Consider the following 261,335-nt stretch of genomic DNA (forward strand, 5'->3'; position numbering starts at 1 on the left):
ATGTTTGTAAGTGGAAACACCTTGTCAAAAGCCTGCAACATAAATTGAGCACTAACTGGATGTTACTGTGAAGAGGCTGTGGTGGAAAGGGAGGTTTTTTAAAAGTAATATTAAGACCCTCATCATATTAAGATCCTTAGTATTATTTAATTATTATAGGTGATGTGTGGGTGAGCCATTAAATTTGTCTTTTATCCACTGTATTGTCTTCAAACATGGAATTGCATCAAAAACATCTCTTGATGTTCAGTCAAGGTGCTTGGGTAGACCAGGATGAGGAATTTCTTATGTCTTGAAAGGCACCAAATATGCAGCATGAGGCATTTCAGTTTCAAGTTTCTCAGTGCTTTCAGCAACTTTTTCTTGTTTGTTTGATGACAAGATTGCATGCTGCTTGTGAGTTTATCCGTGATGCTTCTCATTCAGTACTGCGACTTCCATTTTTACAAAAGCAGCAGGTGTTCATGAAATAGCTAATCCAAAGCAACTGATAGATGAATGTGTATGTATTTCTCACATTGTCAGTTATTGAAATGGAATTTGTTTCTTTTAGAAAGAATTTTTAGAAGGAATTTGTTTCTTCTAGAAACAAATGAGAAATTTTCTATTGTAATCCTTGAAGTACAGAGATGGACTGACAAATGTAAGTTGGTCTACACTGTGAATGCTAAATGGTAGTGGCATTGCCTTTGCTAAGGGATAGGGTCAAATTGCACCATGCAATCAAAGCAGGTGATAAGGACCTCTTCTGTAGCAATAACAATATATTCATGATTGTTTAAAAAATCCCAACAAAACAAAGCAACAAAAGCTCTTCACTGTCTATTACCAACTAATTTGAATAATTATATTCCACAGGGTGGATAAGCTTATTTCAGAAACAGAGCTTGGAGAGTGTGTTCCTATAATTCTAGACCTAGATGTAGTAGCACCACTAAGAACAAAACAAAATCTGTCATAAAGAATGTTTTTTCCAATACTAGCTTGACGGTTCTGAAGTTGAAGATTTCTAAACAGACTCGAGCATTTAGAAGAGATTTGTTTTCTTGGTTTGTCCAGCCATCTTTGTTGAGAATGACATGCTGAACAAGGACGGGGCATTGCTGCAATTTTGAATGTACAGAGGCTCTCAGTTTTTATTGTGTTTTCTGCATCTGGTAAGTTTGAGCTAATCATCAGTTCCTTTACCATTTAAAAATCTTCAACAAGTATGTTTTTTTCCACAATTGAGGCAAATGAGTACAAGTGAACAAGAGTATGACATCAGTACTTTTTTCGGAGCTCTTCATTACATCGTCTCTCAGACATGAAGTGGAGTGATAGTTGCACAAAAAGTTTTCAAGTCAGTGAATGTATGTTTTATGATGCATCAATTTCTCTTTTATACAAAGTACCTAGCTTTCTGGGACTTCTGTATTTTACTTGTCTCTCCTATTGTAAGTTCAACAACTTTCAGCTTTGTCTTGTATAAATCACCTCTGAGTATGCTTTTCACTCAAAATGTACATCACAGATAATGTTATTCTGCCAATTTTGCATTATACAAAAGTAATGAAAAATGTTGTTTCTGTTTCGTTAATTTTGGTATACATGTTGCCACCACTGATGTCACAGTGGTTCTTGGTTTGGTAAGTCAACCTGTTAGTGAGGCAGCACGTGTTGGTACTGAGTATCTGACCTTGCAGCTTGATGTAGTCCATTTGCATTGACTTTACAAGAGTGGAAAAAATGGAGTCTAGTTACAGACCCAGAAAAGACCAAAAAAGCAGCCTGTTTCCTTCCTCTCCCTGGAAAAAAAATGAACAATTTTTTTTTTAACTGTTTCTGTAAAAATATTAAAAAATAATGCACCACTCCCTTGTAAAGAATAGCACTTTAAGCTTATGCTTGCACTGTAAAATGAGGCATGGATCACAAATGCCTAACCTGGTAGAACTGGCAGGCAGGGTCTGCACAGAGTCCAAACCACAGCATGTTTATAAGTCAGCCTATGTTATCCAGCAACCTATCTGAGGTCTGCTGCATTGCATGCAAAGATTTCAGGATTCATGCTTCCAAACTTACTGTGAGATGAGTGAATTTGGATCCATGTGTGCCTTCTATGTACTCTATGAAAGCACCCAGTGCAAAGATGAGAGAGATGCTGTTGCTTCCATGCTCATTAGTTGTGAGGAGATTTGCTTATTATAGTCACAACACTTAATATTTTTGTATGCCAGAGCTCCTTGGGGTCAAGGTCTCTGCATATGTAACTACTGGATTTTTTAAACTTGTTTGAATCCGGGCCTTTCTCTGTTGCTAGTGTTCCAGTTTCATGTCTCAATGGTATGAGGACACTATCCTGCTTTTTTATCTTATTTCTGCTTTAAATTATTGCTTAAGACAGTTACCCTCCTACTCTAATAGAATAGATATTAATGAATAGAATAGAACTATAATACAATGATGGGCTGTTCCAGAATTCCATATAGGCTGTGTTGCAGTATAAAACCACGTCATTATGTAAAGGCAGTATGGAGGTTCCTTGCTTTAAGAGAGAAAGAAGAGACTAGCCATAACTGGGATGAAGGTCAAGCAGCTTGGAAGAATTCAGCATTAGTCCACTCCCCTCCCTTGCCTCTTCCCATTTCTGAAATTATAAAGAATACTTTATAGTTCAGCTGAGATTGAATGCTATTTCAGTTTTCCTTTTCCCTTTAGTAATGAGCCAGCTGATCTTTGAACATTTATCTTTGTCTCCAGCCTCCCAAGATAACTGTGGTATGGTAATAATCCAAAATAACAATGAAGCACTACGTTGGAAAAATAAAGTATGCTAGGACGTCAAGGATTCTAAGAAAGCTGAGCTATCTAAACAGAGATGTTGGTACACATTAATTTTTGTTCTCTGTAACTAAATGACCTACAGCTTTATAATGTAAACTATCATGAATTAATTAGTGGTACAATGCCAGACCTGTTAGCTTGACAAAGCATTAAAATCCACCCCTGAAAATTGAGTTACTGTGCATATGGTTGAATCATGTTGGTAGAGCAGACTACCTGCAATGCTTTGTATCACACCATAACTGCTCTGGCTGTTTTGTGCTATCTTGACCAAGTGGCATCACTTCTTTGCAATGCTAACAACAGACTGGCCAATTTGCTTTTTCATATTCCTGCATTACAGAACTGTTACAGCAGGGCTGTATCTTATATTGTGCAGTTGCTTGAGTCCACACAGTCCATTTGGGGACCACTGTGATAAACTGGTCTGCAACCATTACTAAACAGATGGCTGGGAAAGGTCATTTCAGAGATGGTATCCACTGCAGAAATAAGAGCAAATGGCTGAAATGAGTTTACAGAAGAACTGAGGACAGAAACTTGGTAGTGTGCTTGCCATTTTCCGCTGCTGTCAGGAGTTGCTACAGGTTTCTCCTTCACCTAGGGTACCTCTCAGCTTTCCAGGAAGTACTGTGCTAAGTAACAAGGAGATTGCCAACCCTGAAACTCAGTGGAAATAGGAAGAAGATAAAGACAAGTATACTTCTCAAAGCCAACATATCTTTTTGTGCTAACCCCAGACATGAAGATGCCTGCATGGTTACTGAACTTGCAGTCTTCTTGGAGGAGACTTTAGCCAGTGTGTCCTATTGTACTTTTGATTAAATTTTGCTATGAACAAGCATTGCTAGTACAACGTCATATAGTGGAGTTTTACTTTGTTCTAGGGTGTTCTGTGAATATAGTCACTTGGGATGTATATCAACTTCAGTGTTCTTAGACTCTTAGTCGCCTAAAGCACAGGCCATCCCATTTCCCCTAGATGTGTTTCCAAAGAAGCCCGGGAGGCTGTACATTCTAACTCCTCTGTTCTGCTGCAATGTGGGACATCCTTAGTAATCAAAGGATCTTTGAGTCCTGGGAACAGACTATGAATTGTGGGCAAGGTGGACTTGTACTCCAAGAAACACTTTCTTGTTACCCCTCCCTTTGTTCTTTGTTATGACTGTATGTTGTATCCTTCCACAGCACTATTCTGCTGTTGTATGTTCATGTAATATAAACCCACTGTTACTGAATCTTGTAAAGGAGGCCCCAGGTCAAGTCTCCAACTTTTTCTCTTTTGTTCAAATAAGTTTTTTAAACTGCCTATGTGTGTTCAAGTGATGATAAGAGATTTGACAATTTCATTTTTGCTGTGTGTCTCCATTTGGTTAACACTTGTATGTCTCATCTGCTTCTGAACAGTGGCTCCTTGTTTTGTACCACAATTTGCACATGGTCTGTGGGAAATGAGAGTATTGAAGGTAAAAAATATAGCTGCACTTTGGCATGAAGATTGACTTAGCAGCTTTTTCATTCATCCTTGCTTATGCAACAGTACTTCCCTAGTCCATTAGAAGAGTAGAAAAGCAACCAAAGTAAAGTTAATGGCTTTTTCTAATAGCACACAGACTTTTTGGGGAAACAGTCCATCTTCCATACACACATTGACCTTTGTGCTTGTGCAGTAAGCTGGTACAAAGCCTGTGCAATGTTTAATTCCCGTTTGAACTAAGGGATTTGTGTCAATTTGAACAATTCTCACTGTAGTGAGTCGCTACTAATGCATGTAGGACATCATGATCTTCCCCTTAAACTTACCTTGAACATACTATATACATATGTTCTGTTGTAAGTAGGCAAGCTTTCGGGTTTCGGACAAGAGGAATGGTAAAATTAGCATGCTGTGTTTGAAGTCAGACTAGATGATCTAATGACTCTTCCTGGCTTTAAATTTTATCAGCCTCTTGAAATAATTTTTCTTGAAGTCAATGGGGCTACTCATATGCTTAAATTTAAGCACCTGTACTAACATTTGCATGAGTCAGGATGTTATTGAGCACATAGTAATAAAATGGGTTTTTTAGACATTATCAAAGAAATTATTTTTTTGCACTGACATTTCTGTTGTAAGTGTTGAGCAGCTGCTTCTCTTTGTAGAACTATTTTGATGCTGTCCAATATTGAACTTTGATTTCTTAATGTCTTAGAGCTGGGTTTCTTTATGTCCCCTTTTCCCCAGTTCTGCTTTTTGAGTGAGACTACTGTAGACTGTACATATGTTCTCAAAAAATCTTGCTTTGACTGCCCCAAACAGACACACTGGTACTTCTAAGTCTCTGCTCTTTTTTTCCTGTAATGTTAGTGGGTTTGACTGTTACTTGGAGCACAAAGCTCCTTTGTAAGAGCATCTGGTATAGTGGAATAGGGGCTTAGGGAGAAATTAAGATACTTACACTGGAGCAACTGCATGAGGAATAATAAATCCTACTAAACCTGAGCTAGCTTTTCATGAAAGCATGGCACAGTTTGTCTGTCACCCAAAGTGCATTATTTTTTAAGTCATGTGATTTTTCTTTAAGTCAGTCAACTTTCCTGGAACCCACGTTGCCCACACAGTACTAACAGTTGACTGAAGTATTTATTTGACAACCCCAAACTTCTTCATATCTCCTGGCAAAATAATGGCAGGGTAGAAAGCATGTGAACCTCCACTTCCTTCTGGTATATCAAATTCTCCTCTTTAATTTTTAGATTGGAGTGTTAATAATTGCAACACTGTTAGTACTTGTGCACACTCAAAAGTGTTTATATACAAAGAACCTCCTGCAGAGCAGTTAGACCCCAGCAGGTAGTAAGATTTTATAAGGTGCAGGGGTGTAAATTTCATTCTAAGGCCTTCTGAAACAGTTGTATCTTCAGGACAAAACTCTCAGTTTGCAAACTTTGAACTCATGAACTTGTGAACTCTTGCAGTTTTGAAACAAATCTTTTTTATGTGTGTGGCTTTCCCCCCCAAACTGCTACTTCTGCTATTATGTGACTATGGAAGGAAGTTTCTGTTTTTTAAACTAGGGTTACTAAGTCTCGCAGTTACAGAGACAAACTTGAAAACACTGGCCTTAAGTTCTCAAAGGTAGAAAACCTAACAGTAATTTCTAAGCTGTTTTTTTTCTAATACAAGCTGTCTTATTTGGAAGCAGTGTAGTATGTTTTGAGCAGCACTAGCCATGCTGCTGACACATTTTCCCCAATTCTGAGTTGCTTTGAGCCTGTCCTAGATGCTAAAATGGGAGAAAGGATTGAAGAAAGAGTAGGGTAGCTTTAAGCTACTGCCATGTAGCATGCTGTACGTACATACAGCATACTATGAGAAACTAGTTGAATAGCCAGTGGAGTAGGTTTTCCTTATCTTCAGAACAAAAAACTGTTCTCAGTGGCGTGAGCAACTCTCTTGGCTTCAGTGGATTTGCATGTGTGCCTCTCATCAGAATTTGTTCTGTTAATTCTTCATTAAGGATATGAATTTATTAAGAGTATTAATTAGGCATTTTTTCTAAGTACCATCTATAATATCTTTTCCACAGATAAATGCAAAAGTGCATCAGTATGTTATTTTATTACCTCTTCCTGTATAATTACATTGTAACTGGCTGATTTGCAAATGAACTTTTCCTTATAGCTAAGCAATGGTCTCTGTTTTGCTACATTCATGCAGTAATGATACTTTAAAATAATGTTGCAGTGAGTGTTGCAGACCTGAATAAATCGGAATAATCCAGCGTTTGCTGTTCAGTTCTATTGCAATAGGTGTGCAACTGACATCTCATGGAAATGATTGCATTTAACAGCAGAAATTGCAATGCTGCTTTGCTTGGGTGAGTACTTATGTGCAGATTTGCCTTCCCTCTATCCTATGAGTTTTACAAAAGCATACCTAGTATAGCGGTGGTTACACAGTTTAATCTCATATTTTTAAATTAAAACCCTCTTTTTTTTTTTTTTTTTTTTTTTTTTTTTGTTTCTGCTCAGTCTTTGTGCAGAGGAATCAGTTACTGAAATTAAAACCAAGAAATGTTACCTAAATGAGAACATGCTATGCTAGTTACTCAAACTGCAGTCTAAAGAGCTTTCTCTTGCAAAGATGTGTACAGGCTTCTATTTTTACTCCTATTACGGATGTTTTGTTCTGCACAAGACCAGGCTTATAACCTCTTGGATATGAGAACTACTGTAAATAATTGAGTACTTTGAAATCAGGCAATGAAAAGCCTGATCCTTTATATGAGCACTAACATCTGCTTCATTGGAATTGCTGCTTGGCACCTCCCTGAATCACATTTTCAGCTGACTGCTGCTGTTTACAATTGTCCTATCGCAGCTTTTCACCTACGTGGATGACATCCTGCCTTGCTATCTTCCCAATAACAGACTCTAAACATAATAGCATCCTATGGGGATACAGTAGAATAACAACACATCACACTTCCTTTTTACTCACCAGCAATTTTTTTACAATAAACCAGTAATCCTAAACAACATCTGAATAACAAATGAATAATCTGAATGGCATATGCATAGAGGTAATGTGTTAACACAAGTGAGACTAATGCAAAGGTTATTCTCATAGATCGTTCAAAGAAGATGAGAATCACATGATTAAATCCTGAATCTAGTATTCCACAGCTTCTGTCCTCCTGCCTTCAAATCACAACAGCATTTCCTTTGTTAGAAGAGCAAAGGCCATGTTGGAAATCAAAGAAATCAAACACAATCTTAAAATAACTTTTCATTTTTCCCTCTTAAAAGTCTGTCTTGTTGATGCTACTTCAATGAATTAATGTGGTCTGTACACTGCTATGTCTTAAAACGGAGCTTTTTACACATGCAGTCATGATGGTATAACTCTGTGTATGGTATCTGAAAAGAAGCAGATAAAAAATTTCTACTCACATTCTACTGTCAGTTTAAATTAGACTTCAGAGTGGCAACCACATGGTATTGCAATGCAAAACCACAATGAATAACATATATCAATATCTACATATAGTATATTTTTATGTGCATACACGTACACACACACAAATTACTTGCTATAATAAATTCTAAAACTATAGGAACTTTCAGGTGCTTTAATTTTGGCAAAATTCCTACCTTCAAATGTACCTCATGACTATAAGACTAAATTCTCACAAAGTTTTATTTATAAATTATATACATTTTGATATGTTTATGTATTCTAAATTAAAACATCTTGTATAAATATATATTTCATATACTTATCCTTCCTTGTCTCTGTAAATCTATATATTTAACCTAATGTGGAGTTGACTTCATTAATTTTCTTATGGACATATAGTCACCATCAACATTTCTCTAGTACTTAATCGCAGATTATAAAATGAACATGACACAGATGAGGAAAACAGCAAAGTTATCTTATGGACATATGTCAAAGGCTTCCTTTGCTTAAGGAAGGTTCTGAAGAATCCGTAACTGAATTCAGATTTCTTTATCTAAAAATCAGACATCCTGCCAAACCTTTATCTAAAAAATCCAATACAGTTCCTTCTCCAAAGCTCATTCTGTTTTCATTTACCAGTCTGGCCACATCTGAAAAGACATGGAGAATGCAGCAAGCAGAAATGCCAGAAAGAGACACTTACCTTAATTTGGTAGGTATCTAACTTTCAGCACTCTCCTTTTTTTTAAGACTTCTTCTCATGGTGTTGAGATGCTGACATTATTTGCTGCCCAGCAGTGTCCTGTACATGACTCTCACCCTCAGCAGCCCTGGCAGAGCCCTGGAGAGAGCAGCAGGATTGTGCTCTGTTCACTCACAGCAGCTTCACTGAGGCTCGAGCTCTTTTGAGCTCAATTAGTTCTAGATTGTTTGGCTAAATGGCAGCCACACTTCCTTCTATTCTTTCCCAACTTAGTTTTCCTGCATCCAGTGATGCTTTTTCCTTTCTTTGGACTATAAATAGGCCTGCCACAACACTGTCTATAGCAGTAAGGAAGGCAGGAAATGCATTTAAACAAAGGAAAGATCTTAGGGGTTTTTGCCCTCCCCCACCAATATAAGTAAAAGAATTTGGTAAAGACTGCTCTGCAGATCCAGTTCTCTTCCATGAGGAAAATAGTTATTCAAAACCATGCTAGGATGTCATCTTTTGTACTCTACAAAAAAATGAGGCGACACTAGCACTAGGCCTTTCGACCTTAGTCTCTTGAGTAATTACCACTTCCCTTAAGTATTTAATTTTGATTAAATCTTTGAAATTGTTTGAGACTGGAGAGTTGGAGCAAAAGTTTTCTTTGACTTAGAAAAGAGGACAAAGATGACTAACATGTTTTAGGATGGCAAAATATATGTTATAGGAAGCAGATCTTGTCTGCTTAAGAATGACGTTTAAAGTCTGTGAATAATCATTTCATCTGAGTACTTTCTTCCTCAGTGAAACTTACCCTGCAGCCTCAAGCCAGAGCTTCGATGGAAGCATTTAAGCAAACTGAGTGCATTTACATGCAGGGAAACAGTATTGTCGTGCATGCATTCAGTGAGGGTGGCTGTGCAGCTATAGCTCTTGAATAACAATTATGTTAAAATCCTCAAATATGCTTTATGAATTAATTTGAGATAAAGAATTATTTTGATGGGCTTTGGGTCAGGTTTTTTGATCAAAAGCTTTCCAATTTTAATTATTTTCAGCTTAGTAGTTTTAAAAATACGTACCAAGCTTCCAAGGTCTTGTCAAGCTTAAAAAAAAAAAATTAACCATTTTCACATTATACTCAATTAAGATGATAACATAGTGCTGTACTTACCTGGCTCTTTATGTCTTCTCCTTGGTCCCACTTTTTCTGCTGTTTGAGGTACATGCCTTTCCTTCAGTTTATACAAATTAGGTAAATTGCTGTAAAAAAAGCTTTCTGCTGGTCTTTACATTGGTAGTTTCATGTTAGAATAGCTGTGTTCTTATTAAAGATAGTTAAGACTGTAATGCATGGTTTGGGATTGGTGACTATTTTAGTGGGAAGGCAGAGACTTAGAAGATAGATGTTTCTATGTGGACAAGTAATTTTTCTTGTGTTTAAGATCTGTATGTGAAATACACTCATACAAGTCCTGCTGAAAGTAGTGAGAGTTAAGGACCTGTGGCATTTGAGGAATTTGGAAAACGTTAAACCTTTTCTTTCAGTCATATTATGTAGGCAATTATGATGACTGTTAGCTAGTACGGTGTTTTACGTAAGAATTTGCAAATCTGTGTTACCTTTAAGTAGATTAGATGATGCCAGAGCAGTTTATATAAAAATCAAGAGCATCTTCAGGAAAGTGCCTGCTTTGTTGAGAACTTTGCAAAGATCCTGTTTCTCATGACAAGAATGTAATTGTTTATGAAAAAAGAAGAGACATACAAATGGTGGGTGAATAAACACTTTTATTGATTTCTTGAAAACTAACAATAACTCAAGGCCAAGATTTTCCTTGAAAGTACTTTTTTATAAAACTAAACCAAAAAGTGGAATACTCCAAGGAAAATTCCTCTCAAAATCAGTAATTTAATTTATAGAAGGACCTAAAAGTTACAATGTTTATGATATTTTTTCTTGTGCTAATAATGGTAATTACCAGACAGGTTTAAAGTCTTAGGAAGATGTTGATCTTTGCAGATTACGTACTACAAATCTGACAAAGAGGAATATAATTCTTTGTAGTGAACAGTGGATCAAATACTGACTTCAGCTGAAGTACAGAACCAGTTTTAGCTGAGAAGATTCTGTCGTGGCGATGGCTGAAGGCATGCTGTGGTCTTTCTGGCTCTTTCAGACCTTAGACCAAGGCTGAAGGACTGGTAATGTGTGAAAGTTGATTGAATTCATTATTATGGAACAGCTGTGGAATAGGCCTAACTAACCCTGTTTCTGCAAAGTCGATCTCCACAATATAATAGCACTGAAGTGCAAAGCTGCTTAGCAGTATTTCACTTGTGCATACCTTTATTCAAATGTGGTTTAGTTTAAACCTTAAATCTGCTCAGTGAGTTGCTAGTGGTTACAGGCTTGAATTTGCATCACTCAATCTCTGTGCACTGTGGTGCAGTTAGCACCAAGCACCGCCAGAGCTCTGGAGAGGCTTAGTCTTGAATAGCTGCTTGCTTTGTGTCAGCACGGTGCCAGCAGAGCCCAACTGCAGAAGCCTGCTTGCACTGATTTTGCTGGTAGCCTTTCTTTCAAACACATGCATCTTTTCTCAGTGTCATTCAAAACATCCTCAAACGTTAAAAACAGAATGCAAGGTTAAAGCAGGATTTCTCCCTTCTTTCATTCTGACTTTGCACACTGGAAGAAATTCTCACCAAGTATGCAAGCTTTTTCACTCCCACTTTAGTCTTGCAATCTTGAGGAGACTCTGTCTTGAGAGGGGTCTTCAGAGTTTCCACTTCAGACCTTCCTTTGGTGATCGATCAGGTAGCTGGTGGAGCCACTTTTGTGGCTAGGAGCACGGTGAGAAAGAGTTGCTGAGGGCTGATGCTTGTAAGGTGCAGTTAAATTTTTCTGTGTCAAAGTCCCATTTTTACTATTCCTTATGCATTAGCCTCTGGGACAAACAATGGCTGCATGAGCAGATGCAGAGTAACACTGTGGCGCCAAGAACTCGTGGGGATGTTTTTGGTCCCCTGGAATTCAAAACATCTTGTCTTCACAGTTCATTTACACTCTGTGCCCTGAAAATACATGCCTGCGTGCATGTGTTAGGGATGTAAGCAAACTCTTTCTTTTCAGTGAGTTTCTGTGTGCAGTCAGTTTGTTCATGTAAAGAGAATTGTGAGTTCTTTACCAGAGAAAACTTAGACTGAGCTATCCCATGGCAGCATGACAAAAATGCTGCTTTTTGCTGGATGCCTCAAAGGGTCTTTGCACAAATAATTTTGATTTCTGCCAATGACCCACAAAACATGAATCTAGATGCTTTGATATGGTCCCCCCCTAGTGCTGATTACTGAATTAGTTCTAGCTCTCCATCTGGCTTTTCACAATTAGAATGGTAAAAATGCCATCCAAATTCCCATGAAATCTGAATTGGAAGCTTTTCAGAACAGCTTCCAAAATAAAAAGCTGAACTACCTGAACTGCCTTCTCTGCTTTTATGCTGCCCCTCCCTTGTGCTGCTGAGCAGCATTGTGTTACACCACTCTTTCCACTGACATCAGTGGGGATGGGTTTGACATAAAGTCAGCATGAGCAGGACAGCACACTCTAGTTTGTCCTGCCTGTAGTTCATTAAATAGCTTGAATTCTTTGTAGTGTCATTCCTGTCCCTCTTCTCTCCAGAGTAGTCTCCTTCTTGCCTTCACATTTCATTGCCTCATGGAATATGTTGCAAGAAATTACATAACTTTCCCTGGTAAAGCTATACCAAGGAAGAAACAATAAATCAGTTTTTATCTGGTATAGCTCTTGTTTAGTCTACCTGACTTAACACCATGGAAATCACTTGTCTCAGTAGTATTGAGTAAATTATGAGGACACAGACTTTCCTTTTTATTTCCGATCCTGTTAAACACAGATGGTCTTTCTGGACTGCAGTGCAGGCTGTGGGCCAGATCCCTAGCTTCTACAAATTGGTATTGCTTCATCAGCTTCAGTGGAGCGACACTGATTTGAGCTGTCTGGGGAATCTGGCCAATTGGTTTTAATGGATCTGTGCCAGTTTATCACAGCTGAGGAGCTGTGAGTTTAAGGGCCTTTCTAATTATAGCTTATGTTTGCTGCATAGATAATGTATTGTTTTCCTCTCCTCTGCCACTCAAGCAAATCATCAAAACGCAGAAATATCCCAACAGATCTGCTGCTTACAGCTATGGGGCAAGCTGAAGAATAGTTCATTGTGATCTTAAAAAAAAGTCAGGGAAAACCGCAGGTCAGACTCAGGCTGTGAGTCAACATACACATAGAAGATAATGTGCTGGTTGTCTGCCCTGTGTGTTTGTGGCCTCATGAGGTTAGCACAGTTGTGGTCTGTAATCCCTCATGCCATATACTATCTGTGTGTGTTTTAGGTTGTTTGTGTGGTAGTGAAGGGAGAACGTTAATAGAAGTCTAACTTGTTTTTCACCGTCTTGCTTACCAAAACACAGTGTATATTTTTTTTCTCTGTAACTTAAACAAAGAAAATGCATTAACCGTGATGGCAGCATAATTGTGAAGATTGAAGTTAAAGCTTCATTTACAAAATGTTAAAGTTCTTAAAGCCCAAACCTTCTTGTACATCCCCATCTCTTCCCTGTGACTGATTTCTGTACAATGAACCAGGAGTGTGAAGCTTTTAGGGAGGTGGTGACAGCAGGAAACATTATATCCATGGTATTGATGAGGAAATAGAGTAACTTGCCAAAGGTCTCACAGGAAGTAATACTTTTATCTGGAAAGCTTATTCTGTTGGTTGTTTCAGCTTTTCATCTTCCCCTTTGTATTTTACTTGTCTCCTATTCCCTTTTCAGTCTTTGTATTCAAGGTTCTTTGCATTCTACTTCTGTCCTGCTTAGGGTGTGTGTAATTTAGTCTAGCAGAGTTGATCTTTGCTTCCTGCCAGCTCACAACTTGATCTTATGTTCCCACTTATAAAATTTTCATGCAGGCACCCTTGTGTTTTCTCCCCCACTTGTGAAAAGCTGCTATAAACAACTGCAACTTTATCTCACTGTTCTGCAAAACTCTCCTTTGTCCCACGGTCCTCCAAAAATGTCAACATTGTTGCTGCTGGGTGGCAGGTGGTGTTTTGTTCCAGGAAGGTAAAAGGGGCTACTTAAAATTTCAACAGGCTCTTGAACTGTCAGAAATTATCTCTAGCAAGTTCTTCTGGTGCTGCCCATCTTTGTGGGTGGGTTCTCTGCTCTCCTGGCTGCTCAGAATGCTATGTCAGAAGTCCCCATTCCTGACTGCATCCCGTGTTCATTCATACAAGGTGGGCAGCTGCTCTCACTATTACTAGCATTATCTCATTATTTCCTTGTATACTTTTCCCACCTGTATCCATCTTATTTTCTCATTTTCTACCTCTGTTGAGAGAAAGCCTTTTTTACAGCAGTTGGTAGAACAAGGTGCCCATTTTTGACTCCCATGCACTATGACTCAAAGGTATTAGTAATGGATAGAAGACCTCAGGCATTATAGTCCTGCACTTCAGCTTTTAGATGTTTGATCTCAAAGCCCACTTTTCTACTCTTGTATTTATTTTAATGTGTGTCTTTTAGAATTGAAGTTCCCAAGAAAAAAGTGAGAAAACATATAGCAGTGACAAATTGTTTCCTTTTTTGTGTATAAATGTGCTAACAAAAGAGCAATAATTTGTCTTACAGATACTGCATCTCCAGCAAAAAGATTTCCCTACAGGAATTTGTTAACTTTTTTGTGGCTGCTAAAAGCCGGGTGCACACCATTTTACTTATGCTTCATAGCCAGGTGTAGATTAGCAAAGAAAATATTTAAAAATGGCTAAAATCCATCTGCTTTTTGTTAGTTCTCATTTACACTGGTTTCCCCTTGCTTTAATTCGTTGACCAAGACGAATTGCTTTGTCCGTATATGAGTGTGAATTTATTCTCCTGTAGTTTCCTTTGCCACTATTCCAAGGGGCTTCCATTTGCTGACCAAACATTTCTGGATTTCAAGATGTTGCTTTCCTGTGCCAGAACAGAGGAGGCAAGTGAAGTTGTACTAAATGCTGTTGTGTCAGCTTAGGGAAGACGCTGTAGTCCAAGCCCCTTTGCTGCAACTTTAGGTAGGGCAGTCTGTACTAAGCGTTTTTTGGAGGTATTAGATACACAGTTCTCTGTTGGAGTCTGGGTCATACTGACAAACATGTGCTCCTCTGCTGGAGATGTGAATTGAATACCATAAATCATACTGGAATACAGACCTCTTTTCTGGCACATGTGCTGGGAGGGGAGGTGACTGATTTGCCCTGTCGCAAGGTGACATCTCTTCAGTGCCAAATCTCTGTTGCCTGCACCTGTCTTGAGAACAGCTGGCTGCTGCAATCTCCTCTTCTAAAAGGAAAAGGAAGAGTTGCTCCTTCACAGTTCCTGTCAGGTGCTGTGATAGCATGTCACCACCTGGCTGACAGTAATCGGGCCTTTGAGAGGCTGCAGGGGACAGGAATAGGAACATGCACAGTGAGACCCCCTAACCATGAGGTTTCTCCAGTGACTACAAAGGGACAAGGATCACACAGTGGATATCTGTTTTGTTGTGTTGAGAAGATGAGTGTCTGGTTGTTTTTTTTGTTTGTTCCCCCCACCCCCCCACCCCCCCGCATTCCTAGGAATTGTTCCAGTGCAGTTAATGCTTTCCCTATCTCCTTGACCTGCATGTATGAGCTAGCTCTATATAAGCTAGACCAGCTGCTCACAGCCTGGGGTAGGAATTTTGTTATGCCGGGAGATTAAATAGTTTTTCTCATGCATCAGGAAGAGTTCTCAGAGTGTTAGTCAGCTGGGCTTTTTAGGTGACAGCTTTTACCTTATGCTAATGGATGTTTTAAAAATAGCTGTTGTTAGACTCTGATTGCTCTGTGGGAACCTTTAAACTCCTAGGATTCTTTTACTCTGATTTTTGGATTCAGGCTTTTCAGTTGCTGCTGTGTTCTCCTTTTTCGGAGGCTTCACATTTCACGTTTTTCCCATTGCAGAAACACAGATTCTGTCTTCCTGGAGCTGTTTAATACCACTATTTCCCTCTAAGAGTTGTGGATTTTCTTATCATTCCTTAAACGAGAACAATGTGGCACTTCAGATGCTGTGCTGACCTCTAGTGACAAAGGCAGGAGGAAAAGTATCTTTGCTGTTAACACCTGTGAACGGCAGAGTTCCCTGGAGCTCCCCTCTTTTCTGCAGTTTTCAGCACAAAGAAATCATAAGGGCTTAATCTCTCCTACCGTATCTCCAGGTCTTTATGATATTTGCTTATATTTCTGTCCAGTTGTTGAACAGCTGGTGCTGGATTCAGATCTTCTGCTGGTTGTGCAGTGGGAGAATTCTATTAACTTTTATTAATATTTATTTAATTACAAAATTAAAAAATTTTGCAAGCTGCTGCTACTTCATCCCATTTATGATCCTACAATAAAATGCTTTATATAAAGATAACTTAAACCCCCAAACCCAGAGTTTAAAAAGTTTGGCTTGACTCTTATTATTTGGGCTTTAATTGCAAGTACATTTTAGTTCATGTTTCATGTTGCCAACAGGAGAGTTGGAGGGGTTCAGTGAGATACTACTTGTTTTAAAACATAGAAAAAATTTATAATTAGCAAATTTCTCCAGTGGTGCTAGATCTCTTTCAAAAGGTTTTAAACACTTTATTCCTCACAGTTTTGAATTGCTTTATTTTTTGAAACTTTGAAGTGTTAGAAAATTGCTGTAGTTATATATTGGGAGCACAGTTACTGCCAATATAAGTCAGTGGAGTTACACCAAAATTAGGTGGGAAAATGTTAATATAGTGATAGATACTATCAGTTGCACTTGTATAGAAGAATGAAGAGACGACAGTGGAAATTGCAGAGAACTAGAACAGACATTAGAAGTATAAGGGAATCATAGTGAGAGTGAGCTGCTGCAGGAATCTTTTGTTTGGTCTGCCCCAGAGGCTGGTAGACCATGTGCAAGGAGCTCTTGCTCAAGGTCCTTGCCCTTGAGCCCTGTATGCTACTGAGTCTCTTGAAGCTGTTTTGAATTAGGTGTTTAGACAGGGAAAATACCTTTAGTGATGGATTTTCCTAGACTATCTTCCTTGTGGTACACATTTGCAAATATTTTGTTAGGTCTAGTATGTGGTACATGTAATGTTTTTAGCAAACACTCAAACATAAACCAAATTTTACTGGATGAAGTAAGGGCCGACTTGCCTAAAAATAGTTATTGCTGCCTTCTGGTGGAATAACACAATACCAGAAATAGTACCAGATGTGAAATTAATATGTATGTCTGGATGCACTATGTATTGTTTCATTCAATAGTGAAACTCTTAAAGGCTCCCTATTAATCTGCTTTGGTTTATATTCAATGTACTGAAGTAAACTAACATTGCAATGAGCAATATAGTTGATGTAGTTCCTTTTTTTTCCTCTTGAGCTTAAAGGAATTTTAAAATAGTAATTTTCTATTTTTCTTTAGTTTTGGAAAAAATTACATCTAAGCATGAGCAAATGTGAATGAAAATTCCATGTCCATTCAGCTCACTGTTGTGCAAATCAAAGGATTTCCCTTTCCTGTTTTATTTTTGAAACTTCCTTATTGCATATTTGCTACTTAGCTCAGTTTGGTGATGCTGCAGGCCAAAGAAGAATACATTCATTGCTAAAAGCATACTTGAAATTTCTTGCTTATGGTAAAAGAAGGAAAATGAACATCACATCTCAGTAGGTAGTTTGGGGAAGAATACAAAGATGACTTGGTGGTGGTGCCTTCTATTTCTGAGGAGAGAGATCGCTGTGACAGATGTGATCAATTTACCTTGGTGGAAGATTTTTCTAAGTACCGGATAGTAGCTATCAGTTTCACCATATGCCAAAACTGTATTTAGAGACTGAAAACTATTTTGTGCAGTCCAATGCCAATGAATAGGAAGGAATGGGGTGTACAGGATGCTGAGGCTTTGGGTCATGAGCAAATGACAGGTTGTGCTGGAGGCGAAAAGCAGAAGCAGGACTGCAGCAAGGACTGGCCCTGGAAAGGGTTATTGAATGGGACAGAAAGTGGGGAATGCCCTTGTGGCCAGAGCTGAGCTGGATGGCTGCCTGAAGCCCGAAGGGGAGGTGTGGACTCTGAGAATGGTGCCCACTCATAAAGTGACAGGGACCGTTTAGATGACAGGAAAGTTTAATTCAGTTTTAGGTGGAAACAGACTATATCCTGCTGGGGATTTTGGAACAGATCCTACCCCCACTTCTGGGCAGTTACCTCCTGGATGAGAAGTGGCAGAAATTAAACTTTTAATGTGAAAGGAATAATAATAAAGAAATCTGCTTAGCTGTACTAAAAACTTTTCTGCCAGAGACATTCCTCATTAAACACACGTGGTAGGATTTTTCATAAGAGCTTGGCACAGCCTTTGCTCTGCTCCCACTGGAATCCATGGAGGTGCCCCAGGTTTTGGTGAGAGGAGAGCTAAATCAATATGGAGTGCTTTGGAAAAATCCAGCCCAGAATGGATCTTGGCAGTGTGAGTAGATGGGGATTGGAGGTGATGCTGAAATTGTCACGTAGAAATTTTCCATGCTGGCTAGCAATATCCTCTCCATTCACGTTGGTTCAGAGCTAATGGAAAGCAGTGTGGGCAAAGCATGACTTGCGGGGAAGGGAAAGTCAGTGTAGAAAGAAATAAGAATATCCTAATTTCCTTCCTCCTCTGTGTCTTTTGTCAGGACAAAAACTTTACTGCAGAACTTCCCTTCTACCTGAGGTTGCCACTTAACTCTTCCAGAACATATTTGTCTGCTTGATAACAAGCAACAGTGCATGTTGTGCATACTACTTCTTCTGGATGGGATTCTCCTGAGATGGACTGAGCAGACTGGTGTTCTCTTTTCTCCGGAGTGAAAGGCACGCTTCTGGCAAATGCTCAGGTGTGAAGAGAAGAAGGGGAAGGTGTCATGTCCCCTCTGTCAGGTTTCCTGTCTCATGTAAGGATAGGGAGGAGAGGCTGCTGTGTCAGGTCACAGCCTCTTCTCATGGAAAAATGTAGCTTGGAAGGGACCTCTGGAGGCCCCTAGTGCAATCTCCTGAGGTTGCTCAGCTGCTGAGGCACAGAGGTATCTTCCCAGCCCTACAGCTTGAGAGGGAGAAGAACTGAGCAATCACAGGCTCCAGACACAGCTGGGACAGAACATGTAGCTTCAAGATTTCCATTAGGAGTCTCTGAGTCAAAATACGTATCTGGTGATTCAGTGGTCTTGAAGGAAATCTGACATGCCTAACATCCTGCATTTCTTTGGTTTATGTCATTCTTTCCCCACCGGATAATAACATCAATTAATGCAGGTTGTCACAGGATAATCCTGTTTCAACACATGTTCTCTTTTTGGTACATGGGCACTCACATGGTAAAGGTTGGTGGGAGTGGGGTGGTGTTGGGGTTCAAGATCTTTCACAGCTTGGTGTGCAAACACAGCCTGTGCCATCTGTGGAGGTGGTGCCCCAGGAGGGTCCAAATTTTCTAGTTCTGCTGTGTGAGGTTACTCCTGCAGGTGAATGTGGTGACTGTAGCCCAGTCCTGGGCATTCTCCCAAAAAATGCTGTTAACTCTCTCACAAGCTGACATTGCCACTCATTGGGAAGCCTTCAGCAAATGGCTGATTTTCCTCATTTGCTCACTCTTGGTGAGTCTGCTTCTCTTTTGGACATATCACTTAGCTTCCCTTGGTAAATTTCAGATCTTCTGACAGAAGAAGCTATATAAATACCAAGTAATGATCTCAAAAGCGGGCAGTAGCCTCTCTGACACGCAGCAATTCACCTTTTCTTTGCTTGAATGGCTCCTCAATAGCTCCCTTGGGCTGCTTGGTGTTAGCAGAGGCCCCAGCAAGTACAAACTACTATTCAAAGTGGGTGGCATTATTAAAAGAACAATATAGCAGTCTGTTCAAGAGGCAGCAGTGGAGTTTTTAAGTTTGCTGTGCACTTTGAAGGAATGCACTGTGGTTTAATTGCTGGCCAGATCAGGCCTGTGACATGCTCTAATGGGGCCTGTCACCTTTCCTTTTGAGAAGTTAGGAAAGAGTGCCAAAGCCAGATGCCCCTCTGCAGCCGAACTCAGATTCAAACCCCCAGGAGTATAAGGACCACTGTGAGCCAATACATCATGACAACCACTTTGGTGCCTTTAGCATTTTAGCACTTCTCTTAGTCAGGAATTTATCTGAGTGTCAGTTGCCACTGAGTAGCTGAATATTTGTCATGACTGCCAGTTTTGTCTCGGATTGAAATGATCTATCCATCTGTGACTGTTTTTTTTCCCCAAGGAATGTTAGTGCTCACTTTGAAGAGTTTTAACACTGGCTAATTTTTCACTGAATAGCATCCCAACATGAAAGTATCTATTCATAGCAAATGTCATTCTAGCTGAAATGTGTGTAACTAGTTCTGTAGTAACTTCATTCTCATTAACACAGCAGCATTATAAGGAAACTAGCAGACTTCAGTTCTACCATGTCAGCAATTTTATTTTTTGTAGCAAGGAAATGGCTGGCTGAAAAAGGACTAATTATTTTTTTTTTAAGGGGTTCATATGGATGTAGAAAATACTGGTGTCATTTGGTATAAATTGTAATCAGTTCCAGACTCCACTGCAGTCAGAAACTTGAATCATGGAATTGTACGTGATGATTTCTGTATTTTGAGGGCTCTCACCTAAACCGCAGCTCTTGTAACAAGTAAATGGCTACATCCATCGTGTCCAATCCCTCACTGTAATGATGTTAAGAAAATGTTTGTTTAACTGTGAATCAAAATTGTATTCCTAAGCCCTGCAGTTTTCAGGTGAAATGACAGAACCAGCCTTGCTACACTGGGGCAAAGTAGGTGGGCTCCAGAGGCTGAGGTCAGATGGGCTGAATTTCACTTAATTCCTTCAATTGTGGTTCCTTTGTTAAAGAATTTCTGAAGGCCTGGAGCCAGGCAACGTGGAATACTAAGCACTGGGATGTAAGTGGAGTATAGGCTGTTTGGTCTGCTTTTGGCTCCCTGTGTGTTTTAAGGCATATTAGATGTAAGAAGAGGCAAAAGGGAAAGGCAGAAATGTGCACAAAGTACGTTGTTTGCTTATATAGTGTCTGTAATAGAAGAGTGCGGCTGGGATGAGGACGTGGCTATTGAGCCAGAAGAATGCTTTCAAGCTTCTTCCAGGGCTTGGGTCAACTGCTGCCCTCTGGAATCAGGCAGGGGACATGGAAGGTGGCTGGACACACCAAAACCTCTTTTCTGAATTCCTGGCAACAGAAATTGATAGGCCAAGAGGCCACTTAGGCTTAGGTTTGCCGATTGGTTTGTTTTCTGTAGAACCAGAGCCAGTGTATGCCATCTCTCTGAAAGTACTGGTAGCTTTTAACCATGTGATCAATTTCAACCATGTGTGTAAGGCAAATGAGACAAAAAGACCAGTACAATCTGGGGTCTGTGAAGTTTGATGAACAGCTAGAGACAAGTGACCCAACTAACCCTCCCTGCTGAGAGCATGGACAACATCTGGTTTGGCAGCAGTTATGTCAATGCACCTGCATCCATCACTCTGTCCTGGCACCCATAGCTACAGATGGGTGCTGCCTGCGCTTGTTGAGAGTGGTGGAGATGCAAGGAGCTGGAGTTAGTCTGCTGAAGAGAGTTATGAGGAAGCGTTATAGGAATTCAGGCTTCATTTTAGTTTTGTTGCTCATGGAACAACTTGGGTTTGGGTTGGTTTTTTTGTCTGAAATAACACAAACTAAGGGGGTTGGAGTGTATATTGTCTGAGAATGGCAAAGTCCCACGCTATTCTAAACTTGTTGTTTTAAAAAGATGTAATAAATCAGCAAGGAGCCAATCTTGCGGCTCAGACTTACATGTTCAGTACAGTGTTTGCCCCCAGGCAAAGACTTCTAAGGGTACTTAAGTTTGAGTGTTATTTCCTCGGCTGTCATACTGTTGTACTCCCAGGAAAAGCAGAGACTTGTACTGCCATTTTAACTCCCTAGCTAGGGAAGGATTGAAGGAGTACTGGGATGTTGAAAATATGAGGCTGTGATGCTGATTGCAATGGCAGCTTCGGGGCATAGACTGTCTTTCAGAGGTGAACACAGTTTCTGAAGCAGGAGGAGGCCGTCTGGAGGTGGAAGTGGGGGGAACACCATCTTGTCTATGAATTTTCATGATAGCTGAAAGCATACCAGAGCTCATCTTGAATCCAGTGAAAGGTTGTAACTGTGACTGTGGTTTTTATTAAGATTGTAGGATTAACCTTAAGCAGGACAACTAAGAGCTATTTAGTTACAGAATTCCCTAGTAAGACCAGACCTTCCTTCCTTCTTCCTTAACCACAGCAGGTAAGCAAGAATTAATTATTTTTTTTTTGTAATCATAGATGATCTCTACTGTTTGTGGTCTACCTCTTTGGACTGAGAAGAGTCACTGGCCCTCCACTGTTCTCCTTAATTCTAGAAAAGTCAAGGGAGTTGGGCATTTTACAAAGTCTCTTCCTTAAAGATGCCTCCCTCCACAGTTTTATTCAGAAATTTTTCTTGCATTTTAACATATACTCAGATCTTAAAAGTACAATATCTTCTCTAGTGCTAGTGTCAAATTCCAGCATATAGAGGAACAGCCCTGGGAAGGACAGATGCTTCTGCACGTTAATAGCCACATGGGCTTTAATGAGATCTACTGAGTGCACATACTGAAAGGAATACAACTTAGAATATTTTTTGTTCAGTGGCTGACCTAAATATTGGAAAAGAAATTTGATTCAGAACCAAAACAAGTATTTCTTTTTTTGGTGAAATGGGAAATAAAAATCTAATTTTTGGACAACTGGACCCAATTTGGCTCACATTTTGAAGTCTTATGTTAACCTTTTCCTTTTAATGTAGGGCTAGTCTAAAAGACACAGCAAAAATCTTTCATTTGGAAAATATCAAAAGGACCTGTTTTGGGATTTCCAAAGCAACCTTTTTCACTCTGGAGAAGGTCAAAGTGAAACATCTGTCATTCTCCTAATCTCTTTCTGTCCTTCCACTGAAAAATAGAGCTGATGGGAAGGTACAGTTCATCAAGAAAAGGAAATTCTCCCCCTTCTCTTCAGTATTTTCTGAAAACCAGGCCATCATACTGAAGAGCCTTATTTGCAGATTTAGTGGGAAATATGCCTAAACCAGGAAAGAAGAAAAATTCCATGGGAATCATCTTCCAAGTCAAACAGTCTCATAGGTCTGTGTTTGAAATCCCTCTGGAAGCCTAACTTCAGGCATTAACTAATTCAGATTCTGGTCTTATTAAAACAGCATGGGAAGGGAAAACCAGCTAGACAACTCCCTGTAACTACTGTAATGTAAATTAATTCTAGTACTGTAAACACCCAAGGCATTGATTCTTGTAACAGAAACACCAAAAAAAGAACAAAAATGCCTACAATTAGTAAATAGCTTTTTTCTAAAAAAAAAAGGTGATTTTATTGAGTTTTAATATACAGCTTTAATATGTTAGGGTAATCATACAAGATCTCTCTTGTCTTCAATTTACACATTACAATACAGACATGAGCTAAAAATCTTTTGGTTTAATGTACAAAAGGAATCCAATGTTGTCCACTAGCAGCTTTGAACTTGGCAAGAAAGGTTCTAAAGACTTTAAGTGCCATAACAACCATACAGAATACAAAATGAATATAAGGACTTTTCGCCAAGGTATATAAACATTTGAAAACAAATGGTGCCTGCTCCACAGGGCAGACAACTAGCAAATTAAAAAAAAGTCACTGACCAATGTTCCAGAGAAGGAGGAGCATTACCCTGTGTAACAGTTCTTACAAAATTGCCTAAGAATATCTGTATCATAGAATTTGTACTGATCAGAAAAAAGGTCTGAAAAGAAACAGTAGGCAAGGAACTGAACAATCAAAAAATGACATAGTAATATAAAATATTTCCATCACTATTTAAATGCCAAATTAATCAAGCAATAGTAAAAAAAAAAAAAAAACAACAAAAAAAAACCCAAACCAAAAAAACCAAAGCTCTTCTGTTTAAAATAACAGCACTGTTTTTTATTATTTTCAAAGATTTTTTTTTTCCTTACGAACTCACTATATACTTGATTGTTTCTTTCATACAGAGTAATGTGTCCATTTGGTCTGCCACTTCAGTGAAGCTGATATACAATCAGCCCATCATGTCTCACCTTTGACACATTTTAATGCTTTTCTCCCCTTACGTTTGCTACTCTGGTACCTTCTCTTCTCAAGTTAAATACTTTTCTTCTTTTTTCTTTATACAGTGCAGAGTATACGGGCTTAGGGTATGGAGATTTTCCTCTACTCCAGTTCACTGTCTAGTTCTGAGTTCAGTGGTGTGCAGTAGTTTGGCTTGTCTGAAGGTACATACCCTGGGAGACACAAGCACTTGTACGAACCTTCTGTGTTAATGCATTTGGCATTCTTGCAGAGAGACATCCTGTTGTTCAGCTCATTGCACTCATTCACATCTGCAAAAAGGGGACATCAAAAGACATGTACTGAAGTCTGATGTGTAGGTAAAACTAATTTATTTTGAGCATTGTCAGGAGTAGAATATGCTGTATGAATACACTGAGAACTTTATTTTTAGTTCAAATCAGGTGGAATCAGGCTGGGACAAAAGCTGTAAGAGATGAGTTCTGAAATGGTTGAAATTATCACAGGAAATCAATAGTGTATTAAACAGCCTTAAACTGTTAGATTACCAAGTCCAAGTTCAGACTGTGCTGCAAAACAAAAATATAATAACGACTTACAGGTTTTTATCTGATGACTGAAAAGTGGCTTGTAAGAAAGAAGCTCCAAGTTCTCACTATAATATCTCTATTGTAAAAACCCAAATACTTTAGGAGCTGTTGGTGTTGTCAACTAAATAGTTGCAAACAGCAAACTACCTGCCCTCAATATTGTGCAGCATTGGCCTGAAATACACAGAAGCTCTATCTTTTTCTTGCTAAGGAGGCCAGCTTGTCATGAAGTCCTAAAGATTACAAGGCACACAGGCAGCTTATCACGATACAGCTGGGAGACCTCAGCTGAAGCTTACAAAGTGTAATGCTAAGCAAGGTTAGTACAGACCTTAAACTGAAATACACATGCACAGTCTCTACTAGGCTTCTACACTGAGGGGTGGTGTTTTGCTTCATCTTCTCACTGACACTTGCCATTCCCATGTTTTGTTGTTTTAACTGAAGACATAGTCATTATATGTCCTGGTTAGTAGTTGTGCAGATTTACTTGTTTGAGTGAGAGGAAAGTTGAGTTTGTTGACTGTTCAAATCAGTGAAAATCAGGGGCCAAACCCCACCAAGTGGTTATCTACATATTTAGGTGATTCAACTGCTCTAAAAATCTGATCCTAAAATTACTCTTCTCCTCTGGATCCAGTTCCATCCTCTTAGCTCACTAAAGCCTTTGAAAAACATTTGTTCTGCATATTAGTGTTAAATTACTGATAGAAGTTTAAGCTTCATTACACAAATGTGTGTCTGCTCATTTCTAGGCTCTTAACTGAACACAGCTGTAATGACCAAGATGAACTGAGGAACACTGACATAGTTATTTCTGTAACTATTTACTGGCCTTTACAGTAAAATAAAATGAAGCTGGCATCTGTAATACAATTCAGGTGATCATCTCTAACCTCTTTGTTCCAGCCCCTCCTTAGGTCAAGTAACTGAGTAAACTGACAGACTAACAGAAGAAGATGAAGTAATATGCTATCCTCACCAACACAAGTCATTTTGGCCATGTCCAGGTGATAACCGTCAAAGCAGTCACAGGTGTAGCCTTCCTGGACTCTTACACATCGGCCATTTTCACATCCATTCAGAATACCACATTCCTCTGCTTGTAACTCCTCAAAGCTGTTCAGAAAACCTGGTGGAGAAAGAATTGCAAACAAGTAAGTTACAGAGCTGTTGAATCAGTATACGCAAATGTATAGTGAGAGTCTGAAATTCTCGCAGAAGCATACTGGAATGTGACTTGACTTTGCAGAAAATAGGTCAGCTTTAACAGATCTGCACCATCTGGAGTTTTAAATGCACTAGAAAAGTGCTGTGATATGGTTCAAGATGAAAATGAATAACTTTGTGAACTCTTGAGTTTTTAATTTGTGTTAAAAATCTGTGATTTTTTTTGTAAAGAAAACTGCATAATTTGACAGTATATTTTTTTAATGGATAAATCAGTGTTTTCCAAATAGCACCTTTTATTTGCATTGCACCAGCCTTTATGGAAACAAAGGTAAGAAATGGTAGTGCAGTTTGGGGTAAAAGTTTCTTAAAACAGTATTCTAGAAAAAATAAGGTGTGTGTAGGGAGGAAGAGATGCATTCTAATTTATCTAGAAGAAAACATATTAAAAAAAAATCAATTTCAACTGCCTTAAGGAAAGTAAGAAGAAATCAGAGACTGCTTTCCTGTTGTGGTTTTGGTTAACAACCCTTTGGCTGGTACTTTAGCCTCTGGTGCCAGTACAAATACCTATAATCTACCAGTTGCTCCATGTCATAATTCTAGATGGTGAGTAGTCAAAGCTAAAGAGTTGTCTTTGTATTCAGTGGTTTGTACAGTGCCTTTTGTGCTCCCTGACTTAGGGCCTTTTTGACAGTTATGCTTTTATGTATAAGGAAGGATTTATACTTAAAAAAAATTATTTGACATTTTTACATGTTCAGAGATTCTCTCTAGGACCGAATTGCTCCTGTTAGTCCTGCACAAGTTTTTTCACTAGCTTTCTATTCATGCAGCAGTGATGTAACAGGACTGCAGATGGCAGCCCATCACATCAAAAGCACTTCTGAGGAAAAAGTTGACAATATTTGAGAGTTGTAGGTTTACTAGCATAATGAATATATAGCATAGAAATGGAGGGGAAATTGGAGCTGGAGTGGAATAGAGTAGGATACAGCTCCCCATCTGCCCCATAACATATAATTAATAAATATAGAGACTCCACAAACAAACCATTGGTTTATCTGAAACCTGTTTACTGATTTATATTGTTGCAACAGTTGTGATATGTAGATTTGCAAAGCTACCTAGGAATGTGAATTTCTCCCTTTCCTTGTGCTTGTTCTCATGTCTTTTTATATTTACTCCATCCTGTCTTGGTTCTTGAGGCCCTCTTTCCTCTTAACCTGCTTTGCCTTTCCTACTCTGTCCTTTCTGTATCATCCTCTATTTAACTTCTGTACTGTCATTTCCACTGCCCCTCTTTTTGACTATATATATTGTTTCTCTCCTGGATTTCCTCTAGCATGGTGGGATTCTTAGTAAGGATCATGCTGGTCAGTCATACACTGAATAAATTCTGGAGACACTGAACACATAATGTGACATAAGTACTTGCTGACATATGCCACATCTCAAGAAGATATATAATACATAGGATGTATACAAGTGTACATTAACTGGGAAACATTATAGTCTTTTCCACAAACCTAGTAAATCACGTCTCAGTGCAGTTGTACTGAGGATATTGAGCAAACTGTCATGATATATGGTAACAATGTAGTAAGAAACTTAACCAAGTTTCCTTATGTTCTCAAATCCTCTAATAAAGCTTGCAGAGGGCTCATGAGGGTCCTTTAAAATGAAGATCTTTTCTAATTTAGAAAACAGTGCTGGAAAGGGGAGAGGTGCCCCCCCAAACACATAGATATTTTTTAAATAAAGGCATCATTTATTTCACATACAGTATATATGTACATATATATGCGTGTACATAGACATATGTACACACATATATACGTGTTTTTTCTCCCCCTCTCTCTCTGATAAATACAGTATGTTGTAATTTTAACTAGCTGAAGCCAAAATATTTCTCACTCACAGCAAGTTCTACTTCACAAAATATTCTTCTTCAGAACAGCTGGATGAGACCTGGGTTGTAATTCTAATAGGCATATTTAGTTCTGTAGAAGTTGATTGCACACAGGTGACAAATACTACATTGAAGTACATGGCCCTGCTATGGGGTGGGAGGTATTGTTGTATTCCTCGTACAGACTGCAGCAGGATTATGACCTTGAAGTCTTTGATGCCCTAAACATGTGGCAACTCTATCTGTTAGGGAATATGCCTTTCATCAGGACAGTCATACAGCTGTGTGCTTTGGGTTTCTTATGCATTTGCTTGCCATTGTATTTGATCCAGTGATAGGATGGCAGTAAGAGACATGACCCTCTGTCCCTAAGACTGGACTCAGCTGTAGATTCAAAACTGTCCACTATTTTATCGTATTTATTCACCACTGCTTATAACTTGTTAAGTGCTTCTTTCCCACTCAGTACTTTATCAATCACATTGGTTACCCAGTCATTTTTCTGGGCTTTTCATTGTGTTTGGTAGTTAGCATCTGTGTGAAATTTCAATTAGATATCAAGTACTGTTTAATTAAAATCACCTGAATATAAGGAAATAAGACATTTCACAATTCTGTGTAGAGCTAGAAAGTCATTTAAATGCTAAATAGTAATGAACTCATTAATCTGATTTATGTAGTTCTGTATAAATGCATAAAGTGCAATATGTGCAAGAAATGCATACCACCCTTCTAATAGTGTGCTGTAATCCTCCTACCCCGTTTTGACCTATTACTGTTACTTTAAAGATAACTCCTTGTACAGGAGAAGCACTTTGGGAAGAAAGGTAGTGGCAACTTGTAGGCCATGTGTAAAAAGCACAGGAAGTTACCAGTTCCTTCTGATACATCCACTTTTGTTCTCTAAAACTGATTAAATATGCTAGACCTGTACAGGGTGGCTGATTTTGAGGAAGATACTGAGATCTGCAAGCATTTGTCTCCCACAAGTCTTAACAGCAAGCTGGGCCAGACCCATAAAGAACCCTGATAGTCCTGAAGTAAAACTGAGATGCTATATGCAATCCCTCGCACCCTGCTTGGCAGGCCGTTCCATCTAGCCCGAAGGCTATATGCATGCATACTCTGATCATACTGTGCTGTACATTTTCTCTGTTGAGCGAGAACGACTTGCATGCTCTCCATTTCCCCCATATAAATTCTGCTGGAAAATCATGGAAAGCTGGCGTGAAGGGATTTTTTTTTTTTTTTTCTTTTAAACTAAATGCACTCTGAGGAAATCTGTCCCATGCTCCAAAGGAAAATTAATTTGTGAGAAGAAAAATTGTCAATCCTTTTGACCTTTAGCTGTACATCTGTTGGTAAATACAAATTTAGTACACTTGACACAAACTATTTCACTATATTAAAAATTAATATTGTACTCTGAGCCCAACTGGACTCTTATACAACACTGGCTCGTGAACCAGAACACCTGACTGAAAGCTAGTGTCATAGGAATAACTAAAACAGAAATAGACCACATTACTCAGAAGCAAACAGAAGAATGAAGCCAGCTACAGGGGAATAATCCAAGTTACAACCCTCATTTCAAGTATTTTACATAACAGAGAAACTTGCTTACGGTCTTCAACAAAATATGGATTAGTTTCTGGAGTGTAGTGCTCGTCAAAGTCAACCAAAGCATCTTGTCCATATGGCCGTCGAGATCCTGGAACAGGAATGTTGCACAGCTGGGCATAATCCTCTGAGGGGGGGAAAGAAAATAGGATGTAAACCTAATCACACTTGTAACACAGGCTGCAGTATGTTAGTCCCAGAGAGCTGTGGTTCATATTAGCTGGAAATAAACATCTTCCTAGAAACACCATAAATCTGCAATTTCCACAAAGCATTCTCCTTCAAGAAGAATGTCATTAAACTGCTAATGAGCCAAATACAGACTATTAAGTCATAATAGGGATAACACCAGGGATAGATTTGAGTCAATAACTGTACAAAAAGTTATGGGTCAGGTTCTTCTGGCCTGCATGGGAAGCAAGAGTAGAGGGATGCTCTGTAACCCACTGCCAATGCACCCCTCTCCAGGGCTATCTATGGTTACACCCCTCATTCTGGTGGAACAAAGGCTATCCCAGACCATCACGGCTGGTAGCAGAAGCCACCCCAAAGGAAGCAAACTGGAACAAGTGGGGCCATGTTTCTGGCACTGTCAGCCAACCTGCAGAAGTCACAGAATCAAAAATCCTTCTAAAATAGCCCACACTCATCTGCAAACTGCATCTTCAAACCACAGGCTTAAGTATGAGGGCTGTTCAAAGCCTCTTTGGCTGTGAACCTCAAAGGGCAAGGGGAAATGCACAGGAGAAAAAGTTATACTCTGATTTTCGGCCTCTCTCCAACAGGCTCCAACTACACAAGTTGAAGCAGACCAAAGCAACTCTTCATTTTGGGTGTCAGAGTCCATGTCTAAAATGCTGATGCAGAGTTTGATTTTTTTTATTTGATTTATTGTGTCACCTCTGTTTCCATTACCATTTGCTAAATTATATACAAGATCATTTATTTGAAAATAGAAATGTTGTTAAAATATAGCAATCCAGGTGCTCCTTTACTGTTGCTACAGACTATTTAGCATCTGTTTCTGTGAAGATTGCCTGGTGTTCTGAGAATCGGGCACAGTAAGGACGGGAAAGAAAACCACCAAAAGAGAGAGAGGAAAAAAAGCCTTAAGAAAATACAAAATCCAAGAATTGCAGATGGTTACAGAGCCAGAAACCTCATGCTGTGTAGGACTGTCCCAGACAGCAAATAGTTGGATAAATCCAGACTGCCTCTAGACAGTGCAGAGCACAGCCCCACTTGCTTCCCAGCATTGTATTTTTATTTTCACAGGTAGTGTCTCCTCCACCTGGAATGGTTTTATTTTGTACTGAAAACAAAAAAGTGTTCAAAAGTCTGTTTGAATTCTGTGGTCAACAACTTGGCTCTTTGAGAGCTAAGACTGTACAGTACAGGCAAAGCTTTTCTGTGCACATCCAGAACTGTCATAGGTGCCAGTTCAAGTCTGCAGAATGAACTCCCCAGAGAACTTACAAGTCATTGTAAATCTCACCACCTTCTGCTTCAAGTGCAAGGTGATTTCCTCTGATGTGCATCCTCCAGAATATATTTATATACAGTAATTATATTCAAACAACCCTCTCCTCTCCCAGATTAAAAGTTCACTGCCCAAGAGAGACATCCCATGGCACATGAAACCAAGCCAGCATGAGAAAATAAACAGCATATAGCAAATGTTACTTACATCCCTTAATGCACAGCTTCCCAGTGAGATACTATGATAATGAGCATAGTTTTAAGAGCTATCATAGGACCAGAAACACCCTATTCTTCCTTCCCCCCATCTAACCCCAGATGACATCCACATATGGGGACAGCCAGGTTATCATCTCAGACTGACTCCTTCATTGTTTTGTGTTGAGCTACTCATTATGCCCAAGGGCTTTGATACGTACACAAAGAAAAGCTGTGCAGCAGTGTAAAAGCACTTTCTCACAGATGCACGCAAATTTCTTGGCAAAGGAAATCTATGCTCTACTGCAAAATACTAATTCATCTGGCCTGTGTGGAAGAAACCACCACGCAAAAACAGTCAGTGAACAGCAACAGGACAAGGCAAGCATGTCTGAGGGATCACTACTCCTTCCACATGAATGTGATCTGATGGAAAGGATTGGACGGAACCTGGACATTGGCTTCTCAGATTACTCAGTGCCAATTTTGCACTTAGCGATACTGGTAGTAGAAACAATGTTTTTCTTCTGAAGGAAGTAGTTGGAACATGTGAAAATCCATAGGTCTGAAGCTCTCTTTCATGTACATGAAAGTTGCTTAGTTTGAATATTGTGCAAGACTATTTGAGATTGCACGTTTGCCAACACAAAGTTGTTTATTATCTAAAGAAGAATAAAGAAATGTTGACAATAGAAACTGTTTCCTGCCACACTTGTCCTTCACAGTCAAGTTCTGATGTCTGCATTTTTAGGTCTCATTATAAGTAAATTAGTGGCTACAAAATGATAAAGAGCTGTTTTAGGGCATACTGTAAACTTGGTATTTGTTACAAGGAGTTGTAACTACATCGAGGTCTTCTACAAGACTATACATACAATGGTAATAACCTCTTAACATCTTGAAGTCTGTTATGCTTAACCATTTGTTAATACACTCTAATATTTTAATAATTTATACATTATTTGTATATAGCGCTTCAATACAAAAGCTGACAGAGCATTTTAATAGTCCTAAGTCACTTTAGAATGTATACACCTATCCTCCTTATATATAATTGTTTTGATACACACTGTGACAATTTGGAATTACCTGTAATACTCTCTTAATACCATATGTGTTATTTTGTTGTATGAGTAGTGTAGACTCTAACTCTTGTCTTTTGTAATGTGTTGATTCAGTTGCTAGGTGCTCAGGAGATAAACCCAAGGAGAGCAACAGCAACCCACCTAAGAAACCAACAGTAGAAATTCAGGACCAATAACAATGGCAAGTTTTCTATGCCACCTTGCTGAGCTTGTCTTTTTTTTCCAGGGAAGAAAAGGGTGGGCAGAGAGGAGAGTACAAAGACTGAAAGGTATTTGGGGGGCCACATTCTGGAAAGGTCATGAGAACCGGTGTTTTGAAATAAGGTAAACTAGAGACCTGGATGCCTGAGAAAAATGAACCCATTGGAGTCCCACTCTGGAGGATAGAACAAGTTACAGCAGGACAGATGTCTATGTGCAATTTGTGTTTTTTTGAACTTTTCCCCTTGCTATGCTATGTTCCTACAGTTCAAATTAAAACCAGTATATTTTGGGTCACTGTGCTGTATGCTGGTCACAGTTTTCCAGGGAAGAGAACTGAATGAACAAAGTGCTGTAAGATTTGTGGGTAAAAGCATGACTGGCGCAGAGAAGGTTGCAGCAAGTATACAAATGAGAGAACAGCATGATATTGCCCTAGGGAGATGACAGTAGGAGACTTAGACTGAGAAGGTGGTAAGGGGGCAGAGAGCAAGGGAAAATGTGTAACTACCCCTGAATGACAAAACATTTTAGTTGTCACAGAAGTTAAAGCCTACTTTCAAAATAACCTTTCATGTAAAGTAAAAATTAAAGATAATAATCATTTCATGTAATTCACCATCAATGATAAAACCTTTTTCTATATGGATTTATTTTCTCTGCTTACTTACTTCCTGGCTGTGATCAGCGACAATACAACTGCAGTTCAAGAGGAAAAAAAGATTTGTGTTTTTAATATAGTGTACATTGCTCCACGTGTTTCTAAGTTTTTCTCATCACTTGCAAATGAAGCATTGAGACAGCTTGTTGTATAACTTAGGGTAGCTATTGTAAAAGGAAGCTGATGTATGCTTCCAAAAATATAAAGGACATTTTTTAAGTCAGATGTGTGCATATAAAACAAGTGTGTTAGGGGATTACAGCTAGATGCACATGCGTACTGGCACAGACGTTAGCTGTAATTGGTGATGAAAGCTAGGCTGACAGAGACAACACAACATAAATTGGATGGACTGACTGGCTTTTAGATGCTTGTTAGCACAAGTGCAGCCATGCAAATGTGCATCTAATTTGCATGTACAGTTGCTGTACCTGCGCAAGCCTGTGTGGACCTTATTTTTATCTAGAGGCCTAAAAATCCCAAATTCTCTAGTCAGAAAAATTATTCCATATTTCATGTATTTAAAGCAAAACATTATATAAAAGCGCTTTTCCTGACATAACCATGAAACAACTGCACCACAGCCAATCCTAGCTCCTGCCCATAAAACAAGCTTTATTTCTGTTCCAGCTCCTCAGAATTGTCACCATCTCACACACAAAAAAGGAGCCAAAGCTATCAACACGAAGGCAGTTCCTTCAAATTATTTAAGAGTGCAACAGTTTCACCATGGAAGAAATCCCTTGAGAGGAGGACAAAGCCAAGAAAGCATTTATTACATGTAATATATGTCTCTTCCCAACCAGAGGTTCTAGACATCAGTCTGAGTTGGTTAAGTTTATGTACTCTCAGGAGATTGCATCATCTGTGAACCAAAGCTGAAGATATTTCTGCTCTGCATTTAGATTGTGCTATTTGACGATTTAGATGATTTCATTGACATCTTCCATGAACGAATGCTGAGGTTTGTGGTGGACATCATTCACGTATATTCTACAACTCTTGGTGCTAAAGAAAAAGGGTACCAGTCTTAAAGGATTTTTTTCAGGAGTTAAGAAGGATATTCATATCCTCACATGAGGATACTCTAAATTAAGTCACTGAGGAGGTCAGGTTGTTTCTGCCACAACTTCACAAATGGCTTTCTGACTCCTTGCTGACCTCCATGTACACTTTGAATGTGAGGTTCCATGAGGAAAACCCTTCCAAGGCTATTCTGCATGTCTCTTCTAAACTCCAGAAAAAGCACTGAAAATCTTCATCAACAGAAATGAAAGCAGCCAAAAATCTGCACAACTGAGCGTAAGACTTTGAATATTCAAGGCCCATCACTCTAATATTTTCAGCCCAAAAGATAATCCATTTGTCCAGAGTCCTTACCAGAAAGGAAGGAGGCACAATGCCATCCTAAATGGAAAGATGAACAATGGTCTCTTCATAAATTAATCCAGTGCCTCCCTACTGATCTTTACCATCTCAAAAGAGGACAGATGGAAACTCATCCTTTACACACATAGGTTTTCCCTGTACTTCCAGATCTACATGAGTGACATTAGCCAGAACTTGAAGGGAACACCATGTTCTCATAATATGGAAGCTTAGCCCAGAACTAACTCATAAGGTTTACAAAGGATACACAGAGTTCCTTACAACAAAAATGCAATCCAAACAATCTGTTTTGCCAGAGGGGTAGAATTCAACAACCACATGTAGGCATCTCCAAGGGGCTGCCCCTGAATTAATCATTACAGTGTGCCTTTTTAGTCCATGGAAAGACATAATCACTTCTAGGACACCATCTCATCCTAAAGTAGATGTCTAGAACAGGGCAGAGGAATCTAATGCTCAGGGTGCCTATTTCTCTTTCCTCACAGAACAGGAAACTGGTAGGACCAGCACAGATGTGGGTTTCTGTATAAAAAAAAACATGTGAAATTGGCCAAGAAAAATCCCACATTATACAGGACCCCAGATGATTCACGTTACCCACTACCCTCAGTGTTGTCCTAGTCTGGGCTTTGCAAATGCTGAGGTGGAGATAAAGAGAAACTTCAAGTACAACATAAGTCTTCAGCAGTTCTTTATGTGACTCATAGTCCCACAGAGCATCTGTAACATCTACTGACTGGAGTTCTACCATTGACCTTTCTGCAGATCTTCTAACCATAGAGTGGTTCCATAAAAACCCACAAACTACAAGAACTTAAAACTTACAGTAAAAGAGGAAAAGGTATGTATAAGGTTACACACATAAGCAGGCCAATAAACTGAGTGCTGGTGTCCTTTACAGTTGCCTAAGAATGTGTTCATGGCATTATCTTAGTAGTCAGACCACCAGCAAGTTCTTAGTTATAGATGTAGTGATATACCCCCCCTCAATAAATAGTTATTAAGACATCTGTTAAAACTGCAGAGTCCCAATCCTACCTTATGCCCTTTTTCTATATTAAAACTTCTCCAGGCAGCCAGCTATAGAAGGAGAAAGCACCCACCTTAACAGACCAGCATATCTTTAGTTCAGGGGCACATATTTCCACCTTCCTAGCATCCTAAGGTGTTACTGAAGCAAAGGTGGTACTGCACTGCAGTAACAGACTCCAAGAAGATCATGTTACAAATACAAAAATAGGCAGTCTCCCTAAATTAAACACTAACCCCTGCACACCACCTTACTCAACATTTTCTAGCTGTTACTTCTATCTCCTCCCTTCCAATTTCCTGTACCCTGTAACAAGACACCTTGTCTAAAATGCACTGCAGTCCCATAAGAGTCTCACAGGAGCTTCTGGAGGCACAGCAGGTTTGTAATTCAGATGCTACATGTTCAAGTTAACATGAGGTGTATATGGCCTTATTTTAGATTTCAGTTTTTTTCAGTCTTGGCCAGTTGCTCCATTTTCTGGTGTGGATGCTTTGACCCATCTGCTAAACCCATCGGTGCCTGTCCTGATAACAGTTACTAGAGCATGGACTCTGGATGGAGACAGTTGGGTCTTAGGGCACTAACACTAAATTGACCAAGGAATCAGAACTTCTGAAGGCAGGGCATCCAACAGAGTTTTTTGGGTGTGGGTGCAATGAAGAAAGGATGTTTTGCTTTTGTTATCTAAACCAGAAGTATCAAATTTTCTAATTTTCCTCAGTTGGTCAATTATTACAGATTGCAAATGACAAACCTCAAATAACACAAACGTTTCTTAAAGATAGTTACTAAAAGTTCTTTGGGCAAGTACAGCCTAACCCCACAATGAGCCCAGACAGAATACATTTAAGTATGTAGTTAACATTTTGGTATTGGATGCAATCTGTGAAAGCCTTTATCTGTAATATGATGATATCGTAAGATCGTAATGTTAGAACCAATGTAATTGAATACAATCTGTCTTTGCTTCCTTTGTTTAATGACAAGAAGGCCTGCCCCACAAAACTGTTTGTACAAGTAGGATGTACTCAATCACATCACTACAGTTCAGGTTTGCACTATTTTGATGAGGACTTTGAACTAGTATTTTGAGTTTGTTCCTTGATGTCATCAAAATACCGATCAATCTTACTGTTGTTAAGATGTTGCTGTTCAGTTGCAATACTTCAGCAGGTGTTACTTATTTTTGTCTCAGGCTCTGAATGTTTAGTGTCATTTTCAATGGGGTTTGTTTGATCAAGCACCCATTAGTAGTTTTTAGAAATCTTAGCAACTATGTCAATTCTGTTTTCATGCTGATGAAAGGCTGGATTTCTTTTTCATTTCTGTGGATCAATTCTTATAGAAGTTTTCTATCTTCCTGCTGATTTTATGCTGGATGCTACTTAAACAGGACATTTAAATCTTGTTATGAAAAATGGAAGTGCTTTCGAGACAGGCTGGGACACAAAAGTTAGAGGTTATTTTTATTAAAGCATGAATTTGTTTTGGAAGGGACTTGCAAATGTATCACTTACAGTGGTAGGGCTGTATTTCCTTCTTTCTAAGTGCAACATCTAGATCCTCAAATACAAGGGGAGTATAAACAAGGTAAAAGGAAACCACAGATCAGTGAATGATTCATTCTATGATCCAACCCATTTCATGGTGAAAGTCTTCCAGTGATAATGCTTTTCACATCCCCAGCTCTTCTTTAACACGTGTTACAAATCTTCAGAATGCCCCTAACTTGGGAAATAAGCAAACACCTTCAGTAGTAAAACTGGCCAACATAATACACAAGTATTTAAAAATGGAGAAATTCCAGGTTCCCCAGCCAGGATTTGAACCTGTGACCTGTTGGCCCAGAAGTGTGAAAGCACTGTCTTGAGCCAATGATATCACTTTAAGTGCTACAGACTGAAGACTTGTCAAATGAATCATTTATTCAGTTCAGTCAGCTTTAAATTTTTCTTGGTAAATGTTCCTGAAAACAGAGAAAGGCTTCCAGGTTTCTGTGTGGGTGTGTGCAATGTGTGTAAGGACACATGAGCATATACCACCTCCACTAAGAACTGTAAGCTTGCATGCTTGTCTGACATAATAAAGATTCAATATGCTTTTATTTTTTTTAACTATCTATGTTCCAATCTGTAAGGATGATCTGGAATATTTGGCATCAAAGTATGTCTCACAGTTTCAGTTAAAGTAGATACTTTCCAATGCATATTAAACTTCACAGAAAAATTATCTTATGTCTGGAGGGAGAAAGATTTTTATGATCCAGCATAATGCTCTTCAGCTATGACTGAGGGTCATCCAAGTGACTTTTAGCATGTTATCCATCAGGAACCTTCATGTCATTTTTTAAAATTAATTTCTCTAGTTTCTTCATAGAGCTGGTTGGGATCTGCATCCCACTGTTGTCACAGGATTGCTGCTCCATAATCCTGTGGTCCTAACGATCAAAATCCATCTAATTTCAAGCCTAAATATGTTCAGACTGAACTTGTTCTAATTTTTTCTTCACATCAGTACTGTTGTCTAAAAGCTCGTGGGAATCCTCCATGATTGTGCTGTAGCGAAGTCTTACCATTTGCAGCCATTGTTCTGCATCTAGGTTTGGCTTTTTTCATCTTCCCTTGTAAGGCAGGTTCTCATTGCCTAACTATCTTGGTAGTCCTCTGTTCCTTTTCAGATTTGTCCTGCTTTAAACATAACTAGCTAGAAATCTCCAGAAGCAAGTCTCATACCTACCTGAACTGTCTCTACCAGCAACAGCTTTCCTTCCTTCTCTCAGGATTGCATGCTTGCATGACACAGATGGGTCACTGTCACCATATGATGAACTTTGTACAAAGAAAAACTCCTTTATTCTGCTCTATCTTTCCACCTGAGGAGCTCCAGGTCATAGCAACAATTCTTCCTATTAGCTATTGCCCTGTATTTTTTTTACCACTACATTTCATTCCATTGCAATTGTTATTCTAGCAGGTGTGGTAATTCAATACCTAGGAATATCCTCCTCTAAGATTTTTTCTGACAAAGACATTTCAGGCATTTCCATATCTTATAAATCAAGTTGCTGTCATGCCCTGTTTTTCTTCTTCAGTCTCCCTCTGGGGTAAGCATCAGCCAGCTGTTACTTACTCCAGCCCACATCATCAAAATCAAGCTCTTTTTTCAGTTGCTGCACTTCCAAAGCAAACTCAAACAAGTAAAGATATATAAGAACAGGTTCAGGGACCTTGCAAGTAAATTATAAAAACATAAAACCCAAGCAGACACAAACAACCACATTAATGCTTCACTGAGCTTCTCTGTGTAGTTTTAACTCCAGGGTTCTTGCTACAAGTAAAACATGCACTGCTTTACCCACAACTTTATGGTTAGGGTAACACAGGCCCAAGTAAAAATCCAGGTATGATCAGAATAAAATGCTTTACTAATGCAGCATGGTATTCCTACGGGGAAAACCATATTACTGAAAGACACATTTGTAGTAAGAAAGCTACATCCAAAATAGGCCTTGGAATAGTTTATATGGGGGAAGAAGTTAGTATGGTACCAGACTGTATACCAGGGCTGACATATCTCAGGCACAGCATGACATATACCTATGCTGCTTCCACTGGTCTCTTCTCCAGTCCCCAGTCCCCAGAAATAAGTCTGTGTGTCAATGACAACATTTCTCTCTATATCCATTTAGCTTTTGTAGTCACCACAAGAAGAAGCTTCTACCTGAAATATTTTGGAAGAAGATTTTAAAAATACTACTGTCAGTCAGCTTTCTTTAACATTGTTATATTCCCTGGAAATTGTTCAGTCCTTATTGGTACTCTAATTCCCTTATTTATCTTAAATTGCTCATCTGTACATTTCATAACATCTGAGCATATAGCCATATAATAACAACTCATTCTTTGGTAGGTTTAGTTATTCTAAACCACAACTTACCAAATACTTACCAAGCAAACACATCTAATTGCACCCAGCCTGGCAGAATATCACACTGAAAAATGCATCTGAATGTATAATACCAGCAACAAAGATCCAAAACAATTATGTAATCTGTTGAGTATCATGTATGTGTGCACATGAACTGCATCTCTATTTTCAGAGTTGATTTTTAATTTCTCAGTCATGTTAAGGAATTCTACTACCCTTAAAATGCCCTCCTGTTTCCACCAAGGTACTAAATTGCTAATCACTGATAGTTCCACCTGAAGGAAACGGGTCTTGTTAAGTGCCAAAAAATAAAAGCAGCTATATTTTCAAAATCTAGACTGTAATGATTTCCCCTTAATTAATGAGAAAAATTTCCATTAGTTCTGGAAGGGTTAGGTTTTTTTGTTCTTTCTTATGTTATTAGCCCAAATATAAATGCAAGGGATTAAACTGATTAAGTATTTCAGATTTCATTCCAAGAATCAACAGGTACATTTCCTTACCTGACTCTTTCATAGGACACAGTGCGCACTGCATGCCCCAGGCTTCACCGTATAGGCAACAGCACTCAGTATATGTAGTCTGTTTTCCAACCAGAGGTCGACTACAAACAAAATCATCACTTAAATGCTGCCAGCAAAGATCCTGGTAGACCTCAGTTTCTTCAGTTTGTTCTGATGGAGAAGACAGTATTAGGTCATCACAGCACTGTTACTTAAAAAAGATACTAGCATAATGCAGAATATTCTAAACTTAGATTAGAAAAATAACCTAGCTTTACAGACTTTGCTAAATACAAATTTAAGCTTAGAAGTCATGACCATTTTAAAGTGCCTGAGGTGGCTCATCTCTTGAGTGTTCAGCTTTGCAAAAATCTTAAAAGGTTCTGATTTGACACTATTAGGCCAATTTAAAAGCACATTGGGTTGGGCACCCAAGAAATAAAACTTCCTGGATCAGTAGTCATTGCTGAACACTTAACACCGACTCAGCTCTGCTCTCATGGAAGTTAACAGAGCTTGACAAAAAGCAGCGTTAGGACAGAGGTGAATATTTGGGGAACTCCATCCACAGAATGAATCTTTAAAAGTTGTTATTTTGCTTTTTTTATATTGCCGTCAATGGCATCTGAAAGAACTTTTACAGCTAGGGCAGAGCTGAACAAAAATCTTACATGGCTCAACAGGAGACTGGACAAATACTTGGAAGAGAGTCCCATTAACTGAACAGCCAAACTACATCAGGCTCAGGAAATCCCCTGAGCTGAAAATAGCTGGGGGCTGGGAGAGTGCTGGGGAGTGTAAGGAGAAGTATTGTTTATCTGCTCTTCTGGTCCCTAATCATCTACTTACAGCTATTGTTAGAGACAGAATACTGCTGTGAACTACTGTCACATTTTTATGAACATTGACAAAACATGCAGTTTTGTCAAAGCTGGAATATTTCAGTTCTGACAAAGATCTCAATAGGAACAATTCCTAGTCCTAGCAATCTCTGATCACTGCTGATCAGAGGGAGAGGAACTGTAAACTTAATCTTCCACTTGGAATGTAAAAACCTCAGCACAATTGTTTTGTAAAGACATCTGCAAGGTTTTGATTTTGTTCCAACATAGAGTGAAAAATAAGTGTTGTCACAAACCAAGGTCCTGTTTTGTCTGTGCATATCTATTTACTGCATTTCTACATGATGCACTGGTGCATGGGTGAGTATAAAATTGAAACCTAGCTCAAGAGTAAAATAATGAGTTCTGAAAGTGCAAAGGTGATTGGCATTTAGATACCTATACTACTAAGAACTTGCCAGAACACACAATGAAGAGCAGCAGTGGGTCTCGGCAACCAACTCCAAATTCTACTGGCAGCAAAGGAACCAGCCTGCCCCCTCCTCCTCTGTGTTAGGGAGGACACTGCTAGTAGTGATACAAGGCTTGAGGTCTTTGTGCTGGGTGAGAAGGTCATTGCTGTGTTAGCCTCAATGTCGCATGATGGAAGACCCTTTGGGCCCTTGCATTATCTTCACATCCTAGATGAAACCAAAGGACAATCCTGCTCTTGGTTTGTTTAACTGAAGATTGAACAATAGAAATGCTGTGGTCCTTTCACAGTTTCATGCAAGAGGATGACCACATTACTCCTCAAAAGTATCAGCCTTATGATTTGGACTGACCACAGCAGGCGTTCAGTCTGTATTCCCATTTGCTTTCACAGAAGCATCTTAGGAAAATGCATTACAAGTTGCAGGGACTAGAGATCTGAATTTATGGCTCTACAGTGCCAATATTAATCAATCCCATTGTAACATTTCTTCCAAAGATATGTGTGGCATAGACAAAGCTGTGCAGACTGCATAATGCTCTCGATTTCTGCAACATTTCTAAGAATCTCATAACTTTTTCTGAAATCAGTCTACTGAAACTAAAAGAACATGCAAAACCCTTACTTTAACAGTGATGCTGCATCCCACAGCTCGAAAATGTGTGATTGGTGTACCCTCAATATTAATCAATTGAAAGCACAGATACAATTTCAGCTATTTCCTCCTATATCCTGTTATTCCTGTTTTCATTCCTTGCTTTGTTAGAAGCAGTCACTCACTCCAAACTGAATCTCCAGCGTTAGCCCACAGCCAAATCCCAGCCTTAGTGAGACAGCAAGCAGGCTGTGCCTCATTACCTACAAGGCTGGACAAGGCAGATGCAGAGCTGGTGAACTGGGGGGCTGAAGACTCCCCAGCCCAAGCCTAATCTCATTAATACTTCCAGCAATTTCCTGTCTGCATTGGCAAATTGGAACCCTACATCACGATGCCTTCTGGATCAACAAATGATGGTCCAAGCACTACCTTCCCAAATCCTCCAAAAGAGCAGGGTCATCGAACCATGACCCAGTCTAAGTTTACTGGGGTCTGTAGCCATGTCAGCACCACCTCATAGAGGTGTACTCACTTCAGTAATATGTATAATGGATCATACCACTTGAATCTGCTGGTCTGATGCATCGCTTTTCTGTTGCGTCCAGAACCATTGGGTGTGTACAGAAACAGTTGTACGATCCTTCTGTGTTAATGCACTGGCCATCAATACAGCTGTTTGGGTCCTGACATTCATCCGTGTCTTTAAAATGGAAGGAAATGTATCAGGAAGAGACAGCACAAAGTAGTTGAATTGTGTTAATCCATGTTTATATTTTCCTATATTAGGAGCAGATTTCCCTGCATGCCTTCTGTTAATTAACACAAATACCAACTGCTGGCAGCAAAATCCTGCCTGTGCCCATGCAGAAGGACAGACAGATCAGCAGGATGCTGACCGCTAATCCTCAAGTACTAGGGAGCATCTGGATGAGGAGGCTTGCTTGGGGGGGGCGGGATTGGAGTGCCAGGCATACCCTGCACCCAGCACAGCTGCAGGTGCTTCCCATGTTCCTATCTCTTTAGGACAGTACCAGCAGGCATTAGAGGTGGGCATACTCTGAGATTTTTCATGAGCTGGACAGGAGAAGGGATCGCTTTATCTAGCCCCAGGAGTTCTATTCCTTACTTTGTCTTGCAGAGGAAAAGCAGAAATTTAGCTCAAAGGGAAGAGCAGGCCATTTTACTTCAAATAAATTACATTAAATCAGCAAAACCCCTACCCTTTGTAAAGAACAATCATAGAATCCCAAGGTGAAAGGCTCTCTTATTGTGGCTGCAGAAATTACTTCCTTTCATTATGCTATTCTGCCCATTATACATGGTTTTCTGCTTACAAACCAAAAGCCAGGGTCATGGTTATGAGTAATTTTCAGCTGAATACCAGAACCAAAGGAGTACAAGGTTGTGCAGACTATCATGGGCTTATCAATGACCCAAACTGTAATTTCACATTGCATATTAACTCCTTGTGGAAAATATCTGTCCTTGAAAAAAAATAAATCTGCGTTAACTTGATTTATTATAGTAAACCCAGCACACTTACCAAATGAAAGGTGAGCTTCAACATACAGGCTTTCACTGCTTACCCCATGTACAAAGTACAGAAGGCTAAGTTGTACCTTGGCAGAATGAAGCAGCAGTGTGCATCTAGGGAGGGAGCCACCTCCAATCACTTTGTGTGGCCTGCATAAAGACTGGTACCAGCTCTAGACTATGCACTCAAAGGAGCACAAGGGACTGTTTTGGAGATGCAAACTCCTGGGAGCAATTTGCTGAAAAAGGAAGCAAATAAAGCAAACCCTGCTCTACATGCCATCGCCATGTCAGCCAGAATTGCTGCCCAGCCAAGCAGAAGGGAAGGGAACTGACCCAATGCCTCTTAAAAAGCTGCTACAGGAGTTCAGAGGCCCAGTGTTCCTCCCTTTGCTGACAATACCGCAGTTCTGATGGGAATCCTGCCATATAAGTCTGCTTGTTTTGCCCATCTGCATACCATTATAATGACAAGACCACTTTAAATAAACTTACCAAAGCACTGGAGCTTAACAGGGTCATAGTATGTGCCTTGTTTGCAGTAGCACTCGTAACCTGGCTGTGTATTCAAACAGAAGCCATTTTTACAGATTTCTTGTCCAAAGAGTTGGCATTCATCAGCATCTGGGAAGAAAACATTAACGGTTGTGTTACCATAATTATTATGAGGCCACGCAGGGGAGGAAGATGGAATAAAGCCTATACACTTCTTTGTTCAAGCAAACTTCACTTTAAACAGAGGGCCCCAGGAGCACAGATATCCACAGGAAAAAAAACTGGTGCGGAAGAGGCTACAGTGTGCTCGTAGCCAGAATGGGAAGGGGAATACTGGTGGACCATGACTTTCCCTTTCCCTTGTCGGAATAAGTCCTGTGGCACACAGAGACTGGAAGAATCTGCAGCTCCCCTTTCTTTCCTTTGGTATCACATTGCTCTCAGCTCCAAGCAAAACAGATGAAGAATATGGCCTGTATTTTCCAGTATAATTTACTTTATCCAAGGGATTCCCACCATGGATCTAATTTCATCACACCATCTAATTACAAAACTAACTAAGCAGTTATGCTTATGGGTGGACTTTGTGATTGCTTTGCTCTCTCCATACAGTTTGGTGACTCTGCTGTGCATGGTAGGGAATCTTCATATCTGCACTGCTTGTGACTTTTTTTCAAAGCTATATACACAGTTTCTGTGGAGACTTCCTACTACGCAGGAACAATTGTGTCTGTTGCTAAATATAAGCCTGAAACTACTATAGACCTAGTGACAGCTGACAAAGAGAATCTACCACACTTTCAAATGAGGCTAAATGTTTTCAGAGGTTTAATGGAAAGTATATGCTAACTCATATATAGCTTTTCACAGTTGTACATATTTTTTCCTAGTCTTGTATTTATATATTTGTTTCTGTTGGAATTCCCTTCACTTCTTTTTTCCAACCTACTTTTCGTTTGCTAGACCTACCTAGAATAGTCTGTTAAAGCTAGGCTGGTATTAAAAATGACAATAAAAAGCACAATGTAAAGTAGGTGATTCTCTCAATACCAATTGTCTTAATCCACTGTCTTCTATAGATTTACTCCCCATTTACTCTAGGGCAACACAGATTTTAGCCAAAAGCTGTCATTTCCAGCTGTACAGAAGTTTTAAAGGTGAATTATTCAAAAGCTTACTTTATCCAGAAGAACTGAAAGTGCTATAAAGCTATTTTTACAGCCACTTTTCCAGCCACTAAGTGGCTTCAAACATTAAATATTTTAAGTTTGACTGTTTAGCAGCAAGAACAATGCAAAGATTAGTAAGAAGTGTCATGTACACCTCTGTCTTTTTCCTATGGAATGTGGATTTGCAACTGGGGAAAAATGGGAAAGCCTGGGAGGAGAGTCAAAGAAGGCTAGCTGAGTATATTCACTTCTGACAGATAATTCCAATTGAGAAAATGGGAGCTGCTCCTACAAGCAGAAGCTTGTGGACAAAAGCAACAGGAACATATGAGTTAATGTAACAGTTACTAAAAGTACTTATTTATTGTTTGTCCTGTGTGCCATTCCTAAGGTTATTACAAAATACACTTACTGAAAACAGAAAAAGTCCTATTATGGCAAAGATTTGTGGAAGATATTTCCAGATTAACTATTTCCACACTTCAATATTTATGGCAGCTAGAGATACTATCAACCCTGAGTTAGCACAACAGAAACAATGCAGATTTTCTCTGAGACACATTTGGACATACTGTACACACTGCATATCCCGAATCTACATTGCAAAGATAAACAACACATTCAAACAGTCCCTGAACAAAAATACTCTCAGGACATATTAGGTCCTTTAAGATAAGCTCTGTGACAGTACTGACTTGTCTTGATGTAAATTGTCAGTCTGTCCAGCACTGGGCCCTGCTACCATCGGTCTGAGATCTGGATTCATCCCATGGCACTTTGTTCTTTACTCCAAGTTGGTGGACAAAGCAACACCTCCAGAGAGTGGAGGTCTTACACCCACATTAGTTTGAACAAATCTGGGTATTAGTGCCTTATAACCTTTAGTATCTTTTCCATGTCCCATGCACTTTACACATGCAAAGAAACACCTGCTGAGGGTAACACAAAAAAATATTAGTAGAACAGAGAACTGAACTCAACCATGGTCTACTCACTAACCCGACAGGAAAACCGACCTAGTAGTATCCTACTCAGTGAGGAAGGATAGTTGGAGAAAGGTACACATAAAAATCATTGGGAAAAAACCCCAAAATCTTTCAAGTCCCACCAATTTTTGTCATCTGTCAGAATCAGGTCTGACAGATTAGTGATTTAGCTAGAAGCAACTCTGACAAATGCTTATCTATCAACCATGTGATGATACTATGCCTCTATTAAGGTCTTTAAAAAAAAGTAAATTTTACTGCATTTTTATGTGATACAAACACACAGTACTTTCTACCTTTAGTTCTTGATTTATAAAATGGCAATTCCAATAGGAACAAATATATAAAATGCATGCTTTTCTAAATAAAGATCCTGTAGCTGCTATGTAACCCAAAGATAATATGTTGACTTCATTTTAGCTAACAAAAATACAGTCTGTTTATGCCAAGGCAAATGAATCTCACAAATTATTAATATTGATGGCTACTTCTTAAACTTGAAAAGGAATTTTGCTGATGTCACTCTTCCTTTAGTGATGCCAACTCCCTCCTGCCCACACCCACGAACTCCTTCTATCACTCATAATTCTGTACAGTCTTTTGTTCAATAATTATTCCATGAAGTTCTGTAATGAAAATATCATTGCTGAATTCTCTTCAGTTTTTATACTCATTCTCACTTGTAGGGTCTAATGTTTAACAGAACTTTTCTTCTCTCTCCCAACACCCCATACATTTATTTACAAATCTAAGGTGGCTTTGTATTTCATATGTAAATGAGTATTTGAGGTTTGTGGTCTCAGCACCTACTGTCATAGTATATAGCACTTAGTATAAATTAAAACAGAATATTACAGAGACTGTATAATTGACATTCTTAACAATCTGTCAAATGATGATTTTCAGTAATGTTTCATATCACAAGCTGGTTTTGTCACCTAATAAAATTTGAATTAGTATGTTTACATTGCTGGCTCACATTTCTAGTCAATCAACTACCACAACTTCTGAAATAATTAAACTTAATACAAGTCAGTACTGACCTTTGTAATTCTGAGCAAGAAGCCCATAAGATGATTCTCCAGAGGGAATGAAACCTTTTCCTTCAGGACACAAATCAGTAAATTCAGCTAGGAGAGAGAGAAAACAAAAAATTTTTGCTGTTAAGAAAAAGTTACTCACATACGTATGTTACATATTTGTTTCAGGGTATTTTGAGAAATCTGAGGTGACATTTTGCCTTATTCACATCTATCAGGCAATCATGCACACCTTTAGCTGAATGGGGCATGCTAACACTACAGCCTGACTTTTCCCTGCTCTCAGTTTGCAGACCTAGCTTTGCAAAACCTAGCTAGTGTACCCACAGCGTCACAGGGCTCCATGCAAACTAATTTCTCTTGCTCCTTGGCAGGAGAATGTACTCGTTACTGGGTTTCATGGTGCAGTTATAACAATACCAGTAGCCAAATTATCTTAATTAAAGCTAACATGGGCCTCTCTGAGCTATACTGCAAGCTGCAATCTAGTCATACCCCAACTGAGATACAACCCCCTGTCCACATTCTTCAGACCTTATACAGGAAAAACACTAATTGACTGCAACAGGAGAACATGGTGTGGATTACAGAGGGAAATTATTTGAAGTGTCTTGGAGACTATACAGAATCAAATAAACCCATCCAAGCAGAGATGCTCTTTTTGTAGCACATTTCATTTCAGTTTCACTGATTCTAAAGTATAGTTAACACAGGAATTAAAGATGGTGATACATTTGTGTAAAAAATAATCTTTAGTATTTAATCTCCAAAAGTTTACACATGTTCTCTCTTATATGACTTTTTCCAGCTGGATTCTGAATTTCAGCCATCACTGTTTATGTTTCAAGTACTGTTTTCAATATTTGTGACAAATATCATATGGCTATTTTTTTCTAATTTGATATTTAGAGGTTAAACAATGGTCTGCAGACAACATGATTAACTGAATTGTTCAGTAAGTAGCAAAATGTAATACTAATGTCATAATATACATCAGTAACTTGTAGTGCTGTAGAAATATTACAAAGAATAGCTACAGACTCGAAAACGCTGTAATGCTTATCTTTGTTTTCCAGCTTGTGGGAAAACTCTAACGTGTTACCATAGCATCTGGAAAAAGCTTCTGTGAGAATCCATCTTTGTTTAAAATCAGTTGGAGATAATGCTGTTCAGTAACAGGCTGTTTTTATCCTTAGGGTAACTGCAGTGAAGTCAATGGATTTACACCAGGTATGAATTATTCCTATTAATTTTTCCTCCATGGAAGTCTCCCGTGATTAAGTCATGACTACATACTACAGAATATGGGATTTAATGGGCAAGCCTTCTCTGAAGGCAAAGCATGCTACTGTTAACATAAACACAATGCTTCAAAAGTTTGCAAAGGGACAGAAGGCCTCCTCTTACCAGTTCCAAAGACAGGGCATGGGAAGATTTCACAGTTATCACCCCAGCCAGCACCCAAGGTACAGCAGCATTCTTGTTTGGTTACATTGGATGTAAGCACATTGTCACAGAAATTAGCATCATTCAGATTGTAATAGCACTCCTTCTTTCCATCTTCATATTGATCAGCCTCTATTGGTAATTCTAAAGGTGAAAAGAAAACAAACCACATAAGATGACACGTGAAATCAATCAGTTTTACAGGAGAATCAGAAATGCCACAGTACCTCAGTTTCACCACAGTGAAGAGCAGCATTGTCAAGCAGGGAAGAAAATGGTTACATACAAATCTTGGTTTAACTTTTTTGTTCTTAGGAAGAATGATGGAAGTTGATAACCTTCCTTTGACTTTTTCAGATCTGTTCTACAGCTTGGCCACAAAGGGATTCTTCACATTTGCACTTCTTTCGTTTTTAAGCAATGCATGAACTACTTGCTCTCATGCTCTGCTATCTAACTACCATGCCCAACTACTGACATAGTGCTTTTCATGTATGAATCTGGAAGCTCTTCACAGAGGTGAGTGAACATTACAACCTCATTTTACAGATAAAGGAGCTAAGGCACAAACTGAAAAGGCCCGATTTTCAAAAGAATGAACATTTCCAGCCCCTTTTAATTTCACTGGAAGAGAAGCATCTTCCACACTTGAATACAAGGCCCTTTATGATTTTTGCAAAAGCAGCTGACTGACTCCACATTAAGCAGAGGAATACAGTGCAGATGTCAAGTTAACTGACTCTGTGCTTTACTTTAAAATAGGCATCCAACCAAGAATTCCGATTTTCTGCCTTTAGCAGTTGAGTGGGTCCTCTCGCAATATTTGTAAGGACTGGAGGCAAAATAGTCTCCCCCATAGATCCAATAAACCCCCCTATTAATAGTCAAAGACCTTTCTAAAGCAAGGCACTCCTAAACTACAGCAAGAAGCAAGTTTGAAAAGAAATACCTAGTTAAAGCGTCTATGTTTGCAGAACTCTGTCTATCTAACCTTGCACTTCCACAAAAATTCTCATCAGGAGCTCAGAAGTGGGAACTATCACATAAAATTTTTATTCACACGATCAATATGAAAAGCTTTTCATAGGCCATACATAAAGTAACCAAATTCTAAAATTACAAATGCTAACATTATTAATCAACCCCAAAACTTTGTTCAGGAACTTAAGATAGATAAATCTCAAGGTGACTAGTTAATTTCCTTTTTATCTTGGGAAATTCTTTATGCTTAGCACTTAACAAATGTTTAATTCACAAAAACCTACGAAAAATTATTGCATGTTGGCTGATTTTCCATTGTTTGAGTTTTCATTCATTTCTGCTCAGACTCTCGTATAATGTGCCAATCATGAAACATTTCTCAAGTAATGCATGTATCTGGGCAGGAATCAAAACCTCATTTTATACCTGAGTGACAGTGCATTTCAAAATGCTAGAAGATTAGTGAGACCCAAGGAGTTGTGGCATATAAACTACCTTTGTTTGCCTTGCAGTGCTTTTCAAAAAGAGCTTAAGGCTGGCCCACTTACAAGTATTGGTATACCTGGGAGAGCCAAGTTCACTTGACCACCATCTGTCCACCTCTGTTTGTCTCTTGGAGGTCAAGCTCAGCCTCTTTATGCCAGTTATAGGATGGATTTTCTTCTAATCCCATCCACTTAAAAAATAATGGCTGTGAGGTGGGAGCTTGAAGATAGTGATTGTCCAACAAAAGCTGAAGGAATGAAATGAACTCCAGCTCTTGTTACCTCAAGCCTGTTATCCCAGCCCACCCACATTCCCCCAAGCAGGTGGGGCAAGGCAACTTTACTGGGCATGCAAATACTAGATCTGTTTTGAGAAAGGCGGGTTTAAAAATGCCAGCATAGATTGCCTATTATTGCACTTCAATAGTACAAACGTGTGTAATAGTTCTTTTGGCTTCTAATTCAAAACAGACAATTGGATTTATTTCTATTTTCCTCAGAAAAGTGACTGTTTCTGTTTTGGTAGGTTGAGGGGCTGGCAGATACCTCTATTCAAATTTAGTACAATGTTGCCACCTACAAGGCAGACTTTCCTTTGCTGTTTTGCCAATATAACTAAGTTGTACATTAAAGGAAACACCCAGCTGAGTGCTTATTTCATCCTTGTTAGGTTAGCCTGTGGTCTCCCCTCATCAGATAATTACAATTTTCCATAATGTGCTGAATTTCACAAAGTACGGTGTTTTTTTGGTATCAGCTGCTATCCAATAGGAATGGTGTTAAGACTATCATGTGTCATAGAAACGCAACTGAACTAAATCTGTTGTTCCAAGGTGAGAGAAAAATACTTTACCCACCAAATTATACATTTTCCTTGGCCATTTGCCATCTAACTGAATCAAAGCCAAATCTTCAACAGGAGAAAAAGCATAGCAGTTTTCATGCTGTTTACCAGAGAAAGAACACCAGAAGCTGCCCCATGAAGAAGGGGAGACAGTCTCATCATGTCATTTTTTATTCCCATTTTACATATGATGGATGTGTTGGTTTCTCTTCCCATTATCTGTTCAGCAGCTTAAAAGTCTGTTGTTTACACAGCTGTGACTGAGGGTTAGTCAAGCAGACGTCATGAATGTTTGGGGAGCAAATGAGACACAAATCTTTCATTTTTTTTTTTTTTTAACCAAGACCAGTCTGAGTCTACGAGCTTATAATTTCTCTCTCATACATTATTAACCATTTAGTAAACAGGTTGTTTTTGAAAGTGGTTTCATTAGGTATGTTGACAAAATATGATAGGGAATGGATACTTATTTTTTCATATCGTTGTTTCAGGTTTTTTGTTATTAGAAAATGTAAAATATCTCTCTACTAAAGCACGCTGGTAAAGGAACATAATTTTATCAGGTTGTTGATGACTGTTCTATTAACAGCCTGTAACAGAGATTCTGTATAGTTGCTGCTAGATTGAACTGAAGCATTTATTAGAAATAGATTTATATACCTTAGGATAACCTTGATCCAACCGTATGCTTCAGAATGTGTTTGATGCAAAAATGTGCATTAGTAGTATAGGATTCAGTGGATAATCAGGATATTAGCATATGCTTAGACTTCAGCATACAGTTAAATAATTGCCTAAATAGCAGCCTGTTAACTGTGATCCGAAAAAACCAAAACATAGAACTGATGGGATCTTAAATACTGCAAATGTGTACCAACACCTCTTATTCACAGGTAGAATCAGTAAGGTGGTTGCTAAAGTGAAAAAATCATCATTATAAATTCATGACTTCTAAAGCCTCAGCAAAACTCTGATGATTGAGCAAACAGCTTAAGTAACACAGACTTTCAGAACCTGATTTTCCAAAAGACAGTAAAAATAGACTGGTGTGTGCCTATCATCAGGGTGTACTTGTTTAGATTTCTCAGTTGGCTCCACATGTGGCAAGCTACAACACCTAACGTGTGTGCAGTGTATACGCATATACGTGCATATGTATAATTCAAGGATTAGTGCAAGTGACGCACATTTAAAAATGATATCTAAGACTATGTTCATAGGTGACTGAAATTCAGATCATTATTTACCTTAGAACAAGGTAAATGCACATAGTGCCATAAAAAAACCCAGCCCACAAATATGAAGAGTTTCCTTTAAAGTCTTAACATTTAGAAAGCCCTTAAGGTTTAGGAAATTTAGAATTTGTACTCGGGCACTACATTTCTAGCCTTGAGGAAGCTTTTGGATCAGATTTATAAACTGTTACTTGACAGCCTCAAATTTTTTGTGCTGGTGGTTGGTTAGATGCAGGGGGGATTGATTTTGTTTTAATACAAATCAGTCTAAAAGGGACTCATGTTTGAACACCAAAATTGTGATTTTTACTTTTAAATACTGGTAAATACTGTTAAATATCTGGCCATAAATAACTGGTCACGTTTCATGTAACCAGAAGAAAGCAACATCTAAATTAGCTGTAGGTACCTACGTGGGCCCTGGTACCTTAGTGGAGTTCTCTCACTGGAATTCTTTTCCTTGGCTGAGCTGTAACCCAAACTAGTGATCTTACTGACCTTTGTATATGTAAGCCAGATTCCTGCTGATATGCTTATGTTTACACACACACTTTTGTTTGCAATTCTTATTTTAAATCATACCTATTATAATCCTCAAATATATACTACCCTTTATAGCTTCTAGATTCAATGCAATGAGATATATTAATATTATATTAGTATATATTAGTAATTTAGATATATATTAAACATGCATTTTTTCTTATATAGAAACAACTAAAACCATGCTAATATGGATTATTACGCAAACCATATTCAGCTTGATACTTGCTAGAAATTAATCATAAATGGCTTCATATATCTTGTTAAAAGAATAAATGAGAAGACTTGAACCAAACCCAGGCATTTTTTATCTCTTAGGCACAAAGATGTGTAACAGCAAAGTTTCATCTAATACAAAAGAGAGTTCTTTACTCCTTTATCTTTTCTTCCTTCTGAAACATTTGCTACATTTTGTGAATGGCAGGGGAGAGAGGAGGCAAATAAGACAATCAACCTCGCACAATTAATTTTTTGGGGTTTGTTACTGGAACGTGACAATATAGGCTAGAATTCCTCATACATACACTGAGAGGATTGTTTCAGGACAGAGCCAACAATAGATGAATTTCCACCAAGTGAAATCTAAATAGAAGGAAGCCTCGAGAGCCCTAATTTCAAGTAAAGAAAAGTGTGAACACATAGCATTCCACAAAGCTAACAGCCTTTAATCACATGCAAAAAAGTTCCCAAATTTAAGTAACATTTGAACAATCTTCACCTATTTGCACTTGATATGAGGTGGACGAACATTTCTTTATGCACAAAAATACAAAATGAGAAATAAGCAAAAGCTGAGTATACCACATTGAACAATAGAGATCTGCAACAGAATAATGCAGATTAAATTCTTCCTTTCTGAACATAGGCATGATGCAAGCTAATGCTGACAGATGACGTCCACATGTCCTGTAGGAGCTCTCAAAGCAGTGTGCCTGACTTGAGTATGCAGCTGTCAAAGCCAGAGGGTGTGTGGCTATTCCATTGCTCTTTGCAGGCAGATAGCATGCTATTCCTATATGACCATACTGCAGCTGGTCTTGGGGGATGCTGAAGTACTCATTGTTGGGCAAACCAGCATAGCTGTTATTTGCTCATCCTACAGTGAGCACATGGGGCTTATGCCACTTACAAATGGGGAGGAAAAGACTGGTTCTGTTCCCTCTTCAGTTCAGTTGACAGCTACACAAGGGCCACCCGTTGGTTCCCAGAAGAAAATCGGAACAAGCAAAGTAAGCAGATGTAGAAGAATGAAGCGTGTATTGTCAGCTCCTGAAATGTCAAATCCAGAGGTACATGGGGCAGTGTCACCACTTGACTGGTCAGCCTTTGAGGTCTTGAGAAACAGAAGCCAACTGATAAGAGGAAAAAAACCCCAGCAAGACTGCAAGGATGTACAGGAAAGCAAGGTTCCTTTTTAATAAGAACTAACAACAGTACTTTCCTCCTTTTACTTTGGAAAAGTAAGAGAATAAATAGTAAGATCTCTGTTCCTAATACTGCCACTTTTCCTTATTCTCGTTCAAGAGCATATGATGTAAAGTACGTCTTACTGGGTCCTAATTTGCATGTCTTCTGGTCTCCTTTGTGAGATCTTCCTCCTTGATGACCTTTTCAGAGAAGAGACAAAGGTGAAGCATGCATGTTTTGTTAGGGCCTGATGAAGGCTGGAGGGGAAGGAAGAATGGCTTCTTTCCAAACTGATCACAGTAAAGCTATGTTCACCAGTGACAACAAAATGGAGTTAGTACTGACAGTAGAGTACTCATCTGTTGACAGTACAATCAGTCACACTGGGTTTTTCACCTCCTTCCTCCCCACAGTAATGTTTGGGTATTTCCTTGAATGGTCCCTGGACTTCTTTTTACATGGGCTCAGGTCCTCTGCTAATTTCTTTAGCTTTGGTTTTGTTTGACAAGTAGCTGAATTCTCCCAAGTACTACATCCTCACAGTACCAAAACGAAGATGGCATTCTCATCTCCTGCAAATCTTGGTAATATAATTTAAACACTCTTCTTCCATAAATTCATGGAAGAATTTTAAATGCTGCTACTTCAGTGCTGCTTCATCAGTGGGTATTTAAGCTAATCTGCTTTATGGTGGAAAGGCACTGCAGTATTTTTCCTTGCAAACAGGAATGGAGGCAGTACCAATGGGCATTGCTCTGCTGCCTCAGCCATCTTACTTTTTTTCATTCCTCTGTCAGAGAACAAGCTCCCATAAGCCTGAATCTTTCTCACAAGATTTTGCGAAGGTTTCAGTTTGTCAGTCAGCTGTTAATGATACTTCACAGGCAACTTCTTGAGTGCTGCTGAGTGCTACATTCAGTGATCTAAAAAGTTGTTGCAATTAGATCACAGATATTTCAACCTTGTTTACAAGTCTGAAAGACCATGAGTGATAGGAGAGAATAGCCACAGCCTTGTAAGCTGTAGACTCTGCATCCTGGCACTAGAGCCAGTTATTCTAAAGCTTTCTGGAAGCTAGATCAGCCTGCAGTGGAAGAACAAAATAAGAAAAATACCAAGATTTGCATTCTGGAGGGGGAAAAAAGATGTGCAACTAAATCCCTTCATTTCTTGTACTCTGTTGTTCCTTATTGTGGGCTTGTTCCTTTCTCCAAACTGGATCAGTGTAGAAATGTGGAGACAACTTTAAGAGTTGTAAACTCATTCTTAATGAGCATATTTCCAGTAGTATTTGCAACACCCAAAAAACCTGATAACAAAAGCTCACAAATCCACTACAGTGGACTACTAGGAAAAACAGGACAAAAGATGGAGTAAAACAGGCAGGGGCACTCAAAAAGGCACTCAAAGAGACTTGACAACAATTCAGTGTTTTGGTTTTTTGCTTTTCCAACTACCTTTTCTAAGGACTTATGTTAGTACTAGGTTTGTTTTTAATCATATGCTCCCTTAAACATTGTCCAAGTGTACTAGTGGATGTTTGTAAAAATTTGAACAAAAAATAAAATCACTTAGGCCATAGACTTGATTCCATATCACATTTCATTGTTACAGTACAGTAAACAAGAGATTGTTTACTCTTAACTGCTGTAACTGTTCATTATTACTGCCAAGTCTGATGATTTATAAAATCTAGGTATTTCTGCTAATGATTCACTGATAACACATTACATCCTAGAAATGCCTCTTTTCATGCACACGCTTTCAAGAAGACAAAGTTTTAAATTTTTCTGCTGTAGTTAAAGCAACACCAGCATTTAAACCAACTTTACTTTTCCATTGGTTACATATGCAGTGGAAATCATGCCAAGCATGCACAAATCAACTAGCATTTTACCTGGTGAGGTACGGAAGCGACACTGTCCGGTCATCGGATCATACTCCTGGTTCTCATCAGAGCAGAGGCACAGGAAAGTACCATCGACATTCTCACAGAGGGCTTCGCCACATACTCCACTCAGCATTTCACATTCATTCACATCTGGGGAAAAAATCCAAAACGTAATTCAGACCCATTACTGACTGTTCTTTTATCTGCTGTATCTGTCCCAATATTGTCTGCCAGATTACAGATGCCATCTCTGGGGAAGGATTAAAAACTCACTAATACCTAAGTAGATTCATAAACAAGTAGTCAGTCCTTTGAAATAAAGGCCCCTGAAAGCCACAGTACAGTTTATAGACTATTGGTGCTGATTAGGTACTGCTTGTAGACCAGAAAACTGGCCGCCTTTTTTTTTTTTTTTTTTCTTTGGGGGGGGGGGGGAGGGTTCTTTTGCATTTTTAAATACTTGCTTTTCTTTGTCCCCTTTTCTTGGGATTTAGGATTCAGACTCATTTCAGTTGTTTTCTTAACTTCCTTCATTATCAAACTTCCGCTGAACTCAAGGAGCAAAATGAGTAGATTTCCCTGTGATTCAGACTGCACTATGAAAAGAGAATTCCCTTTTCTCCTGAAAGTCCCATTTTCCTCATGAACATCTACTGAACAGTGAATTCCTCAGCCCCACTGCCACCATGTGCCTCTTGTGTGCATGGCCTCACAGGCTGCTCTGGAACCCATAAGGGTTACAACCAGGTCACCCAGGGAGCCCCTGCCGAACACAGCAAAATTAAAAAACCCACGTATTTTTAACTTGGATTCCATAAACCTGCTAACTAGTCTACCCTGAAATGCTTTTTTGATGGGAGAGTTGTCTGCTGTTTAAACAAGGGTTACCAAATACTGTCAGGGTCACTTAACTTTACTCTCTTTTCAGTTGTTAAAGTTTACGTTTGAAAATCTACTTTGTCTACTAATGACAGAATTTGAAAATTGCAATTTGTGTATCACAATTCAGAAATTTCTGTAATTAAGCATGGTCTAAAGTGTAACTTGTGAGGCAATGTTTCAGCCTTTTTACCTCTTACCCAGCAAGAATGAAAATCTAGTCATATGACTAAATGTTGATTTCTGTGTATTTTTATATAAATATGCATTTTAACTTATGGTTTGCTCAGCAATTTTAAAATGTACTTAGATTTTTCTTTATCTTATTGCTGGATTCCTGTCATAAGGAATAAGTTGTCTTTGTGGAACATTGCCTGGCCAGGAACTAGAGAGACTTACCTTATCCTAAAATTGTTTTGGTAGACAACTGGCATCAAAATTTCTAAGAGTATTTTATATTACACAGTGTATACAAGAAAAAAACCTAAGACATTATTTTCTGGTGCAGAATCACTTCACTGGCAACTCAAAATTAAATTTAGTTTCACACCAGTTTTTGCTTTCCTTTTTTTTTTTTTTGTTCTTTCTTTGCTTCATTTGTTTTAATCCATGAAAAGTCACTGTATGCAAAAATATACATTGGAATGTTGCAACATAAGTGCCAAATGGCATAAAGAATTTTGTAATAAAACTGTTTAATATATTAGAAAACACATACAAACACTTCTGTAAAGCTTCTAACTCCTCCTCTGTGCTTGGTATTCCATTTAGGTTTCTGTTCCTAGTAAATGTGTTTCATCCTGAGTCTGGTTTGAAGATATTGCTTAATGAATACCTTTCCTTGATCTGGTATTAATTTTATATTAGAAACTTGTGCTGCCTCAGATGGTTCTCAGGTCCAACCATCACTATTAACAACAGATCTGGAAAGCTATTGCTCACAAGAGAAGTGTGCAGTATTTACACATCTACAAAATCTCATATCTTTTCATGGTGATAGGTGTCTTTCCTGGAGCTCAAAGCCAATGTTAAAATCTGTTCAAATACGATGTGCCTAGGGAGGTATGTCATCTAATTCAGACTGGCTGTACCACATGCCAGATGTTATTACCTGTAGGGGGTAGTACAGAGTTCTGGTTATTCAGCTAAGAGACTAAACAGATGTTGCATTTAAATAGGCTAAAGTATGAAATTCAATCTATATTTGTGAATGGTCCTGACGTGCAGAAATAGTGGGTTTTCTTGGTTTTTCTTAAAGAGATAAAATGAATGGCTTAGCTTATTTGCTGTTGGTTTCCATTCAGTCCTAATAACAGGTTCTCATTAAACGGATACACAGTTAATTTCCCATCTGGCACAAAGTTCAGTGAGTAAAGCACAGCTCAAACTTATTTTACTAGTAAGTGGTCCAACTTTAACAAAGAATGACAAAAACCAAAAATGTTTTTGTGAAAATGTGTTTTGCTTATATGCTGCTTTTTGCTCACTAGAACCTTGCAGGAATGACTACTTGCACCTAAGAACTCACCCGTACACCCTTGCCCATCCTGCGCGTCCTGATACCCTTGGTAACAAAGGCAGCGGTAGGAGCCATCCATATTTTCACAGAATCCATGACTGCCACATATTGTGCCATTCGCACATTCATCAACATCTGCAAGGAAGAATTTTAACATCAGACAGGCCTTGCAACAGTCAAAGGCAGACATTCACAAAGAGTGCAGAAAAACAACAGATGGGCCATTTTTGCAAACGGATGCAGCCATGTCCCTCTGTACACTGGGAAGGAAAATACAAAGGACAAGACACAAACATTTCATGTAACCACATGTACGATTTAAGAAATCCTTTCAGCGTTAACTTTGCAGGAAATACCTTATGTCAGACAATGGTTTTGGTCAACTGTTTCCTATCTGTTTCACCAAATCTGCCAATCATGGAATGATGTTACGTACCACAGAGTAAGACATAGTTTAAATATGACTCTCTCTCGACTGACTTACAGATTCTGCCAGTTTAGTGCTATACAGTCAACAACATGTGTGAAACTGAACCCACTGTGCCTACAAGAAGAGTTCAAGGGTATGGTTGCATCCATTGTGCAGAAGTGCTGCACAGATCTCATTCTGGCTCTCAGCACAGAAGATAATTTCATGGTGCATGTGTAAGTGGTAAATATCTGTGAAGTGAGCCTTCTGGCTTTAATCCTGTAAGTTTACACATACGAATAATCTTACTCAAGTAGGCAAAGTAATTACAATGCCTGCATGCTTTCTGTACTGGCCCTGTCATTTGTAGTTCCCGTTTGTGGTTTATTGGCCTTACAAGTAAGAGTCACTTGCATGACCAAGTCTGTTCTTTGACTCAGCTGCCCATCGAACTATAATGAAGCAGACCTGCTTGTGGCAGAACATAGTTTATTTTTGTAAGTGTATTACAAGGGCTAGGAATGTTTTATTTTTATCTTCACTCAAAAAAAGACCTAAATCCAAGGCCCTGACCACCTGTGGTCATTAAAGATGTCATGGTGTGTTTTTCAGGAGGAAGAATGTTAACTGAAACTGAGAACTTGCTAGGATACTAGGATTAGTACCTTCTGCCTTCTAAATTCCTCTGCAGCTTGAAGCAGAGAAATTATTGCTATATTTCTTTCCTGGAAACCATTATGACTGTTAAGTAAGGTTGCTGTCTGCTTGGAATTACCTTCTGCACTGTGCCTCAGGGGTAATTACCTTTTAAATGGTGAATAAAGTGATTCACTTTTGATTTATCTGGGTACTAGATACTATCATTAATTCTGCGCATTAGAGTAGACCTTCATGTGATGGAGCCTACCATCATTCTACCTCCAGTGAAGGCCTTGGGCACTCACTGAACTAAAGATCTGGTGGGACTGAATCCTATGTTGCCACAGAGGGCTTCTTTGAACAGGTAAGCAGCACTGCTGCTTGGTGTTTTTCTGAAAGGAGAGAGTAGGGCTCAAACGTAGTCCTGTCTACTCCTACAGCTCTTCACAGCTGTGTCAAACAAAGGCCTAGAAAAGTCAGCAAAGATGCACTTCATTCTTCTCCTGACAGTGCTCACCAAGCAAGGACATTATTACTTTTAGATTTTCTTACACTCAGCTGAAAATGAATTTTTGGTCTTTGAACCTCATGGTCACAGCTCCCCAGGCTATCCAAATTTAAGCAGCATGTCATTACCACCCACACAGGTTAACTGTTGTGCTGCCCTCTTGCTCCCCTAAGTGCTCAAATTCATCCACATATGCTTCTGTCTGCCTCAGGGAGAGGCTTTTTGGGGGTCCTGAAAAACACATTTTCCTATGTGCTGTGGTTGGGGTTTGAACAAGTTTAGAATCACATATAGATTTTTAAGGACAGAAGAGACTATCCACAACCTCTTAAATAGGTTAAAAAACTGTCTCTGGCAATTTCTGTACCAATGGAGTAAATTGTGGTCCCAATGACCACAATTGTACACCGTGTTCCGTCCCCCTGTGTCCCCCCCCCCAAAAAAAGAGGGGGGTCTGGTCCCTGCCTCTTGCTGCTGTGCACTATACCTGGATAACATATGTTATTTTAACATTTAGTCTCATGTGATCATAAGAGTTTCACATATCTGGACAAAAAATCTGAATATTCCATCTCTGATTCAGAAAACCACATTAAGAAAAGTTAAGAAAAGGAATTCAAAATGAGTGAACAATGGTGGATTGACACCCAGGAATTTAAGACAACAGACAATAATGCAGTGTTCGTATTTTCAGTGGCCAACTATAGTTTAATAAAAAAGTTCCTGAGCCACAGGACAGTTACTCTGTTAAAAGCCTAGACAGAAGAAACTACAACTGGGGATTTTAAAATTACCTAAATTACAGTATTTCTCTTACTTAATAGCTAAAGGTTAAAGGAAACAGATAGGGGAATGGATCATGCAGCTGGTTCTCCAAAGGTAAACTAAGGCCATTGACTAAAAAGCTGCAGAAACAAAACTTGTGATTGCAGCAAGTGTCCTGATTTAGTATATAATATAGCCATGGAAGACGGTTTTGTTTTTAAAAAGTATGCAGTCTGAACATGACTGGATCTTTCAGTGTATGGGAAATTGCAGAGAAGCTCCAAGCACCAAATATTTTTCCTTGTCTAGACAGCTCACTCAGAGGACTCCTGTTTTACAGCCGGAAAGGGCATTTGTTTCTTTAATCACCCTGTAAACCTTGAGGCTTGTAATCAGCAATTCTCTTGCTATATGGAGACAAAGCAAGGGGAAAAACTAAAAAGATGAAACTAATATGTCCTATGCAATGACTAAAGCAGTTCTCTGTAATTACAACCTGTTTTAGAATCCATGACTCAGTGCTGCCTGCTTTAATCAAAACTCTTTTGATGTAGCATCACCACGATCTAAAGAAAGGCAAAACATGTGTGCACTCAAGCGCATTCCTATACCGCTCAACAGCGTGTTCCTGTTTTCTGCCAACCTGAACAAGATGAAGGCATACTTAACCTCAAGCATGATATTTAAATCTCACTGAAATCTACTTACATGGCAAAATCTCTGGAAGAGGAACTGTTTCCTAGGACAGTTTTCTACAGTGCTTAGGGGAACAGAGCTCTGATTCTGAGACTTCCAGGGCTGCCCATAACACCCATACATAAAAATCACTGTCATGAGAAAATTAGAAAAATGAATATTTGAATAAAGACTTTGGCTATTTAAAGGCAATAATGCTTGATGGTCATTTCACCATTGCGATGATGTGGGTAAGAAAGAGATTCTTGTTTCTCCCTTTTTGTTCTTACTTGTCTAGCCAGCCTCCAGTTAAGAAGTAGTTGATGCCCTAAAACATCTCTATCAGCAAATTTGAGAAGGCTGGTGAAGTCTGTGATTACTCATTGTGAAACAATAAGGTAGCTCACAGAGGCACACTCTGGAGATGCGTACTTGAATCTGTTTGGCAGAAGCCTGACCTATCTTCAGTATTTAACCAGAGATTTGGTGAAGCTAACAAGTTGTCTACTGCATAAAATTCACTCCAGGTAACAGATAATACTCTGCCCCAAAAGGAGTCCTAGATTTGCCATACCCTTTTCCTAAAGCTGCCTTGTCTTCCCTGTAGATGGCTGGAGTTATGGTTGTGATGTGCAGTTACAGCAAATATCTACTCTCTTAAAATGTCTTTGGTGGCAGAGGTAACAGTTATGCACTGTTCACAGCTCTGCTCTTTGTTTCCCTGATCTTCAGACTTCTTAGGTATGCAGTCATCTTAAACAACGGACAATGTAGCATCTTTGTGTACAGATTTGTAAGTTATTCTTTGATCACAGAATGATCTGTGGACGCTCCGTGCAAGGCTCAGATGGGTGACCTATTCAGTGGACAAGGAAAGGAGAACAGAATACAAGACAGTAAGTGAAGGGAAAGGAAGAAGCAGAGCTCTGGTTGGTGGGATGTGTAAGTGTTTTTGGAGTGCCTATTGAGGCAAGCAGTGAAGGTCAGGGCTTGGAGCAGAGAGAGAGAAAAGTGAGGGAGCCACCGAGAGACATACAGGATTGGACATGGAGACAGAAGAGGCGCTTGGGGCAGGGTATTGACTTAAGCGTCAGAAAACCTCTAACTTGGGTTTTTGCCAACACAGTTGACTAGCAGCCAACTGGGTAGAACGCTGCCTTTACAGGAACCCCAGAGAGCTCAACAGGGAGCTAGGGAGCGCTCCAAGAGCCTCCTGTTCAGCAAGTGTGGTGCAGCCAAATTGCTGAGTCTGGGCCCAGGCGGCAGTGGAATGTCACCACTACAACAAAAGTTTGTCTACACCTTGGAAGAAGACACAGTCTCCACAGCTGTTCAGTTTACTTTGGCCGATGGCCATAAAAACTCCATACCAGGACTGAACCACGTGGGGTTCTTAAATGTTTTATGTTGTTGTTGTTTCTAACTTTTCAAAAAAACGAGTCAAACTCATACAAAACCAGTCTGGAGATATGGAAAATATACTCCAGGTACAGAGAGGCATCTGAACCCAGCAAAATTTCCTCAGGTTCTTTCTCTGACGGTATAAACAGTTACTCTCACTCACTTAACTAGAAGTAAATTCACAGAGGCACGTAGTGTAAAGAACAGTAGCTCCTGCGGCTGGAAGCCACATCCTTTTGCAGTACCTGGAATGTCAGACATTCTGTTTGTTTCTGATCCTTTTGGTTTGTCTTGCCTTTTCACACGAAGCTGACACCACTACAAATATTTAAAACCGATGCCATCAGTGCTCCCTTCAAATGAGTTTTTTCAACTCTACAATTGTTTTTATTAAAATGACAGAATGGAGAAACTAATAGGGGCAGAAGAGGAGTGCTGTGGCTTCAGAAGACTAGAAGTACCCTTGCTTTGCCAAGTTATTAAAATACTTTTCCAAGTGCTGAATATAAAGTCTGATCTGTATTCCACACACACCACCAATTACTTGTGAAGCACATTCAACTGTTTTTGTACTTGTTGTTTTATTCTTCATTAAAAAGTTGCAAAACTACTCACAATCCTGGAAATAAGATCTTGTGATTTCATCTTTTTCTATTTAGTAGAAGTTTGGCTTTTTTGTTCTAATGGAGATTAACTTTGTAGTACTTCATCATATGCGATGGTAACCCTTCCCTGGGAACTGTGTTACTTTATTAACTGTCAGAGATCCAGACAGAGTGGCTCATTGTTTCTGGAACATCCCCTAAAATTAGATGCCACAGACTTTTTTTTTTTTTGAAGTTGTGTTTCTATTCAGTTCTGCCTTTTTTAATTTCAGAGAGTTTGATTTCACAAGGCTAATAAGTGTTCTTCTAACTTTGGTTTGGAATAAAGCGTTTGGTTTCTACTAAGAGCAGGCTGCATTCTTCCCTGACCACTTTTTTTTTTTTTCCAGCTATGCTCAACAGTGAGGCAAAACACCTGCTACTACTTTTCTTTTAGAGAAATTGAAGATATTTAACTATATCCTTCCTAAATACTGGGTGAAATGTTTACATGCTGCCAAAAGAGTCCATGAACATGCTTTGGAATTATCCCCATTCCTTGAAATCACAAAATACTGCCTTGCCCATTAATCACTGGAGTTACTCAGATTCTCTCTCCCTAGCCTACTTGACCAGGCCTATGACTTGGCAGTAAGAGAATGTTTCTTTCAACTTATGCCATGATTACAAAGTAAAGTAAATGTTTAGAGAGGAAAAGCACCAAAAATACTGCAGAATGTTTTTTAGTTATCAATAATTATTAAAACACCAATAGGGTGTTTGATGTCATGCTAATATCTAAATACACAGCACATATTCCCTTACATCAACATAACAGTATTCTTGCCAGCAGTGTATTTAATTTCATTAGATATTATATTACTAACTATATGGCAGGTTATATGCCAGCTCACATAATAATGCAATAGTGCTGTTTTTCCTCAGGTAAAAGTAGGGGGAGTAAATGCAACAGTTAGACAGAAGTTTCAATACACATCCTCCACTGAAGGAAGAAACTTTTCACTATCCTTAAGTGAACTATGAGAAGAACTGGCCCATGAAAACCAATCACATGCGGATTTACTGGCCTATAATTTGGTATAGGGGACAGCTTGCTTACTTCTTGGATGCTTGAGATCCACTACCCATAGGTTTTAATACCGAGCTATCACCTGCTCAGTGCTTTCCTCTGTATGCATCCTGCCAAATTACTACCATATAATTTTTTCCCCTTCTGAACTTTTCCCACAAGGCTTCCTGTCTTGAACAGTCCTCTTATCCACAAGAACAGCCATTCTTCACCCAGTTAGGGAAACTCCTGTTTTATGTCAGCATCACTGACTGACTACACAAAGCCACATATCTTTTTGGTATCATTGAGCACAAGTCTCTTATTTTAAATTCAGTGCAGGAGAGCAGCATCATTAGCAAGTGTGTGCATTCCATTAGCAACAGGATATATTCTCATGCTATAACCAAATAAAAATCCTAGTTATACCTAAATTCTAGGCTCCTGGTTGATGTTTCTCACCAGGGTTATTACTGGAACAGCTTTTACAACCTTGTATGAAAAATACCTGTATAAGCATGCCTGCATACATTTACAAAGAATAAGATGGCTTTAGCACTGTAAAGATCTAATTACTACCATTACTCTGTTTCTGCGATTTAAAAATGCCTGAGGTTCTATCATAGATAGCATTTTACTACAATTTCTCACTAGAGTTACTTCTGTTGTATGGATGCTTTATCTGCATCTTTTGAAAAAAAAGTCTTGACAAACAAGGTTCTGCTGTCTCACGCACAGCAATGAGAACAATCAGGCAGCTCAGGCTTGCTGCTAATGCACCTAAGATCCTTTAAATTAAATAACCCTAAATATTTATGGCAGGAAGGTCTTACCCACTGAAGCTTATCAGACTCCTGAGTTCCAAACTCACTTTACATGCATTTTATATGTATTTATTCCTTCCACCCTTGCTATAAGACAGAAATAATTTCCCATCTGTGAATAGGTTTTCATATTATTATAGTTGTCCACTGGTTTCATGTATCTTAACATAAGAATATAATTTCCTCCTTTGCCATCATTTACCATAGTTAGGTTAATATTCCTTCTTTTTAACTGATTTCTTTTGCTCAAAAAAATATAATCCAATGTTAAGATAGCAAAATTATTAAATATCAAGAAAAGTAAAACACAGGGTGTAAAAAAAACCCAATAACTTCATTACATTGCCTATTTTATACATTTCCTGTTGTACTTCTTATGATTCAAACAGCAACATAGCACTCCATGCATTTACGACAAAAAGAACGAAGGGCCCTTAGGTGGCAGATTGCAGAGTTAATAGTGGTTTTGGGGGTATTAGACCCAAACTGACTACTTTTCTCACCCAACTAATAACAGCAAATCAATGGGAAAGCATTATTGTAACTTGTCTCACCTTCACACGTTCGGCCATCTGCAGACACAGAAAAGCCCCGTTCACATATGCACTGGTAAGAACCATCCGTGTTGAGACACTCCCCATGAGGTGAACAGAGGTCAGATCTCTCACATTCATTGATATCTGAAAACACAGAGACATTAATAGCTTTGCAAATCCTCATACCCTTAATGTTAAAAAGGTCTTAAAAGCAGCTTTTATTTCCACCAGCTATGTAAATAGCTACGTAAACTGGGCTTATTTTCCAGAGTAACCAAATCTTCTGGGATCATTCTTAAACTATGCATAGGCATCAGTATGTTCTGCTGCATTATACTCTCACTATATTACTCTCTGAGATGAGGATGACCAGATGAGAGTGATTGGTGAGATATCAGTATAAGCTCCATACTAGCCAAAATTTCTTCTGTGTTAGGTGAATTCTCAGATGGCTCCATCTCACTGCTTTTAGATTGCTGCATGCTGGTCAACTTGTGCATCTGGCTCCATGTGTCACCAGCAGGTCTGGAGCTGCATCTCTCCCAGTAGGCTGATTTTATATAACTTAAAGCCAAATGCTCTTTTTTGCTGATGGGGAATGGGAATGGTCCCAAAAGGTTGCTATATAAAAGTCTGTCATCATTGCTTTTTTTTAAAAAAAAACTTAGAAAGCATTTTTCAAACACTGCCTTTCAGACTTGTGAATCTGAAAAACAAACATTTCTTTCTGACTGATGTCTAATCTTAACAACAAAACCTGTCATCAGAACTTAAGGACTGCATTCGTTCATTAAGGAGGTACCACTTCCACAGGAATTACCATTCACATTGTAATTGCACTTTTGTATTTTGCTTTACAAAAACCTATTAAGAAGTTTTCAGTAGCATGCTGAAATGAAACACAAGTTTACAAACAAAACTTACATATGCCTTATTCATCCATCATCACAGATACTAGAATTTCTTATTCTTAACTGTGTCTTTTGTTGCTTAGATTCTGGCCATTGTTACAGCCATACAAAATGCATCAAAGTAGACAGTAATTTTGATAGACTAGAAAATGATGATTTCAATACCATCATTTCAAGACCCATGACATCCATTATAGAATTTTCTTTAGATACAGATTAATTCTGTCCTGTGTGTAAACCTTCCAGGCCAGTACCCTGAGGTCATGGCACATATGTGGAAAGAACAGAGGCAGCTTAGGGAAGGGTAGTATCTGTATGAGGTGCACAGAGAAAAGTCAGTGCACTGCGCTTCATGCAACAGGTACATGTATAAAGTTTTCTCTGAATTCATAGTCAATGCAGACCAATGACATACTTACTGAAGCTCTCTGAAAGGCGGGTAAGGTGGGAGATCAGCAAAGACAAGGACAATACAGTACCTCCTCAGGACTCACCCTATTCTCAAGACTAAGCTGTCAGTTTCTTAAAACTGCCAAAAAATTACTGGAAACCAAACCAGCTGATTATGCAAGGTAGAACGATGTATTAAAAGATAGGAAAACAAAATCAACGATGTTAGGGAAATAGAGTATAATTAATCTGAAAAAGCAAACTGCATACTTTCCAATGTTTTGGACTCTTTTTCAACTTTGCTCCTTACCAAAACAAATGTTCCTAATTTCTAGTCTAGTCCAGATTCAACTTGCAAACACTGCATTCTGTGATAAATTTGCCAGTTTAATTCAACAGCTCTCTACTTTCTATTATGGTTTCCTTTGAACATAATAAGCCTATGAGCAAGTCACCTCTCATTTTTTTCTTCAACAAAATAAACAGTTTAAAAACATTCAATCCTTACTCCCCCAGGCCATCAGCATTTTTGGGTTCATCTCTGACTCTCCTCAGCTCATGAGCATCCATTTTGCATTGTGGGCACCAGAATGTCAGTGCACAACAATGTGCCAAGAGCAGCTGTATAGGTGCAAAATAGAGGTAAACAAACTTTGCTTATTCCTGCTGGATATTCTGATTTTTCAATCTTCTGGGGAGTGCATTAGTCCTACTGGCCACAGGGTTGCACTGGAAGCTCATATTCAGCTGACTGTCTCTGACCCCTACATCCTTCTCAGTGACTGTGTCCCAGAAGGAAGTCCACTGTCCTACAAGCATGACTGAGATTCCTTCTTCAATATAGAACTGGATATATTGAAACACATATTGTTTGCTCATACCCAGTATACCATATGATCAAGATCACTCTGCACTAGTGGCCTATTATCTGGATCTTTTACCGTGCCCCTAATCTCTCCAGGTAAATTCTCTCAAAAATTTTATGTTTTTTCTTGCTATTACAGAACTCTGACAGAACTAACTTTCAGTCATTTAAGAATGTCTCAGTTTAGCTTCTGCTTATAATATTTTGAAGGTACTGTTGAAATTTAGAGAAGTCATCATTTACAATACAAGTATGACTAGTTTTGTCCAGTACCAAATACAGGGCAAGAAAATATACTGACAATTTCCATCTTTGACAAATAAAGATTCTACTATTGCATCCTGTAACAGCTTAACAAGTAAAAAAGTGTAACCATACTTAATTCTGCTAGCCAAAGATCTCTGTTTATGTTCTTTTGCTGTGTCTAGTTCTTTGCTATTCTAAGTTGTCGGTATTCATTGTTATCAACTCCTACTTTCTTCCATTTGTTTTGATATTGATCTGGCTATTTCTCAAGCAGTTTCACTCCCCTCAGAGCAAGTTGTTATTTTTCAGTGTTGCTGGTCTTCCTTCTCAAGTGTGGCTCTCTTACCTGAAATGTTTTCCAATTTTCATTCACATTTTTCTGTTAAAAATACTGTCTGTCCCTTAGTTGGCTCCTAACTGCTTTCAGTTTTGTTATATTTATCCATTTAAAACATGAAGCCTATACACTACTACTTTACATAGTGGAGTGAAGAGAATAGAGTGGTATCAAAACTGGCATTGATTTATAGCTTGTGATAAATTCTCTTTTATCTGCTAAAGCAAGGTCTAATACAGCACTTCTGTACATTGAATGCAACATTTTCTGAATTAGAAAGCAGTCACATAGAATACTCAGAACTTTTACAGGGCTTTTACTGTTGGTTGCACAAGATGTTCAACATAGATCAGCTGGAATACTGTCTCTCAGCTCAAGTCTAAAACGTGCATAAGAGAGCAGCCAAAGCAAAGTCCAGTCTCCTGGTCCTCCAGTCATTTAGATCACAAACACGTGATCACTTCCCAGCTCTAATACCATGGTTCTTGTCTCAAAAAAACAGATGGCAAATGGGATTCATGAGGCATGCCTGGGTGTTGTGCCAACATGGAGTTGGGATCGTTCAGAACTAAAACCTGGGAAGTATTTTTCTGGGTTTGGCAATGCTGACTCAGCCTCAGATAACACATTCTCTTCCTCCCCACCCATTCTCCACAAAGCACTGCAAGTATTTTAGAGGTGAGAGAGGTTTATCTAATGTGACTTGACACTAACTATACTGCTCTTCCTGTTACATCACTGATTCACAAACATAGAAGGTTTTGTCAAAATAAGCGTTTCCAGGATCTGCAAAAATGCAGCACTGCATCTGTTAGTTCTAATACAGATTCTCTTTCAAGTTATGAAGGCTGAGATTTCAGCCTCGTGAAATAATTTCTCAGCATATATTTACAGAGAGAAATATAAAATGAGAAGAGTAAAAAAGTACTACAAATGATAAATGAGTTTCTCTTCCTTAGCAAGATCTGTGATTATCATGAGTTATGCTTACAAACTTGCACATTTATAATAATGATACAGGTATTTTTTATAGCTATTTCATACCTTGACATCCCCTATTTGCTATCTGCTGGAAACCATCTGGACAGGTGCATTTGTAAGACCCATTTGTATTCATGCAGTTTCCTCCAAGGCAAATATCACTGTCTTGAAGGCATTCATCAACATCTGAAATAAAAATGTAACTGTATTATTAGATGATGTAAAAACTGATGAAAATTTTAATAGTGATACTTTTATACTGATGTAGCAACTTGAAGCTACAATGCCCTTTAACAACTGTGTGCATGTGTGGAAATCAAGTTTACTACACTTTAGGATGTCCTTTTAGTTTCCCTTTCATGATATCATCAAACTACTTGTATTTCTAGAGAGCTTTAAAATTTGAGTTTGTATGTCATTTATTCCTAGCAAATACATCTAACATGTGCCATCTGCATCTCTTGTGAAAGCTATCATAACAGATCTTTATACCACTCTCTACCCTACTATAATGGTGACTGTGGTGTTACAGTAATGCAGTGTCGTGGTTAACCCCAAGCCAGCAACTAAGCACCATGCAGCCACTCGCTCACTTTTCCCTTACCCAGTGGGATGAGGGAGAGAATTGGGAAAAAAGTAAAACTCGTGGGTTGAGATAAAGACAGTTTAATAGGACAGAAAGAAAGATGATAGTAATATTAGTAATAATAATTATAGTAAAAGAATTGGAATATACACAAGTGATGCACAATGCAGTTGCTCACCACTAGCCAACTGATGCCCAGTTAGTTCCCGAGCAGTGATCACCCGCCTCCCCTCCCCTCCCCCCCGAACTCCCCCCGGTTTATATACTAGACATGATGTCCCATGGTATGGAATATCCCTTTGGCCAGTTTAGGTCAGCTGCCCTGGCTGTGTCCCCTCACAGCTTCTTGTGCCCCTCCAGCCTTCTTGCTGGCTGGGCACGAGAAGCTGAAAAATCCTTGATTTAGTATAAACCTTACTTAGCAACAACTGAAAACATCAGTGTGTTATCAACATTCTTCTCATACTAAATCCCAAACACAGCACTATACCAGCTACTAGAAAGAACTTTAACTCTATCCCAGCAAAAATCAGGGCAAGTAGCTAAAAAGAAATCCAAGCAGCTGTACATTTAGAAGACAGACACAAACATTGCCTACTAATACAAAGTTGTAGTTTGCAATATGCATATTTGGACACGTTTAGACCACTACACAGAGATCCCTGAGTCGGAAGTGACCTGACTCAGTTGTCCCCCAGGGTACAGGCAAGCCCAAGCATAGTTGATGTGTCACACCAGACAAGACGTGCCTGTGGAGACTACTCACAAAACAACCACGTGGACAGGAGGCTCGTAGAACAGGGACTACACTGTGCATCCTGCTGTGCTAACGGTTACTTTTTCATGCAGTTCATGCAATGCAATACAGCCATTTTGCAGGCTTAGCAGCTTGTTCATGAAGCTGCTTTTGCACAGTGCTGCACCCAAGCCATAGATCCAGCAGTACAGTCAGGGCATGCAGGGTCTAGCTCACAGCTGCTCATACACCACATTCCCAGCCTCAAGCCTGCAGAATCTGCCCTAGTGTCTTAACGTCTATAGGATAAACATGCTGACTCACACGTAGGAGGGCAAGTTTCAGGATACAAACTATATACAGAGTAATCCCATTTTTCAAGAATAGGACATTGGCATTGTCTCCAACTACAGTATTTTCTTCCATTGTCTTTCAAAGGGCTTAAAGGCAGCCGAATGGAGGAAACAGCACAGCTACTGTGGGTGCAGGATTAACTCAGCAAGTGCCTATATTCCAGTGATATTCTACTGTTTTGTTTCACTACAGCTAAAGATCACAAGGTGTTTGATAACTGTGCCTCTAAGTTTTAAAGCAAACAGAAAATGAGAGTCAAATAAAAGAAGCATCTCATAATCAACTTTCCCCTGCCTTCACAGTGACCTACCTCATAATTCACTGAGTCTATTGATCTGATAATGCAGATAGTTTCCTTTGAAAAAGTTATCAAAAACTTTTTCCGCTGCCTTTGATTATTCTGATTTCTTAAGCATGGATTTTAGCTGATTAGAATTGTAACTTTTTCCTGCTTGCAGGAATGAATAACAATTGTAATTAAAAAAGAGGACATGACCTCATTTTCTACACTTACCTCTGGAAAGCCCACACTATATCAGAGTTCAACTATCCTTGGGATTTAATCTATTTGATAAAAATAAGAAATAGGCATAGCTTTCTTACATAAATGATTGTTATTGCAGATAAAGCTGCACTTAATGCTTACAAAGTTCTGACCTTTTGATAACCACGTTTTATAATAATTTTTGACTGAGAAATAAATTGTGGTTTATTTAAAACAGCAATTAATTTTGACTAGGAGCATGAGAAAAAATTAACGACTCCCTTGCACTGAGCTAATGCCAAATCTCACAACAAGAAGGCATCTTCTGCCAAATTCAGTCAAAATGCATTATTTTCCATATAGGAGGCAAACCTCCCTTTCTCTGATGCAACTCTTCACAGGTCCTATGGTGGCTGCACAAGAATCTCCAGAAAAATCAGAGACAGTAACTCATGCTTGAGATGTTCAGTGCTTTTACCATCCTTTACACGTGCATGTCTTGAGCATTTTGGCTAGCAAAATCTCTGAAGGCTCCTGGGAGAACACTGGAGCCTCCTATGCTTCAGACAGACTCATTTCCAGTAACTTGAGTTCTTTGAGATGTATAATCTATATGTAAGTCCAGCTGGTGCATATTCATACTTCCTGTCAGTTGAGACAAGGCCACAGGTGTACTCACACTTTGTGTTCCCTCATATTCAGAGCAACACAGAGCAAAAGTCTCAGTGTCACTTCACCTCAAGAACAAGATGCTGAATGAGACAGTAAGGCAGAAAGAAAATAAACGTGCATGCGGTCATGCATCTTGAAGACCTCTGACTACTAGGAAGTAACCTCTTTTTCTATCTTCAGGTGGAAGGTTGTGTGCATGGCCCACCTGTGGATGGTCATGTGCTTTCAGGCTTCTAATTTCCAAGCAGATAATAGCAAGTGTCTACAGGCACTGCAGAAGCAAAAAGTTCTTCGGCCTTGGATAACAGAGTATACAGGCATTTGCAATAGGAATTATGGATTATTGCTCTCAGAACTGAAGGTATGAAGGCCTCAGTCCAGCTTTCTCATTTTCTGAAGAGTTCAGTGCAAGGATGCATACAGAGCATGTATACACCAACGTATAGAACAATTATTTGCAAATTACCTTTATTCTTAAACAGGTGAAATACTGTGCAAAGACTTCCAGACAAAAACTTCAGCCAGAGAGTTGCAAAAAGCACAGCTGAAAATGAGCATAGCATAATTCTGCCAAATTCTGCAATCTCCCTAGAAGTTTGCACAATGATCAAACCAGCAAACTGCTTCTTGAGCTGCTATATTTTTAAAAAAACTTCCAAAGTAGAAGAAATCCTTATTAAATAAACAAGCACATTTCTTGCAAGTGATTTGCCAAACACATTGGCTTTACAGCCTGATACATTTTTGGGTATCCTCTGACATGACAAATGTCCATCCCTGAGTTTGAGAAACTGAACAGAATTTGAACCACTGCTCTTTTCACACAACTGTGCTGGGCTATACCCACAGTTTTTGTTGTCTCTTTTCTGCTTTCTCTGTCAAGTGTTAGAAAACATTCAGGTAAATAGGCTAATATGAAAATCAGAGGCAATGTTGGCTGTCTTCTCAAGGTGATTTTCTCTTTATGGAAGCTCTGCCTTGTAGTCCCTGCACACATCTAGCTGAACTAACAGTCAGGAGGAAAGACATTTTCATGAAGATGGGCTGGAAAGTCTAACACAAGGAGAGCAAAGCACTGGCACAGGCTGCTTGAAGAGATGTTTGGAAATCTCATCTGCTGAAGCCTACTCAGAGTAGATGAGTACCTGTCAGGAATGACACCATGTGGTCTATTCTGCCTTTGGGAGGCAGGATGGAGCAGTGATTCCTTCCACCACATTTTTCTTTGATTCTTGACACAGTATCTCTGCATCCATTGCAACTCATGAAGATCTGGAAGCCAGGTGAGAGCAAAATACTTTGACACAAGTTTCTAGTGCCTTGCATCATCAGCCCACGTTTCCTGAAGCTGATGCAAGTGATGCTGGTATTCACCAGGAACTCTGAGAAGATTGTGTTAAGTTCTTCTGTGACCAGATTCTCCAAACAGGTCAGTACCAAAGAGTATCAGTGTGCTGAGGAGATTTTATAAGATATCCTTATTCCTTGTTGGTGAGAACTTCAAGAGATGCTGTCACTCATTAAATGTGGACAATGCAGTATCATCATCGGTGATAAAGTCTGGTCTGATATTACAGGTTTGTCTTGAGAAGACAGCATTTGGTTGCCTAAGGGGGAATTGCTCTTCTGCCTGGATCACTTGAAGATGACTCCTGACCTATTGCTGTGGGGGAGGTGAGAACTGCCTCCTAGAGTGCTGTGTGGAGGATTACCTAGCAGCAGGACACTATTAGGTAGAACAGCAGTAAGAAGCTCCGTCTTTCATGGTATCAGCAGCTACAGAAAGCACACCAGAGACTGGAAACCTTTTATGTGCTAATACTACATGTACGGTGAGACCTTAACTGAGAGTATTTTACCCCTAGGGTGAGATAAGGAAGCAACTGAGATACAACATTTTCTGGAGCTCGCTAGTAAGTAATCTCACATGCTTAAGGTGACCATGCAGGCAGGCAGCAGGCACATCATACCAGGTGGTATACCCAACAATGAAGAAGAAGGAATAGCTTTGAAATAATTCATTAGAAAAAAATCTGTTTGCCAATTACTAGACAATTAAATTGTTCTACTTGAGAGATAATAGAATATTTCTGTTTTCTATAACACAGCATTTCTCCCTACATTTACTGTACATCTTTCACCTTTCATTTTTATTTTTACAAGCTCAGTATGTAGACTGACTTCTGAGACAGCGAAAGCTGTGAGCTCCAGCAGACCCCCTGGAGCTCATCTTATACTACATATTTTCCCCTGCCAGTGCAGATGTGGGACTGTGGTGGCTGGCTAGAGGTTCCCAAAACCAGCTGGAGAAGAAGTTTTAACTTAAACTTAGAGGGCCCCCATGTGAATAGTGTATACTGGCAGAAGCTTTTGTAATACAGAATCTCTGTGTCAGAATTTGAGCAACAAGGTTTGGAAAGGCTTAATTGTTTTTGGTAATAATGTTAACTGCCCTTCCAGTCTTACTGTTGGAAACACATGTGCTGATTTCTTTTATGTGGAAAGATGACAGGAACTATTTCTAAAAATCCATTAAATATGTGGCTGCGTAGGTGGGGACTGTTGAATGACTGACAGTAAAGTATAGAGAAAGAAAGAGAAGCAACATATCTTTCTGCCCCATTCTCAAAAGAGTTCATGCCTATAGCTGAAATACTCAAGATCTTATTGAAAAAAATGAATCAGTAGCCTAAGTCCACAAGCTTACCTTCACACTGATCTCCAGTAGATGATAACGTGTAGCCTTGTCTACAAATACATCTGAAAGATCCTTCTGTGTTCCTGCAGCGTCCATTCATACAGATTGATCGGTGCTGGCATTCGTCTATATCTGTAGCAGAAGAGACAGTGCAAACCTAACACATCTGAAATTACCAATTATTAATCAAATGGTGCAATAACGAATTCTGAACAATACAGCAAATTAGAGTGTCAATATACAGTACTGCTTCTCTTGGTCTTATTTATTAACAAATGCAGACAGTAAATATAATGCATAAAAATACATGAAATTCCAGATTGGATGTTTCCTTTGAGATGACTGCATTCAGCATTCTGTCCTGTAGTGTCGATATATCCCTCAATGCACAAACGGGTACACACAGACACACAAATAGACACGCATGCTGCTTGAGAGCTGCTTTTATTGCTTTTATATCTGGCAAAGGTAACAAGCCAGCCGCTCCAGTGAGTCAGCAAAACCCACAAAATACTTTCCAGCAGGATCACCACCTTTTAACAGGGTGTGGTTTTCAGATGCACACTGACAGGCTGTTCCTCTGTTAAGTTGTATCTTAAGGCTCCTTTAAATACTTGCCTTGTAATAGTATTAATCCTCTAAGTATGGGGAAATGTCTCTTTGCTTCCACAATCACTGCTAATCCCTCAGCATTTCAGTTCTTATGAACTGGGGTCAGCCTGGGTTAACAGATGGACTTCAACATCAAACTTAAATTTTCCTATGAAAAACTCAAAACATGGGAGGGGAGTGGCACTTTGAATTCAGAACACAGCACATGTCTTGTTTGAGCTAGGAAGCCTGTTTTGCCTCCCTTATTTATAAAATACTTGTTAAGGAACAGTAATTAAATTGATATGGTAGGTTCTTAGTCACTTCTAGGATTTAGGCACGCCTAAATGTCTTTCTGAAAATACACTCCAATTCAAACAGGAGAAAGTTACTCAATGAGGTTTTTCAGGTCTGTGTTATGGCTACATAGTCTGACCTCTTGACTAATGGTCCCTTGCAACCACAGAAGTTTTGAATTTAAGGATCACCAAAATCTGTGGGGCTGCATGAAGCATCTGGGCACGTGTACGGAAAGTGCCTTACTTTAGAAAGTGCCTTACTTTAGAAAGGCGCACTTTAAGAAGAACAGTCTGCACATGCCAGCTCAGCTTGGCAAGGGCTCTTTTCCATGAAAGGCTTAGAGGAAGCAGTCAAACTTTGTCTACATACTTTCCCCAAGACCAGTCTGCTATGTGTCCTGGACAGCACATTTAACTCACTCAAGACACTTACACTGATGTTTTGTTTCAAACTTCCTGACAAATTTACATGAACAATCATTTAGTTTTATTGTATTATTTTTAGCACTCAGAAGTCTGGAAGTGTTTGGTGCTATACACAAGACACTTAGGGGAGGATGGGGAGAAGGGAAAAGAAGAAAAAACAACATATGACAAGAAATGTTCAGGTTTTTATGTGCTTCCACAGCTTGGAGACATTCTCCCAGATTTTTACCTCTGGGGAGAGATTTCAAGAAGTCCACTCTCCCTAAGAAGAGGCATATTCATACCTCCTGTACACACTCTAGGTCCTCTCTCAGACTACTCCACTCTGACTTCAGACTTAATTTTGTTCCAGTAGAGCAGTCCTGATGGGAGTTTTAAATGTGGAAGAAATGTAGAACCTGACACTTTGAAGGTACAGGTACTGTTCTTAGAAGTACAACACCAAACTCTCTTTCTAGTAAATGTACTACTTGAAATGCAGTGACACTAATGCAGGCATCAGCTCAGTGTTAACTGACACTCCTGGGTTCCAAGAGAGTGCAGCCTGAGTTTTTTAATTCCACTCACCCACATGAAAGAAAAGAAAGATAGAAAGAAAAGCAATTAAGGCAGTGAAAGCCACTGTCCCCAAACCTCCAAAATGACAGAAATGCCAAGGATTTTGTGGAAATTCCAATTTAGCAATATAAATATTACTACACATTCTTGACTTGCTTTGTAACAAATGTCAAACTTTACAGTGTGACCATGGAAGCCATAAAATGGAAATACATGTTCTTACATTTTTGGTCATCTAGCTTCAGTGTTGTACATTTGTTGTTTCTCCATTAAAAGGAATACTATTAGATGAAAAATATTATCTAAAATGTAAATGCAACCTTATGAATTTTAATCATATTCTTTCCTACCTTCACAGTGATCCTCTGTTGCAGAGAGTTTGAAACCTTGGCCACAAATACATCTGAAAGACCCCTCCATATTTTCACAGTGTCCATTTGTACAGAGATTGCCATACTGACACTCATCTATATCTGTGAAAACAAAGTGTACATAAGTGTACAATTAACTTGGATACAACTGTCTTTCAGCTGAGCTTGGGAATTTATTCAAGTTCTGCCATAAGCATGGTTATAATCAGTTTTCCTGTATATGTTTACCTTGACAATTCTGCAGCAATTCTAACTTAAAAAGAAGATTTGGACTTGAGCTACCTTGTGGTCAAACACTCAAATATACTCAGAGCCCAAATGACTAAACCAATGCTTTTATCCCAGTACTGCAAAGAATCTAGGCCAACAGACCTTTTTCTTCCTTTTCTTTTCTTTTTAAATAGGTGTTCCACTATGAACTAACTGTGTCCACATTATCCTTACCTGAATAAGATTATTTTGCTCATGATTTTCCCATAGTAACTTAAACCAGTGCAGCTTTAGTATAGAGAAGAGGTCAGCAAGTGATGGCACATTCATTCTTGCATTACATGGATTTACTTTTAAGATATGTGATAAAAGCACTAGCACCTGCCAATACCTTGTAACCATTATCACTAACCTTCCTGCTATTGCAATGAACAGTCTACAAAAGCAGACACAGCTCATGCTGGCAAGGCTATGTTAGAAGCTGTTCTCTCTGAAACCATTTTTAAAACATGTGCTCTGGTCAGAATCCCCCAACTGGCTGCCTCTGCTTGTTTACCTGGAGCTTACCTACAAGTACAAAGGAACAGACAGGTCCTCTTGGAAGCTAGAACAGACCTCAAGCACATTTTCTGCTATTGAGCTTTTCCTGGTTTTTAAAGCTAGGTCGATTAATGTACAGGATTTAGAGTTCTCCAGTGCATAACTAAAGACTTTACAAAACACATGTACATGTGAGACCTTGTTAGATGACATTTTTCAAGTTGACTTAAAGAAGGCAGGTTCAAAAGGACTTAGCTGACACCTGAGGAATTTCAAGGGGATTTCTGCACTTCACACAGGTCCCTTTGTAAAGACTACTCTATATAGGCAACAAGGAACTCCACTTGGATTATGCCTTTATAAAAAAAGTTTTAGAAGCAAAATCTCTCTTCCTGGTCACAAACCGTCCTTTATTTACAGGAGGACTTGAAAGAAACTTTTTTTCTATAAGCTATCCCACAGACACCTACTTTCATCATTCTCTGAAAGAAGGGTATTAACTAGATGGGCCACTCTCTTTAGCCAACATGAAAACTGCTATGCTACTATTTAAGAATAATTTTCAATAATTCCTTCTGAATGCAATAAATCAACAAAGAAAAAAGCAAACATATAAATAAATAACATCTTTTGTTATAAACCCAGCCAGAATTAATTCAGTATTCTAAAAGAATCAATATTGTCTTTTTCCTAGGAGTGGTTTTCACTTAAAAAAAATAAAAGGTTAATTTTCAGATTTTATTTATTTATTTTGGGGATGTAGTTAACAGCAAGCAAGTGTCCCTGTTTGTGTGGAAAAAGCTGCATCTTTTAGCTTCACTGAAGCAGAAAAAGAATTACACCTTATTTGCTTTTATGTGCCAGAAATCATGTTACTTCCAATTATCCTGTCTTTTGCCACCACAAAGCAGATGAAATCCGTCAACATAAAAGAGTAAAACTACTGATTATTTGAGGCACTTGAGCTATTTAGGCAGCAGTAGCGTAAGGAGAGCTGGAAAAAGATTAGAGGTCATTAAATCATCATCATATCTCTTATTAGCTATTCTGAATATCTGCAGTAACATTTTCCTCATATATTTATCATTCATGGCTCTTTACAAGCTCCTGTACAATCTGACTCTGACAAAGCCCATCTATCCCCAGACACAAACAAAATCACCATTATTGTCCATATTTCAGATGACCTACAATGCTTGTTTCCTCACTTGAGCCTCTAACTCTGTAAATAAGATGCCCTGTAGCAGCCTGTCCAAGAACATGAAGTGGCATCCTCCCAAGAGATGACAGCACAGACCCACAAGTGCTCTGCTATGGCAGTTCAGAAGGCGATACTATTTACACCCTTCTGCCAGACTAATTTCTCAGATCCCTACTGTTGCAAAATGTGCTCGCTGAACAAAACACAACCTTTGATCTCAATGTATATGATAAATGCTCTCATTCAAGAATTTGTTAAAACACAGAGAACCTAATTCAGCAGTCAGTCACACAAATTTCCAACTGAGTGACAAACCTGCTTCTTACAGATTCTTTTTCATCTACTTATGTCCAAGCTACTCCTGCAATATTATTTCTGATTTTTGGATGGGACTCAAAGATCAACAGATTTTCCCATAAAGCCAGCAGAAAAGACAGGAACAGAACCTAAATCTGAGATGATGTCCAGAGCTGTAACTGATTCTATTGAAGCTCCCTACAGTAGCGCTAGAGACATATGGATCAGCTCTGCTGACCTCTGTATTAGTTCTGAAATCTTCTGATGGGGTTCCTAATGCGGTACAAGCTGAATATTGTTCATTAACCACAGAGCTGCAAAATCCACCACAGAGACAACCATGAGGATGAAGCGGTCTAGAAAGTTTTGTCAACTTAATTTTTTCATTTATTCATCAACACACAGAAGTGTGCTCTAGATTCATATACTACTTTGTTGTCATTCTACATCATGATATATCATTTTATTTGAATGGGCAAATGTGGAGAGAGAAAGATGAAAAATAAATAAACCAGGGGTTGTGAGTAAACTTAAAAAAAATTGTTTCAAATAGTCCCTGTACGGGACAAATGCATTGAGGGACCTGGGACAGTAGCAATTTCATGACAATGAGGGGGCAGGGTGTGCAGATGCCAATTTTAATTTCTTCCAATATGCATCTCACATTGGATATTCCCACCTAAACTGCAATTAAATGTATTCTACATTAAGTTTGAAGTAAGCTGATTGACTTGCCTTTATTAAACAGAAGTGACTACGTTCCTGGCTTTAAATCCTGGAAGACTACAATATCAATAGCATCAAAGAACTGTAGAATTGTTGCAGTAGACTTTCCTAGGGCATAAAGTGCAGGCAGAGTAATGAGGTGAGGTAAAAAATAAATAAATACTGAAAACAGCATTGGGAAAAACCAGCAGAGCTGCAACTGACCTAAACTAACAGCAGAAACAAATTTATGGAACAGTGGACTTAAATACCCTTCATAGATAACTTGGGAAATATTTTCTTTCCAGTGTATTTAAATTGTACCATATTGCAAAGCTACAGATTTGAGACAAATTGTCTGCATTACATTTTCTAAAATGTGTATGGCTCATTTCCAGCATGATGTAAGTCTAAGATAAACAGAAAATGAAGACTGATCACATCACTAATGATGTGAGTGAGATGTCTAGGCTTAGAACATTTCATTAAACAAAGGAAAAAGGGAAACTACATGCAGTAATACAAGGAAAAAACAGTATCAGCAACTTGGAACCAAGACTTATCCTTTACACGACTTAGTTCTGTTTGTAAATCTGAGCAGAGCAGTGACTGCTTTTCTCTCATTCTGCTCCTACTAACCTGGTTAGCAAGAATTAAACAAGGGAAAGTTATGCCATGGCATTTTCAACCAGGCTATTTTCATAAACAGGTATAGAAATCAAGCTTGGTATTGGGAAAGAATGCAAAATTAAGTTAACCTTACATTTTCCAAAAAAAGAATTAAGTAAGAGGAAACCTTTCTAACAGAGTGCATGTACCACATTCTTTGCAAGGGCAGCAGGAATCCAGGCAGGTGGGAAGGAGCAAACCAAAGATGAAAGTGGAGTAAAGTGTGCTAAGTGAACCACATCAGTTTGTTGTAAACATTTCATAGCTGGCTGTAACTCCATTAAAATCCATGAAATTACCAGAGAAATACATTTTTCCACAATAAGTCAAATGACAAGACCAAATAATGCAGCTATAACGTGCTGATAAATTGTAACAGGCAGATATGTTCAGACAGAAAAAATTTGCTACAATATGCCTTCTTTAGAAAATAGAGTGGTTGAAAAAGGTGTAATCTGTACAACAAAATGGGTGGTGAGGCTCTGACAGGCACACATTTTTCAAGTGCTTCACTGCAACCTCACTCCACTCTTGCTCTACAGATCAAAAGCCCATTTGCAGCTGGAGGACAGTAGACACCCATCTTCCAGAGCTATTTCAACCAAAACAATGCTCCTAGACTGCTTCATATGAACTGAACCAAATCACAGCAGTTGGGAGCAATTAGGAATTATGGAAGTAATCTGACTGACAACAATAATGCACGCACCTCCTATGTAGGTTATTATACACCCATTTAGGTAACATGGTTACTCCAACCATCACAAATTATAGGGCATGTGTTACACACAGAATGGACAGGAGGATTCACAACAGACAGCAGATCCTTCACAACTGAGGTAAAATTTAAGTTTCTGGTAGTGTCCAGGAAGCAGCACTCAAAACTGCAAAAGATTATTTCTTTTTGCACAATGGATTAATTTGTTCTTTCTTATCTATATCTCAAATAGCCAAAACTGATTTGGAAAAAATGCAATAAATCTAACATTTAAAAACAAATCAACAAAACTATAAGGTGAAAAATCTGTCCTAAAAACCTAGCCTAAAGTGTGACAAGCTTCTTTAAGATGTGCTAATGTTTGCTGGAAGTACAGATAATTAAGAAGTTTTATTAATATGCTTTGTGAGCAAACTCCCATATCCTACTGAAAAGCCTGGCAGTCACACTGATGTGTTAGCACTCTCATGTTTTTTCCATTTGTTAATACCTCCAAACAATGGTCTACTAGCATTTCATTGATAATACATCCCTTTCAGTTCCATATTTTCTATTTCAAGAAATTTGTTTTGTAATTATAATTGTATTGTTTGCAGTCTAGAGTCAATGTTCATTTATCTACAGTAAAACACAATTTCCTCACATATACTGTGTCTGAGAACATAAAGTCATTTCAAAAATCTTGTATTTTCAATTGTTATTGAATGAAATGGGGACCCAGGGAACAGTGCTGTCATCAGGTTGGTGGAACAGGAAATACAGCATCTCGGAACGAGAACTATAACCGGAGATACAGAGTACTGAACATACCATGGCACTGTCCATTCCAGCCTCTGAATCCCACTCTGCAAGGAATGCACTGGTAAGAGCCAGGAGCATTAATGCACTGTGCATCTGGACAAGTAGTTGGAGTCAGGCATTCATCAATGTCTTCAAATGAGAAGATAAAAGGAAATAGTGGTCAAAGCCATACCAGAACACTGAACAATAAACTATTCTGATTATTCTGACTGTGCTTGTGTTATACTGATACATTTAAAGAGTTGTATACTTTATCTGTTAAGAGACCCAGGAAGGTGCAAGTTTTCACAGATTCGTACCAGTGAAGGCACATCTCTGAGAAATAAATTAGACCAGAGTACATGCAACTGAATCTGAATTTTCAGTTATACTGAGAATCTTTGATAGGCCCTCCATAACATACTGCAGATCAGATTTCTGGCTTAGGTAGGTAAGAATAACTTTGTTTCCGTCACCCCTTTACCATATTGAAGTGTCAAGAGGCTCTTTCCATAGTAAGACAACAATAAAACTGTAACTTTGGCCTGTCAAAGCAAAGAGGAATTTGGTATTCTCCAGCGTCCTACGGTTATGCAGCATGTAAGTATTAAGTGGACTATAAACTTAATTGTGTGAATGATAATCAAAGATGTTTCCAGGGAGTAGGGAGTTAATCGTATCTGAAAGAATGCACAAGCAACACACACATCACTGAGGCTGGCAATGTTTAGGGTGATAGAAGGACTTGTTGCATCAGGAGAAGTCCTAGTTTACCCATGACAAAACAAGAGATAGGTTCTGAAAAACTCATGGATCTCATGTCCAGGTTCTAAGCATCTACCAAGAACTTCTTATCCTGCGCCAAAGAAACCCACAATACACACAACATAGGCAATCTGAAAGAGACTGCATACAAAAATGACATTCAAAGACAAGTTGCTGTCAAGTGACCAATGATCAGAAGATGCTGGAATTAAAACTCTGTGGGCAGCCTCATTCCAGTCTGCTCCCATACTTGAGTATCATTTTATAATATGGTCTTTAATTACACAATAATTATAATCTTTCCTACCAAATACTTGCTTCATGCAGTGCACAGAACTAATGAAATCATCAAAGTCACCTCTAAATCCAGCTGCTTAAGCTCCTGTCCCTTCCCTGCCCCAAGCCTAGCGGTTGCATCTCCTGCAATTAAGGACTGCTACTCCAGCACAGAGAGTAGGGAGGCAATTTACTCCTAGTTTTTGCAACAAGATCACAGAAGGAAAGTAGCCTTCAACACTTGTAATTTGACTGGACAATGCTCCAACCTTCAGAGAACTGAACATCCTAGCTCCAAACATCTCACTGGATGTGGGCAAATCACAATTTTTCATACAATCGTGATTGTCCAGCTCAGAATACTTTCTCATAAAACCAGCAACAGGCCTCCTCAGCTGCTACAATGTAGACCTGCAAATGTTTCTCAGTGAAACTGCTGTGAGATTTTTTTTATTTATTTAAACAAAAAAATCCACTTCTGCTGAAACCTGTTCTCAGAACTGCCTGGACTGTATCTGTCCTCAAAACACACAACATCAATGATGTATTTGGTACAGAAATTTTCAGTCAAAATAAAGTCTAAATGCTGCAAAGCTTAAAGAAATCCCAATAAGATTTTATAGGAATACTTAATCATATGCAGCTATGCCTGTAACACTGTTCTACATAAACAATAGACTCTACAACAACAACATATATGCACTCTATGTTTCCCAGGCTAGGCCCATGACAGAGCTTGCGTGAGTATAGCTTGAAGGCAGAATGAAGATGGGGTGAGGAACTGTAAGCAAACTGTTTGTATTGTATGCAGCTTGGAGGTTTCTTGCCTTTGTTTCTGAATGTGGAGGAGGTGAAAAGGAGTTATTTGTGCAATCTGTAATCTGTCATTAGGGTGACTATAATGTGTAGGTGTAATGACATGGTGAAATGATTCCCCAAATATGTAATTTCCTTGGTTTGATGGATTTAGTGTAGGACGGTTTTTCCCTTAAGCAACCTTAAATAACTTTCAACTGAGAATTTGGTTTCAGAAATTACATATTGTTGAGTTAAATGATAGAGGACTACCCACACTACTTAAAATGCAAGCTAATAAGAAACTTGACACGCTGTGATATTCTGATCTCTAGCCCATTTTAATCACAGATTCCCTACTGACAGATTAGATTTGAAAAAAGTAGTTGTAAGAGTGGAGTGTGTGAAACATTTATTTAAATAATAAAAAAAATTGTCTAAATAGAAAGAGGAACCTTTTAGCAATGCTCAGAGCAGCAAATATATCCAAAGCAGCTTTAAGTTGTTTATTTGCTAGGCAACCTAACACGTTAGCAATTTTATTCTGTCCTAAGTAACTCAGACTAAATCATGAACAAAACTATATTTAAAATTAAATGGCTGCCTGTGGTTTTTAGTTCACAATTCAAGTTGAAAATCAAAAAAGAACAGCAAAAAGGCAAAAATATCACAGTGAAAAATAATGTGAAGTTTTGAAGGTCAGATATCCTAGGATCTCCTGCAACATGAAGCAGCCGCTAGATATATATTTCCAAATTAAAAAAAAGTCACTGTAAAAAAATTTACCATTTGCTATCTGTTGTAGTACAGGAAAAATTATAGGTGGTTTGTTGTTTGTTTTTTGTTTTTTTTTTTGAAACAGAAACTTGGTAAAGTATCCAGGGAAGGACTAACAATGAAGTTAAGAGATTCCATGGCAAGAGCTGTTAAAATAGCTGTCCTGAGATGGCTCCGTCCATAGTGGAGGAACTCCTTTGCAGTGTCTTAAATCTAAATAACAGGAACTGAATTGCAGTTCCAGACATCAAATAACTGACAAGATTGGAGAGTACTCAAAAAGGTTTCTTGTTTAAGATTGCACCCTCTGAGAATTCTCCCTTTGCAGCTCAAGCCATAGTGCTAAGCCTCCCTTGAACAGCAGGCGACGTTAATCATGCCAAATGGCAGTAACATTTGGCATTGTTTTTGTGATATGAGTAAATGGTAACTTCACTTCATCATCCAGGACATACTGTGGATAAAACAAGCAATGTCCTTTTGAACATTCTGCCATTTTCAGCTGGTGTAGAGGAGGAAGTTAAATGATCTGAAGGCAAATTAAATGAAAAAAGTAGCTGTGAGAGAAATCCAGCAGTAAGATTAAGCTAGAGAAATTACCCATGGAAATAAGCACAGAGTGGGATGGGGAAAGGGAACTCTGAACACACATAGATATAAAACCACTGTGCCAAGACATTCCATCTGAAATCAAATAGCAAATGAGGATTGAAAGGAATTAAAAGAGATATACCAGGTAGAAAAATATTAAGTTAAACATAAAAAAACCTGTGGGTTTTTTAATATTTCCATCTAATGGCCAGATTTCTTCAAAAATAAAGAAACAGATGTAAAGTTTTCTGTTGAGATCAGAAACAGCAATCAATGCAAACAAATGGCTCATCCTATTGCAGTTGTTTGGCTTGGCAACTGTTACTGTATTACTACTGGTGAAGAGTCCACACCTACCTTCACATTCACCTCTCCTGTTCATTTGGTATCCACTATCACAATATTCACATCTATATGAGCCAACAGTATTTATGCAAAAGCCTTCCCCGCAAGTATGAGGTTTTGAACATTCATCAAAATCTGAAGATGAAAAAGAGAAGTTAAGAGAAACTTTGCTTACCATGTAATTACTGAATGCTTGCATCTCCTCTGAACTCTGGTTTAATTAAACATAAGTAAGTTTGGATTTTTGAAGCTGTTTGCAAGCCACAGCCCTACAGCTGTTCTTACTGAATAGTTCCATCTTTAACTTGCTGCTTGTAATTGCAGAGAATGAGATCTAGAAACAACCAGGCTGTAGGAAGAAGGCCAGTGAGCAGCCCTGTGGTTACAAACACAATGCATGTCCCTGCATGCATATTGTGCCCAAGGGAGTGCTAACCTGAGGAAGATCACAGCCAATTCAGGCTGTTTGTATTGCTCTGCAAAGTCCATTGCTGTTTGAAGCTATATTTAAAAATATGGTTTGTTACAGCTGTGAGTGATTGAAAGAGTTCTGAACATTTGTATTTTCTACCACAGAAGGTATTTTTACTAAATGGTAATTTTCCTAAACAAGCATGATGCTGGATAAATTCTTGTTTTTCAACAAATAACCATTTTGAAAAGTAGTAGGAGCTGCTCAAATGTTTTCCTCACCACAATACCTGGTGAGAGACAGTTAAAAACCCTTCCAGACATCAGTCTAGTACTAATGACATTGAGGAAAAAAACTCAAAAGGGAACTTTAGGGTGTTTTAGATAAGCTTCTTGATTAATTTTTATATTTTTATTTTCTATAAAGGAGACCAGTAATTACCAACGCAGTCAGTTCCATCTTCACTGGCCATGAATCCAGCTTGGCAAATACATAGGAAACTTCCTTCTGTATTTTCACAGCGTCCAAGGGAACAGAGATGGGGTGCCTGATTACACTCATTAATATCTATAAAAGAAATAAAAACATAAGACTATAGAATAACATATTTAGTTGTGATTCTTTTTGTGCATTCTATGCCATGCTTTTGAAAAGACTGATCTTATAATTATTTTAACTATTTGAAAAAGTATATGTTTTCCTCTCCCTCAGAGCTGCAAAAAAGATGCATTAAATAGTTTTGGTTGGAAAAAAATGATCTTATTGGCTTAGACCATAAGAATATTGCATTGGCCTGAAGAATGTGACATGATTACTATTCAAATCACTACACTGAGCACAAGCTACAAGCATGGAACATTAACGCAATTTGGATGAAATAGAAGGACTTTAAGTTGCCATTTGGTTGTGTATGTGTGTAAATTATTTTCTAATACTATAGTTGCACCTGATAGTACACGTATCAGTGTGAAGTTACTGAACATTTGGTAGCATGAAAAGTTGATCATGTACAATCTGGCAACATGATACAGTAAACTCTTTCTGATCCAAGTTACAGAGGAACCAGCACACTCTGAATGAAGGAAAGATACCAGTCTAGCTGCTTCCAAATCTGAAATGGCTCACATAGAGCCAGACTGGGCTCTGCCTCATGTTCATCAGAGCCCTCTGTTCCAGAACTTACTAGCTTAGAAGGGAATGAAGACCTCAGTTTGTGGATCTCCTAATGTGCCTCTGGGATGTTTATGATATATTTTCTCTTTTCAGCAGAAGGCTGAAAGGAAAGACCTAACAAAATGACTGGATTTAGTCTAGCTGCAGAGCTAGTAGCTGGGTAAATCATTCTGAGAAACAGGCACTAATTCAGCCATTCTTTCTCCAAACAGAAGTGTATTTCCTCCTAGCAGTCTGATGATTTTAGATACCCGATATGAAGCTGAGAAGAGATGGTCTGTCTAATCACTTTTTGCTCTCATCCCACAATGGGAAAGGCTTTCATCCAATTTAATTAAATTCACATTCAGTTCTGAGTGGCTGAAAAGCTGTATCAGAGACTACCTGGCAAATTTTGACATACAAAAACTAGTTTCTGTGTAGTTTGGAAGCATTCAGTAGAGGAAGTAACTCCTGACTGCTCTGTAGCATATTTCCCCTGACCAGACTCTACATTTCAAGCATTTCATAGCATGGTTATATCAGATTTTTGAAAGTGTCCATTCATACCAGAGCACTTTGTCTGCTGATCATTAAGTTTGTACCCCTCGTAGCAGATGCAAGTGTATCCCACAGGCAAATTAACACAGTGTCCTGCTCCACAGATATCAGGATTAACTGTACATTCGTTGATTTCTAAGCAAACAAAAAAAAGTTTAGTGTTAAACTCTCCCACATAGTTCAGTAAGTGCACAGAATTTGGTAATCCAAGTAGAAAGATTAGGCCTGAAAACAACTGTAAATCAAGTTTGTAAGTCCTGAGTTTCTGTAACGGATACCTTAACTGGAATAATCTAGAAACCATCTAGGCTTTCCCTAGTGACATATTCTTATGTCCTATCCAAGATCTATAAATGGGTACATAAAAAATAAAGTAAAATGACGATAATATAAAGGAAAAATTTATACAATTTAATCTTTGCATCAAAGGCTAAGAAAAAAAATGTAATGGGTTTCTGATTGTTTTTACAGAATATTCATCTGTTAATGGCTTGGATGGATTTTGTAGGATAAGGAGATTCAGATATGGGCAGCATTGGATGCTAAACCCTTACAGTAGTTTTAGAAATTCTCAAAGTATATGTGTTACTGCAAAAAATACTAATGACTGTGTTTAGTTGCAATTTAAACTAAGGTTATACAGCAGCATGAAATCATAATTCCTGAAAAAGAAGTTATCTGTAAAGAAGAATCATTTATCCTGACTATTTAGAAATAGGTTACATTTAAATTTAACTAAATCTTAAAGTACAGAATTAAGGCACTCAGAAACTTCTCATCTCTAACTTCATTCAGTTTTTTAAATCCAGTTTAGGATTTTGTCTTACAAATCTTACTTCACTTAGACTTTACTACCTCTTAAATATCTGAACAACACATTCATATGTTTGTTTATAGCACACAGCAATTTTTAGTTCTACTCGTTTTCCTGAGGAAAGAAAAAACAGCAGAACATGGAAAACTACCATGTTTTTTCTAACTGATGTGAGTTCCCAGCAGGGCAACTTCCTCTCTCTGTAACGAAGCAGGGAGCTGGCTGACAGAAAGGGCACAGTCACAGCAGAGCTGACTTCCAAATTCTGGTTTGACAATCACCATTAGAAGAACTTTCATATGGGTTAGAAAACTGTAATTATAGGTAATTGAAGGAAGCAGCTGAATGCTTACAGGACACAGTACTTTCTCTAGTCTTACAGTAGATTCGGAAGAATTTAACTGCAGACAGAATCGTATTTCAAACAACTGGGTGATTTAGACCCTGTGCATGTTGCATGCAACTCAAAAATCCATTCCCATATGAAGGAAAGCCATCTTCAAAGAGTTAAACTTTTATTAAAGCAAGTGCAATTTCTCTCTGTGAATGCAAATTACAAAACCTCTTGGTAGGCCTAGATATCTCTACCATATATAATACTGCATCTTAAAGTATTTACCTGGATATTGCAATTGCTTCAAAGCCTGTGTTAATTCCAAGAGACTAGCCAATGTGACATTGTAATGCTCTCATGTATACACACATAGTAGATTCACCTTTTTGTTTTCAAATTTACAGCAAGTGAAATTTTCATGCCTTTTGGACACAGCCATCACTTAGACAAGTTTCAGCTATGACAGGAGCATTACTTGTATTTCTGTTATTTTCACTTCTTGACACATGGATGTAGAAAAGGCTATTTTAATACATCAAAAAAGGAAGAAGCACAAACATCAAAAGAACATTTTAAAACATATCTTACAGTAAATCCTCATCTGCTTTTTTGTAGAACATGCTGATCTACATCCCACTAAGTCTACATTCCTCAAAGAACATGATCACGTATACTTCACGAACACATATGGAGACTGTCTAAAGACGTAACTTGGATCCAAGAAGTCTTCAATTCTGGACTTCAGTTGAGGATCATGTAATCTGAGGTGGAATTATTAATTTTTCCTTCTATCATTTATTTGTGAGCACAAAAATGGCAGGTACATCCTGGGAGGGCCCAGTTCTGGCTCTGTTGACAGTACCCTCATTGCTGTGCTGTTCTGTACTTGCTATCTCTCCCCAGAATATTTCTTTCTGTTCTACAGCTACATTCTCTTCACTATTGTAATTCAGAAGTAGGACGGAACAAGTTAGAGTGTCAGGAACTCACAGTCATTTCTGAATTTATTTTTAGTTCTAAAAAGGAAGTACAATACCTGTAACTTGAGTAGGTGCAATTACTTGACTTGCACTCGAAGTAGAGACTTCAGGAGCAACTTCAACGGGCAGAGGAGGAGAAGTTTTCTCAATCACTACTGTGTGACATGGAATGGAAATCAGTCACATCCAAAAAACCCACCCCTTAAAGCATTCAAAAAAACCAAAAAACCAAACACCTAAAGAATTCACATATGATACTGAATGAGCCAGACAATACGGAGCTTTTCATTAGTTTATTCTGCTTGCTTAGTTCTGGAGTAGAAAAAATAATATACTGGGTTTTCCATCATTCTGCATCTTGTGAAAAAAACTGAGGTGCTAAAGACAGCAAGCACAATAGTAAAACTTTCGCAGTGAAAGTAATATATAAATCTACAAGGAGGCACCAAAGTAAAGCCTCCTCTTGAAAGGGGTACAAGGCCTCAACTCTGCCAACATTAAAATTCTCATGTATGTAATCCAGGATATCACTTTTTCCTGAAGTATATCTTTGCCTCCTAACAAGTCCCTGAGCCAATGCCAACCTCTCAATTCCTCCCACTTCAGCTTCCATGATTTTTTTTTTTTTTCCCATATTCTGCTCATGGCAAAATTGCTTGTGAAGCTGCAATCAATTTTTCATTAACCTCTGTTACAATTGCTAGCCTCCCATTCTTTGAAGAACTGTAACCACTCTCATACTAAAAGACAAGTCAGAACAAGTTACCTGGAAACTGTGGATGCAGGTTAATTGTTGAAATTCCAGGAGAAAGCTGAGGCTGCCCAGGCTCTAGATAAGGCTGCTTTTCTTGATCAAGGGATGATAATTCCTAAAAGAATGACTGAAAATTTACATTCTGAAAAAATTCTCTTAATTCAGCTATCATAACAACCCATAAGCTCCTGTCTTGAAAAACTGCTAACATTCTCACAAGTGTCTTTTGATAGCAGATCATTAATTACCACCAATTTAAGCCTGAAAGAACATGGAATACTATGTTTACACAATGGCATACAATTTAACATTGATTTTATTTGAAGCAGCCATTTCATGGAGCTTCTAACTGTATCTTTGGCTTTGTCCCTCCATAGTTCTCCCAGCCTCTGGTCTTTAATCTCTTATGAATAATATTTAATTGCAGTTCAGCATCACACGAAAGTATACAATCACATATATCTCATGTCTTTGACCACTGTGAAAGTTTCTCTCTTAGCTACTGCACTGATCATCTTATTTTCATTCAAGTGTTAGATATTTGTAAGTCTTTAGGAAAATGAAATGAAGTACAGCTGCAGTTATTCCTAACGAATCCCATTATCTTCAGCATAGAGAACCTGGAACCTCCAGAACGGGGGACTTAACATAGATATGCACCTGCTCTTCCCCACTGAATGCACAGCAACTCTAAAAAAAAGTAGGAAACTAACTTAGGCATTAATACCAGTTTCTTAAGCAGGTGTCACAACTGCTTCTCAAAGCTTCATAGCGTTTGTCTCCATTTGTCCCGTTTGTCCCATTTTCTCTAGCTGATAGTATATGTTGCTCTCCTTTATGCTGTCTGCATTTTTCAGTATCCTCTTTAAAATACAGGCTCCAGAATGGGAAGGAACAATATAGTACTAGATGCTCCACCAATGCTCTATAAAGAAGTTACAGTAATCTCTTTCTTGTACCTCACTACCTGCCTGTTGTTATATATAATAATAACATGAGCTCTTTTTGCCTCAGGGTTTGCAGTGTAAGTCCACAGTTTGATCCTCATAAATCCTAAATCCTTTTCAGAGTTACTGTATCACCTCTCATACACATGGTCTGCATTCTAATTCTAGATATATCACATCATGTTTTACCTGATCAGGGGCTGCAGTTGCCACTAAAACCAGAAAGAAAAAAGAAAATTAATCAGTCTTCACATAACATTTTCTTACACATTCTATTTAAAACTACTAGCACATTTGACAGTGGTTGTTGCCATCGCAGAAAAATTTAAGTCTCTAACCTCATTCCCAAATGGTGCAAACTTGAAGTAATGTTCCTGAAGCAAGCGTAAAAACTATCCAGAAACCAGAATAAGATTCTACACACTGACCAATGCTTAGAACTATTTACTCAGTATTCAGCAGCCTTATAGGTTTCTCAATTATTTGTTTCCTTAGAAACAATCCGAGAAACACAGGTCATTAACTCACTGATTAAACGTTTTTAAGTCCTTCTAAGGAATATCAATGTCTGTAATTATTTTAAAGATAAATTAATATCATAATGATATATAACTAACCATTAACAAATTTGCAAGAATTTATTGTAAAAAAAAAAAAATCAAGTTCTGAAATATGCCTTTTCTTTAAGCAAGTAAAAGTGCTTTGGGGTTTTTTTTTTCCCTCCACAAAAGTGACTTTTTTCTGGGAAGGAGAGGTAGGAATTTCATATAAGTTTTTATTTGCCATTGCAGTTTGCCTTTTTTGAATTTGTCTTTCACTGATGAAAATCTATATGCTACTGTAGAAAAATGTAAGATTTTTTTTTTTTTCCCACAACTAACATTTTCCATGGGATAGATTTTTTTAAAAAAAACAACCAAAAAACCAAAACCCCAAAACTCTTATTGCTCTAGTTTCTTCAATATTAGCATGGAGGTTGATTATCCAAACTGTGAGAACTTCTAATAAAATTTCAAAAATTCAAAATGCAAACATATAAAAAAATGGAATATAAAATTCAAACATGTGTATGTCATTACTGACTTAGAGTAAGCATTTTTCAAATTTTTTTTTAATTAAAAAAAAATTTCCTCTTTTCTCCAGATTTTCTCTGTTTTAAGATATACTAGAATGTGGCAATCTTTCTAATTACTGAAATAATATTTTAGCAAATGATACACTAATTTTTTCCACTTTGTAACACAGAAAAGCCCAGAGGTTTATGTGAGATTGTATAATCCAGCACAGTCTGTAAGTATATTTGAATGGCTTATTTTTCTCTCCAGATTCAGTTTAGCTCCATTTTCTTTTTGAAAGCAAAACTATAACAGTGATTTTAAGTGGAAAGTAACCCATGTCGCACATAATTTTGCAAAGTCAGCTGACTGAAACTCTTTCTAATAATAGCCTGACACACAGATACATAACTGCTACTTGGAAATAACCTATTAAGCATTCAGTATCATGAAAGGGTTCTTCAGCAATGTATCTCTTCTTGTCTACAGTTAGTTCATGCCAAGTTTGCTGGCAATGTATTTATAATAGTGCTGCTTTCTGCATTTCTTTGCTTCTGCATTTGTTTTAGACTCAGGACAATTTTTGGCTGCTACAAGTTCTTAGAGGAGCTTGCAGAAAACAAAGCCTGAGGAGTCAACTAATCATTAAACAGCCCAGCAGACAGAGGCTGATCCAACATGGTCACACCAAGGGAGTGTACAGCCGCAGGGGTGAGAGCAGACCACATGAGGGGTGCACCACATGGTGCTAATCTACAGGAGTGTATAGAAGGAAGATGATGAAAACCCCTTAGCTTCTGCGACCCCAAATACTAGTAAATCAAAGCCTGAGTTGAGTCCTTTGTTATAAGTTAGAGATTATAAATATCTTTATAGAAGTCTTACAACAAATATTTACTATTTATTATCACAAAAATAAATGAGATTGAAGCAGTCTCTCTCACTTTGGTGTTCTCAGCATCTGGTAGGAGGTTTACATAGAATTTCAGAAGTAAATCATGTAACATAATACACTCCACGACACGGAATGCTCTGCTGTGGGACGCAACGCCTCTTTGTCCTGCACTGTATGCGTCTACTCTGCAAAGAAACATACCATGGAAGACACATGCACAGAAATACAGAAAGACTAAATTTTCCCACTCTCACCTTCTTGCACAGCCATCTCAGTCTCACTTTTCTGTGAGAAGGTCAGTGCCTCCACTGGCTCTTCCTTTGCTGGGAGAGGTGGAGGAGAAGTACCTTTAGCAACAGGTTGAGTAATCGGGGTCTTGCCAATGACAGGTGGCTGTACTCTAACTGCAGGGTGATGATATAGCTTGTTTCTGTGAGGACCAGAAACCGTATAACCCATTCCACCAGGGCAGATTTCCTTAAAAGCAGCTAGATTTGGGATGGGAAAATATTCCTTTTAGGCATCTAAAAGTGCAATATGTTGACATAGTGGAAAATATAATGACTACCACTAATAAATTTAACCTCATACTGTATATACATTTTTACAAAAAACTACTTAAAGACAAGTTATGCATTGCATGCTAGTATGACTGAGCATTCTCCCAAAAGCATGTTCTGGCTGTTATTCCCAGGAGGTTTCAACTCCAGTTTACCATCTTTCTTCAGTTAATTTTAATCTATCATTATATCAAGATATTTTTTTTAATTAATCCTCTTCAAGCAGTATATACTTTCTGAGTATGAATTTAAGTATGCGTATTGTCATCATCATTTACATTGCATAAGGAATGAAGATCACTATTTCTATCACTCTCTTTTTGCAGAAACCAAAGGAAAAAAGCTCACCACCCCTGTACTAGAGGACCAGAAGAATATCAATCAGTAACAACATTCATTCACAGGATCCCATTTGAATACACCACAGGTCTCATACCAGCCCTGATCCAAATTCCATTGAATTGAATAAGTCTTTCCACTGACCTCAGTGGTCTGGATAAAAACAAGATTGGGGTCATAAAAAGCCAAATCACCACTGGAAGAGAGGGCAAATAATCTCATTTATAAAGCTGCTACAGAAAAAGGTAATGAAAGTCACGTAGCAGCACCTGCTCTGGTCTCTGCAGCTGCTCTACATGAGCATCAGGTTTTGCAGTCCTAGTGGAAGACTAGAATGAAAAAGAAATATGGGTCAGCCTTCCTCCCATCAAAGATAATAGCTATGCTCCTGTCAGGGACAGGGAGAGCTTGTCTTGAGGGGCAGTGCTTCACTGTCCTCATTGCTCTAGGTAAAGCTATGTTGGCATGAAACATCAAAGATTTAGTCTCCCATGTGCCTGATGTGATTTCTTACAGCTTCTTAAGAGATGCGCGGAGTGGGTCATTGCTAAATTCACAAATTCTGCACATCAAGGTTTTAAAATGAATTAGCATCTAAAATAAAACCACAAAATACTAGCTATAGGTAATCCACAGATGAATTAATTAAATTGTACATTAAATTGCAGTATGCATTAATTACATACTGTGTTCTGATGGTGTCTTTGTAATAGAAAAGATGAAGGGTCAAACCAATTGAGTGGATTCAGAATCATGAAATACTTTTTGTTGGGAAATGCTAATATCAAAACTTGCCACAAAAACACCCAACTGAGGGTGGGAATTCTGGTCAAAGGAGGAAGTCGGAGAAAATTTGACATGTGTCCCTTCAAATGCATACTTAGGATGCATCTTGTTTCAGGCCATATTCTCTCAAATGCAGAATAGAAATGTGAGCCTTATTCTACCACAGGTCTGATAAGTGCTCTCAACACTTCGGTATAGAAAGCTGGCCTCTCTCAGTCTCTCTTTTGGAGCTGGCCTACTTTGTACAAATATTTTAAAAACTGTAAGAAAGTGGGACCATGACTTTTTAATTCAATGACTTTTAAATTAACATGGGATGCTGCAGTAAATACATTACCCCATTCTGGAGTATCCCACTTTCACACATTTTTCATAGAAAACTCTGAAAGATTATAAATTTAACCTGTTACAGAAAGGAACATGTTTTTAAATCATGAAAGTTGTCATGAAACGGGAAAAGTGTTTTCCACACAGTTCATCAGAATTTTCTACTCACAGATTTTCTCTCTGAAGTCTTTTCATTAAGAAAAATAGCTAAAATAACCAATTTCACATAATATTCAACTATGTCTTTTTTACGACTAGACAGCAGTCAACAAAAAAATATATCCTCTGCTCCAGAATACACACAATTTGGTATAAAGCCTCATGAAATATTCTCATAGATGTAAAGCATCTGCATTTAAATTGCAAGTCATCTGATGAGAATATATTTTCTTATCCATTAAAAAGCCATAGAAATATTATTTATCTCAAAGTGAACTGGACTTTTAAAACCCTAATCAGTGATGTAGCAACCCAGTGGTCATACAGGAAGCAGTGGCTTTAAAAATCAATTGAAATGCTCAAAAATGTTGATCACTTCCATTTCTGTAAGGCCAACGTAAAAAAGGAATCTGCTGCTTTCATCAAGTCTCTGGTACTAGCTGTGGATTTCCCAAAGCAGCTAGCTAGTTTTGAAAATCTGAATCTTTATAAAATACTCCAAAGAAATACATGACCTGTATCATAATAGTGATATCTGCAGCAGCAACTTCAGTAAGAACAGTAGATTACCATTACAAATACCTGTGCTAAAATACTGACCAGGCTGGACATCAAAAAATAATATTCAGTTGATTTTGACTGAAGACTCCAACTTTGGTCATTTAAGTTTTAAGCAAAATTGGGGAATAAAAGGCACTTGAAAGCAGCGATCAGTATCTATAATGTGTGGTCTTTTAATCTATGAGCAGCCTAAATGAGGGTAGTGACCAACCAAGTCCTTATATATTTAAAAACCAGCAGGACTCCAGGTGAACACTCATAATACAAGTGAGCTTTATGTATCAAGTAAGGAATTAAGTGAAAGGTGGCATGAAATGTTTATCCACCAGTTTATTGTTAAGAAGGCAACACCGTATTTAGCACATTCCTCAAAATGGATGGTAAAGGAAAGTTAAAAAGCACAGATACCCCCATACATATCCCACTAACTGTAGCGTAAACTACAACACATGTTGTTCTGTAACCTAATTCTCAAAACCTGCCATCCTTTCACTGGTGCCTTTAACAACTGAAGAGTATTAATTAGATTTTGGCTTAATTTGCCTGTATCTATAGTCAGAATATAACATACAATAAATTTATCTTCATGTGATGGAGAATCAAAGTTCAAGGAAGTATTCCAAGATGCAAATATTGTTAATCTGGAATTCTATCACAATGTAATTCCTTTGTTTTAATCACAAATCCCTATAGAAAAAACTACTATATTTGTGATTATTCTACTATCGTGTAGAGAACTATCATAATTTACTGATGGACACTTCTTGTTTAAAATGTATTCTTGGATATTTTTTTTTAAAAGCATGCATAACAAACATAGGGTGGGGGCAAGAGCTTGTATTTTTAATGGGCAGTTCTTACCTGTTCCTGGAAGCGGACACTTCTCACAGTGCGGGCCCCATGCTTTGCCAACACTGCAACAGCAAAGCTGCTTGCTGAGTTGAACAGAAAGAGGATGCATGCATTGCTTTCCTGCACTAACAAACCGGTAGCAGGGTCCTTTCTCTTCAGCAACTATAGGATTATCAGCTGCAAGGAAAGTGGAGGAGAGAATGGTACTGTTCACATGAAAAGCAAAACAGAGAACCACCAATACATTTGCGACACCAGTTAAATCGATTAGCATTACTATCTGCAGAAATTTTATTTCAAACACCTATCTCAAGCCATAATCACAACATAAAAGAAAATTCTTATTTCACATCAAACACTCCTGAATTCCAACTCAAACTAGACCAAGGATAAAAACTATTTTAAAGGAAAACCACCCCCCATTTCCAAACCAGCAGTTGCCATGCTTCCACGATAAAGAGTCAGAATCACCTCTCTCACTTGTACACAAGTCCAACTGCTGAAGACTAAGGTCAATCACTGGCAATATACAATTGTGTCAACCTACTTAGCCACTGGAACATTCAGCTATAAGTAGGCTATATAAACAAGACTGCAAAAGGATTAAGTATCATACATGAAACTTTTTTAATAAAAGAGACAATTATGTATTTACATTTTGTTATACGTAGTTTTAATGTGGAAGAGCCAAAGGCCATAAGCTATGAGTACTGTGAGGTAACAGGAAGCTAAGATCCATCCACCTTTCTAATTTATGCATCCACATTAACATACAGTTAACAGTTCTGGGTAGTATGTTCACTTAACTCAAAAAATACGAAGAATACCTGATTTTCAACATGACATGTAAAAGCAAAAATGAAAACCAACTCCTTTTTTCTGGTGTTAAGCTGAAAAGTGGTAAGAAATTCTTCAAAATGCTGAAAAACTTCCTCAGTAATTGAGTGTCATTACCTAGTAGCACAAGATACTTATGCTGAAAAAAATGAAAGAATTCACCCATGACTCTAGACTATACTTTATTTTGTAACTCTAAAGATAGCTCAGATAAGGAGCTTAGGAAATGGGGTATTTTTCACTTGTAAATATTCTTCCCAAAAAACTTAAAGTGAGAAATTTAGTTGCTCTCTATGCCTTCTTTCCTTCTTGCAGAGGCAGTTGATCTCAAATCAAGTAAAAGCTGATTAACAGAGAAAAATATTTGCATTCATGCTGTTCACAACTTTTTCTTCCACCTAATTACTTCTTAATTTTTAATCCTTTTTAATCAGAAGGAAAACGTGCCAAACATCATCCTGGGCTGAATGTTTAGTAATGTAAACTACCTAGGTCAAAGCTGCAGTGGTAGAAGAGGGGAAGGCAGGACACAAAGATGATTTTGACTGGGGGTCTAGCAGAGAGGGGAAAAAAAAAAATAGTGGGAAGAACTCCAGGCTGGTGAGAAAGACTGAGTGTATGAGAAGGCTGGATGTGGCCTTGAAGGTTTTGTGACAAGAAAACCAGGAAAAGATGGCAAGGATCCCAGACAGCCACTGGTAGAGACTAAGGCTCCCAAGACAGAGACAAAAGAGAGGCATGAGCACTGAGAATGACTAAATAAAGTGAATAAGGTGAGAAAAGGAGGCAGGAACAGCAAAAAAGATGGGGACAGCTTAGAAGAGTTGGGGCCAGTCAAATAAATCCTCATCTGAAGTACACCTAAGTATCTGTTTTGGTACTTTGATTGGCACTATTACTTACGTATGCATCTTGAGAGGGTAGGATCTGGCACAAATCCCATTTTGCAGGTACATCTGTAGCTGCCCATGGTATTCAAGCACTCACCATTAGGGCATACCCCCTGTAACTGACACTCATTGATATCTGTGAGAAAATTGAAAATAATCAGATTCTTCTTCAGAAGTTATCTTTTTTTAAAGATGTGCAGAACTGTTACGAGATAATACTCCAATCAACACTTTTCCCCATACTGACAACATTTGATTTATAAGCCTTTAAAACACTGCTGAGAACATAACAGAAAAAAAAAAAATTACATTTATACATCATTCTTGAGTACTCTGAATTAAAAAACAAATACACTTTGACTGGCTTATCAATCTCTCTTTTCCTGCATAGATGCTTGCTTGCATGGTCAAACACGACTCACAAGAATATTCACGGAGACAAGCTTTAAGTGACGTAGTATATTATATACAGGATGGAACACTGCTTGACACATTTAATACAGTTTTTATTAGTATTTGTATTCAGTAGTGCCTGAAGCTTCATTGCACTGGAAGAAGCACAATGCAAAAATACCATCCCTAGCCTAAAGACCTTACCCCATCTTAATAGCAAGAATACGCTTCAGGAAGCACAGAACACACGTGATGTGGGGCAAAAAGGATTATATCCATGGGAATACAACTTTGTAATAATTAACAACTGCTTTGATAAAGTTTGCTGTCAATAGGCTACTTGCATCAGTGTCCCTTTCAGGGTGTCACTGAATTATTCTCCTATGCCCCAAGCATTGAGCCTCAGACCTTTATCACACTTGGGGTTGTATTTATAATTCACTTACTCTTAGAATAGGACCTGTTCAGCAATCTGTATACCATCTGTAACTAAGTCAGTCACTAAGTCAGTCAAACTAGGATATTATTTCAGGAGGCAGTAACAATATAGCTTGCACTGATAATCAAAAACTTAAAATAATAAAAAGAAATAATTAAATACCCCACCCTAACCTATAATTGTCCCCATCATAAATCGTCATGTCTCCTCTTTCAGAAAAATAGAGACAGCACATTGATATAGACCTACTTTAAAGTGTTCATGCACATTATTCCTACATAAGATTTTCCCTCCCTTTCCCGAAGCTAGGGAAAAATGCCTACCTTGCTGGGTAAACAAGCTTCAAGTGGAAGTCAGATATTCCAGCTAGCTCCTTGAAAATCAGGTATTAGTAATAATTTTATCTAAAATATATAATATTTATTACCTTTCCTCTTAGTTTTTATAAAACTTTCATCATTTTATTTGATCTCATTATATATTGCTCCTGATTCAACACAACCAATGAGGGTAAGAAGTTGAATATGTGAAATATAACAGATGTGCTGGAGTTTGCTTTTGGAAACCTACAGAAAGAATGTTTTATTTTCCTACCTTCTTCTTAATTTTTCTCCACAAGTTTGGCTACCTGTCCCAGTACACAGGAGCACACAACTTAAGCTCACAGTACAGCAGGCTCTAGCAGTTGCCATATCAGCTGTGATTTTTTCCAAATATTCAGTGTTGAGCTTATCCCTCAGCTCTTCCAATGCTATACCTAATCTAGTACCTTGACACCACCTGGATCAATTTCACCTCTATGGACTTAGCCACATGTGACAAAGGGTGATAATTTCTATCCTAGAAGTTTGAATAAAATGTGATGGAAACCACATGAATTACAAAGGATCAGCTCTGCCTCAAAGGAATTTTCAAGTGAAATTCTCAGACTACATGACTTTCTGACCTCAGAGGGAATGGACTATTTAAAAAGGAGAATGGTATAAGAAAAGAGCACAAAAACCTGCTGAAATATTCTCCTACAGCAGTCTACCTTTTGACCCATCCAATCTTTGAGCAGGAACATGTCCCATATAAGTGCAGGAATATCTTACTTAAAGATTGCACTAACACAGAATATATTAGTAAGCTAGACTTGTTCTGATTCACTTGGTGACATTTTTTAGACAGTTTCTTCAGTTGCTTAGTCTGACCATATTCTTTCTTTTGCCCTGAAATCTCAAAATATGATTGAAGGCATCTACAGAGTGCCAACTGATCCCAAAAGGAAGATCATTGTTGTTTCAATACCATTATCTTCTGTGACTATTGTGAAGAATGAACTTGAATCTTAACAGCTAGCAAACTAAAGACATTACTGAAACATCCCTAAATAGAAACATATTGATGTTGTTGCAAAGTTGTCAGTAGGAAAGGACATACTACTAACCCTCCACTTTCAAACATCAGGCACGACAAGGAACATAACGGAAGAGAAGACTATGAAACACCTAGAAGCTAATAGAAAGCAAATACTGAAACACTCAAGAACCCACTATTGAATTTTCTACCTGTTGGCAATTTGGGTTGTCAGATCAGTCCTCAAATACTAAACCATGGAACAATTCTACTTGCTTTGATGAAGCACTAACTCTGTCATTGGAAACAAGTTAGAGGAAGAGACAGTATGCTTTACTCCAAATACAGGAAAAATCTTGATATCCAGATTCATTTCAAAACAAAAATCCTCAACGCAATTACACAAATACACAAATTACAGACACACACGTGCAGAAAGCACATATAGATTTGAAGGAAGAGGAAAAGTAAAGGAGAAATTAAGAGATGGAAGAAAGAGAATATAAAAAAAATACAAATTAAGATAAATATTTTTAACAAAGACTGTGCTCTTTTATTCTAATCTAACTTTTGTTTTTATCGTTTAATATTAGTTACTCATTGGTGTTGACATTGGCACATATAGTAAAAATAATTGCTCACTGTCTACATTGTAATAGCCGGACATATTTAAACAACTTTCTCCCTTTACAAGTTTAAAGTATACATTTTTATTTACAGGAAAATTAACCTATATTACTGGGAAAAAAAATAGAAAATATCTCCCAGAGGACATACATAACATACCACCTTCTCTTGTCACTTTTTCTGGAATATATCCAGAATATATCCATGTAGAATGAGCAGAAATGCTTTGTTTAATGAAGACAGCATTTAAATTTTAAATCAGTGAAAAAAGCAACTTATTTTAAATATTAATTTGACTGATTTTATAGTTCTTATTTTCAAGGAAAGACCAAGTGTTGTTTGTTAGCCATTAAAATACATTGCTATTTGCTTATATGTCACCTTTATGAAAAATTTGGCACTTTTGCTTCCTATCTAGGAGAATAACTCTACCATTCTACATGTATTTAAGCAAGGTAAGTAATTATATAGTTTAACATAAGAGCATTCATACTTTCAATGTTTAAAATGATTAATGATGCATTTTTCATCTAGTAGATGACGGTTTTACTCATTGTTTGCATCAAGCTTCATTTTGAGGAAGATTAAAAATCTATATATGGATAAATTTTAGTATGTGAATACTGAAAGTATATAGGCATGTAAAAAACAAAAAGTAAAACCCTGCAGAGTTAGATCAGAAGAGAAAAAACATTTATGAAACCTGCTTTCTAACTTGAATTTAATAATTTTATTCACAACACTAGTATTATCTGTACTACTCAATTGAACCATATCTTTTAAGTTTGTAGAACTCTGTATGTTGTAGAAGATACAAATGGTGTCTATTGTTATAATTCTCAAGCAGTTTTTTAACTTTGAATAACTTAGCTACTGAACTGAAATGCATATATATATACATATTGACAGTGAAATGAAAAAAAAATTCTGTTCTGCAGAAGGGGGTACAAAAATCTGGCTTTGCACTTAAATTCTAGTCACAGGTTACAGACTTCAACTAGCTGAGTGACCTTGAACACTTAGTAGCAAAACTGTTGGATTTTATAAGGAAAATTTTTTTAATAGCTTATATTTAAGTCTTTATACAGATAAACTGTAATTGTGAAATTTAAAATCAATTGAATTTGTTATGTCGCTGCTGAGAAAAACTAGCATAGGAATGTATCAGATATCGGTGATACTGGGAAAATCCTGTTTTGGAGTTTTGCCTACTAATAGTGAAGGTTCATGGCATTATTTACTGAAGTAGCTAACTTGCAGGTAGATGGGATCTTCCTATAATTTATCAATACCCAGTCATCTTTCTTTCCAAATGATTCAACTGTTCTGCAGGAAACATTCACAGATGCTGTCATTACTACCCCTGTATGAAATCTCTTTCCAGATGAACTGTTCTTGTACGTCTCGTATTTAAAAATACAACACCCCATTCACCTGTACTCTGTTATTGCTATTTAATGTGGTCACTGCTACATTTAACTACTGGCTTATATGTATGTAAATACCAATGAATGGTCCTTCTAGAGTTTCTGATATGGATTGTATTGGGTCCGTATGGAAAGGTTTTGGTAGCAGGGGCAACAGGGGTGGCTTCTGTGAGAAGCTGCTGGAAGCTTCCCCTATGTCCGACAGAGCCAATGCCAGCCGGCTCCAAGAGGGACCCACTGCTGGCCAAGGCCGAGCCAATCAGTGGCAGTGGTAGCACCTCTGGGATGACATATTTAAGAAGGGAAAAAAAGTTGCTGTGACACAGAAACTGCAGCCAGAGAGAGGAGGGAGGAGGGAGAACACGTGAGAGAAACAACCCTGCAGACCTCCAGGTCAGTGAAGAAGGAGGGGGAGGAGATGCTCCAGGCGCCGGAGCAGAGATTCCCCTGCAGCCCATGGGGAAGACCACGGTGAGGCAGGCTGTCCCCCGGCAGCCCATGGAGGTCCACGGTGGAGCAGATATCCACCTGCAGCCCGCGGAGGACCCCATGCCGGAGCAGGTGGATGCCCGAAGGAGGCTGTGACCCCATGGGAACCCCATGCTGGAGCAGGCTCCTGGCAGGACCTGCAAACCCATGGAGAAAGTAGCCCACGCTGGAGCAGGTTTTATCGCAGGACTTGTGACCCTGCAGGGGACTCATGCTGGAGCAGCCTGTGCATGAAGGACTGCACCCTGTGGAAGGGACCCATGTTGGAGCAGTCTGTGAAGAACTGCAGCCCATGGGAAGGACTCATGTTGGAGAAGTTCATGGAGGACTGTCTCCCATGGGAAGTACCCCACGCTGGAGTTAGGGGAAGAGTAAGGAGCAGCAGAGACAACATGTGGCAAACTGACCCCAACCCCCATTCCCCGTGCCCCTGTGCTACCAGGAGGAGGAGGTTGAGAAAATCAGGAGTGAAGTTGAGCCTGGGATGAAAGGTAGGGGGGGACTGTTAAGATTTCGTTTTATTTCTTATTATCTTACTTGATTGAACTGGTAATAAATTAAATTAATTTTCCCCAAGTTGAGTCTGTTTTGCCCATGACGGTAATTGGTGAGTGATCTCTCCCCTGTCCTTATCTCAGCCCACAAGCCTTTCATTATATTTTCTCTCCCCTGTCCAGCTGAGGAAGGGAGTGATAAAGCAGCTTTGGTAGGCATCCGGCATCCAGCCAGGGTCAACCCACCACACATATATTCCTCTGGCTGAATTTGTCAGTTTTTAAAGTTAACTTTACTGTGCATGTTCTGATGCTTCAGCATAACTTAATTATAGTGTATTTTTAATGCCTCTTTTCCAAGTCATGTCTTCTCAATGAGCTCATAGAATTACTGAGCTGATGCTCAATGCTGAATTACACAAGCCTATCTAGGGATTCAACAGAAGCAAGCCAAAAGTTGATAAAAAACCCACCTTCAAATTTTCAAAAGAAATATACATACATACATGTAAGAACAGTGTTTATTTAACAACTTTGGGTAAAAAACCCCAACAACCAACCCTTCCAGATTTACTACCTACTTCACTTTATTTCAGACTGTGGTAAAAGGCCACCTACTCAAAATGTTTCCTACCACCTGCCAGCCTGCCCAGCTGTGCAAATTGCACTGGAATCAATTTGTTCAGGCAGTTGGAAAAGAAATCTGATTCAAGATTTACAGACTCTTTTTTTCTTTTTAGCCCTCTGTTTCTTGTATATGAACACAAAAAATATTTCAGTTTTAAATTAGTATAGCAATAATAATTAATTTGCTCCATTGTAAAAACTAGAGAAAAAGCTACTTTGAAGTAATCTGAATAATCTTTTGTTGTTCAGAAGTATGAACTTTTGATATGCTTGTAGAGTGATTTCATTAAACCTCTTCATCTACACAGAGGAAATATTTTAAGGGACTATGTAGCAGTTCTATAAAACCATAAATATGTAAATAAAGCTTTCTAAAGACCAACTAAATATTAAATTCAATTTTCAAGGAAAACAGAGTAATGAAGTTCCACTGGTAAAAAGCCCCTGTGTTATCAATACAGAAAAAAAAGGTTAAGCAAGGAGCTTTTCCACACAGCACCTTGCATGGCTCCACAGCAAACTCTCATAGTAGGTGCTGTTATTTATGATTTATAAAGAACTGGTAAATAATGCCTTGATTTTGTAATAGATGGTGCTTGATAAATGTGAACAACTTGACCCTTCTCAATGGTAATAAACTGGTGTAACCCCACTGGTATGAAAGAAGCATCATCATCCTGCACTGGCTCACAGCCTGACCCTTTGCTGTTACTCTTTAGTATTATACTTGCCAAATATATGCAACTGGTCCTTGACACACTGTGCTCCTAGATTTGGTATTCTGTCTCCATGAAAGTTTGACAAGAAATGAAAGCTTTATTCTTACTTTGGATTTGTTGAGATGGCAGTGGAAACCACATGCCATCCCAGAAGCCCTGTTGGTGACTCGGCTCTCACAAGTTCATCCAAATGCACAGAAACTTTGCCGTAACCAGGGTCTTGACAGTGGTGTTTCAGTACTGTACAGATGAGACTGCTGTGTCTCAGCTCCTCCCATACCCTCTTCTAAGCACACAGCTTGATATATGGCGAGGTCAGCTACCACACTCTCCTCCAGAGCCACCACAGCACTCCCAGCTTCGAACAACTCAGACACTGTAACCAAACCGCTGCTAATCTATCCCACAATCTTTCCCACTAAGAAGGACTTAAAACAGGCTCTCTTAAAACAACAACAGTCAGTGTGTGATACCTTCCCACAGATTTTTACAGGTCTACTGGGTGTCAGGTCAACCTGCTCTCAGAAAATGCAATGTGTTAATGACTCACTGCCACTGAATTTCCTGGGGAAAAAACAAGCTAAAACAACTATTTCCTAGCTGAATGCTTGTCTGCTCATGTGAAGATTGCGACTACGAACAAAGTAATCTTCATGACAAAAAAAAAAAAAGCCCCAACCCTCCAAAACCAAACAGAAGTGAAGGAGGAAGATGGGAACAACATTAAGATAGTATTCCTTTAAACAAGAAAACACATACTAATATTAAACTTGTTATAAACCATGATAATTATAATATAGTGTCCTGGGTTCAGCTGGGATAGAGTTAATTTTTACAGGAACCTGGGAGGTGGGGGCATAACCGGGGCAGCTGACCTGGACTAGCCAAGGAGCTATTCCATACCATGTGTCATCATGCTCAGTATATAAATGGCGAGCGGGCCGGGGGGTGGTCTCAGTTTTCGGTGGGAGAAGTGGCAGAGCGTCGGGTCCCGGGTGGTGAGCAGTTGCACTGTGCCACTGTGCATCACTCTTTTTGTATACTTTTTCATTAGTGCCGTTGTTGTTGTTGTAATCTTTTTGTGTTTGTCCCAGTAAACTGCCTTTATCTCAACCCTAGAGGTTCCAGTTTCTTTTTTCTTTTTCTCTCCTCCGTCTCCTCCCCATCCCACCGGAGGGGGGCGGAGGAGTGAGCGAGCGGCTGCGTGGTCCTTTGTTACCGGCTGGGCTGAAACCACGACATATAGTTTCACTAAGTCCAAAACCAACTTCACCTTCAAAGAACTTTACATACATTAATTAGTAGATAGAAGATGGAAATGAATGGATAGCTCAGATATCAAAATAAAAATTTACTTTACTCATGGTTTTTTCTCCTTGTTTTCTGAGAACGTTCATGATGAAATTTTACTTGGATTTTTGTCCAGGGTAAGGCAGTCTTCAAGGTTTTGCATTAGAAATACCCCAAAACACAACTGTGTTTTGAAAGCACTTTACCAGAATCTTGTTCCACAAATAGTTAAAAGAATCAGATGAAGAACTGACCTCAGTTTTGACTCATGACCACACACACACCCCTGCAGTTGCATGGGCTGAATGTCACAATACTAAATTAAATTTCATTAAGTCTAAGTGCAGTCAACAGTTAATATAACAACGTATTTTCTTCTAATAACTGTGATTTAGGGAAGGACTGAATAGTCCAGAAGAAATAAAAAAAAGAAGACTTCTGAAAAAACAACTTAATCCTTATTTGTTAGTTTTCTCTAAACAGTTCTCCTTGCTTAAAGATCCAAAACCCCAGTGGTTGTTCAATATCTCAATCTATATTATGATTTTTTACTTAAGTATTGATTTACTTGTTCAGCTCTCTTACATGCATTGCACACTGGGGAATTGTGATGACGTAAAAAGTAATACATGAATCAAAACTTTAAAAGGCGAAAAGTTAGATATGGGATCAAATTATGTTCTAAGGTACTTAAATTTAAGTGACAAAGCATTTATATAGCTAATGAAAGGTTTCCCTCTGGATAATGTAGAGGTATTTGTGTACAGAAGGGTACAATGTAGTAGAGTCTTTTTCTCTCTCCACTGTATGACGATGCATGGAAGAACTCTGTGCTGGAGGGGAGGACATGCTGCAGAAGGTATTACCTTCCAATGTTCTGCTTTCATTCTCCAATTCTACTATAGCTTTTAAAAATAGATTAAAACAGTCTTTGGGGCTGCATTAGCTGCTGTTCTACACTACTTTGATTTTCTGCTGGAAACCTACATGCAATGTTCTCCTACCATTCCTTGAGCAATGTCATGCCTAATTCAATCACATTCAGGAAGTGAATCATTTCAGCTTTATTTCAGGATTAATAATGCCATAACGTAGCCTGAGTATCCTTTCTCCAAGGATAATAAACCATGCCAAGTGTAAACATCCAATCCTAGGAAAATTTCTGTGCCTACTTATAACAAGAACTGTACCTGTCACTTACTGATGAAAGAATATGCTTTGCTTGGTTACTGTGAAACATGCTGAGTGATTTACTGCATCATAAAGCTACTGTAACCTCCTTTAATTTGCCCATTTACTGAAATACTTTACTAGATTCCTCAGCAAGCAAATATGAAAATGCTTCACAGCGTACTGGTCTTCTACTCATTCACAGGTCAACACAACCTGAAGAGCTTTGATACCCACTATAGCCAAGCAAAGTGTTGCAGAAAGACTAGCTGATCAGCAGAGAGCTGTTCTGCTATAGACCAGCCTACAAAAGCCGATGGTTGGAATATCAGCTCTGTAGTGTTTCCCTTTGGCAGCCTCCAGCTGAAAGAGTATTTCGGAAGAGAAGTTCGCTGTGTTTTGGCTGTGTTAACCATTATAACAGCTCTTCAGACCACCCAGGCCCAGCTGGCCTAATGCAGAATTGCAGGAAACACTAAGGTGGTGTAAAGCTGTCTTCTCTGCCTTCAGCCTTGTAGCTCATTTGGACACATGCAGCAAGTCCACTCTCTACCCTTTTCAGATAGCAAGTGAGGCCCATATTTGGCCACAGACATACTGGAATTTGAAACATTCCTATAAAATGAAATTCATTCTTTCATCTCCATGCTTAATGCACTGAATTTATGCTCATCAGAATCATCACAGCTTGGAGTACTTAACCACATTTAAACATTTAACTTAAAAACAAAATTCTAGAACTGTATAAACATGTTTATTAATGTGTTCTGGTCAAAGCTGCAATCTGCCGACAGGATGTTATTTAAATCTATCTATTCATTTTAAAAGAAAATATTTTTGCTCAAGAAAAACAGTCTGTGAGTTCAAAAAAGTCAGGGTTCACTACAAGAATTTTGAACAATGCAAGTGTAAACAAAAATAGTCTTTAATTTGTTTTCTGAAAGAAAACATTGCTACCATTCATGGAATGAATGCAGTCAAATTTCTTTTCAGGAGCACTGATAACTTTGAAATGATAGTGTCAACTATCAAAATTGGATCAGGGCTTGGTTTTTCTACTATATTATGTTGAAGTAACTAAAAGACAATTAAAATATTCATAAACAAGACTGAAGAACTAAGAAGTGATTTAGTATTAATTAAAATAATAATCCTGCTTTTGAAACAATGGATCTCATTTCTATACAAGGCATTTTCTATTTTACATTTGGTAGATGATTTTTGATTACATGAATAAATGTCTCAAAAGACAATAAATTCAGATTTCCAAAGTCATATTACATGCATAAACAGAAGAAACAACTTATAATTTCACAATTTTTAGACAACAGATGACACAGATGACAAGGCATAAAACCAAAATATGCAACAGCTTCCAGCTAGGACAGTCATGATATCCAGAAGGTTCTTACGAAAATTGGACCAAGAAAGGCAACTTGTAGGAGCAGAAAGCCTAGTCAGACCACCACAGCCCTAGTAGCTGCACTGAAAGATTCAGAATAAACTTGTGGCTAGAAAGTACTGCAGCCCTTCTCATCTCCTCTGACCCAAATGCCTGTAGCTGGAGGACACAAGCAATCTCAACATCAGCAGCCCACAGCTGGTTCCAGGCCTAAGCACCATGGAAGTGTAAATTTCTGAAGGAGGACTTCTGCACTTAACTCTGAAATCAGATTTCTATGCTTTTCAAAAACTGACTAACTTTGTGTAAATGACTAAGTAATAAAACTGAATGGAAAATACTTATCTCCTTTTGATGCAAAGAGAGCAACTTGCATTTCAATAAGAACTACACACACTTAAGACACTTTGCTGCATTTAAGCAAAGCAAGCCTTCTAGATGAATTATATTCCAATTAGAATTTCTCAAAGTACTGGGCAACTTCTTAATTAGAAATGACCTAGTGGTCAGTCATTAAATGTTATTTAGTAATATCTGCCTTGACAGATGTTTTCATGCAGAAAGTGCTTTAATATGCACAATTTCTCATATTTCAAATTAAGACTGGAGTATATAATTTACCTCATTTGTGAAAATTTGACTCATTCTGGTAGGTATACACTAGGCTTTATTGGGAGTGCCATCTGACTGAATGATCTCCAAACTGGCTCAATATGCAGGTATCATTTTTTTATTTTCTTTATGAAAATCAATTACAGCTGTACCTACTAACATCACTGAAAATACTGTTCCAACTGTTTCTGCTATAACTGTATTGTTAAACCCTATTAATATCCTCAGTTCTAAGAAAAATATAACATCCAGATTTTACTGCCTCCATCAGAGTTGACTGTTTCAATAATAACCTGATTAGTGAGAACAACAAGGTTTGGTTGCTAATGAAACTACTGCAATATGTATTTTTTTAAAAATTATAGAAAAACCAGTTGCTTGTTCTAGGAAATGACCCACTGATTTCTGTGAGCTAACAGAGTAGCAGCAGCATAAATCAATCCAACTCATTTTGTGCTTCTGCATGGAATTTACTGGAACACAAGTTTGCAGAGCCACACTTTTCAAACACATAATCAATGTCCAAACAGCAACCCAGCCCAGTTTCTGGAGATATATTTATTTCTCAGTATGATCATCATAAAAGAACTTCTTTGAAAGAAGGTTGTTAACTTAGTAGCTAAGTAACACTAAATAGCATTTCTTATGAAGCGAAGCTCTCTTATTACATAATTATATATACAACATGCAGAGAAAACAAATTTATTACTGTATTTTAGGGACAAATATGGGAGGGCAGAATATACCTTCAAAATTTATTTTAAATCATGATGAAGCCAAGGGAAAAAGGCTTGAAGTCCCCAGAGCACATGATTACAGAATTTGATCCATCAACATACAAGTACTAGTTTCTGCAAACTCATATACATTTGATTTTAAGCATATGGGGACTTTTCAAGAACTTCCATGCACAACTTTTTACTTCATTGAAAAACAACAAGTGTTCAGGTATTTTTCCAGTTCTTCAAGATAAGATTTTTGAAGTGTTTTATTGGCAATATGTTAGTTTCCTGAAAAATTAATCCAACATTTTTCACCAGCTGTTTTTTTCATTCTACTTCAATTTTCCAAGAAAACCATTAGCAGGAGGAGGAAACAGTAAGTATAATTCTAAACAGGGAACCAAAAATTAGCCTTGCATGTGGATTCTGACAAAGAAGTTGCAACCCTGATAAGCTGTATTTTGGCTTTAATGACAGCCTTGGGGCATCCATGTGTGTACATGTAATAAATCACCCCATTGAAAAGATAATTACTGAGGGGGAAAAAGCTTTCTTCATAACAATTACACTAAACTGTTAGAATTAGCATACCCACAGATGGTTCTTTGTTGTCCTACATACACATTAGAGAGAAGAATGTTTCATTACATTAGTTCACTCACTTGAAAAAAGAATCAGGATCTGGTTATTAATCACACTAATACTACAAAGGCTTTGTAAACTAAGGAGGCTTTTGACTGAAAAAACAATGTAAAACAAAAAGTTAATTAGGCTTTTAGGCCTGAGTTTTCAAAGGCAGTGAAAGTTGGATGATATCTAGGTGAAAATAGCAATCTGTTTTAGCAGCAGGCAGGGATTCAGAAATATATCCCCATTACTATTTGGTCTGGCAACGCTGGCTGTTTCTGAGCATGGACACAGCATGCACACTCTTTCAGCAAAGAATAATCTAATTAAAATGTATACTTGCATACGGACATGCTATGCCGCTCCTTTCCAATATAATTGTAAGCATTGTTACATGAATTATGAATACTCCTCTGCCAGCACCTTAAACAGTTTTCACAGATATTGCTGTTGCTTTGCTCTGTGTTTGTGATGTGGCTAGCTGTTTCTTCATTAGCCCTCTCCTCTTCTAGAAAAGCACATCTGCTTCAGATAAACACAAAATAGGACACTTTTGCCTGACCCATTGAGAAGCACATGCTAATGACCATTTCAGGACTGAAATGCACCCTGCCAGCAGCTTTCACATATGAAGCCAGCTTTCCTGATGACTGTTCAAACAGAGGTCGAAATCCTGACCGTCTGAAGGAAAATGGTAATCTTGTTACTTACTGCAGTAGGACTAAATTTCATCCTGGCTTTGTTTCATGGGTATCCTTCTCCCAGTTCCTTCCTTACTTGTACCTCCTTTTTGGAGTGTGTTGGTGAGCAAATTACAGAGAAGCCGCCCAAGTCTCAATAAGACAGTAAGGGGAACCTGCAGGAGTTGCCACCTCTGTCCTCTCCATAAAGTTAAGAGTTGTCCCCATCCTCAATGCACCAACAGCCTACTTCCTGGTGGGATAATCCGACTCCCATTGTCTGATTAAACTCTAGGTTGTAAGTTTCCATGCACCAACTCCAAGTTATATTTAGAGTCTACAGCTTGCTCTCTTCTGCAATAATGATAGCAGTAATAAACCAAACTATTTAAAGGCTCATATTTCTTGCAGTATTAGTTATGTAGTACAAAAATTTGTCAGAGGAAAAACTATCAAAACCCAGTACAACAAACAATGACTAGCCTACCAGGTACGCATCTATTTCTGCACACTACCATGGCAGGACTTAGCTCCCTCTTATGCTCCTACCCAGAGTCATATGTTCTTGCTCTCTATCAACCTGTCACTGTTCAGCAAAACAACTTCCTCGTCTACTTCTGGCAACCTTTACAAGCACCAGACCAATTTTTAACTGTCTGTATCCCCTGATTAAGGACCTTAGTTTCCATGAAATAAGGTTTGCCAACACCTAGGTACAACCCCTTGAAAAAAAGTGAACGCCCTAATCACCTTTAAATGCCTGCTGGGTTGCTGCTCTCTAGGAAACCATTGTGTATGCACCAGGGTTTGCGCACAACTACTGGAGATATCAAAAGCTCCTGTCTCTCCTGGACCACATTCAGAGGGATGCACGATGGTACTAATGCATCGCGGCATCTTCCAGACACTTTCTGTGCTCTAAGTTAGAAATCCTCTCTTTTGCAGACTCTGAAAAACCTCATAACTAATATGCAGAATCAGACAATCTCTTTCAAAATGACTAGAAACATCTTGCTGAAATACACACACCACCTGCATGTTTAATTTGAAACGTGAAAAGGAGGCCCATCTACGCCTTACACTCACCACCTTCACCTTTTCACTTAGCAGTTCTCATCAGTAAGTTGCCATCAACATCTCCCCATCCCTTTTATCTATTAAGAAGACTCTACAGTCTTTCACTTCAGATCAGGGAACAAGCTTTTGAGATGCAATTTGCAGCTCTCCTCCATTTAGTTTTTTACTATTTTGACCCAACCCAATTTTCTCTCACAATCCTCCAAATGCCGCTACCCTGCAAACTGTTAAACCAGTAGGTAGAGAATTGAGCAGCAGACAGGTTAAAGTGGCTGTACTTTCTGATAGCAGCTCACACCTCCCTCAGCAGTGGAAGCAGCAGGTGTTTGTGTTTAGTGCTCTATAAACTGTATTTTTTTGGTTGGTAAAATAATTTCTTTATGTGCAGCAGCCAGCCACGTTCCTTCATCAATGTGCTAACTGAAAGTTTGCAGTTAAATAAAATTAACTTTATCTCCAAAGTGCCTAAATATTCTTTAACACCAATTACTCTTTCATCTTCTCCTTCTCTCCACCACTACTACTATTTGTTGGGACCTCTTTCACCCTTGCAGTGTCAACAATGACTAACAAACTTAACCACAGATCAGTGTCAGACTCACTTGAACTCATTCTTCCCTTCCTTCCCACATCTCTCTCCAGAGCACCACTGCATGATTGCTCACATCTTCTCAGAGCTCCTTTTTCTTGTTTACTTGAAATGTGCCAAGCAAGTCAGACAAGCAATTAAGCTCTTTCCTACATCCTCATCTGGCACCTCTGTTCAATACTCCAAGATGCACAGAAAGAACGAGCATATGTCTATGTTCATCTGTTCAGCTTTGTCAGATAAAGACACCATAGGACAGCAGAATCTAAAAGCCCCAAGCCTTTCTGTGCAGCTGCATGATCATGCAGATCCCACAGCCCTGTAGGTTTTGATAATTTCTATGCTTACAGCCACGAGTTAGACGGCATAATCTTGGAATAACACAAATTATACAGTGTCTAACTCCATACATCCTCACCTGCACTATGCACATTCTTGAAGTATGTGGCTCACCGCTTTACATGGCACCCAGGTATGCATCATTTTTCATTTCCACTTGCCAGTGACATTATCTGGCTGTTCTCAGTAGCGTTGTGTCTAACCTCTTAAGTTCAGAAGAATTATTCTCTGATTACTCTATACTTTCATGATTATAGAAATTATTCACTATTGCTAGTTTAATTTGACTTAACCAAGTAAGTCTGCAGGTTCACTGTTTAGCAAAAGAACAGACAGAACAATGTATTTCTGCTGAAAAACAAAGTAAATGAATCCTTACAAAGTCATTTTTATACATCACCAAAGAAAACGAGAATATACATAAATGTTTTAAAAGTTTTTTTTTTGCCCCAGAGCAAAATAACACTCTAAGGAGTTGCCAGTATTTTGAAAGAGTTCAAAGTAGCCTCAACATTTTTTCCCAAATACAATACAGTGTACTGGATTCATTCATCAAAGTCCTAAATATCAAAGAATCTGTCACAGAAAACTGGTACTCAAAATAAATATCATCAATTGTGGGCACTACCGTACCTTGACAAAATGTAGCATTGATCCTCTTGTAGCCTTGTGGGCATTCCATCATAGGACTGTATCCATGGTAAGCTGAAGAAAAAAATGATGTCAGTTAAATACTGCTGATTTATACCCTTATTTAGAGAGCCTGACATCCAAATTATTATGTAACCATTAAAAAAAAATCATTGTAAGTTTTTATGGGTATGGTTAAGCATAAGGGTCAAGAAATTAAAATTAAAGGTTGTACATGTAACCTTAATTCCATTTCTTTCCACAGGTATACCACTCAAGTCTTCAGCTATGCAGTCAAATTTGTATGTTTTCCAAAAAAGAAGTCTTTGAAATCGGGACATTATCTTTCATCCTAGTTGTTCTCAAATATTCAAATAATTACTTTCCCAAACCAGCTACAAATATCATGCTGGGAAAAGATAAAGTTGAAGATTCATGGTGGAAACTCAGTGGTTTTAAAACTGAAAGCAGCTTTAGAAAGCAGAAGTATCTTCAATGTTAAGCAAAATTCTTGGGTACTATTTCTCCTGCCATACTGAATTAAAAAAATATATATTTGAAATACAGAAGAAATGGATGCAAATAAACTTTTAAAACAAGGCAGAAACAAGAAAAAGGCACATTTGTGATTTACCTAACAAAGTTGCTGAATTTTGAAAGACTGTGTCACTTATTGGCTGATCAGTTTAAACTGTCAAGGACATAACACCACTGCAAAATACAGACTGAATTCAATTTTGCCAAAATAGGAAGTGTTCAGTTAACTAGCTTTTATTTCTATTTATTGTTTCTTTCCTCCACTTAAGGTTGCCTTTGAGACTACAGCAAACTGTTTATTGATTCTTAAACTGTTATAACATGAATGAGAGCAGTAACTTCTTTGTATGGTTATGCAATAAGAGCTAACCTCTCGGCAAAGCCCAGTAATTTATTAAACATATAGGACTAAACTTTTGGCACTATGATCAAACAAGTGCCTTTAATAAGAGTCAAGAGAGTTTTTCATAATTTGAATGCTACAACAGAGACACCTTACATTTGGTCGGATCTTTTGTTTTCCTTTAAAAGTGTTCTAAATGTTCAGCAGGTCAAAAAAAAAAATTATCAAACACATTACTTTCCATCTTTATTGTATATAAACTGTCAAGTAAGACAGAACAACTGAGTGAGATAATATTTTCAACTGGCTTCACTTCACATATAATACCTGAATTGCACACTTATCCCTGTAGCTTATTTTAAAACTGGTAACTGGTTGACTATAAGGGGGGGGGGGGGGGCGGGGGGAATTATTTTCATTAGTTCTAAAGCTTTTCCTATCTTTGGAAAAATTTAAGTGATGATCTCGAGTAGCAGTTTTTGGAGTGAGATAGTTTTATTTCAAATTGCTGTGAACTATTTAAAAAATTGCTTAATTAGAACACTAAGATTCTCCTTAGAGATTGCTTAAAGTGATAAAATGGTTAAACACAAAAATAGTATGGGTCAAGATACAGCAACAATGTTCTTACAGTTTTGAATACATACTTTTCCATCTTTGCATTGACTACAACCATTTTAACACAAACTAAAATTTGAAAATTTTATCTCTCTCAGCATGAAGTGGCAGCTACACATTTATTTTCAAGGCAGCTCCAATCTTTTTACAATGTTAGTATAAAAACAGTTGAAATTTAAGGTGAGATTTTCAAAAGCACATTCCTGTTGCCCAAAAATGTCAGTGAAACTCCTAACATCCATGTTGGCACAGTCAGATTCATAATTGCACTGATTATGTCCTAACTTGTCTGTTTGCCATTACAGACCTGATTCAATTCACACTAAACCCAAGAGAATCTCTCTTTTTTTGGGCAGGAATGGTACCCTGCAGTACAACCTGGCGCAGGAAAACAGAGAAAGAGCAGAGCTCTTCCAGTTGTAGATGGAGACCAGCCCATAAGCTATGCCAGGCCTTTTCCAGTGCTGCAATGCATTTTCCCTTCCAGTTGCTCTAGAACATGCAGTGGTGGAATGAGGTCAGAGATTTTAACCTCTCCCTCCCTCCTCATCCTCCTACTCCCACATTGAACAGGAAACAGTGGCTTACTAGCAGCTGTTTTCTTCCTTCTACAAAGAGCAGCAACGTAAGCAGGTCTCAGTAAAGAGCTTGTTCAGTGATGGCTAGTGATCCATGTGGGAGCTGGATGAAGTCCTACATTACTTACCCTTTACTCACTTAGACAACCTGTTTGTAATTATTAACTGTTAGCAAGAAGCCTGAACAATCATAACATTCCCCACATAACACAGAAATGCACTTTGTCTTAAAAGTCGTCTTTTGTAGAAGCCCTCAAAAATGGAGATCTGCTCCAAAATTTCTTTTCATTTTCAGTAATACTGAATAACCTGTAAACATACATGCGACATGGGAGCTGTCTCAGGCCAAAGCACTTGACTTTGCAACCAGACAGAAGCCCTGACTCAGCACTGGCTATTACCCAAAATACATAAGTACATCTTTATGAAGTGACAAAGCCCTATTTAAGTCCGTGGGAACAAGACACACACAAACTTATGTACATCCTTAAGTAGTTGGCTGAAGAGAGAAGAAAAGTGCTTGCTAATGAGACTGAAGTATATGCTTAAATATTTTTCTGAAGTGGGTTTTGCAGAAGATCACGTTAAGTGTGACCTGATTACATATTTTTACATAACCAGGTCAATCTTAAACAAAGTTTATGAAGCATAAAACCATAAAAGCAAAAGGAAGTCTGGTTGCTTCCAAGAAGTCTACAATAAAAATGGTAATACCAATTTAGTGAAGTATCAGAACAGGTCAAAATTACATGGGACTAATATGGGACTAGCTTTGCCTGCTGAGACACTACCATGGACACCACTGAACTGATAACTTACTAATAATTTGACTCAAGTTTTTCCATCCAATAACATATATATAAATAAATATATATATAAACATATACATGCATACTCTTTTTGTCACTGACATATTCTTATTATGGTAAAAAAAACCACAACAAAACAAAAACTTGATGAAATATAAATCCTTAAGCAGCCACTCCACACTTCCCTTAAATCTTATCATAAATTTACATTTATCTTTGGAAATTGTTTGCTCTACAAAAGCATGACACTTTGATACTGACATGAGGCTTATTTTGACAGCTATGCCCTAAGGACACTTAGGCCCAGATCCAAAACAGATTTGAAAGTTCAAGTTGTGTGCCTAAGTTCAAACTGAACATCTATAAAACTCTAAGATGTTGTAAGATCACAAATTCCTGCAACACTAAATTTATCACCTTAAGTTCTTAGAAATCTGAAAATTCACTATTTGTACCCAAGCAGAATTGCCATAAGTCATGGCATGATTGAACAGCATCATGCTTAACTCATTCCTAAATCAAATCTAGACTAAGAAAATACATATACCTCTACCAAAGCTTCCTGACAGATTCAGTTAATGTTCTTTAAGCATACACCTACCAAATCATACTGTTGATATAATGTAGTGGTAGATGACAATGTATTTTAACCTGGAGAAAACGGACAGTGCCCTCATCTCATCCTCCCTTCTTAAAACACTAATGTACAGTGAGAGCTCCCGAGAAAGATGAGAAATGTATCCCATTATGTCTAGGAGACACAAACCCTTACTTTCCAGGAATGCTTTAATCGCAAGGACAGGATTATTCCAAGTGGCAACATTCTCTGTCTCCTCTTGAAATCATACAGTTACATCCTAAAACACAATTCCAGATTGAGCCAGAAAGCAGGAGTGAGCATGACTCATACCATAAGTAATTAAGGACACTGGGAAAGAGACCGGGCTCCCAGGACTGTTCCAAGAATTGCTTCTATGTTTCACTGGTTAGGGTATCTCCTCATAGGTATAAAATGTAGATTAGAAATTCTTCTGGCAGATAAAGGAACTGTGAATTGTCCTATCTCGAGCAAGTGTACTAGCCATTAAGCTTTATTATAAAAGGACAGTGCTCATCTCATTAGCATTTAAAAGAAATTACTCTTACTCAGTGCTTTGAAAAAAGGGTGGTGGACTTCCCTTCAGGAGAGGTTTTAGGGCGAGTTCAGGCACTTCTCTGTACCCAGCTAGGAAACATCTGGGGACCAGGATTTTTGACATGGTTTGTCCCAGTGTCCCAATGTTGTCCTTTGTGGATTCCAGGCTGAGATGACCAGTGTTTTACCTGAGCTATGAAGAACTAGCAAATGGGCTTCCCTTCGAACGAGGCACCAAAAATTTGTATTAGTAGTTCCAACCAGGTTTTGTTTGAAGCACCTTTCAGCCTATTGTGATTTTTCTCATGTCACACCTACATCCACTAAGCAACTTTCCAGATGCCCACATGCTTCTGATGAACAAGACTTTCAGTTGTAGTTAAGTTGTTACTTCTTTGGAGAAAGCTATAAAATCAGGCCATATTTCACAATTCATACACCAATACAGAATGCACATCTCCATTAGAAACTGTACTTATGTGCTAAAGGATACCAAAGTCTTTTATTAACTATCACCCTCAAAGACTCCAAGTAGGCTCTCTTTTAAAAGCACATCAGAAGATAAACATACTCCAAACCACAAAATTTAAATGCTTCATAAACTAACAGATCAGACTGAGTTAGCATAAATTTATATCAGACTCTCCTGTGGAAGGAGGAGTCAGAGAAGTAGGAGTAACAGCAGGTTTTTTGCTGGAATTGTATTTACATCCACATTAAGACTTGTGGATATAAATATGCTTCCAAAAATATCAAATACTGAACACGTTTCCAGTGTTGCTATTGGTACAAGTAACAGAGGCCTAGAAGACCTAGATAAGAATGACTGCAACTCCCTGCACTGTTTTTGGCCCACTAAATGGAGATCCATTCCATCTACAAAACAGAGATCACATGATCTTTTCTCATCTTTCATTTAGTGATGAAAATATGATACGACAGAGAAATATTACTATTCCTGTGCAACAAGAATGTAATTCACAAAAATTTTAAAAGACTAGCTTCACCTATCATGCAAATAATTTGAAATTTCTTTCCATTATAATATAAAGTCAAATCATAACAAAATGGTGAAGAAAGTCTTTGTCATTGCCTAATTGTGGAGGAAGATATTTCAAAAACAGAGCAAAAAAATGTAACTGACAATTTAGAGCTTAGAAAACTTGGCTCTGAATTTGAAAGTTCATCTGCAGTCCCAAGAGGTCACTGCATTCTCTCCAAGCAGTAACTGGCGCCTCCATAATTTAACATTTCAGTGCAAACTTTTAAAAAAACAAATCCATCTGGAAGAGGCAAGATGATTCAATGTGATTATCCTTCCTGCATTGAGAAAACACAACAATGCATCACTGACTTAAAGGAGGAGAAAGGGGAAAAAACCCAACAACATTAACTTTGCTGGCTGCACTGAGTGCCTGCATATTGTAACTCTGCTGGCATGCAGAATTCCAGTTTCTGCAACCTGTCCCTAATCAAACCATAATATATTCTTTCTATTATGTTCCTTTTTTTTTTTTTTCCAAAAAAGGAAAAATATTACTTGATGGAAAAAAAAGCCATAAAGTGATCCAGAGAATAACAACAAAATAACACTTACACGGCTTCTTGGGACATTTTTGGCATTTGTTAAAACCCCAGGAAGTACCCACGGTTCCACAGCAGTCTTCTTGCTTGGAAAGGCCAGGAAGTGCTTTGCCACACTGGAATAGTCAGGTAAAGAACACTCTAGTTAGTGATACTATATGATGCTCACTTCTAGTACAATGGTTTTTTTCAGTCTTCTTGGGTCAACTTCTTGCTGAGACACTGAAGGTTCGCTGGAGCTCTTAGCTGAACTTAAATAGTGTCTATGCATTGCAATGGCTCTCTACACAGGCATGAGTAAATTAGGTGACATTATTATCTTTCCCTGTGTCAACCGGAAAAGCAGGAGAAAGAAACAGAAGAGAACAGTATGTCACAGGAATGAGTGAGTATATTTTCAAGGTAGTAAATGGCCATCGGCACCTATTCCCTATATTCTTCGTCATAAAATCATGCTAGTCCACTTTTTCAAAAGCTGTATAAATTATCTCAAATACCTTTCTAATTACTCTTTTAAAGAAAGACAAAAAGTATGACTGTGATTTCTATAATTATTTCCTATTAAAAAGCCTCCATTTCCTGCCAACTTATGTTTAATATTTATGACCACTTACTGAAAATTGCCAAGTTATGACAGATTCTGCTGCCCAGATACTGAAGATGGTAACACAGATAAGATGAATGAGGCCAAAGTTAGTGATGTCTGTGTTATTCCAAACAAGTGTCTATTTCCCCATTGAAATATTTAAATTAATCTTGCAATAATTTCTGAGGTCAATATCCCCCCCCATCAAGAATATACTTACCATGCTTTTTATTAATAAGGATACTAATTTTCAGAAGCTTACAAGGTACTAGTTATATTCTCGACTTTGGCAATTTTCTTCCATTTTGCATGGTAAAGAAAGCTTAAATGTATTTCTGAGATACAGACATTAAAAACATACATCTAAACCTGTCAATTAGGTATAAAATGGAAGTGCATAAAGCACAAGAGAAGTGCACAACAGCTGCACTTAGTAACCCTTTCAAAGCAAATGCTGATATAAATAGGCACTGCAGCAAACAATCCAAATGTGCCGAAGTGTGAATCCTCAATATGGAGTGAATAGACCTTCCCTAATCTAACTTTCTCTCCTGACAGCATATAAACCTCTAACCCAAACGCTCACTGCTGCTTAGCTTTCAGCTCAAGATAGCTGGCTTATCCTGTGGCCCAGGCTGTGGCCTTGTGGTTGCTGTCACTTTGGCTGGTAACCCAGTCACTCCGCAGTGGGGATACATGCTGAATGCACAGGCACTGACGGCTTCCTCCAAGCTTTCCAAAGTTTTTCCAGTGTGCTCTTAATCATACTGACACACAAGTCAATGATGTTTCTGAAGTACAGAGTTACTCAGTATAGCTTCACAGTGTGACTACTAACAGGTTAGCAGGCTACTCCACAATGTCAGGGCTCTGACTCATCAGAGGGTCACCTCTTTGCACAGGGAGGGCTGGCAAGGCATCATCCCAGCCATCTTCTCTGCCCCTTTTTCACAGATAAACCCCAGGTGCCTCCTGAAATATCTCAGCAACAAATTAAAAGCAGCACCATTTCACTGTTTAAACATCAAACTGTAATGCGCAACCTGCGGCAGCTCAGCACTTGCTGCATGCGAAGCTTCGACGTCTGTCAAGAGATGTGTGAGCAGCTGGGAGCATCCTCTGCCCCAGAGAAAGCCAGCCTCCCTCATGAAGTGGAGCTTTTAGCACCAGGGCAACTTGGCAAAGTTACAGTGCGCCTCTGCATATCACCCCTATAGGGGGTAGCACCACTTGGGCTTTGAGCCTCATTTTAGGGTGACACATGAACAGCATAAAGAAGAGTGGCCAAACAGTTTAAAAGAGACTGCTCAGTTGTTGTGCAACTTTAGGAGTCTATTTTCACACTACTGTCTGCAGAGGGTCTTGTGACAAATTTTCCCATGTTCCAAGGGGAGAGAAACAGTCCTTGCCTGTATGGTATTTGGCTGTGTCAAAACAGTAAATTATCTAAGCAAGTCCCTCCCACCTTTCAGATGCAGGCCCAGGCTTACGCTATGTGAACATGTGTCTTTCAGTCTGTCTTGCACTCCCCTGGCTGGGGCACTGGCAGGATTAGTACGAGATCGACCATTCCTGATTGGTCAGTCAGAGTCCACTGAGTTCTGTTTCCAGAAGCAACTCTTGGCCTGACACTTCACAAAGGCCAGCAAGATGCACAAACAGGGAATTCTGCACAACTCCCTCTGCTGCAGCAGCTCAGCTGTTTTCAAAACTGCAATTAGCTCTTTCAACTGCCTCTAGTTAGATGATATACAGATCTTGCTGCAGTTCCCAGAAGCTCAAAAATCTTTCAACTAGAGAGTACATATGTCTCCTCCAAGTGGTTGCCCTTAAACCTTAGAGAATTCATGTTATGTCTTCACACAGTGCTGGTTTCTCAACCCGCATCCCAGGTGAACATGCTCTGGGAAGGACCATTTTACTTCAGAATCACAGCTATTCAGTTTTACTTTATAATTACAGCTGCTCAATTCCTTTCCTAGAGCTGGGACTGCTGCTTCAAAGACAGAGAAGCCACTTACTGAAGTTGCCTAGTGTGGCTGTTATGGAGAGTCACTTAAACCAATTTGCACTCAACTCTTCTTCCTGCCTTGTGCCTCAGTTTTACTACTCTCCTCTCTCCAAAAAGAACTGAGAGGAATCAAGGCTGGTCCTGCACCTCCCCTTATGATCTCAGAAACAGAGCATTTGAGCAGTGAGGCCACATTACCTAACACCCAGTGTTCCTCTGCAAGGTCACAAGCCTCAAGGACACATCCCAGCAGCTCGTGTGTGTCAAGGCAAGACTCCACTAATGTGAGAGCTGACATGCCATCGTGAACTGGCCCTTTCACCCCCCCCCCCAGAATAGGTGTCAATTAACAGTAGTAAATTAAAAGTATATAAAACAAAGAAGAAAAAAAAAGGAGGGGGAAGATGGACTAAAGCCCACTTTTAGTTTAGGTGTGGTGCTACAGCATTTTCACTCTACTGAAAAATCACGATCTCTGTGGTCATAACTTTTTCAAATTTCCATATAAAAACCATGAGCAAAAATAAGGATGCCAAACTCTGAGTCATCTGGCAACTGTGGTTTGTAGTTCTGTCAGTAAAAACTGGCAATGATTAAAGCTGCTGCTCCCACTGCCTCTATGGTGAATTAAAGCTTGAAGAATCAATGATAATTTGGTTAATGTCCAGATCATTGTAGAAACTGGCCAGTGAGGAAAAGCAACTGCCACATGGGGCTCCTAGTGGTGTAAGATCTGCGTAACTTTGGAGCTATGTATCAGAAAATATGACTGCTCTGCAAAGTCCTAAGCCAAGCAGAAACAGAGTTCTTCTATGGCTAATAAACCTTGATTTCTCTGATCATCTAATAGTGCTTCAGATAGTTTCAACACTCATAGCATTGCACAAACTGTTTCCTAGCCAGCTACAGTTTCTCAAGATGCTCCTCCCTTTCACAAACCCTAAGCATCAATGAACCGAAGCTGCTCTGTTTCGACAGATCTCAAAAAAAATTTTAGGTAATTTCTATCCATTTCAAAAGTTTTACCCACTTCCTACTACTGAGAAGAACTCATTAGTTCTTCAGACAGTCTGTTCCAGTCTCTGAGTCACAAGTGACTGGAAAAGTCACTTGGGAGAATCCATAACTATTTTTAGTTTGTCTCACCATTCAACGCAATTCCAACACGTAACTATGAGCCTAAAATAAGCAGGGAAGCTAAACAAGCATACAGCTTGCACTGTGCATGAAGATGATACCATTCCCTAAGCTTAGGTTTACACTTTTCTATCCATCATCCACACATATTTTAAACTAATCTAGCCTGTATTCCTGAGGGCTTGTGGAAAAGAGAACAGATTTTCATAAATGATACCTCTGTCACAAGCTTACGATTTGGAGATAATTCTTACTGGTTCAGAAGGCAAAGAAGTCATGAAGGATTGGTATAAAGAGCTCAACTGTGCTGAAAGAGGCTCAGCAGTAGCAGCAGTATGAGGCACACATGGTACTGCTATAAAACAAAGTTCTTCCTGGGTAAAGCACTCACAGACACTGAAAGTATTGTTTCGAATCCACATATTTTTCCCCATGCGTGCCTGGGCTTCTATGCCAATATTTTATATAACTGAAGGAAGTACTGAATATTCCCAGTGGTAGACTGAAATTCTGGCTGACCCTGTGCTGGTGCACAAAGGCTACCCCAAGCCACATCACATCTTTGTTCCTCTGTCCAGACTCCAGCCTCTGCCCCATCTTCCACAGTCTTGGAGCGCTAACAGTACTTGAGTTGTGCACTGCCACCAGGATTTCATGTGTTTTCCAATGCCAGGGAACAGGAAGGATTATATCCTTGAAATCTCTCTGCTAGGGCAGTAGAAGGAATTTATTCAGCTCCCTGTAAAGTGGAGTAGATACCCCAGTCTGGCAATTAGTCTCAGGGCAACTGCAGAGGATTCCAGCCCAGAGACCACGTTTCCTGGGACTCCCACTCCTGCATGGCCCATCTACTAATCCCTGTCCCGAGCTGTTAGTTAAAACCACAATACAGGCATAAATAAAGGAGTGTCACATGATTAAATATGTTTGAAATTGATAGGTGTTTTGCCTAAGTTAATGGCTAAAGACTCTGGGATTCAGCTCAAAAGACTGCATTTCACATACCACAATAGCAGAAGTGAATGGATACACTGTTTTAACTTTCTGTAAACTATTCAACAGGCACAGATCTTGGATTGTTGCTTCTTTTTTTTCCTATAGGCACAACAAACAGAGTAAGAAACCTCAAACTTAATAAACCATATTACTGAAACAATTAACAAACACACTTGATTAGCTTACTGACCAGCTGAATGACAGGTAGTTACAAATGAAGAGTATTATCCCATGTACCACTGGCTCACTAACAGGCATTGTCTCATAAGCAGAGGAGAGAAACTTAAATACTTCCAGACTTTCTAAAAGAACTGGTAAAGAATTTGTTTTGGCTTAAGCAGAACATTCTTCATAGGCAAGAAAAATTACCCAGCTTTTGTCTATTTGAGTAATTAAAACAATGTTTGGTGTTTTTGGTATCTGATACATGTTTAATCTTCTGATATTTCAGGGTATTGATCTTGCAAAGAATCTATTGCGAATGAAGCATTAATCCTGGAAATGAATCCACACTGATTTCTGACAGTCTGTTTGTTTAAAAACTTCAGAAGCCAAGCCATGAGCTTCAAGGAATTCCAGACAGTTATTTTATTTTATGAGATGGTATTTTTAAGACTATTCTAAGAAAAAAAGGTTTTTAAAGTGCTCTAAGAAAAAAAGTACCAGTATGAAGCACAGAATTTTACTTGTATCATTTTTCCTGCCTAAAGAATATAAAATAAGGAAGTACATTTCATATAGCTGTCAAAAATTGAAAATACCACAAATTTACCTCCATAGGAAATGTTCTGTTAAATCTGAAGTTCAACAGGGATATTTATACAGTTTAATGAATGACTTCAACTGGCATACTGCTACCGTCATTGCCTCCAGACTACATGCACTACAATCATATTCCATACACTAGTATCAATACATTAGGTTATGCATTAAGAGCTATCAACACATTTTGCTGCTCTGATTTCTTACTCAAAAACTTTGATGCCTTTGTTTACTATTTCCCATCATGAAAAACTCATCAGTGATCTAAGCCTAGTTCCTAAAAACTTTATGTATATTCCCAATATCAAGTACCTGATCAGTGTATGACCTTGTCTGAATCAAGTTAAGTCAATGCTTAATGAGTTGCAGTCAGAATCTTTATCATGATACAATGTTGACAACTTCTGACCTTTTCCAGCTGCCACCTATCACTTGGCTTATTTTGTATTCTACCAAGTCTGACAGCAGAGAGAAGGGTGTTGCTCAAACCAAAACATTTCCTGTAAAAGACATTACTGAAACACAGTATTAAATAAACTATTTCCATATAAATTTATCCCACTAAAGATGCTGATAACCTAACATCTGTTTATCATACTTGTTATTTATCAGAACTAAGCAGCATTTAAAACACATTTGAATGCATATGTTTTGATCACACTGAAAAATGGACAGCCCTTAAAATTTTCAATAAAGTCTTTACTAGTATTCACCATTAATGTTATTTAGCTTAATTTATTAAACCCCAAAACTATAAAAATATGCTTCTATTGTCTACTATAGGTGATATTTTTTTTGTTCTTTAATATGGTTTTCCAAAGTATTATTATAATACATCAAATTTCACTTCACAGTACCAGAACAACTCTAGTTCAGGCAACCTTCTCAACAGAGCTGTAACAAGTACAGACCTTTTCTGCAACACCTTTCAAAGTACTTTACAAGGGAAGCACAAAGCATCATTCAGCAAACAACTGACAAATGAGGAGTGGAACATATCCCCTGAACACCACAACCTGTGGAACACCACAACCCAAACTGAAAACACCCCAACAAAAAGGGGGGATCAGAAGACAACATTTTTTAAATTCTTTCAGTGATCATTTTAGAGAGCAGTCCAGCTCCTCTCAGCAATTACACCAGCACAACTGTGGGACAGTAAGGAGGAATGAACAAGCATGGGCAGACATGAATTCTTAGCCAGCTTCTCTTCTGGACTTTTTGGCATGTGTTGCCTTCAGCCAGGTAAGCAACTTCAATATCTGTCTCTCTTTAGACTAACAACTCTTTTTTATTCTGTTTTTAGATTATAGATGCTGAGATCACCAGAAGTCTCCTTCAGTAAAACTGATACTCAAAAATGTCTGCTGAAGAGAAGAGCATTACTTGTGAATCTATTCAGAAAGAGCCTGCTTTAGAGAAATTTGGAAATACCAGCTTCTCCAATTTCTTGCTGTTTTGCAAAAAAATGCCTCCTCCTTTACAGTTAAGCAAAAAAGAGACCAATCAATTCTGAGAAGACTTTTTTAGCCAAAATACTGAAATGCAGTAACCATAGGAAAACACATGAATATACTCAGTAGACACTTCAAAGTGATCTTAAGGGAGGGAAAAAAAAGCAGTGCTTAATTATGTTTATATGAATTTGACAGATAATAGGCATCTGCATTCTTTTCTCTATCTAAGTGCAAAGTAATCATACACAAAATTAACAGGATTTGAGATTACCAACATAATCTTTACTAGGTGCACCACTGACTTTATAGAAGTATTTTGGGAAATAACAAGATATTCTGTGTCATAATAAAGGCATTTTTATTAGAATTAAAATGAAAAGCAGCTGAAGAGGAGGAATTAAAGGAGAGAAACATAATCTTCCTTATTTGTTTGATTTTTAAGTAGAACTTGGAGAATCAGTGGTCCGAGATGACTGACTCCTTGGATTTCAGAAACACAGGACTACATGCCTATAAAGAACCATGCAGGACACCCTGTCCAGTCTCCAGCTTTTGAAAGCACTGTAACATACACTGCTCTCCAGAAATTTACTGTTTTCCATCTTAAGTGGGATTTTTGTCCTACTGCTTCCATTGTATCTGTTTCCCAACTTCAAGTCTCTGTTTTCTCAACATTATTTTCTACAAAATAAGGTGCAAGTTTAAGTAAAGGTTTGTTTCCTATATTTTTATCACAACAATAAGTTTCTGGCCTGCATCTTAATTTTTAGTTTATGATATACCCTGCAAAATTTTTTTTTATACTAGGAGACCATTTGATGAAGCACAACTTTTGTATGCAACATATCATAGTAAGCTATCAAGCAACATTGTAAGCTATCCTGGAGCAATCATCTTTAACATCTCCCTGAGGAGAAATAATTGCTAAGTGTTCCACTTAGAGAAGAGAGGCAGCCAGGAAAAGTGAATTGACAAGTAGAAGAAAGAACCACCCAGAACACTATTTGCTTCCTATATTAATTTTTAAAAATTGAAATATAAGTATTACTTTCATAGTTGCTCTTTCTACTTTATTTCCAAATGCTAAGGGCACTTCAGGAAATAGTCACAATTAAGCAACGCATACATACATGTGTACATGTATTTATGAAAACATACATCTTTCTTTATCTACCTTAATTAAACCAGGAAATGTCATTCCTCTAGCCCTTCTCTCTCTCCTCCTGTCCTTCTAAGCCTGTAGACTGACATCTTTTCACACATCTTTTACTACCTTTTTCTCATGGTTGCTGCCTTTGTTTATAGTCACAATACTACAGACAACTAAGCGAATAGGAAGTCTAGAAGAATTTCTACGTTGTTAATTAGGAGTGATAGGAGGCCTGAGAATATGACCAGATTCTTCAGCTCTCTGTACCATAATGTCCTCCAAGCTGGAGTTCAGGGTGGCTCCAGCTGGTAACTTTAACAGTATGTGCTCTCTTGGAAATACACTGCAGAAAATAGGCCCTGGATGTCTAGGGATTTGAATATAGCAACTATCCTACTGTTTTTGCAGGACTACTGTTTTTGAATGAGATACATTAAAGGAATTTAACTAAGGTGGGGAAGCATGTGGTGGGAGATGAAAAATATTCCACAGAAGGCTCTAACAAAAACAAAGCATTAAAATCAAAGGACCTGTAATTGAAGACCAGCTGAAATTCAAGGAAGAAGGAGAGAACAAGATATGGAGAGAAACACAGAATGGTAGAGGTTACATGCACAAAAAAACACAGTAGAGATTCTCATAGTTTTTATCCTGTGCTTTTAGCCTGGACCAAAAGTAAGTTCAGCAAAGGCTTTATTAACTTGGTTAATTTGCCTAGAAGAGGCCACACTCATATCATTCCATCAATCTGCTCTATAGACAGTAAAGTCACCTCTGACCCTAGGATATTTAATAAAACATTTCTGAAGCCAAATATACAATCCACCCTGCAAAAAAATGTACAAACACTGATGATTGTTGAAAAAAGTACGGATAACAAAATTATCCAGCATCAACACCAGAAAGGACATTGCTACTAATAGGGAAAGCTCAGTTTAGCATCTCGTCTGAACAAATAGAGAAACCTTGTATTTAGCAAAGCAAATATCAAAGAAACAGAAAACCAAATTCTTTCAGAATAGATCTATTCAGGTGTTAAAAAAAAAAAAAAAAGAGTGTCTTTCCCAGTTCAAGGTCTATTTAACATACAAATAAATAATATGCATTGCCTGACTGAAGGAAAAATATTAACATTTCAGGTTCAAATTTGAAAGGGGAATGAGTCATTTAAATCTATATTTATGGCAAGGTCTTAAATGAATGCTCTACAAAATGCTACACTACAAGTCCAATTTTTAACTGAACCATTATACTAAATAACAAAAGGCCTCTGAAATCCTTACTATGCTCTTCTCCAAGACTGACACAGAAAGGATCAATGGAATTTGTAAAAAATGAGAACATGCATTATTCTAAACTAGGAGGGACTACCATTTCTTGAGAGCACTGCAAAGACCATTTTTCCAGGGGAATACTGAAAAAAAAAAAATTACAAAAATTGGAGATTAAGTATTTAGTAGGGTTTCAAGTCAGGCATGAGGGCAACGCAAGCATATTTTCCCTTTTCTCCCCCTTTAAAGGAAGCACATTACTGTCTTCCAGTGAGTGATGAGTAAGCTTTAGTTTTAAAACCATTGTAACGTGAGGGGCATGCACAGGACACTGAAAGTTTTGGCTGTGTCATTCAAAATACCTCACTCATGCGTGTGGCAGAAAGAACAGACAACAAATTGATCAAGTATAAGAGGTAAGAGATAAAAGATATAGCACCCAGTGCCAAGTCTAAGCCCAAGGAGGGAATTTTGTCTTCCCCTATAAGTGCAAATAGAAATACAAATAAATAATAAGAAACCATTAATTATCATAATTATTTCCAGAATTTTATGATTGCATATTATAACACCATGTTTGTTAGATCTCTCATTCTTAGGAAATACAGAAAAATGGCTGTTTGACACAGGCCCTGCTTCATTTTGTCATGTAAAATCCATGAACTTTCATTTGAACATGTCCTTCAACACTTCTGCAAGAATAAACTCAAGGTTTTACTATTCCTGAAACAGACAAGCACGAAGAACTCATCAGTATAAATTAACTCTGTGGATCCCAAATCAAGCATTCAACAGTTAGTGAGTACCAGCCTTTAACGTTTCATATGCAACCTTAACTCTGGTCTTCTAGAAATGTTTTTGGGGCATGATGACATTTAAATTTACTTCTTCCATTGCATTTCCAGAATGAATTATTTTTAAACACCCTCATGTGATGGCCTAGCATGAGGAGGTTTTGAGATCTCTACTTCCACAGCAACTTCTGAAACTAGAGTTAATTAGGCCACCACTAGAAATACTACAATACTCTGCAGAAGCCAGTCACTGAAAGGAAGAGAGAAAAATATTTTGCAGGAAAAAAGTCAGTTCTTTTTTGCTGGCGGAGGGTGATTGAGACTAAGGAACTGTGATTTCAGTTTGAGGTTCCAGAAGGTAACTACTATCACTACCTTGGGATCTGTCACTGAGATTACCCTCACCCTGCTTCTGCTTCTGTCTGTTTCCCATCACTGATCCTCTCCAAAGCTCCTTGCCCCTCTGTGAGTGAGGTCTCTTCCTTCCCCGCCCCCCCCCCCTTTTTTTTGGGGGGTGGGGGGGGTAAGGGGCGTCAGGGGGTGGGGTGAGGTGCTGCCTGGGAGCTCTGAGAAAATTTCCTTGCTCTCAGTTCTAATGCTTGGCATTGCAGCATTCACTGACAGCTCAACACTTGTAAAGGACATTTTGCTCCAGTCCTGCATTTCAGGGATGATGGGTGCTGTCCCTTTGAGGGGAAGTCAGACCATGTTCTGTGCAGGTGAACTCTTTGGAGAATTTTGCTGCCAACATCTAACAAATGTTTGTGGAATATAATGGAAATAGATATATTTTTAGATGTTTCAAAATTGGCTAACTTTCAGTGCATGTTGCTGGAAGGACCAAAACCAGTAACCTTTCATTCTCTAACATCAACCCTCAAAATAAGTGAGTGATTTTCCTGAAACCTCCCACAAAATTTCAGCCTGAGGCATGCCTTCGGCTTAAAAAAAATTGATCTGAAAAGTTAAATTTCGGCAAGGTGATAAGCAATAAATAACAGGGTCTTACTAATGTTTTTACAATTTCTTCACAGATGCTTTTTTTGGTCTCTCTATATATTTACACATATATACAAATATGCAAAAATGTTAACACTGCGTTGCTTATTAAAGTGCTGTCAAGAGCTGAAAGAAGATATGCAATTTTGAATACTCATGTAAAAACTGATGTGAACATATCATTTTAAACTGATCTAAGGTTTTAATGCTCTAGCAAACACTCAGTTGGCTTTCATGATTTTTCTACCCTATTCAATGGTCACATTTCAACAAATTCAAAACATTAGCCTACAATACTGTAAAACATATGAAGTTGTTGAATAGGAATTTCAGTGAAAACTGCAACTCCTTGAAAAACACTGGCTGTTGAGATATACATGCAAAAAGACTCACTAAACTCAAAGACAGTACAAGCTGTGGAAGATGGTGTAACCTTAGCTGTTCAATCAGGAGAGAGGGAACTAGGATTTAAGTCATGTTTTTTTTATTTGGAGAAATAGCTTATAAATGGGGAAGTTATGGCTAGCACAGCTGAGATCAGAATGTCAGGGATCCAAGTCCACAGAAAATGAAGCCATTAGCTTGAAGGAGAAGGAGGTTCAGAAAAATGTTATTTTGTAAAAATTTTACATTCTTAAAGTAATTTTCTTTCAGAAAAGAATGTTGAATGTGTCCTTTCCAGGCAACTGGTGAAATTTTTTTTCATTGTTTTATAATATTGTTTTAAAGCTACCTGTCTCAAAAGCCTTAGCAAACATTTCTTACCTGTGTCCCAATAGTCTCCTGGAAGCAGCGCCCAAGCTGAGTTTTAACTGAAACAGGAAACATATGAGGAATGGGTTGTTGATTTGTGTAAGTAGTATGTCCTTTCTGGGTCTTCTGATACGGAAGACCTTGGTAAGAGACCTGTGGATGTACTGGCTGAGGTACTTTCACTTTTTGTCCTGTTGATGAGCTGTCAATTCTTGAAACTTGATGGATCTGAACTGAGGCTTCAGGGGGATGTTTCACATGGATATTCACTATGTTAGGAGGGAACTTCACTAAAATAATTGAAGGAAAAACACATAAGAAAAATTGGTAATAAAATATGTCAAAAAAGGCACCTCTAAGATTTCTTTTTTGTACATTAGAATTTTTACAGAGTGCCTTAAAGTGACTGAAATAAAAATGAAACCCAGATTTGGGGGTTAGAGCGAAAGCTGAAAGAACGCATAGAGTCTCATTAACAAAGCAAGAAAATGAAAACTCTTCACACCTGAAGGAATGACATTATAGGATTGTAAAGACTGCTATGTAAACATGGATGTCCAAATTGGCTGGTGTGACATTAATATTTGCGGTCATACTGTGTAATAAGAATCCCAAAGTTCCAGAATTCAAACTCTAATGGGTTATATTTGGATATATAGTAAGCTTTATTTTCTTTTTCAGATTGATCATCTTTCTCTGGAACACAGAAAAAGCTTCAGATTTCATCCCTTCACCTTTATATACCTGCCAAGTCCCAAGTTTGCCCCTGCAAGAGTTGCTAGCATCTCAACCATCTAAAATCACCACTCCCTTCACTGAACATTGAATTCAGGATTTGGCAGATAAAGAGGGAGGAAATGTTTTTCAGATACTTCCATTTTTAAATACAGTTGTAGTTTTAAGTCTGGGTATATAGACTGAGACCCTCCAGTCAACGTAATGTGCACAGAAACACAAAATGCCTTTTAAACATGTAACTCAAATTACTGGGGGTAGGGGGTAAAGGTGGGCAGGGAGGAAAGGTGTGTAAAAAGTTTTATAGTTTGTAAGCTGCATAGCAAAGTTATTTACTGTGTCTGACTGGGTCTCTCTTGTCAGTAAGTACTGCACAGACTACTCAAGGCCAACCAATCCATTAGATGCAACACCCCTTCCAAACACCAAGAACCAACAAATACCATTTGACATACTTTCTCTATAACGCATACTGGATTGTTGAGTCTTCTCAATTGTCTCCTTGCCTCCAGGAGACCAAACTGTTCTTTGGAACTTGATTAGGCATTTTCAGTTCTTATTTACAAATTTCAACCTCACAGATCCACTTCCCAGGAAGCATATTTTATTTATTTTAGCTGCTCTAAAATTATATTATTTTGTAGAAATTGCCTTTGGTTTTTCACATTATTTTCATTTCTCTAGGCACATTTAGCAGTATTAATTGGTCTCATATATGAATTCCTTAAAAGAAACAAATTTATTTTTACTCTGCCTTGCATTGTTTCATTTATGAAAATCTACAACATATTGCAGACAGAAACATCAGGAATAAGGTAGTAGAAAGCCAGCAAAATACAGCTACAGGGCCTTAAAGGCTCTTCAGATCTTGCCTGTAGCAGAAAACAACCTTCAAGCAAAATTAATACTACATGAGTTCTGTTATAGGTAAACCCACAAGGAAAAGATTCAGTGTTAAAAGGAGAAGCAGCAAGGCCCTTCTTAGGCTCTTAGACTGGTTTTGCACGGCAAGGCAAGACAGCATAGTCTGGCTATGAAAAGCACAAAACTCACCCCAGACTTACTATCATGCATTTTTATGTATGAAGAGGGATCCCTTCAACTAGCTTCTCCAGCTGATAAATCTAAAAAATATATTAGCCCGTAAAAGAAACCACTGAATAATGTTCTGCTTTAACCTAGCAATCCACCTAGAGATGTTCAGATGCTGAAAACATCAAATTTAGGCTGGTTCCTCCCATGTACTATTATTACCACAATCCTCTCCAGGTCTTGCATCATTGCCTAGATGTGCTGATTAATTTTTATTTCTGTCAGCCATTTCAGGATGGATTGTTTTATTCTTTCCTTGAAAGAAATGAAACATTCCTCTCTCCACAATCCAACACCCGCATTTCGGCATGGAAAGAGAAGAAAAGGCATTATGACTGCTGATGGTTCTGATGATGACTCAAGGGTCAGGAAAAAAATTTTCAAGAGGTCAGACTCTTTAGCAATGAGAAACCTATTGTATGTTTTAAGACAGCAACTCTAAATCTGAAAAACAACTGTCTTAAATAAAATTTCTTTTATGGTCCACCATGTTGTCTAAAATAATTTGATCTAGAATGAAATAGTCTCAGAAATAAATTGCTGCTCTGCTAAATGTTTAGGTAATTATATTCTCTCACTCCTCCCCCCTGCTTCCCCCCCCCCCCCCCTTTTTTTTTTTTTTTTTTATTCAGAAAATCTCTCGGGAGCTTTAAGGACTAATACTCCAACATGTCAGTGGAAACAGTTTCCCAGTGGACTGCGTAGCAGTCCCTAGAGAAGAAAACCATTGAAAAGATAGAACAGATACTTAAAAAAAATTCTAAAATATTGTGTTTCCAGAAAGATACTGTCAACACTTCCTTCACAGCTATGTCCCTTTCTGAAAACAGAATTACTACATTAGATTATATTTATCCAAACATATAAATAGTTAGGCCTCTTTTAGCAAAATTATTCAGGAATTAGTTGCCAACAACTGAGCCTCCTCACATCTTTTCCCCATATATTTTGTTTTTATTCAGAAGCAGCAGTCTTGGAGAGGTAATTGTAAAATTACCCTTGACAAGAAAAATCAATCTGGCAATTCAAACAAACCATATTCACATGCTTTGAAACTGAATTGCAGGGGTCTCTCCATATGGACAGGATCTCACCAAGATAAAATGTCATAGGGCACATGGGAATCATTCAACACTTCTCTTCAAGGTCATCAGAACTTGCCACCTCACAAAAAAGCATTAGGGGAAACAGAAACCTGAAGCTGACTGAACCTTCTTTGACTGGGCAAAATTTGATTAACATCACAGTTTTTCTTGTTTTTGATCCTTGGCCTTCACAGCATCGGCAGTAGGAAATCTTTACCATTTTTTTCTATGATATTGTTATATGACCTGGAAAGAATGTTCTATTGAACTGAATCATATCATGGCCTATCTACATTAAAAAGTTCACCACAAAATTAACTTATAGGACTTTACCAAATGATATAACAAAGATAAACATGGATTGTACTTATAGTTTTACATTAGATTTAAGTTTTGTAATGTTGAAAAGCATTGTCTCTTCCCTCTACTAGTAACCATGGAATCACTTGCAACTTTCTATCTAGGTATACTGCAATTTATGGACTCTGTTCAGCCCCAATCATTCAAACAGGTTTACAGTCCTGGAAGAAGCCCCCTGCATTATCATTGGACTCTGCAATCTGCATTAAATTCCACCATAAAGCAAAGTAATTTTACTTATAAACTTTTGAATAGCACTGTTATTTCTTATTTTTTCAGTCACTGAGCAAAATACTTTCCAGTCACTCTGCTGAGTTCACGATTTAAGTTGTGGTGTCAAGATTAAAACTATGTAGACAGATCACTATCATTACTAGTTGGATACCCAGAAGTAGTTAATAAAATCAACTCCAAAGGAAAAAATATCTATTAAGGAAAAAAGTTACCTTTTACACCTTGCTGTCCAGACATCGTCAGTGGTAAAGTATGAGTGGAGTGGATTATTTGTGATCCTACAGCCTTGTTCACCTGTTGTGGGTGATGGTATAGTTTTGGAGTATTGGCAGTCTGCACAGGGATCTGACAGAGTTTACCAGTGTAATTAGGAGGGCACTGGCATTTATCTCTAGAACTACACTGGCCTCCATTCATGCATGGAAGGTGGCAAATAACTGAAATGAAAACAGAAAGAAAAATTTTGTTAATGACTTCAGCTTTCATTTTATCTGACCACGTATCACACAGAAGTTGAGGAGGAAACGCATAGAGCTGGGGCCCTTCATTCTTCTGGTATCTGAGGAATGACTATCTATCTGATATGCATTTTTAATTGCCTTGTGGTAGAACCACTTCCTTTCCCCTCCTTGTGACCTCTGCCTGGTTCGCACCTTCCTTCCATGACAAACACTCCTTTTGACCTCTGCCTGGTTTGCATCTTCTTTCCATGACAAACACAGCAAGCACATGCCTCCCTTAAAAATCTCAGCTATTTTATTTCATTATACTATTAAGCAAGACGCTAAATTAATATGGTGCCTGGCTGCACCTCTTATTCATACCTCAACACAGGTATCCTTATTTAGTCAGCCTCCCATTTCTGAAAATCCTGGACCACTTACACTTCCCTGGAAGACTGGGGAAAAACTCACCAGAGACTAGACAGTACTGGGGATAAATTTTCCCTTTTCACTGTGAGCCTTGGTTGTTCTCCAGAAAACCATGTCTTACTGAGTATCTGTATTTTGCTTAACATTTATCTCTCATATAAAAGAAGCTAATTTGTATACCCACCCATGAAAATCATAAAAATATCGGAAGACTCTACTCAAATGATTTCAGAGACAAATTCCGAAGTATTACAATATTTTAACTCCACTATAAAGACAAGGGTAGTTACTTCTGTGCCAGCTAGTACTTGCACATTTACGGCAAAATAAATTATCAGATGAAACATGAAAAACATCAACATTGAATGAAAACTATTTCTTAACTCAGAAATACAAACAGTAATAGGCATGGTTCAGCACTTTCTAAAAATATGATGTGAGACCTTATAATCAACCACAATCTAGCTGAGCTGTCAACATTTTCAAGAACTAAATGATGCAAAAACAACAGGAGGACTCCTGTGAGCTTTTGTTCAACACAAACTAAGGTCATTTTTTCAGAAATCAAAGATTCTTGGAGAAACAGCAATACAGTATCCATTTGTCAGCTTTAAGATAAGATTCTGACTGTAAAAATAAATAAATAAAAATCTAGACTTTACAGTAATTATGGTATTTTGCTGGATTGGTATTGCTTGGTCTGTATTGAATTACAATGAAAATGAGAAACTGTAGATAATGGAAGGTAATTAGGAACCTAGTGCTTATTATTCCAAGTGGTGTAATCTCTGGATGACTGCAGCCTATTACTATTATTAATACTGTAAATAGTCAGTATTGGAAAAGGAACCTGTGTGTTGTAAGAAGACAAAGCAGGACATTCAGCAGCCCAAGGAGTTCCAACCCAACTGCGTAATTCACTTGGCCCAGGAAAAGTGCTCAAGAAACAGCACAATCAGTCCAGCTTGCCACAGAGTGCCCCCGTAGTGTACTGACAGGGTCTGGAACAGCGATGTCTGATGGCCAGATAGGTCCACACACAAATGTAAACAGCCAGAATTGTTTTTCCACTCTGTTCTGCAAATGTATATTCATTATTTTTCTCATCTTATCTCATATTTTAATTTCATATAAACTGACAGAAAGTACTTCAAGCTGTAGCACTGTGCTAAAAGGCCTAGTTGACTTCAGAAGGCTATCCATGCCAGCACAGGCCTCACTTTTTTGGGTCCCAGTTGGAACTTTATCCAAGCGTATAAAAGATGTCCTTACAGAACGGCTGTTACTTCAGTGTAAAATGAAGGATTGTTGAGCCCAGAGTAACTAAAGCATGACAGCTATCTCTCTCTCACTCCAGTACAATTTCTCCCTGAGCTACCACAAACAAGCAGGTTTACTGTAATGGTGACAACTTACAAAGCATTTTAGGTACTTGTAAAGATCTGCCTGAGCAGGGTTGAAAGCTAAGGTGGTTTTCCCACAAAAGTAACATCACACAATGAAATAGTGTAAAGCAGCATTAGGACAACAGCAATTTGGTGTTTGAAAGAAGTACAGTGGAACAAAGGCAAACAGAAATCATCTCACTAATTCCTCAAGTGCAAGAAGCTTATCCCATAGATTTTCTTCCTGCCCAAGGCAACAAGGTAATGTGCAAAAACCAGCTTTTAAACAATATAAATATACCCAGTATTTCCACCAAAAAATTTTAATTTCTTCTGAACTTCTATTCCTATAAAGCAGCCAGTGTCTGGAAGGCCATATCACACAGGTATCTCTGCATTACAGGGTGCTCTTCAGGCTTTCCTCTCCTGCAGGAGCCCACTGGGTAACGAATGGGCATGTTAAAAGCTTTGCTTGCAAGCAAACAAAGTTTGTACTAAAAATACTGGAAAGGAAGATACCAATAAAAAAAGAGTTCATTCATGTCCCTTTTCATAACTGCTGTGGATATTCACACAAATAATTTGTGCAAATAAGTGCAAACAAATACCACTGAAAGGTCCACTATGAGGTAAATAATGAAGAATATTTAATGTCTCAGTATTTACATATAACAGAAAATAAAAATTCCAAGCTGCTCACATTATCACATGGTGCAAATCACTCAGTTAACAGATTTATGTACAGATGTACTGATTTATATGTCTTGAAGGTCTGGCCTAATGTATGAGGAATAAGCTTTCAATTAGAATACATTATAACTATTTTGAGAATATAAAATTCTGTAATAAAAAATTAAAAATTCTGAAATATACAATTATAAGTTCTACTCAGGCATGTAAAACAAATAGGATGTGATTGCCAGGCTAAACTGAAAACTTGATAATCTCAAATGGCAAATAAATGGTTGAAATAAAATATCTTAAAATTTTAAATAAGTATAATAAGCACACACACAGACAAATTGCAATGTTTCCTCAGGTAAGTTATGGCCAGGAGAAATGGCTACATTTGATTATGAAACTGGTGCTAGAAATCACAGACACACAAGTTCACCAGAACTGGAATTACACACGTTTGAGAAAAGTGAGCTGAAGTGGGGTAAGCCTCCAAAAAGGCAGAGGAAGGAAACACTACTTTCCCTTGACAAGGCTCTGGGAATCTCAGGTTAACAAAGACCAAAAAGCCCTGGGGAAAGGACCACTAAAGATAGGAACAGGATATAAAGCCAGGGTTTTTGAACAGCTCAACTTCTGATGAAAGTTTTTTTTCTTTGTTTTGTTTTGTCATTGAGGTTAAAAAATTTAAACAGAATGGCTCAACACTGCCAGAGGCATAGGGGACATTCCCAACAAAAAACAGACCCAAGTGCTGGGAGAGACCATTAGAAGATGCTGGGTTTGCACGTATGTTCACAACTGGCATTCAGACAAAGGGCGCTCTGGAGCCTGATTCTCACTGGGCTGTTGCCATTTCCTCTGAAAAGGAAAAAAAAAAAAAAAGAAAGAAAGAAACAAAAATATCCATTATGGTGTGATACCCTCTAGCTGCTCGGAGCCTGATAAAAATGTGGAGATAAGTCTGCATAAGATGACAAGAAATTTCAGTTCACATGTGGGTATCTTACAAAAAAAACAAAGGAAGTATCAATGGACCTAAGAAAGGCAACAAATTCTTCACTCAGATCTGCTGTAAACCAAGTGTCTCAAGTGTCTTAAGGATCAGCCAACGTATGATCGAACAAATTTAACAATTTCTTAATATATCTATATATGAACATCTATCCTTTCAAAATGTAAAGACAGGTTTAAGGAATTACAAACATTTTAAGTATTCTTCTCATCCTTGGGCAATTAATTGGTAATAACAAGCTTTGATTTCTCTGGCATCCAAAGACCTTAATTCCCCCCAGCCCTGCACAGCTTGGGGGGTATCACTGTTCAAAATAAGCCAAGTAAAGAAGGTGTATCAAGGTGCCCCCAAAGGGATTCTCTGAAAGACTGAATGCATAGAAAAAGGAGAACATTTGCAACATGAATCCAAATAAAGCTGCCACAGCTATGGGTTGGAAACACAAGAATAGGGCATGAAATCATCAACAAAGCAGCTAGGAAACCACTATTATACAGTTTTCCGTGCAATTACATCATGCAATTTGTTTTCAAGATACTCAAACAACCTTGAACAGGTCCAGATAAACTAATTTAATCAAGTCCAAATGTTTTCATTTAATCAAAATAATGTGTTACAAAACAAATTCCAAGCACCTAAATCCTAATCCTCAAAAAATAGCCCACACTTACCCAAACAAGCCCTTAGGATGGATGGAAATTCCCTTCCTGTAACGTGTGTTGAAGAAAATGAAGATGGGTTTTGAAATTCTCATCATCTGACTCTCCAAATTCCTTTTCTTTTACACCTCAGGGATCATGCTAGTTTATGTCTCACTTCCCCTCACCATTCTTTGCCTTTTCTACTTACATGCTATCAACTATTCAAGTGTAAGCACTATTGCAATTACATCAACAGGCTCTCCAAGGAAAATGTTAAACTGTTCATTAGATTACAGTATTTCCACTGGATGCATCACAAATCAGCAGATTAATTCTTGTCTCTGAATACTACACAGTTATCTGGCATTACTACATGCCCCACAGCTGTTTGGGCATCTTTCACCCATGCTGTTACTAAGCACACAGAAAGCACAGCGACTCGCAAGCAGTTCTACCAAACACAATTTTTAACAGGAAAGAAGAGATGACATTCACTGAGGGGAAGCACTGCCATATGCAACATTCTTGTGATGTAGTGCCTCTAAACACTGTATGTTTTAGGTAAAAGCTGAAACACAGAGGTGCTATATATAGATCTGCACAATTGCTCCAAACTTATTTCCACTTTCTAATTGCTGAAACTCTAACAGTAACTCAAAAGGCACAGAAGCATAAGCTACAGTAAGGATGCAATCCTCCAGTTTAGACTCTTCCCTATTCCCCTCCCTACCTTTTTTTTTTTTTTTTTGGCCACATGCCTTTTCTTGTTGTCCCTCAAGTTTCTAACTACTTCATTTGAAACAGTTTTCTCTTCAGATTTCTGGTTGTAATTCAGAGGTGTTATGTAAAGAAGTGGCAAGTTAAGTAAACTTTTTTTTTTTTTTTTTTTTAAGATTATCTTACTCTTGATATTACAAAGTCGTGCTTTGGGAAGCAGAGGGAGAAAAGGAAAGAAGCTTTAAGATGACTTGACTTAATAGTATAACACCTCTACATTCATCTCTGAATTTACCCTAATGTTTGTATTTTGACAGCTTTTAATAGAAACTTTCTATTGCAACAACCAAACACAGTTTTTGAAAGCCAATCTGATGCCGAGAGCTCCAGCAGCAGATGAAGAATGCTCTTTTCTGCTCACCACTGAAAACATGAAAGTGATGCCCTGCTCAGGCGAATAGCCTAGTTACCAACCACAAATTCCTTGTTACATACCACTGCTATTCACTGATCCAAACAGTGAGGACACCACCAGATCTGGTTCCAGACATAAGCAATCCTGTAGAAATGGCTACTCTCTGCTACTGCTGAGAGCACTCAGGGTATGTGACAAATAGCAGTACTGCATGGGGGATGAGCCTCCCTATCACAGCACTTTTTAATGAAATCTCTAGTATTCAACAAGAAGGCAAAAAAACATTCTGAGGCTCTCCTCTGGTTTCCTTTGCTGAATGCAATCTTGTGCATAAACAATGGCTTAAGTATAAGGCAAGAACCGAGGTAGATTAATACCATGTAATATGTGTAATTAACATGCAATTCTATTTTGAAAGATGTTTGTAAAAGCAAGAGTGTTGCTGGAAAATCAGTACAGGAAAGGTGGGTAGAACAAGACTGCACGCTTTCTCAGTTGGATACACCAAAAAGACACAAAGTAAAAAATACAATGAAAGAGCTGTCATACAGAAATCTCTCTAGTAAACAGTTTCATTTGGTTTATTACTAGTTTAAGTAGTTTTAAATTAGCTTACACAAATATAGATTCCACCAAAATGGCATGAATTTAAACATGTAATATTTTTACAATAATTGTAAATTAGTAGGAATGACAGACAATAGAACAGTACAGGTAAGGGGCATACTTCAAAGAACATCTTTACTTCAGAGTACATTTCTTTATTATTAGAGGCTGTTCTTATCAGACTTGTTGAATACCATTTGTGAATAAGAACACCAAAATCTAGTTTGTTTATATACTCCCAGGGTTTTGTTTCTCCTCATTCTGTGCTTCTGTAGTTATAGCAATCATCAACGTAATATATAGAAAGCTGTTATGCACGTTCCTTTGCATATGAACTCCCAAGTGTCAATCTTGGGAAAACACACAAAAAAAAACCAAAACACAAAAACAGTAGTCACTTCAGTGGGTGCATTAACATTCACATTTGTTCAGTGAGAAAGAAATAAAACAGCTAAAAATGTTCAGAAGTGGAAAAAAACTACTTTATGCCATTCAAGGTGGCACGTTCTATTATGCCAGACTTCTGATGAGGAAGTGATACGGAGGAATTATATCGAATGTGGTCCCTTACACTGTCACCTTCGCACTGCTTATGAGTAGATGTCTAAATATTATAACAAGGATCTTATCAAACACATTTTTGCTCTGAATGCTGAAATACATTAATAGAAATCATCCTAAAAGGCTGAACATGATACTGAAGGCACTTCAGATGTTTCCTCTGGAAAGAAATAAGATCTGCAACAGTGCAGGGAAAAATTTCAAACAGGAACCTACCTCAAACCTAACGGTATGATAAGAAAAAATATGCAACTACTGAACTGGGTTCTCAGCTATTGTGAATTAACATGCTCACTGATTTCATTAGAATTTGTCTTATATTTTTAAACTTATTACCAAGGGATCTTTAACAAAGTAATGCACCCCACTTGGGAATGGGATCCTAAGTACTGCTGTTTATCTAGACAAGGAAACCAAATTATTGCCAAAATAAACAAACTTTGTGGTGTTATTCCTGTCTGGATCTTGCACATTTGCAGGGGGGTTGGGGGGAAATTGTCATGTCTCAAAGAAAATCAAGAGTTAGCCACAAAGACACAAAGACCAGTCCTGAAACAAGTTTAACACTTCCAAAATACAAATGATCTTTTCTGCATATAAATGTTATTTTCTGTAGGTAAAATTATTTTCTTACATTTGTACTGTTAAAATTATTTAAAAGAAACCCCCACAACACTAGGGATAAATTCAGAATGATGACGTCTCTCAGGAGTTAAATATAATCACTTATTAACATCTCCCCCTTACACAAAACAATATTAATGCTAAGCTGCACTGTGGGGGTCATTTTGTTGGTTTGCAGTTGAGTGCACATGACATTTCAAGACTGTTAGCATTAAAGATGTAAGCAAACATCAGAGTCCGAGGATGAACTCAACTAATAAGGAATTCTTGAGCAAGAAAATGAATCACATTCACATAATGACAACAGTCTTTACTCTGCTCTAACCCAAATGCAACCTCATTCAACTCTGTCAAGACGACTACAGCAGCAGGTTACCTCTAAAAATCCCAGAGTAAGGAGATCTGTGTACACGCCACACACAGACATAAGTGCCTTCCTTTTATATAAAACTTCTTCATCCAGAAACTACTAACAAGGTCACACACGTCTTTGAATGATTTTTTTTCTGCAAAGAGTATCCTAAACTTCTAAACATTATAAGAACACGCAGTTTTTAAAAAATGGATTGCTTTATGGGGAAGATACTGTCCTACAAATGCATCCAGCATTGTATAATATTATGACACAACAGATGAAATACCCCTATTTCACCGTGTTCCAGGCAGAACAACTAAAGGGAAAAGAGTTTCAGCCTCCATCTCCGGCCGATGGTGTAACACAGCATTTGTTTGCCAATTTCCAAGGACATGCTGTAAAAGTGGTATGTCTGGGCCCTTTCTGAGATAGACTAAATGTTTCTGAGGATGAGATTCTCATTCCCTCTACTTAAAAGGCTCGTTAATGTAACTAGAAGGCTACTTAGAGGTATGTCTTAGACTATGAAATTGATAAATATTTTTGAAATCTAGTTTTTGTTGATCCAACATGGACCTACATTTTTCAAGAATAGGAAACAGCATTGTAGCCTTCTTACAAAGCATGAAGTTTCATCCTTTTGGCCCCTTCATTAAGATCACTATCTTGAATTTAACAGCTCTCATGTACTAGATGGTACCTACATCTACTTTGAAACCATGTCTAACAAGTATTTCTAGTTACTAACATTCCAGAAAGTAATCAGGCATTTCTGTATAATGCATGTATGTTGGGCAGATTGTTTCCACACACAAAGCAAACAGTTATTGAATCGTTCTGCTTTTGTTCTATCAGCAGTAATAATTTTATAAATGTGTCTGACATGTTATCTCCTATATCACTATTGGGCTTCTTCTCATGTAATATTTAATGTCTACCCTGGAATATTTTTCTGTGAATTATTTAGCTATCCTTACCAACTTTCTATGTTTAATAACTTTTAATTTATACTTAGCACTCTTTTCCCCCCTTCCACTTGTCATCAGTGATCCCCCCATGCCCCACCCATAATTACGAAATCAAATTGGTGTCTTCCTTCTTCTTTGCTGAATCATGACTGAACAGTTCCAAAGTAATTCCAATCTTCTCTCACTTTTCAATATTTTTTTCTCCTAACCAATTCTACTTTCAATTTTCACTTGTCAAAGAATCTGTACTGAAAAAAAAATCATATATGAAGATTTAGGGAAAAACGTAGGTAGCTTTGAGGATTGGATTGAAAGCACTGTTCTTTACTTGAATCTAGTCTCATGACTGAACTCAGTAGAGTTGAGAATCACTGAATGGAAGAGCAAGTAGTAGTCACTAAAGCATCTGGACAGGCATGATTTTATGCTTTAAAATATGCTGCCAAGAATCCTGGGGAACTGCTCTTGCTCTAGAAGGATTCTTCCTCTCGACAGAAAAAAATAAACAAATTCCCAAACAGCCTTCTCTTTCTGTCACTCTCCCTACTCCATGAAATGCCGTACTGCACATATTAAAACAAACAAACAAAAAAACCCCCACCGAACAAAAAAACCAGACATTGCACTAAGGAAGCTCAATAGTTATCATCATGCCTATGGCTATTTGACAAATTATCAGTTCAGTGATTTTGAAGATGCTGCATGTTTACATTTGTGAAGAAAAGCCCTACAGATATACTATGTATGTGTTGTAGCCGTGACCATTTTCAGGTTGCAGTCATATCATTTTACAAAATAAACTTTCTACACCTTTTCATAGACAAACACACATTTTCTTTGCACCATACATGTTGACAGTTTAGTTCCAAATCCAGGAACTACAGCAGCTGGTTTTTTTAAATTCTATTATAGATCTACAATAATACATTCAAAATAAACAGAAAGGAAAGACAAAAAAAAGAAGCCCACTGCTACAATGCAGTCTAGCTATTCTCTTAATGTTTTCCACTGTTGTTCTCACAATTTTGGAAGATATAACTCTTTAAACGAAACTGTACTTCACTAGTTCTTCTCAAACGCCTTCATCTACCGCTATCAGCACCAAGCTTTAACAAATCACATAGTCCCTTAAAGCCTAACTGGAGGAATGTCTGTGATGCTACTTAATGCAGCTACATGGCAATTACCAAGGAACGCAAGTAGAAGAAAGCATCACGAAATCAGATTAACTACGTCTTCATGTATTATACATTTTCAGATCTCCCAACAGCAAACTATCCATTTAAAATTAATTCTCTAACTCAGCCGCTAAGTACAGGCTCAGCTTCTGGGATGATTGTTTTCTCCATGAGTAATTGAGCTTTATGTGAGCTCTTGAAAGGCTGTCCAGTGATTACCATCACTTAATGGTAGTGTCAACTCACTGTAAATAAGGTGCAACAAGTGTAACAAATTAGGTATACACTAGAAAAGAAGAACTGTCTACTTATGAAAAAGGGGGAGGGATGCTGTCTTTACTGGGGATGGAAAGCTGTGAGATCCCATACCAGGAAAAACAGAGTCAAGTAGGTATTGCCTTAGTTCTCTGGATCTGTATTAGAGTTGAACAAATTTCTAAATCTCCACTGCCTGTAATGTAAGTTTCAACACGCACCTCATATATGTAGATAGTAATATTTAAGCTGTCTCAGTGTACATGCTTGTCCCACTATGTCTCAGGTTTTCATTATAAAAGCATATCAATAATAGTTATCAGCCATTCCTTAACGGCAGCTGCATTGTCAACTATGGGAGATCCTGATATTGAAAACTGGCAAGCAGGTTCAGATCATAAAGGACAAGGCTGCAATATATTTTAGAGAAATACCCATTTGTTGAGTAAATATCATGATCGGCAAGAAATCCAGAATGAAAATGCACAAGATAATTTCACTGTACAACTCGTATGTTTTCCTCAGTTTAAACTCTGTACTTTACCTCAGAAAGAAAAGTTGGATGTTGGTGACTTGCAGATGCATACACCAAATCCATCAAGAGACAGCTGATATGCTCCCAGATGTTTCATGCATCCCTCAATGTGGATCCAAAGGGCATGGGAGTCTCATAGGACATCCTTCCAAGCTCATGTGATAAGCCAGATATCCTTAGACATGTCAAATGCAACTGTAGGCCTGTGTGTAAGTGACTGAAATGAGCACCATCTGACCAACAGCTGCCCAAAAAAACTATTACAGTGTTAGTGTGGAAAGAACGAGATGGCTGAAAAACAATATTAAAATATCCAAATGCTATCAGAAAAATAAAAGGCATGCTCAGTCACAGAAAATGGCCTAAAGCCATGGTTATTCAACATAAAAAGGGTATAGCAAAAATTATGGTAGTTAAGAAATGATTGACAGGAAGATTCTGGCTCACTAACAGGCATGATGCTCACCATCACTCTTTGCTAAATCTGCTTCTAATATTCTCAATATCTGAGATGATTCAGACACTATTTTTAGAGGCAAGGGGATAGACAGAGTGTTAAGGGATGACTCACTCCTACCCTGATCGTATTTGGTGAATCTATTGATTTTATTACCAGCTGATCCTGTTGTATTGACTATATCACAACAGTTAGACCTGGAATCAGTATACTAAGGAAAAAAAACCACTAGTTGCTCTTTATCAGGAATGAATGCATTACAAATGGCCAGTGTCAGACCTTTGATAATGACGCTAACTCATACAGAAAAGCTACTCCAGGCATTTCTTCCGATTTCTACAGTGTGTTGATAATCAATTTTATTCTTCATGCAAAACATATGCAACTGAAATAAAATCTCTATGGAAGGCCGGGTTTGAAAGTGTAGCAAGCTAGCAACACTTTTTTAGAACCATCATTCTTAAAACAACTTCCAGCAGAATAAAAAATGTAAACATTGCAAAAGACTATGTTGCAGTATAAAGACTTTACAGGTATCATTTTAAGCAGTCCTGAATAGCTTATTAATTGCCATTGTCAAAGTGGGTACACTGAAATCAAGGTGCCCAGTGTCTGATGAAAACTCACCCTTCCTATGTTCCCAGTGCTTTTAAGACTCTTAGTCCTCTACATAGCATAGGTGTGCCTGAGCATGTGTAATACTAACATGTATTAGTTAATGTTGTATTGTATCTGTTTTCAACAGACGGAACAAGAATTCCACACAAGGACAGATAAAAACAAACAACAAGCATCTTTATTGCTACAGGATCCTTCCAGGCTATACTCTTCCCTTCTGGTGTCAGCTGAGCAGCATTACCCACCTTTAAGGACTAATGAGTAACTTGACCATAATGACACTAAGCTGTTCCTGCTCATGCACTGTTACATTGAACTGATCCTCTGCTCTGACACCATTCTCCTGTAAGGCTGTTTCCAAAAAAACCATACTGGACTCTTGCATGGAGTAAAAAAGTAATAACACCCAGTAGCGTAAGGCAGAGAAAAGAGCTGCTCTTAGACATCATACTACTTGGTTACCATCAGACAAAATGGCAAAATGTCCTGAGAAACACTTAAGCGGTTGGTCATGGCTCTGTTACACAAAGGCTCCGAAAACCACAGAAGTAGCAAAGCTGACACTGCCCAGGGACATCAGCATCCTTATCATTTCTGGCAGCTGAGTAATAGATATTTAGGCTGAGATTCATCCCATTTAACCTTTTATGCCTTCTTAAGCCATCTGAGTTAGGAGTGTTGTTACCTGAGGTTTCCCACCCAGTCAGTGAAGAAAGGCTCACCCCAGCAGGCCGTTCAGGCCATCCATAGGCCAACCTGCCATAAAGGTGTCTCTCATCGCTGACTACTAGGCTCCCAACTCAGGCACCTCAGTAAGATTTAGTAACTGGGATGAACCCCCAGCTGTAGATCCAAAGGATCTGTGAACACTGATCCACTACATCCCATACCACAAGATATCCTCCAATAACAAAATTATGTTTAGAATAGAAAAAGCCACAAAAACTGTAGTCATCACAAAAATTTCCACTGTTTCCAAACATCAGGAGACCACTCTCTGATTACTGTAACTTTACCAAAGTGCTTATTTTGTGTAAAAAGTTTACAAGGAGAATAAAGTAGGAATAGATTCTTTCAAGTGGATACCCATTAACATACAAATAATAGCTCATAATCCAGACCTTCCTGGACTAGTTAAAAAGCATGAAAAACATAAGCTATCTAAGATTTTTCTGGCACTGTCTACATCACAAGAAATTGGAACATTTTCCAGGAGTTGACCTTGAGGAGGTGACACAATACGAGAATATTGGGAAGGATATTATTCAGAGTTTGAGTAATAAATTAGGTCATAGGAAAACAGTGAAAAGTAAAAGACTCAAATCCTGGAGTTCTGAAGGAAAAAAGGAGCAGAGTCAGTGCTAATGAGTAGGGAGGATAAAGGTTACTCTGCAGAGAAAGTACAGTTGGAAATCCATTAAAAAACACACAACTTCAATACTTCCCATTGTGGTCCTTTTAACAACACATAATAATTGTATAAAGTGTTGCACAAGCTGCATAAACCTAAAGCACAGTCAGAGCTTTGACTGGTCACATCCAGTTCCAAGCAATTAAATCATGCACCCAACTCCCCTGAGCTGTATACAACCACATTGACAAGCTTTACACTGCAGTGTTGTACCTGACCCTGTGCACTGAAATGTGTGTAAGTACAAAAACAAAAATCCCTTTGCCCCCGTTGTCACAATTGGCATTCTTCAACCTATGAACCTCTTATTAGATTGAAAAAAGGTGTTCTAGCACCTATATATATAGCATCTAATATAATAGGCTGAATTTAATATAATGAAACAATAAGTAAGGTAGACACGATAGACCCATACTAACTGCAGAAAGATAATATTACAGCTTATGTTTTGAAGCTCGTCTCCTTTGGTTCCCTGTACCAGTGGTCTGCAAAGCAGGGTGTGCTCACCCCAGGCAGTGTGCAAGACGATCTACTGGGATGCTGGAAAGAAATATGTTTTCTACCATTAATAAATAAAAAAAAATTTCAATATAGAGTTTACTTCATCTTTATCCAATCCATTTTTAATTTCTATTTTGTATATACTTTATAATATACATATATATGATATATACAGTAGTACATGTATATAATTTTAAATAAACAAACAAATATTGGGGAAGTTCACAGTTCCCTTTTAACAGTTCAGATTTTTTATGGATAGATAGAAAACTCAAAGAACTTAAATCTGTGTGTAATGAATATATAGTTCATGTTCCAAACGAAAGATCCAGAAGTCTCTGTGCCTCTACACTACAAAACAGGCCTCTCTCAGTGATACTCAAACCTAAGAACTAATTATAGGTGGAATGGATAGGTGAAAGTTATACAGGCTACACTGTACAGAGACAGGGGAATTATCTGGAGCAGAATAAACAAAAACGGAATAGGCAGTAGAGAGGCTGCATGGGGAAAGACTGCAATCAGTAGAGCAATGATAGCTGCTTGCTTCTGTTATGTTCAAAAGGACACGTTAAATACAAACCCATCTGCTAAAAAATCTATCCATGATAAATGCCATATTTTAACCAGTAAAGAAATTTGTCAGACTCTTCTGTGCTTGCATAATTCAAAGGCAATTTACTTCTTTTTTAAGCCAAAGTTGGCATATACTTGATCTTCAGTGAGGTATGTGCAAAGAGATTTGGTTTAGCAATAACAAAATTATAGCCGTACAAGGTAGTGTGTTTATTTGACTATGCAACAATGTAATCATTCAAATAAATGCACTCTTCATTCTCTTTTCACAGTACTTCAAGTCAGATGTACATAAACTAATCCCTATAAATTAAAACCATATACAGTAAAATAAAGCATTATGCATTTTAACTTTGTGTTCTGTTTTGCTTTAACTTTGAGGGAAACATACTCCATGTGTTTTTGAATGGCTGCAGGTGTGGATTTTGTATCATTTCCATTTGTGGTTTTTCCTATGACTGCACATCCAAAAACTGTGTTCTCTATAATATACAATTTGGTGAGTGCTTTGAGAACAGATGGACTTTTGGTTCGCAGTCATGGTCTGAAGTCCTTAAGGTGAGCAAGGGAGTGGAAATGAGTTGCTAAGAGGCTTGTCTAAGTTCAACCTCATTAAAATCATCTCGTGAAGAATGTATTTTCTTTAAATTAGCATCTGGCCTCCATTAGAATCAGAGGGAAAGATGTCAAATTTGAGTAATTATTTTTAAGATTATGAAGAAAGAGCTCAGAGGTGCTATAAGCTCTATGGTAGAAACCAGAACTATTTGTTGATGATAAGTACTGATGAATACATGGGGAAAAGAAAGCATTCCTTCTGAACAGATGTGGATATCAACAACAACAACAAAATCCTTAAGATATAATTTTTCTTTGTAATTCGAGTATAGGTGGCCAATAATTGAAAATGCATTAAAACCCTGACCACTGCTCAGACTACAGAGTAGTACATTTACATTACAGGGTAGAATTTTAGTTCACTAGTGGTTCAGATTAGGAAAGACTACACTACACTACCTATATTGTAAGTAAATTAATTCATTCTCCTGTCTGCTCAAATTTACTTTATAGAACAAAGGGAGACTGGAAAAAAGGAGTATGTGTTAAATTGATGCTCATAAGTGGTTCCTCCCAAACTGATTTGCATTGGCCCTTCAGGCTGGGAAATACCTTTTCCCTATTATCTTCTATAAGGCAGAGGATGTAAGCAATTCGTAAAATAGTTCCACTGCTATTTGTCCTTTTTTCTATTTTAGCCACTCAGTCCAATGTCTGAGGAAAAATACTTGGCCTTCATTTTTCTACAGCTGTTACAATGCTGCCGCATGAATAAATCCTTCAAGTATGGTCATCATTTATGCAGATTATATTTCAAATTACCAGCTAAAGCAGTGAATAAACTATAATGTCCTGATCCTTTTCTTTCCCCTCCCCACCCAGAGGGACACACACTCTGATAGACTGACCAACTTCTTTGACTACTGTTGCAGAAAGTTTAAAAAGTTAATCTTTCAACCAAGTTGTCCAAGAATTCTGAAATTTTCAAGTGTCTGTCAGTGTCTGTAAAAAGAAAACAGATTTCATTTGGCAGCAAAAAGAGCATAAAACAATAAAGCCTGACAAGGCAGAAATTATAATTACTGCAGGAACAGTAGAAACAACACTTTTAGCAAATAAGGCTATAAGGTAGCCACCACAGAGACAGTAAAAGGACTAAACTGATAATACTGGGGGAATAGCAAGGCTCTTGCATCACAGCTACTTCAGAAAAGGATGATACTATGGCAAGTTCAAGTGCAAAACCCAGGGACATTTCAAAGTAACACTTCACTCTTACCCACACAGAATACACTACTATGAATTATCATATGCTGTTCTTGAGCTAAGCAGTTATTCCAGAAACAATCTCCTCATCAATTAGGATGTTTGATGTCACATAATCAAGTTGAAAACCAAAGTATCTAAAAAAATAATAATAAAAATTCTCAGTTATGTTACCAAAAGGAATTTTAAAAATCTCTGCATGACATTTGTTATCAATTATTTTAAATCCTCCATTTGAGAAGCTACATGTACATCTGCTATCAAGTGCACCCTCAGCAAGTTAGCAGATGACACCAAGTTGGGAGGCAGGGTTGATCTGCTTGAGGATAGGAAGGCTCTACAGAGAGATCTGGACTGGCTGGATCGATGGGCCAAAGCCAGTTGTATGAAGTTCAACAAGGCCAGGTACCAGGTCCTGCACTTGGGTCACAATAATCCAATGCAGCACTACAGGCTTGGGGAAGAGTGGCTGGAAAGCTGCCTGGCAGAGAAAGACCTGGGGGTGCTGGTTGACAGCCGGCTGAATTTGAGCCAGCAGTGTGCCCAGGTGGCCAAGGCAGCCAATGGCATCCTGGCCTGCATCAGAAATAGTGTGGCCAGAAGGAGCAGGGAGGTGATTGTTCCCCTGTACTCGGCACTGGTGAGGCCACACCTCGAGTCCTGTGTTCAGTTTTGGGACCCTCACTACAGGAAAGGCATTGAGGTGCTGGAGTGTGTCCAGAGAAGGGCAACCAAGTTGGTGAGGGGGCTGGAGCACAAGTCTTATGAGGAGCAGCTAAGGGAACTGGGGCTGTTTAGTCTGGAGAAAAGGAGGCTGAGGGGAGGCCTTATCGCTCTCTACAACTACCTGAAAGGGGGTTGTAGTGAGGTGGGTGCTGGTTTCTTCTGTCAGGTAGCTGGAGATAGGATGGGAGGAAATGGCCTCAAGTTGCGGCAAGAGAGGTTTAGGTTGGATATTAGGAAAAATTTCTTTACTGAGAGGGTTGTCAGACATTGGAACAGGCTGACCAGGGAAGTGGTTGACTCACCATCCCTGGAGGTATTCAAAAAGCACGTAGTCAAGGCACTCCAGAACATGGTTTAGTGGGCATGGATGATGGTTGGACTTGATGATCTTGAAAGTCTTTTCCAACCTAAATGATTCTGTGATTCTATGCTAAGACTCAGCTGAAGCCATAGGAACAGTGTTTTGCTGGGGCACCAGTTACATAGATCAGACACGATGAGTCATCTACCGAGGCTGACACCTTTCACCAAGTAGTAACCACCACTTCATAATAGAGAAGAAAGCATCTCTTCTAACATGTTGCCATTCTAGCAACTCTTACTAAATCCAGTACAACAAAACAAAGAATAAAATATAATGGTAGAAAACTGAACAGTGTACACCTCAAGCTGCCAAAAGAGTCTGCAAATTCTCACAAATCTACACAAATACTTCTACAAGCTGTTGGTCTTTTATATGCCTTTATATGCCATCAAATTTACCCTCCAATATTATTTACAATAAATGCCTTTTCATACAAAACAATATTGAAAAGTCTTCCTCAAATATCATAGTCTTACAGTAACTCTTAAATGTAGTAGGATATGTGCAGTATGTATCATATGGAGCAAAGAAACAACAACTTTATTACATAGCAAATGGCAGCAAGAAAATGCCATTCATTGCTCTTAGATTTCCTGTCATACACAAACTACAGATAAAAATGTGCTGCCTTGCTTACAGTTCATTGCCATTTTTAACCAACACAATTCTTTGATAAGAGCAACAGTGCTTGAATAAAAAGAAATGTTAACTTCTACAGCATCGATAGAAATTCATGATCATATGTCTGAATAAAATTCAGAAATTCTATCAACTTTTTCTAAAATAACTGCTTTACATTTTCACAGTTCTAAATAATTATGTTCTCTAGATTCTTTCCTAGATAGGAAATTCTCTTAGAATAATTATTACATAGTGAGTCTTCTTACTACATTTCCTTTGAATAACCTATTGTTTTAAAATATATTGATAAAATTTTCTTTCATTACTTTCAAGAGAAGACCAAATAAAATTTGAGCAAAATGTTTATGATGCTTCTTGGAATTTTCTGTCTATACATAATTGGAAACTTCTGGAAAACCTCAGTTATCCAAAAACATTTGTACAGAGTCTACACAGTAAAACAGAAAAAAAAATTTTATACAAAATTCTGATAAGGAAAGTGCCAAAATTCAATAGGCAGTATAAATCTGAGCGTTATTGCAACAGGCTACAAGATATGCAGATCACTGTGATCCATACTGAAAGTTTTAAAATTTATGATTAAATAAACAATATCTGGTCCTTCAAAATACAACGGACCAGATATATTTTCCACTTTGGACACCATGACACCCTGTCACCAAATGATGTCTGGCAGATCCTTATTAACATGTTGATATAGGACCAGGGACAAATGTACCTTTTATAGATGAGAAGAGAAGAAAGGAGGATGGATAAATATCTTATTCTTTTCTAGTCTTACAAGGAAGATTGGCTCACACAGACTGCAGGCCACAACACACACATCTGACATCATTCTCAACCTCACAACAATTCCCTAAAAAAACTAGCGAAGCTGTAGGAGAAACTTTAACTTTCACTCAAATTCAATGAAACAAGAAATAAAGGGTTCCTAAAAATCTGCCCTTCTTCCAAGGGAAAGCATACAACAAAACATTCCCTCATCCACAGTAACAACCTAAGTAAACTATGGTTATGCACAGCAAAGCCAGGAGGAAGGGCAACTGTGCAGGCTGTATGAAAAGGGATCAGAAGAAAAGGGCAAGGGAATGTTAAATGAAGAGATACTGATGAGCGTTAAAGAGTCACATAAAGGGGAATAGCAGAGCAACAGTTCTATCGCCACCTCTGCTACAATCATCTCCCATTGGCATGGGAAAAAATTCTTAAACTCTCCTTGGTCTCCATCCCCAGAATGGGGTATCAGTATTGGTACCGGCACTGTTTTATCATCTTTGTCAGCAACATGGACAGTGGGATTGAGTGCACCCTCAGCAAGTTTGCCGACGACACCGAGCTGTGTGGTGCGATCGACATACTGGAGGGAAGGGATGCCATGCAGAGGGACCTTGACAGGCTTGAGAGGTGGGCCCATGCAAACCTCATGAAGTTCAACAAGGCCAAGTGCAAGGTGCTGCACATGGGTCACAAATACAGGTTGGGCAGAGAATGGATTGAAAGCAGCCTTGAGGAGAAGGACTTGGGGGTATTAGTGGATGAAAAACTGAATACAACCCAGCAATGTGCACTCACAGCCCAGAAAGCTAACCGTACCCTGGGCTGCATCAAAAGAAGTGTGTGTGGCCAGCAGGTCAAAGGAGGTGTTTCTGCCCCTCTACACCACACCAATGAGGCCCCACCTGCAGTACTGCATTCAGCTCTAGGGCCCCCAACATGACGAGGACATGGACCTGTTGGAGTGAGTCCAGAGGAGGGCCATGAAGATGATCAGGGGGCTGGAGCACCTCTCCTATGAGAGAGAGCTGAGGTTCAGCCTGGAGAAGAGAAGGGTCTGGGGAGACCTTACAACAGCCTTCCAAGTACATAAAGGGGGCCTACAAGAAAGCCAGAGAGGGACTTTTTACAAGGGTGTATAGTGATAGGACAAGGGGTAATGGCTTTAAACTGAAGGGGGGTAGATTTAGATTAGATGTAAGGAAGAAGTTCTTCACTGTGAGGGTGGTGAGACACTGGAACAGGTTGCCCAGAGAGGTTGTGGGTGCCCGATCCCTGGAAGGCCAGGTTAGACAGGGCTTTGAGCAACCTGGTCTAGTGGAAGGTGTCCCTGCCCACGGCAGGGAGGTTGGAACTAGATGATCTTTAAGGTCCCTTCCAACCCAAACCATTCTGTGATTCTATTTCCCTGTTTGACACAGATACTGCCAAGTGCTCAGACACAAAATTCCTACAGAAAGATATGCACTTCTACTGAATAGTATGCAACACTAACTTCTCATTAATAACAGTTTGAAAGAACTGCTTTAAATGAGACACAGAGCTGCAAGTGAATGTCGGAGAATGCAGCGGGTCTGCAGAATGCCTGATGATGCATGAGCAGCGTAACCTTGAGCAGTTTGTAGTGTATCCTTGAGAGTCTGGAAAGTCCCAAGAAGAGCTGTGCAAACAAGACAATGATAAGAGGAACCGTCCTGACGACTCACCAATCATGAACTGTTAGTTACTAACTAAACCAATCATATATGAACACATACTTTGAAGAAGGTTAATAAAAAAGTTTGTTAGAACAATAAAGTAGCCATTTTGCACAATCTGATGTTTGTAATGTCCGTCTCTACCACGACAAGTGAACAGTGAATATAAACCTAAGTATTAAATGACTGCTTCCTTTACTAACTTCTGCAATTCCTGTGCAATGAACGAGGTGGGGATCCCGTGCAAAAAAATACAATGTAAATCTATAATTAAATACATATGCACAATAGGGAAAAAAATTAAAGAGCATGAAGAACATTAATTTGGGCATTTCCTAATTCCTTACTGCTTCATTTTACAGTCACAAATTAGTCACTGTCCTCCCATTCTTACAGGGAGAAAATTAATTTCAAAAATAGGTATTTTGGAATGGGGAATAATTTTGAGGAGAAACAGGACACATTACTGAGTAATTTCAACAGTGAATGGGAGAGAAACCTCATATGTTATTCTATACACATCCTTTCCTATGCACATGTATCAAACCTGTTTTACAAGCCTCTGCAGATATATCAGGACTGAAACACCATACAAACTGCACATGCATCAATCCAATAGAATAATGAGAATCATCTATTCAGCAGAAGTTTCCACTCAGATTAAATCCTTTCATTCTCCAAGCCAATGAAATATTGGAGGTTGGTTAGTTTAAGTGTACAACATATCCCATTCACAAAATGAAACTGAAAAAAACCCCCAAGTTTCACTGAAGCAGACTGGCAATCAAGGAGATCCTTCCTTTCAAATACCAAGCTTTCATCACCTTCAACTGAAATACTAGAGCTATTCCTGAGAGCAGCCAAAATCTCAGCTACCTGAAAAGCAATCTGTTTCTTGTTGTGGGTTTTTGTTTTTAATGGCTTATCCATATCTTATAAAATTTTCAGGAAACAGGAATTGTTCCTTGCCTGGACTCACTGGTACCAAGTTTCAGCTGAAATGACAAACAGCAAAATTTAAGAATCTGAAATAACCCATGGAAAAACTTGAGTAGCTTTAGTACAGGCACTGCAACTTACTCTCTGAAAATAAAAAATGTTTATAGAGTTCAGCACAAAGTTTAAAACACACACAAAATTTTACTCTGGTTCATTATTAGAAATAATGGATTATTAAGAACAAAGCAATGAGATGGCTAACTGCAATCTGTCATCAGAGAATCTAAATTCAAATCTCGTGTACTAGAATGCTGCTCCTGATACAGAAATGCATTTAGATCTAACAACCTAAAGCAGTTTCCTAAATTCCCCACTCATAGTAGGTATCTATTATTATTAATAAGAGTTAGTTTTCAAATTAGGACATATGAATTTATCTTTCCTGGGTTTAGGAAGAAAAAATACTTTAAAAAAAACATACTGAAAAAGTGCTGTTCATTGCTTTAAGTACATATTTTCTGACACAACATTCTGTTTCATGGTTGCATTTCTAAAATGTCAGAATAAGAATTTCTATGCATTTTGGATAAACAGTAAATCAATAAGTTTAGAACAGAGATTTAAAAGCAAAAAGCACAAGTAAAACATAATATAGATGTTAAAAATATAACAAAAATAAATTAGCTCAGAAGACCCAAATTACTTCTGCTTTATGTATCAGGAGACATCTCTATTAGGACAACCCTAAGCTGAAGAGAGGCACTAGTTAGAGAACTGATATAAAAATTATTTCAGTAGTATATATTTTAAACCCTGATTCAAAAGCTCCCAAAAAATGGCAATCAGTGAAAGATCTCAATCTACAGGTGTAGGATCTCTCCTCTATGGTTATTAAGAAGTTAAGGTCACTCAGCAATTTTATTTTAACTGGAGAGCCTTGAAGTCACAGTTTAGACCTCTTTCTTATTCCTCTTCTGTAAAAATTATATGCTTTTGGTCTTTTAAAGGTAATAGGGAAGACAGAAATCTACAGGCAGGTTAAAAATCCCTATACATGTGTAGCAATGTGTTTTTATACATTTTTAAACATAACAATCCCTTATCTTTCCATCAAATACTATTATAGGCTGCTTTTGCTGAATATTTCTAGCAGCCTATTGTACACAGTGCGTCAGAAGCTGCATGGCCTGAGGCCAGGAAGGAAGGTGTGGAACACGTCTTCACAGGTCAATTTCCACTCTCCAAGTTTTCAAGTATTTGAGAGAAGGTCACGTTACAGCACAGATTTACATTGCAGACAAATTACATGACTGCCTGTTTGCAGCATTTCATAGTTTCAATTCAAAAAAATGAGGTAAAATGAAAAGAGGGGAGAATAACTGTATCTTTCCACAGTAGTAGGAAAATTAAACAAAAATCTTACTTAACTGTGGTTCTTGCTAAAACATTCGTAAAAATCTGTATTGACAGTAAACACAAGTTTAAAGTATTTGATTTACCAATCCTTTACAAAAGCCTTTTCTTTTTTAATGCATCAGAACAACCATAAACCCAAAATGTGCTGTATTGATCTTTTAAAACACTGTTTTTATTATCATTAGTTTAAAACATATATATTTTTACAATCATGCATATTATCATGGAATGTGTTATTAATTTCAAGAGCTTTCACCCACAGTCTGATAGTCTAGTAGGATGGAAATGCTCTTTGTATCGTCTGTCCGGATGAAAAGAAGAATAACTTGAAATAGCTTTCTCCTCCCTCGGAGCCTGAAAAATAGTGCACTTTAAAAGGGGCAGTATTGGCCAGCATCAGCACTGCCTGACATTATGTTTATACTAGACAGAGACTAAAATTACAATGTTCATATCTGGCATTCTTTGAGTACAATTTGGCAAAATAATTAATTTAAAAAGTTTTTTCAGAAAACAATACTACGATATTTTCAAGATAACAACAAAATACTTTCCAAGAGCAGTTAAGGATATCATAATGTGAAACCACAAATGTAAAAGTTTTTAGGTATGTATCCTTATATCTGTGTTTCTCTTAGCTTACAAGACTAATACTTGCAGACAAATTCCTAACATGATATATATAGTGTACAGTTAAAATATGCTAATCATTATCCTAGATAGCTTTCAGGATTTGTTTCAACGCAGTCAAGCAGTTGTAGGGTTTAGACTGGCATACTGCTGATACTCTTACTGAGCAAGCAGAAAGAATAAACATTAGCAGAGAAGTGACTGGCTTCAATAACTTCAATTGGACTTCACATTATTTCAGTTTCTAAAAATGAAAAATAGGAAGTCTGATTTACTTTTAGAAGTAAGAAAAAGTTTTAAGCTGATGTATTTTTAAAAAGGATTGTAGTTTTAAGGAACTCCTGAAAAACTTTTTGTAGACAGATTCACTGTGTTAGCTAGATTTTATGAGCATTTGATACCTATTCAACAAGCAAAAAAGAGGAAATGGAACTTTTCATGGAATTTGACATTTTCTCTGTTTACGAACACAAAGTCTGAGGGAAGAATTTTACTAAAAGCTTCAGCTTAGCATGTTGTAGCCCTGCAGCTGAAATTCAGACGAAAAATATGGGAGTTTTTTTCTATGACACAAAAGGAACTTTTGGGAACATTTCCGAAGAACACCAGAAAGCTTGTCTAACAATGGTTCCTACTCAGTACAGTCCTCCAAACAAAGAGTAACAGATGCACAACTGGTATTAATAACAAAACATCTCCTCCCTCTGTTAGTCAAGAGAGGACAGCTAAGGACAAATACAGTTTCAGAGTACTTACCTACTCGGAAGTTAGTGGCTGTCAGAGTGTCAGCAGCATGGCCGTTTTCGCTAATAAGGGTCGTGGTATTTCCCTTCTCACAGTTGTTCTGACAGTTGCCTTTGGTACAAGTCACTTTGCAGATGCTGGGTGTAAAGACCACCTTGATGCGACCAGTGTGATTTCCCACTGTCAGTGGAGGCAAAGAAAAAAAGAAAAATAAACAGATCACTTTGGTATCCATTGATTTCCTTCAAAAAGTTTTGGGAGAAAAAAAAAAAAAAGGCGGAGGGGGAGAAAAAGGCGACAGGTCTACAGGAGTAGAGGGCAGTCTGCAGTGCTCTCTCTCATAGATCTCCAGTGGTGTCTCTGAAACAGGAGTAGGAAGCTTAGCAAACAGAACTCCGGGATCCGCTCCAAAACCACATTTAAAGTCAAGTCACTGGAGTGGGATTAGTAATCACAATGCTGCACTTTATTCACAGGCAGACAAAGAGCAATACCAAGGGCATGACAGCTTAAATAGCCAACCCTGACAGGCAGATGTAATGTAAAGAGGCTGGCTGTGCACCTAGGGGTGAATAAACTCTTGTGTCCTCCTGCATACTTTTCCTGTTTCTGCACTTATTAAGTCACTATTTGTAGCTCGACCCCTGGAAATGTTTTAGGCATGCGGCATGTCTGAAAACATCTGTCTCAAATCTCCTGGCACCCCAGCCCAAAGTGGTCAAACCTTGTGACACAGCTGCCTGGACCCATTTTTTCGGCGCTATTTTTCCACAAGGATTTACATATTATAGACTGAGCTTTGCTGTCAGCCTTTGTTTAAGTAATAAATAGCTCAGGGAAAAGGGTATGTATCAATGCTTGAAAATACTGGTTCTAAGCTCAAAGATTTAAAAATGGCTAGGTTCTCTTTTTTTTATATACTTCCTTACAGTCATTTTAAAAACGAATGTAATGAAGACTAAGCAAACACTACCTTTATATTAAGCTAATTTAAAGAACTTTTTATTACAGAATTTGATTTAAAAACAGATGTATTTGATCCCACATCTAACAGCTGAAGACAAAAAAGAGATTAAAACTACTCATTAGGAAAATCAGGGAAAAAGAACAGAATCCATTTGCAATTATCTAAAGAGAAAACAGTTTGTCCTCTGCACACTTACTAATAAATTCAGCAAGTTCTTGTAAATATATCACAGCATCTTTGTGGAAACTATTAATAAATGCTTTCACATCAAACCTAACAATCCCAAGAAACAACACACAGAAAGAGAAAAAAACCCCTCACGTCATAGAAATAAAAATGTTGCTGGATAGTTGTCTAACCTAGTTTATGAAATACCCTCTGGACAAACATTTTTTTTAAAATCTCAAGAAAATGAAGAAAATCTTCCCACTTCAAAAGAATATAAAGCCTTCTTATTTCTGGCTCTTCATAAACAAATAATTTAAAACAATTGTGCCAACTGTTTTGTCTACAGTAAAGGCATTGCTCTATTTGAACAGCAGCTGTAGTACAGATGCTCCCACCTTATTCTCCCTAAACAATAGTTAGAAAAAGCACAGCCCAGACAGACACAGGAATAAAATATTTAAATTAAAGGCTAGTATTGTGATTTTAGTCAATTTAGAAGACAGCCTGGATTCTTGGACGCCAAGCATTTCTAACAAAAATTATTAATATGCCTTCCCCAATGAACAAAATTAAGTGGCTTGTGAACTGCTGAGCTAGAACTTCTAAGTTTTCCCTTTGTTAAGCACAGCTTCACAAGCAATACTGCCATCCTTGTATTTTATTTGCATAGTTTTATATACATCTTTTCCTAGAAAAGGCCAATCCATTTTATATTTTCAGATGTTTTAGTAACATTTTTCCTTTAGGATGTGATCTAATTAAAAAAACATAGTTAGTTGAGTCACAAAAGCCAGCCCTGTATTGGGGGACCCACACAAGTTTTCCAACTTAGCTATAAATAAATAAATAAATTTGGCTTTGCCAGTATAGATGGAACTAAACCATGATTTAAATCTCCATTATATAGTATTCTGTATTATGTTGTTGAGTGCTGAACTGTAGCACAATTTGGGCACAATGTTTATAACAAAAAATCATATTTTTTAAATAATTCTTATTACATAGTTCAGATGTTACCTGAAAAATTCTGTAGCATTATTTTTTTGGTAGAAGAGACACCTTAGTATGAGACTGAATGGAAACTATGAATTTGCCTCTCACCCCTTTTGGGTGAGAAAATGTTAGCATGTAAGTTTGGGAGTAACAACATACGAACAGCAGTTGAATAGTACCTTCAAAAACACAGGCTAGTATCTACAGAGGTAAAGACTATCTATGAAAGAATATTTAATGAAGCTTTTTAGGGAAGTAAGAAGTCTGAAAAACAACATGATGTAAGCCCTAGCCCCTACAAATATTCAAATCATTATTCAGCAATGCTTTTGCTATCAAACAAAATCAATTCTCACATATTCCTGTTTTACTAGTTGCAAAGAGCCAGAAATAAGACAGCTTCATATTCTTTTGACATCTTTCTCAGATTTATGAAAACTATAATGAAACTATTATTTTCTTCTCCTTCCCTAGCAGGCCACAGCTTTTAAATTCCTCAATTCTTCTGGAGACATTTAGGAAGGATACAAAGCTAATGATGGCCTCTGAGCTGGAAATTGACAAGTGTATTAGGAGGTGATTCAAGGCAGAGACATTATCTTCATCCTCTGTAGTTGTACCTAAGTAGACAGTACTATCCTCACGCATCCTAAAGTTTAGGGACCTTTACAGTGAGCATAATACATGCAGATTTAAATTGAAAACAGACCATAAACCCTTCTCCTAATAGGAAGCTTTTGGCAGAAACTCTGCAAGGTTGAACTCCTGGACATCCTCGAACCCTCTCCCTTTCTTCTCTTATCTAGGTTTTTTCTCTTCCTCTTCTCCAAGGAAAGAGTGATTTAATTCTAAATGAGAAACTATATCCTTCAATATCTCCTAGCTGGTTTGACAGTATTAATGTTAATAGCCACAATTTCAAGGCAGAAAAAGCCCATTACTGCTATAGTCTTGACCTTTCTTGGGTTTGGGCTAGTTCATGTTAAAGAAGCACAGTGCATTTTTAAGGTAGCATACAGATTATTTTCCTTTTTAAACTCCAGAAGCTTTACTGATGATGCCACTGTGACACAGACATGACGAGATCTGCAACTTAGATTATCTAAAACTCATTTCTGGAAAACAATGGTGGTGCTACAGCACTGCAACATAACTGGAATCATTTTTATACAGAAAGAGAGAGAGAGAAATGTATCAAAAACTCTTCAAAACTTATTTTAAATATGTGGAAATGAAACACCTCACTCTGCTCTTAAGTATAACACCAGACTGAAGAAATACAAATGTGAGACCAGATAAATAAATGTTCTTAATGAAAGGCAACAAAAAAGCAGAAGACAAACACCGAACAAATAGCAAAGCTACTGAAAAAAATGGCAGAATAGAGGTAAACCCAGATTGTTGTTTTAATAAGGATAGGACAATCAGGATTACTAAAACTGGCTAAAGTTTCATCCCTGAGCTAGGCAGCAAATTCACAACAACAAGGCTCAGCCAACTGTGCCATCATCCTGCCTCATAGTCCAGGCTCACTTACACCTAAGAACTCTTAGATACATTTGTCAAAGGAGATCAGTGGAAGAATGTACCCATAATTTCCAAAATCTGTGAAACCCTCTTGAGCCAGATTCAAAAAAGAAAAATGCCTGGGTAAAGTGATGGGATTTGAGTTGAAAATTGGCACCGCATGCATATGATTTTCTTTCCATTTCTGTAAGTCACTATGATATAATATTATGAACACAGCAAGCTCCTGCTGTGATAAATTTATGATTTAGCAACAACTGCAGGAGAAATGGAAAATATAAGCAAAAGGATTTCTTCATAGAATCCCTTCTGCCCCCACTGTCCATCACGATAAACTGATTTTATTTTTTTCTGCATTAGCAGAAAAGGTGAATGAGTTAAGACAAGGCAGGTGGCAGGTTTTAGGTCCAGGTGGTCACAATAACTCACAGAGCCATGCCTGGACAGAGTTGTATAAAGGGAGATTCCTCTACAACCTCCTGGGTCTCTTTGTAATGCTACTCAGCCTTCATTTCTTTCTAGAAGAATTTCTATGAACACATTTATTTTCTTGGTTTTATGGCTGCCCTCACAGCTCCAGCATTCTGCAAAGTTTTAACTAGACAATATTCAATAGCTGTAGAGGATCTTGGAAGATTTGTGGCATGTCCCTGTTTTGCAGGAAGACAATGGGCTAGCAACACTAGTGAAAGCAGAACTGGTATTCAGTTAAAAAGATGACTACACTGTACTGTTTCATAGGTCAAATGGGCCGAAGAGAAGAAAATATCTTAATGTGTTGAAAAAAATTATTATGTTATTGTGTATGATGTTTTTGTGCTTCACAGTGATCTAATCAAAAGGATTCACAATAAAAATCACAAGCAGTGGCTTATGCTGTGACTCGGCTGGTAGAGCTTACACATACCTCTCCCATAATCCTTGCACAAAACTTCTGACTTTACTTTTAGAGGGGTTTGTGAGTTTCTTTGTTTGTTTTTAAATACCTTCACTTATGACAAATATCCTGAGGCAAATCTTCTCAGGAAAAAGAACTAGGCAAACTGTAGGCTTTCCATTAGTACCTCCAAGAATGATATACACTACTCTGTTTTCATGACATCCTACTTCTGCACTGAATCCAGTATGCTTTCATATGTGTATCTACACAGAATCTCATCAAACCTGACAATTCTATTGTAAAATTACATTTTCTTCCCAAAGACAATAGATTATCTCAGGCAATTTCATGTTTTCAAATGATAACCATGATGCATGAGGAGAATTTTGGAATGAAAATCTATCTTCTCAAACCAAAGCTGATGAGCTTTTAAACAGCAAATAGATTCAACATTCTAAATTCTCAGATGACCAACTCTCTCTCTTTTGTCTTAATTAAATGCTGACAGAAAAAAAGTAAAGAAGCAGAAGGAAATTACTTATTTCCTAAAACAGGTGTCTCCCAGTTATTTCACCAGTCCTCCTGCTTTAGTCCTTACTACTAGATACGCTTGTTCAGCCAAAAGGAAAGCTGACATTGTACAAAAATCAACCACATAAGTAAAATAGTTAAGCTTTTAGAACTACTGTCACATGACCTTTTTACACTTTTGACAATACATGAGGAAATTCTGTCTTATCACCACTTAGTCATCAATTTAAAATAAACAAAAAAACCCACAAAACCTAGTTCCCAAAGATCAGAACAAGTTGAAACTTGGCTATCATACATCTTAGGTATATCAGCATCTGGAATAATTACTAATGCTAAGAGATAAGAAATAAAAAATAAAAAAGGAAAAAGAAAAATAAAAAATAAGAAAGAGAGATTAAAGACACACTAGATTCACATCCAGACCAGAGACAGATGTTCGCTAAATTTCAGATTACTTGTTGAGAGGAATACAGCCCTTGCTAGGCATAGAAAGGACTGAAAGACATTCTGAGAAATCACCTGATCTCCTCGCTCTTCTTTTTCCCCAACACAGGATGAAACAGCAGGATTACACAAAACGTTTGTCCAGACTATTCTCAAAACCCTTCTATTATATGCAGATTCCACAGCCTCCCTAAGGAAGGTATTACAGTGCTTCAGCCTTTCTTACTATAAAGATATTCCTAATACCTAACCCACATTTCCCCTGTTGCAATTCAAGCGTATTATTGCCTTGCCTTATCTACAGCAAACTCTTGACAAAACCTTATTCCTCTGTAGATCAATTTCTAATGTACTTGAAGACTGCTACCATGAATGTCCCTCAGTCTCATTTTCTCCAGACCAAAACCAACTAAACTTCTTCAGTCTAACAGGCCATACGTTGCAGACCTCCATTCTTTCTTGTTTTGCTTTTGATACTACTCACTTAGTGCTCATCTTTCTTCAAATATGCTGTCCAAAACTAGACAATACTGCAGCTGAGGCCTGATCAGTCTTGGAGAGAGCAGCAGAATTACCTAATACAGCTTACATTAAATGCCTCTGTTGGTATAACTTATTTTTCTCCCCCAACAGTGCACTACTGATACTTCATACTCAGAAGTAGCTTGCGGGCTAGGCCAAAGGGGCACAGTTCTCCCAAATCCCTTTCTGTTGATATGGATGTCATCCCAGTGAAGTGAATGTGGAACACACCTTACACAACCTTAGCAGGACTGAGCTCAGACCTTACTCTGCTCTAAGCACGGGAGTAAAACCTTCTGCATTCAAACCTTGCCCATCTGAAAACCAGACAGAATATGAACCTCATTCTTTCTGTAACAGTCACAAGCACAAACAAGTCTGAAAACTACATGGATTTAAAAAGGCAAGGCACAGCTACTGGGTAATTCCATTTTTGGCTTCAATATACAATGCCTATCTTCAGGTAGGGCAGTGCATCTTTGCGCTTTCCAGAAACTGTTACAGTACACTTGCACATCTCACACCCAGTTCTCTTTTCACAAGCACTGGGAGAAATTAGACCTGGCAATGAAATTAAAAATAAGATGACCCAGCTTTATTTCATTCAAGATTCAATGCCTTCTCTGATGCTTAAAAGTACTCCTCACAGCTCTGCATGAGGTGAGGTGTATGTGTACATACCCACCCAGTCAAACATTTTGAACAAGAAGGCAGTATGTCAAGCTGTACTTTATTTACCATGTCTAGACAACTACAGCTACACAGTATTGACATGTAATTAATTCCAGCATTCCTTCTACTTTTTGGTTTTTTCTGTAACTCCTTATTTTTGTTGCTTTTGTATGATGTTACAGGTATTTCATTAGTTAATACAGCTTAACCTTTGATATTTTGTCATTTTTCAAGTACTCAGTTCTATTGCCTTTATGCAAACCAATGAGGCTTCAAAGAATAAAGTATGGTCCAGCTACCTATTGTGATGGTACCTGAACAGCAATCTCCACAGCTTCTTTTTGTTGCCATTCTTATTGCCACCATTACTACTATACACACTTCTCTATATACCTATTTCTGATTAGCCATGTCACTACATCTTCACATCATTCCCTCCTTCTGTCGTGTTTAGATGCCCCTACCACAGACTTCTCCCTCCAGTCAGAAATGAGCTCTCAGACTTCTTGCTTCTATCACACTCTTGTTTCTTTACCCTCTTTTTAAGCCCTGCTTGCTTCTTCAGCATCCTTGAAAGACAGGCAAAGAAATAATTCAGAAGACTTGATGCTTCCAAGGTAAGGAAGAAGATACCTTCTTTTCAGTTATCTGGAAAAGCCTTTTTCCTTCCTGATTATCACATGGATGTCACAGAAGAGAAAAGAGGGACTTCTGCTGTTTTCCTCATCACCAACCCCACCATGCCCCAAAAACCCCATAAAATACAGCAAAATTTTTGGTCTATTCTAGGAGAGGCAAGTAACCCACTTTCCAGTTCTCTTTATCTCAGTTTAAGATAGAGATGAAGGTAAACAGCATATTATTTGAGTAATTTACTACAGCAAAACTTGCTCTGTTCAAGTAGGTTTTCTTCATTAATTTTGGTAGATTCTGACAAACTCCCTGTTGTCTACAACAGAGGCTTGTTATGTTTTCTTTTATGTGGATGGCTGTCACTTAAATTATCAAAGGAGCACATGCAGGCACAAGTGCTGAGATCGTTTTGAAAGACATTCGTAATTGCCGCCCAGGAGCCCTTTGCTGATAAATTCTCTGACACAGCCTTTTTAGAGCAAGTCAGAGGAATTCACAGTAATTACAATCATTTTTGTCCTGTGCAAGTGCATAACACACAAAACACACATAGATTTGAAGCTGGGATCTGTCAGTAGGTTTTATGAATCACGTTTTGTCTTCCTTGTTTTTACCAGCCCAAAGGTTCTGTTCTCTACATGCAATCCTCAGACAATAAACAGCCTATCTTGAACTACAGCCATTTTCCATGTTTAAAGCAATTTAAAAAACCCCTCTAATCAATAGTTGGTAATGAGAAATAGAACTATCATTTTCCTTCACATAGTTTCAGATGTTCCAGAAAAAGGTTCCAACCCAAATAAATTAACAGAGACTGCAATGTGGTTTGAGATGTCCCATGGAATAGCCTCAATTCTATTCAATTAAATTTATTGGGGGATAATTCTTTTAATCTGGTTTTTGTTTATTTGTTTTAAAGGTATTACATGTATACTAGATCCACAAAAGGATACAATGCTAAAAAGCTTAAATTTTAGCCTTGAGTTATACCACTAATCAGTCCTAGGTCTCTTGTACAAGGGATGAGAGAAGACAATTGCATAGAGCATGGTGCCTAACCAACACACTGAACAAGTATGTGCCCAACCATTAAACAGGAAATGCTGAGGACATAAGACTGCTTAGTTCAAATCCTTTTAGGGTTCAGACACATTTCTTTGAGGAACCAGGTGATGCTTCACTACAGCTATGTTCCAAACCCCACCATGACTATAGCGTAGCACTCCTTAGGGAGCTTAATCCTGCAGGAGAGTTTAACAAGGCTTAGCTGACAGCACTTCTAAGGAAAGGCAGGCAGACAAGTGCTTCAGCTGCAGGTCCAGGTGAGATTTAAGCAAAATATTAGCCCCCAGATGGCTTGTCTTCAGAGTGAAGCAATTCTCCTAAAACAGAACTTCAAGCTCAAGAGTCTCATGCTTGAAATTTCACATCCGTGCTTCAGGTTTGGGGCTGGTGACAGCTCCAGCTGTAAGCAAGCCTTTTTTAACTCCCATTCAAGTTATCCAGATTCTTAGGTACATAAAGTGTATCTGGACCCAAAAGGCTTTCACTTGAGGGATACAGGAACAAAAGCCAAAAAGCCACATTTAGACATGAAACATACATCTAGGACAGAAAGCCATTCTACACAAATCTCATCTCATCTCACAATGCTTACAAAGCAGCAACAACTTCACAACCCACCACGAGCAATTTTCCGCTGATGGAAGATACTGCAGGTACAACTGCAGGAATTCCATGTTCTGACAGTTAAGTCAGCATCTTTACACACAAACTTACAGCCATACAGAAGCTCAGGTGGGCACAGATGAACACACATTATTAGCATCATCGACATTTTACTATTAGCAGCTAAATACAACCACTACTTTCCACTTTATCAACAGGACTCTTTCAAGAAGGTCTGAATTAGACCTTTATACACTGGGAATGAGACTCATTCCCTCCTGATCTCGCTCACCTGAAATTATGCATTTTGCCCAAGATAATTATCTAGGCTCCTTCAAAAAAATCAAGACAACAGACTTTACCCTGCCCTATGATAGTATTACAAGACTTAAGTTGGAAGACTGTTACTTCTTAGAAAATAAATTCTTGAGATAGACACAGTTACCCCCTCTCAGCATACGTGACTCCCTTAAATGAGAAAGCAAGTCTAAGGTGCAACACTCTAAAAGTGTTTACCATTTCCAGGAAGAATAGGGAATAAAGATTAAATTAATATTGCCTTATTAAGTATATCCACTTAACATTCCATTTCCTCAAAGGAAGCAACTGAAAAGCACAAAGGAAGTCAACAAACTGTAAACAGCGACAAAGGACAGAGCATCATGGAATTAAGTTATAAATTAACATAGCCTTCTCCTCATGCTGAGTCACCATTAAAAATCTTCTCTTTCAGCACTGCATGAAGCCAAGATCTTTTTTCCCTCTTAATTTTCTGAAGGGGAGAAAAATGATGACAGAAATAAGGATGTCACTGATTCTGAAATCTCAGTTTCACTGGGCATGAAAGGACCTTCTTCTTGCAGTACTTTTTTCATCAACACTTGTTCATTCCTTCTGGCATGGGTGACAGCACTGACAGAGAAGAGCACTTTCACATCTCTGTGAGTAACACCAGACTTAGCTACTTGCAACAATCTGAACCAATTCTTGGTATCCAAGACTTGTATCACAGCAACTCTGGAGTTAGCCTGGCTAAGGGACTTTTAATGTTTAATTGCGTGGGTTCAGTTGGTCTCTATATCCAGCTAAATTACTATTTTTCAAGCACGTCATAGAGGTTTTCCCCTACAGAATTTTCTGGAAAGCCTCTTCTCTTTTTCTTCTTGAGAAATCTTTAGTTTTGGAGCCAATTCTCTTTCATCACAGCAGTTGAGATGCATTTATCTCAGTCTGTGTTTTCCCCTGGCTATAACACGTTTTGAACTGATTCTAATTCCATTTGCCAGATCACCAATCTGGTTTTCCAACATTCTTCCCCACACTGCTGTTTATCAGTCTTGGCCTCCATATTTTAAAGTGTAGAGAGATGATCATTCATTTTTGGGTGAATGTAACATTTAAATTAGTTCCTATAAAAGCACTAGCAGCCTCTGCCTGTCACGCAGATATTCAATTATTGGTGAGCTCAGGGCCATAAAATCTTTTTGGAGTCCAAAGAGAAAAATACAGTACTTTTTGGGGGGTGCTGATTTACTGGCCTCCTCAATTGTGAGCCCTTTATGGATACACAAACAATCACGAAGACAGCTTAGAAAGGCTATTGCTAAAATGCCTGCAGCTATAGTATATTGAGAAGAGCAGTTTGTATTTATAGAGTTCTTCTGTCTCTAAGGATTTCAAAGAACTCCATAGTCTTTTATAATTGCTAAATAAACTATGTTCATTTGTTAAAGTTACTTTTTTCCAGAATTTGTCACTCTACTTTTTAAAGCAAAGTACATGTGTTGCTTGATTTGATAGAATTAACTGCATTAGCATGAATCTAGTTAAGCCACTTATTTTATATTTGGAGTTTAGCCTCTCGTTTCCAAGTCCCATTGGAATTCAACGCAAACTTTAAATAGCTGTTATGAATTGTCATGCCTTTCAATAGCAGTATGGGTAATGCTCTTAAATGGGAGAGAGGAAAAGGATGCTTTACTAAAATTGTTTGGGTTTTGTTGTCAAAAAAGCCACAGTGTTGTTTGACCCTGATGCTGACTGCACTGAAATTTTTTCTTAAATTTTTAGAATGTCCGTGAAACACTCCCCTGCCTTTTGCAGGGGAGCAAAGGCTTTGAACACACATGCAAATGTTCTGCATTTGAGAAAAAACAAAAAAAAGTCCCTGACATTTATACAGTTACCACATTCCCTTATTTGCATTTGATTATGTACAACTTCAGGAGCAAGACATAAATGTCAGTTCCCATGAGTGACCGCAGTGAATTTGACTCTACATTCCCTCCAAATAGTGTTGTGATTTTTCAGTGATTTCATCGACCTCACTCTGCTGACTATACCATGTTTAATCAGAGTATAGCCTTAACATCCCTCCCTTACCTCCAAATTTCCCAAAACTTCTGTTTAGAAAAGTTGCCACTGTTCAACTCTAATATCCATACATACACAGGCAGAAGTTATAAGGAACACAGTGTAATGCTCTAGGTAAGGCAAGCCAGCAAGAGAATTATTTTGCTGTTTATGCAGAGCAATTCCACAAAAAAATACCAAGAAGAGTGAAAATAATATCTGACCCACTGAACACCTGAGGAAGCTTTTCCCCTAAGGTCAACAGATACTTAATTGTAGTAGAATATCAAATCATACAGATGCATTTACATGGAACATGTGTCATATCTCTGTATGCATTTTTTTAAAACTAAAACATTTATGTATTTTACAGCTGTTTACCCATACTTACTGATGGGGAAATACTATTATTATGATGTAAGTGTCAAATAGTGAAGTCAGAATGGTGCAATTTCACAAAAATAGTTTAAACTGGAATTTCAAAGCAACACCTGTTTTTGCTTAAATCAACCTATGAAGTCATCAGTGAAACCAGCATGTGTAAATTATGTATGAGCTTAAAAAAGAGCTTCTCTAAGTTATCAGTGTATTATGCTTCCAATTACAGGAAAGCTATTGTTATGCCAAAATTGTAATAGTATTCTGCACATCACAATTCTAAGTGGTGGACATTTTCTTCCACATGAATCTTATTTCATGTATATAAACGTATGTAAAATTATGTTGTAAAATATGAGGCAGTATATTGTATCAACAGTTAGAACAGTTACATAACTTTCATATGATTGTTTCAGCTTCATCTTTACACAAGGATTTAACTGCTGCCCACAGAACCATGCGTAGATTCTAAAAGTCTAATACCCATACATGCATACTTGTCCAACTTCAAGCAACAACACACACAAGTAAGCCATAGTAGGGTGCTGCAAGCCTGTATTCACTAACCATTACGTAACCTGTACTCCTTAAATTCTAGACATGTTTTCATATTCTACCTAAACCAGAGACAAGCCTCCTTAATGCATTTTATAAAGAATTTTGGTGAAGACCAAAAAGACCCTATCTACCTGAAAGAAAGCAAGCCTTCCATATGATTTAATTGTATAAACTTAACACGCAACTTCAATTCCAAAATTCACATACGTGTTGTATTGTCTTCCTGGATAAAGAGATTAGGCTCATTTTCCTTCTTAACCTTATACTTAACTTTGGGATAACTTGTTATATAAACACATGCTTTATTTAGTGTACGCAATGCCATTCCAGCCATGGGTAAGGTACTTTATACCGAACTCTTGAGTTTTCATTGTGTTTTTAGTGCAATTTCTGGTCGCCTCAGGGGCTACTTAATATATTTTCACAACATGCCTCTAAGACAGGGAAGTGGTGGCATCATCACTGTACACATGGGGAATTGTAGCCCGGTGAGGGGTGTGCAAAAGTGTCCTACACATGCAGGCAACACCAGACAACTGATTTCAGAAGCAGAAAATTTCACTTTTTTCAGCTCGATGGGCAAAATGCACAATGCCATTAAAAAATAGCCCTCAACAGTCTCAGGCTGGAAAATGAGGCATATATGTAAATGCTTTTTCTGAAGAAAAAGCCAGGGAGCTCGGCACTGACGTTTAGATGATCCATGCACAGCTCACACTGACTAGTGGTTACTATTTAACAGTACCATTAAAAGAGCAGTGGAAAATGTCTGAGGTAGACATACCTGAATTACTGAAAGTATCATCTTCCTTACTGTTTTATAGACTACTAGGTTGCAAATAGAATTTTACAGTTGAAATTTCTGTGCTGATGCCATTACTACTGTTAGACTCTTAGAGGATTTTTAACCCTGAGGTTTCAAATATTCAGGCAGATTATAGGTCAAGTGTGCCAGTATGTACTTTGAAGAAAGCAATGCACCCCTTGAGAATTACTCAGGAGTTCATGGTGAGCTTATATAAGATGGGCTATTTGGCTGGCCTCGCCTACGTATTGAAGTATTTTTGATGTTTACATTACAAATGTTGAGATCCACATGATCTCATCCTTTTCAGTTTTTCTTTGCTGATCATATCAATTCTGCTGCAAGCTTATTTTCATTACTATATATTCAGTTTTCTGACTGGTGCTAAACCGTATTTATACTTTCTCTGAAGCTGTCAGCCTATCCAATATGAGCTATTTTCCTTTGCTTCAAAAGGCTCTGAATTTCCAAAGCCTTATTCTTAAGTTTTGGCTAATTCTGCACAAAGACATCTGAAAATTAATTTGCAGTAGCTTAAATATACCAGCATACTGATTAAATAGAATCAGATAGATAGATGTTTTATAGTGTAATAACTTCAACAACAGACTATTTAGAAGCATGAGAACAGAATATCATTTCAGCTCTGAAGCACTTTAAAATTATACAATGCCATATTTACGGGTCCTGATATTTCTCTCTTTCTGTATTAAATGTTGTATGAGCCCTTTGAAAAAAGCAATATATAGCCATATAAATAAAACTGTATTACAATACTAGGCATAAGGAGACAAATTAATTACAAAGGAAACTGTGACCATTCTGAAAATTTGAATGAGTCAGTGAACTCAGAAAATGTTTAAATTACGTTCTTTAACATTATTTCCAGGCTGAGTTTTTGGTTTGTTTTGTTTTTAAAAAACAAGACTTTTTAAAATCATTATGAACAATTGTAACAGTCTCCCCCCATTAGGCATAATGAATGAGAATTATAAATTAAGCACTAGAGAACTTAAAAATTTTATGCCAGTTTTATAACCAAGTACACTAGCTAGTCTTAGGAGAAGGCTTGTATCCCACAGCACAAAAGATCAAAATGCTTGATAGTAGATATGGCTAATGGTAGGTAGCTGCATTTCACATCCCAGGGTGACTTTACATGCTATTACTGTAACCCCAATGGCTTACTGAATTTTCACGTGATATATAATTTTACAGTAAAATTCCATTTACAAGGCAAAAAAGAATAGACTATTTTGCTGTCTTTAATAAGACTACTATACTGCATGTTCTGAAAGCTATCAGAGAAGTGATGCTGCTCATAAATACACCAGAGTAAACATTCCAGGAGGAACTTTAAATGAATTTTGATTGAAAAATGTTTAATGTGACTAATCTTAAACATTTTTTCCCTAGTATCTCCAAAATCTGATCTGGCAACACTATAATGGGACATACAAACATGACTGACTGTCATGTTTGAATCAGAAGATGCCCAGAAGCACCTGCTCAGGGTTGACAGTTTTCTTCCCAAAGCACCATTAGCCCACATCTCATTTGCCTCTGCCAGGACAGACCTGCCTCTAAAGGTATCTCTGAACTGACAATTGTTCCAGTTTCAAGTTTATCCATTTCATGTCACAGGATTGAAATAATCTGTAGAAGTCCAGAAAAATCAACACCAACTGCAGCTACAGCTGGAAAAATAAATTTAATCTACGGACTACATCTTTCACAGACGCAAATCTCTGTCACAGTATTAATACTTTAAAATAAAATGCATAGAAATGCTCAGAAAAAAATAACAGAATTACTTGCTTTGCACCCTATATTAATGATAACTATGAACTCTTGGGCAATGCCACCAAGTATTATCTGGCTACTATTTCTTCTCTTGTCTGAAAAAAAATATTTAATGATAAGGAAAAAAAAAGTCTTGAAGTTTTCATTACTAACTTTCTGGCTTTTGCTTTTTAATAAGATTATTACATTTTTCCCCTCTTCCTTTTCAAATACGTCCACATTGGCATTGCCGATTCCTCTTATTTGAAATAAGAGGCTCTGCCATGAAACAAGATTATACATTAACATCAGTGACAAAATACCACGAGATCATCAGCCGCTCTCATAAATTTCCTCATATTAACTAGACAACAAATGGAAACCCTGCCATGAGTGTGATGTAATTCACAGCAGCTCATCCCTCAGTTCAAGACAGGGCTAGGAACTGCATATTGATGGTTATCACAGAACACCTGGCATGAAACTTCACATCCTAATCTTATCTCACTGTAATTAATTCAAACATCCCTAACATTAAAATAGTAAAAGTTGAAGTTTAACATTCAATTTTATGGAAACAAGTAGTCTCTATCTTTGGAGTCCGTTCCAGCACCTCTAGAAACCAGAAGCCACCCTAAAATAGATATGGCTGGCCGTGTTCTAGGTTTCCTGTTCAGGCTAGAGATACACAATCTTAAATTCTAGTAACACACAGCTTAAACTGCACTCTGTACTAGTAGATACCTAAACTGCTTCATCAGAAGTTAAAATCACTGACTCCCACCTCACAAATGCGGAAGTGGAGGTAAAATAGGTAAAGTGACCTTTTTCAGGCTGCTCAAAAGCCCAATATCAGAAATTTCAACAACATACAAATAACCGCAGAGTTAATCCTGCATTTTACCTCTGAGGCAACACTTAAGTCACAGCTCATCTTATCGGGCCATGAGAACTGTTCTAACTATCTGTCCTTTGGGTCTTTTAGGAATCATAAGCTTTCTGATAGAGGTAGAATGTTTTACTAACGCACTGCTTAATGAGGGGCTTCTTTGGATTTGATAACAGACACTCTACATCTTCAGCTCCTGGCTTTCCTTCTCCAAGTCATGTCCCTCAGAGTACTGTAATTAACAGAAGAGCTCCAATAAGCTAGAAAGAGCTAGAAGCACTGGCTCCTTTGTCTTCAAGCTGCATGGAGTTACCTCCTTATGCTACGATAGAAGAAGAAAAAAAGAAGAAAAAAAAAAAGAAGAAAAAAAAAAAATCTCACACAACCCATTCATTTGGTGGCAGCTTGCTACCTGCAAGCAACACTGCATGTATCTAAGGTAGACTGATGCAAACAGCCTGAAAGAATGGTGCAAAAAGTGAAGGTATTTTGGCCAGAATTCAACCAGCAACAGTCACTCCAAGTACTGGGAAAACTATACAACCTGGGATTTGGCTAGCAAGAGTCAGAAGAGAGAGATACAATCCAATCCTAGTGGCCACTAATATCTTGTTTGGAAGAAAATTACAGATGACTAGAAGAAAAGCAATGGTATCTCATTTGCAAAAGAGACTCCTGGTTGATGTTGACAATGTGATTAAAAATCTTCTTGAAGGATGTAGTGCTTTGCAAGCAGCATACTTCACCACTCTGAAAATGTTAATTGAAAGACCTGCAGCTGCCCACTGTTCTTCCCATTAGGGCCAAGATTCTAATTAACCATCAATGAACTTGCACTTGAGGAAAAGGAAGCAAGGGGTTGCATTTAAGTATAAATGGACAGACCATAAAGATGTGCAGTGCAGAAACACAGATACTCACACAAAGAAACCATATTTACAGATTCAGAAGGAAAGCCTCTTCCCTAAATCCTCAGCAGAACATACTTCTCTGTGCTACAGCAGAGGAAGTCTGTCAGGAGAGTGCAAGTACCTTAGTTCTCCATGTTAATCAGTCCATTATTTAACTGCAACAACTTTGCTCCAAATCAAGCCAGAAGACGCTCTCTAAGACCTAACCCATAATTCATCAAGCTCTTCATCTTTTAAGCTAAAACTTGTTCTCAGGCTCCCCACACAATGGGGCATGAGCCAAGGCCACAAGCTGGGCACCTACACAATCCTTTTTTTATAAATATGAAGCAGAAACTCTCATGCAGCCTCCATACTGTGCAGAAGTTCATAAATACATAATAAATTAAATATAGAGAAAAATCGTCACCAGTGAGACCACAATCCTGGACTGTAGCTTTCCAAGAAGAATATCCATCATACTGAAGTAAAGGGAACTGTCATCTTTTGCTGACTACACTCATGGTTATGCCTACTCCAGCAAGTATTCACAAAGCACCTTTTATCTGAAGGAAAAACTATCATCTAGAAACAGCATTATTAGATTCCAGCAGTGAATCAGGTTCAATTTTTTCTTCATCCAGGAAATCTCTTTTGCCTCTCAACAGGATGAAGAATGCTGGAGCATTTGCTAATCTAAGAATTATCTCACGTTTAATTACTTTAACCTTTTTCTGTCTTGAAGTGTTACTGAAATTCAGATGAACAAAAGAAATTTTCAAGATCTTAAAAAGAAAGAAGGGGGGGGGGGGGGCAGCAGGAGAAGAGAGTATGCTTTTTGAAGTTGTACTTACATTGAAAAGGTGATGCAAGTTGATCCTGGCCCAGTCTCAGTGGCAATGAGCCCTCGGTGGACTGTTCTCCTGAAATCACTTTTTTTACTGGATAATATTTGGGTTTGATCACATATTCCTGTGTTTGGCCATGATGAAGATTCATCATCAGTGTCTGAGATGAAAGGGGTATCATCCTGTTTAAGGGGAAAAAAACCCCAGAAGAGACAGAATAATATAAGAATTAATAAATTAGACTTAGAAACTACTGGTAAAAAATTAAAGACAAATTCATCTGTATTCCAAGTTCTCAAAATACAGTTTAGGAAACTTACTAGCTTCCAGTTAAACACATGATTTTCCATGCATTTAGCATTCTCATTGTCTTGTCAGCTCAACAAACAAATAAAGACTAGAGGGATTATATCACTTCTTTTTTGACATAGCAAGAGAAGTATCATGGACAGCTCAGAAAACAGGGAGGAATGGGAAAAAGCCCTCCTCAAAATCATGAGTTGGAGCTCAACTTTGTTCGCACACAGAACTTTCCAGGTTGGTCAGAGAAACAGTGGCACATTCAAACCTCTCTGCATTTCTTACAACTGTCTTTTCACACCAGGTATGTTAAGTAGAACTTAAGCCCAGCTGACTTTCCCCCTCTGTTCCCAGAAACTCTGTTCCCTTTGCCACCATACCCCTCTAGCCATAAAGCAGAACACTGCTCCTCTTCCCCTTTTTCAGCCTGTCTCCCATCTCAACAGAAGATCTGTCTGTTTCCCAGCTCCACATTACTTTCCCCATCAACTTTCTCTTTACCTGCATTATTGAACATCTCTGACAAATGTCCCATAACCACATGGCTTCCTTTAACAGCAAAACTATTTCCCCTTCCTGTTAAACAGGATGATTCCTTCAAGCTTACTATCTCACTGCTAATCCCAGTTCCTTACTTGTATTGTTATATTCCTCCCCAAGACCTCAGCTTCTCACTGCACAAAACCTTGCCAACTTTAAACAAATTCCCTTCTTCCCCTCTCAAAAAACATGGTTATTTAGTCACCATCAGCAGTAGGAACCATTTCTTTACTAACAAACTGGCCTTCACTCTTCCACAGTGCTACTCAGCAATAAACAAGCAAAGGAGTAAATCGCGCAGCTCTTAGCCACATGCAGTGAATGAAACTGCGAGCCGCTTCGGGGCCCTGGGCTGCACTGGGCGGAGTTTCACTGCCTAGCAAGTAATAGCACACCAGGTAACAAACCTACTAATAGCAAGCCTTCAAGAAGTTGTAGCTAGTGTAGATCACACTGTAGAGATACACATTCCTCACAGAATAGTATCTATTACTAACCTAATAACTGTGGCTACTAGGACTACATCGTCCATTGCTCAAATGAAGGCAAAAAGAGTGGGATGCTGTAAGCCTCCATCACTTCCTTCTCAACTAAAGGTCTGTAATGAGTTTGGTCTGCAAAAGTGGAAAAATGTAAAAGTGAGGGATGGTTGTTACAAATCCCATAAAAGAGCCACAGTTCTTCAGGGTAAATAACTGTCCTCTGAGCATAAGGCCTGGGCCCTGTATCACCAGAGGACAGCTGAGCAGCACTTCCCCACAGTGGTGAGACTGAAGAGTTTCAGCTGAGTGAGAAGTCAGATTATTATTGTATTGTTTTCCAACATGTGGAGCCTCAGCCAGCCCCTATCTCCAAAGCAATGCCTGATTCCTTAGTCATGTTATTTGAGGATGCTTAGTAACTGCTTTAGCCAATGGATTTGTGGTTAGAACAGACAATGGGGTTTTGTCCTACACAGATGTTCTTGTTAACTTGGATCAGTTTGAGAAAAAGTGCATTCATTAACAGAGACATTCTATGACTCTTGCATACAATGGAAATATAACTCCTCAGACTATCTCCAAGTCAAATTTTTCTAATACAGTGCTTACACAGTCTCATTATATTCAGTACAAGTCCTTTGCCCAGACTAAGAGAGAATTCTGTACTTTGTGTTGTGTTTAGGTTTCCTACCAGCAGATCAAATAGAGGCTTCAGGGATGTTGGAGGTCAGGCTCAGAATTCAACAGTCTGATAAGTATCACCAAGAAGACCTCAGCCTGTGATAAAGCTGAAGTCACTGCCTTCAGTACTGCTTACACATGAAATTCATTTCTTTGAAGAGTCACTGCAATCCTTCCTGCACAACCTGTTCTTTCTGCAGGTCTTGTTTGATGCCTATGTTTAAGGACATCCATTTCTGTACCGGGACATAACAGGGTCTATACTGAATTCTTCCCATGTAATGCATAATTGGGCCACAACAACAGAGATCAAAATACTACATAAGTTGATACTGCAGCAACCTATTAGAATTTACATATATTTAAGCTTAATGGTGTTCTTTGACTGGACACAGATTCTGCCATTTAGTGCCTGTTTTCTGTTAAGGCTACAACATGTTGTAAACCATTACCTTTTACATTGTCACACATGCAGCTACACTGTAGCCCAATGCTGTCAGCCTACAATACAGTCCATGGTAACACTTGAACTTAAAATAGAATTTAAAAAAAAAAAATCATTAAAAAACCCAACAACACAACACAGAAACAGGAATGCCATATGTTGGAGGCTGAAAGTTTTACCAGCAGGATTTATAAAAGTTGCCTCTTCCTTCCTTCTCAAGTATTGTAACTTTCTTCTTTAATTTAGCTTGCATTAAGTATTAATGTTGATTAATTATTGTTAAGGCAGTATAAGAGTAAGCTTTGTTTTGCAAGGGAGTGGTTTACTCAGCAGTACACAGGAAAGCTGTAATCTTTACTCTAGAAACTCCAGTTCTTTAGAAGGAAACATGTTCACCTGATGTGGGAGTTGTTAATCTTGGTTTCAGTACAGAGTAAATCACCTAGTCTTGTATCAAGGTGTATGCTTACAATAGTTGCATGAAACCAAAGTTAAGAGTTGTCTAGACACTTTTTCTTGCACATTTACCCTCAGTTTTTATGATCTTAGTTTGTAACTGCCAAAGATCTTGAGTATAGGTATGCACAAAAGTACTCCAAATGTTTAAAAGTTGCCAGTATTGGACATCCACTACTAGCATGGATGTGAGCTAACTGGCAGCACGTTTTTGCCAGCCATCCAACCAGCTTGACTGGTCTTGCTCACAAGAAGTGCAGTTCCAGTAGAGGCTGATACAGTAAAACATCAAGGCATTTACGACATCCTTCTGTTCTGACTATTATTTTGATATTCAAATTCTTCTCAACATGACCTAGTTCCTGAAGATGTTAGTTCATAATCAAAAGGATATTGTATAGCTGAGATGCTGCATCTTCCACTAGAATCAAGTATACTGCTCTAACCACATCATGGGAGCTGTGTGAGATCAGTCACGTAGCTCTATCAACAGCTTAGGTATAGATGTTAGTAAAGAACCCATTTTTTCTTTCTAGACCAGGAGATAGGGGGTCCTTCAGTGCTGCAGGACTTCTAAGTAAGATATGATTTCCAGTGGACTCAGCAACACAGGAGGGGTATTTTTTTTTTTCCTTATATTGATTCCTGTGAAAGAAATCTTCAGAACTATCCTTTCTAATTGACCTCAGGAGACAGAGGAGAGCCTGAGCCTCAGAAAGAAGGCAAGTAATATGTCAGCACTGAAAACAATTAATACAAATGTAAGATGTCACAAGGAAACGTTTCAGGCCTAGTTTGGTAAAAAGCATCACCCCAGTCCCTACTGAGCCTTTGGAAATTATCTTAACAGCTCTATTACAACGTATTCCCAATCCTTTAAAAAGCAGTGGTTGTTGCTATGACTGTTGGTGCCAACTTGCCAAACAACCCTCTTACCAGCCCAGGAGTATTACTGCTTCTTCCCTTTCCTGTAGGGTGGCCTCCGCCATGTTCTGGAGCTCTGCCTGAGCCCCTTCATGCTAGTCCTGTCTTTGCATGGGGGCCCAGCTGCTGTATCCACAGTCACATCAGATTTGTTTAGCTGTCCCGAGGCAAATGGCTCAGGCTGTGTAAGAGACTGAAAGAATTAATGTCTCAAACATTTTGGTGGGGCAAGTTCTGCTTAAAGACAAACCCTGCACAGCAAGGAACCAAGGTGAAAAGCCCATCAGCTCAGACATCAGCAACAGGAGGGGGAGGGCATGCTGGAGGGGGCGCAGCTCCAGGTTCTGATAAGCTGTTCTGATACAAAGATCAAACAATGGCCACATCTGCAGGGAAGGAGAAGTTACTCCACAAATCACACCCAAGCCCCAAAGGCCCACAAACTGCTCATTCGCCTGACGAGTTCGGGTGCCGGCCCGAAGGAGGAGCAAGGATGATAAAAGGACACAAACTGAAGCCCCAGGTGCACAAGCCCACCAGAACTGGCACCCTTGACTGACTGAACCAACGCTGGACCCAGGACTGGTGAAATCTTTCTCTCTTCCTTCTTCTCTCTGCTGCCTTCTCTCATTCCTTTTCCACAATCCCTACACCTCATCCCTTCAAGACATAAAACCATTGACCAAGTCTGGGACTAAGAGTGGATCCAGCTGCCCTTGGGCCCTTCTCTGAGGAGGAGTCTAGAAAGCAAGGGGGTCTGCTCTGAACCTCATGACTTGACAGGAGGGATCTCCTTACTCCCTGAATTGATGTATACGGTTACCCTGGGTTACACAGTTTACAGAAGTAGTCTTATGCCAATTCCTGTTGTGAGAAACCCTGCCACCTACTATCATGCCTCCCCAGTTCAGTTTGCTTCTGTCAGGAATAAAATCTTTAACTGATCGTTTGGTGTTGTTTCACCTTAATTTAGCCCGAGGGAATTTCGAATTAACCTCGACTCCCTGGTCTGTCCAGTCTGGGTGGTGACAGGCTGTTTTATCTCTGTTCAGAGTACACTAGGGTATGCACTGAGTGGTGCGTTTTCATCTATTCGTGGTGTTGGAATATCCAAATTAATAACTAAGTAGCAGGATAGACCAATTTTTTCACACTACCCAAGGTTCAAGGCCACTAGGAATAGCTAGTGCTGTCTTGCTACCACAGCCCACAAGAGGATACTCAAAGTAGGTCACAGACACTCTAAACCAGGTTTTTATAATTTAAAACAAAGAAATGAAAGGCATATTCTTCAGCTCATGGCCTCTATACTTAATATTAAGAGATAAATAGTTTTTATCTATTAATAACAACCATCACCACAACTAAGAGTATTTGATTTCTTCTCAACTTCAGCATGTAGCTTACTGCACATTTGGACACCACACAACTCAGTGGAACCCCGGGCACTGTTGCAATATAAAATATTCAGGTACTACTAAAGATCCCTGTAACACTAGTTAAAAAGATGCAATCATTAGTTCCAATCTTTAAATTTTGCATGAAACAGCCAAGACTACACAATATTTTTGCATTACACAGGCTTATGTCACTACTTTATCTAGTGGCTTGTAATTAGATGGTCAAAACTGTCATTAACTTAATAAACTTGACAAAAACTTTCCATTGCTTAAGTGTATACTAGGCAGACAAACAAATGTCTAATTGCATTTTCAACAAACAAGCAATATGATAAATACTAATAAGCTTAGAAGAGCACTACAGAGGGAGAGCAAACATTTGCGGCTAACTACAATGCAAAAGAAAGCTCTCTTGCTTGATGAAAGCAAACAGGAATGCAATGTATCAGAGTAACACTGGCAAGCAGAAATGAGACCAGCAATGTTTGGCATGAAAAGTACTGTCTAGACTAAATAAGACAAGCCTGACTCAGGCTGCTTTCTTCATTTTATTTACTGTAAGTCTGATGCTCCCATGCTTAGTGCCTAGCTAGCAATACTTAAAATTAAAAAAATCTAAATTTCTAACACAATTGTTTTATACAAACCTACAAATGAATTCCTTCTTTGCTACCTCCTCTCAAATTGACAACAAACAGTCAAAAGTAGGAAAAACCAGCATTTTCTAAAACTATGAGATAATAAAGAAAATATGGAGGACAGTTCAAAAGGCATGAAAATAGAATAAAATCCCCCGTACCCTGTGAATTATTAAAAATCAGTTGCTAGTTCAGCCTGACCTTTGCCAGCTGTTTTCTCCTTACATTGCTTCTCTGATTTTTTTTTTAAGATACATGAAAAAGTTTAACTTCCCAGCTGATGATGAACAGATGGGATTTCTTCAAAGCTCTTTACATTATCATACCCAACATTAATCAAGCATGGCCTGTTTCACAATGTCCTACCAGTCACAAGAGATGAAAGGGAAGAAGAGTTCAAGCTTTTCTTCCTTTTCACCATTGGGAAAATTGTGCACAAAATTGATTTTATGTACAAAAATGTATTTTTTATGCATAATTTAAAATCCAACCCCTGAAATATAGTGCAAACACTGCAAAACAAGCACTGAGACCTTCCTGCCCTAGAATAACTAGGATTGCCTTAGTATTTTCATTATAAACCTGCTTTGACTTTATATCTTTGTGATACATTTTTCCCCAGGCAAAAATTTGCAAAGATCATGGTTTGGATATGACTAATTTGTTTTCAAACAATACTGTCAAGTTATTAATTTTTACCTTTTTTACCTCTTTAAAAAGTTAAGATGTTACTTACACCATAGACAAGATCTTATTTGATCATAATCAAGTTGATTTGATTTGTAAAGGAAGTAACACTACAAATCTTAATAAAGATATTTAATCTACACCAAGATAATAAAGGGTAAACAGGGAATCAAAATAATTTATAAAGTTTCCCACAGAAATGTAAAACATTAACTTTTATCCACAACTACCTGTTTTGCCTGACTTAAATATAATTTCTGTGCTAAAACCCTTGTTGAAGACACTTTCAGGGATTATCTACTCTTAAGTGTTTGCTAATAAAGCTAGCCCTTTATTTGCATACCCAACTGAATTGCTCATTGGTTAGAATCCTTTTGTCAGCATAAGCTGGTGTAATAGCTGAACTAAAGCTCTGTGAAACAACAGTGTTTTCAAACTAAGCACAACTATGACTCCATTGATTCATTCCATCTTCCACATACAACACAATACACCAAAATGTGTAGATTATGAACATTCTTTCAGGTTTCTAAAGAGAAGAGGTACATTGACTTTTCCAGAATCGCAAGCAATGATTCATTTCCTAGCTGTTAAAAAGAAGAAAACGGTCTTAAGGCAAAAGAAATGTATCTGTTGGTTAAATATTCAGATACAGAGCAAAAAATACAGATGCTTAGTCACACTCTGATAGAAGCTACAGTTCTTGCAAGTTATGCAACAACAGACAAGCATTTCTCATATAAAAGAGCATTTAAAGATTAAATTTGAAGAATAGTCCTTCTGAAAAGGAATTAAATTATTTAAATGGTAATTCTATGAGTGAGAAAAAAGAAAGCTTGCCTACTAGATCTTTTAATTAGAATGAGCGCAGAAAGTTTGTTCCATGACACTCCTAGAGTGCCAAGATACAACTGATGCAAATCTAAAAAAAAACCACAAACAACAACAATAAAAAACCCCCCAAAACAACCAAAACTTCTTAGAGTATTAAGTCTTAACTATCCTCAAAGTAAACTAACACTTAGGGAAACAGTATGCATGAAGGCTAGGAAAATCCGTTATGAGACAAAAATGAACAAAAAACAGACATAAGGCTGTAGTCTCACAGTAAGCAACAGCAACTCACAAACTTCCCTTTTCACCATGCACCAAATTACTAGAAGCTACAAATTACTCATTTTCTTAGGCATACCTTCACTCACACTTAACCAGCGAAGCTCTTCATGAATCCAGATGAATTAATTCAACATCCAGATTATTTTATACAGGTTCTCAGCCATACATACACCTTCAAGTTGTTAGGGACCTCTTACCAGCAAAGTTCGAGGAGACAAAAAAAAAAAAAAAAAAAAAAAAAAAAAAAAAAAGAAAACAAACAAAAAACCTAGGTGTGTTGCTGACTTGTTCTTGTTGAACTGCTTTTGTTGATTTTGGTTTGCTTTTTTTTTTTCCAGGACACTATGTTTGATACTACATTCATGCAAGATACTTTGTCAGTGTCTTTTGGAAATCAGGGAGGGTATCAAACTCATTAATAATTCAGCTTTTAAAAGAGTAGCTGCCAATGTCACATATTTGCATTAAAGATTTGACCTTCAGGCATTCACTATGTTGCAATAGTAAGTCAAGATGAAACTCACTAGTAACAAACTAACAACCAGAGCAAACTAACAAACAAACTAACAAACAAACAAGACAAACTAACTCAACTAACTTTGTCTAACTTTGTTAGTTAGACAAACTAACTCAACCAGAGCACTGAGCAAATCCAAAACATAATCTTTAGTAAATTAACATACAATATCCTTTCCCCGTTTCACGTTACATTTTTGACAGAAAAATCACTTTTGTTTTGATAGGGCTAGTGGCATGTTACTGAATATTAAACTGACACTGTGCAATAAAAAAATTAGTCTGATAAAGACACATTAACTAGTGACAATTTCTAATCTGTCCACCCATAAGACAGACTTTGGTATTAGAAAAGTATGCTGAAATGACAACTAAAAATGGAAACAAACCCCCACAATGGATGCTATATGATAAAGGCAAATGAGCACAGCTGCTGCGAAGCAAAACCATGCATTGCTAATCTACTCAAATTCTTGAGCATGTTAAACAAAACAGCAGACAAAGAGCCAAGTTGGTTGATATAATTTATTTGAAATTTGAAAAAGACTTTGAAGACTTATCTTACAAGAGGCTACTAAACCCCCCTAAATTATAAAATAGTGTTGCAAGCTTAAAATGGGCAAAGATATGAAACAGAACAGATATACCTCTTTTTCATGGACATACATTAATTGTAGTATGTCCTTTTGAAGTCTACCAACACATTCATGGTTTGGTAATACCTCACTTCAGTTAAATAACTTAGAAGTATATGAAATTTTGTTACAGTAATTCAGAAAACCCTCAAATTTAATTTGGTCTTCCAGGCTAGCAAGCACATATTTACACAAGATAAATTCATTCTGAGAATACACTTACAGCCATGTCTGAATTAAGCAGAACTGTGTCATTTAGGAATGTAGTAACTAAATGAAAGTAAATATGCCAGTAAAGAATCTAAAACCTTGGTCTACCCTTGAGAATCTGGCAGATTAAGTCATGATTATGAAAAAAAAATAAATGCAATGAACAAGTAAACACACCATCAAGTTCTTGTATAGATGCAGATGGATTAGCAAAAGTGTTTTGTCACTACAGGTTGCTATGTCTAGGAAATGTTTTAAAAGTATGACCTTGCTGGTATAAGCAGAGCTTCGCAGAAGGGGTGAGAAATAGGGAATACATCATAGGTTTATAATACAATTAGGAAAAGGCACAAAAACCCCAGGGCAATTAATAGTGGCTAATCAGGAAGAGAGAAGAACTTGGGAGTACCTGGACTGTAGATGAAGTTGAGCACTGATGAACATGACAGCATGCATCAGTAGCAACCGGAACTCATCACACGCATTACTGATGTCTATGCTGACTGCAGCCAACCAACCAAGACACTCTAGCATCAGCCTGGTGAAAGTTTCCAGTGTACAAAATTGGATTAAAAGATAAAACTCAAAGCATTACTGTGTATAAAAGAGCTGAGGGAAAGAAACAAGGAAGGCTTTTAAGGGCACTGATACCCACAAAGCTAGAAGAGAGTCCATGAAGTACCCAGGCAAAGAAAATCCAGAGACTCTGTTCAGTTCCAGAGATAATTCTTTAGGGAATGTATGACAAAATAATCCTTAATTCAAAATGAAATGCAATAAATTCTAGAAATACTTTTTCCACATACTGCACAATCAGTTTATGGAAAGAACTATCACAAGATACAATGGATCATAAATACTTCCAAGGATCCCAATGTAAATGTATGATAAGCACACCTCAAATTCAATTATGAGGTCATAGAAAAAAACCCTCAGAAATTCCTGTGCTTGGATATCACTTCCCTACATAATAAACAATGTAAACAAACCTTAATTTTCTCCTCATAAGGAAGTGCTAACAAGTGTGCAAGTCAGAGCACTTTATCCCTCTAATACACACTGATTTCATATGTAAGCAACTACTAGCAGATGTAGTATGATACTGACTTTGCCCAAGTATTATACACAAAAAATGCCATATGCTCATTATATGAGAATAAACTATGTCTTCATGTGTTTGAATGGGTAGATGGCTATTGCACAATAACCATCTTAACCATATTTACTGAAGACTTTCTAAATTTACTTGACAAGAAGCATAAAATGCTAAGTGTTTTATGACAGGCAAGCCTAGAAAATTTCAAGATCAAATCCAGACTCCACCTTCAGAACATGTATTTCTCAGCAGAAGCTTCTTTTGGTATACTAAATCAGCAGCAAGAAGGTCTGACAGACTGTACTGTCTAGAGGATACACTCCCTGAAACACCCTTGGGACTGCTCTTACTAAATTATGCCACAGAATTTAGCAATCCTAAAGATGGACAGTCAGGGAAAAAAGCAAACCCAATAAGTTTATCCAAGTTCTCCTCCACAACAGCCACCTAAATTCAAGTGACACAACAGCAGCATGCTCCCTGCCACATCTGGGAAGTCTAGGAAGTGATGCAAGGCAAAAACAGAAGTGCATGTTGTGCTGTACCCCGATGGTGAAAAGATAAGTGGTGAAAAGTTTTGGAGGTAGAAATAATATTTGTATTAGGCCAAGAACACTTTTAACATCTAAACTTTCAAATGTACAACTACCTTCTTAGCTGAACTAGATAAATAACTCATATGATCTATTTTTTAATACCACAGAATTGAGTAATAAAGATTATCCTTTGTTTTAAGTCATCACAAAAATGGAATGTTGTCATTTGCAGGCAGAACCAGGGAAAGGGGAGACAACAGCGAACAGTTACACTTACAAGGAGTCTAACTTTGGGGGTCAGGAGCTTCCAACGCCTCGTGACATACATCCACAAATAGTTTGACTATAACATCACACAAAACACATTTTCTAAGTAATTAAGGTAGTAATTTCATTCAGAATCAGAGGACAGCAATTTCCAAAAGTTATTAGTGAATTTTAGTTGTTTGTTTAAATACAGCCATATAACTTTTTGTCCATTAAAACTGCATACATATGATGCAGTATAACTATGTTTTCATCATAATGGGTTTTCAGACAAATAACATCCAGGGAAATTGCGTGTTTGTGCCTATGTGGTATAATGTCTTAAAAAGATAAATAGAAGGTAGCTCTAATTCTGTTTGTGTTGGTACAAGATCCCTGATGTAAAAAGGTCACTTCAGCAGAGCTAGGTGAACATAGATTTCAACTGAATAGTGACTTACCATTCCACTGCTAATGAGCCCAACAAATGCTGTAATTGTAATTAATATTATAACAATGCACTGCTGTTATTTCTAAAATAATTAGGTAGAAGGTAAGTTTATCTAGTGTACTGCAGTCAATGATAAAAGCTAAACTGTTTGTAATCTCAATTTTACTACTGGTCTTGCTATGCTGAGCAATACAGTTTACTCCAGAAGACAGAGAAGTTAGCATTAAAAGGTTATAATAGGCACACATTTTTTCTCCTCTCCACTTCTGTATCTCTAAAACAATGATCTACATCACAATCTAATAAGATGCTGCAAAGTATTTAAGAGTGAAAGGTCTTAAGATTGTACAGTGCTCAATACACATTCAAAAGAATACCAAAAGAGTTAAACTTGTTTTAATGCAGTCTGTTTTCCCAGACACTAGCATAAAATGCTAATTCCACTGAAGTCAACAGCAGAACTCATTTATTTCATTGCTGGCCATGATTGGGATGTGCTTGTCAAACACAGCCTAGCACCTTTGGACTTAAAACCTGTAGATGCTATATTCGGCAACCTTTACCCTGCCTTCGAATGCCAAAGAAGAGATTCCTCTTGGTTCCTAACTCTAGTTCCTGAAACCCATATTTGTCACCCTGGAAGGCAGTGAAATGCAAATAAACTTAAAGAACACTGTATCCCTGACTTCAGCCCATGATCAACACAGGCATGAAGTATGTTAAAGCTGTGTAATTTCTTATTATAAAAATAAGTCCAACTACAGTGCAATTCAGCTTGCAGGAAAGCAACTATGAAGAATTTCTGACATACGGCTGAACCAACAATGTCTGGAAGAACTTGGATCACCTATTTCAAGCCACTTTGCCTACTTTAAAAAAAAAAAAAAAAAATACTGTGACCAAAAGCCCAGACTGCATTCCAGAGGTCTAGGAATAGCTTGTTTTCCTATTTGCAGTTGGTAAATTTGAAGTCTGTGAGGCATTCCTCTGGTTTTTAAGGATGTCTCCAATTTCTCCTCAAAAATTCACTTTGCTTCTTTCACTACATGTAAAATTTTGCTTTCCTTGTAACTACAAGCTTTGTTATAAGAAATATTTTTCAGAGTGAATTTTGAGAAAATGCAGTTGCTGTACACACCCTCTTTCTCATAATGTCCTAGTCCTTGGTTTTGGTACAATGTATTAAGCATATACTCTGAGCCACTGAAGTTTGTGTTATACACAGGCATAACAGTAAACCACATTTCACAGTACTTAATATTTTTTTCCCCTGTTGCATAAGGGATTTCTTTTAAATGTAAGCTGAATACTATCATTCCAACAAGTCTAAACTATAAAAAGGACAGGTTGTAAGGCGTTTTAAATTACATCCTTAGGGCTCAATTTAGAAGCTTCTCCTCACATTCTTTTGATTTGCGTGCTTCATTATTGAAATGTCTGCTAGAGTTCTTTTTCTTTCCTCATTAATGACTTCAAAGTAGTACATGCTTGAACTCTTAAATATATTAAACTAATTTAAATTATCTTAAAACACCCAGTGACTGCTCAGCAAACCAGAAAAAGCAGACTGTGCTTCTGGAAATAACATACCATTTAGTTAGTGAACTGCATACACAATCAATGAAAAAATAAACATATCTAATTAAAGAATACCATCAATACATCTAATTTGATTTTGTTAAAGTTGCTTAAGCACTACAGTAACCTAGAAACTTAAAAAGAAATTTTAAAAAACTCCTAAAATACCTAATTTTTTGAATTTTTTTTTTTTAATAAAGGTTTTCATGGCATACCATTCATGCTCTTTATTTCCAGGGTGGGGTGGAAGTAAACATTTATGCACCTTCCTCAATGAAACAATTCAGATGTGCAGTTCAAATCTACGAACTCATCAGTTTATGGTATCATTTTAACTAGCATCTGATATATCAAGGTTTGTTAACTTAATGAAAAACAAAAATCTAAATACAGCATTTCCCTCTACAGGGATGAGTTCTATTATAGAATTTTTTAAAATTAAAACAATTTTTTAAAAAATTATACACAGAACTGAATAGCCATCTGTAATGTAGCTGTATTCTAGGCTGTAAAGAGGAAAAAAAAAAAAAAAAGACAAAATTATTCTGTTACTGAAACAGGTAACTTAACTATAAACCAAATGAAAAAATTTGTATTTTCAAATCAGACTGACAGTGAAAACTTACTGCCAAAACCAACACAAAACTGATTGTTCACAATATGTGCATAGGCTAATATATCTTGAACCACAAACCAGATCAACCAACCTTATGCACATACTAAAACATATACACCTTGCAAACAAAATTTACTGAGATAATTTGTCATGGTAGGGATATAAGCAAAATAACTCAGTACCATCTCAGGACCACTGATAAAAGCCTGTATTTTGAAAACATCCTATTCTGTGATGCCAGCTGGTTTATGAATTACACATCCTCAGCAGCCCAGCAGAACTTGTTCCACTGAAGTTTTGGAAACTGGCATTCCTGCCAAACAGACCTTTTTGAGGCTTGTATTTAGCCCTATATCCAAACAGCCCATAGAAACTCTGCAGTCCTGGGTTCTACATGAAGCAAATCCACCTCTACCTTAGTGAAGTAACAAGGATTTCAGAAAGCTGTGCATGCTACTGTGAAACTGACAACATTACACATTTCCAGGTCACTTCGCTACCTTGAATCATGATGCTGAGCATATTCTTCCTGTTTCCAGCACTTAAAACATTCCTGTAATTGCCTGGTATTTCTCGACACTTTTTGAGTCCTTTGGCAGGATTCACAGCTCAGTGCTGTTTTTAGAAATTCCAGCAACAAATACTGTATGTACCTACCCTTACACACCATTTAATGATGAAAAGGCATAGCTGTTCAGAACCCCTGGGCTTAGCACACTACTTTTGAACAAAGAGTGAAAGATGGAGCAGTCACTGCTCATCTCTAGTTCTTTAAACGTGACTTTGGGCTTAGCTTGTTCAAATGCCTTTGTCCTTTCTTGTCAGATCCAGGTTTATAGGTACACCTGATCACATACAACATGAGCAATGAGCAAACACCATAAGCTCCACTGTGCGCACCCACAGACAACAGGTTTGAGTGATGAAGGCCCTGATTCTGTCCCATCAGCTGTCTAGAGGATACAGAAGTCCTGCAATCTCTCCTTGGTACTTGCTGTCCAGGCAGCCTGCCATCTTGATATCAGTTCCTGCTCTTTTGCGGGAAATGGCTGAATCATCCATAGGTGCTTTCTAAATCTGCAGCCTGCCTTCCAGGTGAGATACATAAAGTTGGATTGGTATAACACTTCTTTTCTGTAACAATCAGCATTAAGCCTGCCCACAGAGATGGTTTGCCTAAGTACCCCTGCTCAGGATAATGATGGATGACTGTACCGATGCTAATAGTAGGCAGATGATGAGCCTCTGTTGTCAATATTAACTTCACAACTGAACAAATGGCGGGGGGGGGGGGGGGGGGGGGGGGGGGGGGGCGGGGCAAGACACAAGGCTGGGAGGGGGAAAGGAAAAAAGAAAAGAAAAAAAGCCCCCACCCCAGGAGCCACAGTATGCCAATGTTACTGGGCCTAGGATGGCCATGAGCAGAACTGACTGGCAGGCCTTTTATAATCCTTACAACCTGCTGCTTCTTAGCTTATAAGGAGCTTTTTCTCATAAACAGACTTCTACATACATGGAGATAGAAACTGCTATAGCAGAGAGGCTTGTTTTCACAGTTAAAACAATCTAGTTACACCAAAATAATCTCCTGTGCATACTTCTTAAAGAGCAGAGTTTTTCCAGTTCAGCTTAACTCTTGATGCAGCACAAATGCACTTAGCCAAGAAATATCCCAAGTATCTTCCTTGACAGAACTAAAGACAAAACCCCACAAGCACCTGAAAAAATACCCGATTTCAGAAGTACAGAACACACAGCAATTTCCTATTAAAATTAATCAGTTGTATGTTAAGAATATTTTTGCTGTAAAAGTACCTTTAAATTTTTTTGCATTCTCTGTTCTGTAGCTTACTGCATGAGCTGCTGTAGTTCTTAGCACTGTTCTGTACTGTATGAGGCTCTGCAGTTTCACAGTTCCAAATAGTTTTTAATTAATTGTGAAATAATGCATAATGATAAAAAAGAACAACATTTTAAAACACCATAATATAGGGTAAAATTTGGGCTGCACTTGCACTTCCAGCCATAACTATTTTTCCTGCCTATTGATCACTTGAGTTAACTATAGCTCCTATGAATGCCAAAACTTTTTGTATGAAACTAACAGAGAACTGCATGCAACCTGCAATCATTTCATTTTATTAAATTCTAAATCAATTTAGAAAAAGATTACAATAAATATAGTGCTCAACAATTACAATTGATTTAAACTATACGGGATAGGATTTTCGTGTTTTGGTTTGGTTTTTCCACCCAATAACATAGAAGAGATGGGAGGAAGAGAAGCAGGAAAGAACAGAAAAGCCAAGAGCTGACACTTGAATTTTATAATAGAGGCACATATTACTACTTCAATTCTCTGTAACAAGTTTGACAATTAAAATTACATATTTTCAGAAGACAACACCTGTAATTTATAGTTTAACTGAATCTAAACCTAATTATTTACCTGAGTTACATTACAACAGTCAAATCCAGCTATGGCTCCTCATAAAATACATATAAGGGTACAGCTGAATAAGTAGTTCTGAAAGCTTGTGCCAAGCATGCTGAAAGTCTCTAAGAATAAGTCTCTTCTAGCAAGCACCATCATGTTAAGAAGCTAAAGATTTTAAAAACACATGCATACTGTTTTCTTTACAGTTAGGAAAGTTTTCAAACTATTTTCAATTACTGTAACTGCATTTTATACACTGTACCAGAAGGATGTTGAATCAGAATAGCTACTACTTCCGATATGAGTCACAGGTATTTTAGACCTTTGTGAATACCATCAAGAGACACAAACTTAGTAAAGCCACACTAAGTTCAATATGTCAAGCAACTTGACAACTATTATGCACAGAGCTTATAATAATCTACCCCCTCAGCATCAAAAAGGAACTTTGACTTTGAACTGTGCTTGTAGGAAGAGAAACATTTAACAAGAATTTTCTACCTACAATGGTACAGTCACCACTGACTGAATAGAAAGAAATGTGTGGCAATCACCAGCTTTTATTGCCTCTTTGGCTTCATTCTTTTAGGCTGGAGGAATCTCCACCTCTCCCTTTCCCTTTAAAGAGTAAATAACAGACTATTCAAGTATTTTTTTAAATGCCATAATCTAAGTAAAATGGTAATGTGTAACCTTTCCTGTTAGAGATGCGTTATCTACAGCACAATCTAACAAACTGAAAGTTATGCCTACTAAACTCTGCACCTCTAAGCCCAGATACACAACTCCTGTAGCATTCAGGACATGTTTTGTAACATACACTAAGAATCTTTTGGCTTAAAAGACTAAAGCCGAAACTTGGCACACTCGGTCTTGTTTCAAGAAGGAAACTTTCTTTTCCCAGACTTGGAAAGGAGTGGATTTGGAAGATAAAAAAATATTCTACTTATGATCACAAAACTTCAAAAAAAAAAACCCACACCAAAACAAAAAACAAAACAAAACCGACAAGACAAAACAAAACAAACAAAAAAACCAAACAAAAAACCCACCAGAGAAAGCCAAGTAAACAGCAGCTTTATGTTTTAAAACCCTAGCATATCTTAATGACGATGAATATTTTGCCCATTTAAAGAAAATTAAGTTACTTGAAAATGTTGTAGAGTGCCCATGAAGCATGACATTTTCAAGAAGGGAGCAGAGCCAATGAAAGCAAAGAATGCTCATTTTAAATTGAGAATCATCTGCTAGTTTCCACAGCTACTTTTTAAACAATTGTAAGCTCTATCGTTTCTTATAACGACCTTGTTTACTATAAATAACTTTAACAAGGCTGTCCGCAGAAAAAGCTACTTTAAAGCATTTACAAAAAAGTACAATAAGTAACAGTGGCTGCTGTTTTAAACTTTTTAATAAGACAAATAGGTAGCGTTAAAATGCAAACAAACAGCAGATAATACATTTACCCTTTTCATAATATTATTGCTAATAATACAGTGTAAGCCTTAGATACCTCAACCAAGATTCCAATCTTGCCATGTGAAACACTTCAGAAATACACAGCAAGGCAGAAATTATAGTGCAAGGATCATACAGGCCAAATACACACAGCAAGAAGTAGGAATGAAAGAAGAGGAGCTCCAAGAGAGGAACATACTTCCCAAAGTGAAAATTTGTCACCAGATCTCCCCCAGGTAATTTTTATAACTAATTTGTTTCATTTTCAACAAGGACAATGCAATACAAGTAAACATCAACTAAGCAGACAGGAGCTATAACATCTCATGCTGGTATGCGTAAACTACGCATCATGTAGAAAAAGCAGCTGCAGTTCATGTTACATGACAACACATGATAACATGACAACATCCTGCTACACTGTACAGAGCAACCTAGATAGATGGTGTGTAAGTTAAAGGCACTCTAGGTCTCCGTCCGTACTTACCAGGCCTTGCTAGATCTTACCCTTGGATAAAGTTAAAGCACTTGTTACAGAAGAGTGTTCATATAGTGTTTACACAGTTACGCTCTTTCACTTCAAATTCTACCAGAGAATCCAGTAGGCTGCAGATTAACCTCTATGGCCTCTCCAAAAGGAGCTTTGCCATAAACCATGCAAACATTTCAGGAAAAACTACATTCGTAACAGTGAGCCCAGTACCTTCCATGCACATGGTTGAAGGACTCCACATGCAGGTGGAGTTAAGAGCACTAATAGCATAGCACTCAAGAATAAACAGCAATGTCCACACAAAACAGTTCTCCAAAGATGTGTTAAGTACTAAAGGCAAAATGGCAGGAAGACTATGAAAAAAGTGCCCGTGTCCTCTTCCTTTAAGACCTTGATCAGCCAAAGCAGCCAGAAGTAAAACCTGCTCTACCCCCAAAAATGGCATCCCAGATATAGAATTAGGGAACTATGAAGATGTGCGTCTCCCTTCTCCAACGGGAACCTGAAAAAGGGGTGAAATGCCATCCCTCCAAACAGACTAACTATTATAGAAAGGACTGACAGACTGACTACTCTGGAATCACCCCCTGAATTACCTCCTTACCAAGAACACTGCACACAGAATTAGCAGTTCCCCTCTAGTCTTTCAATAATAGCAGAATTTGGCAATGAACGGGGGGAAAGGAGGGGAAAAACGGAAAAAAAAAAAATCACTGAATTTATACACCTCTTTTTCCTTTTACAACCTCATTCTCTTCAGTCTTCATCACCTGCATTCCCACTAGAAATGTTCCGAGTGTACAGCTGTGGACGACATCTCTTCCTAATCTCACTTCCAGAAGCACATCAAAAGACAATCCATTTTAGGAATTCACTGGATTTCTAAATAGCCCATAAAAAAAAAAATAAATTATAGATACAGCCCTCCAGGGTACAACAGAAGGAAAATACTTCAGGATGCAAAACATACTCTGCAGTCAAAAGCCGCTGGAATAGTGAAAGGGGGGATGAAGGGGGAGTTGGCTTCTTGTTAAGGATCTGCATGTGTGCAACAGCTGGAATTCCCAAACAGGCATTATATAAGAACAAAAGCTGCTCAAAGCAGTAAGGAGGCATAGCTGGGACTGTGGTGGCCAGTGGTTGTGCTCCACTTTAGAGCTTCAAGGTTCTAGTACAGGAAGCAAGAGAGACAACAGAGCTTTTGCTCTGGTAAATAAATACATAAATATATTTCTGCTTCACCATAATTACTAATTTGACAGTGGTATCAATTCTACAACCATCTTTGTCCACCATGCAGAAACCAGAACAGAATCCATATCAAAGTAGTAATTAAGATCAAAGTATTCAGCAATTGCACAGGGTTTACATCTGATTGCTACATTTTCCAGAAGCATATAGAGGCTATAAAATGTAATAAGGTCTAAGGAAAGAGCTCTCCCAGGGTAAAACCCATACAAAGGTAAGTCAGTCTAACTTCATGCTTCCCAAAACAGGCACATTCTAAAAGTACTTTAAAAAGTAAAGCTAAAGGGATTCTAGAGTCAGATATGGCCATCCAGAGGTGATCACTGAAGATGATTACCAGAGTATTAACTTTGCTTGAAGGTGATGTAGGAGTGTGGTTCAGAAAGTAGCTGAGCAGCATTCCTGGGGGGATGTGGAATCACAGTGAGACCTTTTAAAAAAAAAATTGTAAATGTTTTAAGATTGTAAATTTTCTAACTTTGAAGCTGATGTAAAGACAGGAGCACTGCCTACAGCCTGTAAGTTTAGGTCTTGGTTGACTGTTTCCTGTACCACAACTTTAGACTAATTCTTAAGAACTTAAGATTCTTTGTGTTATAAAATATTTTGGAATCATATTATATAGATGCATTTACTTTTTCTGTGTTATTATACCTTAGCTATTGAAAGAACAAGAGGCAATAGTTCTAAAGTGAAAAAGGGATGTAGGGAGAAATTTTTATGAGGGTGGTGAGGCACTGGGACAGGTTGTCCAAAGAAGTTGTGGATGCCCCACCCCTGGAGGAGTTCAAGGCCAGGTTGGATAGGGCTTTGAGCAACCTGGTCTAGTGGAAGGTGTCCCTGGCCATGGCAGGGGGGTTGGACTAGATGGTCTTTAAAGGTCCCTTCCAACCCAAAACACTCTGTGATACTGTGAAAGTGCCAAATGATAGCGCATTTGTCTCATGCTCTAAAACTTGACACCTTTTGCTAAGTTTGCACTAACAAGATGCCAGAGAGGTCGACAGTTTCAGTGCATATCTCAGCAAATGGTATAAATGCAGGGGACTTCAAACTGGTCAGAAACTGGAACAGAAGCAGCTCTACGGAAGACACAACTCCACTTAAAGCTTAATGGAACTAGGTTGATGGCACTTAATATCATAGGAGAATTTTTAAATTGGAGACTGGGAAAGGAAGCATACAGCTCTGAATGATGCAGCCACGCTATTAGTGAAATCAGCACACTGAAGTCTAGAGCAAAGAAAAAGTTGGTAACGCTTAAATAGGTAACAGTGAGAAAAAAGAACTATGCTTTTTAAACTGTATGCTTTTTAACAGAAAAGGCAACCAAATCATAAGTATCTGTGCTTCTGCATGAAACATTACAAGTTCAAGAAATAGAATGGAGAAGAATGACCAGCTTTCTACAGATTTATTAGGAAGGAATCTTTTGTACCTTGGGAAAAGGAAAACTAATGGGAGGATTGGGAAAAAGTCCATGGAATATCCTGGATATGAAACAGACCACCTGGTGGAAGAGTGATGCTACTTCTCAGAGTAGCCTCTCAAATTAGATCAGCAAATTAACCATATCTATCACTAACAGAACATCTCTGAACTGTAATTTAAATGCAAAGTAGAGGAAACACAGCATTAGGACTATATTACTAGCTGCCTAACATGGTGACAGCTACCATATCACTGAAGCTACAAAGACGGGAAACAACAGTAATATGAAATTTCAATTCCCCCAAACAACATCAAAACAAAATTTTTAGATGTGATTAACATCATATTCATGGATCAGCTCATCAGGAACGCAGAAGAAAAGAATAAAATCTTGTGTTGGCCTAACCTGTGTACAGGATCCAATTCAAATCTCCACTGAAGAGATGCTGCAAGAATAAGCACAACTTGCTTAAGAGTTAACATCCTTGAAGGGGGAACAAAAGTCAAAGATCTGCTACAGCGGTTCATAGTTTCAAAACAGGAGAATGAACATAAAATGGAAGCTAGTTGAAAAAAGTTAATGAACTGAAAAACTCTCCAAAAGTCTTTAGACTCAGTTAAGCAGTGTATTAAAGAAACACACAGAGAAGAAAAGGCCAAAGAAGAAAATCTCAACTAATTCTTCCCATCTGTGTTCATCATGAAGGAGCTTAGAAAGGTTCCTATGCCTTTCTCAGTGAGGGATTCTCAAGATCTGTTTCAAATTGAAGGACAGAGAAAGTGACAGAAGAGACAGTCAACACCAAGAGGTCATTAGGCCAGATAATTCTCATCCAAAACTTCTAAAACTTTAAGCAAGAGTTTACCTGCCTACTATGTAGTACTCTGGGCATGACAGAACCCAATGGAAAAGAATATAGTAACTTTCGTCAAAAAAAAAAAAATAAAAAAATAGATGGGGTTTAACTTGCCTTACCGTTGGTGTGGCACGTTTTTGGTAAGTTTGTTACAATCCATGCACAGTGTCTGGAGAGATGAAGCCAACACTGTGAGCTCTTGGAGACTGACCAGGATCTTGACCAAGCTGTTTTATCTTTCAATGTAATGAAGGTTGTCTGTGTTGGCTTCCTAACATAGCTAAGTCATGGCTGAATGACAGGGGATGGGGTGGCAGACTCTCCTACACACATTTGGTTGATCCTTCCATCACACTAAAGATACAATTAGTAGAGAAAGTTGTACAACTGTATAGCCAAGCAACAATTTCCCTGATCCTACTCCAACACTGCTCACCCTTTTCTTGCACCAAATGCAAGTGGTGTTACATAGCCACATAAAACCATAAGACAACTGGCTGTTGCCACCACACAGATTAGCTTCCTCCTCCTGTCTGGAATAAGCTCTGGTTGGCTTGAGATACCAGTTGGCTCCCTATAATTTTAGTCTCTGTATCAAAAAGAGATTCTATTTCTGAGAAGCCTTTTTCTGTCAAAGATACGAATGAAAACACTCAACATCCTGTGGTGCCTGTTTGTGAGACCTTCACTTCTCTAGATGATAGCTCAAGTGTGGATAAAACGAGCTGTTAATGCAAAGGTAGGCTGCATCATCTCAGGAACGTCAATAATCCAAAGTGTAGGACACAGCAGCTGAATCTCATAAATGTCTTGCATGGTGGTACAATGGTGATACTCTATATTTTCAAAATTCTTTCCAAGATATCTCTGCTTTTCTGGTAGATGTAAGTCAATATACTGCTGAGAATTCACTACATATGCACAGATGCTATCTAGATAGCATCTAGCCAGATGCTATCTAGCTCCAGTCCATGAAAGGAGTCTCTGCTGAACTCTCAACATAAGTAAACTGGACACTTGCAGCCCCAAAGATTTCAACAAAAACAGGTGTGGTAAAAAAATCACAAACGTTCACATCCAAAAGGTCTTACAAACAAGTTGTAACAACAGACTGGACTTTGTCCACCAAAACATCAAAGGCTTCCATCAGGGCAGTTTGCCATAACAATCTGCCCAAGCCTCATACCACTATGAACTAAAAGGATCTATCAAATGACTAGCCTATTTTGTAATAAATTCACATTATTCTACCTTTCATGCCACACTTAAGTAAGGCCATGGTCTTTAGACCCAGGTCTGTTACAACCCAATTAACAGCAAGAACACTCAATTCAACAGAAGTAGCTACAAATTATCTGTTAGCTTATGGACTAGCACTGAAGCGTGCACCAGCACTATTCAAAAGGTCTCCAGGACTAAGACTGATATCTTTGTCATCAAAAAATCATCTCCACATTCTCCGCCAACACAAATGATCCCAGTCCTGAGGGAGACCAACCATTAACAGTGACCTCAGCTCCTGCAGCTGGATGACTACATTCCCCTAGAATGATGAATGGAGGTGTTCTGAGGGCTGACTCAGTGCCTGGCAGCACAAAGAGATGAGTAACTACCTTTGAAACAGTTTTTGTTCTAGCACACATACATGGATAGCACTGCCAAAGACTACAGAAGTGAGAAGAGCTGCAGTATCAGAATGTTAAAACACTGCTCTTAACTACAGTTGATGCCAAAGATCCTTTATGTATGCCAGTGCTGCTGCAGCAATTAAGTTAACCATGCCCTCAACTGACAGCTCAGAACCGCATCACTGGTCCCAAAAATGCTTCTGACCTTCATTAGGAATGGTGAGGACACAAAGCCTCAGCAGTAAAAATGCAAACTCCTATGCAGCCTCTATTTATACAAGGAGACCCCTGTGCAGAATGCCCTGCGATAGTGAGAAAAAAAAAATGTTAATTACTGTTTCAGCATTTCTAGGATGACATAATTAAATAGCTATCTATATTAATATGTTTAAGTTGGGATTAAGAAGATCCAAGACATTGATCTTCCTCAGAACAATTATTTTAAAGTGCGTGCAGTACAGAGCAAGAGAGAATGAGGGGGGTGTAATTTTTTTAATCCAGAACAAATTTTTAAAAAACTTTAATAGCAAAGGAAGAAGAACTCTAACTCACTATGAGGAAACTCAATGAAGAATTAACATGGTTAACAGGTAAAAATATGTTCTGGAGAACAGCTGAGGATGTCTAAGCTGGACAACAGCTGAGAGGAACTGCACAGGAGAAGAGATGCTGTGCCCCCTGTATCCTTGGTACAGATATAGAGCTGGCTGCTAATTCATTGGATGTCAAGTGATTGGGTCTAGGCAAGAAGTCTGAGCAGAGAAGGGGTATTAACAGTCACCCACAACAGAAAGTACCTAAGGACAAGCACTCAAGCATTGCCCTCTTAACATGCCCTTAGTTTTAGCTAGGCAATATGTTGCTGCTTTACCGTCCCCATGCCTGACCCTACACATCAGCAGATCAGGCTGGGTTTGTGAGGAGACCTATACCAAGACTAGCTATTCATGGGGGGAGTGTGGGGACAGGGCAGGAACAGACAGATTGGGACACAGGTTGGGACACAACACATCAGGAGAAAGGCAAAATAAACATTCTGGTTTTCATTTTCAGTTATTAGTTACAGAGCTAGACATCCAAGTCCCATTTTGGGAAAATGTGTTAAAAGAGGGTGTTGTGGCCCCTTGCCCCTCAGCTGTACTGTGCTCCATGATAGAATTTGAACAGGAGGATCTCAAATAATTTGGGATTGACTGTGACTGCAACTCATATGGTTTTGTGTATTAGTAATCTGCTACTGAAGCCATCAGAGAATACAACTGAGCTCATGTGTATTGATTTGTGTCCTTCTGTCCTTTGAAGAAGAGGGGGCTTCACTTCAGCATTCAATAGAAAGACAATTATACACAATGAACAAAGCAGATAGTTCAAAGAAATGTGCTGCCAAAAAATGACATATTCCAGTGAATTCAAACCACCCTTTTCAAAATTCTGGCATTCTGCAATATGAAAATAAACCCTAAGTAGAAGGAAAAGCAAAGCTTGCCACCTACTGCCCAATGGCATAATAATATGTACTACTATTGTCTATCTCCTTTTAACAGACTATCTTGCCTTTGAAATTCTGACGCAGAACATATAGAATTGCATCTTCAGTTGCCTTTTTAATAAAACAGAAAACACGAAGCCAATGCACAGAATACCCAAAAGCAGTCTTTTCTTTTAAACCAATTTTAAACTGCTTATAAAATCTCTGACATGCCTGAAACATCATTTATCAAAGCATCCAAACTGACAAAGAATTCCTTTTAATATCCTCCAGTGGTGCTGTGGGCTTTAATAAAGTCTGTCCTCAGCTGCATGATAAGTTTTCTGTATAGAGAGTACTTTAAATCAAAAAAAATTATTATAACAGATAAAGCCTATCAAAAAAGATTTTTTTTTTCCTGTACACATGTCTGGAGGAGATATTTTTAAAGCTATAAACTGCATTAGTAACAAAACACAGCTGTAATGAAGGCTGGTTTATTGCAAATACTTCCTTTGCCCTGGAAATTCTATGTCTCAACAGCCAAAACGATGCTTCCTTTTGTTTTCAAGCACAGAGAAATTCTCTTCAATTACAATGCTTCAGTGAGCTATTAATCTGGAGGTATTTATTTTCCTAACATATCACATATAAAGAGTCCTTTCTGAATAACAGTAGTCCTTTGCTTACTGTAGAAAATTGCTTAACTCAAAGTAGTCATGATTCAATTGCCTACATAACTTCTGAGCACACTAGCAGACTTATCTTCACATACAACACTACCTATGCTAGACACTTCAAATTAGCCAACAGTCCACCTTCTGGTCCTCCAACACCTACCTCTAAGGCTCTATGAGATAATTCAGGGAAAATTTGCTATAGAGGGAAATCAACAAGGATTTACCGCAGAGTCCCTCTAATAGACTACTGGCTGCTTACAAGGTCTCAATCAATATTTGAACATTAACACCAGGAGAAGATCCCACTTTCTCCAACTGCCTAGTATTCTTCACCATTTATACTCATGTCTTAAACCCAGTCATTAAAAAAATAAAAAAAAAAATCTCTCACCAGATACTGACGAACAGTAACACCCAAACTTCAATGTAAGACGACATGAGTAATAAACCTCTTTCGTTGTGGTTAGATTAGCAACTGATTACACATTCTGTAAAACAAGGATTCCTGGGAGAAATTTATCAAAGTACAAGGATACATGTCACATATAACGTTTACGGAGCTTAGGTAAAGTGGAAACTGTTTCTCAGTAGGAAAAAGTCTGCTTCTCAGTGAAGTATTCAGACTCTAGCACTGATGAAGGAAATAAGTTTATTAGAGAAAAATTATGTCTCTTGGGGTTCCTAAATCATGAGCAGAACAGGGTATTCATAGATGAGAAATCAATGAGGCATTTTTAATTAACCAGACAGGACCAATCCTGAAAATAGGTCTGCCTTTGTCTAAGGCCAGCCCACATTACTCTCTGAATTAAGATTCTTGAACTATCTAGTTATCTGCTACACTAACAAAATGCTAAAATTGAGTAAATCCCCTAAAAAAGGGTTCTTTGTGTCTTTGTTATTTATTTAATAAGGTTATTAAGAATGAATTCTCAATATAGACTGGAAGCGTTAAGACAACACCAAAAGTTATACTAATAACCAAGACTTACGAATCAGCTAATAGTTGCAGCTAATTTTATTTTAAAGGGCCAAAGATCAAATATTAAGGAAGATCACTGACACAAGGACCAAAGACAGACACATCTGCAAATGTAGTAAGCCTTTTCTCCAAGTTCAATGTACCTAAATCAGAGGAAAACATCACTGGTTCAGTGATCATTTGATCATTACAACACTAAACAAAACCACCCAGATTTTTCTAAAGGCAGAATATTGTTAAATCATATTTCTATACCTGAAATCAGAAATAAACGCTATTCTCACTTTGCTTTTCTTCCTTTGGAAGTTAAAGGTACAGATGTATTTTGACAATAGAAATTAGTTTTCCAAATCAACCTACTGAGGTCTATTCCTACAGCTCTAAAGGGGGTGAGGGGGGAATGAAAATGACATGAAAATTATTCCCATTAGCTTATTGACCATACATGCTCCAAGGGAAATGGCTACTCACAATGTTGTTTTTATTTCAGCCACATCCTATAAAAACCACTGTTGCACAGGAACTAACTTTAAACTGAGTGGGTTACTTTTACCTGTTTCAGTAAAAAGTCTCAGTCAAGTATAAAATTGTTGCATAGTTGCTTTGGTATCACAAACATTTGCTAATAGAACAACCTTTTAAAAAAGTAAATGTTCTGAATGCCTAGAAAGACCTTCTGCCACATGACAACAATGTTATGTCAAACCAAATTAGCAACACAAATGCTCCTCCCTAAAAGTGAAAATACACTGTCATACTATCCATGAAAAGCTGTGCTCCTTCAGTCCCCAGCAACCCATGGCAAAGAGAACAAGTTCTTCCTATTGTTTCCCAACATCTCCTGAAATAATTCCTTGATGATAAATGGTAAAAGTCTCAAGAGTAGTACAATTTAAAAAAAAAACTGGAAAAGCCACATTGGAAGAGAACATACCAGTTCTTAACACAGTAAGTAATAACACTGAAAACTCCTCATTAAAGGCCTCGCTACACATCCCCATGCAAACACTGAATGGCCAGGCACACGGGTTTTTTAAGCTAGAAAAAAAACATTTTACAAACACTATGGTTTGGAACAGTGGCTTACAGTCCTCTTTTCAACTAAGCTGAAGACACCATTATAGTTTTAGAAGTAATTTACTGTCCTGAAAAGCAGTGCCTCAAAAGCAAAGGCAATGATTTCTACACACATAGAGTATGCCTAAATCGTTATGTCTCTATTTTGCTGTTATTAACATACATTAGCATGAGCATATTCCAGTACTACTCAAAGAAAATAACTTGATGACAAGTCAATTAAAAGGATGGATTTACCTTGTGGAGTGTGTTCAACTTGCTGGGATTGTGGGAGGGGAGGCTACACTGACATTCTCAAAAGGAATGTGCTTTACAGGACAATAAGGATAACTGACCCGCATAAGCGTTTTTCAAGACAATTAAGAAGAAATCAATAACCTGAGGGATAATAGGGTATGCTACAGTTCCTTACAGCAGGTCTCTTGTTAAAAGCATTGTGCAAAGGCACCTCAGAATCCACCCCAAATAGTTCACAACAGAAAATTAACTTTCTCGATTCTCCCTGGAGCCACCTTGCATTAGCAAACTTGTAAGAAGTACACCATGAGTTCATTACGTGTTAGAAGCCTATACTGAAGGGATACAGTTGTCAACTTAATGCTACAGACAGGCTGCCAGTTTTCCACCTCTCTGACACAAACCAGTGAGCTCAAGAAGTGCTGGGAAAACCTCATCTCTGACCACTGGAGTTAAATTTTGAAGTCTGAGAAGCAGTAACACCCCAATGTTGCACAGCACATGGTGCTCATACAAGCTCACAGGATTTAGACATTCTTTTCTTAGAATTAATCAAACAGCCATGGCACTGGGCTCTAGGAGGGTAGAACCCAATAGCCCATGACTTAACAGACAAAAGCTCTGAAGCCCAAGGTAATGGCCTATGGTGGTAATCTTAACAGCAGAGTCATGGCTCACTCAAGGGTTTGTTCAGACCCCTGTATACGCTCAATATAGTCAGGTACACACTTAGGTGTATCAGCCATGAGCACACATACACACATGTGCCTAAGAACACAGATTAAACACCAAGTTGCACCAAGAACAGGAAACATCAGATTTAAGAATATTAATACAGAATATTTTGCCTAGAATAAAAAAATATTATTTTTCTAAGATATCACAATTATTCAGTTGCTTCCAGCTCCAGGTCCCCTGTTGTAGCCCAAGAGAAGGGATGGTCTCTCCTCCTGAAGAAAGAAGGCAGTGTATCATACAAGTTCCTGGCTTTGAAGGGAAAGAGTATCACCAAGAGAGAATGAAAACAACTGAACTACAACTTTCAGAAGTTAAGAGGTCATCATCAACTTTCTAGTTTTAACTTGGATTAAAGCTTTTTTGTTTTGTTTGCTTGGGTTTTGTTTGACTTCTGTGATGAGATGACCAGCTTAGTGCATGAAAGGAGCATGATAAATCTTTTTAACCTGGACTTCAGCAAGATGTCTGACGCAGTTGTCTCCTTATGTAAAAATCAGTAAAATATGGATTACTGGATTATAAAGTGGGTTCAAAAACTGCCTGGCTGAATAGGTGGTTGTCGTGGTTTCAGCCCAGCCGGTAACAAAGGACCACGCAGCCGCTCGCTCACTCCTCCGCCCCCCTCCGATGGGATGGGGAGGAGACGGAGGAGAGAAAAGAAAAAAAGAAACTGGAACCTCTAGGGTTGAGATAAAGGCAGTTTACTGGGACAAACACAAAGAGATTACAACAACAACGGCACTAATGAAAAAGTATACAAAAAGAGTGATGCACAGTGCAACTGCTCACCACCCGGGACCCGACGCTCTGCCACTTCCCCCACCGAAAACAGAGACCACCCCCCCCCCCCCGGCCCGCTCCCCATTTATATACTGAGCATGATGGCACATGGTATGGAATAGCTCCTTGGCTAGTCCAGGTCAGCTGCCCCGGCTATGCCCCCACCTCCCAGGTTCCTGTAAAAATTAACTCTATCCCAGCTGAACCCAGGACAGTGGTATTCAGTGATACAAATCCAACTTACAGGAGGTTAAGTGGGTAACTATATGTTTTCCTCAGAGATTGATACTGGGAGCAATATTGTTCAACAATTTTATTAATGACCCAGTGAAAAGGTAAAAATGCAGTCTCAGCAATTATACAGACAATTCTGATTTGGAGGAGTGGTTGTTATACTGGAGGCCTGAGGGATTTTGACAGGCTGGATAAATGGGCTCACAATGTTAAAAGGCAAACATAAAGTCCTGTATCTGAGATACAGCAACTCTGTACAACAGTGCAGGTTTGGTGCTGAAATGGCTGGAAAGCAGCCCTGCAAAAAGTGATCTGGGGGTCCTAGCAGACAAGCTGAACATGAGTCAGTAGCGTGCTCCCACACGAAGAATGCCAATCGTATATTGGGCTGTATTAGCAACAGCATAGCCAAGCAGGTCACGGGAATGATTATTGCCTCTATCTGGCACTTGTGAGACTGCATGCTGAGTCCCATGTCTAGTTATGAGCTCCTCAAATCAAGAAAGATACTGACACAGTGGAGCAAGTCTAGCAGAGGGCCAGCAAGACTGTCGGGGACTGGAGCATGTAGCATATGGGGAGAGACTGAGGTAGATGAGTTTGTTCAGCTCTAAGAAAAGGCAGCTCAAGAGGATGATATTGCAATCTACAAATGCCTCTTGAGAATATATAGAGAAGACTGAGCCAGACTTCTTGGAGACATACAGCGAAAAGACAACGGGTAACAATCAATGGGCAACAATGGAAATTTCAACTACATAAGGAGAAAATTTTTTTTTTCCAGAGGGTGGTCAAATACTGCAACAGAAGACCAGAGATATTGTGAAATCTCCAACCTTGCAGCCTTGAAAATGTTCAAGGCTCATCTGCACAAAACCCCGAGCAACCTTTTACAGATGATCCCACTTTAAGCAGTGGGTTGGACCAGGTTGCCTCTACTTCCAACCTAAGTTTTCCTACGCTTCTAACACCAACATTACCCCAAAGTCCTTGCTTTGCTTCAAAATGTTTTGGGTTTTTTGGGGTTTTGTTGTTTGTTTTGTTGGTTTGCGGTTTTTTTTCAAAAAGGAAAGGTCTTTTTTGGACAGAAGTTCAATATTCTTCAAGAACTTCCATAAAGTATTTTTAAATAGACCTTACAGTTAAGTTCAAGTGCAGGGCTCTTCAAACTAAAAAGTATTGAAGTTTCACTTGCTCTGTACATCTTTAGTACCAAAATCTATCATAATGGTGATGAAAATGGATGTCCTCCAGAAATATTTACTCTCACACCAGCTATTAAGCTTCAAAAAAACATTTCTCTAGTCTTTTTTTTAGACTGTCACCTGGTCAGTCATCACATAAACCAGTCTTAGAACCATGTGTTCTAAAAAATAAATTACATACAGTCAAAGATAGAAAAAAGAACTAGTATGCAAGACAGGAAATAGCTAAAAGAGCAGTCTCTTATATTTTGCAGTAAACCTCAGCTAAGAGTTCGTACAACACTAAGTCAATAATCTCTACAGATTATTTTACATATATATGTAAATATATGATTTACAATTATAGATTATATAAAGAATGTATTCCATTTTCAGTTATGACTGTCCTACACTGCTGATTTCATTGGGATCACAACAGCATGCCCAATTCTTCTCCAGTCATTTTTTTTTTCAATATAAATTCACAGTAATCTCACATTAATTAGTAAAAATTGGGGAAATATTGGAAAAAATACTACCTCCTTGAACAGAAGGAAAAAACAGTTTTAAGACACAGGTTGATAAGTTCACTAAAATTAGCAGGTGATATGCCTGCCTGTAATAGCATGGGACTAGACCCAGTGATCCAGGAATACAGTTTTGGAGGGGATCTCTTTGGAAACATTTCTAGGTGCATCAGACACACCAGTAAGTCAAAATCTGTCACCTGAAGTCTGTGCATCCACCTCTCTTTTGATGGGCTTAGCTTTACCCAATGAAAAAGCAAATTTTCAAGCTTCATCAACAACTGCCTCCAAAAGAGGCTGAAGGAGCAATGCTGTGTCACTTCAGCGTGTTATTGATCTCCAGCTGGTTGATTCTGTACTCCTTCTGGTGACCATTTCCAAAACTGTACTAGAACGTTCCCTTTAAAAAAAAGTGTGTATTTTCTACTCCCACAGCTGGTAAATGCAGAAAAATCAAGCTGTTGGAGCTATACTGTTGCCAACAAGTGAGAGAATGAGATGTGAAAGGGACACCTGGAGTTACTGGAGAGCTATCACAGGAATTCAGGACCACAAAGCATGTCTGTTATTGATATCAGAATTCCCAATAGGTTCCAATAAGAAGCAGATTTTTGTTACTGAGACACCACTTGTTTTCATTTACAGCCATCAACATCTTCTGCTAACACTCTTCCAAGATGAGGAGGCCTTGTACCTGATGGTATCCATCTTCAGCCCAGGGTTATGACAGACTTTGCTAGTGCTAAATGCTTGTGTTCTAAATCCAGGATATTCCAGGATATTTATCTCTCTCCAGGTTTCCTTCTGTTCAGCACCATATTCTTCAAAAAAAAGGTCTCTGGGAATAAATTAATTCCCTGCTTCCCTGAACATCATTGCCACCATGATCCTAAGAAAACATGTGAGAACACATCTTGATGACTGAAGTTGGAAAAGTTGCATTCATATACAAAACAGAAAAAATTGACAGAGGATGTCATAACAGAAGCACGGCAGAGACAAGCCTCTCTAGGAGCTTATTTTGGTGTTTCAGATTGGGTTCTGCCCTGACTCTCACCAGTCCTTGACAGCTCTGCATAGCAGCAGTAGGATCAGCATACCAACCACACTGACAGTGGATGATTCCACTCCTGCCGTAGCCTTCCCTGTGTTTCTAGGAGTGGGAACAGAAAAAAGCCATTCAAAAAATATCTGGGGAGCCTCACACAACATACATCACAAGACAGTCAAAGAGGAACTGAAGCAAGAACTAGCCCATTTGTTCTTCACCAATGGTAGAGACCTGACCTCAGAAGGATCTGTAAATTGTTCTAATAGTCTACACGAGAACTACTGCTAGCATTCATTTCAACAGTTGTATCTAAACATCCACTTTCTTCTGCTGCACTTTATAAGACTACTTTGGTTTGTAAAACAGCCCATTTCCTCTCCATCTCCCACTCCTATGTCTGGCTCCTGCCAAGGTTGTAGGCTGGCTTTCTCATGACTCCAAAGACTAAGTTTTTCCATTTTCCCACTCTATTATTAAGCTGGCTGAAATAGATTTATCTTCATGTTATCTCAAAGACTAATAGTCCTATCTGCCTGAAAAGGTCCCTTTACATCTAGGAGAAAATCCTTAGGTTGAAAAGGGTCACATGAACAACAAAGCCTACCTGGATTAACACTGTTTATGGAAGTGTGCAGAGGCACTTTGGACAGCAGATAACAGGGTTTGTTAATCTGAAGTTGCTTCCTCTATGTCTGTGATGTTGTCTCATGCAAGCAGGAACAGATTTTAGTGAAGCATGACATGCCGTAGGTACCCTCTAGAAACACTTTGAGCATCACAGCATGGCAACTATCACAGTAGCATAGAATAATATCAGTTTATCATCTTCTCTTTTCACACAAGAAGCCGCCTTTGTCTCAGGATTCTGCTTTTGCAGGAATAATGGAAAATAAGTCTTCTCTAGAGGCAGCCACAAGCCTTCTATGCACAGTTTCAGAATGCTTGGAAGACGACAGATTTTTTTTTTCAGGCAAGAACAAACTGCATTCTCTTCTTTCTTTTTTTTTTGTTTCTTTTCTTTTCTTTTCTTGAAGTATATTTTACTACCCAATTTGGACAACTGGCCTTTATCACAACAGGAAGAACAACTCCTTGAGAATGCTTGTGTGTGGAGGGAGGAAGAAAAAGACACACAGTACACTCTACAGGAATCAGTACCGATAAGCCAGGATTTGTCTGGCCTCTTTGTACCGATTTGCTGTACCACACTTTGTGGGGCTAAGCAGACAAGCCAGGTGCTGAGGATTAGCAGTCCTGCTGGTCTGGATGGGAAGGAGCAGAAAAAGGCCTGCTGATTTTACTGGTAATTTCCTCTTCATATTAGTCACTTAAATAACCCTTGCTTCACTGTTAGGAATGAAACTGGGCTCAGAATACTACAAAGTATTAAAATTGGGTAGAAATTTCTCTGTCCTTGAAGACTGTGGATGTATATGTTCCTAAAGCCCACCGTGCCCCACCTTCTACCTTTCCCAAAGAACATACAGGCTTAGGGTTTGGAACTCCAAGGGAACTCAGGTAAGTTCCTCTTCCTATTACACAAGACATGCATGAACCCGGTTTTACTTGTGGCTCCATTGTTAGATGAACTAGGACAACAGTAAAACAGTAAAAGGAATTGGAATGGTTTAGGAAGAAAGAAGCTGATAGAGGCTACCAGCCAGCATCAAACATCATTGGCAGTGCCCAGTGATCTCTATTCTCGGATGCAGCTTTGGAGAGGGGTGGCAGGATGTTCTTTGTTGCCAGAAGCATATAACTACTCTGGTGCAGCCTCCTATAATCACACACCACCCTTCTGGGTTTGTTTTTATAGTTCTGGGCACAGGAAAACACAGTGTATTTCCCAGTCCTGCTTATCTTGCTCTGCAGGCTAGAAGTGAGATGGGCTGCACCCTGATTACAGCTATCCAAAAGCAACACCTGTTACAGGACAGAAAGACTTTTTGTCACTGACTTCACCTGAAACCAGAAGGACAGTAGTTGCTGCAGACAGCTAAAACTGTCCACGTTCAACTTGATTGCCACCCTCCTGTGCACCTCCCTTCCCCTGTATCAAATGCAGCCCTGAAACAAGTTAAGGTCAGACACATCAATAAAAACAACATTATAGTTATAGAAATTTCAGACTCACTTGAAGTATTTAAACTAATGAATGTAATATCAAAGTCTGGCTAAATCACCAGCTACTGAAGAGGCAGAGACAAAATTCTCCAAAAAGAGGGGAATTTCCTTGCTACCTATGACAGGCAGATACAATCCTGAACCTCAAATGCAAGAAAGCATAAGTATCACTTGTTGCAAAGCCATACACATTTATTTTAAAAAAGTAAATATAATGCAAATGGAAGAAAGAAACCAGAACACAACACAAGCAGCAAATCTTACTCTCCTCAGTTATGTAAGGTGTTGAAATTCCATGCCAGAATCTGTTTGAGGCTAAACTCAAAAAGTGACTAGTGTAAATTAATAATAACTCCTCTGAAATTAGTACAGCACTGTCAGTCTAAGGAAAATAAAGTTGACTGATATTACGGGATATTCAGTTCAGATGAGGAGGTCTGGCTCATAAGCAATAAAGTTTAAAAATCCACTGAATCTGACAGTTAAAATAAAAAGCTCTTAAAAAAAATATCTGTGAAAGTTTCCAAGTATGATTATTTGAAAACACTTGCAAGGAACAATGTTTTATAAATCTAACATACTGGACTTCTTTGAAAGCAAAGAAAACACTTACTGTGGTTGTATTTGCTGAGGTAACCCAACAGGAGGCTTCTGCTTGATGGTGAATGCCATCTGAGTCATAGGACCAACTTTCGGTGGGACCTGCACCTTCTGAGAGAAGGTCTGCTGGGCAGCCTGCTGAGGTATGGGCCACAGGGGAACAACAGGGCTCCGGCCTCCAGTGGAAGATGCATCTTGCATGACTGTATCCTCACAGGAATTACCTTTTGTTCCTGGTTTACACACACAAAGCTGAGGTTGCAGGCACATCCCTCCATTTTGGCACGGTGGTGCACAGTTAGCTAAGAAAAGACATTTTAAAAAGTACCTGTGAAACAAAGCATGAAGGAAAATGCAAACCCTCCCCACAATAAAAAAAGTGTTAATTGCTAACGTTAATTGGAGTAGGAGAGAGCAACATTGCTAACCTCCACAAAAGTTGGTATAGCTTTTACTGCTTTCCTGCATAACACATGCACAACATTTGAACAACTTCAAAAAGTAAAATGCTGGTGAGCTAAAAAACAGGAAATGCACAAGTTAAATCAAGAAATACAGTGTTATTTCAAATCTTCCTGTTAGCGGCCTTTTATACTCTCCTTCCTTCCCTGCATCCTCCCTCCCCATACTTTAACAACCAAAGTGCATCCAATTAAACAATATTATGCAGATTATAGAATTTTACTACTGATCCAGGCTTGGATCAATTCTATTATTATTTAAAATCACAGATCCTCCACAGGTGCCTAGAGGGAATCCTTACAGTCACGTTATAGATGACCAAAATGATACAAAGAAGCAGGAAGTGATTCAACCCTTCCCCCTCTAAAGCCCAAATGAAATTCCCTCTGAAAACACCACTGTAATAACTTATCAAAGGAGACATGCAACTGCTGCTACAAAGACACGGCTACACCTAGGGGTTGCACTCTTTGAAGAAGCAGGCAGGTGCTTGTGATTATCCTAAACTAGCTTCTATACATTCTTTGTGAAAAGGGATCAGATTCTTCAAAAGACTTTGATACCTGCCTTCAGACAGGATTAATTACATTGTTTGTGTTGCTCTATCCACTGATTATAGAAGGAGTCTGAATAATCAGCCTAGACTCAACACCCAGCTTGTAGACCTAGTTAACACAGGATCAACTCCATTCTGAATAAGCAAGAAACTTTGAGAAGCAGCAAATCCCACAAAAAAAAAAAAAAAAAAAAAGGCAAAAGCTGTTGCTGATCATATGTATACTTAACACTGCAAAGGTATGCCTAATTTGAGGATTTATTTTGGGTGCTTAAACTTACAATGCTATTGTATTTAGAGAATGTTAAAATAACACAAAAATGGCAAAACAAATTAATTCTCTTATCCAGAGGATACAATTTAATAGTAAAATACAATTCTAATTAAAATAACTATCAAAATAATTTCTTCATTAGTCCCATTAGAGAGCGCTTACAATGAAGAATTTATAAGGAGGATCACTGCTGACCTACTTTACTCCTTCAAAATAAGCATATTTTTAATATTGTTAAATATCTTTTAACATACACAAAATTATATGCCAGATCATAAAGTCTACAGGTTTTACTAAAATAGGTAAGATCGTATCTTAAACCATAATGTGTGATTCCACACCATATTCAGGTATATCCAGTTGCACAATTACTTTGTTTTTAAAAAAATGTCAGCCCACAGCCCTGTTCCAAATGAATTGGAGTACTTGGCACTTCAATCGAGTTCTAATACATACATTTATATACAAAAATAAAGTAAAACCACAAGCATGCATACAAAATAACTTATTAGGATGGGACTGTGTTAATTAGGACTAATCTTCAACTGATAATACCATCTGATACAGATCCATCATGTATATACCACCTGTACATGACACCAGAATTGCCCTACAACTTTAACTTGATCTTTGCATGGGGTTCTTCTCACATATACTTCCCCCTTCCTTCCATATGTTGTTCAGTAACATACCTCCTTTTCAATACTACTTAGCTGAGCTAGCTTAATTGCATATTATGCATCTCCCTGGCAACAAAAAAGTAATCATTTGCTTACTTATATTTCTGTTTATTTTTGAGACTCTATTTTGTCTTTGCTGGAAGACTGAAGACCATTTTCACTGTAAACCTGAGAAGGGATTTACAACAAGCATATGTTGTAATATACAGGCCAACTCTTTCTTTTAAGACCTAGATTTTGCTACGAACAGTAAAAATTTGCTTATATGCACATGACAAATTAATTATATCTTTGGAAAATAGATTCAGGAGCCTTAAATTCTAATTAAGTTTCATTGGCTTTGGAGATACTGAGAGACCAGAACAGTAACCCATCATCCAGGTCATCTGTAGAAAATGTGCAAAGATCACAGTGAAACAGTTTGAGCACAGCTGGGAGTGCTTTAGGAAAGTACCACATAAAAATTTCAGGGGTGGTGGAGGGGGGTGGTGGGGTGGAATCAGGATATTCAAGAGTCCCATTTTTACAACATTAAAACACAATCATACTAAACATATATTTCTGGAGATTTATGGACATGCATCTATATTAACCTCCAGGCTTCTCAACAAGTTATTTAAAAAACACAAATCGAAGCTAACAAGACCACCCCAAGAGTCAATGTAACAAAGCAGCCACTTTGCTAGGACACTGATCATTGTGTATCTCCTAACTCTCAGAAGTGAAATAACAATTTATACACACACAAAAGACAACCCTGAGAAAACGGCAACTCTTTTTTTCCTGTTGTTAAGAACCAAAGCTGTGCTTCAGAAGCCTAAGAAAACTTAAGTTTCCACTTATCAAAGTGAACCTAATGAGGTTGCAATGAGTTTGGAACTATGCAGCTGAAAATAGAACCCTTTTTGAAATGACCTTTTTTACCCAGACTTGAAGATTCTTACTTCACTGACAGCAATGTAAACCCTGAAAGTTTCTCAGCTTTACATGTACATAAAGCATACAAAGCTCTGCAGGACAAACTGCATTACTCTAGCTGGCCTTATAACAAAGCAAGCATTGGCAGATCCAGAACTGTGTTACAAAAGACCCAGTTTGTCTCAAATCATGTGAGCAGTGACAACAGGTTAAAAAACTGATCCATTAGATCTTCACAGCAATGCACGCTTTGATTGAAGTTCTTCATTAATGTTGTGTAATAGAAGATCACAAAATAGAATAAAAGATCACATTTTTAGGAAAGAATTAAAATGAATGTTTTAACTGACATAATATGGCAGTTTAGTTTTAAAAATATTGAAGACTGCTGCATCATGCCAAATGTATGACCTAATTATTTTGTTTGAAGACAACAATAATGGCACTTCTAACTGAAAACACCATTATTTTCCATAAAGCTAAGCTTCCAAAAACTGGATTGTGGAAGTATTAACGGGCCAATATATTCCCACTAAAGGCAATAAAGACTTGGTCCTATTCAATTCACAGAGGTCATAATTGCAAATTCAAAATGGAGCTTGGCAAAGACGCAAGTAACAAGACTAGACTTAGTGGGTCAGATCAAAGATCCACTTAGTCCAGTCTCCTTTCTCCATTACTAAGTTGGATGCTTAAGAACAGGTGTAAGGGTGAGAAGACATAAAAGCTTCTATCACTACAGCCTTCAAGAATTTGAGGCTCAGCAACTTCCTGAGCAAGAGTGCTGGGTTTGTGTTTAATAACCCTCAATAGATTTTTCTGTCAGGAGTTCACTGATCTGCTTTTTGAACCTGTTAGTGTCAGCATCCAAAACTTGCTGTGCCAAGGAAGTTGGCCACATTGGAAGGCCAGGCATAGACAACATAGTCAACCTCCCCCCACTTTCCAGAAGTATGATATTAGGAACATGGGGGTCTTTTGGGTTAGTTTTTCTGTTTTAAAACCATGCAATGTGTATCTACTAAAAATAAAGCCACAGTGCCACATTTGCTTTGGAAGTCCTTAAGTTGAAAAAAGCTGAAAGCATTTTCTGTGGCTGTAACCCAACACACGTTCATGCTTTTTCTGCATCTTTCCCTAATCAACTATCATGCGCCACCATCACAGACAGAATACTGGGTTAAAGGAACGCATATCAGGCCTGGTATGGTTATATTTACAACATTCTTTCAGAAAAGCAAGTATAAAATAACAACATTACCATTAGGCTTAAACCACCCTTCCAACACATCTGTATGTTGGTTTGCAACTGATGTATACATATGCACTTTTCAGTCCATGTGTTCATGTTAATTTGGTTAAAGAGTATATAAATATTTGCAGGAGCAAGACCTAAAATAAAAGGTTTATAACAGCTTTAAAATATGTAAATATTTTAAAACTTCTACATATACAGAATGTATTTCTGTTTTAATACATACTAAATTAAGCATAATTTATCTTAAATCAGTAAGTATAAATTATCATACATTGAAGAAGTTTAGATAAAAACTTCTTTTTCAAACCTTTCGAAAGAATCAAAATACAGGTACAACTGACTCCACTTGTTATGAAGAAACTTATATATTAAATTCCTGATAATTCTTGAATTAAGGTAATTAAGATCTGATTCCAATGCTAATCACTTTGATTTTTACCTCGATTCACAATTACCTTCTTCAAACAGTAACATCTCATTTACAAGTTTATTTCCTTGTGTCTCCATATCATGTAGAGAACTGAAATTCATAAAAACATACTTTTCAGTGAGAAACTCACAATAAACAAATTTAAATCTCCCAAAAGTTTCCTGCACCCAAGTTTCTAACCTTTTAGTGTGAGCTCCACCTTTAAGCATCTCCTTTATCAAGAAACTGCTGTTGGTTAGTACTTAAATATCCACAAAAATTTCTCGTTGTCATTCCTGAATTTCTAATACTTTGATACAATTACACTACAACAAACAGTGTTGCAATTTTCGTGTTATTTCTAGTGAGTCCATCCACTAGATTTTTCCTTTCTGTTTCCACATAAAATTTAATGTACCTTTTTTTTCCCCCCTCTTATTAACTGCACAGTCAAGCATCAGTTTAAGCAGAATGCACTGACTTTCAACATATTTCATCACTGTGCACATTGGCACAGTATATATCAACTTCTTTCATAGGAGTGCATAAATCCTGTCAGGCAAAATACATGCTAGTGGGAAAATAATAGAAAATATAGTAATTGGAAAGAAGATTCTAAGTGTGGGGCTGTTTCAGATTCCAGCATAAAATGGTCAAGGAATGATGCATGCATAAAGTTTACAGACAGGGGAAAAAACACTATGACATGAATATATCTGTGCTTAGAGCAGAAATTTCAAGTTCCTTTACATGCAACATAGGAATAGTGTTAAAGGCATAGTAAATACTGTCTTTCTTATTTCATCAAGTCAAGATTTCTATTCCTCAAGCACAGAAGGAAACCAAACCGAAGCTCATCTTGGTTGACTGTGCATCCTAAACAAAAAGTTGTGATACAAAGGCACCTTTAACTCCTGCTGTGTTGAAAGATAGAGTGATGACCCCCCATCAATTCCAAAAGAAAAGCAGTGAAGCGCTTTCTCTGGAGAGCAACAAGCTGTGGGTTCTGAAAGGAAAGAGACATATTCCAGTTTCCCTCAGAAAAACCTGAATATGGTGCCGACATCCTGTTTTGCTGTAAAGCAAAGCTGATAATAATCCTTTGTTGTAAAGCAATGTTTATAATAGTTTCCTGTTCTCTGAATTGCCCTACTGATTAGCTCACCACTTTTACACTTCTATTCTGGATACTATTTTAAGTCTTTTAAGTCATGGCCAGGACTGAGGATGCAACACTGGAGACTAGAAACCCAAAAGCTAACTGAAGGAACACTTGGTTCTCACCAATGCTTTTCTGGGGATCTAGTTCTCCATCTGAGTATGTGTCTCCAAACAGTTTTCAAAAGTTGAATTTTGCCAGAAATATATCCAACAATTCTACACATTCACTGAGGATAGGGGACAGAGGAATTTGTGACCCAGGGTGAGACAACCATATTGTAAGACCATTCTCTAAAACCAAACCAAACCAAACAACAACAACAACAAAAACAAACAAACAAACAAAACACAAAAAAACCCCACCACAAACCTACCTTGAAGTTACTTAAATAATCAGAAGAAATGGCATTAACTGCAGAAAACCTGTACGACCTCTAGACTATTAATGGAGGAAGTATTATAACCACCTGCATCTTCCTACACAGGAACTTTGTCTTTATCATAACTATATGGTCTTAGGGAATTCTTTCCCTAAATATACTTCAAACAAAAGCATGTGTCACTGTTGGAATTCTTCACTGGTCCACTTCAAAACATTCGATGCATTCCTACACTGGCGTGGATGGCTACATAAACATTACCTCCAAGAAAGGAGGGAAACAAAAAAACCAGTGCTTTTGGCATACATATTTCTTTTAAAACAAACAAAAATCAGAGTTCCTCTCCTAACCTAATCACAACATAACACACTTTAAGATTATTTTCTATGTATCTTCATAGTATTATCTCTAAATGCTAAGATTTATCAGAATTTAATAGCAGCTATACTCAAATACTTCAAAAGCCTAACTTCAGCAAAAGGATGCATTATTTAATCAGTCAGAATCTATATTTAATCAATCAGAATATAACATGCTGTTTGATACTTGGCATTTTCATTCATGTTGTGTTTACTGGAGTTTATATAGTATAAATACTTAAGTTAGACATTTTCTGACAGTACAAACATTTCACATGCTATAGATCCTTCTATCATTTCAGTATCAAAAAAAAGATCATTCACCACAGAATGGACTAAGCCAAGGAAACCAGCAGATTCACATGACACATGCTGTTCTTGCTTGCTGGAGTGGTTAACACTCCAGTCTGCAATCCTTTCAATTCCCTTAACCTTTCTCATAACAGTGCTTATTCATTTTGTTACAAAATACTTTGTAAGAAATACACAGAAAACTGAAAAAACTAAGAGAAACTCAATAAAGAGACAACTGAAAAATTTTAACTGGATGCAGGATTCAGACAACTGAAGTGTTACAGAAAAGAAATACCAGAGAAAATACTATTAATCATAATAGAGTAATTAAAATGCTAAGAACAATAAAGTTTTTCTTAAATTCAACCAACTCATATTGAGAGTTCACAATTTAGCTGAGCTTCTCTAAAAATCCAGGCCTAAACCGCCATCTAGAGATAATAAAAAAACTGAGTTGAATTATGAGAAAACAAATCTTGCCATAGGACCCCTTTGTTAGGAAGCAGCTCTCCAAAACCCTAGGTTTATACAGGGATTACTATCTGCATTTCACAAAAAGAACATGGCTGAGCAGAACTATTTTTAGCTGTGTATTTAAACGAACATCTTGCCTTGCTAACATGTAAAATCCTTGTTCCCCTTTTGCGTGCAGCCAGAAATGCTGAGAGATGCTAAACCTTTGCTCTCTTTCTGTAGTCAAAGGAGAGGATCTGTTTTCTAGGAATAAATTAGGCGACGCAAGTCAAGTACTGAAGTACTGGGGCTTTTAAAGGCAGAAGAAAAAAAAAACTAAAGCAAAAACCTCAAACCCAACCCACTATCAGTCCATGTTAGTTACAGAACACAGACTCTCTTGACAAACTGAACCACCCATAATCTTCTAACACTCAGTACTGCAGTATTTGAACAAGGAGCCAGTTGAGGGAAGTGCGTGCCCCTCTCCATCCACCCTCTACTAACCCTGTGGCTCCCAGGTGATCCAAGCTTGCTTTAAGGCAGGATCAGTTGGCACAAGCAGCCCTTCATGTTGGAGGCTGCAGAGAGCGGTATCATTAGAAGTGCTGCACCCAACTTGTCAAGGCCCCACAGAGTGCAGAACCCCACCCCTCACTACAGCCTTGATTTCCCAAAGGCTGAGAGGCTCGCTGATCCCATACGTGCAGCCGCTTTGCCCTGCTCTCTCATACTTTGCTGGAGAGGAAGGAGAGGGGAGCACTCCGCACTTCCATCTCTTCTCTTATCCATCCTCAGGAAGAGCAGCCATACAGAAGAGAGGTGTAAGACTAGTATTGTTAAGCATCACTTCACTGTCAATATGTCATTTTGTTCCTGCATACATGCAGAACCAGAACACTGCACAATTGCTCAACTCAACCACAGCTCCCCCCAGCACTTACACAGCTTTCTACTTCCAAGCTCTACACTTCCAAGTTACACGTTGAAAACAGTCAACAAATCTGAAAAGGAAAAAAAGAAAACCCCACAGTTTTCTGGGTTCCTTCTGATACTATATTAACAGAGGAGGTGCCCAGGACTTTTCATCCACTGTAGATTTGCTACAACTTTACTACATCCTGCTTCTTTTGTTAACACTGCTGCAATGAGCTGAGTGACTTCACTACTGATCTGTCATCTGCTTCAGTGCAGGAGCACAATATCCTGAGAAGTTTCTTTTAAGGTTCTTTTTTGTTTTATTTTAAATCTATACACAAATAGTATTTGTATGAAATAGAGACTATATATCATTATAACCTTACTTGTTTCCAGTAAAGTTCCAAATGGCTCACAAAGAAAAGGCTGGGTACATGTCACCTCATACTCATTGTGGACTTATGTTTCCTCACTGAAATGTGGCAGTGGCACATGGCATGGTCATGTCCGTACAGCAGGGACCAGGTAACAGCTCCCCGTCTTCTCACAGCTCTTACTGCCTCCTCTTAAGGGACGGAGGCTGGCTGCCATCAACAGCCAGGAGACGGACACCATGCTCAAAGTCTGCCTTGCTGCTTTTGCTCAGGTCAGGATTCCCTCTTGAAGTGTATCTTATCAGTCGCACTCACCAAGGTTTTGTTTGTGTTGTGAGGCCATCTTAAGGCATATGCACTGTATTGCTTTTAAATGCAGAGGAAGAAAAAAAACCCGAAAAAACCCAAAACCAAAACATGAACTCTCCAAGAATGCACCTAATGTATTTCAGCCTCATATTGATATTCATTCCATGACACCAGACTACACCTAGTCCAAAATAAAACACTAAGCCCTGAAACACGCATACCATGGGACTCGGGTCATCAAAACCAAAGGCTTTAGTCTATAGATCTGCTCCCATTAGTCCACGCTGCTTGCTAATGTGGACAAAGCCAAAGATTACAGGAATCTGGATCCTCTCATTCTCCCCCCTTCCCAAGGACAGTAAGCAAAAAATAAAGCAGAGTAGAACTACCACTGAGGGCTAACAAGAGCTTTTCCCCACTACAAAAGCCAACCTATTCCTTGTGTATGAAATTCAAAAGTTTTACTCACATATTACAGTAGCAAGCACAGCAGAGGCAAAACCAAGCTACTCAAGTAATGGCTTTCAGTTTTTCAATTTTGAAGTGTTTAAAAACAACATCAAAGAATAGATTAAAAGACTAATGTATAGGTCAGATACATGAGGTCAAAGTGGTTATGTCTCTAAAATTGCAAAAATTAATTTTGATTTAGACATAATTTGAAGGAGATTGATACTGCTTTTACTGAAGTGATGGTCTTAGAATGAGAAGAAACAAAATTTGGGGAGAATATGTTATAGTTAGGCTTTGTATACGCAATTTAAATAAACAACTTGGTAAAACTCAAAGCCATGAAACTGATTAAGCACAAGCCTCAGGAACCATTTACGATCAGAAAACCTCCAGAAGCACAGCTGCAAATATTTTTAGTACTCCATTCCAATGATGAGAAGTACAGCTTTCCTGGATACCACCATTTCTAAGAGCTGAAGACAGAAGAGTAGTAGATTCTGAGCAACCAATATTAAAATATTTAGTGGTACAGAGTTTTATATCTAAACTGGGGGATCCATGTATGCTTCCAAATTTCCAGGTCTGGATCCTAACCATGTATCAGAACAAGACCTAAGCATGCAAGCTTTCCCTCAGCTTCCCCATGAAAATTCAGGAGCATAAGCTAGAAGCAGCGTAGGGCATGCTCTGTCCAGGTCTTGGACAACTGGGGGTCTAGAACTACTGGTCACGTTGTAAAGTGCCCTTGTCCTGAAATAGATGTAAAGCTGTAGCATGCTAACTCAGCAATAGCAAGAAGTATAGCTCTGGAGGTTTAGGGATCAGATGGCTCAAACTGAATAGCAGTACACAATCAGAGGCCATGCAGATTTGGGAACTGAACAAAGGGGACCCTTCCTCTGGGCAAGTATTAGCACAACTTTCTAGTCGTCATCTTCTCCAGCAGGAGGAAGACTCTACTGTTGTATATCTTCTTATTCTGAAAAATAAACCTTGTTTATCTATAGCACATTTACTTAATGATGAGTCAGGAAGTCTTTCAAAAGAGAAGAAAATTAGCAAGATCATCTTTTAGTACAAAAAAAGACAACAGACTGTCTTATTTTTTGATGACCTTTCCAAGGTGCGTGAGCACCTGACAGACAGGAAAAAACTTCATGACAAAACTCAAAAAGATCCAGTCCTGTTCCAATGCCAAAATCCCTTCACCTTGTGCCCATACATGGAATACATACACCACCTTCAGCTAACAAAGACACAAGATCCTTTTTCTCTTAATTGACACAATAGTGTATGTGGGTTCTACATTTACACAGAAATTCCTCTCCCTATATGAAATTTACTCTAAACATAATCCTGCAAAATCCACTTCCTCACCTGTTTGCCCTATGAGCCTTTCTTATACCTCTGTAATAAGGAGCTCACGCTTCAGTATTCCATTAACAGCCAACTCTCCTTCCCTTAGTTTTCCCAACTTGCATTAGTTAATTCTCATCACTATGTTAGTGGAAGGTCAAATTCCTCCAGACAATGCTGATTTTTTAAACCATCCAGTTTACACTGAGAATACACACAAACAACCAATATTAATACTCCAGACAAAACTTATTACTATACATTTTAGAAGGGGTCTACTATTACAATAAGGAAATTCTTTTAATTTTTTTTTTAAGATATCAGATCCCGCATACAACAGGCAATTTCATTCTTGACTTCCCAACATGAAAAACAGTTCCTTGTAATCATTAAGAAAAAGAAAACAAAAGCAGAACAAACAGAAGAGCATATTTTGTAGGAAGTGTTATTAACTAATAGAAATTTAGTAGCAAGTAACAAAGTAGGACACAACAGATTCCAATAGGATAAACATGTAATTGAGAGGCAGGAACTCCTAATTTCCAGTTTAGGCCTTCCAGTCAGTTGTTACAACTTGTCCAAGGCCGCATTTAATCTATGGTTCAATTTCCATAAATGAAATAAATAACAAAAACCCCACACTCCAGGATCTACTTGTCTTACAGCCATATTACAGAGCTAATTAATGTTTGTATAATGCTCTGGTTATGTAACAAGTACTAACAAAACACGATGTCTCCAGCCTTGGTGGTATCTTATTATTGCACTTACACAGATTATAACCTATGATAATTATGACTGGAAGACAAACCTTTGTCATAAACCTTTCACATGCTTATAACTTTCCAAGGTGTTTATTGCTGTGGTTGAATTTTTCCCACCTTTGTTTTTACCCAAAGGTGGATGTTCTGAACACTTCAAAAAGGTTAGTTTTGATTGTTAGACTTCATTCTCCCAGTGTAAAGCAATGCTGAAGACTTTTAAAGCTTTATGATTTCATCTTTTTTATTAGAATGATGCAGTTCTTCATAAGCAAAGTCACACCACGTTTGAAAAATAAGTTCTTAAGACAAAACTTCACAATGTAAAAACTTAAGTATTAGGCACAGAAGGGAAAAACCTATATGCCTAAAGTCGTATATGGTAGGCATTCTCATACAGGTAATTAACAGGAAAACAGAAGCTAACTTTCTGAGGACACACAGTAAGGTTTCCAAGAGAACATGAATACTGTAAACACAACAAGCAGTTCAGCTTCAAACTAAAATTTAGAAAAAGGATGTGAAAAGTCCACTTGCCTCCTCCGTACAGATGCTGCCTTCTGACCTGCACAGAAACGTTTCAAACACCCCCCTGTTGCTGCTACCAAGGGAAATGTGATGCAGCTGCCACTGAGCTCAGCCAGGGACAGAAGTCACCCAAGGGAACAGCAGTCTCAGCCATAGCCCCATGGAAGGGAAAGCTAGGGCTAGCGAACAGTATCACGCAAAACAAAGGGAGAGAGAAGATTAACATAGCCTGGGCTGCAAGACCATACGTCTTCCCATGGGTTACAGTCAGGCTTATTCACACAGGTGCAGCAGAGCAGAAACACATGGTGCTTGTTCCAGCCTGGGATTACACCTGAGCTAATAAGCCTCGCTGATCAGAGCTGGCTCTCAGCACTCTGGTTCTGGAAGCACAATGCAGACAAATGGAAGTTGGCTCTGGAAAGAGCCAGTATGGGTCTGGGGTTTATTAGCTCAGGCTTTGCACCACACAAAAGAATATAAACTGGCCCTACAGGCCAAATAGCTTATTAAAGTGATACTGAGCCTGAGCTAATAAACCCTGACAGATCTGCATGAAGTCAGCTCAGGTGTGTCTGCATCTGTGGCACAATTAATCCACAAGTGCAATAATCCACTCAAAAACAACTGAGTCCACTATCTGAATTTAAAAATCACTTATTTTTACAGGAAACAAAGGGGTTAACTTTTGTTCAGTTAAAGGGTTTCTGTTCTTCTGAAAAGAACATTGGGAGGTTCAAGAAAAGGAGGTATCTGGCTTTTATGACTGTGAGACTAATCTTCCACAGCTAAATCAAGTCAATGCTATCTCATGATTTGCCTAAGTTACAAAACAGACAACTTCAGTACACTTACTGCTTCCCTTGGCTTGCCAAGAGAGGGGTAAAACTGAGAAGATCCAATCCAAATGTATTATACCACTGCTAGGAGGTATCAGAGTAGGCAGCAAAAATACTTAACACAAAGGACAGCCCCATATCAGAGACACAAAATGAGAAAGGTAAAAAAGAAAAATCCCCTTCACCTCTCTTTTAACTCTTCCTCTGCTATTCCATTCCTCCATAACTATATGAATGAATCAAGTAATTCATGGATTTAAATGAGATTCTACACAGCTATCCCATAAAAATCTAATTGCTTGACTTAGTCCTTGTTGAAGACCCTAAAAATAGAAAGGAATAAAAAAAAAAAAGAGAAGACAAAAAAGAAAGAATAGTTGAATGGTAATGGGAGAAGTCAAAAAGATGAAACTTGAAAGACAGAAAGCAATGAAAACTACTTAATTTACAAATAAAAGTTAAAAAGGATGGATTGAAATTATCAGGAAATAAAAGTTACTAGAAGGCAGAAAGAGCCACAAAAAGGGAATTTGTTTCAGTTTTGTTCAAAGTAGTGAAAATAAAATTGGTTGACAATAGCATTGCAGTTGAAACACAGTTGTTTACTTAATCTCCTGAAATTATTAAGAGTTTTTTTCCACTTTGATTAGTCCTTCAGCTAAAGTAGGTGTTTATTAAGGTCTGCAATTAGCCTTAAAACAACATCTCAAACACTGTAAGCTGAAGGAAATCATTCTAGTACTTGTAACATGTGTTAAGCAAAAAAGGTCACTAGCCTAACACAGCAGCATGTATTTTAAGCTGCAAATGTTTATTTAGAAGACTATCTTAAATACACATCTACGTTGGTCAGGGAAATTGTAAAGTTTTGCATTTAACAGCCTAATGTAATAAAGTCTTTGCTTCTTAGCAACAGCTCCATTCGGGTCAAAGGTACTTGACCCTACTGAGGATTACAAATGTGATTGCTCCCTATTGTGAAAAATCCCACACAGGGACAAAAGCCACCATAAAAAAAAAAACAAACCAGAGTTTGCATCTTGAAAGCACTGTTTACTCCAACTCTCTCAGGGGCAGAAGTCTGTCCTGCTGAACTACAGTGTTCCAAGATCTGCCCAATCTTGCTGATACCTAAAGGGGTTTCCTGAAGAGGTATGTCATTCCAGCCTTCCATGACCTCATGGCAACATGACTCCAGTTTAGGCATTTGCAGTCATCCTGAATCCTGCTTAAATTAGCAGAGATTCCTTCTCTTTCACACTAGAAAGGACAACCCGAGTATAATAGCATTGACTCAGTTATTTTATGCGCATGTTTTGCATTTCTAGATATCCCAGTAAAGGTACATCCCTCTACAGGAGCTTCTCCGAACCCACTTCTTTTGCCTTGTTCAACATTTCAGAAATTCCATGCCCTAAGTACGGGATCATCACGTGGGCTGCAGCTGAAGGGACAGTGAGGGTAGACAGCAATTCCTTGCTCACAACCTGTGCTCCTCTGGCAGGTTCTTTACCCTATTAAGCGCCACTTTCAAAAAAACTCCCAACACCCAAGCATTAACAAGGTTTTATTCCCCACAAAAAATAACCTCTGCAAAGCTCTCTCCAAACATGCCACTATCTGTGCCGAGAATAAACACAAGAGGCACACGCTGCCTATCCTTTAGCAAAGCTGAAGGTTAGCAAGCAGGGATTTAGGGATGAAAAGTGAAGTGTTACAACTGCCGCCCACTGCAACGCTGTGGGAGAAGGGCTCAAGCAAGCGTACTGGTTAACCACATCAGCACGGCGCAGGTGGGATCTGTAGCTCAGCGGGCGCCTCTTCGCCCACAGCCGATGTCAGCATCCACCGCCTCGCCAGATGACAGCGCGGTCCCCACAGGTCCCCCCGGCACTGACGGCAGCGCCGTCCCCACAGCCCCCGACCCATACAGTTACTCACGTTTGATGCACCTCTGGGAGCCCGTGGCCTTGCTCCAGCCGTGGCAGCACTGCCCCCCACAGACATTGACCCTGCAGGAACAGCAAAGAGGGGCGAGGGTCCGGCGGGGCCCCCTCCCCCGGCGCCGCGGCGGCGGCCGGCCCCCTTCCCCAGCCCCAGCCGGGCCGCGGGGAGGGCGCTGCGCCGGGGAGAGAAAAGGCGGGAAGAATTAAACGTCCCGAAGAGCGTTCTGAGTAAACTCCTCGCCCGGCGCCGGCTCTGACTGGAAAGCCAGGCTGGCGCCTCCCGGAGAGGGCCGGGGACGGACGGGCACCCCGAGCACTGCTTTCGGGGACGCAGACGACAAAGGCGTGGGCCGCGGCTCGCCCATGGCAGGGCCGGGGCCACCCCTGCCGCTCCAGCGGGAGGACCGAGAGGAGGGCGGCTGCAGGGCTACCTCGCGCACTCGACGCCTCAGCCCGGACGCGAGGCGCGGGACCCGCCGCAGACTCCTGGGCAGAGGGGAGGGGCTGGCCCCGCGCCCGGCCTCAGGTGCCGCGGGGAGGCGGGAAAGAAACGGGGGCGTTACGAGCCCACAGCGGGTTTGCAGCCAGCCGGGCACCGGCGGCAGGCGGGTAATGCCGCGGTGCCCCCCAGGAGCCCGGTGCGGGCTCCCCCGGCTCCCTGCCCCTATTCTCCCCGAGGGGAGGCGACAACGGCCGCGACGAAGATGCTCGGGGTGGTAGGGAGGCTGCAGGCGGGGGGGGGCAGGCGGCACTGCCGCCGCCGCCTCAGCCGTGCTGGGGAGCGGGGGACGTGCGGGGCACGGAGGGAGGGAGGGAGGGAGGGCGCCTTACCCCGGCAGCGGCGGCAGCTGGTGCTTCTGGCGGAGGGGCAGGCTGGCGCTGCTGTTGCCGTGGGGCCCCGGCGGCGGCTTGGGTCGCGCGCCGAAGCGGGCCGGCTTGGCGAAGGAGGAGGCGTGAGCGGCGGAGTTGGGGTGGACCTGCCCGGCGGGGCCCAAGCGGAGCTGGACGCCCGCGCCGCCCGGCTTGCTCATCCGCCGGGTCCGCTCCAGGGTGCCGCCGCTGTAGCGCGTGCTCAGCTGTACGTTAAACGTGCGCTGCTGCTGCTGCTCCCCCCCGAGGAGGGTCGGATGCTGATGCCGGCTGCCAGATGAGCCCCCCCGGCCGGGCTGCAAGACGTACGTGATCCTCCTCAGTCTGCCCTTTTCGGAGGCAGCGAGCGCTGGTGGCAAAAGTGCAAAGGCAGCGAGGAGGAGGAAGAAGACCCATCTGATCTGAGCCATTTCCACAGCGGGAGCCCCTGCAGCCGGCGAGCTTCGCGGACCCCCGGTGCAAGGGTTTCCTTTCCTCCAAAGGACGTGTGCGTTTGTGCGCGACCTGCGCCCGGGGTGCGGATCCTTCCTCCGTTCGCTGCCCCCCAACCTGCTCGGGGGGGGGGGGGGGGGGGAAGGGAAAAAAACTCAGGTTCCTCCCACCCGCCCCCCAAACTGTTAGAAAAGTTCAGCAAACACGTCGCCCCGTGGAGCAGGAAAACATCGTTGGAAGAAAGGAAGCGGCGGGTGCGAGCCGAGCTGCGAGCCGGAGCGGGAGGGGAGGAGGAGGAGGAGGAGGAGCGGCAGCGGCAGCGGCAGGGGAAGGGTGTTTGCTGGAGGGGGGTGGTCGCAATGGAGAGCAGATGTTTCGGCTGCCGGAGCTGCCAGGGGTCTGCGTGCGTGTGTAAGAAACGGTCCTTAAGCCAGTCCGGGCTGGGGGGGGGCGGGGAGGAACACCACCTCTTTTTAAGTTTCTCCGCGAGTGTGTGCGGGAAGGGGGGGGTGCCCCACTGCCGGCCCCGCGCAGCCGATCTGGGGCCGCCGTGACGTCAGGCGGCGCTCCCGGGGCGTGGGGGGTCGGGGCGTGGGGCCGGGGCCGGGGCCGGGGCCGGGGCCAGGTGACCGGGATGGGTACGGGGAGCGGGGCGGCCGCGGGGTCCCGGCTGCGAGCGGGGCGATCGGAGCCTGTGGCTGACCCCGAGCAGCTCAGCGAGCCTCAGAAACACGTATTTTAACTTTGGGGCTGCCTGTGGCACGGCCAGCATAGCTATCCCGTACAGTTGGGGTAGCACACCTGTAGTTTTGCAACAGCTCAGCATTTCTATTCTATTTTGACGGAGGTGAGGCTTTAAACCCCCCAAAGCTTTATATACGTGCTTCACTTTGTAGGTAGGAACTCAATGAAAGCAGTTACACACGTTAAAGGTAAGCACATTCCTCAGTCTCTGCCTGATGAGAGCCATAGTTTTGAGATTGCTCGTAGCAGAAATCCTAGCAGGATTAGGAGGGACCATACTCTTTCTTGTTTTTCTTTATGTTTGTAAAGCAGTATGTATTCCTAAAGAACAAAATACAAACTGTACACTTGGAATTCATACCTAAGCAAAACTGCCTACATTTTTCTCCAGTGTGTCTTAACCAATGTCACCCTTTAGCATTGTAAATAAAGAAAAAAAACAAAGTTCACAGAGTAACCCGAATGTTACATCTTTTAAAATACTCAGAAGCTAATGTGTCCAAGTTCCTTCCAAGAAACTTTGCAGAGAATCAAACAGTTTGCAAATCCAATAGCTTGGAATCCAGGTCCTCCTCCCTGGGTTCTCCTCTGCTCTTTTCCAGAGCTTTAAGGACACTGACCCTGGCTCCAAACTGATGAGATTTTGTTCTTAAATGCTTTTGGCGTAGCTACGCAGCCGGCACAGGGAGCAGGAGGGTTTTACATTGACAGGATTCCAGGCAAGAGCCAGTGTTAGGAGCACAACAATCCCTTCCTCCTTAGTTCTCATCTATTTAAAACTGCTCAAAAATAAATAGATGTTTTAAATAGATGAGAGTTTAGAGCTTTCTATAGTCACAGTGTAAGGAAGGGAGCCACACTGATGTTAAAGGCTTCTGCTCCTGTGCCTCCAGCACTCTGAATTGAAACCCAGTGTTTGAAAAGAAAACACCACAAGTGCTGGGGGCTTCTAAGTCCACAGTGGGTTAAACTAGAATGAAACTCTGTGGTGGTTCAGAAAAAAACAACTGTAATAAAGCCTGAAAGGAGCCCCAGCTTGAAGATAACTAGGAAGTTAACTGTGAGACCACTGCCTCCTCTCTTAGCAAATGTATAAGTCTGTTGTTCTTTTAACTTGGAGGACATTCTCAGCAACTGAACTGTTCAGCCTTCCAAAGGCTAATTATTGTCAAACCTGAGTATGTTAAATGTTTTTACAGTGTTTAGGGAACAAAAAATACCTTGAAACCAGAGAGGTGGAGTGAGGACTGAGTAAGCAGAGAGAAACTCATGTGGTACTCAGGATTGTTGCTCTGCACAAGGCCGCTGTCCTTCAGAAGTTTTCCAGAATGAGATCACAACTACGTGTGTGGCTGGTTTGTTGAACAGAGGGCAAAAACTGCATCATTCCACAGCAGAAGCTGGTTGCTTTTAAGAAATGTGGGGTTTAAGTCATGTCAAGCAGTGGACAAATGCAGTGTATTACTGGCTACTGTACAGCAAATGGTAAGGGACCTCAAGGGAAATATATCCACAAAGGTCGATGCCTTGCATAAAATGATTGAGGTTTAAAAACATTCTTGAAAAAAATATTGAGTATTAGCTGAGATTAATTCATTGAAGTCAAGCACTCCTCACAAATTTACATGGCAGATCTGACTTTCAGTGTTCTCTTTTTTCTTCTAACAAGGAAATCCATACTTTTCTTCTCTGTTTGTCTGGTTTTGGTTACTTTTTTTTTTTACTTCCCCACCGACTCCCCCAAGTCTGGAGGGTCTTGGGTGTTAGGGACCTGGTTTGGCTGCAGTAACACGTTGGGTTGGCCGCAGAAATTTTAACAGCTAAAAGAGAACTTCAGTGAACCGCCACTGTAGTCTAAAGCTTAGCTCAAAATTTCTTCACACGTAGAAGTCCCTGCTTCCAAAAGACAAAAAGCACATCTGTCCAGCACCAAACAGCTAGATACTGGCCTTTCAAAAACAAGCCAGGTGGCTACTAAAGTTCCTGAGGGTCCTCTTGCAAATGGTATCTCTGCTCATGAGAAACCTGCTCTGGCTGCCTCCCCACCTCCTGTGGAAAAGGCACTGACTGAGTTTGCAGTTATAAACAGGAGTTAGTATCTCACACCACCTACCAGGTTGGGAAAGCAATTCACGCTATTTCTGTTCCTTTTGCCTGTGGTTTGTGACTAAAGGGTGAACATAGGGAAACATAACCTCCAGCCAGAGGGGCAGCCCTCTGGGTGCTCTGCTGTAAGGGCGTAGCTGAGGCTGAGAAGGGCAGAACTGGCTGGAATATTGGGAGCAGGATGGATGCAGGAGGCAGAACTGCTGCCAGATGAGATGGCAGGATTGCTTCAAGGGTTAAAGGCTTAATGGATAGGGGAGAAGCCAGTTTGAGAGTGTGAGTATCTGCAATGAGACCAAAATAGCATTATGCAAACCAAGATGAAAGCAAGAACTAAACTGCTGTATATGTTTTTGTTCAAGTCTCATTACTTTGGGGGCAGTCCCATGAGTTGAGTGAGGAAGGACAATTGTTTTCAAGCTGACGAAGTGGGCAGCACTCAGACCTCCACAGTTCTTTTTCAGCAAATGAAGGAGACGGGACTGTGGCCCCGTGCCTCATGGAGGATGAGACTGGTGCATAGGCTCGCAGGATAAAGCAGTGACCTTCGCAGGATGCTTCAGGGAAGATGAACATTATGTGGAGAGTGAAGCCATCTGAGCACCAGTGATCGCTCAGCCTTCCTTATGCAGCATAGTGCCACAGTATCTCCCTGTGACCTGATGTCCCCGTTAGCCAGGCAGTAAGTTGAATCATCGGCAACGTCCGATGTGTCAGGCTACAGGGCCAGCAAGTGGCCCTTGTTGTTGTGTACATCCACCAGGCAGCAAGCCTTAGCCTGCAAGGAAAGCTAGGTTGGGAGCTCACAGTTAACGTATTAGAGTTTGACAAGGTTGAATGCTGTGGTCAGCCCCAATTTTGGCTATAGAAGAGCACTTTTACAGTAGTGTAGCTCCATTAGCTTCAATGATGTTACTCCAAACTTCTGAGCTAAAGGAGGAAAAGCAGTCTCTATAATTTCTTGTAAGCTCAGAATCAGCTGGAGACTTGTATCTGCTGTTTTCCTTTTCCATACTACACAAGTATCTGCAAAGAACCCCTGTATTTTGTGGGCTAAATTATACCTTTAGCCACAGCTTTGTACAGGTAACATGACTCTAATTAAGAAGGTATTGCTTTTGAACAAAAGAGAACAGCTTAGTCTCATCATCATCAGAGTAGGGAAAAGAAGTAATTGACCTTTATTATGTCACTAAATTATATAGCACATGTGACTCTGAATACATAGATGAAGTACATTTGCAGAGTAAGACCATGTCGATGTTGCTATAATTTCTACATGGTATTTTTTTAACAGAACTGTACCTTCCAACCATGACTGTTGTTTGTTCCTTCAGGCAGAAACTGTAATTACTCTACGTTTTGCAACTAATATCCCTAGGCCTCAACCGTTCCTGAGTATTACCATAGTATAAATATCATTAATAATGTTTCACAAAAGACAAGTTCTGCTCACTCTATTCATGTAGGCACTTACATTCACTTCCAGGGAACTCAGATAGTCAGACTAGGTCTGGATGGATGTGTGAGGGTTGGAAGGAAGTGGCTTACCTTTGCTGAACTCATTCGCTACTGGTGGCCTTCCTTTGTGATTTGGAGATCTGTAATGATCAGCACTGGCACATCTCGGTGTTTCCAGACTCACACTACATTACCTTGGGTAAACAGCCTTCTGCCTCCCCCTCCTTGGATTTGCTACCATGAATGAATCTTTGTAGCACCTTCCCCAGCACCTCCTCTGAAAGAAGTCATCGTCTCCCAATGCATTGTTATTGCCACTGCGATCAGGGCTCTGTTGCATTAGGCACGTGCCAGCGGATAAATCATGCTCACTTTTGTGACTGGGAGTCACATGGTCCTGAAGCAGACTAGCTTTTCAGGGACAAAGGAACTTTTATGATGAGACTTAGGGTATGGTCTGTATATGAGTTCATATCTTGGAGCAATACGGGTCCTCTGTGGCACTCGGTGTCCAAAGCAGATTAGCATGCAGATAGTCCAGAGCTACAGGTCTGGATGGGAAAAGAAGACAGACTAATGATAGCTGGGGTAATGGTCATCATTGCCCCTTGGACTACTACCAAAAGAGATTGCCATAAGGACTTTTTTTTGTTTTGCATTGTCACACCAAAAGTTGGATCCATTTGGCAAAAGTCTAATGCCAGTCTGTCACTACAGACTACTGCCATATCCACAAAATACATGCTTAAGGCAAGTAGGAGTTGGCTTCTTTTTGAGTTCCTGACATAACTGTCAGAGTAAAAGAAGTTGTGTGGATTTGCATAGTCTTGAATTCCATTTTCCTGAACTAGCAGAAATCTCTACTAGAATATTTGGCAGTTTCACAGTTATCCTCACGTACATAAAATAACTGACTTAGAAATACAAGATTTTTTGCAAGATATGAAAATATCCACACTGTGCTATTGCAATTATTCTTCCCCTCAAGGAAATAAATGTATCTTGTCTGCAAAACAATTAAAAGACCCATTGAACTTTTTTATTACACTATTCCTTGCAATTGCTTGTTTCTTTGTACAATCCTGTGTACACTGAAAATAAATAAACTGTAGAGGAAATTAGGTGGAAAGGACCACAAAAATGAGAAAATACATTTAATTATTTCACTTTACCTTAGGAGAAGGCATGTTTAAACTAACACATTCTTCACAAAAGCAAAGTAAATATTATAACTAATATTTGAAAACTCTCACAGCATGGCTATGTCATATGCCAAGAATACTAACCTCTTCAAAAATTAACTTCAGCAGTGGATCCTGATTTTTCACTGTTGCACTGTGTGCTGCTTAGACTTACGAAAGCTGAAGGAAAAAGTGTCTGTGTAAAATAAAGCCCTTCCAGACTTGAATTAGCATTGAAGAATGTCTTAAAGATTTCATAATTATCTATAATACAGGCAGACCAGCCCATTGGCACAAGTGGAAGAGAAGCAGACAGAAGTGGTATGAGACAATGGAAAGAGGAGTGATGGCTCGTGGGAACACCAGCCATGATTACTCCTGCAGCAGCTGATTAATAACCAAACGGAAATGTTTTCACCCCCTTGTCTGTGCTTGGTCTCCCCCTCTGACAGCTTGGGATGATGCTGGTTGGGCAGCTTGGGTATCTACTGTCCACTTTAACCTTGGTCTCCACGTCACAAAGAGAGAAACCCAGCCCTGCTTAGGCTGCTGTGCTAGAAACCAGTACCTGAGCTTGACTGTCAGGGTAAACAATTGTTTAAAGACCAGCTGGGCACACAGAGCAGCAATCCTGGCTCTCTGGATTAAAAAAAAGGGCAGAATGCTGCTTCTAATCATGCATTTGGAGCAGCTCCCAGCCACACCAATGTTAGAGGTTAGGACTATGTGTATAGGTTCTCTGTCTGCTGCTCTTTCAAGGTTTGTGGTGGAAGGTGATGAAATGAAAATTACAAGCATTTTTTTATTTTAAAGTACATAGGCAGAAAAATGCTAGGCCTTCATTTCCATCACTTTCTCCAATAGTAAAAGGTGTCTGCAGAGGTGTTTAATGTCAATCTGTAGTGTGTCTGTCTGTGTTTTGCATCAGGATACTTGAATGCTGACCCTGGTCTCAGCAGGAGGATCTCTGAGGGTCCCCTCCACTCTCAGATATTGTGTAGGTCTGTGACAAGGTGTGGCATTGTGCCTAACAAGCAGCTTCAGGTGGAAATAGGCACAGCTCATGCCCATTTTGGGTGAGACAGAAACCAGTTTCAAGAAAGTAAGCCTGCAGGGTAATAATGTACAAGCTTCCTGGTGTAGGCTGCAGGTGGGAAGGAGCTTGAGGAGTGGAAGAGTTAGGACATGCCAGAAGGCATGAAGCAGACCCCAGAAAAAGGCTAAACACCTGGGCTCAAACACGACACCAGGCACAGCCTGAATTGATCTTGCCACTAGGCAGGTTGTAACATAAGACTACTGTAGAGAAACACGCCAGCCCAGGACAGAGCCTCACCTGTATTTAGAGAACAGAAATTCAGTCTGGCCTTATAGCAGAGGGGCTTAACCAAGAAGGGCATGGTAGGAACTGACAACACCAGATAATTAAAATGTGTTTTTTTAACCAGCCAAATCAAAGTGATGTGAATGACTACTTCCAAAGAAGATGAACCGTAACTGTCCCAAACAGCCTGCGAGATCCTGAGCAAAACAGGCATGTAAAGGTCAGAGTGAGCCAGTGACTTGATCTGTCCTTATCACACCAGTCTCATGTCTGATTCCTAATTAAGGCCTTTTATTCTGAGGCAGGCTAAGTACACACAGCAGTAGTTCACATGCTGTTGCATTCCTGTGCAAAGGGACAGCAGCAAGAAGCCCTACTCCAGAGTGGTCTTCCTGGGACACAAGAAGGAGAATGGGGGAAGGACCTGCCTAGCAGCTTTCAGCAAGAAGGACTGTGATCCTAAATTGTGTGCAATGGACCACCACCCTCCACAAAGGGGTGGAGCAGGGGCATAAACAAGTAGATACGCTGTTTTTCTCAAAAGGTTTCAATCTCAGTGAGCTGCAATCAATGGAAAGACTTCCTACTGATTTTGCTGGTCTCTGGATTGAAGCCCATATGTGGGAGGGTAGAGTATTTTGTGCAATAGCTTTAACCTGCCTCAGAGTCTGTCACATCACCAGATCCTTTTTCCATTCCTGTTGGTTAGAGTCAGTTTTACAGTTTTCATCTGTTGGGCTCGGGACACTGAGCCTAAACAAAGGATGATTATGAAAATCATAAATTTGTATCCTCCCTTAACAGCTGCATTTAAAATAAGTCTCTATAATTGTCAGATTGTTTTAAGCTTGCCATCATAATTTACGGTGCTTCCCTAAAGCAGTAGCAGATTAATCTAAACAGCGCACAACTTGTGGTCCATCCACAGCATGTGGATCCTCCAGCTCTCAGACATTCCCCGTAACAGCCAGCCGGTGAGTCACGCAACCGCAGCTCCTCATTGCCGGCAAAGGGAGCCCACCTGAGGGGCTGCCCTTCACTCCTTCCTTCGTTCAGGCACTCACTCAGTTCTCCCAGTGGGGCTCCAGTCTCTAGCATAGGCGGTTGTCTCCGCAGAGGCCTGCTGATGGTCTCTTCAGAAGCCTTTTGCGCACAAAAGCAGGCACTCTACGCATTTGCAGGCTGATTTATTAAAATACACAGATTTGCAGGGCAATATCATATTGCATGCAGCAGATAGGAACATCATGCACAGAATCTTTTAGCTACCCACGTCTGTATTCCTATCTGGAAATAACCTGAAGATGTGCCTCAGTGCTAAATAGTCTGTCTGTGAGTTAGATTCTTGTTTGAATCACATGTAGTTGGGGTGTAAAGAGTAGAGGTGTTATCTGCCCAGACTAGGGTCATCTAGGAAAGCAAGCAAGAAGTTTCAGCTCATGTAGCCCTTCTTCCTTTTTCTTATTTTACTTGTGTTGACTTTTAGCCAGCAGCACACAGAAAATCCAGAAAATTCTCTAGATTCAGAATCCACGCGTAGATGAATTGATTAGCTTTGTTCATATTAAAGATTAAAATTTTCAGGAAAAAAAATGCAGATTTCTATCCTTTTCTTTCAAAACAAGCATAGCATTTTCAAGGATCACAATTTTGACCTATCAGAGTATGTACAATCTTGAAGTGAAAAGATGTAAACTGAAGACAAAAAGAATGATCTACCTCTGTACAGAAGCTTCTTGTCTATTCCTATTCAAAGCACATTGATGGCCACCTCTGACCTAAGATAAGTAATTCCTATACTCCTCCTAAGCTGAATTCATCTATCTTGCCCCTTGTTTTCTGTGGGGCTGTAGCCATGGCTGACAAGGTTCTGTATTCTTCTCCAGGATGGTAAATTTGATGACTTCCAGCAAGGTCCCTTGCAGGAGTTTTTCAAGCAGAGTTCACTAAAAAGCAATTGCAATTAGGAAAATTAGAGATGATGACTGCCAACTATTTAAATCGAGAGAAACCCTCTCCAGTTGAGAGAACCTGAACAAAGACCATATGTAAGTTCTTAGCATTGACTGGCAAAAACACTAGTGGGTTTTTTGAGTGTTTGCCAGTTTTGCTTATGATCCACTACATAACATTCTCAGGGTCTGTGGGAATCTCTTGTGATTCTTTACAGTTCAGTCCATCAAATGCTGACATTTTCAACTTCAGTGTTTCATTATTTAAAGCAGCTTTTGCAAGCCACAATCATAGAGTTCTCCACTCTTCTTGTCATCTACATTATCATGTATCTTTTGAAGACTAGAATTCTACTAAATGATTTACCTCTGCTCAAAGATAGGGCTGATAAATGGAACTTTCACCCCTACTACCTGTTATTATGTTTTATTACTTTTAAAATGAGGTGGGTTTTTTCCTTCTGAAAGAACTTAAGATTTGTTTTTACTGCAGAGAGGATCTAGGTGATTTGACAACACAATTCTTGTAGAACAAAGTCTTTTTACAAAATAGTAGATATTATGTATCTATAGATGTAATATATAGAAATAGTTAAGTTACTCTGAACAAAAGATTCACAACAGCAGTTTAAATATTGCCTCATAATTTGAGGTAGGATTTGCAAAAAAAAAAAAAAAAAAAAATTCCATATTCAAAACTCATGTATTAAAAGTGTTTGTTTGGAATCTGCATCCAAATCTCATTTCATCTCTCTTCCTCTCTGTGATCTTCAAGTTTTCAGGCAGGCAGTGCCTGAGGATTAAGTTCTGCCCTGTTCTGGAGGAACTGGGGAGTTTTGCTTAATTTATGCATGTTTTAGACTGCTATTAAGAGCACTGATCAGCACATTGGTGAAGTGGGGTTTTTTTCCCTTTCTTTACAAAACATGTTTTTACAGATGAGCTGAGGCTGAATTTGCATTTAAACTAAAGCTCTTTAGCAAGTAATTTTCCTGAATGTAACTCTTTCCAAATGTTTCCACAGCAAATTTTTTTAAGTGCCCATAATGTTGTTACCAGGCAGGTGGCTTATTATTCACATTAGGAATAAAAATAAAAAAAGAGTTTTGACTGAATTGTAATGGAGCTTTTTGTGAATGAGAATATGGGTATCATATTGTTGAAAGAGCTACTAGGGATTCTCAGTTTCTCAAATCAGGGAGCATTTTTCTTTATTTTTTGGTAAGTGTGTCTGCTGTAAAGAAATGTATGATGGTTTGTCTTGTGTATTGAAAAAGAGTTAATATGACCATCTAGTTAAGTACTACATATGTGTTGAATACTCCATTAACAAGTTTTCATAGTTAAAAGAAACATGCTTTAGGTATCTTTTTTCTCTCTCGCTGTGCAATAATCTTCAGTACATGTTAGCCTTTATTCTGTATCATGAAAGCTTATCTTCTCAGCAAAGAAGGCTTCAAGTTCTCTCTCACTGGTAAAGTAGTTTAGCTCTATGCCAAACTGGAAAATTTCACCCTTCCCCAGGGGTAAATAAAATGCCTATAAGCAAGAGTTCAAGTCGAGCAAGTTCTTCACTAGTTACTCTTTCCATGAGTCACATGCTTCTCTTCTGTAGAATCTGTCCAGCTCCTTGTCTCAGCAATATAAGATTAGTGTAACCTAAATTATCCTTTATAGCCAAAAAGAATACTAACCTCTAATACTAACAAGAATAAAAGCCCTCTGCAGTTACAAACTAAACTTTTTGCCTCCCTTCCTTCTGCAGTTTTCTTCACTTTCCCATTCCTCTTGCTGTTTTCCTAGGTCTGGCTCTCTAATCAAAACAACATGCTTACCTTTTAGGTTTCTCATACTGATTATTTCTAAAGCAGTCACCAGTCTTCCTAATGTTTTTCAGCCAGGGAGATGCTCTTCTTTTCTTATACTATCTGATCGCATCTACATTAGGAAATTATGTTGTTTGCATGTGATCATTCTTCACAGCACTCCCATGGATAAGGCTTAGTCTCAAATCAGCAGCAGTGTGGTGGCAGTCACCGAGCCTGGGTTCAAAAGCTAGCACTGCCTGTTACAGCCCACTTCTAATTTGTAATAAGATTCTTATCTTGGGAAAAGCTAATGCTCTTTGAGCGTACTGGCTGATCCTGTAATCAATTATTCTTGCACAGTGTCTTAACTATTCTATACAACCATTGTTTCCACAGGGTAATTCCAGTAAAAACAATAAATAACAAAGTGTTTTTACTTTTGTGACTTAAAAAAAACAGAAATAGCGTCTCAGAGGATAACCTGTTTTGTCCAAACAGGAAAATATAGCACAGTGATTAGCATCTTGCAGGGCTAGGTGCTATGTATGGTACATGGGAAACCTTCCTTCAAAAGTAAGAAAGTAACACATTCGAAAGAACAATGAATGCTTAAACTGAGAATGTGGGTGAGAAGCTGTGAGTTAGTTTTTGCCACTGATAGTGCTGATTCCACATATTACCAGCCCATCTGAAATACTGTGTGCAACAAGCAGAGCAGTCCCAAGGGTCCGGAGCTTTGATTTTTATTGGGTATTACGGCAATACGTGCACAAAAGTCTGTGTATTGTCCAAGAGGATCTTGTCATAGACAATAATCCCACTGAAGCACTTGGAATGTTTTCACAGTTTCATTTTCCAGGATATCTCCAGAAATGTAGCTGGTGATGTCTAGGCATTGTGGAAGATGAATTATATTCTCCTGACCTTCAGCAGTAGGTTAAGCCACTAGGTAGCCTGTTGAATCCAAAAGGAGTTATACTAATATTTTGGCTGCCTAAACCTGCAATTTAAAGATGTTTAGAGTCACAAGTTTATGAGTATACTAGAGTAACACAAACTATAGCACAAAACACTTTCAACTGCAGGCAATGAATTATTCTTTGTTTATCTGTATTTATTTTACTCAGTCTCTTTTATCTACCTACAGGTTTTATGGTATACAAGAATAAACATCATTAATATTTATATATAACAAATGCCAATGTACTTAGAGGAAAAATACAAGCCCCATAACAGGTTTTGCTTTGTTTTAAAAACACAATGTTGTGAAAAATGAGCACATGTATTAGGTTCCCTTTTATCGCTTTAGAGTGTTGTCTCGCTTTTCCAAACCATATACATAAATATGACTATATAACTTGGAGATAGGAAAGCACTTGTTTAAACATGCGCATGCCCACAGTACTGTAATTTACAGAGACTCAAAGAGTTGGCACCATTTTCTGACAGAAATTTAGGGTTGCACCACATGTACTGAACAATTGCTCTAATGTTTGAAATACAATGGCCACACTGTTTTGTTTCCAAGTTCTTTAGGAAAAATCAGTACAGATTTTTGGGTATGATATTACCTCTCTAGGTGCTGTAGAAAAGTATTCAGTGTATTATTTCTGAATATAGCTGTTACTTACAATACTGAAAAAAAAAAAAAAAAATCTTCAAATTAAAGCTTAGGAACAAATTAACCACTGGCACTGGGGGCCAAAACTCTGAAATTCAGTGGAAATGCTGTGGTAGCCTGTCGATTCGGAAGCTGCAGGTGGAACACTAACACACAAACAAACAAACAAACAGGCTTTCTAAAAAAATATTCAAGTTACACATACCAGTTTAATTGTTATAAACCACCAAGTCAACCAAGCACTTTGTTTTTTGAGGTGTTACAGAGTCAGAGGAAAAAGGGTTGGGGGGCTGTATCAAAAAGTAACAGTGCAAGGTAGGGGAGAAAAAAACCAAAACATATTTGTCCCTGTTAGAAGACAATTCCCTGTAGTGGGTGCAGTTGCAATATATGCTGTATAATCACACACATCCTGAAGCTCCTTAGCCTGGAGAAGTTTACTCAGAAAACCCCAAAGGTTTTCCCAGCTTAGTCTCATAGGTTTTTCCTCTATAACACTGCAGGGATCACAGTCCACCCCCCTCTGCATACGGTGAGTCCTCAGTGAGAGGTTGTAAGACAGAAAGATTTTGGTGACATGGTCATTCTAAGCTTATTTATTGATGGGAAGTCATGCCTCTGCTTTCCTGGTGTCCAAAACAGACCTTGTCATCTCGACTCAAGAAAAGCACCTGTGTGGGATGATTACACTGAGCACAGAGCTGCCAGTAGTATGAAAGAACCTACTAGCCTTCAGGAAATCTCTCTGCAAGGCTCTAAGAAGAGAAGGCAGCTCAGATGTTCAAAATGATACCTTGAAAAATGTAAGCCAAGAAGTGATCTTTGTAGCTTTGCAGGACCTCCATGGTCACTGCTGCATTTGACTTGGCTAGACAGAAGCCTTTGACAGTTACAGGAATGCTACAGCATATTTTTTTTCCTTGTACTTTAGCAGTTGTCAGCAAAAAGTTCAGCTACCTGGGTTTAAGCTGACACTGCTGTGGCCCACTGTCTGCCTAAGGTTAATTTCTAATGCTGTCTAGTTCTATTAAGCAGCTAATAATAGTCACACCTATGCAACACTTTTCCTTTATAGACTTCAGCACACTGGCACAGCTGCACCCCCATTTTACACAGGGGAAAAGTCAAAGAAAGCGAAACTGATGCTGGACTTTCTAATGCGTGCTGCAGTTTGGGTGGCAAGAGACTGTTGGATATTAGTTTTTTCCTTTGGTGTGCTGGAAAAGGGTTTAATTAGCCACAGCAGACTTCAAGCATGCAGCCATTTACGGGGCTGAAGGCCCCGCAGTGTTCCCACACGTCCCGCAGGTGCAGCTGGTTGTGCTTTGGGTGCGGGGGCTCAGCCCAAAGTGTGGCAGCACCCTTCTGCCACAGCCCAGGGGGCACAGCACATCCGCTACACCCAACCGCTACACCCAACCGCTACACCCAACCATAGCCTGCTCCCACATTACAATGATAAGCAGAAATAAAGAGGAGGGAAACACACAGCCTTGGAAAGGTTGGTGCATGGGGTCAGAGGGAAGGCAAAGGGGAGAGGGAGACTGTGTAAGGAGGAGGGGACACACCGCAGAAACTTTCAGGATGGTGAGGGAAAATGCATTCAGGGAAGGAGAAAAGGGGGGACACTCTCCACCTTGTACACTCAAGTTTCGATCCAGCAAAAAACATAAGCATCGCTTAAGTGTCCTTTGAATTTGGGGAGCTGGAATAAAAATGAGCATGCACCTGCACCTGGCAAGATGAGAATTAAGGGTGTGCAGGCAGATTTAAGCCTGGGGTTCCCTATTTTGAGAGCCTGACTTTTGCAGTCTTAACATTTTTCCATAAAGACATCTGTCCATGTTCCTGCCCTGTACTGGAAACATCCACAGATTTATAGTCCACTTCTCCTGATTTCCATGCCCAGGTAAATGAAAGCTTAACAGAACAGGAAGCCAAGCCCCTATCATTACACAAGAACAAAATGACCAAAAGGCAAGATCCCAGGGCCAACACTGCAGTCCTCATTGTTAGGAACGACCCTATCATCCATGGTACAGAGGTATATCAAGCTTCATTTTCATAGCCTGTAGAATTTTTGCCCTGTCACTTCTTTGCATGGCTGACACCCTCTTTTAATTTCCAGCCTCCATTTATCCATCACCACTTTATATCTACTCCCTGCTTTTGTTGTGAGAATTTTCTTTCCAACTTAGCAAAGTTCAGGGCTTTTCCTGAGTGGATAACAGGTATGTTAAGTTAACTGCAAGTCTATTGGCACATCACCTATGGATTAGTAACAACTGCTATGTTAACACAGGGCTCTGTATTAGAAGATCCCAGTTCTGGATGTAAGAGAAAGACTGTATATCTAAAGTACTTCCTAACAGCTTGCAATTGTTAATGTAAAATATAAATTTACAGACGTGTAGACAATGTTCTTGACTTAAACCACTAATAAACGTGTGATGTTTAAGAATCATTAAGCAGACTATCAGATTTATCAGTTAAATAACTAAGCTTTAGCCTTAACAAAACATTTAAATAGCATGCAATTAAGGCTTAAATAATTAGAGACATTAGGGATAACACACTTAAATAACTTTTTAGAAAACACCAAATAATAGAGAGTTTAGTCTGACAGTAAAGCTTATCAGCTTAAAAAAAAGATTAAATATTGGGAAGCATACAGTTACTTGACAATTAATCTCATCACAGCTCATGTGTTAAACAAGAAATACACACTGGGACCCTCTGTTGCGTACAAAATATTTCTTATGTGGTTTAAGTTTTAGGGCATTTGTAAATTTACCAGTTAGATTGCTAAATCAAAAATCAACAATGAACAGAGGTATATTCTAAGAATAGTCTATAATTTTTTTATAGCATATGCATCCAAATACTTAGAAAAAACATAATCTGACTCTTTCTAAAACAGTTTAAAGGAAGTCACCAGCAGCTGCTAGATTCTGATTTCCTTTCAAAGTTAGATTATTAATTTAGGTGCAACTAGAGGGTAAATGTGGCCATCCCAGTTTAAATCTCAGTCTTCATATAACGCTATTCCCTATTTTGTAACAATTCGCTATTTACAAAGAAATTCTGAGCTGCTGGAAAGGTGTGCTGTCAAACAGCTGGCACAGCCAATCAAAAATAGGGTTGTCTTTTTAAAGTGAATATTGCTATTCACAACCGTGGGCTATGTGTTGCTCTAAGCCAGCTGTTCAGGAAAACAAGGGAGCACACAAAGGCATGTTTTGCCCTTTCAGACCTTGCTGTGCTGCTTCTGCTTAGCTTTTGCTTTGGGAAATGAAGGGAGGGTATGGGCTGCTGGCTGGGGGATACCCCTGGGAGCTGATGGGCAGAGATACCCATTTCCTTGAAGCTCCTGCCCACTCGTCCACATGGGCACAGACTAGGACAGAAACACGGTGTGGGGTGAGAAAGCTGGGGGCTACAGCCCAGCTTCGCTGCCCCTCCACTGCATGAGGGAACAACCCAGGCTGGAGTAGGACCCTCCAAGGGCTCTCCTCCTCTTGAGGGCTGCTCCCTCCTGGAGCCTGAACACTCAGCCTAACCCATTATAAGCAGAGAGCAAATTTCTGCCTAGCACCTGGGAAGGGGAGAACCAAAACAAGGCACACCCACCACTTTGAATCTTCGGTCATGTTTGAGTGAGTGAACATGAACAAGTGTGCTGTGATACCTTTGTGTGCATGGGAAAGCAGGCAGAAGGCAGGGCTGGAACATGCACACAGGAGATACGCACAAACCCCTAAAAATAAGAGGCTATAAATGTACCACAGAGTCAAAAGTAAGTGAAATGTTTTCAGAAAATCCTAAAGGGAAGAGTGGAAGAAAAGCAGACCAGCCCTCTGGGAACTCTGCTTTCCTAAGTCATAAAACCCCCTGTTTTCCCTGTCTGGAAAAGTTGTCCACAATGTTCAGAACAATATGTTTTTATTTTTAGTCTTTGACACCAAATAATCATGAGAAAAAAAAAAAATCAGTGTCAAATGCTGTGAGTGGGCAAAAGTACCATCTTGTAGTTGAGAGATACATTTTCAAAAGCTGGAGTGAAATTTCACATGGAAATGAAATTGTTGAACAAAGTCAAACTTAGTATTTCAGAAACATGTTTATGTCCTTAACTAAAACATGTTTTGCAAATGGTTTTAGTTTTTTATGCCATATGTAAAATATTTCATGTTCTTCACTTACAAAATTCACAGAAATTTAGAATCTCAAAAAGTTTTGAAAAGTGGGCATACCAGATTTGTTGTTAATAAATAAAAAAATATATTTTATTGAACAAAATGGCTTGAAAACAAGCCAAACTTCCAAAATGGAAAGGAAGATACATTTTTTCTTCTTTTCCTGAAGGCATCTGACTGTGCAGGAATGCTTTGTTGAAAATTTAAAGATGGACAAATATCAAAAACTTGGTGGAGCATGGAGCAGCAGACTGTATTAATTAAACCACAATTATCTTTGTGGCACTATTTGGTTTTCGTGGTCGTGCAGTATATTCATGCATATTGTATCTAACCCTGCTATCACAGATAGATAGACAAAACTCCAGACATCAGGAATTTGGTTTGGCTAAGTCAGGCACAGTGACTTATTTCAGATGCTGGTATCGGTTTCTTAAAAAGAAGCATTGTTACTTTTTCCTGTGTATTCCATAGCCCTACTGACTGAGTCTCCGATAAACTTTCAGACAACACCCAGATACTGCAGAAATTTATAAAGCTGTTAATGAGGCTTTGTCTGGGTGTGCTGCTGTATCTGCAGCTGAACTGGGTCAGAGACTGAAGCTCCTGGGCACCCTCCCTGCTGCTCACTGTTGCTCTTTCTTTTTTCCCCTGCCAGAGGTTACCCTCCTCTGAGATCTGCCTCTGTCACCACATGCTTAGGTTGACATTGTGAAATTATGTGGTTGTCATTGTCATGATTGCTTTATCATTGATACTTCTCAATAGGTACTCACTTTACAGATAAGATCCCACCTGTACCTCTCTTAGGTCAGGGATAGTAACTGGCTTTTTAGTTTTTCATGGGTGGTAACTGAAACAGAGTGAGCTTGGTCAGTAGGCTTGCTGATGCCTGCACCCACCAGTGTGACTAAGGCTGCTGTAGGAGTCCAGAGTTTATTGCAGCAGAAAGTCATCAGAGGCACTTCTTGCCTTGAGGGGCTGGTGAGCCCCTTTGGGTACATGAATCCCTCTTGAGCAGACCTCCTGTGAAATGGAAACCTCCGCTCCAGTTCGCTGGGCTAGTTCTTATCCTCAGACTCTGCTTTGCCATAAATACAGACCTTCCTCAGATGCCAGTCAAAGAGAAGCTTTTAGTCTCAGTTTGGCACACCAGAGGACAGGTCTTAAGGAACAGATACAGATAGGGTTTCACTAGATTAACACGTGTGGCAGGGTTCCCCAGAAATCTAACAAACTGTAAGCGGGGGACGAGGTGGTAAGAGGCCAGGGAGTTTTGGCAGCCTGCCGCCACAAGCCAGTGTTTGCTGTGTGTATGTCATGGGCAGATCCTGTGCAAAGGTCACAGCAAGCTAAACATTACAAATCCTAAAAGATCCTTGCACAATTAACATTTTAAAAATAATATGTATTATATAAACTGCTGTGTTTTAGAGAGGCCAGGAACAGTAGAAGGTAGCCTGCAGCCAGGAATGTGCTAATTAAAGTATACAATAGAAATATTAACCAAGTGACCTTAGGGGTGAGAAGGAGACAGGAGGAAGGGGGAAGACATGACATAATCCCCTTAGTACCATGTTATATTCCAGTGCCCTGAAAAACAGGACAGACAGACAGTAAGAGAGCAGTCCTGCCATCCTGGCTGGGAAAAGCTGTCCCCACCAGGGCAGCCTGGGCCTAAAAGACACGTACAACATCTCTGAGCACCTGCCAGCGCACACCACAGCTGGGGTACACAGTACACAGTGGCCTGCAGCTCCATGAGCCCATGGAGACCCTAGGGAGGATGCTTACCAAATGTAGTTTTAATAGTGGGGTTTGTTTTGAAGTAAGCCTCTTCTTTTAGCCTCAGTTTAAGGAAAAATCTGACTCTAAGTAACCTCACACAATAAAGCACTCTGTTCCTGTGAGCATGGCAATGTTTAAAGCTTTTTCTGTAACCATCGTCCCTATCTATATTTTTCAGGATACTGTAATGATAATATAGTCAGCCTCCTCTTAGTCACACAGGCTGTTTGGGAGATGGTATCTCTGGGTCTGAGGTGGGGGAACATCTGCCAGCAGACTGCTTTAGCCAGGAAAATCCTCTGGCACACAGGGTGAGCCAGGAGCCTGCCAAGTACACTTGCACTATGAGGGAGTTTGTAATGAAGCAATGAAGCCTGCACATGCTTCTTTGCCTCCATTTTATTGCTGCTATGGAGGAGCATCCTTATGTTATGGCCCAGCTGCTGACTTCTTTTGTTTAGATCTACCAGCTCATTTCCTTTTCTGTCCTCAGCTGATCTTGCAGTTCTTCAATAGGGCTCTTCCTATTAAAAAATCCTGTTTGACTCTATCCCCTCTTCCTCAGCACCACCCTTGTATGTGGGTGTGAAATTCCTCACTTAGTTCTTTCTGTCCCTTGATCATGACCTGACAACTTTATCAGCCTCTGATATTCAGGCTGCTGGTATACAGCACACAACAGCTTGGGGCTGGATTTCCCTGTCAGGAGCCTGGGGAGCTGCCAGCAGTAGTAATGAGGAAGAAGGATAGAGAATCTTAGCCAGATTCTGTCACATGAATCTTAGAGTAACTGGGGACCTCATGGCAGCTTGGATATACATGCCCTTTACACCTGCCCATGACTTGTTTGCATACTGTATTTTTCTTAGCATGTTTTTCCTGATCTTTTGAATAGCATTATGGAGCAGCTCTCAGTATCAGCAGCAGGATGAATAGGGTAGTCCTGTTCAAATTTAATTTCTAGTTTGCACCAAGGACAGTATTCAAATATCAGCTCTTACTATTATAATTATATAAACTTCCTTGCATCAACCAACCAAAGGAGTGCATGCCCATACCAAAAGTTGTTTCAATACCTTTGCTGGCATCTGTTGTATATTGCCTGAACTAAGAAAGAGAATGGGTCTTTTCAGCCATTTAGTAATTCATACCCAAGGTCTTTGTTTCTGTGGTACAGGAATGAAGCTGGTCCCCAGGAAAAAAAAAAAAGGTCAAAAAGACCTCAATGTAATCTTGTTTCCCTTCATGATTAACGGCAGCTAGCAAAAAAAAAGGGATCTGTTTCACGAGCTTTAGGTTGCTGGAAACATACTGGAGTCAGGCTGCTTTGTCAGCTGAACAGAAGCTCCTAATGTGACACACTGCTAAAATAGACAATGCTGCTCTTGCATACAGAAGCATATACTGAAGGGTATATCAACTAGGGTGGCTATCGTATGTCTGCATGCAGTCCTGAGCAATTACTGCTAGAATACTCTCCAGGCTTACTGCCTGCTGTTCAAACAGGATGCTGATAAATTATAGAAAGTTCAGAGAATAGCCACAATAGTGATTGACATGGACATGACCAATCTTCCTTGTCCAATGAGACCTGTACCAAAATCTTTGTTTGATCAAATGCCAGGAAAGGGCAACTCCAGGCATGATCAGTAGAAGACAACGTTGGTCCCCCAGGAGTCCCACTGCTCACTGCATGAAAAATGAGACAAGACCATGATAGAAGATGGGCTGGTGACTCACCTTCTTCCATAACCATGCTGCGGTCCTGGCATGAGATTGCACTTTAACTGCTTGCATTTCACGTAGCTCAAGCACTGTTGTTAGCCACCTGGAAAATAAATGTCATATATGAGAAGGACCATGAATTCAGACTACTTAGCTCATCAAAAAGAAGGTTAAGGACTGATATGTTCAAAGACTGATACATGACTAACAAGACTCTGATAACAGCTGTTCAATTCAGCAAAGGAAGAGGACTCTGAAGGTTGCTTATGAATAGTAGCCTTATATCTCAAGGTGAACAAACTCTTTTTGAATGTAATCCAGCATTTGGCATTTTGAAAAAGAAAGCTCAAGGCAGCCATAAACTCCTCTTCTTCCCTCTTAAAGCCATTCTCCTCTGAACAGCCCTGTGCACAAGTATTACTTATTCACATGGTGAATGGCTGTAGGTGTACAACTAAAAGAAATCTTGTAAAAATAATTTTTTTTTTTGCTATATTGAAAAGAACAAATAAAAATCCTCAAAACTATTTCTAACTTTCTACTTTGGAAATATCTATTTATGACATAGGAATTTGTAAACCTGAATAAAAAAACCCCAAACCCTAAACTCTAAGCAGTCCAGCTACTCCAGCAGCTCATGTCTTTTCTGATGGTGGCATGTAGCTGCCAACAGTGTGCACTTACCAGCAAATTGTGCAGGGCCTTCAGACTTACTACAGAAAAGAAACCACTCAGAAGCCCTTGGCCAGGATGACCTCTGCTAGCTGAGTTTTAAAATTTTGCAGTGTATTATGGCACAGAGCCATTTTTTGCAATCTACAGGTATGCAGTGAGAGTATGCTACTAGGAGATGAAGAAAAGCAGGGGATTCTGGGAAACCAACACTCTCAATTACAAAACCTTAAATAACATCAAATGTATTTTTATGAAACATCACAATCCCTCTTTCTGGGCTTCCATAAGAATAGGCTAATAAGAACCTCATGACAACGAGTGCTTCAGCAGCCATTATTGTGTCTAGTCAGGTATTAAAACAACAACAGAATTATTGCATGTTACTATTAAATCCCCTTTGTTACCTGTCCTGGTTTTGGCTGGGATAGAGTTAATTTTCTTCCTAGTAGCTGGTACAGTGCTGTGTTTTGGATTTAGTGTGAGAATAATGTTGATAACACACTGATATTTTAGTTGTTGCTAAGTAGTGCTTACCCTAAGATAAGGATTTTCCAGTTTCCCATGCTCTGCCAGCAAGCAGGTGTACAAGAAGCTGGTAGCGAGCACAGCCAGGACAGCTGACCCAAACTAGCCAGAGGAATATTCCATACCATAGAATTTCATGCTCAGTATATAAACTGGGGGGGAGTTGGCCAGGAGGGGCAGATCGCTGCTTGGATATCTGTCAAAGGCTGGTGAGCAATTGTATTGTGCATCACTTGTCTTTTCTGGGGTTTTATTTCTTTCTCTTTTCATTATATTCATTTTCATTACAATTATTACTATTTTTTAATTATTGTTATTATTATATTTTATTTTAGCTATTAAACTGTTCTTATCTCAACACACAAGTTTTACTTTTTTTTCCGATTCTCCTCCCCCTCTCACTGGGAGGGGGGAAGAGTAAGCCAGCGGCTGTGTGGTGCCTAGATGCTGGCTGGGGTTAAACCACGACATCACCATTGATAGAATTGATCGAGTGCTCTTCAGCGAATAAACACATTGGTGAATTACTCTTTTTCTTGGTCAGCTGTTGTGTTGACAGGACTCTTATCCTTTGAATGGCAGATGGTATGTGTTGCTGCTGGGAGGCAGCAGACAAAGTCAAGCTGAAGGCTTAGGGGACAGGCTAAGAAATGCCAGTGGAAGCTTGTGCAATGTGTGAGAATCAGCCAGATTCAGAAGGGAAGGAGAAGCCCCAGCTAGTGACTGTAAGACTGATCTTGGACAGCCATTTGGATTTTCTTCCTGATGACATGGCTGATAGTTGCTTTTAAAGATGCCATAGTGATTTCAAACATTGTTTGGTTTTCCTAGCAGTTTCAAAGCCACCTCAACCTCCAAGAAGTCAGACATTGAAATAACTGGCCAGAGAGGACAACACCAAACATTGTCACCACAGCAAAGTGAAATGCCACTTTTTCACATGCAAATGTATTAGAGGAAAAGTGATTAGGAGAGTCTTCCTCTAAATTTAACAGTTGCATATCATAATTCTCTGTGTGAGTCCAAATGTGTTTGCTATCGTGAGCCCAACTCTACCAAATTAAAAGGGAGCAATAGAAAACACCAAATCAACCTATACTTGCTTTCTGTACCTCAATGTGCCACATCCAGTATCTCTGTGGTTTCCGGTGATCAGAGAAAGAACAGCCTGTGATATTAGGCAGGTATTTTTTCTCAGCAGTAAGAGTTTGTTTCCTATTTTTCCCTAATGCTCTGTCCTGTCTCCAGCAGCGGACCCAGTCCAGACATCCTGAGCACCATCCCTACTCCCGTGCGCCAGCTGGGCAGGGAGAATTGGTGCAATGAATTTTGCAGCTACTCTCTGTGCGCACCCGTCAGTGTCACTGACCACATTCCTGGGACCTGACACACACTGGAACACCTCTCCTACGCATTTTTCTCCTCTAGCTTTGGCTCATGCCAGTGGTTTTCTTAGAAAAATGAACTAACTATGGTCGTATGACTTTAAAACGTAAAGCAGACATTTTGGCCCCTCAGCAAAACAGTTCTAGAGTGAAATCCCATAAAAAGGTACAGATGTTGTTTTGACCACCAGAGGGGGCCTGCATTGTCTCAGATTCACAGTAAAAACAGAAAATCATGTTTTAGGAGAGGAAGAAAATGGCAAGTATGTATTTATACTAGGGTAGCACCTATAGGCACTGAGTGATGACCAGCTGACTGCAACACACCAATGATGTGAAGGGAAAACAAGTTTATGTGGAGTGAGTAGGGAGTGCTGCCTGATACCCACCCCATCAGCTATGCCCAGAAAGTATCCTACAGAGGAAATTCTTGAGGAATAATATGAGATTTTCTGTGAATCTGTATGTGAAATACTATGAGATTATTTTGGCAGTTGTATTGAACCACTGTCTCCCTCCATGTTCATTTCAGGAAAAGTAATACTGTAGATGCAAGTCAAATTTTCAAAAGTGTTATCAAATGTCATCATATTAATATCTCTGTTTTAATTTCAAATTGAACATTTTCCAATCATCAATATTTTATCGACATTTTGCATAGATCTAAGACGGGGTTAGGCATCCCAGCTACTGTACAAAGAATACACTTTGGAAATACAGTTTTCAGTTAATCATTCTAATTATAGCGAGAAATCCTGGCACTACCCTTACATGTAAGGGTAGAAAAGCTTAAAGACAAGAAAGGGGTTTTTCCCCTAAGAAAATGAACTCATATACAACAGAAAGATACCACTTTTCATCAATCCCTACTTAGTTATCATACTGTAAATCTCAAAAGCACTTGTTTTTCCTGTGCCTGCACTTAGCTTTTTTTATCTATGTAAAATGAATGCAAAGCATGTGTAATACCATACCTCATGCTTGTGCTCTAAAGCAACTTTCACCAAGCATCCATATATAATCATATACATAACAAGGCAGCAGAAATTCTAATCCTGCATTTAATGTAAAAAATCCTGTTTATGTTCTGTGACTTTTACAGTAGGCCATCTATACAAAACAGTGGTATTAACACCACCATATAGAATTTAAAAAGATAGTAAAGTTACTGCTGCTTGAATAGCAATTGACTAACTTGCATGTTCTTGCTTGGAAACATTGTACAAAGAAAACAAGTCTTCCAGCTGAAAGCCTCATTCCTAGAGTCATCCAATAATACATAAACAGGACCACTTAGGCACACAGCATTTGTTCCCCACCCTGACTTATTAATCTATTTGTAGTGGATATGAGAGCTTGTGGGTGGCCTGACAAGGTCCTCATTCAATTTTATTTAATTACTCACTTGATTTCACTTGAAAGAACTATTAAAATGACATCTTAATTGCTCAGTGTTATCCAGAATCTCTTTCAAAGCCCATAAACTGTCAAGGATTAAAAATGATGTCACTTTTCTGAATTCCCTATTCAGGTGTGTGTGGGGAGAATCTCCATCCAAGCCAAAATAAATCCCTAAAGACATAAATATACACAGCCCTTGAGGAGGGGGCCAACTCTTCCCCTCCCCCTATGCTGTACTTCTGCTGCGAGCAGGATTTGGGGAAAACAGATAGATGAAGCACTACAGCCATAAAGGTTTAGGCAGGAGGGGAAAGTCATGTTTGGGATCCTCAGATCCTAGAAGATGGAGGTTCACAGCCACACCCCACTCCACTCCCCAAACACATGGGAACTGCCATCCAGGGTCAGATGAAAGATCCATCCAGCCCAATATCCTGCCTTTGACAGCAGACAGAGGCAGATGCTTAGGAAAATAATGTAATAACAGGGTGCATACAGAGTGATTCCCTTTCCACTTCCCCACCAATATCCTCCCTGTTTCCAACAATCAGCAGTTTCAGGATTTCCTGAGCCAGATGTTGCATTTAATAGCCAACAGCTATTAAATAATAATAAATAAATAATAGCACTACTTTTAATAGACAAAAAGAAATTGAGAGCCCTTTCTATCAAGAGAAAGATACAGGGTCTTGGCTGTAACTGCAATGTGGCTAACGCAGCAGCAGCTGCAGAGAGTGGCTTTACTGCTTTGAATTCAGAGGTTTCTTCCTGTTTCTGACCTTCACATATAAAAATGTCATAAATTCAGGATTAGCCCTAAGAAGAATTACTGGCCATCAGACTTTATAAAGCTAGATTATGTCATAAGTAATATTATTAAGCTATCTATTAGTTGTGCAGAAAGCCCTGTTTTTACATGCAAAAACATACAACCTATGTCTGCAAGCAGATGTTAATTGCAAGGCATATCGAATCTAACCCTTAAATATCTTACATATCAGAAAAGTTTGGTTGGATATTTGATTCAAATGCACTTCAATCTAGCTGGGAACTGGAAAAATAATAATACAAAAATAGATGAATGTTGGTGTAGAAGCATGGGGCATTGGTGCAGTTGGCCATAAATTCCCTTGAAGTGCTGCAGACTCCTTGTGCAGCAGACCTCTCATACATGGCTATAAGGACCAGCTCTCATGGATCCAGAAATGAGATTAATTTTTACCTTTGGAGAAGGGAGGAATTAAAGACAGAATTTCTTCAGGAAATCAGATTTTCCTGTGCTTGATCTCCATGCATAGCTTTGCCTTTTCCTTGTCTTATTAACTGATTTGAAGGAAAAATTGTCCTTTATTTCTGCCTTAAATAAAATCATCTCCCCTTCTCCTTCTGATCAAATGCCACCCACTTTCTTGGTTTTTAGCTTTTATTTTTATGGAGTTAACTCAAAAATAACCAAACTTTGAAACCTGGCATGCAAATAGTTCTAATCTTAGTGTACACACATGTTCAAGCTTGAAAACAAACTCAGTAAGATAAAAATAAAGGTGTTCGCAATTCTGAATATGGCTGCTTGGTATCTGCTAAGGCCTTTAGAATGTCCTGATTAAACTCCCCCATATTTTGTGACCTGACACAGATATACCTGCCTGATCTGGATGCTCAGTAGGCTCTGCAGAGGCAGCAGACAATGAAGGAGAGAGATGCCTCACAGTTATCATCCAGAACGTTCTGGATGGTGAAAGAAAAGGAAGAAGAAATTGCCTAAACACAGACACACTGGAGAGTGTTTTCATCCAAGAACTGCAGCTCCTAAATACTTTCATTGTATTCTGCTACTTTAAGCTCTGCACTTACTAAGCACTTGACTCTTAATCCATTCCAGTCCATCAGTTACTCAGTGTATCACAATATACATTGAACTGGTCATACCACATTCCATTCTAGTGAAACAAGAGCATCACTGACTAATACTGTGACAATATAGCTCCTGATTAGGTACATTAGGTACATGTTCACCTTCAAGGAAGAAGGATACAACTCATATACCCAAGTGGTTTGCTTAGTTGGAATTTACTTAGTTTGGAGTTTACCTACTCCAAAGCCCAAAAGCCATACACCCTAATGCCTCTGCATTGGAGTTCCCAGCATCTTTAAGCTGCCCAAGGGAGACTTGAAATTGAGACATCCCCAAGATCAAGGTCAGACCTCCCATTAGGTAGGGATGTGCAGGTCTTCTCTATTTCTTCTTTTCTCTCTCAGGAGCCTTTAGAGAAGTCAAACACCTTTAAGGAGCTGGGGTCCTCTCAAAACGTTTCCTCTCTCACAGAGGGTTGCAGGCAGTGGAAATAATGCTCCCTTTCCTTAATCCCAACCCCCGTCCCCCTGCCTTCTTTTGCCATTCTGCCCAAGCCTCTCTGCACTCCACCATGCAGTCACCAGTTCTGCCATCCCTGTGCAGCCATACAAGAGGGACAGAAGAAGAGAATCTGTCTGTAGGGCTGAAAAGGGAAGACAAGGCAGATGGAGAAACCAAAATCATCCCTTTCTGTAGACCCCTTTCAAGGAGAGATGCAAGAGATAATCTTGCCTGTAGCTTTTGGCAATTACATTACATTTAAAATGCTATTAATTGATCTTCATGTTGTCAGTAAATTCTTTTAAAATCATGAGAAAGTATAGCTATGTAAAGAGAAACTGTCAGAGACTTTACACATTGATATGGCAAGTTAGGATTGCCACAAATATCTACCTGTATGCCATAGCCAGTGACTCCTGTTAGAAAGAGCAGCACCACTGCAGTGTATTATTATGGGTGTGCGTGTCACTCAGAAGTGTGTCCAGCCTGAGCCCTGCCATACCCATGCTGGGCTTAAAGTTAAACATTGATTCACTGAAAAGAAGGGAATGTATAGTTCTGGGTACCACTGAGGCATACACACATAAGTAAAATAGATACTGGCAATCTTCAGGGCCCCAGAGATACAACAGATCATCCATCTGAAAAGTCTTTTCTATCACGTGAGAAAGCACACTTAAATAATCTCTGAATTTTCTGAGCATGAAGCATGGACAGCTTCTCAGAAAATTACAAATACTGAAATTTTTCAAAGTATGCTTGAACTCTAAGTTGGATTTCTCATGAAGAAGTGAAGTACTGAGAGCCACTGCTAGCAGACCAAACCAAAATACACATTGTTGCATTTGTGTGTCTATTTTATAAATCAGAATTTGACTTTTTCTCAGGCATGACTTCAAACCAGAACAAAAGGATCAGTTTCTTCTGTGCCTATGTATGTGTATACATGGGCACACCTACATACAAGAACAGCAGTCATAACACATGGTTTATCATTAAAAAAAAATCCTCCTATGGGAAAATAATGCTGAAAGTGGCTTTTTTCCATTTCCTTAGTTTCCAGTTATGAACATAGCTCTCAAGAAATTAGTGTTTCTGCCTGTACTTACCCAATTTATATTCCATGTTAGTTAAAATTCAAGGAATCATTTAGCTGTCTCCTACTGGCATGTTGTCCTGGTTTCAGCTGGGATAGAGTTAATTGTCTTCCTAGTAGCTGGTACAGTGCTATGTTTTGAGTTCAGTATTCAAAGAATGTTGATAACACTGATGTTTTCAGTTGTTGCTAAGTAGTGTTTAGTCTAAAGTGAAGGATTTTTCAGCTTCTCATGCCCAGCCAGTGAGAAAGCTGGAGGGGCACAAGAAGTTGGCACAGGACACAGCCAGGGCAGCTGACCCAAACTGGCCAACAGGGTATTCCATACCATGGGACGTCACATCTAGTATATAAACTGGGGGGGGGGGGGGGGATTGCTGCTTGGGGACTAGCTGCGTGTTGGTCAGCGGGTGGTGAGCGGGTGGTGAGCAATTGCACTGCGCATCATTTGTACATTCCAATCCTTTTATTACTACTGTTGTCATTTTATTAGTGTTATCATTATCATTATTAGTTTCTTCTTTTCTGTTCTATTAAACCATTCTTATCTCAACCCACAAGTTTTACTTCTTCTTCCTGATTTTCTCTCCCATTCCACTGGGTAGGGGGGGAGCGGCTGCATGGTGCTTAGTTGCTGGCTGGGGTTAAACCATGACACATGTGCTGACTGCAGACATGTAGTGACACACAGTCCTGCAAGCACCACTCTTGTCAAGCTTAAGAACTCAGTTTTCCAAAATGCAGCAATGACAATTTGCTTCAAACAAGACAGTCCAGTAGTTGTAATTACACCATAACCAGAACTGTCAGTGGAAGCAGCGTATTTTCTGACTAAGAAATTGCTGGTCACTTTAGGCCTACGCATAATATGGGGAAAAAAACCCTAATTAAAAACTTGCTTTGGAATATTACACTAAAGATTTCTTTAAAACTTATTTTTTCCCTGTTTGCTGCTTGCCAGGTATTAAGAGGATTGCTGGTGCATTTGCACAGCTGATGGAGATCTTTGAGCGCAAAGTTTACAAGAGACATATAAAATGCATCTCCCATTCCCAAATACAATTAATTATTTTTAACTACCCCAAGTGAAAGCAATAAAATTCCCTGCTCAGCACTTGAGGAATGAGTATCTGACAAGGAATGTAGCAGAATTGCCCCCAAATAACTTTGCCCTGACCCACCAAACACAGGGATAAAACAAATGAGATGGTTCTTCACTCCCCTCCTCCTTTTCTGAGAAGTCAGCATTCTCCACTGAAAATAAACCAATGTCAGTAAGTGACAATTCTGCAATTCTCCCTGGGAGTTAAATCCTAGCTGAGACACTAAATCACTTCACGAGAATGTGTCCTATTGTGAAACATTTGTATCAGGGTCCCTTTGCACTGTCCTTGGGGGGTACATTCTTTGGGCACATCATAAAATTGCCACTAAATAATACTTCATGAGGCAGTTCTGCAATAATCAGAGAGACATGCCGGGTACATTATTCTAAATGTTACTCCTAATCCTCCAGGCAAATACTAACGGATAGTAGCAATTTGTGTAGTCACTGGAGCATAAAAACGAACATTTAAAAATATCTAACGCTTAAAAAGCAAACGAACACATACACACACTAGTTCACTTGTCAGAGCACAAACAACTTCCCCACAAAACATCTGAGAAAGAATGAAATGGTAAAAGTTTGGACAAATCCACTTTAGTCATTGTGTGTAAGTCTCTGCACTAGGAAATTCTGATGCTTTCCTATTTTATACTGGCACAAATGCCACTGCACTAAAGGAGCAACAAAGGAAGCAGTAATATGCACAGGAGGAAACAGATTTAGCAAACTGAAAAACATTACCTGTTTCCCTGCTACAGGACAGTGGATAACATAGCTATCAGTAGACATGTTAGACCAAAACTAGCAAGAAGAGATTGCAGAGACAAACACCAGATGTGTAAGTGACACTGCATATAGACACACAAAGTCAAGGTCCCCAAGTAAACAGGCCTGTTTCTACTAGAAAAATGACACTATGCTATGTCTGATAACTGACCTTGTAGGAGGCAAAATCCTCTGACTTCAATCCATATGGCTATGATTCAAACTTAACTTGTCACCTGAACTTCTCCAAACTTCCACTGAAAACAGAACACATTGTCTTGGAATCACTGAAGAATTTTAATGTGTCCTTCTCTTTTCTAATTAAGTGGTTGAAAACAAACAAGCAGATTGACCCACACATGCAGCAAGACTATAAGTTCCCCATTTTTCACTATGCTCCCCTCCTTCCCCACTTTCAAATGCTGAACCTGCACAATTTCATCTTTCCTTTTTGGAAATTAGGAGCTTTCATGCTTGAGGGCAGCAGGAAAAGCTGCTGCCAACCTCCTTGCATTCAGACCCTGGACAGCAAGATACCCCAGCTAACGTGTCCTGGAAGCCTGCTGCTGAGGTCCAGGCAGTGATTCAGAGTTGCCCTGTGCGGCCAGCATACTAGAAGAGCTATCGAGCCCAGCATGACTTGATCTGGCCTCTTCAGAGCCACGTCCCATGGCATCCTCCAGCCATCCTGGCTCCCAGAGAGGCCTTTATCCATGAACCTGGAGGAACAGGGACAGCAGGACATCAGATGTCCATGTAGTACTTGCATTGATATACGGCCCCTGTCATGCCCCTTCTGGGAGCACCTGGCCCCTTGGTCAGACACAAGCTCAGTTTTTTCCTCAGGTTGAGGAAAGCCAAGTCATGTACAGTAAGTCCAGGACAGAGCTTACCTCTATCTCAGTGGTCAGGGCATTCATTTAGGAGGAAAGAGTTCTGGTCTTGGTATCAGTGCCAGAAATTATTTGTAGCTTCTTTTTAATGAACAACAGATATATGCATATATAAATATACATATATAGGCATATAAATATTTAACTAATTGTGCTTTGGTCTAGCACTTGCCGAGGGTGGGTACCCTCAGCTTATTGTGGTAAGTGGTGCATGGTACTAGTGAGCACTATTTAAATTCTGAGGGAGTCATATCCATGTTTGTGCAGGCCTAATCCAACTGTCTGTGCGTTAAGTACATTCTCAGCTTTCTGACTCCACTGGGTCCCTTCTGAGGGCTGCAGGACCACACCCAGCATAGCCAGAAAAGTAAGCGCTCCTGAGGGCTCCAACTGGAGATGCAAAATAGCAATCCAGGCACCTCAAGAAGGAAGGGACTTGGTGACTGTAGGACTGGGAGGCAGCAAGGCAAGGGCTTTCTGGCTTGGTGTTTTGGTATTTCCAGCTTGAGCACCTCTGCCTTTTCTGGCATTGAGCCTGAAGCTCCAAGTTCACAGTAATATTGTGCACGTGTTACCAGATAGGAATGCTTCTCCTTCAAATCTGACCATCTATCTTTATTGTTGCAAATAATTTTATCCAAATTATGCTGTAAACATATTTTCCCAAATTGTTTTCAAGGAGCAAATAAAATGAAATACTACATCTATGAAAAAATCCAAACATAGCACTTGTTTTGTAAAGACTAACTGCTTTTCATGAGAATATTTAAGACAAAGGAAAAGGAATATGTGTACTTGGAGCTCGATAGAAGGATGAGGTGAGGGCAAAGGACGCATATAATTTGAGTATTCTGTCTTTTGAAAACTGCCACTTCTCTTATTTATAATATGACTTAGTTCATTAAATGAACTAACCGGAACACACAAGACATTAGTATTCAGCAAACACTGTTTATTAGTCAGCATTCATGTTCAGAGAATCTTAGCAACATCTCTATGTTTGGTGGAAATCTGTGAAACTACACTTTTAGGGGACTGAATCTGCTTTTTGAACTGATCTGAAAAGTACCTTATATTCTTGTTTATAATTAAAACAGTGCAAATTAAAATGGTAAAGTACGAGAGACCAATCAATTGCAGGCTTCACAAAGAAAATATTAATAAATTCTGTGTGCCCAAAACCTTGAATTGCAGTATTTGAAGATCACTGACTTCCTCTGATATAGTTATCCTAAGCTTTCAAAATAAAAATGTCACTATAACAATTTCTTGAATAGTTTTCTGCCTTTTCCCTCTCTCTAGATGAAGAATTTCCATCAAAGTATGTTGCTCACTTAAGCATTCATATTTATGCTGATTCTGTATGCCAGAAATGAGACAAGAAATATCAAGCATGTTTTTCAAAATGTATTGCCAGACATAGAAGAGACAGAATCAAGTCCTCAGCAAAAATGACAGATTGTGCTTCTGGTGATAGAAGTGACCATACCAATATTCATTCTCTGTCAGGCAACATACTTTCAGCTCTGGAAAGACGACAAGACAAACAGCTGAACCAGTGTTTTCTCCCTCTTAGAGGTAGCTCTGCTATCTTATGTATCAGTGGGGTGGCTATGTTACATCACAGTCTCTCATAGGATATTACAACTAAGGAGAGGCACTTGGGAAGCTAGTAATTGGTACTAAAATTGCCTGGTCTTTCACCTCTGTTGCTGGTAACTCCACAGGTTTCCCATTTCCATGCTTGATGAGATACCTTAACTTTGGGAAAAATGTTCACGCACTCAGAGCTGTGACACACATTTCAGTGTTAACCTCATTTTGCTTAGCAGACATCACTGCCCCAGTGCAGGCACTGGTGTTCACATTATAAAAACAGATGCTTTAATGCTGTGCATAACGACATAACAAGTTCCCATGGCTAGAAGAAGAATTTAGGTAAGTTCAAATGGTAAAGCACACAAATTTCTACTGTGAGGAAATTAAGCAGTTAAACAGCTTATGAAAGGATGCAGTAAATTCTCCATGACTTCAAGTCTGTGTCAATATTGAATTTTTTCACACCTGGCTCAAATGTTCTGGGCACAACCAAGAACTGCAGGGTGAAATCCTATGGTTTGTCCTACAAGGAAAGCTGAAAGATGAATAGTAATAACCCCTCCTGGCTTTAAAACCTACCAGTTCTTTGACCTCTGATCAGAGTGCCACCAAGAATTTGGAAGGATTCTCCAATCTATAGTTTTCAGATTTTTAAAATTTTATAATTTTGGAAACATGCTCCTACCTTTTAGTTTTTGCTCCATTTTTTATTTTCCTGACTTTTTTTGGGAAAAAAAAAAATAATCAAAAAACAAACCAAAGATTTCCCCAAAAGATCTGCTTAAGCTACTAAATATTGTTGCCTACTTCAGATATGGTTTTATGCATTCATTATAAGATAGTAAAAAGAATTTCTTTAATTGTTTCAGCAATCAACAGATACTTCAAGTGGAGCGCATGCTAAACATCTCTACAGGCATCACTTACTGTGTTAAGGACTTAGTCAATGTTTGAAGAAGCAGAATTCTAAAGTTAAACTCCAAAATCCACATTTAGTTAATTTTATGAGTAGTGAATACAAATCAGCTCCCTCTGACATGGTTGACCCACATTAGACCTATTCTGTTATATAATGTTGAAAGTAGATAAATCATCCAAACTCATTTCCCCTTTGACTTCCTACAATCTAAATAAGCTAATGCATATCTTTTTTCATCACCTGTCTTTCATATGGGGGAGAGCAGAAGATAGGGATCTGTCCTACTTAGGAATCTGCAGACAATTGACTTTCCAGCGAACCCCTACAATGTATAATTCATTTTCTAAATGAGATCCTGCCAAACCTGGAGAGTTCGTGTGCAAAAAAATCCTGATGTGATTCAATATTTTATTCAACAAACTGATATCGTTATTATTCTTGGCCTAGTTTCCTAAGATATTGAAAATCTGTAATCATGATATGTCTTCCCTTAATAACTTCTAAGCATATGGCCAATTTCAGTTACATTTTGAGAGTAATAGGGTTGTGAAATATATTCAATTTCTACAAGGTTGTTAAACTGAACTGAGGAGAAGCGTCTATTACAGCTCCACTGAAAAATGACAACAGTATTAGACATCAGCAAATGAAAAACATTGTGGGTATCTCAGCTCTGGAAACAGGTTTGGTTGGCATTTGCACTGTAGATCTATCCATAAGACAGAAAGCTATGTATTAGATCTCAGTAGCTTTGCTGCTCACAAAACTATTTTCTATACAGCAATTGACAGATTTTTTAAAATTTTTTTTTAAGACAGAAGCGTTTGTGTAGTCCCAACCTGCTGCGCACCAAGTGGCTGCCTGCGGGTGCCATCCAGGCTGCAGATTACTTTCACGCAAAAGATTGCCTCTACCTC

The 261,335-nt window shown here is 38.8% G+C and overlaps 1 protein-coding gene across 8 annotated transcripts; it reads right to left on the reverse strand.

The window, feature by feature from the left end:
• Positions 1-23,016: 23,016 nt before the first annotated feature.
• LTBP1 (latent transforming growth factor beta binding protein 1) lies at positions 23,017-228,104 on the reverse strand. 8 transcript variants are annotated; one of them, XM_049830887.1, is made up of 33 exons: positions 227,320-228,104; positions 226,484-226,554; positions 211,814-212,102; positions 177,020-177,195; positions 159,516-159,683; positions 135,595-135,819; positions 131,889-131,935; positions 119,974-120,076; positions 114,360-114,431; positions 98,679-98,801; positions 96,948-97,115; positions 93,609-93,842; positions 91,594-91,616; positions 90,470-90,572; positions 89,760-89,858; positions 87,585-87,710; positions 86,304-86,429; positions 85,463-85,585; positions 81,932-82,051; positions 76,761-76,883; positions 74,546-74,668; positions 69,070-69,192; positions 65,295-65,420; positions 57,876-58,001; positions 55,475-55,618; positions 48,044-48,226; positions 46,640-46,726; positions 43,442-43,570; positions 41,973-42,113; positions 39,502-39,672; positions 29,030-29,152; positions 25,306-25,455; positions 23,017-24,044 (listed from the first exon to the last, which is right to left on the reverse strand). In XM_049830887.1, exons 1-33 carry the CDS (start codon positions 227,766-227,768, stop codon positions 23,875-23,877), a joined length of 4,764 nt encoding a protein of 1,587 aa, XP_049686844.1. In that variant the 5' UTR covers positions 227,769-228,104; the 3' UTR covers positions 23,017-23,874. The 8 variants fall into 8 exon arrangements, with proteins under 8 accessions (XP_049686844.1, XP_049686843.1, XP_049686840.1 ...); XM_049830886.1 differs by having other exon boundaries at positions 93,609-93,677; positions 131,889-132,166; XM_049830883.1 differs by having other exon boundaries at positions 89,760-89,855; positions 131,889-132,166.
• Between the last annotated feature and the right edge of the window lie 33,231 nt (positions 228,105-261,335).

This window comes from Accipiter gentilis, chromosome 28, assembly GCF_929443795.1.
Source record: "Accipiter gentilis chromosome 28, bAccGen1.1, whole genome shotgun sequence".
Taxonomy (NCBI): Eukaryota; Metazoa; Chordata; class Aves; order Accipitriformes; family Accipitridae; genus Astur; species Astur gentilis.

Excerpts from the sequence above, each read along its gene's own strand:
- LTBP1 (XM_049830882.1), bottom strand. The coding sequence starts at position 227,768 with ATGGCTCAGATCAGATGGGTCTTCTTCCTCCTCCTCGCTGCCTTTGCA. Across the intron at positions 74,669-76,760 it reads AACAGAGGATCACTGTGAAG|ATATAGACGAATGCCAGCAC; the intron begins GTAGGAAAGAAT and ends CTTCTGCTACAG. Across the intron at positions 55,619-57,875 it reads GGATGGGCAAGGGTGTACGG|ATGTGAATGAATGTGAAATG; the intron begins GTGAGTTCTTAG and ends TTTTTTCCCCAG.